Raw genomic sequence first — 243793 nt, 5'->3', positions numbered from 1 at the left:
AAAAAAATTCCAAGATTCAGGTCTATCCAGCATAGGACTGATTCCACCAGCCTATAAGGGAGAATTGACCCTGAACAGGTCAACATGCATGCACACGCACAAGCACAGATGCAAGGGGAGGATGGAGCCTGAGCTGAACCTGGGGACCTACTGCTGTGAGTTTAAAATCTACTCTCTAAATGAGTAACAAATAAATAAATAAATAAATAAATAAAGGGTTGAAAAGGGTCTTGGCCTCTGTTGATATTTCACCATAATAAAGAACATTTTTGTTCTGTCTGTTGGTTGACTAGTGTGGGTTTAAAGGTTTAGTTTTCCTACTTCAGCTTTATCAAACCATAAAATTCAATAGAAGACTTACCGATAATCAAGTTACTGCTTTGACTGAAGTAAATAAAATCACCAATTCGGAATGCATTAGCTGATAAAAGCAGAGCACTCACCGCCAGGCAGGAGAAGCCAACACTCACTGGAGGGAAAACATGCAAATTCCACTCAGCAGTTCTCCCATGACCAGGCTGAAATTTCACCAAAGGCATCGATTATTTCCTAAATCTGAGCAACTCTTGTGAAAAACTGAGCCCCGCAGAAGGCCTCGCTGCCTTGAGCAGACACGTGCTGCCATCTGGTGTCTGCAAACACACCAAGCAGGGTCAAACCGAGCCCTGCCAGCAGGGGGCAGCACGCAGGCTTTCGGGATGAGTTCAAGGTATGTGTGAGGTTAAAAAAAAAAAAAAAAACAGCAGATCCAGAACATTCCTCACATTACTACCAGTGATAAACTGCTCGTGCTGAATCATTCTACATAATCAGATATATTCCCTGAACCGAAATGCAGGCGGTGGGTTGAGACCAGAGTGAAACAAGGGTGTTTTTGTTTATTTTCCTTGTTGACCTGACCTGACCTGAAGCGAGGAGGGGGGGGAGCGTGCAGTAAATCTCTGAAAACACCCTCCCGGGTTTCTCTCCGTCTGCCTGCTGTTTATCACCTGTGGTTATCCCTTAACTACAGGTGTGTCGGTGTGAACTGTGACACACTCAACCTCCGCCGTGACACAGTTACTGTGTCACTGCGCACAGCGCTGCTGGGTAATCCGCTCGGTTAATGAATACTCTGAGTTTAGAACTGTTCAGAAACACTTCACTCAAAACGAAGACTCAAAGTTGTAGAAAAACGGACCAAATTTTCTTTTTTTTTTTTCAATCGACTTTTGTTACTGATGATGACCGACCTGTTAATGAAAATCCATTTGCTCCTTCCAGAGAAAACAAGCGGACAAAGAAAGGCTTAAAGCAATATCAAAGTTTTATTCTTAAAATGTAGTATAGAGAGGAACAGTAGTACAATTCAGACAGAAAAAAGGAGAATGTAGTTCCATCTTTGAAAACCTTTGATAAAAACGTAAAAAGAGTAACCTGAATTTGCTCTGTGTTCGGTGGGCACTGAGGCGCGGCCCGAGTTTTGCATCACTGTTAAAGTTTGAGAGAAATTGAAAAATACAACCTTTTTGCAACAGCGTAAAAAAATACAGCTGGGGAAAAAAAACCTCTGCTTTACATCTGTAGTGTTTTTGCTTTGTTATTTTTTTTTTGTGTGGTTTTTTTTTTTTCTTTCTTCTTGTCCATATAACAAATACAGCATAAAATCTAAAATGATACATCATAGTTTTTGAGTTTCATTCATTACAGTAAAATCAGTAGGATGGTAAATAGTATCAAAAGAACAAACGAGACAACAGGATGGTGTGATGGACAAGCACACAGCGTGAACAGAGAGCGAGAGAGAGAGAAAGTGGAAAGGTTAGGTTCACGGAAACAAACCCTCATCTCCAGAGGTTTGTAGCTGACTGTCGATGTGTTTCATGAAGTAAATCCACTACTTAAATAATATATTCTTCATATATATATATATTTATCTCATATATTCTCAACTTATATATATATATATCCGCACTATAACCCCGCCCACAGTGATCTGAAGGTAAAAGTGACACGAAGAGGATGAATATCTCTATGATTTAAAATATATCTTCTTCCACTGAGCGTAAAGGGGAAATCACACGTCTTCCGTCTCCTCAGAGCTTCAGCACGTTAAACTGTATAATCCACTGCATACGAACAGATATACTGCTGTTCCCAAGGTTTTAACCCGCAAACAATCCCGTGTTTCTTTTAGGAAATATGTGCTTAATGAAAGAACAAAGGAGCAAAAGGTAACATCTGTGGAAAGGACAAAAAAAAAAAAATTAAACCGAACATGTCTCGAGGGTAAAGTGAATGATTCTGGAGCATAAAAACACGTAAAAATCGCAACAATTACAGACACGAGCAAGGATCTTCTACACTAAGCAAGTATTCACCTGGCTTCTTCTCATACATTATATTTCAACAATAATTAAAAACAACAATTTTGGTTGGACAAATAGAAATTAACAGTCTTGATTGCATTTTGGAGTCAATATAATAATATTAAATAACAAAAAAAAAGAGAAACAAAAAGAACGTCTAGTAATAATAATAAAAAAAAAAAGTTGCGCATTGGAAGAAAGACAACAGTTTTCATATAGTTCCATTCAGACCCGCTTTTGGGGAAACACAGAAACATAAAAAGAAATTTCTTTTCATGAACGCAAAAAGTTAAGTGCATGTCTATGAGGTGCCATAGAGCTTCACTTTTTGTGGAACAAAGTGTTTTCTACCTGGCAGACCTAACAAAAAAAAAAAAGTCAAAACAAAACAAACTCGTATCAAATTAAAACCGATGACGTTTTGCCTTTTCAACAAATGAAAAATGGAGTTCTCTTAGACTTTTTTTTAAAACATCACACACATCATGATTTCTGCACTCCTCCTCCTCCCTCGCAGCCTACGTTCAAGTGATTCAAAATATATATATTTATACTGTATTTACTTTAAAACCTCAGTACCAAATATAAACAAACGCATACATGTAATGATGTCCGCTTAGGTCCTCAAAATGTCAATTACAAGTACTGCCGGTAGTTCTACAAAATGGTATGTTCATGTGTGTGTCTGTGTGTGTGTGCATTAAATAAAATAAAAAGCTTAAAAATAATGGCAAAGCATACCTGATAGTCGCCGTAGCATAACAGTGTTCTATAGTTTAAGCTGATTACATATGCATAACTGAGTCAGTTTAAGCTTTATGATTATAAACATCATATATAGCCTGTAGGTCCAGTATTCTGCAACAAGCATTACAGCACCAAACGTTTCATCATTTGGCAAAATTCAAGCTTTAAGTGAAAGTCAAATGCTTCTGTTTTAATAATAATAAAGTGTTACTGTGACGCTGTGATTTGTATAAAGCTAGCAATAACATTTCCCCTTGTACTTTCTCTCTTTTTTTATTCATATCTCCCCCCCAACACTCAACAACAAACCCAACGTGTTATTTTTATTTTTTTTTTCTCTTAAGCGTATTCAGTAGTTCTTGTTTCCTGCTCAATCTTGGTGTGCGGTCTGTTTGGCACAATATCACAGCGCTCTTAAATTAATCATAAATATGGCTGCGATACATCAGAGTCACAAAACAGATTTTTTGGTTCCAAGATTTGTGCAGGGAAAGAAAAAAAAAAAAAAAAGAAAAAGAAAAAGAAAATATATTTAGCGCATCTAAAGAAGATCTACAGAGCAAAATAAAATCTTCCTGTGGACAATAATGCTCTTCTTCTGTGTACTTCTACAAGCACCAAGCAGTATACTTTCAGAGTGAAGCGTGAGCCGAGGGCAGCTGCGACAGTCACTGCAGCTCCGCTCACACACAAAATAATAAAAATTAGACCATTTGATAAGACCATAATAACCTCTTTTCATAAATTAAATAATTAACATTTCTTTGTTTAGATGATTGGCCTATCTCAACACAGAAACTAAAAACACCCTGCCCAACTTTGCCCGAAAAAAAGAAAAAAAAAAAAACCAGGAAATAAAAATAAAAATACATCACCAAAAAACCTGATTCATCATATTATTCGTCGTTAGAATCGTCTCTTGTGGGCGCAGGACCCAGAGTTGGACACATAATAAAATCTGTACATCTTGGAGTTTGCACTCTAACAAAGCTCTTTTTAAAAATCCATCTTTGTCATATACTTGCACAATTAAGTAACCTCAAGGTTTGATAGCACTTTGGAGTTGATTGTTTACCAGCTAGTTTTTGTATACATAATATATTAAACATCAACCTTTGTTTTTTTTTTTTTCTCTCTCTGTTTAATTGTTGTTTCTCAAGCTTGTTAAATTTCTCAGTCCTCCTCCGGGGCAGCACCAGCGTTGCCCTCGCCCCAATTTGATTGGTCGTTGTCGTTGGGTTCCTCCCCCTCCGCCTCCTCCCCTTCTTCCCCGTCAAAGTCTTCGTCCCGGGGAAACTCCATGCCCTCCAGGCCCTCCTGGGTGGCCTGGTGCGAGTCGGCGCAGTCCGCGCACACGCCGTAGCGCCGCGAGCCGTGGCGGATGCCCACGCTGGCCGCCAGCATGAAGATCTTCTTGCACACCATGCACTTGTATTTCTTGTCCTTCTTGTGCACCTGCGGAGGAAAGAGAGCGTTGAGGAGACGGCGAGGCGCAGGTTGAGCGACTTGGATTTACCGAAACCTCGGAACTGAATGTGCGGCGAGCCTTCTGCCTCTCGCTGCGTTACAGTCGTGTTCCTGGTGCGTTTGGTTCAGCCTTGCGTCAGAAGTGTGGGAAAGCCGGGTTCAAACTCCAGTTGCGGCAGTGAGGGCGTTTGAGGTAAAAAATTAGCCAACGCTATGGTCAAAGTGTCAATAACTCAGGGAATATGGTGGCTAAGCGTACTGCGATCTTACAGCTATGGTGACTGAATAATCCTTCCGTTTTCTACCCTGCTTTATCCAGTTCAGGGTCACGGGGGCCGGCAGTCGATACCAGCAGGACACACGCTCAACAGTTCAGCACGGGGTTAAGTAATTATAAAGAAAACCATGTGAAATATAGATGGCATCCAATTATCTGAGCGCTGCTCACTGCAGGTGACTAACGTCTGGGATCTGACTCCATCGCTTGTTACGCTTCCGCCTGGGAGGAGGAGGAGTTTCCCTCAATGTGGTTTGATTTCAGTGTCAGTGGTGGAGGTTTTACTGCTTAAAAAAAAATCTGTTAGCACTAATTTGTCGCTATGAAAGAGTTCAAACAGCTGATAATGGCAATAAAATTTCACCAGTTCGTCACGCTCACTAAAGCAAGAATGTTCCCAAATACCAAAGTCGAACACAACCGTTATAAGCTCTTTTATCTTCATTTTGAAGGGAAACATGTTTATTTGCTGAATACTAGACTAAAAAAGGGATTTTTGGGAAGTGAAGGTTGCAGACCTCAGGGTTAGGTAAATACATGTTGGACTGAGAGCCAACAGAGGGGAACAGGAGGCTGGTTTTTAGTATATTTTTGATTTGTTTTTATTACAATAAAGGTTTTTGATGGCTTAACTTGTTGACTAATCTGTAAAGAGCATTTCTAAGTGTTTGTGGTCAATTGAGAGCATCTCATACATCTTGTAGCCCCGACTTCTGCAGGAGTTACTCTCTGGCATTTTTAATGAATTAAAAAAAAACATGACTGAAGGTTTTGTGAGCTTTTATGAAAATTTGGATTGCTTCAGGCTCGTACGGCGGCGTAGCGGTTAGCACAGCTGAATCACAGCTCAAGAACACGTTTGAAGCTAACTGGTTAATAATCCATCAGAGTGATCATGATTGTTATTGGCCTGTGATCATCTTCATTAGCATTTTTGTTGAGCATCGAGAAAAAAAAAGCCTGCTTATTCTTTCAATATGTGCTTAAGTATATACGTTTTGTCACCTCAGTCACCTCAAAGCAGTTAATTTCCTATGAAATAAAGCTCTGCTCTTATCTGATCTTCCTCTATTCTGTGGCATTTTGTACCAGGGAAACACTCCCTCGATTAGAAAATAGATATTGTAGCCAAATATTTCTCCTGCAGTCTTGGAGCCAGAGCTGGTCAACAGGCGGAGGGATGTGAGGGTGTAGTCATGTTTGGCAAGAGCTGGAGGAGTTGCATCACGCGGCGGCGGCGGTGGCGGCGGCGGTAGTGGTGATAGTGGTGCTGGTGAGGGAGAAGCAGATCCGGGGCATATGTGAACTCACCAGGGAATGTCTCTTTACGTGCTCACGGCGGGTGAACAGCTTGCCGCAGATGTCACAGCTGAAGGAGCGCACACCCGAGTGGATGATCAGGTGCCTCTTGAGCGTGCGCCGGTGCTTGGCGATGTAGTTACAGTGCGGGCACTTAAGCTTATTGAGGGCTAGGTGTGCGGACTCGCCTGGGAGGAGAAAAACAAACATGGAGACACGGAGGACGGTCAGCGAGGAGCGGCTCAGTCCCTGAACAAACTGGGAGGGAAGTTTTCATCAGGCAGGAAGTTATTTCAAAGCAATAACGCCGAGATGGAAGAAGATAATTATCATAAAAGCTACATTTCCGTCTATAGATCCTCTAATGAGAGAGCAGTGTGTCGATATCCTGTTTATAAAATCAGAGTTTAGGATGCGGTCGCCATTACTGAGAACCACAAATTTAGATGTAACAAATATTATTCGAGTCAGTGCTGTGCAACTTTGTTAACCTACGCAAACGACTTCACAGCAGCCATGTTTTACACAATTAGGAGTGTGGTGACTGTTGCTGAGTGACCGGCTAATAAAGCTGGAGGGCTCACCATGGACATATTGCAAAGGATAAGCAAAAAGGAAAAAACACACACATACAGCCAGTTTCAAAACCATATTAAAGGCTTTGGGATCTGCAGAAACAGATGCAGGAAACCGAAAGCGGCATTCAGCTCTAAAAGGCAGAAACACACAAACGTAATGGAGAGAGATGCGCCGTTGGCCTCAGGCGATTAGTTTCACACTGAGGATCAAATGAGACACAGTAACAAACGGTATGGATTAAAAAAGGGATAAATTTAACTATACACTGAGAATCCTCATAGTAGACGTGGAATACAATACACGTGGATTTCGAGAGCAACTAAAACGTTTGTCTAATAAAGACACTACCTGAACCATAAACCCTGCCGGTGTGTGTGTACATTGCTAAATCCAGGCCTTTGTTGTGCACGTCTGAAAATGTCTGCGTGAAAACGACTCAGCAAACACATCAACGTCTCTAGTGACAAACATCCACGTGCTAATTATTAAACACTGCAAGCTTTTCAAAAGAAACTATGAATGTCCAGAAATAATCCGAGTTTCTTTAAATATGTGAATTATTGAGCAATTTCCACTGAGATTAGCTTTAAAAAGCATGTCTCATTTCTATTACTGTACACAAACACACAAAAAGAAGAACCCGAAATCCCCTCGTCCTTGCATGCCTGCTCTCCTCATTATCGCTCCCGTACTGCTGTCACACAGAGGCCAGAGCGAACGGGCGGCTTTACTAACAGATAAGCAATTTATGGATTTTAATAAAGCTTCTGAACGGCCGGCCGGCCGGCCTGTGCGACTGAGTGGGGTAACAGGGTCGTTCCTTTTGTTTGAGCCAGGGAGCAACACAACACAGGCGTCGTCAAGGCAGGTTGCTAGGGGGAGAGCGAAGAGGGGGGGAGGGCTGATGAGAAGCAGGTCACCTGAGTGTTTACTCGCTGTGTACGTTGAAAACGGCAGAGTAGCACCTTATGGAAGAGGGCGTTGCGTTGCCTATAAAATTACCTCTTAGTGAGAGTCCACCACTTTTATACTCGTTCATACTGCATACATTCACTCACCCATTCATTCTCTTCTTCCCTACTCGACATGCGCTTTACTTACTGCTGGGGTTTTTAGGAAGCTATTTAATTTTAGGTAAAACATTGACTCCCAAAGTTACTGTGCGATCAGCCTCAGTTACTTTCCTGTCTTTAGGCAAAAGAAATCCATACCATTGACTAGAGTTGCTCACATTCTAGACTTGGTTGGAAATCTGTGGTCTCGCATTGTAAAGTGAAACAGACTTTCAGACGGCGGCTGTCGTGCGACCCCAGACAGCCTGAAATAATCTCCTGACAGTGTGAGAAATTTCAACAACACCATCTCACTACGCTGCACAGCTACGAGCTACAGCTGAAAACCAAGAGAAACGCTGCAGAAAGTCATGATCAAAAAGACGCCGTCAAAAATAATAAATAGATTCCCAAATGGGTAAAATGATGCATAATGTCCTTGGCAGTAAAATGCTACTTGAACAATTGCTCCATTTGTGGTTTGCGTCACGTATTTCCAGAAGCTGCTGGCATGACGTACAAGATAAAACTGCCACTTTTTGTATATAGCATTCTGTAGCATCTGTCAAACTTCCTGTCACTCTGAGGTTTATAAAATCCACACTGCAGAGTGTAGCCTGATAATAACACTGATGAAACTGATAAATTTGCATCTGCGGGAGCCTGAATTCACTGGGTTTGTTTTTTTAAGCTATAGAATGGAAGACATTTTAGCTTTCAGCATCACACCTAATGCAAGTTGTTCTTACAGCTTTTGTTACGAGGACATGTTGTCTGTTACATTAACCTGAACTGCAGAAGGAGGACCACTGAAGATTAGATCAGGGGACCTACTGGTCCTGCAGGGCCACATTCCTCCACAGGTTCAACGTTTCCTCACTTCAACACCCCAGAGAGTAATGACTGGTTCATGATCAGGCTTTCTGCAGAGTTCTGTACTGATCCATTAAATTCAGGTGTGCTGGAGCAGGGGGGAGATTGAAAATATGGAGGACTGCAGCTCCTCCAGGATCAGGAACACCCACCCTTGTGCTAGATGGCTTCTTATTTAACCAAATGTTCTCCTTTGTCAGTGACATTAACAAAACAAAGATTACACGTTTTCTGGGTGCAAAATTTCAGATGAATAAATATTTGTTCCCTGATGCCAAAGGGAGATTTTAGCATTAGGTATGTGCTCATCGTAATGCTTTTCCAGAGCTACAATCTTACTACTATTCCTTGAATCGTTCAAAGGGAATGGGGTGTTTATCTGATCTTACTAAGATGATGCACAATAAACAGACCACCCACAATCATTGCAACAATATAATGAAAAATAACAGGATTTCCTAGATTGGTCTTAGCTGGTCGCTAAGCTGTAGTCTTGCGTGCGGCGTCTTACCATTCTCCCAGGACTCCCCTTGCTGTAAGTCTTGGATGATGCTATACTGGATCTGATTGGCCAGTTCTGGGAAAGGGGGGAGGGGACAAGAGGAGCAAGAGGGAGAGAGAGAGAGATGAGAGGTGGTTGAGTGCCTGTGGGGGAGGGAGGGGGTGAGGAGGTGCACACCTCGTAATGTTTTCTGAACACAGCTACCCCCCCCCCCCACCCCTCCCCTCCCCTCTATGTGAACAATGGAAGTTTCAGTGAACAGCACAGGTAAACACACACACAGGCACTGTATGCAAAGCAGTGTGTTACCCTCCCCATCCTCCAACCCCCCCTCCCCCAAAAAAGCTAATATAGTCCTACAGTGAGGAGGGGGTTAATTACTAAATCCCTCACACCAGCTCATGTTACACCCTGCTTTTGTAAGTGGTTGCATGAGCACCTGTGTGTGTGTGTGTGTGTGTGTGTGTGTGTGTGTCCGGTTCCTGAAGTATCAACGTTGAAAGTCCATTAAAGACACGCCCCTGTGTGAGTGAGTGTGTCTCTGCTCCCTGGGTCAATATTTGGAATAGTGAGGACAGCCCCGGTGCATTAGCGAGGATTAGGGAGGGAAGGGTCTGCCCCTAGTGGCTTTGCACCTCTCAGAGAGGGTGGGGTTGGGGGTTGGGGGGGTTGGGGTGGGTTTGAGGGGGAGCTGGAGGGGTTACTTTGCGCGGGTGTGTTCGCGTGTGCTTCGGCAGAGACGAGCGAACATGCAAATTCATTTTCACCTGTTTTGTGAGTGTGTGTGTGTGTGTGTGTGCAGCACCCACCCTTTAAACAATCCAACAGTCCTGTTTGGAGAAGACCCAAGAATTTATTGGCCACATGTTGGCTTCGAGTTCAGACAGCAGCAGGAAAGCACCCGCATCCTCACAACCAGGCTCCACTTTCAAAAGTCGTCATCTGCTCCGACTTTCCACAACAACTCCACCTCCAACATCAGCTGCCTTCACAACTTCTGAGAGCGTTTGCTTGATTTTTTTTTTTTTTTAATCTTTTACCATTTAAAATCAGACAGAAAAGCAAGTGTATTTCACTCGCTAGGTGATTGGAAATAATAATTTAAAAAATGGTTTGAGTGCCTGAACATTTTATCTGAATCTGCAATGACAAAAGAAAGAAAACCTTGCCAGGGTGGTGAACCATGCAATAGAAAAAAAAAAAGAGGGCCACCACTTGGGCTGCAGTGTTTTCATCCTTGAACCATGACTGCAGAAATCAAACTGAAGCGAAGTAGAAAGCCGACAGCGTGACGGCACTACTGGAAACTGGGACAACTCATATTCAAGGATGGCAAAACACGGGCGCTGAAAAAAAAATATGCCAATCGACAAGTCAGGCAAGAAGCCGGAGCGGCTTCATAAACCATTTAATAACTCAAAATGAAGTTTTGGTGAGAAGTTTTGCAGATGAGCAAATAAACCTTCTCATGTGCAGATTGAATAATCACTGCATCTAATCTTTACTTTGCCATGAAGCATTTTAGTAAAGCATAGCAAACATTTTTGTGATCATGTGACAGACACATCAAGAGAGAGACAAAATAAAAGAAGACTGAATGCAAAGCTTGGATAAATCAAGCATGGCCAGAAAAGAGACTGTGGGAAAGACTGTTGTAAAGAGTAGTGACAAACAGGTTTCTGTCTATAAAAGGTTCAGGACTGCTGGGGTGAAAATGGCAATAATATGATTTTGACTGTTTTCTGTGTAGATGATCACAATCTAAAATCCAAAATAAGTCTTCAGTCAAAAGAAAAGCTGGATTTCCAATGCCAAAAATTAAATTCTAAGCACCTCAGGCCTACATGAAGTAAAGATGTCTTGGGTGGATAATTTCTGTCAGTTACACAAAAATTTTGATCAAGACCAATAGATAAGCTTTTTTTTTTTTTTGACAAATAGCAGATTATAAAAATACTGCTGAAATATGAATTTTGCTTCCAAACACCATCTATTCCGGCTCAAAGTGTTACGTCAGCAAAGCCGTGTGGAAACATCTTCTCAGAAGGGGCCAGGTTAAAATTTCTCAGGGTAAACTATGGCCTGAGGGTGGATATGGTGCACTGCTAGATAATTAGTGAACATGATGAACATAAGGAAAACCAGCAATCATCTACAGAGTTAGGCTATAACATTTGTAAAAGTGATCATTAAAACCGATATGATTTCATAGCATAGATTCCATTGCATTAATCCAAAGAGATTAAGATGTTTGCATTTTATTTGCAGGTTTTCAGGGACAAACTTTGCAGTTGTCTGTTATGTAAATGCTAAAAACTGGGAAATGTGACTTTCCTTGACAGGGAATTTTCCTCGTTCCCACCATCAAGCAAATGTCTGCTGGGACAGGTACCCCCTTCCTAAAGCCGTAAACTAAAAAAAGTTGGAATAGAGGATAAATCGATGTATGATTCAACATGTAACTGGCTTGACTTGTTCATTTTGTTCTCTTGGCGTAGTCATGATACTGGCGAGAGGCCGCCCTCTGGAACCAACATCTAACAGCACTGCGATAATCTGGGGCTCATTTCAGCTCTGAATCGTCTGGACACCAACACCCTCATATGTTTGGCTTAAAGTTGGTCCAAACACTTCCAGAGATTCCTTGTTCTTTACTATTCCAGTGAAGGGACTCGACTGAAAAGATGTAATTTTTAAACATTCCCTTCAGACAAATGTTCATAATATTCATGCTTTACAGAAATGGAAATTGAACCATATGTTCAAATATTTATATTTCAGGCATGGGGGGGGGTGGAGAGGTGGCGGCTTTCACACCTGCCCAAACGAACCAGACTATCCCCGAAACAAACTCTGGTACGGACCAAACAGTGTTGGAGTGAACGTGTCCTAAATCGGCCTGAGGACGGGCTGCAGGCACTAAGAGCATTCGAGAACATTTAGGGAGGCCTGGGGGAAGAACCGCTTCCTCGATACTTCCTACATTATCCTCCATCACCAAGAGTTTCTCTCTCACACTCGCACACGAAATGTAGCTCTCCATTTCTACACACACTGTGCGCCTCACACACTTCCCCCTCCCCCTCTCCATAACACTCCACTTAATATGCGATATCATTATGGTTACATGGAGTGCAGCCCTAATGGGACTAACAGAACACCGAGGAGACTGCAGCTAAAAGGAGAGATTACCAGGAGAACTGCACTATGGGACGGGATGGGATGGATGGATGGAGCAGGAGATAGATTAAGAGATAGAGAGGGGAAGGTATCAAAGGGTGAACAGAGACAGGAAATATGCAGAGGATGGGGCGATTTCATCAAGCAAGAAAAAGAGGATTGAAAAATTGATTATGTGGAACCTCTTCAAAGGTCAAACGGATCCGACGCTGGTGCCAACCACAGAATTAAGTATTGCCTTCAAAAATTAATGCCTGGCATAAATCATTTTTATCTGTCTTGGACATCTATATATTTAATATCAGCCGTTAAAATGAGACGAAGAAATAAAGTCACGATTTGCCCAGCAACCCACTGATCTTTGCCATCTGGCCGACAAATGTTCTCGATTTTAGCTGCGATAGCTTGGCGTTGTTAGAAATCTTGAATGTTTTTTGCTTATAATCCTTATCTGGTATTGAATACTAGTGGCCATGCCAGTGTTCTGCTCTGTGGGCATCGATCAGCTGTGAGGAGATTACATGTTGGGCATGATTAGATAGGTCAAAAGAGCTGAAAGATCATTCATATGAATCTGGGATTGCTGCTGCCGGCAGCTGATCAGATGCTGAAACCAGATGACCCGATGTGGCTGTCCTCTCCAAACCCACTGACCCACCCGGTGGAGCGATCAATACCAATAGTACATCTGGGGTCAACAGTCTACATGTACAGGATTTTAGTACAGATATCGCTTAAATTAAATTTGATCACACACATGTGTAAAGCTAAACTTTCTCCTGAAAACTGGAATCTTCAAAATGCATAAATTTAAACAAACTCAGCAATATCTGCAGGGGCTACAACATTCCCACCATTCCTCTGCCTTAAAAACACGGTTCTCACAATTAAGTGAGTGTCGCGTCTTGTGAGCTGGTTTTAGAGGATGAGGTAATGCCTTCAACGGTCGGCAAAAATAACCACTTAAGGCTGCTCAAAATAATTACCTAATGTTATGACTAAAGCAAGAGATTACATGAGTGATTATTAGGCAAAAAAAAAAAGTATTACATGGCACTCTTTCCAGGAAACCAGTTAAAATGTTATAGTTGGTATAAACGTAATTATCACACTTGAATTCTTCCACATCTTGGAGGTACTAGTTATTTACTAGATCTAAATTTGTAAAGCTGCAGCTGGTTAAAAATTGTGTGTAAATTAAGACAACATTTTGTAAAAAACAATTCAGATAATTGGATAACTGTACCTTGATAGCATTAGCTGTAGGGGCAGGCAAAAATGCATGTATTGCTTTAACTCATTTGGGAAATATCCTGGAAGCATCCACATGATCTCAGAGCAGCATATTTCTAGTTTCAACCTATGAATCAGCGATGGAACAGTCAGGATCTGTGAACACTGTACTTACTGGATGTAGCTAATGTCTATGTAACCGATTCCCTCAAAAAAGCATCATATACACACAAACTGAAGACCGACTGAACCACTTATAAGTTACCAACGTAAACAGATATGCTATATGGAACATGGCTAGTTAGAGGAACTATATTATTCTGTCCAATTTTGTTTCAGGTATTGGAAAAGATCATGATGTGGAGATGTATTAGAGGCAGAAAAGCAGCTTGCTCGATGATAAAATTATTTGGCATACATGTTTTTAACGAGAAGCAGCTTTTGACCCAGTTTGCACACTTGAGGCCATAGTATTGTAAAGGTAGCACCAGAATGTGTCCGTGTTAATATTCTTCTTCTTTGATGTGCTGGGGTCTATATTAGCATGCAGTGTGTAAAATTGCATTCAAATTATGCATGGACCATGAGTCACAGAGATCTTTCAAACACACTGCTCTACGTTAAAACACACCTCTGTTTCACCCATTTACTGATGTGTTAAGTGTATGAACCATTATCTGAGAAATGACTGAGTGCAGACTGTATGAGGTGTTTCAAAAGCATAATTGTGTGCTTTACCGGCATTTTCGGAGAGGGAGGAGAAGTCTTCTCTGGGGTAGGAGGCAGAGGGCTGAATAAACATGCCCTCGTCAAATCCTTCTTCTGGCTCTGGTGGGAAGTTGTAGACAAATCGTCGCGTGGTGGTCTGCTTTTTCCTCCTCCCACTTCCAGCCGCGGCGTCCGGTGCCTCTCGTTTTATCGCTGCGGGTGCCACGGCGGTGCCACCTGTGGCCGGCTCGTTCCAGACGAAGACCTGCGTCTGGCCACTCGCTGTTCGCGTTTCATTGGTCTCTGCTGAATCGGATGAGTTGTCATTGTGGGTCCAACTACCAGAGGTTCCGGGGGTCACCAGGGCACAGCCCTCACCCCCCGCCACTGTCACTTCTATATCACTGGTCTCCTCCTTCACCCTGCCAGTTTCGTCATCTTCCTCCATGGCCTCCTTTCCTTGGTTGGTGCTGGCCTTGATGGACAGCTTCGACAGGATGCTCGTGGCCCAGAAGTTGCTTGGTTTGCGGTCCAGCCCCCGCTGTCCCTCTTTGGCCACCATCTGCCTTTTGTTATAGTCCACCACGACAGAATCAGGAGCCTCCTGTTTGATGCTGATATTCAGAGCATCTTTTATAAAAGCCCTACACGACTGTACAACCTCTGTCATTTGGAGGTAACTAGCAACGGACATCACTTCAATGGCATTTTGGCTTGTGAGCAGCAGATTCCCGGAGTAGAGAAAGTCGAGGATTACCGAGAAGCCCTGCACAGCAGCGACATCCAGGTGTGTGACCGTGGCTTGGTCCTGGGCCTCACTCTTGGTCAGACAGTAGAGGGTTTTAAAGTAGCGGCTGCCCGCAACCAGGATGTTCTTGTGTGCACGAAACACCTGGCCTGAGACGACTATGTTGACGTCACAGAGGATTCCACTTTTGCGTTGCTTGTCCAACTCCTGGAGGAGCTGGTAACAGTAGGAGTTCTCATTGGGTTTGTTGCGGTAGTCTTCCTCTGAGCAGTTAGTGGAGGGGCTGGCACTGTCCGAGGGCCTCACCGTCTCCTTTAAAGTAAAAGAAAGAGAGACAAAATTATTGTCTGGGTGCAGACAGAAATAACTTCAAAGAAAAGGACAAACGTAATTACACACAAATGTGTTTTGCATGTCAGTCGTCCTGGCTTTGTGAAAACACACATACATACACCCTCTGGGTTCTTCGTGTGAGAGCACTGCACCTGCCTTGGAGGTAAAACAGGTTTGACAGGCTTCTGTCGAGGGGGAGGTGGGAATGAGGTAATGCAAGGCGTACCACTTTAAGCCTGAGTGGCATTATATTGTCTTACAGTCAGTTTGATTCGGCTATGAAAACTACTGTATGGCTCTAGTGACAAAAAGTAAGCTTAAAAAAACAACAACGGAACATTCAATGATCGAGTGACTCTTCATACTGACAGCATTTTGTGTAGGAAATAGCCACAGCATTCAAAAAGTTAAACTCAGGCCATGGTACCAAGGAGAGGATATGCAACTTTTTTGATCAAATGTAACAAAACAAAAGTTTATGTGGTGGCTCCTTTCTAACACAGTCATCATAGCAAGCCAATGCAACCAGGATTCAAACACCCAGACCCCGAGTAAAAGCTTATCCTAATGGCTTTTTAGAAACTAACACTGCGACAACCTCAGCAGGAGGCTTCTTTGCACAAGCTGTGACTCTATTACTGAAAAAAATGAAAAGCGCTTACAACACAAGAATCAAAAGTTACTACTAGTAAGATAATGACTTTTAAGGTTATTTGTGTCCCTTTAGACAGTGGCATGGGGAACAAATTGCAGCAGATCTCTGTGGAAAGAAAGCTCATTGATTCAGTTCCTTTCAAGATTTTGGTAGCATACTAGGGTAAAAATAAATTAAAACCACTACATCAAAAAGGTCTAGGGACTTCAGATTGGACGATAGAGATTCCTTAAAAAAACCGAGGACACTTCTTAAGCACTATTTTTACGCTCTGAAAAAGCTCTTCTTCACTGTGAAGCAACAGCAAAGTTTTATAATTTCATCACAAAACAGAAGAGAACTGAGAGCGAGCACAAATAATTCACATTGACTGACAAATATTCTAATGTTCACATATTTAGACCGTAAAGAACATTAGCAACACATTCCTGAACAGTGAAGTGATGCCATTCTAATTTCTCAATATAAAGCAGGCTATAAATGCATGAAGAGTTTGATAAGCGTCTAAAGCAGGACACAACTTGGTGTTGAACGCGGGAGGAACTGGCAAAGGAACAGAACTACCCTGTAACAGACCCCACTCCCTCATAACAGGAGGATCAGGGGAGGAGAGGGGGGGGTGGGAGGGCAATGGGCCAACCTGGTACTGAGCAGAAGCAGGGCGAAATACACACATGCCAGCATATGCTTACAAAATATGTGGCACCCATAAGGTGTGGGCTGAGGTAAAAGCACACAAGCTCACCAAATACACCAGTAAATACAATTCAAAGATGCACCAACACCTAGAATATGTAGAAGGCGGTATAGCTTTTCCACACAATACACACAAGCGGGGCATACATCTCTGGGTCATTTTAGAATTGCAGAGCAGATGTCCTAATCCAGAATAATTCACATTGCTCCAGCCCTGCATTTTTGCCCCCGCCCACTGCACACACATGCATGTACACGCACACAAAAACACACAGGAACCAGGCTGCCTCCACATACACACAGCTGGGGTTTCAGCCCGAGTAATTCAGATTAAATCCATTTCTCTGAGGTCCCCACCCAGCCCCCACCCACCCACCACCACCACCCCTTCTCCCCCCACACTGCAGCTCTTGTCCAGGCAGCCTGGGCACACAGGACAGTATAGGGGGGCTTATCATCCTCTGCCACAGCTGGAGGGAGAGAGATGGAGGCAGAGAGAGATGGGAGAGAATAAAACGCAAGGCAGAATGAGACAGTTGAAAGGATTGACATGCTTTAAAGACTACTCAAAATGAATAGAGGATGCAAAGATGGAAAATATGAAGACATGTGAAACCTATAGAAACAGAACTGACAGCATGGTATTTGAAAAGACCATGAAAAGTGGTTTGTGAGCACCCTGATAACACACACACAGACACACAAAAGCCAAGACTTATGAGGAGATAGAGAGAGCAAAACCTTGAGCGCTGAGGAAAAAGGGCAGGAGAGGAAATGTGGAGCAGAGGGGGACAGAAAGCGAGCGTGATAGAGAAGGAGTTGGGTCACCCCATTTTAGCCTGCACAATAGCCCATGTTCTCCCCGAGGCTTATTGTCCACTCACTGTGGGCCTTTGTGAAAAGGCTCAGCACTCACTCTCTTATTACACAGCAGCTCCCACTCGCAAGCATAGAAAGGAGCCATCGTGCATGTGGGTGAGGCTAAGAGGATGAGGAGCGAAGGGAGAAAAATTATTCCATGATATACACATCAAAGCCTCTGGAGGGACATGGTCATCATGTTGAGTACTGTGGTGAAATATATTGGAGTGGTGAAAGGCAGGAGAGCTACTGCTGCAAGAGGCACCGAATATGCTTTCAACTTTGATTGTCAGCGCCTGCAGTTTACACATTTTTTTGACTACGGCCCTTTATTTAATTGAAAATCTACAGTAAACCTAAAACACACAAATAGGGACGAGTGTGAAAATATAATAAAAGAGATGCAATAACTTCATCTCAAATTTCAAATAATCACTCATCAATATCCAAACACCAGACTACCATGTCTGTGTTAACAATCAACGGCTATTACAAGTTATGAGTGAGTACCTACAGCAGTCAGGTTCGGACAGCCTGGTACTGGGCATGGCTCTCCACACTCTCCTCATCAGCAGCATCATCCTTTCTCCAGATGTGCCACGTGTGAGCGGGGAGCTTAGAGAACCAGCAGATCAACCCTGCACAGCAGATGCTGGAGGCAAAAACCTGCCTGAGCTCAGCCAAGAGAGAATGTGGGGACAATATCGGCCTATCCTACCCCCAGTGATGACGTGGCTGGGTTTTTATTCAAGCCAGAGATGGCAGGGATGGAAGTATGAAAGGCAGAAAGGGAGCACAAAACCCAAAAGACCGCTATGGAAAAGGAATTCTTTGATCTAGGTCAAACAAAAAGGCTTCAAAATCTGCAGTGAACGGCCAACAACGCAAGATTTACAGGTGGAGTGGATGAAACAAACCAAGATGGCCATAAATTCAAGTTTTTGGATGCAGCGCTTATACAGTGAAGATATGCCACAACTTGGTTCCAAAAGAGTGTTTCAACAAAATAAACCACAAACCCAAACAAACCGCGAAGCCCCAAGGCCATCACATCCACGACAAGCACTGAGACACACCTCGAAGAGATCATGTGATACGACACAGTCCCCATGAAACATAATGACCCACTGGGGCCACATTTTGTTTACCTTCCATGCGCATGTTTTTCTCCTCCTCATTTACTAAATCAGCCCCCTACCCAGTATCAATCCAGTCCCATGACCAGCCCAGCCTTGAGGCCATCCTCAACCAGTCTCTCTTTAACTCCCCACATCAAATGTATCCTTCACTCAGCCCCCCCCCCCCACCACTCCTCTTCTCCCACCCAACCCGTCTGTCCCCAGATACTGAAACAATACCGCAGTGTGCGTTTGGCCCAAGGTGTGGGAGGGCTGCACTGAGTGTCTCCCTGCCTCGTAACAATGCTAAACAGTTGGGGGGGTTGTCGCTGGCAGAATCAACGAGAAGAATTCTCCCTCAGGCTCCACCCCACCCGTTTCCCTGACCTGTGGCCCCCAATAAACATCCCATCTATTTGCCAGGCACCAAGCCTCAATGCGTGGGTCCGCTTCCCCATTGGGGGAGACTCCCTTACGATGAAAGTGGTGTTAGGAAAAAAGTGAAACAACTTAACATATTGGTGTTTCTTTTTCTAAAACTAAAGTGCCATTTGTTTACTTTAAATTTAATGTAAGCTGACAGTAATATAGGCTGAGCATTTGCTTATCCACCAAATAAACAAGTCAACAAACATCATCTGACCTGACTTTACTATCCTGACTTGTATGTTGCGGTGTGGTAATTAAGTGCTTATAAAAGAAGGAATTCACATTTGTTACTGATGATCGTGGAATAACCATGATTGACAAATACTGAAAAAGATTTGTAAATGAGAAGTAGAGCTTACAGTGGGATATTCACCGTAGAGAACTGAAACCAAGAGCAGTTTCATGTGGTAATCATACTATGTAGCACTGTGTGTGATAATATAAATGGGCCGACTATTACAGAAGTACGTTCCTATAAATGACCACGACAAGGAGCTGACCAAAGACGCGTTTCAACACACATCAACTTTACATATCAAAAGAATAAAACACTTAAAAAAAAAAGATGCAAGGTTTGATTTACTGATCCTACACTATTTAAATGATTCTATGTCAGAGGCTTTTGCTGTACTGTGACCTTTAACCAGCAAGCATAGGGAACAATCTAAGCACAAGACTACGTCTAGTGAATTAAGGACAACAGCCCCCTTCTCCAAGGATACCCACATTTACCACAGCTGCCCTGGTGTGCAAGGGGTAATTGAGTTAGCTTCAACAAATGCAGCAGAGGCCTGACTAACATCAGGAATGGGTGAACAGAACAAGACGTTGCCTCATAACACCATAATTCCTCTTTAATGTACTGCCTCACAATGCAGACTTCCTTACAGTGCTGCCCTTTATTTCAACAGCACTGTACGTATGAAGATTACAAATGTATTTTACAGAAGCTGTCTTTAAAGATAAACACTGAATTCAGTTACATGAAAAAAAGGAAAATTGAAACACTAAAAAATGACAAAACAAATCAGAATGAAATCCTTTCCAACAGTGCTGCAATGGGACTCTCTTTCCGCACTACTCTCCTTTGAGCGAATGGCCTGGTTAACCTCTCGATACAGTGTCTGGGGTCCTTGTTGCTAGGGAAAAGCCACACCAAGCCCCTAATCCACTCCTGCTCCTCTCCTTACCAATTAGAGATGTGTACAAGTTAGTGGATCACTTTAAGTCATTCTGATTAGTGATGGCGTGTACAAAAGGAAGGAACTAAATGTAGTGGTGAAATCCTCTTCGCGCACAAATTAGAGTCAAATAGCATCTCGCTCTTAATTCTCATGACAGCTCAGACTATTGCCAGGATATGAGGAAGGATATGACAGCGCATAGGGAACTGTAAGTGACAGTGTAGGGTTTTTTTTTTTTTTTAATATGGCACTGACGGGAGGATTGCCCTTTGACACCATATTGTATGGGTAAATCTGCCCTCCCTGTTTTTATGAGGTCACTGAAAGATTAGAAGTGTTGCTTACATGGCAATAAATATAATGAACCAATAAAACATCCCATCCATATCAAAAAAGGCTGAATTCACTTTTACAAATGAGGTGGATGTGTATCTGCTTTCAATATTCAAATACTATAAAACAAATGTCTACCAAAACTTTCTGTAAAACACTAAGTCAATATATCGTAGCACGGGTGATTATTCTAATTCTTTCAGTCTTTCAGATGGAAGATGAAGTTCTAATCCTATGATAAGCAATAAACTTAATCAGCCACTTACAACTGATGCAAAAATGCAGATGGAGACCCAGGTGAGTCTGTGTGTCATTTTATTACCCAAGTCTGTTTCACTCATTCAAGCCTATTCAAAGGCTGCCTCTGGGCAAGCAAGCTGTCAGGCTCTGGGCAACATGCCGGGCAGCATGATTTACTCTCCTGCTCTTGTCTAGCATTGCAAATGACACCAGCTATGGATTTTGGGGGGTCATTCTCGCACAATGCCTCTAATTTAGCTCCCTAAAGGGAGGAGGTGGTGGTGGAGGAGGAGGAAGAAATGCGCCAGAGGTCACCCGGGACTGCGAGGCAGCAGAACTGCTTGAGAGGCGGGGGGTTGGGAAGGGGTGCGGTTCCCCAAAGGCTGCCAGGGTCGAGCTCTTGCCATTGTGTGACCTCTAGCAAGCTAGCAATCAAGACAACTGCTGACCCAACAAAACATGGGTTATTGTACAGCGTGCATACAATAAAACATTTCATAAAAGTCCAATTGACTATTATCTCACAGGCAATCAAGAATGGATGATAAGCGGTTTAGCTGCTGTAAGAAAGCCATCGGTGCAGAGAAACAGCCTCTGGGGGATAGTAGCTGGCAGGTGTCAAACAGGAGAACATGTCTGTACGTGTTGGCCACAGAGTGGACACACATTGACATTATACACAGATCTAAAGGGTCCGTCGCATCCACACTCATATGTGGCTCATCGTATTCGCCTATCAGTACCCCCGGAGCCTCGCTAGGGGCTTTCCACTGCCGCCTCTGGGCCACCTACAGCCGGCGAGACAGCCCCACTCCGAGCGGCTGTTGGAAGCTAAGCTAGCCGTTAGCGCAGGTTAGCAGCCCGATGCTATCTAATTAGCCCGGAGAAGGGATTGTGGAGCTTAAGTAACACCCTCATTCCCACATTCACCGTTGGCAGAAGTTATGAAAAACAGTTTAAGGCCAACACACATCACGAAGCAGCCGCGCGGCGGGTGTTGGGTGTCACGTCGCGGAGCTAACGTTACCTGTTTGGTGGGGTCATTTCTCCCGTGCTCAGAAGACAGGTGATGTCTCAGCAGCAAGGCCCGCTTGTAGTTGCGACTCCCTTTCACCAGCTCGTCGCTGTTTTTAGTGGCAATGTTGTGACACCAGGAGCAAGACATGAGTCCCGTCTCCTGGCAAAATTTCAGCCATGGAAATTCTTGCAACCACGAAGCGTGAAAAAGTGAGTGTTTCTGAAGCAGCGTCTGCGGTCTCATCTCTACCCCAGATTTCCTGGATCCCGGCTCGGCGCCCCCCCTCGCCCCGCTTCCACTATCCGGGCCGTCGGCGCTGCTGGGACCGTTCCCCTCCGTCCAACTGCTCCCCTCCCGGGACCCGTTCGCCGCTTCCACCACCGAGCCGACGCGATCGTCGCCGTCCCCGGCTGCCCAGCTGCCCCCTTCCGGGTCCTCTTCTTCCTCCGCCTCGGGTTCCGTGCTGTCGCTGACAGACCCAGCGCCCTCCACTCCTCGCTTCTGCGACGGTCCTCTCGCCCCCAGATCCCTGTCCTCCTCCTGATCCGGCCTGTTCCCGTTAAAATGTCGGTCTTGACAGGCCGGGGCCTCCCAGCTGTTACAGTTCCCCCCACCGATGCCGCTGGAGCCCGTTAACCCAGCCAATCCACCTCCTCGGAAAGCCAGCGACCTGCGGTTTCTCTCACCGGACATTTTTCTCAATATATATCTGAATCTTCACTTTCTCAACTGTATCCTCCTCCGACACGAGAATTATGTACTTGTGAGCGCCGTATCTTCCCGAAAGAGATGGACCGTCGTCGCTTCTTTTCTCCGCCTGGCCCTCCCGGTGAGAGTATGTAGGTTATGCGGAAATAAATAAAGGTTTTAAAGGCATAATGAATTTGAGGGTTCTCGCTGCGTCCGCGCAGGCCCCGCAGAGGTCGAATGGCAACGACTTTCCTCCCCACAATGCACCTCGAGCAGGGAAAGGGGGGGCGCGGAGGGAGGGGGCGGCTTTTAAAGGAAGATGGGGGTGCTGCTGGATCAGCGAGGGGGCTTTGTGTGAGAGAGCTGCACCCTTTTTCCGCATGCTTTTCATCTTTTCACTCGGCTTGTTCTCTCAGTCTATTAATGTCGACTTTTGTGCCACCTCCTGCTGAGCGGGGTAACCAGAATAATACTAACATTATGTCTGCAAGACAACCGTGAAGTGGAACTGAACATTGAAACTTTACGAGCCATTATCGCATTTTAATTACAGGGTGCGCAAAAAATAAAATTATATATATATATATATATATATATATGCATTTCATATTTTCATAAAATTAAACAATGTAATTTATTATCGTCATATTTCATACGATTATCACATAATTTCCCGTTTATTATTCATATCATTTCAATGTAACTTATGTCATGATATAAAATGCTATTTCATTTGAAGCACCTGAAAATATGTCATGCCATTTGAATTGTCATACCAAGATCAATTACAAATCAATCACATGATGCATGTTAAGAACTCGACATGATAACTTGGTAATTTCTGTGACTGACTTGTATGTGAGTCCCTTCATTTTTCTGCTTCAATTAATGAGGTGTTTAAAGACTTTTAAGATTTTTTTTCAGGCAAATCGAAGTTTGAAATTTAGTCTTCCAGATCATCTATTTGAACAAATCACAAACTGCGTGTGCTTTACCACAAACTGTAATTTTTCAGGGACAAATGAGTTGTTAAAGCTTACAGTGAGATTTTTCTCACTTATACCATCTGCCAAGTCTTTTTTTTTCTGTTTCCTGTGGTTAGAATTAAAACCAGCAGGTGGCACTCTATCCTGTGAGCGTCTTACTTGTGTGTTTTGAGTGTGATGCTTGACATAGTTGGGTGTATAGTTTCAGAGCTCTCCAATTAAGGGCTTTGCACACAGCGTGTGAACAAGAAGAGGATTTAACCCAGGTTTTGATTACAATATGGGGGAGGATTGTGTATCCAGCTGTAATGGGTAAATTCCCAAAGGGGTGTTAAAACAAGCTGTGTACAATTAGTGTGTCTATTTATTCTATCTGTCTCTCATGAGTACTCACAATTAACTTGATTTTACTAATGGCCTAAAACAGGAATTTCCTATAAGAAACAACACAATTACATGCAAATCTATATAGAAGAAAATATCTTGGATATGTGTATAAATGTGATTGAGTTTTTTTTCTTTGAGCTATTTTCAGTGTATCTTCTAAGTTCCAGACTCTCATTTTAAAGGTTCCTCACAAGGATTAATTTGCTAAATCATTCCATGTGTGTGAAATATGAATATACTATAGATTTTATAGTTCACACGGAAAACTCTCACTTGAACTCTACAAAACCAGACTTGCCCGTGCCAATACATCAGCACAAAATAAATGTACACACCCATTGAAGACATGATGTTGTTTGACATTTCAACCTGCAGGGTAAATCAAATTTATTTGAGGCAGTCGTCTAAACATTAATACTAAATACAGCCATAGGCAAGTTCTTGTGTTTTCAGAACTCTTTCAACACCAAATAAACATATCTTTGTGCAGTCTATCACTAGTTCATTTGAAAATCAGTTTGCACTTGCATTACTGATTGAAAGTGCTCACATGATATTACTATTGCATGTCTTCAACATCACAACATTTGGCATGTCCAACCTCAGTTAAAATCACACTTACATCAAGGAAACAGCACAATGTGTGAAAACCTGAAATAGGGAAAGAAAGAAAAAAAAACATTTAAAAATGCTCAATTTAAAAAAAAAATCTACATATAAAGATATTGCAGAGACAGTATTTCAAGATGACTTTTAAGAAGTGGCATTTTCAAGTTCACTGGCTCTCCCCACATAAAGGACACCAAACCGATGTATGAATTGAACCTTTGAACAGATCACATACTTTGCAATTATTATATCTGAATTCCATAAGGAAATAATGGGTAAGTGGGCTTTTGGTATTATTGATCTCAGGAGCAACATGCAACTGGCAGTGCGCAATGACCATAAAATGGAAATATAATAAAATATGTTGCACAAAACAAGTAGGGTGAAATTCACAAAATGAGAGAAAGAGGGTTGTTAGAGTCCCAGTCTTCTGTGATGGAAGTCAGGTGAGGTTGGCTGTTTGGAGGATAGAAGCTGTTTTCACTTTAGTGAGATCTTAACTGTTCTAAACACCAGCAAGAAGAACAGGTGAGGTCAAAAGTGGGTAAACAGAGCTGTCCCGCTTTTGAAATAAACCACAGTCTTTTGGAAGAAATTTGTACATTCAAATGCAATGTAAATATTTGTTGTATGAACGTCATTTGAAAGTCTTGGATTCCTCCTTGATTAAACACCACATAGTTTTCAAATCTCAGTTACAGTGCAAAATAAATGACAGTGAAAGTAAACGCTAAACACATAGTTTTTTCAATCGTATTACTATAAATAGTAAAACGTGTTAAATGATGATCAAATAATGACGTGTCTTTTTAGCGGAGTGCCGTTGACGCCTTAAAACTCGATCCACGTGCTTGCCTGTGTTTACACTGGTGCGTGCTGACGTCACGCGGAGCCCCACCCCGCACGGCGCGCTGCCTGGCAACCGCACTGGAGAGAGAACAGGAAGATCAGAGAAAAGTGAACAACCTGCAAACTCTGGACTTTAAGGCTCTACAAACAACCGTCTGCCCTACAATGGAGGATGCACAGAAAGGTAAACAACTTCCTCGAGTGTGTCATTGCTCCATTGTTGTTCTTTCAACTGCTTTTCCTCTCAATGGAGTTAGCAAAGTTGCTAACTTTGCGTGGCTCTGAAACATATGCTACTTTTTAAGTTTGAAAGAAGTCAGTTGTGCACATCTTTAGACAGCGGCAATAACACAGGGACTTTAGGAAGAGGATGAATCTATGTGAGATATTAATGTAACTCGTTGTCATCGTTTAATTAAAAAAAAAATACACGGAAGCATAATTCAGTAAGATTACAGCATTGGGCTGACTATCGAATTGCTTGAGTTACAACACAACAAGCAAGTTTTTTCTGTTGGTGTTTAAGTAGGAAAACAAGAAGTTTGTCTCGTTGTCAGTAGTTCTCGGGGGAAAACGTGTTGTACCTGCACACGGAGGCTACACCCGTCTGACAACTAATTCCAAGTCCCGCAAAGTACCATAAAATGTGCTTCAGTGAGTTGATAATGTCTTCTCTCAGTTTAACAATTTCTCTCAAAATTAAGTGTTATCCGACAATTTCACACTTCCGTCCTTCACCAAAGCAGCTGCATCAATGATTTCAAACTGCCAAATCACGCACAGTCGTGTGCAATAACCCAAGGAATGCTGTGAATGCATCCTGCCTTACCTGTCACTCCTGCTTCCTCTCTTCCCTGAGGTCATCCTGTACTGTCTTTTCTTCCTAGGTACTCATCTGCTGTCTCACTCCTCTTTATGATTGTACTTCACTACTGTGACAGAGGCTTCACATACAAATGCAAATATTCATCCTCTAAGTGTGCAACAATCAGGCTTGTATTTAGAACTCAGGTTTATTAAACACACCTCACAGCTTTCTTTGCACATGCACACATACACACACACCCCATTTGGACTGAGTAAAGTGGTTGGTTTATTTGTTTTTCTCAAGGGTGTGTTCGGTAAAGACGTTCTGACCTCATTTCTGTTCTACAAATAACAATTTTCATCCCCCAGGTTTCACAGGAGTAATATCCTGTTGTCTGAAACAACTGTTTTTCAGCAGACATAACCCAATACTGGACAATAATTAGCATTTAATTCATATCAGAGTGGCATCTGTAATAACCAGATGATCTGGCTCCACTCCCTTTTATCTATTCACTGAGATTTTCCTTTTCTGCATTGCATTTTGTAACGTGTGCGCAGGTGGTCGACAATCTGCAACCGCACATGACTTTTCTTTTTGTGACTGTATTTAAGTAGCTTTAAAGCCAGTTTAAAAACAAAGAGCTTGTTTGAAAGCAATATTTCCTCTCATAATATGAGTTAGTTGCACACAGCTGTGTGCCCCTTTGTGGCATCAATGTGCAGAAATAACCTGCTGTTTGGAATACAAATACAATGATCATATGATAAGGAAAGCCTCCGGAATTATTCATACTCTTTACTGCAGTATTGCGGAGGTTTTTGTGTGGATTGTAGTTGACAGAAGTCACATTTTTACCTTCAGATGCTTTATTGTGTTACATTCAACCATAGGAACTATAGACTCTTTTTTATAGTTACACTGCCATGGCAACAGACTGCAGAGTTCATTTCAGTGTCTCATTTGCATGCTGGTATCCATGGCAGCTGCATCCTGCCACCATATGTACCAGCATCCTTCCCAATTGCTCACCTTGCCAGTGGTACCTGTTGCATTCCAGCCCATTCACTCATCAGTATTTCAGATCAAAAAAATCTATTAAATTGGTCTTCTTACACATTTTAGTTTTTCATTGTTATATTTCAGTGAAATTGTAAGTCTACATCTGCATCCTATTGTCAGTTTCTCATTTTGGGAATTGCACAAAGAAGAGAAGGAGAGAGCTAGTCTATTAGGTTGAAGCAGATATCGGTTCATATCGAAGGCACTAAAAGGGCTGTGTTTTGTCTCCTCTGATTGTGCGTCTGTATGTCGATGACCTTCTTGATAACAAGTTCCTCTCCAGTTGCATCAAGTTTCCCATTAGTGAGTTCAGATCATATGAGTGTTGTTTTTGCTTGTAGTTATTATTTTTGGTTTTGTGGCCGATGGGAGAAGCAGCCTGTGGGTATTAGCGCACAGTATTGGCTCTGTAATTTGTTTGTGGGTAACTTGATGAATTTGTTAGCATTTGTGTTAATTGTACACAGTGGAAAGAGGATGTTTGATTTCTACATACTGTGGAAATTGCAGTACTTTTATAGTACAGTACTTGGAGACCTCGGGGTGAAAAGCTTTTTCACACATTACTGTTGTTCCAGGTTATAGACATAAGTGTTGAAAAAGAAATTTGTTGTTTGTTCTCACATCCTTCCTGTCTTTATCCAGCACCTTTGGCTATAGAGTTGGATGGTGTCTGTTTTTACTGTTTCGCTTCTTGGACAGGAACTTTTGGCTGTGCTTCAAATCAGTTAAAAAATGGCAACGTCCGTCTTGTTTTTCAATTTGCTTCTCTAATGAGATTGATCATGAGCAGTGGCCAATGTTTCTGCTTTATTAGATTTCTATGAGGCACAACTGAGCGCTTTTAGTTATTTGAGGAAGTCTCTCACAGACAACATCCCCTCCAGTGATGTACAGATGATTTGTTCAAGCCAGAAATTCATTTAGCAGAACAAAATCCTATTTTCTCAAAAATTGCTCTCATATGTTTTTATACATCAACATTGTCATGGAAAATTCCTAAAATCTCTGTCTCTCAACATGAGGGATTTGTCACATGCTATGGAAAATAAAAGATGGATTAAAAAAAAAAAAAAAAAGGTGAACCTCCTGTCCTGCTTTAAGGTATGATTTCATTCTTATCAGACATCAGCATGATTAAATAACTGATTGTCTGGATACCGCCCTAGGTTAGAGATTTGCTGCCCATAGTACCATCGTTTGGAAAATAGCATGCACTTTGCAATATTGCTCAGTCCAGGATGAAAGATGAGACGGAATTTGTTTTTAATATATGTTTCAAAGGCTCGTCAAATTGCACAACGTTGCTAAATTGTTCGCCTGTTTACAGCTACTCACAAGCAACACAACAAAAAAGAAAACATTGACACAACACTAGAATTATAATTTTCTGTTTGTCATGGAGGTAAAATTGTAGATCTCATCCACATTCTGTCTACTTCTATACTCAACCTTTTGGTTCTCTCTAATAGAACTTCTAGTTTCTCTTTTAGTTTTACTTTTCACATATATTTTTCTCCTGAAGGCACTCATGGTGTGTGTTGAGTACAGAGGATGTTATTATTTTTGAAGATGGATGTCTTTATCGTTTTATCAAAGTTATTTTGAAAAATATTTTTGCATTTTTATACATTTCATCCCAAAGATTAAAGAGAAGTATCAAAGGATTCAAAGATCTTTATTGTCAGTGCATTTCTGCAATGAAACTTTGTTGGCACTCCAACATCAGAACTTTCTTTGTGCTTATAGCTATCTGAGCAAAAGCAGAATAAAATATGATGTGTCATAACTGATGTTTGGTATTTCAGCTTTAGAGCTGCTGCATTTTGCTTGATTGCTCCCCCAAATATTTTGTCCGTCCCACTACTGCAGATTCAGCGATCCAACCCTAGTTGATGATCATAACATGAGAATAATTATTATATCAAAGCAAAATTAAGGTATCCAATTTTTTTTATTACAGACTTGGGAGCTCATTTTTCCTCTGCTTTCAGTGCAGCTTTATGGAGAATGTTTCATCAACCTGTGAGATTTGGCTGGGCTGTGCTCTCACCTGTCTAGCAGCTTTGCCATCTTCCTATATGACACTGCAGGGAGAAACTTCAGGCATCTCTGTCAAATGGAGCACAGTGCATATGTGAACTGCATGTTTATCTCAAATATAGTGAAGTATTTTTTTCCCCTGATTGGATAAAGAGGTGTTCTTGTCCTCATCTCTGTAGATTTTATATGTGTACTCACTAATAATAATTTGCTTTAAAATATATTTTTATGTCTTATAGTTTTTCAACTTAGTGGTTTTTGCCACTAAGTAATCACTGATCTTATGAAATTTTGGGTCTTTTTTTTATAATATCAGCCTGAATAACACATAACCAAAACAAATCTCATTGGAATGTAACAATATAGAATGACATGTTTTTATGTAATAATCACAGTCTCTGATATGCTATACTTCTAAACTGCTATATTTTGTAGATTAACTGTGACTGTATTTTTTGAATTATCCTGTGGAATTGCTGCTTTGAGACAGTTGAAAAATGAAACAAGGAACCTTTCAAGCGATGATTATCATTACAGAGGAAGATGAAGACTGGAGTCAGAAACATTATGATTGAAAAAAGGCCATAACTCATCATGGCAACTGTAAACAGTAGTTTAGTTCTCTGAGAAATATGCTCTTTCCTTTCTTGGCAAGAGGAGCGATGCCACTCTCCAGAGAGGTGGGGGCGTACATTCCCAAAATGTCAGACTTTGTCTCCAGAAGGCCTGTTTGCGCAGTTTGATAGATTAGATAGACATGTACACTATCGATTCCCTCTCTGAGGGCTGCTCCCTCCACGCCTTTCTTACTGTTTTCCCATGATGCACATCTCATGAGAACCTGGTGGGCCAAGTCACTGCTTTCACAATCATCCCCGTCCCATGATTCTTGTTTTACACCGATCATGTGACGGCGTATGCCTTGAATAGGAAGGTAATTGATCTCACGCTGTGCTTCATTAACCAGTTTAGAATGGCTGTTTGTTCCTGCTTACAGTGTTAACAGGCAGCTCGGGTTGTTTTTGGTGTTCTCATCTGTTTTGGTTAATATTTCAAATGCCAAGCATCAAACTGTCACTGGAGTGGGCTGACCAGTTTGTGACTGTGACGCTCTATGATTTATCCAGTTCAAGCTTGGCTGTCATTTTCTGATAAATAAGTGTCACATGAATCCAGCTTCCCATGCAGGAGGGGATCCACTGGTCAGAAGAGGTGAGGGTTTGGAGTACTAATTCCATCCTGTAGGAAATAGTTTTAGCTACAGCACGGGTTCTCATGTGGAGATGAGCCTCCCGCTCACAGGGTTCGTGTCTTACAGTTGGACGACGCACGATGGGGGATCGAAATGGAAATTCACTTTGGGAGTCAAGCCCCTGATCAGCAGGATGTGTTTGTGTGCTGATGTGATGAGGGACTGTGGGCGGGACTTTTTTGAACTGACCTTGTTGAATGGAAGTTTACGTTGGAGCCTGACCTGAAATTAGTAGGACGAAATCTCCTTGTGTAGGATCTCTCTTATTTTAAACAGGCCTGCCATTTGGAACAGGGGGCTTTCTTGTCACTATTGTTAGAGTGCTACTTATTTTGATTATCAGTCACTGGCTGCTCCCTCAAATATGTAACGGTATGTTTCAGTCCAGATTCAATGCTTGATTCTAGTTTGGTTATTTAATGGTATTTCTAGTAGTCTTTTAGAGACTTGATGTTTTGTTGAAGAATGAGTTGTTTTCAAGTGTAAAACCTGGAGAGTAGAAGTTGCTTTCTATGTTTTATGCCTGTTGAACAGGAGTATTAATCAGTTATTTTCACTCAAAGGTTTTATTATACTTACAGATAGTCTTCAACTTTTCTTCTCTTCACTCTTTTGCAGTCTCCACGAGGCCTTTTCTGTTCTCCAGTGCACTGACCTTGCTTCCCTGCCAGTATCGGTGTGTTTCGAGGAGCCGAGGCCCAAAATCAAAAACATAAACCACTTGAGAATAGATTACACTATAAATCCAACTTCTATGCCACTTTACCAAGTTCAAGATCATGTTCAGGGTCTCGCAGACACACACGAACCATACACCGCTGTAAACACAGAAGCACCGGAACGATTAAATACTGTAGTTTTACAGCTCGTGCCACCAGTGGGTGCAGTGTTTTTTGCAATACGACCACCCATGCATGTACAGTCTTTCTTTAGTGCTTTTACCCCTCAGTATCTGGTGTATGTAAAAATATAAATGTGTTTCTGCATATTATCCAGATGATGGCGTAGCACATTTGATGAACAGTTTATTGGAGAAGAATCTAAATGAGTGAGCAGCACAGGCGTGGTCAATTTATTTGAAAGTGAACTTTGTTCCCCATTGCTTCAGTTCTTTTTGAACGGTGCTTGTTTCATAATGTGCAGTATTTCCTGGAGAGGGTGACACAGACATGCTGGTCTGGTTCCCTACAACCTGAAAGTGGAAGTTGTAATCTAGAAAGACGGGGTACGATGAACAGGTTACAAGTCTTTCACAGAGCGACCACAACTAGGGGCCATTGAGTGCCATCAATTAGCCTCAAATACAGGTTTTAGGACTAAGGAAAGTTCAGTGTTCTGAGACAAGCCACACATGCACAAGGAAAACTGTCCTCCTGTCCACCACGCCACCTTCTATTGCAGCAGGTGTTTTGATATGTGCAAATTGTGTTTGAAGAAATAGCACATTGAATTTCTTCCATTTATTTTTTCCATGTAGAGTTCACTAACCTGGTTCCATTTTCGGGGCGCACAGTTTATTATGAAACCCTGACTACTTAAAAAATTGGGGTAAAGTTTTCGATTGAAGCATTGTTTTTGTGCCTTGTGGAAGCTTCTGGTTCAGTAGCTGTTCTGTCTTGTGACCTTACAGTGATGAATATTACAGCGTAAACACTCACAGTGTCTTCTCTTTTTCACGCAGCGCTTTCCCTCAAATGCATACATGATGCACAGTGTAGCCTCTGGCACATCTCTCCCCTCCATTCTATCTGACTAGCATTACTGCTGCTTCAAGCTGGACCGTCCACCCTGGATTACCGCTCAGCTGTAATCTGGGACACTGCAGATTATGCTTTTCATCTAATGCGCCCCCAACACACACACACACATGCACACACCACATGACCTGCCCTCACAAATGGGACCTCTCTTATTTCTTCCTTGGATGGCAGGCGAGATGGTGGAAAGCGAATGAGGATGGGAATTGGCAGGCGGACCCGAAACGACCATAACTAGAGCGGGAGCACAGGTTCTGCTAGCAGCTGCTAGCTCCTGATAATGCCACTGATTGCACAAGCGGCTGCTTGGAGGATGGACTGGGAGTTGACCTTTGGGATTACAGTGGAGAGGAGGCAGGAGTGAGTGTGTCTGCTTCAACAGCTGCTTGAGGGAACAGGTAACTCATTAACGGCCAGTAAAGGTTTCTGATAGTGTTCAGCATGTCGTCTCAGACACAGAGACACAACATAATAAACTCTAATCTCAGCCCGACAAGGTAACTTTCGACAAGCTTTTGCAAAACTTCTCCCCTCGTGCCCACGCTCACTTTCGGACAGCGTATATCTCTACCGCATCCAATACCAGGGACTAGGAGAACACAGGGACGACCAGCACATGCCTGGATCACATGCAGACAATCAGCACTTTGCTTGGGTAGCGGCGGCAGCGGCGGCGGCAGAGGGGGAAGGAGTCGCTCTGAGCTGCAGCACTGACTATGGAGCCGCTGGAGGAATACCACTCTCCGTTTGACTTTGAACAAGGAGTCAATGCCAGCTACCTCTACCTCTCCCCAGCCTACAGCGACACGCCACCCAGCTCGCCCGCCGGCAGAGCCAGAGGTAATCACAAGGAGGAAAGGGAGAGGCCAAGTGGAGGACGTGTGCATGTGCGTGTGTGTGTGTGTGTGTGTAGGAAACGAGACAAAACACCGGTTTGGTTCATTGACCGGGAAGAATTTGGGGGAGTTTGAACTACAAGGGGGGAGGAGGGCAGGGGGGGCGGGGTGCAAATGGTAATCGTCAGTGTTGTGTAGAATGGCAACCGGCAGCCTGTGTTCATTGTTGTTTAATCATGAATTTCCTTAATTTCTCATGTTTAAGTTCCCATCGCTCTGATTATTTAATTTCTGGCCTTTATTGAGGTGGTTCTCACTGTTTATTTCCTTTTTTATTTAAAGCTCATTGTATATCTCATGGAGTTTTAGATCTTGTCTTTGTGTTATAGATTGTGGGGATACATCAGCAGGTTTGTTCTCAGTATTAGTTCCTCGACACTGTTGTGTCGTGGTGAGCACTCTCACCTCCAGCGTATGCCCTGTGATGGGCTGGTGACCTGTCCATGGCGTGCTCTATTATTCGCTCTGGCACTGAGTGACCCAGAGGTGGATGAAACTATAAAAGATTGATGGGGGAGGGATGGAAATGGATCATATTCAGTTTGGCTGTTTTCTCTTGGCTCAGACAGTGTCATCCAAGACTCAAAGGTAAGATGGTTTTTACAGTGTTGTGCCAGGGAATTGAATATGGGGCATTGACACAGAACATATATTTAAGTATACAAGTATTGTATAATTGTATTTCCTGTTTATGTGTGCCAGTGGGCATGCTGAAAGTAGGCAGGTACAGTGGAGACTTAACTTTCTCTGTGATTGGGCCTTAAATTGGCTTGAGGAGATGCCAAACTTTTAATGGGCAATCTCCAATTATGTTTTTATTGATTTCTCACTGTCTTGGTTTCTATTAAAAAAAAAAAAAAATGCAATGTGCATTGTGAGTTTGCCCAGAGTGATCCATAGTTTCCTTATTTTTCTGGGTGATTAATCCTGTTCAAAATAGTGACAGCACTGCAGTAGCATCATGAAGTAGAAATGAGTTTAATCACAACCTTCCTTCAGCAGAAAGTTTAAGTTATCTTTTCTTCCATTTGTTGATGTTTTTTCCTGTAGATTTTACAGCCACACTTAGCAGTGAGGCCACAGGGCAGAGGTTGGTTACAGGAAATGAGCTCAACCAGAGGGACTGGGTAGTGATGTGGGTGGGTATGGAGTTTGGCGCTGTGAGCCAAACTTCTACCCACACTCACATGTACACTTCTGTTCTCTAAGCACTTAGTGGTGCTGCAAGCCTTAAGTTTACTCAGACAGAGCCGCTTGCATTGCTTCCTGCATGAATACATTTAGTTAGTTTTTTTTTTGTTTTGTTTTACATAGCAGATAATTCTGACAAGGTGCTTAAAGAAAAAGCAGATCACAATCTTATGCCTGGAGCAACATACCAACGGTTATGAGAATAAAACACTGAGGACTTAGAAAATAGTGACTCAAGGACAGCCGATGTAAGAGGAAGTGTCTGTTACACAATACTGTCTTTGTAAGCAGGTGTGTATGTGTGTCTTGTGTGTGTTGTAGTGCTGAACACCACTAATAGGAAAGTGAGGGCAAATGTGAGACAAGCAAGAGATAAGAGAGAGAGCTCTGGCGCAAATGAAGCAAAAGGCTTCAGAGAAACAGCGGGGGTGGTTACTGATATGTAGACTGAAGCAGCATTTCCTCTATTACTCTTCTTCCTTTGTGTCTACTCACTTCATTAGCGTTCCTTTCGTCGCTAGTTTCCGTTGCTATCAGTTGAGCATGTTTGATCATGAACAGGTCCAGTGAGCTCGTCTTATTCTCATGATAATAATTAGAATGAGGGGAAAGTCCAGCATTCAGTGTTTGACATGGATCGGTGTTTGTGATTGGCACTCTCCTATCGCAGTGACTTCAGGCTTGTGTGCCTTTTAAATGTTTGCAGTTTAAATGATCTACCTGTGTGTGATGCCAATTTTCCCTCGCGTCAGCCCGTCAATCCAAAAAGAGAGTGTGTGTGACTCTGAGATGGTGTGTCTGGGACTGTGTGTCTCTCTGATGGACTGGGGATCTGTCCTGTGGTAATCTGCCTCACACACAGTCAGCTGCCTTCGTCTCCAGCATCCCACCAGTTGGTTAAAGATGGATGGATGCTTGATTGAAAGGATGTGGAGCTTTTTTTTTTTTTTTTTCTGGGCTTTCCAGACAGTTTGGAGGAAATTCCACAGCCTGTATGGGAGTAGAGCAGCGGATTGTTGTGATGTTTGTGTCTATGTCCTCACCTCACTCAAGCCTCCGTCATGTTGTTTTGTAAAGCGTCTGTCTGTAGCTCAGAACAATGAACGGGAGCCAAGCGTTTGGAATGAGCTGGGAGGAAGAGGAGAGGAAAATTGATTCCAAGTGGCATTTTTTTTTTTCAGGCAACAGTTGGCCCTCCATGTGGTTGTGAAATTACTCTGTAAGGAAGATGAAACTTAGATGTTGACTGCAGGGTTTATCTGTACATCAGGCCATGTGAAGAAAGGTGCACTTGCTTACATTGATGTGCAATAAATTGTCTTCCAGTTCACTTGTGGAGATCACACCTCTGGGGACAGAAATGGACTCTGTCCTCCTTAGTAGTTTGCAGATGAAGCTGTAGATGCCGGGTGGTTAGCTTAGCATAACATGAATATTCAGAAACAGCTGCCTCAGTTCTCTTGGAAAATAAGAATGTTTATATTCACCCTAAAAGCGAGTCCTAATTTATGATAATCTGTTATATTTTGACGAGGGTATTGTTTGGTGTGAAGCCAGAATTCTCCCGCTGCTGTCATGCTGGTGGTGATGCTGACTGTTCGGTTGTATTTTGATCTCTTCTCAGTTTATATTATACTTCTGCCCACTGTCCTGCTGGGGGAAACGACAAAGAACATCAATGAACTTAGTTCCTTTTTTCCAACTTCTACCCATACCACTGCTTTATTATTCATTCTGAAGGCTTCCCCCTTTTCTTATTTTTAATACTGTGCTTTTTTAGTCTTTGTCTCTGTGTTTTCACTTCCTCCAAACGATCGGACAGACTGGATAGAAAGAGAAGTGACCTCTGAGACGGATTTGTGTGTTCCAGCTCGCTCCGGGCCCAGAACATCCCCATCATCAGCTCCTGTTCATTCACAGATCCTCAACATCCACCCTCAGGCCCCCCCCCCCCCCCCCCCCCCCCCCCCCACACACACACACACACACACACACACACACACACACACACACTGTCTGAACTCAGGAAGTATCCTTCTCAAAAGTTTCCTGTATTATTGATGCTCTGCTCGGCTCAGCTCAGTCAAAGACAGCAGCATCAAAGACAAGTGTGTACATATGTGTGAAGCTGTGTATTTGTGGTGCACAGGTGCAGTGAATGCTCATAAACATGAAAAGTTTCTCTCTTTTCAATTACACCTGCACTGTTTGGGTTCAGTTTTTGTGTGTGTGTGTGTGTGTGTGTGTGTGTGTGTGTGTGTTTTTCGTTCAAGATTTTTTTTTTTTTTTGGTTTTGGTTTGTATCTTTGTTTTTAACCGATAGCCCACATCAGCCCGTCCTCTCATGCCAACCTGTCCGCTGTCACTCAGCTCGCATGAGCACTCTTACACGTCACTAAAAATAGATGATTAAAACAAAAAACAACAACCACCTCTACAGCCTCAACGGGTCCGAGGTGCTGATGGTTTGTTTTCTCTGTCTCTCCCAGGCACTCAGGAGCATTCGGACTCAGTCCCAGAGGTGGGAGAAGATGCGATGGCGTCCGTCGGTCCCCCGCCGTCTGCCCCCGCCATGACGGAGGAGGAGCGTCAGGAGCTGCAGCAGGAGCTGGCCAAGGTCGGCCCGGGTTTTTCACACCACTGGCAGACGCTCCCGACGAAGGGCGAGCAGCCACGTAGTCATGAATGAGTGAATATGAGTAACTGAGGAAGTGAATGGTGAACGTACTTCACGTACAAGGCAGTGTCGAAGTGCTTCACACTCTGAGTCACATTCAACAACTGCAACTGAAACACGAGGTGCAGTGTCTTGTCCAAATAGACACAGAGTAAAGATGGGGGCTTGAAGTTTAAAGGTTAGCCAAGTTTCAGTCATGTTTGCCAGAGCGGATCCCAGCTGATGAGTCAGCGTCACACTTTTGGTGGCGGGCTACTCCATCACGGGGCGAGCACAGAGTCAGACACTCACACACACTCACATTTACACCGATGGACAATTTTAAAACCTCAATTGCATGATTTTAGACTGCGAGTGGAGTGAGTGGGGGACAGCCAGCTCAGGAAGCAGTTATTGGTATGATAATGTACGACAAGATGAAGGTTATTCTTAGATGATGTAGCAGCTTCACATATTAAAGTTGCATTAACTGATGAAAGCTCTGTTGACTCTACAGATAGATACAACTTCTGGCGCTTTCTGCTGGTTTCTACTGTTCTCTGTTCTTTCAAGAACTATAAATGATCCAGTCTTAAGACTGAATCGATTTCATTGATGTGCGATCTAATAGGAGTGTGTATGTTTGCGTGTATGTGTGTGTGTCCAGGTTGAAGATGAGATCCAGACTCTGTCCCAGGTGCTGGCAGCCAAGGAGAAGCAGTTGGCGGAGATCAAGAGGAAGCTGGGCATCACTCCTCTCAATGAGCTGAAGCAGAACATCACCAAGACCTGGCAGGAGGTCACCACCTCCACTGCGTAAGTTCTCCCAGCGTTTCAGTGTGGCTGGACGCACATTTTCCTGAACGCCTATGTAGCATTTTGTCCTTTGGCTGACAAAAATAAATAAATAAATAAAGCCAGAAACTTTTCGACCAGCTTTTTCCTATAATTTCCTCAACTTACCCACAACTGTCAGCAGAGTTGAAACGAGGGCTTCCTCGCTGCTTTATAAGGAATAAGCTGTCAGCTCTCTTGACAGGCTGCCTGTAGCCCGTGTGAGACTTTGATGGGTTTTATGTTCCAGGAAATGAGCAGCATTCTGATGTTCTCGGGCTCTCTACAGTGGAAAAATAAAAAGTTTCGCTCTGACCTCAGTGCCTCTTTGCAGCCTTTGATCCTCCAGTCTCAATCTGATCACTCTCATATCCTCCCTCTGGCTGCCAGTCTCCAGCACATCCCCCTCTGACTGCCTCTGTCTGTTTCAGCTACAGGAGGACTTCTGAAACTCTGTCTCAGGCGGGTCTAAAGGCCACGGCAGCCTTCACCAATATGGGCTCAGCCATCAGCCGAAAATTCGAAGATGTCAGGTGAGTTGGAGAGAGACGCAGCTTTAAAAACCTGAGTTTGCCTCGTTACAGTTTGATTTAAGCAATCAGCCGAATGCTGTCAGGCCTTGTTCGAGTCAATCTCAGATAACTATGGGTAAAGTAGGTCTCCTGTCCGTCACGGGACAAAAAACTGAAGCGCACACAGTGAACATGCAGAGTCCTCAGTGAAAAGCCCCAAAGCCCAACCTGGACTTGAATCTGGGCATATTGTTGTAATGATCTGAACCCCGAGACCGGCTTACAGGCCGTCCCACACACCTGTATATCAGAACATGAACAGTGGTTTTTATGCACTGACTGCTCAGAAACAGCTACTGTGTTGGGGTGATCTCAGGAAGTATTCCTCTGACAGGACCAAAATCAAACTGTTTACTTCCTAATTTATTTTTGACATGATCCAAAAGTCTCTCCAAAGGTTGCTGTTGAACTGGTTAAACGGGTTAAACCATTTCATCGTGCCAGCCTCAAGCTGGAAGGAAACAACTAGTTTCCCTCTGTTCAGAATACACACAATAGAAACATGAGGAATGTGTGTTTTGCCTTGTTCGCACTTGTTTTTCAACATGCACATGACAGTAATACAGAGATAATGTTTGTTAAAGCTGCAACATCTTCTTTGTATTTAAAACTTCTCTAACCATTGGTAATAAACAGAATGATAGAAAACAACAGTCCTGCTGTCACACAGTGAGCCTACCGTTTACAAAGGAGTCATGTTTTTCATGAAGGAAAGATAATACTCATTTTATAGGACTTTCATGTCTTAAATATCTCTATTTGAAGCTCTGTTTTGATCATATTAGATCATGTTGAAAGGGACTTTCCCCAACTTTCCACCGGTGGAATGTTGATCACAGTTTCAGACTGAGTGGTGGACATGATGAGCAGCTGTTCGCCATTTACCCACTGGATTTAATCTGAACCACTGCAATAAAAGAAGCACAAGATCAGCAACAGACTGACTCAACACTGCCACCTAGGCATAAATTGAATTTTAATGTTTACATTCAGTGCAACTCATCTATTTTTCTATTCCATTCTCTTCTAACCTACTGTTTAGCTTTTTTACATCTGTTCTGTACTGTTAAAATTAATCTTGTTTATTGTGACAAAGACCATTCAGTAAATTCTATATGAAACTGCAGATGACCTTTATTCTTATCACATGACTGTAATTACAGCGCCCTGTGACAAGAGGTCCTCCAGTTCTGCTTTCAAACTGCCAAAGTCTTCCACTGCCGTATCTGACTGCACTTCATTTAATATTTCCTGATTACACGCGGCTTTTAGAAACCAACAGCAGATTGTAACATGAGACGTGTCACTCGCTGATCCTCCCAGTTCCTAATCTGTCTTCTCCCTTGTCATCCTCTTTCTCTCTGGATTACTGAGCTGCAAACAAGATTATTAGCCCCCTCAGAAGCCGCAATATGCTGAGAAGTGCAGCCTCTCGGTCCGGCCAAAGCCGGTTCAAAGTGGGGGCGGGGTTCAAAGGGTGACCCGACAGGGGTCAGGAGGCGCTGCGTGTCGGCGCACGTTCGTGCTTTGCGGTGGTTTTCTGCGCGTCCGCTTGATGACATTATATTCACCCATAATACGCAGGATTAGCAAGATGCACACTGTGTTAATACACAATCGATCTTAATTGGATAAAGTGGGATTTGTAGGATTTGTTCACTTGGTACAATAAATGAGGGGTTGTACAATACGGGAGCATGTTTTTCTATTGTTTTTTTTTGTGTGTATCAAACTTTACACTATGCTGCTACGCTGAAGGGACCGCTAACCTCCCCTTTGTTTCCCACAATGCTGCCGGACAGCATGCATTCATTACAACACTCTGCTAGCATGCCGGCCATGAGGTAAGGGGCCTCCACGCGTCTGTCCACGCAGGTCTTGTGCAAATGTTGATTTTAAGTGAAATAAAGTCTGGTCAGTATTTGCGTGTGCAGGAGAAGACAGGAGAACTTGATGTTTTCTTTTTCACGCTAATCACGTGAAGATGCAGCCGCTCCTCCTCCAAGCCTCACTATCAGTGACGCTTCACGCTCGGCAATCTCACTCAGCCAGGCTGCTGTTTGGTCGAGCAGAAATTTGGAGATAAAAGTCAAGGCAGCATTTATGAACTGTGTGCCGAGAAACTCCCACTTCACAAATGACCAAACAAGCTGTGTTCTGCACACAAAAATAAATCATTTCCAGAGTGATGGATCCAACTCTGCCTGAATTATTTGTTCTTTGTGGAACGTATGTGCTGACTACTTATTAATAACCTTCTGATTGTTTAGGTAAGGAGTTACTGTCAGAAAATCTTAAATCAACGGATCACTATCACTAACAGAGAGTTGTAAGAGAAGTTAAATGTTTGACCTGTTTAAACAGGGGATCTACTTTCCACTCTCACCTTCTTCAGTTTGCACCTTTTCAGTGTAACTGAACCCAATGAGGTCCCTTTAGAAAGTTCTTCCATTGTGTGTCTGGAGGATCAGATAGCAGGACCTGTTCAAGCTTACACAGGATGTCCAGCGCCTTTTCCCCCCTCTTTAAAAACACATAAAGTTTGTCTGTATGTCTGTTTTCCCCAAACCTCTGATGAAATCAGGCTGATTGAATCGGTACAGGTCCGATCGGGAGGCGGTCACTCACTGTTTCTCGCTCTGTCCTTTCACAGGAACGCACCAACTTTCAAGTCCTTTGAGGAGAGAGTCGAGACGCTGAAGGTAAGGGACGACAAAAGCACTGGAGCAGGCCGACAACGGGATCGTTTAGAGACGTGGCTCCGACCTGAAACATGACAAGACCGACTCTGACGCCCAGGAGACATTTCACAATTCTTTACACCCAGATTAGAGTATTAATCTTTCAGTAACTGTGCTAATCTTCCAGGGGCCTCTCTCCGCTTGTCCCTCAGTGGGATTTAAACCCCATGAATATTTACAAAGGTTGCAGCCAGTTCACACTTCATCTGTAAATCTGAATCAATGTTTTGAGTGGGATTATGTCGTGTTGTGGAGTGGAGACGGCTGCAGAGCCACACTGAATCACTCCTTGGTGTTTTCCTCAAGTTTTATCTGATGGTTCTTTAAAAATAAACTGCAGAAAAAGCCACACAGCTCAGCAACTGGATGTAGGCCCAATAAATCAACCACAATCATTTTTCTATTGAACAAATGTGGCAGAAATGCAAGTTTAATTCAGAGACGACAGCGAACCACGAGGAGGCCGGTGAACGATATGAGAAAGTAGGAACGACAGAGACGTCACATTACACAGAAATACACTCACCTGCCACTGCAGGTAGATTATCAGCCAGTGACAGAAACTCGATGCCAGACAGGATGAGTGTTTCACAAACCGCTGATCCACCGGGATTTTCATCGACAGCCATCTCCAGGGTTTAGATATAATGTCCAGTAAAAGAGAAAATATACAGCGAGCGACCGTTCACTGGGTATAAATATCTGGATGGGAGCAGATGTTTTTGTGTTTCTGAGGTTTTTAAGAGGAAGAAGAGATGCCACTGAGTCAGTTTACACGATGATCATCAGATCAGATCATTATGGCAATAATTAGGTCTGTGTGTTTTCATGCACTTCAGAAATGTTTCAGCTTGTTACTGGATTTCTTTGGAGTCCATGCAGGCCTGATCATCTTTTTTCATACGCTGCAGATCATTTTTGTTGTATTCTGTACTCCAATAACATCCCGGCTTCGTCACTGCAGTTTTGTACAATTTGTTTTTCACCCAACCACAGATATAAAAGAGCGGACCGAGTCAGATTACCAAACACAAAGAGGATTGACGAGAATTCTCGGTGCATTAATGCAATTTTCCATAACTGCCATTATCTGATGAAGCATTCCACAAACAAATTGTTTACATGATCACTTCAATGTTCTGATGACTCCAGAAATGGTGCCATGATCTGGCTTTTAATGTTCAGGCTCGCTGCATGAATTATGAATGTGATTGTTTGCATTTAGGATGAATAATCAGTTACTTTTTCCTCTTCCAATCAGTTTCTTGTCAAAGTGATTGAATTGTATTTTAATATTTTAGGTTCTTTATCTGATGGATCTGAGTTTGTTTTTTTTTTTTCCTCTAGATGTGTATAAATAACATGGTGAGTAAGTAATGTGACTTCTTCTCGCTGTTCCAGACCAAGATGTCTCCCTCAGCATCCAGCTCTGACCCTGCCGACCAGGACGACGGCCCCCCTCCCACCAGCGACCCCCTGCTCCCTGAGCCACAGGACTCGCCCACCAAGGACTCGCCAATGCACTGAGGGCGGCCTGACCCCCCCCCAACCTCCCTCCGACCCCTTCGTCCCTCCTCACTTGACCCTCTAACCCCTCCCGGGCCCTCGCCGCTCACCTCCTTAACTCCCGTGTGCCAGTCGCTCTTTATTGCAAACAAATGACTCACCATCGGCCTCCCTGTGATCTAATTGTCTGCTCCGGTCTCCTGACGCGCTCTCACTCCCTAACCAGTGTGGAAACTCGACGCATGCAGACAGGAGGGCCTTCTGAGCCCTTCGTGGATGGTTTTTTTTTTTTGTTTTTTTTTGAGCGTGTTTGGGCTCCGGATGGGAGAAATGCTTTCCTCTCCTCCCTCTCTTCTCCCTCTCTGCCTTTATTAAACCAGCACAAGCCCAGATGCCAAAACACGCTCCAATTAATTGTTTATGGAATTCATGCTTCAATGTTTATCTGAGTGGAGAAAAGAAAGAAAAAAAAAAAAAAAAGAATTTACACTTTCTGTGTGAGCCAGACGGATGTTGTCTTGCATGAAACTTGTATCATATGTTGTTATAATAAGCACTTGCTTGGTGTGCCTCCTTTTTTGCCCTACTCTTGGTTAACTGTTGGCTTCCTCCTTCTTGTTTTCCTCACTGTTTCCAGTAATTTCAGTCCATAACACTGTTCGGAGTTTGAATGTACGCCTTTTTGTGCCATGAAGGTACGCCACGTGGTATCGGTAGAACAATGAACTCACAATCTTGAATTTCATAATAGAGTGTGCCCTCTCAGAAAGTGATCTCAGCGCTCAGCTAGCTGCAGGAAAACAGCCAAGACCAGCAGAACGGAGGCAGGGCCAACATGGCGTCGGGGCTCGGCCTTGACCCGGGCCCAGAGTGAAATACATGTGTCTCTTCCAGAGCCAGAGTCAATATTTAAACACTCGGCCATTGTTTCTGCGAGGGAGGCAACGCCGTGCCTGCCCACCCCGTGAGGAACACGGGGGGGAAGAAAGAGGAGAAAAGAGGCGTAGCGGGGTCGTTCTTCACCGGGTGTCGCTTTAGTCAACTGATACGGGATGACAGTGGAATCGAGGAGGTTCACACACAACTTTATTTACAGCATGAAGGCGTTTATTTCTGTCTTCTTCAAGCTGTGAAAGTTTCGTTGAACCGTTAAATTGTGAGATGCACAGTAGTGTAACTTCAGAAGCGGAGTGTTGACGTCACCTATCAAACATTCACAGCTGAACCTTCCTTTCTCCCCGTTTCTCTCTGAACCTGTTCTTCATCAGGTCCAGATGGAAATCCAACCCAAAAGCTGGATTTTCTTTCTGTTTCAAAGACATTCGAGAGCAGATTTATTTCCATGCTGAGGGTCAAATCCTCGGTGTCTCATCAAACTCGTCCTGTTTGTAAAACACGTTAGGGCCGAGTTGGATCAAGCGGAGGTTAAATGGTTCTGATGGAGGTTAGATTTACCTCCGAGTGCAAACGGAGGCAGTCTGAACACACAGTCAAGGTTTCCTCTGGCACAAACTCACACAGTGAGCTATGTGAAGGACACATGGGGGTAACGCAGATTTGGCTGCAGAGTCCTGGTACTGCTTCTTCCCTGCTGCTAGACGAGCACAGACACGCGCACACACACACACACACACACACACCCGGGTGAATCATCTCAGCCGCCACACAGACGGCGGATCAGCAGCACTCCTGAATGTTGTCTTGTTTTGCATGTTTTTGTCTGTTTTTCAACATGAATAAAGTCTCATCTCCTCATGTAACGTTGCTCCCCTGGAGTTTGGACTCTTTTACTGCTGGACTAATTGAAGGTTTTCACCTGAAAATTGCTCAAGTGCATAAATAAGAATAAATGTTTCAACTTCATTGATAAATGATTCCTTTTTTAAAGCATCTTGAACCTTATTGGCGGTGAGACACGAGATGTAATGTGCACATCTACACAAGCACTACTTTGAATCAAAAAATGAACGATTGAAAGAAAAAGTATTGTCTTCATTTTAAAACTCCAGTTAGTTTTTTTCAAAGAAATAGGAAGTTTTGACATTTTGTTATTAGCAGCTGATATTTTCACTTCACTGAATCTTGAGACGTTTCTCAAACGCGTCAGTTTGAAGAATGAAATTTGCAAAAAGTAGATAGTTACTTTTGAATATGGACAGACACCTAAAAAAGAAAAGTTACCAAAAAAGTTATTGTTTTATTTTCTATTTGGAATCATAGAAAATAAATTATAATTTCTAATTAAATCTTAACAGTGGGTTTTCTACAGTGTTATTTGTAAGATAACAGCTATAGAATTTTTTTTTGTCGGTGTAGGGTATAGAAGAGGCTGAAAATACACCACATAAAAAGTAAAACAAAAAGTACAGTGATGAGACGTCTGTGGTTGAAAGTGAGCTCCTCTGGGTGCAGTACCGCATCTGACCACAGGAGGGCGCTGAGAGGAGACTCCACTGCTGATGTCTGTATTTGTCTGCAGAGCTGAATGCTGTGGAGGAGGATCCTTTCCCTACAACGAGCTGTTTAATCCATAAATAAAACATATACAAATACTCCTCAGCTCATGCTCGAGAAATTCATAATATTATTACACATCATTCTTTAATCCAAGGTCTAATGCATCCTATATATGCTAATTTTAGACCTGTTTTGCATAATTTAGGGGTGTCCTTGCTGCAACTCACCTGATTGTCAGTGGTGGTGGCTTCACATGCGGGCTTGTTGAAGACGAAAGACTTAAATAAACATGCAAGGCAGCGCTGTTGTCCTGTAAGAAGCGAACAATAAAGTGGTTTCTTTTAGACAAAGACAGGCTCAATTTTCACTGCAAAACAAAATATTAAACATTAACCAGCTGATAAAAAATTAACTATGATATGTATTTGATCAAATATGGAGCTGGATCTCATCCCAGGTGACCACGTGGACAAGGGAGAATACACCCTCGTGCTTTTGGTCAATTTAAAGACACTAATTAACCTCAGCTGTAAGTCTGTGGACGGCGGGAGGAGGAGCTGCAGCGCCCCCTGTCGGTGGAAGACCTGCATATCTACAACTACAACCCCTAAACAATAATAATAATTAGAAGAATGCATAAAAATATTTGAATTTAGAGAGGAAACCATCCATTTCAGTGAACAATCATAAACACACACACTTTCACACTCTGCTGAGTCAATCTGGGTTTGTGTATGTTTCAAACCTGATTATTATGGCAAATATTATCAGACTAATTACAAATTAATTGGGTTTTACACAGAGCATACTCTGGAAAAACAGAATTAATTACAATTTTATATGAGTGAAACCAGCAGCAAACGCCTCAACTAAAGTATGATCTCATGGAAACCCGGCTTTATCTGTAGGGTTTTTTTTTTTCTTTTTAATTTCTACAATACTCGGTGTAGTAAACAGTTCAATAATCCAATAAAGACACCATGACAGCAGTTAACAAACAGCTGCCAAAAAATCTTTATTCAGTTGGAACCGGACGTCTGCAGAATGTTCTAGTCACACAGATCACTCTGGAGAAGGTCGAAACTGTACATCGAGTCAAACAACAACAGCACCAGAACGCAATAGTTTCTTCATTTGTCAGTAAACACCATTTACAACAAGAACGATGGCAGTTTTTTTTTTACCTTTTTTCTTTTTCTTACACACAGAGATCAGATAAGGAAAGAATAGGAGTTAACAGTCAGTGTGCATCGATTCTCCTCGTGAGAGAGGAACCGTCTCATATTGATAGAATTCATCTGATAAGATTGAGGAAAAGAAGTTAAGAAACATCATTGGTGCACTAGGTAAAATATACGAGGAGTGTAGAAACACAGGACATATTGCAGGTGCTGTGTGTGTGTGTGTGTGTGTGTGGTAATAAAGATCAAACAGGGTGTCTGACACTGTGAATGTGAACTTTGTTTCAAATGTGCAGAAAGAGAGAACATTCAGTTCAAAACATGGCTTGGGGTGTGTGTGTGTGTGTGTGTGTGTGTGTGTCTCTGTGTTTGTGTAAGGTCCAGTATCCAAAAAAAACAAACAAACACACGCTCACGATCACATTTTGGAATAAACTCTTGGTTATATTGTGAACGAGAGGATGGATTGTGATCGATCTTCAACGAGACCAAAGCTGCACCCTGTAAAAACACAGAAACCTCTGAGTGCACCTGGCTTCCTGTCAAAACGAGTCTGAATTTGTTCTTATGAAGCAGCAGAGAGACTCTGAGAGTAAAGTTACAGTTACTTGGGGTGGGAATGATCCTGGTAGCGTCAGTCACACACACAGATGAGGAGCATTAGCATTAGCATTAGCATTAGCATTAGCACTGAAAGCTGTTTCCTGCCTGTTCTGGAGGCAAAGCCCCTCAGTACTCTGCTGCTGTCTGCACGTCTGTGGGTTTTTTTGTTTGTTTTTTGTTTTGTCTTCCTAAGTTTAGAAGCACCAGCATCCGCCTCGTAGAGCATATTCCTCCCACGAGGAGCTGATCGCTGAAGTCAGTCACAACAATGGAGCTTTGAGCTCAGCATAGGGACGTCCACAGCTGAAGGACACGGACTTAAGGGAGTCAAGAACACGTATTCAGAGACGTTCTAACAGGACGATAGACGTAGTCAGGGTTTGAGTTTTAACAGAGGTGCATTATGGGTCAACCTGTTGCTGCTCTCTCTCTCCAGCGTTCGCTCCATCATCTGCACAGACCTGATTTCTTTGTTCCTCTCCTCCTCCTCCCTCACAGCGAAGCAAGGCTTCGCCGTCTCATCGGTGGAGGTCACACAATGCGCCTGCCCGCTTGTTTCTCATTGTCCTCATCAATTATTGAAGGAGCGGCTCCGCCGCCACGCCGAGCGGCCTCCGTCTGCAGCGCAGCCCGCGAGCTGGAGAAACATCAGCGCCGGAGGCTCGGAGCAGACGCGCTCGGCGTCACCACGGCGGAATCCCTTCAGCTGCACATGCAGGCGTTTACGATGATGAATCAGGCCGGCGCCTGGCAGCAGGGGGGAGCTTTACGATGTTATGTCAATGTACTAGTTGATAATGCATGAGGTACGACAGCCTGCACGGGGAAATGTGCAGTTATGGCTGCAGGAATGGCCTGATCAGGCTTTATAGGGACGAGAAGGTGTGTGTGTCACACACTAATGAAGCTTTGTGTGCTCACTTTCCCGACGCAAACACACAGACTAACAGGAGGAGGCGTAAACGCTACATGGAGCAGATGGGCCGTACCTCAGGCGGTCATTGGAAACTCACACACACACACTCATCTAACGCTAACAACTCCTTAACAGAGCCGAGCCTTCGGATCGGCGTCCCGCTGCGACGGGAACATCTCCCATCAGCCAGCTCTGCGCAGCGCCCCAGGACGAGACCCGCAGCCACGGGGACATATGTGGAGCAGCGCATCGCCCCGACGACAGGATCCAGCCCAGCGTGCCTTCACACCTCTTTCACTCATCAAGCGTCTACGTGTGTGTGCGTGTGTGTGTGTGTGTGTGTGTGTGTGTGTGTGTGTGTGTGTGTGTGTGTTGAGTAATATGGGCTCGAGTCCTCCATGCTCAGGTTGCATATTGATGCCAGAGCTGCAGACACTGGAGAAAAGATGGAGCGGGCCCCGCAGACCCGGAAACACCGTCTGACCTCATTTCCAAAATCAGTTTCAGCCTTTTGCAGTGCATCATGGTAAACACGGCCTCCTCCCTCCTGCCTCCCCACACACACACACACACACACACACACACACACACACACACACACACACACACACACCGCCACACTGCTACTGCCGATGACCCCGGGGAGAGCCGGCCTTTTAATAGCTGCTCACTCTCATCCGCGGCTCACAGATGATATGAGGTGAGTGGAGGAGAGGCGGTGGACGGAGGCCGCCGTGTCTCTGCATGTGGCGTAAACGACGCTGACTGGACGCTTCAGGATGCTCAGAACAGGGTCGCGTTCGGCCTCAAGTCTGCCTGCTTTATTTTGCTCTGAAAAAAATGATACAATTCTCCAATTTACACTAAAATCAGGGCCTGAAAAAAGAGTTTTGGGGAAAAACGTCACTGGGCTTCTTGATGCCAGGTAGCTGAGCATCACCTAGTTCTCTGTTTAATATTTTCACTCCTATTTCATTCTTTACTATTGATGTTTTTGGTTTTAAATAAAGATAATTTAATAAAATCTTAACTATATTTAAAAAAATCTTTTTTATTTTTTACTTTGATGAATATTTTCTGAACATTTCCACAGTGACCTCGTCACTGGCATTATCGCCAACTTTTCAACTTTTCTTCTACTAAACACAACTTTTAAAATGGAATTTTTTACTCTTCCTTTAGAATATTTGCCATTCTCAAAACAGTTTTTTAACCTTATTCCAGATTTTCAAGTGTTTATTTTTTTTAAGAACCAATTAAAACATTTTTTTCTCCTATGACTCTCAGCAAAGAGAGCAGAGGAACTGAACTGAAGGCCGAACAGATCCGTTCGTTCAGACATCCTGAGCCGCTCGGCAGCAGCTGGACACATCTGGAGAGGTGAACATGTGTTGCATCTAGCGTTTAAGTTTACAGTCTGGAAACACAGATCAAAACATTTACATTTAGAGGCTTCAAAAAGGATATAAAACACCAACAGACTGCGGCGGCCGGGTCGGGGTGGGGAGAGCAGCCGCGGAACGGATGGATTGAGATGCGTCCGTGAAATGTTTAATTGGAGTGTTATTGGCGATTTGAAAGGTGAAATCCTGTCCCGTCCTCCTGGCTGCCCTCCGGGCCCCGTCATGGCCGCCGCAGCACAGATAGAGCACATTTACATAAAGTCATGTATCCCATATTTTTTTTTTCCTTATAATTGCATGCACATGCAGCTTTTTAAAAAATACAGTTAAACCAGAGCAGTGTGTACATAAATGTTTGAAAAAAGTGTAAAAATCCAGTGCGACAGTCGTTGAGTTCTTGAGGTCTACATGATTGTGATCAGGAGGAAACGGCGGGCGAGATGATCCGGATCGGGAAGCAGAGCGAGTCTCTGCGTTGCATATTTAGGCTCCAGCTGACGGAGCGGAGGCACAAACACCCTCAGACAATGAACTCAGCTCTGCTCGGAATCTTTAGCCAATTAATTCTCCATATTGATTAAATCCAATAATCGAGCATTTTTTTAAATTTTTTTTTAAATTGTAATTTAGGAGATAAATACTGCACCCCTCCTGGCAGGGTGTCGGCGGCCACTGAGCGGCTCCACGCTAGAAATGGATAATCTCGCCGTCTGCTTCCTCTCGCTGCTTGCTTGAACGAGGCTTCCTTGAGTTCCCAAACATTTCTAAAGTTTGCACCACAACAGTGATTCAGCACAGAGACGGACGGTTATCTACAAGCCCTTGTAAAGAAAGGGATGGGAAAAGGGAGAGGGAAGGGGGGGTGGGGGGGTCATGTTTGGGAAAACAAAGAAAATGAAAAAGCTCAGACAGAAAACACATTGAAACACAGCATCGTCAGGAGCTTGGATCAAATTAAAAAAACAGTTTGCAAGTTATCACAGCAAAGCGTAAAAAAAGTCGCTATCGATCTCGAAACGTCTTTTCGGGAACCAGGGAAAAAACTGGGGGCCAAAAAGGGCCTCTGAGCGCAGCTCACGGGACTCGTCTGCATCAGAAAACTCTGATTTCTAACACACAGAAAGCAGAACTCGGACTAGCCAGCACCAGAGACATTCCTCCAGGTCACAGCGACACACCGCCGGAGCTCCTGCAGCCAGAAGCTCCACTCATCAAGGCACATTCAGATAATCCTCCTGCAGAAAACCGCAAGGAGAGCGGAGCGGGTCCTGGAAACACCGAAGGGTTTCTCCCTCTTTTAATCATTAATCGTGAGGAGAGACGCGCCCCAGAGTGTTTGCAGAAGCTTCCCCACCCTCCTCCTCCTCCTCATTCACATTCCTGAATGAATGAAGGCCCGGTGGAGGGGCCTCCTCCTCCTCCTCCTCCTCCTCCTCCTGTCGCACACGACAACGCCGGCCGACAGGCGACGGGATGCATAAAACTTGCCGGTCAAAACAAGCTTTGCTAAAAAAAAAAACAAAAAAAAACACGCTGCTACTCCGTCTCTGCCCGGCGAGGCCGTCGACCTCTTTGACCTGTGACCCTGAACAGGTTCGCAGGACAGAAAACAGGGGTGGAGAGAAAGCCTCCTGACTAAAGGCACAACCCGTCACTTCTCTTTAAAAACCCGCTGACAGTGTGGATGAAAACCAAAGAAAAAAAAAACAGGCAGGAGGTTCATCAACGTCGTGGAAAACACACCGATATACTGACGAACGGCGTAACCGTAGCTTAGATATACTGTACTGCAGCTTATTCCGTATATACTGTAGCATATATTGACCTGTACATGGACCATAGAAGGGATATTAAGTATCAGCATCTTGCCACAAACAAGCGTCGTCATGTATGAAATATTGACCCCACTGAGGATCAGGTACATAAACCAGCCGTTTCTTATAAAACTGTTCACACGTGAACTGCTGTTAAAGCCTTCGCTGCTCGGTAACCACACCGGACTGCACACGCGCACACACACACATATATCGGGAGGGCCCCTTGTAACTCACAAGAGTTGATTTTATTATCATCCATAAGCAGAATAATGCTATCTTGTTTTATTCAGCGTATAAATCACGGCTGGAAGCTCAGCCCTTTAATAGGCGGCGGCGGAGTAAACACGCCAGAGAACAAAAGCCGGACCAGCCGCCGCCGCTCAGTTTGAATAACAGAAGAAGAAGGAAGGAAAAAAACCCAAGTCCTCATAAGTATTCATATCACTCTCTCTACAGCAGCAAGACCGCCTATTGTGGGCCTTTGATGCCGCGGTTTTAATTCCGCTGTGCGAACACATGTTTATAATAACAGTGCATTTCTGGGCCCATTGTTCCGCCGCCTCCAGGAGCCAGAGATCACTTTAATATGGAGAAGTTAGGCCACCAGATCAGGAGGATGGGGCCATATGGCGCGCTTGGCAGCGTTTAGCTGTCAATTTGGGAGTCAAGTGATGAGCGCGGCTTTTGTCTGCCGGGATCGGCCCGAAAGGAAGTGAATTAACCGACACGCCGAACACGCGAGCGGCCACGTTCGCCTGATCGTTAACTGATGCTTCACAGCTTCAGAACATGGAAGTAGTGCTTAAAATTAAAGTAATTAAAAATAATAAAACAAAATCTGTTCCTCGTTGTGACTATAAAAGGCCAAAAGTCAAACATTTGGATTGGATATGTTGGCAATTTTGTCTAAAACTTGGGTTTTTTTTGCACCGTCTCTGGAGAATTTGGTCCCCATCAGCAGTGGAAGAAAATAATGTGGTGTAGAACTTAAATACTTCCACTCCAAAGTAAAACTCTAATGAAACGAGAGTAAAACTTTAAACGCACTCCGTGTTTCTACTTCACAGATGACACTGGAAAAGGTTTAGAACGACAAGGACGAGTAAATAAATTCTCATATCTTAGTGTGGATCAAGTCTTAAAGTCAATACTGCTCACCTGGTCGTGCAGATCGTTTTAAAACTCTCTGCAGTGAGTTCATGACCTCCTCTTACCAGGCGACAGTGGCTCTCTTAATTGGGATGTTGCAGGTTAAATCCCCTGCCTGTCGAAGTGTCCTTGAGCAAGACACTGAACCACAACTAAACTATCTCATGTGCCCAAGGATAAGGTATTCTGCAGGTGTGGAGTGTTGATGTGTGTTTTCAGCTGGAGTTACCAAAATAAAAGCTCTGAAACTGAGTGAAGAAACATTAGAAAGAGAGAAGAAGAAGGAAGGAAGGAAGGAAGAAGAAGAAGAAGAGGAGGAAGAAGAAGAAGAGGAAGAAGAACAAGAAGAACAAGAACAAGAAAAAGAAGAGGGTCTCAGGATGATCTGCTCACTAACTGGTGTCCGGACACTTGGTAGACTTGAGGCAGGGTGTTTTTATTTTCATGTTCTACAGCAATAACATGGTGTACAAAATGGAGTTAATATGATGAGAGGACAGACTGCAGGGGTACATAGCACCACTACCCCCCCTCCCCGTCCCCCGTCCCAGGACCCCGGCAAGGCCACAGCGCCGGAATGGAACGGGAAGCGGACACAGACCTGGGCCGAGCGTCTCTGAAAGCACCTTCCCGCTAAGGCCGCGTCTGAGCCGCGGGCGGCGAACGGGACAGAGACGGCGTTGGGCCACGGTCCAGGAACAAACCCCGCCCAGTCCTCGCTGGTCCACCAGGAGAAGCTGGAGGAACCATGGCAGCGGATACTTGTCGGAGTTCTGTTCAGCTCTTAAAGGACGGCGTGACATTAGCTTATCATGACCCCAATCGTGAACAACACCTTGATGAGAACGCCGCCGACCGGAGAACCTCCAGGAGGTTTAGCTGCCTGTAAATGTCGCCACTTCAGAGACGCGGACTTAAAGCACCTGCGAACGATGCGGGGTTTGTTCCTGGACCGTGACGCAGCCTCCGAGGAGGAGGACGGTCCAAACACGACATGGAGCACCACAGTGATGGAGGGAGGACAGTGTGGTGGGGGGAGTGCGTGGAGACAGAACCAACAACCGGAACCCGGTCTGAATCCCGGCTAGACTTGACCGGCACGGAGGAAACGCCACGGGCCGTGTGAGGAAGCGTCGGGAGGAGCCCCGGCGGCGCTCCAGGGCACCTCGCTTCAGCAGCTTCCCGCACACACTCCGCCGCGGGGCCCCTTCACGTTGGCGAGCGCGCCGCCTCACAGAGATGTCAATCAAACTAATTGCAGGCGGCCTCTCCGTTAACCACGAGGGAGAGGAGAATTGGAAATAAGATAAAGGTTTTAATCAGCGCTGGCTTTTTTTCCGACCCCGCAGCGGCGCCGGCAGCGAGGGGCGTGACGTGAAGAAGCCGGAGGCGGGAGCATGCGGGTCACACTCAATTAAACACAGCATAACCAGCTCAGGGTGTGATGAAAGTTATGCCGGGGTTTCCCTCCTGCCAGGAACCACAACCGTCTCCTTTAGCAGAACATGAAAACAAAATCCATGGAAAGTATATAGATTCATATATTTATATGTGGAAAAATAAAAACAAGCCAAATCGGTGTCTTCTTGTTTTTTTTTTTTTGTTTTTTTTTGCTTTGAATTTAAATGGTTTTCTTTTTCTTTACTTATATAGGTTTGTCTTTTCTTAAACAATAATTTGTTCACATAATACAATGGCAAATCAGCTCTGAGACTAGCTAGACATCGATGCAATGACACAGAAGAAGCACAAAGATCTTTTTAGAGAGTGACTTTAAGGCTAGCCCTACACTCGGAAACAACAGGAGCCCCACAGGCCGAGCAGTACATTATTTTCTCGCGTAACACCGCAACTCCAACCTGTCGGGCTCGTAAGGTGGCAGATGTCATGACCCCTGACCCCGGGATCGGTCATCAATCAAAAAAAAAAAAAAAAAAGAAGCTTTGAGCGAGTACATGGACTACATATATACATGGACAAAAAAAAAAAAGACAAAATAAAAAGAGCTTAAGAGAGCTACGACTTTCATGTGCAGGTGTGTGTTGAAACGGGTGAGTGTGTGAGTTTATTAGCTGGTGTTGGTTTTGGATCTCTGTGTAATAATAAGCTGCTGTGTGTGTGTGTGTGTGTGTGGGAGTGTGTTTTCTGAGTGTGTTTGAACAAAGGTCACAGAGAGCAGAGAAACACAAAGCAGGAACAAACGGAGCGCGTTGGGTCGACACATCCTGTCCCGAACACTTTCTTCCACAACATCGTAACAAAAGAAGGTAACAAGAAGAGTTGGTCCACACTTTGTAAACAATTCATGATCCCGTTTCCCACGTCTGAGCCAACCGAGAGGCTGAAATTCAAAATGAAAAAAACACATAAATAAATCTCTTTTTAAACCAATTTTCTCTCTTTTATCAGTAACAAAGTTAAGTGCTCATGAGGCCCGGGTCCACGTGGCGTTTTCTCCTGTCAGATATTAAATGAACTGGTTGCTTTATAAACAAATCTCCAGTGAAGCGAGCCTCAAAACGCTCCTCCTCTCTCTGATCGACAGTCTACAGATGACTGGGTGAAAAGGCCGACTCGGGAGGAATCGCCACATGGACCGTCGTGAAAAGTGGACTCAGGAAGGTTTGCTGGCGTGTCGCCGAGCGCCTGGAGTGTGTGGTGAACTCCGATGAAACGGAGCGGACGCAGTAACTTTCTAAAGCAAACCCAACAGTACCAAGTACTCTGTTACACACATACAGTGAAAGTGCCTCACTTTTGGTTTTCTTTTCTTTTCCTTTTTTTATAGCCCTCCCCCTTTGGTTAATAGATTATTAAGATGCGCCTCTATGGCGCGAATGTAAACACAAAGTCGCTTTTTTTTTGTTTTTTCCTTCCTTCTCTTCCCTTTGGGAAAGTGTAGAAGTTGTTGGAGGAGGAGGGCGATTTGTCTCTCTGTATGTGGCGAGAGATGTTGATCTTTTAATGGCGTCACATGCGGGTTGACTTCCAGTGCTGTCAGGAACACACACTGTTTAGCAGGAGGGGGGGTAAACAGTCAAACAAAAAAAAAAAAAGAGAAAGAAACAGAGGGAATAACTCCATCAGCAACATTAAACATGGCACCGTAACAAAAACCCAGAAGATGAAAGAACAAGATGAAGGAGTTTTTGGTTGGAAAGTTGTCATGTGTGATAAAAGAGAGAAGCTGTTGAGATCGTGCTGCATACAGTTTAACCCCAAGTTGAAGCTGCTGGTTTTTTTTCTTCTTTTTTTTTGCTTTCTTAAGAATCGCATCCCTGATAAAACAAAGAAAAAGACTCTGATTGTGTGGGAAACACCTGTGGTTTTGTGGATGCTTCATGTGGTAAACACGGTCCACCTGCTTTCCCTGACTGTAAATAGCATCTTGTTTTGTTTTTCTTTTTGCATTGATCACTCCCCCCCGTGTGTCTCTCCTCCGTATTTCTTCCTGCCCCTCCGTCGTACATTCCCCGGGGGTACGTCGGGAGGAGAGGCGAGGGTCCGGGAGACGCTGCGACGAGACGAGAAGATTGCCCTCCAGAGAAGTCCGGAGGCTGAACGAAACGGATGAACACACTGAAGGAAGAACCAAAACTGAGAGCGTTACCTCATTCTTCCAATAGTTCAGCCAAGAGGTCTGTTCTTCTTTTGGATAAAAAAAGTGAAGTTTTTGTTTAAATTTGTTGACAAAACACACAAAAAAAAAGCTTTTTGGCCCTTTTTTTTTTTTTTTCGGAACCCCCCCTCTTTGACTAGACTTTCGTTTTAAAAACCAGAGCTGTACAAAACATAGAAAGATGCAACACTGAACTCAACATAAAAAAACAAAAAACAAAAAACAAACAAATAAAAACTGCAGAAATCTTCAGATCAAATTTTTTTACACTGTTTAGCTGCACTGGGGTTTCCCCAAAACTGGGAATGAGGGGGGATGGCGAGGCAATACTGGGAATCCTGGACGGCAACATGAACGGCGACTCTGCTGTCCTTCAGCTTCTTCCGCATGTGGAAAGGTTTCATGGAGGCTGGCTGGATGGACGGGGGAGGGGGGGGGTAGCAGCGGGCAGGGTCAGGAACAGAGACAGAGCTGGACAGTTGTGATTTTGAGCTGGGGGAAAAAAAAAAGAAGAGCATGCAAAACTATGCCCCTTCCCGCTTCCTCTGGTGGAAAAAAAAAATAAAACAAACAATAGGGAAACTTGAGTGCCTCCTGAAGTGGCGACCATCACAGGGGCGCAATGCGTTCAGTCAGTGAACCTCTGGCAGGCCTTTTTCCAGCGGCAGGCGGTGCACCACATGTCGCGGTTCTCCATCCCGTACACTTTGCGGCACTTCTTCCCCTCGCCGCGCACCTTCCGACTGCAGAGACGGGGGAACAGGAACCATCATTAAGAAGATCCTGGAGACGTCTGATCTCTGCCTTCTTTTAACGAACCACTGCAGCTGGAATACAACAGCTCTAATTCACCGGCGCTATAGAAAAACAGTGTGGCTCCTTAATCGGCTGTATCAAGCAAATTAAAGCCTTATTCGGGCGGAATAATCATGGCTCGTGTCTAATTAAAAGGCTAATTCCAGAAAGTCGATATTCCATCTTTAATGTTTCACCATAGGAGGTAATGTTGACTCAGCAAGGTCTGATTCAAGTGGAAAATTATATTAGACGCAGTGGTTTAAATGCATGTTGTAGTTTGGTGAGAGAAAAAAAAAAAAGCTAAGTGCATTTTAGTATGGGGGGGGGTTGGTACCTGAGGGCAGTGGTGGCTCTGGGAGGGGACGAGAGCACGGCGATGGTCTGAGAACGTTGTTCACCGAATCCCTGGCTCTTACTGGGAGATACCTGGACAGGAGGAGGAGGGACACACCTGTGTGAGCCGGAACGTGAATATCATATCTATATATTTATACGGGCGCTCCTGTATTTACTGTGTTTCCGGTGAAAGTGACGGGCGGCGACTGCCAGGAGATGCTGAAACTGGAGCTGTTGGTGGGAGTGAAGCTGGTGCAGGCGGAGCCGGCCAAGTTACTGCCGCTGGACGGGATCGACACCGGAGCCGTGGCCTGGAGGAGGAGGAGGAGGAGGAGGAAGGGGGGGGGGGGGGCATTACTTTCTGCTTCCATCAAAATGGACGACGGTGGAAAGGAGGCATGTAACTGAAGACAGTTAATCTCTAATCCTGTTAAATCAAACTCCCACAGGACGGCACGACTCATTCAAAATAAAAAACCTCATACAGGAAAACATCAAGGTCAGAATTACCTACAAATTAAAAAGAGAAGAGTTCAAAGTTCACCTGGTAGGCGTGGTCCGTGTGGATGAGGTAGAGGGCGCTGGGCGCCGAGCGGCTGAGCGGGGTGGTGCCGCCAGCGTGAGGCTCCTTGGTGTCCGGGGGCTGCTGGGGTCTGTGGGAGTCCGGCAGCTGGCCGAGGGGCGGCAGAGGGGAGGGGGGCGGGGGCGGGGGGGAGAGGACGGAGGGCGACACGGGGGACAGGCTGCTCAGCCCCTCGGCCACAGAGTCCGTGTTGAGCTTGATCTCGGTGTAGTAGAAGTCCTCCTCGCCGTCGCTGCAGTCCGAGTCGCAGTTCCGCCTGGGACAGAAGACAGTGAGGCGTGACGGCCCGAGCGGAAAAAAAATCGCACGCAGGTACAACCTTTCTGGAAACTGATAAATAAATAAACGAGGCGATGTTTGCCTGCGACTGCAGATTGTGATGCAAAGCGTGCCAATGCAATCACCCCCGGCCCCTCCATATCATGGTCAATATCCACTTAAATGTCAGAATAAATGTGCAATTCATTGGGCGTTATTGTTCGCCGCCTCGCTCATTTTCCCATCACCTGTCACCTCCTCCCCCTCCCTCCACCCGAGCGGGACGTGTCGGTGTGCTGATAATCCATAAGCCATTAATCTCCTGCTCCGACAACAGAGCAGGCTGAAGGGAGTCGTGGAGGAAGTGCCGGACGTGTTTACGAGGCGGCGGGGGCGGCCGGAGCCGGCCTCCGGGCGCACCGGGGCGTCTGGCTCACCCCAGGTGGATGGTGCGGATGTGTCTCTGGATGCCGGCCGCCGTGCTCAGCACCTTGCCGCAGTTCTTCCACAGGCACTTGAACATCACCTTCATGGAGTTCTGCAGACCAACGCCAAACAAAACAAGACATCAGCGCTTCACTCATCGCCCCGATGCAGACCTCAAAGCAGACATCCGTCCTTTGAACCCGCAGAGTAAACAACAAGAAATCCTCACAAAGCAAGATTCTCACTTCTCTGGATGTGACCTTTCCTTATCTGGCGCCATCATCGCCGACGCCACGAAAAGAGTGTTGATAAGACTCCACAAGCTGCTCGTTCAACTCCTCATTGCAAGAGAGAAGAATATGGCTAATGTTTCCCCTCAACTTGCTGGGATGTCATTATATTACTGTATCAAATCTTCAGTTAATGGCACAGCAGGGGGAAAAGATCAATAATCACACATCCAAGAGTTGATATGTTCATTATGTGTGTTTCCTCTGATGCATGCCATACATAATGATGAAGCTCACATCCAGGGATAAACTGAGGTTATTTTATATATTTATCATGTGGAAAGCATTTTGCACTGACAATATTTCTTATAATGAATAAATATCAAAGTGTGCATGTGAGCTACAGCCAAAGGCGAGGGTGAGTAGTTCACATCGTCCTGAGGAGCTGCAATAAAACCGACAACCATTGTGGAGGATTGACCTTTAAATAAAAGACAATGCTGCTCAATATAAACGCGTGTCTTATTGGAAAGCTGCTGGTCTCACCTTATCCTGTCAACGTACAGTTCGTTATGTTTGAAGGCTTTTCTGCACACAGTTTGCACATTCTCCCTGTGCGTGTGTGGGTTTTCTAAAATTGTCCCCGGGTGTTTCATAAGATGAAGCTCCAAACACCGACTTCAGGTAGAAAACCAGTTTATGCTGACGATACAATTACAGGACGTTGTAATCTTTCTTCACACAATGTGCCCACAAGACTTTTTTCTTGTTTTGTTACCACATGCTTACTTAAAGCAGTAAAACTGAGGAAACACTCAACCCGTAAAGTAACAGGTTTTGTTCTTTCTCTTCTGAGGGTCTTCATCAAAAGGCTGTATTTTTATCTCCGTCTTTCACCATCATGATAACTAGCCTCTGTGAAGGCCGGCCGGCAGGAGCAAGGTGAAACGTTTGCATGATGAAGGCTAATGTCTCTCAGGCAGTCTTTTGTCTCAGCCCCCGCTAATGAATTATAAAACTTCCGGTCTTTATGCTGAACCATTAAAATTCTGCTTTTTAAGTGGTTATTCATTCATGTAACTGTAGCGTATGTGTGCCAGAGCCTCTCATCCTGAAATACACCAGTAAAAATAACAACCCGGCTTTACCTGCCTCTTTATGTTTCCCACAGTTTGAATGTATAAAACAGACCTGCTGCTTTCGCAGCATGTTTTTGTAGCGTCTCCGTGTTTTCTCAGTTTACTGTAATTACACCTCGGGGTTCCTATAGAGACTCTATATTGTTTTCAAGGTGTAAAAAAAAAAAAAAAAAGCCCTAAGCTTCCTCTGTGCCCTCTCGTCCTCCTTCCCCTCCCAGTCTGAGCCATTATAAATACGCTTATAGGCCCGTCTATCAAACTATTGTTGAGCAGCGCTGATTTAATTTTGACACGATGTTTTGTTTTTTTCCCCTCCTCCTTTCAGGAGAGGCGAGCAGCACACACAACAATCATCTGTCCCCTGTGCATTGTTTTGTCTTTGAGTAACAAAAGCCCATTTTGTGTATAGCAACTGTATGAGTGTGTGTGTGTGTGTGTGTGTGTGTGTGTGGGGGGGGGGGGGGGGGGGGGGGGGGTATTCCCTTTAAAGAAACATTTCACAGTTAATTAAATGGGGAGCTTCAAACGGTATTGTGTTGCCAAGAGAAAAATGAGAGCACAAGAGGAGCAACCGAGATAATTTCGTATGAAACCCTGGTATTGTGCGTACGATTTGTGAGTGTGTGTTTATTTATTTACGATTCAAAAAAAACAGTTTTTCCATCTCTATCCCAGCTCTGTTCTCTTGTCCTTTTCCCTCTAATTCCTGTTAGTTTTCCGTTCATTTCTTATTCATAACCATCATCTCTCTTTCTAATCCGCACTGCTAAATGTCTCTTTCCCTGAGCGCCGCTCTTTTTGATAAGTCCCCCAATTAAGACAGCGCCGTGTGCCGATGTGGAGCTCACCCAAGGAGCCTTTATCGATCGGCTGTGGAGACGTGAGGCCGGCGGGATCTTTATGTTTGCTGTGGCAGGTATTAAAATCATTAATGCTGTTGCGGAGCGTCTGAATGTGAAGGCTGAGAAGTAATTATGAAGGGCAAATGTCTGGGGAGGACACAGGCACGGAGAGGGGAGAGACAACAACAGGCGGGTGGTGGTGGGGGGGGAAGGGATGGAGAATGAAAGGAGGAGGGATAGATGGATGATACCATCAGCAAACTCGCTCCCACTGTAGAGGCACAAATGAGGAGAGTGAGTGAAATAAAGCAAAACAGGAAGAGAGAGAGAGAGAGAGGGGTGCAATATACATTTGAAAAAATAATGAGTGACAGTGAAGCTGTGGATGTGATGAGCTGTCGAAATGAGATGAGGAGAAATGATGAGTGAGGAAGAAGGAAACAATGCGGAGTGTTTGCCTTTGTCTGCTGAGGTCACAACATCTGGACAGGGAAGACAAATCCAGCCGTGGAATAAATGGCTTTCTGTCCTTTCCTGTCCCACAGTCTCCTCCACCTATCAGTCACTCGGAGTCATTTACATCCAGAACCTTAATGGTCAAAACGGCGGCGCGCTGAGAGGTGAAATTAAGCGGGTGGCATGCATGTGACGTTTTCCTGACCTTTTTTTCTTACGGTGAGAGCTGTCTCTGAGCAGAAGAAGTGCAAATACAACGAAAGAATTTCATCAAGTGTTGTGTACCCTAACGAGTTGGATTGGATCGTTTTCTGTGGCTGTAAACTTCCGCAAAACCTGGCTTTGAGACTAACTGGTGATTGTAAATGTCTGACCTGTCCACAACTCGTCTGCTTGATCCAACCCCGAGTTAAACACAACAGCACAGAAAACAGACGGCGTCGCTCGGCCAGTTTGTTGCAAAAAGCTTCTCAAACCTTGTTGAGTCTGAAGTTGTTTAGTCTGAAAATGTTTATTTGTCCTGGGATTTTAACCCGAAAAAAGAAACAAGGAGCTTTTGGAAAACAATTCTGACACAGTGATGGAGTGATTTAACTTTCTGTTGTCCAAAACTTTCTCAAATTTCACCCAAGTGTTAAGAGTACTTCTGCTTTTATGGACGCTATCCATGTGATACAGTGTCGTTCCACAAGTATTGCTGGATTTGGGCATGTACGCTGGCAAATGATGGGTTTTTATCAGTCTTTCTAACTGAGCTGGCTGATCCGACTTGAGAAGGACTCAGACGTCACATCAGAACCGGCCCTGCATTCCATCTCTTCACCTGGTCAGAAGTATTTACCTTGCGCTTGCGAGGGATGGGCTCGTCGAAGAGCAGACTGCTGCCGTCCTGCTCATCCAGACTGGGGTCCTCGGGCCCCGCGGGGCCGGGCCCCACGCCGCCCAGGCTGGGCACGCGGAAGGGCTTGAAGCTGTCGGCGGAGAGGGGAGGGGACGGCGTGGAGGGGTTGGACTGGTCGCTGGGTGCGGACCAGCTCCAGTAGCCCCCGGAGGAACTGTTGCTGGACGGGGTGAAGGGTCCCGCCGAGCCGTTGTCCTTCCACGAGCCGCTCAGAGCCTCTGGAAAGACGGAGGGGACGGCAGAAGCAGAGCGTTGGAGAACATCTGACAATACGTCCAACATCTTTAGCTATATGAGTCGATACCACAAAAGAAGAGGATCAAGACATTCTATTAGATTCAGACAGATTTATTTGTACTTCAGATAAAAGAGTCTCCCAGAACTGCTGCTGAGCCGCCTGTGACAGAAAATAAAGGTTACCGTGCCTTCCTGTTGTGTGATTCCATTGAGAGAGTTTCAAGGTCTTGTTTTTTTTTTTTTTAGAGAAAAAAAAACATCAAAGAAACATTTCTTTTGAATATCAGCAACAGAAAGTATTTCACTTTGTGCAGACACAAGCTGGGGGAAACTTTATAAAGTCTGTTCTTTTAAGAGACACTGTTGAGTTTAACGAAGCCGCTTGATGGCTGTCAGTCTCGCTTTTCACATTTTTCTTTCATCTTCAAAACAGTGTTTTACATTAAAAAGGAAAAGGTTCATCAACAAAGACAAGAGTGGAGTCTATCTGTGGTTTTGCGGTAGAGGAAGACAAAGCCATATGAATGAAACTCTAAAGGATTTACAATAAGCATTCTTCAAATAATCCAGCTCCATCATTTGAACAATAAACTGTCAGATCATCAAGGAAAATCGAACCGTGGCCCGATGTGTGCAACATGCTTCACAATCTACCGAGCGCACTGATGTAAAATCTTCCTTTGCGATCGCAGCCATACGTACATGAAGTGAAACACATGTACGACGACACCGTGAAAACAACACCACTGCTGGTATTTAAAATCCAATTTGTGCACGGGTGCATGATGTATGTGATGTACATTTAACATCTGACTGCACGGGGATGTGCGACCGTGGTGGGAGGGCTGGCTGAATGGACAGTTGCATGGCTGCACAGACTATCTGAGCGGTTGCAAGTGATTACAGGTACGGGGGGGGGGGGCTTTGGATTGCCGCCATCAGATGGGTGGCACGGGTCCAGGCCCACAACACAACTCATCGATGAGACGATACAAACACAGCAGGTGGCTGCAATTTATCAGTGTAAACTCCCGCATTATAAAAGCTGTTAGAGGGTGAAAAATGTGTATAGCAGAGTACACAAATTATTGTTTGAGGCTTAGTAAGTACTGTGTGCTCACTTAGTAGAGTATAACTGCTTTTGTTGGAGTTTGGAGTGAACATTTAAAAAAGGATTGTGCTTTTTCTTCCACTAAAAGTCAAGATTTAGACCTAACTCTGAGGATCGACCGATATGGCTTTTTTAGGGCCGATGCCGATGCCAATTATTGGTACTTATGGAAACCGATAACCGATATGTTGAACCGATATTCATTTGCAGCAAAAATGAACATTTTGGCATCAAAATGTAGCTGTGGGTGGGACATTGTTCCACAGCCCAGAGTAGTGACTTAGTAGTGAAGTGACTAGTGAAGAGAGATGTGATGTGCTCAGTGGAAAACACTTCTACATTCATTATACTCAGGCCTTTTGTTTTCGTTCAGTTTATAATTGTGTGATTACTTTATTATTATTGTTATTATTATTATTACTGATACATGTAATTATATTTATCACACACACACACACACACACACAATAATGCAGTCATCTCATCCATAACTTCCCCAAAACTCCAATATTCAACCATCTGCCGCTGCTGATAACACAACTCTTTCCTTCATTTTCTTGTATTTTGTCCCCTGTATGTCCTGTACTGTAGGAATAAAAAATAATAATAGATTAAACAATGGAGAATCCTGGTTGAACTAAAGTTGTAGCTACTGTAACGATAAAAAATATGTTAAAATCAATGTTATCACTAATCGATGCGCGCCCCCGTGGGGGGAGTCATTTTTCGGCAGGCAGTCTGTTCTCGGCACGGTAACCAGTCAACCCCCGGTCGCCCCGACCGACTCGGCCCCACGCGTCTTCTGTCACGCACTCACGCCACACATTGAAAACTGGAAAAAAAAAAAAATCAGCGGTCGGTCTGTGACAGGCTTGTGTTTGATTCCTCCCGGTTCCACAGCAGCGCACCAGACACATTTACCGGTCATTTTTTTTTTCAGTTTTCAATGTGTGGCGTGAGTGCGTGACGGAAGATGCGTGGGGCCGACTTGACTGTAATCCACTGCCGGTTGACCGCTGCCGGCCGACCGCTCCCGGCGTCCCAGCGAGCGGGCTGTCCGCCGGCGTCGGGCCGCTCCTCGCGGCTGTGCAGCCGCGCGCCGTGCTCTCCGGTTGGGAGACTTGAGGACAAACTGTGTGGTTCTGGTGACTGACGGGTCAGAGGCGGAGAATCTGCCTCAAGCTTCATATCTGCCGTTCTTTGGAACTGGCTAGCTTAGCTACAAGCAAGCAGAAGTTGTTTGCTCATGTGATCACATCACAATGCATTATGGGAGCCGTAGTCAAGACAACTGACTGACAACCGGGTGGTCTTTATTACCGTATTTTCTGAAAAAAAAGGCGCACCGAAATATAAGGCAGACAGTTGGGCTTTGAGACAATTAGGTGCGCCTCATAGTGCGGGAAATACGGTAAAAAAATTTTTTTATCGGATATTGGTGGAAAAAAAGGCCGATGCTGATTATTAGAAAAATGCCCAATATCGGCCGATATTATCGGCCAGGCCAATAATTGGTCGATCCTTACCTAACTCTGTTTTGAGCTGAAGGTTTTCTGGCCGTCAGTGGAGATACAGCCAAACAAAGGTGAAATATCTTTCAAATTCTGAACTGATTTGACTGTCAGTGGCTATGGAGACTTGTTGGTAATAACTAATAAGATTTAACTGCAAACGCACAGTATCTCCGTCACACAAGTACTGGATAATGGTGTTTTTAACCACATTAAACCTGAAACATGACAGTCACAAAATGAAAGCCATCAAACAGATTAACCTTCCTGCTAATGTCTGACTGAAGACGTATGTATCCCTTTTAAACGGTGTATTGAACATGTTTTTTTTCAACATTTCTTATACTGCTGGCAGCTCTTTACCTCTGTTATGTCTAAGTTATGTTACTAAGCTGGTGTTTCGATAACGGGGCTTCTAACTTGTTTCTTTTTAAATTGTTGTTTTTCAAGTTCGTTGGACACTCTCTCATGTCGCCATTGTTTGACATTTCTTTGCACTCTCAAAAAAAAATTGAAATATAATAGATCATGATATGTAACATTTGCTCCTTTCACACATTTTCCTAACCATAGAAACTGCCTGTTTAAAAATGCATTTGATGTGGTCTCCAGGACATCTTGACCTGTTGTGTCTCTTCAGGATACCCACCGCTCACTTTGACAGGCGGACTCCTCACCAGCGGGCTGGTGGACAGACTCGTCAGCACCATGGCGGCCGTCACCTTGTCCATATCCACCTCCTCCTCCGACCGTCTGTCAAAACACAGCAGAAGAACACAAAGAACTTTATTGAACACCTTCTACTGAGGAAGTAGGATCAAGGTTTTGGAGGACAAAGGGAAAAAAAAAACAAAACAAAAAAAAAACAGTACACTCTGTTAGTCAAAGAAAAATTCAGCTAGTTTGAGATGAAAAAAAAAAAACCTCCATGCTTTCTTTGACAGGGTTCAATCAGAATACACTGCAGAGTTAGACAGAAAACTCTCGACTCAAGAACACTTGACTTCCTTAACTGTCCTCAGGCTGATTTTTTTCATCCAGTATACAGATGCTCAGTTTTGTCTGCCGCTGTAATGACTGCAGCATAAGCTTCTTTTCTGACTGATACAATTCTGACCAAACAACCACAAGAAAGAAAAGAAAAAAAACTAAAGCGGACTGATGTTGGTCTTGTACTGAAGCCCTAAAGCTGATATAATAAACACCAACGCTGTGGAGTACATGCTCCAACTAATCCACGTGACAGACTGTAGTCGCACCCAACACACACACACACACAGTCGTCTCTTCTAATTGGGAAGCGGAGCGTGCGGACCAGAAGACAGCCGTCTTAATCCTCTCGTGTGTTTTCCACCGAGAGAGACAATCTCTGTGATCAAAGACGTGTCAATAGCTGTACTGTTGACAATATACCTGCGATACACGCTCACTATTAAAGTGACAAACTGTGTGTATATGTGTGAGTGTCTGTGTGGTCTCTAAGCAAGCAAGGCTTTGACTTTGCAAAGAACCCAAATGATCAAAGTCAATTCAATAAAGATGATGAAATCTTCTGGTGCCATAAAAGAACATGGCATCAACAATTGCCTACTTATCACAGCAGCGGAGATCAAACGGCAGGTCGCGCTGCATCTTAATTGGTGTGGAGATACCGAGCAGGCAGCGAGCTGCTGAAATAAACAAGTCCCTCTCTTACGTTCCAGATTACTGTCAGAAAACAAACACATGCCCACTTTGTTCTGAAAAGAGAAGTGAGCGGACAGACATGCAAAATGTGCCGGGACAGCTCGTATTTCCACCAATATTTAATGCGATGTGGAAAAGGCTATTTATGGATTTTACTCTTTCAAAACCAAAAGCATTAAACTGTAAACAACAATGGCTGTCAGGATGAAACGGGAGGCCAGAGGGGGGGAAAAAAAATGCAGTTGTGAAAAGAGACAAACAGATGGTGATTTATTTAGTTTGTAAGCGATGGAGTTGTGCATTTGAGCCAAAGATGTTTCATAAATTCACATCTTCAGTTGTAGGACTTCACGAGAGGATCAATGCACTCTGGAATCTATTGATGCAGAAAGTTTCAGATGACAACCGATGTGTAAAATTTTTTTTTTTAAAAATCAATAAAATATGATAGGGAAAAAAATCTACAAGGAGGTCTGTCGCACTTGATGACTACATTGTGAAGGGAAAAAAAGACACTGCAGAAATCTGTGGTTGCAAAAAGGTTGGGATCAAAGATAGAGAGGTAAATAATTAAATTACTCCGAGCTCCTTGGGAAACACTGCAGTTTATTGTCTGCTGCATGACTGCAATAAAACAAGTGAATCTGGGAGGCTGCTGGAGATCAGGGGGGACACATGTGATAACTTTCAACAGGACAACAGAACATAATCTGCAACACAAACATTTACCAAACGCACAAACAGAAAAACTTGTAGAGTGAAGGACCAGATCTGACTTGAACTGTTTTCAACAGTCTTCTCTCATTTATAAAAAGCACATTTGAGACGATGGCAAAACACCTGAATTAGTCACCACATTAAGTACCCTTCCTATTTCATCCCAGCTGAGAACAGTAATGTAAATGGATCCAGGAGCACAATGAGTTCATTAAACCACATTAACTGTGCAACAATTTCAAGCCATAGTTAATAAAAAAAAAAAAGTAAGATTTTGTGATTTGATTATCCAAACACATAGAATTTAAAAGCACTGAGCTGTTGACCATTTAACACAATCTGCCGACGGAATGAAACTGTTGATAAAAATACCTATCTGCCCATGTGCCTCAGCAGCTGCTGTGCAGCTGTTCATTGTCTGAACTGATGAGCAGCTGACAGCTTCATGTCTGTTCAGACGTGGAAACACTGAGACGTCTAGCTGCCAGTCAGAAAATAAACCGGGGAGGCACCGATATGCTGTTTGCCTTCAAAATGCTCATTATTACATCTCTGGTCTCAGATACAACAATCAGTTAAATGTGGTAAACAATGGTCGTTACCATGTTACGGTGAAAACCACCCAGGTGTCGTTCCAAACAGAGACTCTGACTCTCCACAGGCAGTATGTGGGGTTTTATTTTTTGTTTCCAGGCCTCACTAACTTTAAGTTATAAAAAGCTGAGGACAGCTAAAGGGAATTTCCAGAACACTCCTCTAAATGGAAACAGACCCAGGAAGGAATGAAGGATTGTTGTGTTTCAATAGAAGAAAGAAAGAAAGAAAGAAAGAAGGAAGAAATCATTATTCATATGAATAAAACTCTTCTGAAATGCAAATTTTCATATGTTGTTGTTAAAAGTTAATTTACAAGGAAAAACCTTTTCAGATGTACCATCTCATTTTTTTCCAACATATTAAAGTATGTTTTCAGGGTTTCGGAGGAACTTTGACTGCGGTCCATTTATTCGTCTCTCCCGGAGTGCCGAAACCCACCGCCCTGTAGAGGAAAGGTCACGACCCCAAGTTCAAGAGCATCAGCCAGGCTGGGGATGTGGACCAAACCGTGAACAAAGAGCTTCGTCCTGGAGCTCAGAGCCCTCTCCATCGCATCGGGCCAGTACAGCGTTACGACAGACGCACGTCCGAAAAGGGGATGTTTACACTTTCAAAACAGAAAAAACAGGAACATGAAAAAACATAAGCAATGAATCCAGATTAATAGAGCCTGACTGAAATGTAAAAAAACGTAAACAGAAACGTTTTAAGAGTGAAGACTGAGAGCAGAGAAGAGAAGAGTTTGCTAACAAAGAGAAAGCCTCGGCCTCCATTAGCTGATGTCTAATTTATGGCGCCCTCTCTGTTGTTGAATATGATGTCATTACAGGCCTCACATAAATCAGGGAAAGAGGCCACGCACACAACTGCCACATTTACCCATAACCACCCCCCCCAATCCTGCGCCGCCGTAAAAACCACTTCCTGGTCACCTTGGGAGGCTATCATGTGACTATAGATATCGTCTCCGTGGCAACAGTGACAGATAATAATTACCGTAAGATTTGTCCGTGGTGAAATATGAAAGAGTAAATCTCAGAAAAGCACATTAGGAAGAGTAATAATGAAGACATGATGCATGAGACGGAGGGAAGAGAGAGCCGGGAAAAAAAAAAAAAAAAAAGGGGGGGGGGGAATTTCCCAGACTGCATTCGTCATTAGTGGCCTTATCAAACTTAGTTTCCGTCCAAGTGCTTATTATGGCTATAATTAACACACAGTGGGAGCATATGTGTGGGTGTGTGTGTGTTGGAGGGGGACGCGTTAAAACACATGATACATGTGACACCGGAGACGTGGTGGGATGTTTAATGGATCGGTAAGTGAATTCTGAGGAACGAGCTTCGGTTGTTGGCATGTTGTGTGTGGAGTGTGTGTGAGCGAGACGGCGCGTCTTCTCTGCCATTTAAAATTCTTACTTCACTTATCTGCAATAAAACATCTTCCCATATCTGATCCCCGAGGCTCCCTAAGAGGAACATTATTGTGGGCATATAGCTGCATCACCACAAAAGTAGCCGGGAAAGTCAAGAGCGTGTTTACTAATGCAGATTACATGAAATAGATACACGTAATTTCATCTTGCTGCTGGCTATTCATAAACGGAAAATGAGTCTCCACTGTAGAAGCCGTTAATGATGTTAGGACACTGCCAAGGTTTCTCCTAATCGACCTGAAAAGGGGCCACAAACACCTTAATTGATACATATTCTGTTGGTACAGCAGCACAGCACAGCATTTGATTTACAGCTGCCCTCAAGCCTTTCCATTCAAATGAGGCAAACAGTAATCCACTAAACAACTCTGATTACGAGCTAATTTCACAGTTACATACTGTAATAATAATAATGGTTACTCCACTTATAAAGAATCTTTAGAAACAAAGACTATGGCACTTTAACAGACAGGAATGAACATTAAAAAGCAAAGTAATAAACAGATATAGACCAGCCAAACAACGAGAAAATACAAGCCAAGTGGAATTAAAAAGATGCAAATAAATGACTTTTGAGAAAAAAAAGCAGGATTATCAGAAAACAGTAGAGGAGATTTTTGGACCAATTTTTAGGGAGAAAAATGTGACATTAAAAATGAATTACAATAAAATAAAAACATGAAAATAATAAATCAACCAACTGCTAGTGAATAAACAACACTTTATTTGAAATTAGGGTAATGGAGCAATTAAATTGTTGTTATCTTCCAGCCTGCTCCCAGCTCCATATTTAAGCACTTTTATTGGCATACAGGTTTTAATTACAAATGGAAAAAAAAAACGGGGCTGGTACATAATGGGTTTTTTCCAACATCAACATCAAAACAGCCTATTCGTTTTGTAACAGTAAAATTTTAGATAAGACCGCAGCAGAACAAAACATTTTAGTTGTTTTGTCCTGCTGAAAATCAACGCTTGAAATCGGATTTTGCACAATCGCTCAAAACGAAGAGAAAAGTAGCAAATGCTCATGTGTTTGAAAGGCTGGCATTGAAAATTGGGCTGCAGTGTGGTTTAATTTCAGAATCAATGTAGAGATGCTACAAAAATTAGTTGATTTTCTGACTGATCATTCTGTTGCCTCTTTAAATCCACACAGGTAGAAGATCGCATAAGTTCAGAGCAGTAGAGCGTGACTTCTCCCCTCTCATCGGAGGAGAGCCTACACACTCCCACGCAGGCTTCAGGCACCGAGGTCTGGAATGGAAACACCTGTGTGCTAAACTTTACCAACAAATTAAACAAACTACAAGCTTCAGGTCAGCTGACATTCCTCTTTCACCCTTGATTTTCTATGAATAGACTAAATAAAGGGGAAAGTGCAGGCTTAGGCTGGTCGACGTGGCCCTCAAGAAGCAAAAACAAGAGCAGGTATCAGAAGAACTGAGAGGGGGGGGGGGGGGGGGGGGGGGGGGGGGGGGACCGAGTTGATTCAGGGCCTTGTGTTACCAAGCCATTCAAAAGCTACTGAACATCTCAAAGATAAAAGAGACCAGCGGATCACTCACTGGCTGCTGAGAAAATCATGAACACATGTTGAAAACCCCTGAAATGAGAAACTGGAGGAGTTAAAATTAGAAACAGCAACGAGATGGCATTAACTCTCTCTCTCTCTCTGGGTACACAGACAAGTAAAACAACAGCTCCCTCTTCAGGGGTTTCGGTGGGTTGGGTGGGAGGAATGGCTGTTTGCCAAAATGGGAGTAAACGGTGCGCCTGCAGTGGGTGATGAAAGTTGTTGCACTTTTCTTTTTTTTCTTTTTTTTTTGCCAGATGTGCTGTAGCTGGAGCCACATGAGGACGAGCGAGTGGGGTGGCAGGGTCAAGCAGCCACCGTTGTGGGGGACGGGCCGTGTTCAGTTTCAAGCAAAAGAGAGGGCAGGGCGAGCGAGAGAGAGACAGACAGAGAGAGAGCGAGAAAATGAGGGTTCGTGTTACTCTGGACCTCTTGGTTTGACAGCTCTGTGGGAGCCAATGAAACATAGGACTGCTTTTCTTTTTCCCCCGTTCATTTCTAAGTTTTGTTTGTGGAATCAAAAAAAGATGTTATTTGTTAAGATGGAAAAACAAGAAGTGACTGAAGGTTTGCCGTTTGATCTGGATGCAGCCATTTGAATACGCCTGAGCCAACCACTCCCAGTAAACGCTAAAAGTGTTTGCATAATTTCCCTGTGCGGGCCTGTGATGAACTGCAGTGTCCCACCATCCTCAGCTGGATAGAGAGGTAGAAAAGATGGGTTAAAATATGAATGGACAGGATCTGACAATGTGGAAAGTTCCAGTGTCTGCTGGCTCAGATGTTGCTCTTTAAAGTCACATCAGCATCGTCAACAAGAGATAAGACAGGAGTTGACTTTAAAACACTGAATTCTCATCTTGTTCAGTAATTATTGCTGTAAAATGTAATATATAAGCAAACACATGTATGGAGTATTAACAAACACAGGAATCTGGATAAAATCTTAATGATTAGAATGATTTTATTTAGCTGCAGACAGATTTTTTTTAATGAGAGAAAACATCTGGTGAGAGAAAACAGAACTATCAGCTCGCATTCTTGACCAGCACAGAGTTCATAACACAGTTGATGTTTCACTGAAGACAACACTGGCCCTATTCTGTTTAAATTTTGTTATCTTTGGTTAACAAGCTCTCTCTCCAAACTAATTTGGCCGAGGTCATTGTTCAAACACACACACACAAACATGTACGAAGCCCCGGTAGTTTAAGTTTCCATGTCACCCAAAAACACGATCAGTCATTCCTAATGAGGGCTGCTGGAAGGTGTGGTGGGTTGGTGGAATTCCCCTGAAACACGGGCCAGCGCTGCCAAGCACACCCGACTCCTACGCTCCCTGCGCTCGTCTTCCCTCCACCCCTGCTGCACCGCCCAACATTTCTGTTCCTCTCTCTGTCAACATCGCTGCTTCTCTTACTAGTTTCCAGCTCTTCTGACTTCTGTTGCCACTGATCACAGCACAACAAAGACGAGTAAACAACAACAACAACAACAACAACAGCAATAAATTATGTGTGAGTGTGTGTGTGCGTGCGCACGTGTGTGTTTGGTTTGGCTTGTTTCTTTGATGCTATGCCATGCGTGGAGGTTTACTCGTTTATAACAGTCACTGGACTATGAAGCCCATTTCCTCCTCTATAAGCTCCTATAAATCAGAAAGCTCCTCCACTACAATGTGCTTATCTGATTTCTTCCACTCTCCTCCACACACACACACACACACGTGCGCATGCACATGCACATGCACGCAAACACACACGCGCGGTATCAAAATAACAAAGGGAATCTGCATATGACATGGAGCTAACATGCATGAAGGGCACAGCCTTTGATTGGCAGATATGTATGAGGGGCAGCACTGAGGCGCTTTTCTTTGATATGCAGAGGTGTAAACAAAAGTCATTTTCTGTTGGAAAACACTTCTGGTGTTTCCAAACCTGAGACGCACAAAGACTCACACCACGGCAGAGAGTCACTCATTAAATTTTGCAGAGTGTATTATGACTATTGTTCTGTGAAAGGTGCGTCGGTCTGGGTCTTCACCTCTGACACAGAAGTCAAGACACTCAGACTTGAGCTGCAAAATGACATTTAGCTCATAAATTTGAATCCTGAGGCTTATGAGAAGGGCCCATTTATATGAACGCAACACAGAGGGAGCTTCCAAATATCTTTAAATATTCAAATGATTGATTAAACTCTCAAAGTCTAAACACAAAGTGCCATTGCTCAACAGTTAAGATGGAAATGGAGGCTAATAGATAGTTCTTCAGGTGTAGGTGCTTTCCAAAATATTACTTTTGTATTGATCTCATAGGCTCCTGTCTCCTTTGTTGTCAGAGGTCAAGATTATATGGGCTTTTATGCATCCATCCATCCATCTTCTATACAGCGTAATTCAACTAAGAGTGGCAGAGCAGTGGAACTAATCCCAGATGACTGTGGAAGAATATAAAGTACACACACGAGACCTCACCAGTGCACCACAGGGCACAAACACACACACGTTCACAAATATGGAGCAATTTAGAGTATGAAGTCACCCATCTTTAACAAGAGTACCAAGAAACTCCTGTACACACAGGGAGAACATGCAAACCACTACATCACTGTGTGCCCTGTTCTGATATGATTACAAATTAAAAGCACGTCTCTTTCAGTTCTGTTGGTCAGACTAAAGCTCTTGGACATCATCACCATTGGATCTTCTATTTCTTCTTTCAAAAAGCTAAAAGAACTCTTGAGGACTGTGTGTGAGCATTTTTAATATCTGCTCCACTTTACAATTTGGATTTCTTGAAATTAGGTTTGACTGCTCGATGCAGCCAGAGTTCTCCTGCAAGGAAAAAGTTCAGTGTCACAATAAACACCGATGTCAATGTGGTTCAGCTTTTGTCTTAATTCCTTTCACACATTTCAAACATGGTTGAATCAGATAATTGCAGAAGTTCGCAATTTTTCTTTTCTTTATTTTAATTTTGGTTGGCTCGTCATCACAATCTAAATAATTTAAAAAGTTGGAGTGAAGCTAAACATCTGGATCTAATCTATAAAGAACATTTTGAGCAAAATGTAACCTTGACTTACCTTCACTCACACGTGTTTCAATAAACAAAAAATTTAATCGATTGTCTGTCTTTCAATGGCGCTGAAGACTCACTTGGCTGTACAGGGAGAAGTACCAAAACTTTGATTGATGCCATAAAAACACAGTATCAGTTACACTGTAAACCTCCACATGGCATCACATACATGCGCGTGTCGGCTTTTCAGTGTTTGTGAGCCGAACATCTGTTCTGGAAGCTCCACATACAGACACACAAACTCCCACACAGACATATAACCAAAAGACCAAGTCGTCCTGCTAGCCATAACAACATATGCACTGGCCTGGCAGCCAGTGTCTTGAAATAGGAGCCATGGGCATCTTTCCCGTCACACAGACTCTGCTTAAGCTCTTTAGAGCTGCGGTGCCAAACCTCCATCTGACTCACTGTAACTCGAGCTTTAACTTCAGGCTCTCCCATGCTGAAAAATGGGCAAAAAAAAAAAGAAAAGTTCTCAATCTGCATTAATACATCTCAGTGGAAACATTTGGAAAAACATTATGTTGAAAAGATCAGTCTCTCTGTCAGGGAGAAATCCATCCTTTACTTTTTAATGAAGACCTCACACTGGGATTTGAACTTGCAGTAGCAGCAATTACTACAAACTGATATTTATACCATGCATTTGTGCATCTAAAACAGTCAGATGGTAACAGAGACAAGCAACACTAATCATGTTTATGATCTTATGTCTGTTTAAAAAAAAGAAAGTCAAACAACAATCATCCATTGAGAATTTACAGATCCCATTGTTTTCCTGTAAATTGCTGTAATTGCCTGTTGACTCTTCTGCGTTGACTGATTTTTCGCACGATCCAATGTTTTCTTGGCTCTTCACGTCCCTCCTGTACGAGAGTTAATCCATCTGCATGTTCGCAGTGATGCACCTGTGTCTGCAGCTGTGTCCTGCAGCAGGAGCTCCACACATGAGCTTTTACTGACAGGAGTATGTAGTAAATTACAAGGTAGAAAACCCCACAAACTATTTTATTTTTAATACATCGACTTCAAGATCCTTGTGTGACGATTCCTTCACACACATTCCCTGGTTACAGGCTAGAAACACGCCGTCACATCACATGTACGATGTGCTTTCTGCTCCTTCTGTGTGTTGCATAATGTAGGCATGGAATATACTGAAATAACTTTCACGCTGATATTTGTTCAATTTGAAGGAAGCTCAAAACTCACTCCTGCTCTGACAGGCTGGAGTCCATTTCCTGAAATACAAACTACACACAGTGTGCGAGGCCATACCGTCATCTTATATTTCAATAGACCAACAACCACAGTAACAACGCTGTACCATTGATTTTCACTGTGTAAACAAAGTCATAGTTCCCCTTTCACACATCTATAGCAGAACTCATGTCTTGAATCACTTCATTTTTATTTTCACAGTGAGAGTTTGAGCCGAGTTTCAGTCAACCGCCGACGAGCGCTAAGAAAGGCTGAACCGAGCTAAAGATACAGAACCTCAAAGATGGTGTGAGGCAACTTCATGGTGACTTCTTTGCTTCAGGGTTAAAAAAAAAAAAAAAGGTTGGTGGATTCACAAAAGATGTCTGTGCTGTGAAGTTTCAAGAACTCACTTTCATTAGTGAAGTGAGACATCATTATGAGTGACTGTCGACTCTCAAAGCTTTCAACATGAAAGACGGGAACAGAAGCATGTTCAAGAAACGGCTTTGTACGATTAATATCACACAAAGGAAAAGAACGCAGGCTCTTCTGCAGTCATGATGAAGAACACGGCATCGGTATGATTTTTTTTTTTTTTTTTTTTTTTTAAGTATTCCATTTTCAAGAGGCAAAGTCTCCTCTCATCATATTCCTAAAACAATGCAACGGCACACACCTCGCCACGCCTGCAATAAGCCTTGAAAATCCTGCATGCAGCGGGCCGTTCGCTGCAGAGGATGTCTTATTGAATCTATAGAGCCGCTCGCGTATAGATTAGAGTGGATGATGAAGTCATTAAGAATCAACAGGATTATTGCTGAAAGCCACACTGCGTCCCGTCCCTGGCATCCGTGACTGACTAATTAGCTGATTGTCTATTAGCATGTTTTAGCGATTCGCCTCTCTGTCTGCGTGCTCTTTAAACAAACACCGACACACAACACGGTAAACACTCACAACGCTACAAGCACATGGCAGTATATGAAGATGGAAAAAAGGCGCGCAGTGTTTGCTAATTCTCCTTTTCCAAACAACAAACACACTCCGGATTTTTTTTTTTTTTTTTTTTTTAGGCCCCTTGGCAGGAGAAAAACAGGGTGCGGCGTACATTAGCTGGGCATGGAGCCAAAGACCCTGACTGTGTGTCTGTGTGTGTTACTTCCTCGTGTGTCTGTGTACAGACAGTCGCAGCTGTACAGCAGAAGTATTTGCAGATCAACAGAGGAACTTTGTATCCGCACATCCAACGCATGTTTTGATCAGCGTTTGTCCCCCCGCCTGACACTAATGCACCAGGCGCGGAGGAGACATGCTCCGTGCAGTAAATAGATAAATAAGTTAACACAGACCTACTGACACACACGGCCGCTCACATCCACTTTTCTCTGTGTACGGCTCAACAGATAAGAGTGTGTGTGTGTGTGTGTGTGTGTGTGTGTGTGTGTGTGTGTGTGTGTGTGTGTGTGTGTGTGTGTTTCTGTCTCTCCCGCTCGATCTACTTTGGAACACCACAGAAAACAGCCTCCCTCCTCTGTGCTGCTCTTTAGCCTACTTTACTTTAATCAAATAAGCGTTTAAACGCCACACCGCTGGGAGACTGAAAGTGCATGCGCGCACACACGCAGGAAAAAAAACTCACACCCCTGCACACACCACGCCAGAAATTAGATCATACATGTAAACAGAGACACATACACAGGGGAAAGGCAATTACTTCCACTTAGATATAACAGTCAGCTTGATGAATGTATAGATAAATATAGTTAAAAGGCGATTAGGCTTTTATTTTGATAGCTTGTCTGCATTTTTACATAATTTGAAACTATCCATCTTAAAGCAGTAATGACACCCTCACGGGTTCTCAATAAGTCAGTAGAGCGTCAAAATTACTGATTAAAAAATTAGAAAGCACCTCCATGTGCCACTCACTGCTGATTTATAGTCTGAACATGAATCGTCATCTACAAACATCAACCAGCAGAAAAGCAGAAGTTTGTGTCTTTAGTGTGATTCTCACAACAGAGAATTGCTATCACTAAAAAACACAAACGATTCAATATTATATACAGTACTTACCCATCAGGCAGCCGCGTTCTTACTTTTATGGACTCAATAAGTAGCTAGATACCTACACAACATCAAGTCTCATATCAATAAGATACATTCCTCTTACAAGCATCAGAAAAAGAAACCTGAGCAAAAATATTCATCTGAACCATAAATCTGACATAGTCACACATTCTAATAGATTACAGCCAACCATCAGCAGTCTCTGTTGAATATATTGACTCCATACTTGAAAAATTAACTAAACTTCATAAAATTCGTCAATATTCTTTATTAGGTGAGATGTTTCTGATAAAATGGGCAGCATAAAAAGAGACCAGCAGAGCTGTTGTATTCATGACCCCGTGTCAAACGATTTTGCGTGAAAGCATTACCTTTGAACTGTAACGTAAACATTCACATTGACAAAGGCACAGTGACACATTAATGGCTCAGACGCAGACGTGCTTAAGTATGGGAAAGGATAATGCTTCCTCCAGGTAGTGAGCGCATGTGTTTATAGAGAGAAAGTGCTGCGGGGAAGAGAACTAGGCCGTCGGTGAGTGGATGTGTGCATGTCAGGTTGATGTATATAAGTCCTGATTTCTTCTCATTTCACCACCATAAAGACAGTTAACCCCTTGAGCAACAGAGATGAGGGGAAATGATCATCTGTGCTTTCTGCTGCACTTTACCTTTTAATGTGCTTTTTGATTGACACACTCGTGCACGCATTAGGAGTTTGGCCTAGATTTGCACTATAGGTTGCGCTCCCGAGTCTCGAGCCTCGTCTTTAGGAGGAGTGTGAACACACATACACACACACACACACGCACACTTGGGGTGGTGATGCCCTAGATCGGTGCTTTAAGGTTAGAGGTCTAATATACATTGAAGCCTCTGGGGCAGGCATGCACACTCGCACACGCGCACACACACATGCAGCACTTACCCCACTAGCAGAGGTCTCCTTTAATATTAGAGTAGCATTTGAGGGCGAACAGCAGGTAAATAAGACACTTGTAAACAATAGATGTTTTCTCCCAGTGGAGGCAAACTGTTTTGTACTGAATCCCATTTCTATCATTTATTCAACATTCAGCCTGATCCTAATATGTATAATGCTGATTTATATTAATAAATCTACATATTCGCTTTGATAGGATAGGGGCTCCATTGTTTGTGGACCGTTTGGTTTTATACATACGCAGTGAACTCGTCCCTGCTGACAACGCTCTCGTCGCATCTCAGCGAGCTTTCCCGCAGAATCGGAAAAAAAGCACCTTGACAAAAGGGTTGCTGTGAGACACCAACATCAGATGCAGCTGAGTCTCTGCACAACACAAATACACATGAGTAACTTCCATAAGCTGTGATTTGGATCCGTTTTCTTCTTGAACCTGTGCACTCAGAAGCCCTTGGAAACAAAGCAAACACAACACTGGATTACCAACGACTCGGAATGCAAAAATCCCAAAATAGTTACTGTTGTGTGAAATGTTAATAGCATCTCTTGTCGGGTAGCATTAAGCACAAGAAAAATAACTCCATCAGGTGGCCTAACAGGGGAGGGTTTAAATCTTTGATCAGGTTGCAAGCAATGTCTGTACGAGTGATGGAGCGGTACAGTGTTGGGCTTCACTGTAAGAGAACACTCACTCTGATGAAGACACAAGGAAGACATCTTTTGTATTTTTAGATTCACGGCAAACTACTAATGCCAATTCAAGGTAATCAAGTCAAAACTAGAACTGTAGCACGACAGTTTCAGACATCTGCTGATGATTTACTGGACTGAGAACCACAACCGTCTTTTCCTTAATCTGTAAAATATGAATGAAAAACACAATAATCATTAAAAGGAAAAGTCTTGACTCAATGGGAACAAGTCAACATTAACCTTTAGAAAAATTTGTCATTAAAAAATAAATTATGCAGAAAACCCTTGAGCCAATATTCTAAAATTAGGCTCTCATATTTCTAATGATAGCAGGATAACAATGGGCGTAATAGGTGATGGACACACATTTAAAATGCAAAGAGTGAAGACAAGGGAGATGGAGGAAGAAAGAGGGGTAGAGGGGTGGGAGCAAGGATAAGTCATCTCGATGCACGAGGAGCACGCACACACACACACACACACGCACACAATACATAACACACACACCACAAGTGATGGGCTTCCCCTGAATTGATGTTGCTATATGCCCTAATGAGCGGAGGGAATACACATGATCTCACAGCTTCAAGCTACTCATTTGGCCTCATGTGTGCACGTGCCAGAGTGTGTGTGTGTGTGTGTGTGAGAGAGAGTCACTCTCTGTGAGACGTGTACCTTCCTGAACACACTCTGGCAATGTGAATGTATATGAACATGGGAGAGTCAGCGAGAGAGTCGGCTGATGTGAACAAAGGGAGCAGCTACGAGTCAGGTCAACCTTTAGAGCAGCCGGCTAGTAAATATCTCACTCCTCCGTTCATTCGCTCTGTTAAGGAAGCCCCACCTCTCTCTCTTTCATATATGTATATATATATATATATATATATATATATATATATATATATATATATATATATATATATATATATATATATATATATATATATATATACATATACATATACATATATACATATATACATATATATATATATATATATATCTCATCCATATAGCATTGGAGTAAACAAAGGGCTAGAACAAAGCGAATGGAGCATCTGATCCCTGTGTCAGAAATGGAGCAAATGAAGAGTGGAGCGGTGGCAGGAAAAACAAACATCAGAGGAGGTCTTTTTATGTGATTCTGTTATGTCTTTTATTCCCCGCCTGTGGTATACCATGATTTATTTTACCTGGGTTCTGACTCTGGTAACTTAATAAATCCAATCGCTGAAACATTTGACAGGCAGTGATCAAAAAGGAGCCTGAGAATAAAATCTACTGTATCTACAGTAGCTATTTGTCATGAAACAAAAGGAGTGTGAATACAGAACAGACATAGCATTCTGTCAAAGCTGTTAACTGAGACATTAAACTGTGATCCTTGTACATTTCAAGCTACAAACAATCGAAAAGGCAGTCAAGACAACTGCTGGCTTTAACACATCAGCACACAACTGATTTCTTAAGGTAGTAACACTGTTCTTGAAATGACTTCATAATGGAAAAAAAAAAAACAGGGCTCCATGAATCGTTTCAAGTTCATCACCCACTATATTTTATTTGTTAAGGTCTGTTTTTTAGTATTTTAGCACATTCTGTCATCAGAAGGAATGTATAATGAAAAAAATCATTTAAGTAATAAGAAAATAATTAAAAATGTATGAGCATCAATGAAAAACTTATAGAACGGGTTTCCTCCTGAGTCATAATAATAATTTATGGGCATCCTTCTGATTTACATTGAAGCTGCTGACAGTCACGTTTTTCCAACTAAACTTCAACTTCAATATCTTTTTTTATTAAGTCTCCTTTGTCCTTTTCTCCACCTCTGTCTTTCTTCTCCTATTTCTCCTTCAAGGACCGAGGACTCAGGGAATCCACGCCATCAGCTCCATTCCGACTTTTGTGTGTGTGTGTGTGTGTGTATATACGCACTTATTATGGTATTTAGTGATGAGAGAAGCAGTGATAGCAGGGGGTCTCAGAGCAGCACGATTTAGCCCCTGAGTGCTCCTTTCTTTCCACCTGCCCTCCGGACACACACAAACACACACACACATACACACACACACACACACAACCTGCCAATAAGTGCCATAAACCACAGACATAAAGACACCCAAGCACCCTTTTATCACTGCTGGGCTTGATTATAAACACCTTGGCTGTAACCACAGCAGGCACCGGCGGACACACGCCCACGCTCCCGTGCACACCTCCGTCCCCTCTGCTCCCAGGAGAGCGATATGCACACACACCGGCGTAAGGGGCCCTCTTTTTCCCCCAATTACACTTTGAAAGGGGGGGGGGTTAGCAGAAGCTGTGTGTATGTCAGTGTGCACGTGAGTGTGTGTGTGTGTGTGTGTGTGTGTGTTTGCTGAAGGTGCTCATAAAACCTCTGGAGATTGAGCTGATGGAGAGCATTATAAAAGACCTATCAGCTGGTCCAATCGCTTCACACAGCCTCCAGGCAGGACAAAGGATCCACTCGCCAACATTCACCTAAAGGCCTTTTACTTACAGCCCTCCCCCTTCACTCTCACCCCCTCACCGTCAGCCCTCTTCATTCCTCATTTCTTTGCTCTTTGTGTAATGTTTAACTTTTTTTTTTTTACCATGAAATGAGCAACTGAGATGTGCTTTTTTTTTGTGTCGACCATGACAGAACATTCCTTCAGGGTAAGTGCATTGTGTATCTGCAGTCTTTATTGTTTGTGTCCACTACACTTAAGAAGCAGCAAACGGGTGCCTTTCCCTTTGTCCTCATAGCAGCTGTGGGTAAAGTATAAATAAAGTCAACATAAATCAAGAGCTGGTCAACATTTTTTGGTCTTGTGGAAGGAAAACAATCAGAGGTGAAGAAAGGTGGGGGGGAAGCAGGAAGAAGACTGCGCTTTGGGGGAAGGTCTCCATCAGGCGAGCATCATCTCTGATTAATTTACTGCTATGTGGTACGAGGATGTGACACCAACCGTGAAGAGACAGCCGTGACCGAGGGAAAGGGGAAAAAAAAAAGAAAACACCAAGAGAAAGGCGAGAGGGAGCTAGAGAGACAGGGAGAGGGAGAGGGAGAGGGAGAGACCACCCCTCCCTTTTTCTTCTCAACCATGTCAACAAGTCCACACAAAGACCGCTCTGCTCCAGTATCCCATGTCGGCTTGTGTGAATACACCAATATATTCATGCTCATTTGCTTCATTATGATTACTTTTTAAACTTTTTAGTATGTATTTTTGTGTTTCTGCAGTCACCTCTGTGTCAATTTATTTGAATTCTCTTTGATTGAGGGACCACGTATGACCCTGCTTACATGAACGTATTATTTGTGGATCAGTCCCTTGATGCCTTGCACTGTGACTGGCAGGCTGTCACATGTATACAAGAACCCACATCCAGCGTAACCAGAAAACCAGTGGCGGGTGAAAATGAATTTGTGAGGTTGATCAATTAAGTTTCTTGTCTTCCTTTGAGTGTTTTTTAAAGTGCATTAATCCCCCTCCAAAAAAAAACCCAAACATGCAACATACAGGCCTGCACTGTATCGGAGTTGGATGACAGAAAACAGCGATTACTGAAAGTGGTTGTAGTGAAAATGACCCTTTTGTCTGAGAGAAAAACTTTTTCAGACCCAAATCTATAGAAGAGAAACGGTCCTATTTTCAAGCAGGAACAACAAAACAAACACAAAGTATTGATTTCATTTATGTTTACCGCACTTTGTATGTTGTGACTACTTGGAGTATCAATTTAAGAAAGAATCACTTCTCGTGCCAAATATAATTCTCAGTGTGGCATTGAGTCAAAAAGAATAGGCAGCGGTATAGTGATGCTGAAATGGAAACAGCTGCGACAAAAGAATCAATGAGTCCTGCAAACACAAGTGCTTCACACTGTACTTATTTCATTGATCATTTGTAATTATCCAGGAGATCAGCATTCTGCGAAACAAAGCATGCATGGAGCCATTTCAAAATACGCAAAGGTTTGCAAAACGTGCCTCTAAATTCCAGCGCTGGGAAGCCCTTAAGCTACACAAAAGTGCACGGACTTCTGAATTACGCTCCCACCACCTGTGTCTATGCATCATTATGCCGCTCACATCTCGAGTACCGACGCTCCGAGCCGCTGCGAGCGAGGCAACCGATTGATGGACAGTTTCAGCCGGCGAACGTGCCAATTGTCACTTAGCATTTGGGTCAGCGCCGCACGCCTTCGCCTTACAACGCTCTGCAATCAAAAGGTAAACAAAAACAAAGTGAACTGAGCGTATAAGCATGAGAATGAGTGGAGGATGCCTCTCTGCTGTATGTTTGTGATATAATAATCAGTTTTTAGATGGGCGATTGCGCTCAAATCATAAATCATTAACTCTTCCTGTGGGGGTTAACTGCAAATGACGGATATATTTGCATACTTAATTGTAAATGCACGTGCGCATTTCTGCGTGCGTTTGTGTGGATACGATCTGCATACATGTTCAGTATTCTGCATGCTTATCCCTATAATGAACGTTTCCCCAACTGGACAGAAGGGAAAAGTAAAAATCTGGGCTCAAGAGGCTTTCTTCTGTTGCACAACAGGTCTTTGTCAGAAAAAGGCTCAGATAAATCATCTTGTACGTGTCTCACAGTGTTTGTCATTACTGATTTTATATGCTGGTTTAACTTCGCCATACTGCCTACTCCACATCAGCGGCACACGGCTCAGCAGTGGGCTAACATCTCTCTCTGTCAGTCAGAGGAAAACGCGCGCGCACTCAAACACACACAGACGCACACACACTCTCACAAAGCAGGCAGTGGAAAGAGGAGACAAAGGAAGGGAGGGAGGGCTCGAGTGTGGGAGGGTGGGAGACACAGATCATGAGGGGGACGAAGGGGGAAATGAGCGGGAAAACAGAGATGGAGAAAGCAAGAAGGATACAGTGAGTTAGGAGAGGTGGAGGCAGCAGAGGGAAAAAAGAATGTGAGACAAAGCAACACTGGCCAGGAGGAACAATAAAAGAGTGATAGAGGGAATAAAAGGGAGAGGGGAGAGGACTGGACAGTAAGGGGGAAAAGTGCACTGTGTAAATAGACAAAAGGGAGCATGGAGCGATCGAGTGAGGTAGTGGAGGAGGAGGTTTGCTCTTTGTTTTAGAAGAACATCAGTGATACATGATCTCCCACACGGGAAAACGTTTACCGCTGATCCAATACAATATATAACAGCAGCCATCAAAGCTGACCAGTTCAAAGAGCAACTGCACGATGAGAAGACTGGACTGAAATGCATCATGCGATAAGTCTGCAAAGGATTTAAAAACAATAACCTCTATCAAATTAGTTGTGTTGAATGAAACTGTGTGGCTGAAGTTGAGTAATTTTAAAGTATTTTATTCAATTCAAAGACCCTTTCTTCAAAGACCTTCTATAGGGAAGCTGGAGGAAGCACCCATGTTTACATAGATGTCAATGGGAGGTCATGAATTATGCATGCCATATGGAAGTGTAGCTGTGCAACATGGTCTGTGTCTCATGTGCACGTTTGCAGACCTAACTCAAGATGATTTTGTGTGTGTGTGTGTGCGTGTGTGTGTCTGATGGGGGTGTTACATTTCCCTTCAAGCTTCAAATGGTTGCAAAAGAGAAAAAAAACGAGAGAGATATGAAGAAAGCGGGAGGAAAGAAGAGCGAGCAGAAGGGCGAAAGAGAAAAGTCCCCGGTAAACACATCCACTTTCAGCTTACAGTGAGGTAATGCAGTCAAAGCTACCATGGTGTACACACAAAAACACACGCAGGCAACCATGCAAAACCATGCACAAAGTTCATCAGCTTCACAGTACTTTAGTTTGGCACAACACTGGAGTCCCAAACCTTAAAAAGTCAAGTTCAGCCTTTGGAACCCAAACCAAAAGGATAACAAGCTCGCCTGCAGATGCTGCCGGCTCACGTGACAGAAGCCACTGGTTCCCATTGTTTACAGGGAAGGGCGAGGGAGAGGGGGGAGCGAGGGAGGGAGGGAGGGAGGTAATGAATCTATAGTTTGGCCAAACTGCAGCGTTGTTGATATTAAGAGCTCCGCAGCAGTGGGGGTGGTGTGTGTGTGTGTGTGTGTTTGTGTGGCTTGAGGAAAACAGGAGATGGTCTCAACAACCTCTCCAAATGGGGGTTGGCTCGGGGGGCAAATGTACCAGCTGTCTTCGGAATTCCACCACCACCACCACCACCTCCAGTGTGCCCACCCACACCACCCCAACCAAACATGGGCCGACACACACAAAGACCCCTCATAATCTACCTCAAAGCTGATGGTGCCACCGCTGGCTGTTTATCCACCTACAAGCTGTTCTGAACAGCGACAAGGGACAACCTGAAGCGAAGCACAACTGTGAAAAACTAACCTTTGCCTTCAGGGCTTGTGTGCATGCGCATGTGTGTGTGTGTGTATGTGTGTGTGTGTTGAGTAACCAGCTTGCAGGTGAAGCGAGTGAAGCTAATGACAAATGTCTTTGAAGAACAAAGGACGGCGAAGAGAAAGCGGGAGAGAGACAAAGAAAAGTGAGTTATAAGAGAGAGAGAGAGAGAGAGAGAATATTACAGGGAATACAGACAGTTGATGCAACAATCTTAGCTTTATCTCATTTGAAGAGTGGGCTGCGTGCGACAAGGGGCAATTATGTTTGGGTACGTTTACGGTGCAGCTGGGTTCCACCATTAAAACCTTTACCGCCACAGAGGGAGCTTCATGCATCTCAAGGCTTTGAAATATCAGATCGAAGTCACACAGACCTCCAAACACAAATAACAGGAGCGCATACATCAAAGACGAATGGATGCGTCAAACTTTCTAAATGCTATTTGCTAGCATACAGCAAACGTCTCAAGCTGCCACAAACTTTTCTCCTCAAAAAAATATTTGCTGTTCTTGTTGGGCTCAAGTCTGCAGCACGAAGCAGTGGAGTCGGCCAGCAGATGATGCATCACGTCTAACATTTCCTCTGGAAGAGCCTGGCCTCCTATTTACAGTTCTGGTCTGGTGCCTGCTCGCGGCTTTAGATCTTACTGGAGACACCGAAGACCACAGAGGCCCCTTATTGGATTATGAAGTAAAAGGATATTTCGCTGTTGTCTTGTTCGACATCGGTTTATGCAGATCAGCCGCACCAGATGGTTCTTAGATGTCAGACTAGCAAATGGCTAACTTTCAATTAAACTTTATCACTCCCTCTTCACAACATACGGTCTTTTTGTTGAGAAAGGCATCTGTGGTGGAGTTTTGACTGAATGTCTGGCTTATATGAGTGAACAGACGATTCCAAAAGCAATGAAAAAAACAAAAGCAAAACTTAAAAGATGCCCACAGTTGAGATATTGTGTTTATGAAAATGGCTCTCTCGTTTCCCCGTAGCCTAAATGTTGTTTCCAGTTTTAAACATTGCTACAGAAAAAGACTAAATGATAAATCAAGCTAATCTGTGTGGAAAGGTCTTCTAACACACAAAGCTGCAGCGCGTTTTTCTCCTCTCTCGCTGAGGTGAAATTACACGCAGCCGCGCTAAACGCATTACAGCCTCTCCCACGGTGTGAGTATCTTTTATACATCTGTTAGTCCAGAAGGTGTGTTCACAGCACATCTGGAAATTAACCATGCGTAGATATCATGGTTTTGATTTGTTACATGTTAGGCTCACATGAAGGCAAAGTTTAATCCCAAATAAATGTGCTCCACTGCTCTAATTATCTTTACTTCCTGGCTGTGTAAACGTGCAGGAACGCACTTTGATCCGCTACCTTAAATCATTTTAGACACACTTTGATCCCGGAGAAAACTCATTTGCTTGTTTGCTTCAACATATGTTTTTTTTTTGGGGGGGGGAAATTGAACAGCACTTTGGGAATTCAAGGTCAGTTTTCTGAGAAGCAAGATGGTGCATCCCGTTATTTCAAACGGCTAATGAGAAGGTAATTTGTGTCCTATTGTGGTCAATAACTCGCCCGTCATTAGGACCAGGACAAAAGCTATTAACTACATCAGAGGATGGCGGCGATCAATCAAAGCTCTGCTCGGGCGACTGAGGACACATGAGAGAAATGTATGATTGCTCTCAGCGGCTGCGCGTTCCAACACTTTTTTTCTGGAAGACACTTGTGTGCTGACCTGATATGACTGAGAGGAGCACATGAGAGGCAGACAGAGGGAGAGAGGACGCCGATGAGTAACGCGGCGTAGCCGATATATTATTCCTGTGAAATTACGACAGCCACAACACATGGGCGCCTGATAATGTCCCTGAACACGCATACAAGTTACGGAGGATTCTGATGAACAGATGGACTGAAAGTATACCCAACAAGCACCGTTTGGACACTGCAGCTCTACACTGCATTTTTCCGTTTTTAATTCCAAAACAGGGAGACCAATGGAAAGAACTAAGAAATAAACTAAGAAATAACTCAGGGGAGGAGTTTCTGTATTCCAATGTTGGATGGGTCCATTGTTATAACAATAATAATTTACTCTCGTCTCCCAAGATTATGACAAAAACAATAACAAAGGTTCTTAAGCAAACGGTCATGAACAAAGAAGAAAACCATTATAATATCTGGTCGGTGAAGAAGGCGGTGCTGGTAATCTTCAGAGTGCCAAGGAGAAGCGCTATCAAATGATGGACGTTAGCGTGAGACGGGGCTAAACGCGCGCTCAAACACAGGAGTCAAACCAGGGCACCTCCACCCCACCTTCATCGCCGCTCCGGCACACTGCGCCCACTCTGCTAAACTGCGATAAAACTGATGTGTGACACTCAAATTAAAAAGGGGCTACAATTATGACACCCTCATGCCGTGCTCTTAATTAGTACATCTCCATTTTAATTAATAAAGCCTGTCAGTCTGACAGATATCAATAATTTAAAGCAGACAGGTCAATGGAGCTTCAAAATTGATGGCCATAATTAGAAATAGTGTGGGGAGGGGGGGGGCACTTCTGCAGGGCTGGGGTTGTTTTTTAATAGATTTGACTGGAGAAGCTCGTCGGCTCCCCGATGTGTCATGATGTCTTTGCCCCAAACCAAAACTTCGCCTCGGTCAAAGCGGTAATATTAATTCCAAAACCATCGGACAGGAGGTGGCAAATGATCGAATTTGCAAACCTCAGGTACTTTATTTTTGACCTCAAGATTTGTAGCTTTACTCTTTGCTGCTGGAGTCTTTGTTCTGCTGCACAAAAGAAAAAAAAAAAACGGTTTCATGTTAACAGAAAGCAACAAGTAAAAAAATAACTTCTTGGCCAAAAAGTAAAAACAATACAAATAGGGTAAGCAGATATGAGTCCAAACCAATAAGACAAGCCTAGTTTGCCGATTTTATATGTTTGTGATTTTTTCAAGAGATGATATGTACAAGTTAACAAATCCTTCGTGGATGAGGCAGCGCAGCAACAACCTGTCATTAGTGCTGCTGTTTGGGTACAATCTGTGACACTTGACACTTGCGGTAATTAGTGCCACCTTGTATACACTCCAGATGACCATAATGCACATCCATCAATAGAATCAATTAGAGCTCTTCTTTCCTCCAGCTTTCAGTGCCATCAGTCCATTAAAGCCGGGACTATAGATTAGTCCGGAGCAGCGGAGAACCGACAGAGCCAACTGTCACATAAACATGGGCTTTAGGGCCCTGGACTATGCATTATAGATAACTGACAAGGAAGTACTGAGCTCAAAACTCCCTCATAGATATAACAGCCAAATTAGCATCTCGGTGGCACTCTCGATGAGGCTTTACATTGATTCATCTGTTGATTCACGACATCACTGCTGTCACATCGACACATTTAGTCACGCTCCCCCAACAGTCGTAAGAATGTTCAAACTCCCGAGGAGGAGCGTTGCGCTTATTTACGACATCCATAACTGGAAATAGATTTGTGCTGATGGCTTGGAAATTATTGTTGAACATGATGGCTTGCTTGCACTCCCAGTCATCAGCGGCGGACATTTTGAGATTAAATACATTATTTAGACAAACAGCACACACTGAGGACGTTCTTTAAACTGCAAGCGATGAGTTTTCTCTGCAGCTGGTGTTGCGAGATCGCTTCTATTGTCAATTACTGTTGTCATACTGAGAACGCCAGACATACACCAGTCAACTTCAAGGCAGATTAGAAGCCTTTTCTTTAAATTTAATCTCAGTTATTGTGGAGCTGAATCACAATAACACAGTGCCGGTGCACACAATCCAGGGTCCGGAGCTTTGGCGAAAGATCACGGTCGATTCAGGCCAACCGCCTACTAATCCGTGGTTAATGGTCCCACTCACACTAACGGGTATTCCACGCACTTAATTAAAGAGGCAATTTGCATATAAATTTAAACTCACAATTCCTGTCCTGCGGCATCACAGGTGGCTGTTTTCCTGGGAGCCCGACCCCGTCGAACGAGCCGGGAGATCAGCGCGATGCGGCTCTCGCTCATGTACCTCAGATATTGACAAAGAGCAAGGGCTCTGCCTTTGTGCAGTGGAGGTGTAATAAATCTAAAGCAGAGTTACTCAACACGCCGGGGCGGATTCATGAATGCTCTGCTGTATCGGAGATTAGACTTTCACAGTCAATTTAGGTGGTTTTCATGCTCTGAACAGAACAGACATGACAAACGGCACACGGAAATTCAAACTCCTTTCTTGAAGGCCTTTGTCAACAGAGCTTTTAGCTACGCGTTGACACCAGGTTTTTGCCACAGAACGACCCGGGAAAATATTGCTAGAGCAAAACTATCCTCGTAGATCGCTGTTTAATAACATATGCTCTGACGAGAAAAAAAAAAAAAAAAATCCTTCACGCTTGAAAATCACAATGACAGCCTATGGCACAGAAGGAGCTTTTGTCTCTGCTCTCCTGCACATTTGTTCTTTTTTCCCAGCACGGAGAAGATCTCATTTTGTCTCATTATACTGAGTTATATCACACTGAGAAACCAAAGATGAAAAGTGGGAGGTTAGAGAACCAGTTTGATATTACAGCGATGCTCATGATAGTTACTGCGCAACGCTGACACAAATTAGATCATATCACTCTAATTCAAGCGTGTTTACACTGGTTAGCTGATGCGCATAGAATTGATGGGAAGACTTTGCTGATCCCTTTTAGAACATGAATGCACCTGGTACCCAAGATATAATCAGAGACCTTTTAACCCTCCATAAGCCAGTGTAAGAACCTTAGGCTCGTCCCCACTGGCTGCTATAAAGCTGGGGCTTTTCTTGCCCAGGCTTCTAGATAATGAAGCAGCCTGTTGTGATGAACAAACCTGTAGAATATCCTAAATCCCATCCTAAAGCCTTCCCCAAAGGCCGTCGTGCCCTGGAGGCAGGGCCAAATGATATGAATACACTCAACGGCAAACATTTTGTGTGATGACTAATCGTAGTGATGGCGAGGTGAATTTGATCCAACATTGATCTCCGATGATGTTCTGGTTACTCTTCCTCCTCCTCATGGGGGAAATACGAAAAGAAGGGCAGGCCGTCTGAATCATACGATCACAGATTGAGACACTTTCGGGGATGCTAAATTTGATGAACAACAGGTTCTCTATTTCCTCTTAAACATATTTGACTTGCTCCAATAGTTTCGACTCAGGTCAAACAGCATGTCCTGTTGAAAACAGCCTCTTAAAACTGTCATAATGATCGATCATAGAAATTATTATAATGGCTCAAAGTCAAAGCACTCAGTTACAGGTGTAGACTGATTTAAAAAAAAAAAAAAAAAACATATTTGTACTTGTAGAGTTCAACTATTTTCAGCTATGTTTCATCAGGCCAATCAGTTAGTTGGAATATTTGAAAAAACTACATGCAATCACATAATAGCATGCAGATATTATTAGAGGAAGATTGTGTGTGTGTGTGTGTGTGTGTGTGTGTGTGTGTGTGTGTGTGTGTGTGTGTGTGTGTGTGTGTGTGTGAGAGAGAGAGAGAGAAAGAAAGAAAGAGGCAGAAAGAGGGAGATTGTTGTTGCTCTCTTTTCAGATGGTAATCTCATGGTTTCTGGTCATTTCTGGCATCCAGACCAGAAAAACTGTTTTATTTGGCAAACGCTGGGCATTACTCTCACTCTCTCTCGTCCCTTCCTTTCCCTCTCTCTCTCTCTGTCATTCTAAACTGTTGGAATATGCGGCCCATTCTCCTCCTCCTCCTTATTTCAAAACTCAAAACACCCTCCTTCACCGCAAACACAAACACATTGTGCGAAACCACCACGAGCTGTGGCTGTGCTCTAAAAAAGGTAGGAAAACAAAATCCCTGACAGAAGGTAAACAAGGAGATTACGAGCCACGCCACTTTATCAAGCGGCAAACGATAATTTGAAGGTCCCTCCGGTCCTCTTTCTGTCTTTTGGCCGTGTTCCACGCCCGAGCTGGCTGATGGACGGGGCTACGCGGGTGCAGCACATGGCTGGCTCAGTACACCGAACAGGGCTGATCCGCAAACACACTGATCAACAATAACAAATTGTTTTCCTCTGGCAGTGAACTCGTTTTGCCCAGCCCCTCCAGATTCCTTGTATTGATTTATGGTTAGCTGGTTTATAAAAGCAAATCACATGTGGTCACTTTCTTATGTGAAGGGGAAAAAAAAACAAACAAACAAAACTAATGCAGGAGTCCAGTCGTTCACACAAAAGCGAGCAACTTTAGTGCACTACAGAAACAGTGGATCTACTCAAGCAATACAAATACCGCAGCATTTGAACCCTCGGATCTGTTGTTTTGAGGTTTTGCAACAATAACCAAAGCACTCTCTTGATTTCCCTTTCAACTAAGATTATACTTCACTTCCCATGCTAGCAATTAGTCTCCAAAATACTATTTGTCAAAACCCGAGCCATTCATTTCCAGTGGTCTGCCCCCGCCAGCTCTTGTTACAATTGACTGTTTCCTGCGTGGAGGAAAACATAAGCACTGGGAGGAAGGAGCAGAGCCAGCAGCTGCCTCAGACCACAGCCCGACAGTGTGTAGGGAGAGCTCTGATAATACAGTGGAGACAGAATCGGACCGTAAACAAATCGGAAACTGCTACAGTGAGCAATTTCAGCCCCTGTATCCCAAGACACAGCAAATTGAACAAAAATATTTCATAAAAGACACCATTTCTTTGGGCATTTGGGAGTTGAAGTAATGCAGAAACAGGTCAATCACCGAAAGACACCTATTGATTTTTGGCGCAAGATCTGACAAAAAGCGGGGTAAGTAAACGTGCTGTAAACAAATGCGATGAAGGAAGCTACTCGATAAAGTAATGAGCAGTGGACCCGCTGGCAGAGCCGTGAAATGTAGCTACACAGAGTCCCTGAGGGCCAACATCTTATACGGCACGCTGTCACTCTCCCTCTATTTTCCCAGTGATTGCAGACGTGGCATACTGGTGCTTCAGTGACTCCCAGCGAGGTGGGAAACCCATTGTACGCTGGGCTGCGAGGGGGTCTGGAGAGCCTTCAGACAGCCAGACGTTTTCCTGGTAAATCACCAGCAGAAGGGGAACTTTTCAGAGTGCAATTAACAACCTCAAGGTCAAACTTCCCCCGAGACTTTGCTCTGGAAAAAAAAAAAATCCTCCGGCGTTCTCTCCCCTCACTCTTTGGCTGTTATCTTCACAGCTACATACTTGTACACATGCTCTCTCCATCTCTTTTACCTTCTTTTCTTCTCCTCTACACACACACACACACTAACACAGATTTACCCCATTTTTCAGAGTGCTCCCTTGTCTCCTTTCCACCACCGCTTCAAGCAGCACCCCCCCTACCCTTCCAGCGTTTCTTCCCCCTTGTCTCTGTGAGAGATAAAGCCTTACTCCCTGGTCAGCGGCGACACCATTTCTTCCCCAGAGCCAGCGAGAGGGGCTGGAAATCGGTTGCAGGTGTGCAAAAGGATGGGAGTCATGGATCTTAATCCTGAGCCAATAATGGCGGTGTTCACTGAAGAGGTCACAGGAGCGATATCCAAGAAAAGAGCTCAGACTCATGGCTTCTCCAGAGATGCGGCAACGCACAGCTTTTCATCTTCCTGTTGTGCAAGTCCAGTTCATAAAACTGAGATGAAAATATATCAACTTTTTTTGTGCGTTAACAGTGCAACGGATTTGATTTAGTACTTGTCAAGAACAACAGATGACTGAAATCATGGATACGAGTGATTGGTTGAGCAAATGATTACATGTCTGCTGTCTTATGAGTTAGCAACAGAAAGTATTTTAGCATGTTGACCAAAAAAAAAAAACCTAAGAAAACTTCCATTTAATCACTCACAACTCACATTAACTACAGCTGATACAGTTTATCAGGAGATGATCCTGGTCTGAGAAGATCTCTGCAGGACATGCTTCCACTGAGCGTTTTGAATTGCCTCAGAGTCAACTCGTATTAATTAAGATGTTTCTTTGGTTGACTGACAAATTAGTCATCAGGACTATCCATACTGTAAATGCATTTTATTAAATAGCTGAGTGAATAGTGGGCTTTTCCAGAATAGAATAATTTGTTTGTAAAATAATGTGAGTTAAATTTCAGTAAAGTACAGACATGAAGCCACTTTGTTACTTTATGTTGACATTAGAATATTCATTGATCATGATTATCACAAGATCCTGAAGGCATAAACCCTCGTATATCTTCACTGCAACACTTGTTGAAGTGAAAAAGTCTTTTGGTCTTAACAGTCTTTTCACATCCCAAACTTATTGACATATTGGGATTCTCAAGTAAAGCAAAAAAAAAAAAAGAAGAAGAAGGTAGGATTTTTATCATTCCACTGTAACATATGGAGCAACAACCAAAACACACATAACACAGACAACAATCAGGATGTGGTTGGCTGTACATCTGTTGTTTTCCCTACAGGTGGCCTTCATTTACCTCCACTCGCTTTCCGAGCAGACAGACGGAGATAGGCAGGAGGCGCAGAGGAAGGGAGATAAAGCTTCACTTGTGAGAGCAGAGCACACATTGGAAACAAGTAATAAAGGATCTCAGCAGGTATGTCTCTGCTCTCAAAGGATAAAGTCCTGTCACAACTCCTGAAAGTATCTGATACCAAATGATACGAAAGCAAAAATACTGGAGAAAAGCAGCGTTACACTTGCCTCTGGTCGTCTTCATCGTACATGTGAGGACTACTGCAAACAATTGTCACCTTTAGGATGTGTGAAAGATCTTAATTTGCCCATCAGGACTAAATCCTGGGTTACATTTTGATTTATGCAACATCCCCCGTGGCGGCTACTGTTGTTTGATAGCCTAATTAGAAGTAAAAACAGCAAGTTTTCTTGTCCCTAAGCTGAGGCTACACGCCTCTACAGGAGCAGTAAGAAAATCGATACGGCTTTCCACCATCACCATATAAATATCAATATTACTGCTATTCCTATGCAAGAAGGTAATTATAGTGTGACAGGTGTAAAACGTCCGTCCTATCTATATGATGGATTAAATATAAAACAAAACCTTCTACTTAATGGGCAACAAGAGAAACCCCAATCAATGATTCATCAACAAATAACTATTACTTTTAAAGCAGTGGCTCAGGATGCAGTGATGAAGCTGCTCGAATAGGAGACTTTACTGTACGTTTCAGCAAGTTGCAATCGATTCTACTCCTCCGCCCGGCACGGAGACGAGTAATGGGGAGTGATGCTCAATAAGAGTGTGCTCCTTTACAGTGTATTAGTGTTTCACATTTAGTAGTGAAAGTGTGTTGTTTCTTTATTACATGGCACTTCAATGCTGTACACTGCTGCCCATTAATGTTTAATTGCCCCACTGTGAACCCGCTTCGGTGGCTGGATTATGCTGACCTTCTAAAAATAATATTCCTGTCCCTCTGTGTGTGTGTGTGTGTGTGTGTGTGTGTGTGTGTGTGTGTGTGTGTGTGTGTGTGTGCGTGTGTGTGTACATTGGAAAGAAAACCACGGGAGGAGTAGAGGAACAACTGATGCATCATTACATAATAATTGTTTCCAGTTGTGGAGGGCTGTGTGTTTGCGAAGTGAAGGATCAGATGGATTATGTACCCCACTTTCAATAAAACATGAAAGCAATAGCTTGCTCTCTCGCACAGATTTCAAGCATATTTGTTCCGATTAGTTCGTGCTGGCTCCAGAGCTACAGGATCCAGTCAATCGGTGGTGCCTTTGTTAGCGAGAGCAGGAAAGACATTGAAGAGGGGAACTGATGAGATTTACCATGAATGTCATGGCACCGTGTCTGTGCTGCTCCACAGAAATGTGAGAAACCAATGAGGGCCGTGTTGTTCAAATGCCAAAGCCATAATTGTCTCAGTGAGTTATGTCAGCGGCAGTGAGTTCTGAAAAACATATAATCAAAGCAGCTACTTTTCAGAGTGAGATTCAGATCAGTTCTTCAACACCAGCAAGGCTGAAGTGCAGCTCTATACTGTATGATTAAATATAGATGTGATGGAGTACAAGTGGACTCCTGTCAAATTACATTGTAATCAATTCTCTGTCAAAATGGCTTCAAGGTTGATATTAAAAAAAAAAAAAAAAGGATGTCAGCCCATATAAACTCTGACCTATTTGTGGGATGACATATCTATGTCATAAACTTTGAATGAACTTTGCATAAATGAACTCAAGCCAAAATCTCTTCAGGGAGATCATCAGATGCTGGCATGCCCACAGTCACTCACACACACACACATGGTCCTACCTGGCATGGGGGACATCGATGCTGGAAGACACGACTTTGCGTTTCTGCTCCAGCAGGGACACTGATCGGGTGTCTGGGTCCCGGCTGAGGCGCTTGCCGTCAGCCAGCCGCTGCTCCTCCACCGCCTCTGGGCTCAGGCAGCCGCCCTCCATCTTCTGACCTTCTGGAGCGCCGTTACTCGAGCTGTGCTGTAGAGGAGTGCAAAGACAGTCTTCAGCGTTATGAAACTTAAGGCAGAGTCGATGTAGAAACGTCACAAAACAGACAATGAGGGAAAGTTGTAGAGAGTATTAACAGTGGCACAAAGTTATCAAAAATTCACAATATTGCAGGGAGATTATTGCAAAATGAAGATAGCTTATCGTTGCAGTGTAAAATTAACATGCATGATCTGGGTTCAGAATGTTAGCAGCAAGTGAACAAAGTTTCCAATTTGTTGATGTTCACGTTTCAATTACTTACTTTAATATGGATAAAGAAAAAAAAATAAGTGTCAACAATATTGTAAGTATCTCTTGAAAATTGCCAATTATACCATCTATATGTTCTTGTTTTGAATTTATTTCCAAATTATACATGCGCCACAAACCAAAAAAATTATGATTTGTGTGTGACTGATTTATACATTACCTACCAGGTTCAGAGAAAATGAGAACAGTCTCTGCAAAACATATTTACGTCTTTTCACTGTAAGTGCACAAAATACATTTGTAGAAAAGCGTACGGCTGTCAGTGAGTAAATGCTGACAGTTTATTTGCATTTAAACATCCAGCTTGTAGAAACGAGGCCCAATTAAAATTCCACTCACTGTACAAAAACACTATGGCAACACACATTTTTCTCAATAAAATTACCACTTTAGTGTTTTCTGTATCAAAACAAGAGAAAAACTGGGTAAATAAAGCTGAAAAAAACAGCAATCTTCAGTTTTGTCATAAGTAACACTGGTTTAAACAATATATGTGTGGATAGAAGCCTGCCAAGGCTTGTTTCATACTAAATAACTATTAAATTTAGCGAAAAATATAATAATGAAATTACAGAGACTTTTTATGTGCTGAAAATAAATGAAAAACAGTATGAAAGAAATGCCACTACTTTTCATATTTACCTAAAACCATTCACAGAACTGCATTTATATCATAAACAGACATTATTTTGTGATTTTACTCCAAATATGCAGCCTCCGAATCCAGTAAATTAAGTTTAATGCCAGACATTGCTTGTAAAAGTCATCCATACCTTGAATTAATAAAATGGCAATCAAAACAATTAAAAAAAATTGACATGAGGTGCAACTCTTGCACCAGCATGGAAACAGACACAACATGCACACGCTCACACAACAGCAAAACTGCAATGGATGCACATTTTCACATTACAGTAACACACAATCACAAAGGAACAGCATCGGTGCAATCACAACACTCTGAAACGCCTACCTGTACAAAAAAAAAACCAACTGTTCCACATGATCTATTCTCTTACACAACAGGGATATATAGCATATTCTTGCACATGAATACCTGCTTGCACCTATGCGCACACACACGTGCACTACTGGGGGTTAACCAAAGCCATCAGGCTCTTTGAAACAAAGTGAAAGCCAAAACACAAACAGAGTGACACACACTGCTGCCCACTCCGCTGGAGCGTTGTGGAGGATAACATTCAGGCATGCCTGTGCGTCCATGTGTACATGTGGTAATCTAGACCATCAACTGAGAGTCTGGAACACTGCTAGTCTTGACGGTGGAAAAGGCAACGACGCCCAAGTCAATCACACTCTCTCAAAAAACACACGCAAACATTTAATTGATTAATGAGAACAAAAAAACATGAGAGATAAGTATCCAGCATCACTCATGAAGGAGACCGGCCGCATAAACGGCGCGCAAAACGCACCGAGGAAACACAGACTTGAGTAAAAACAACAAGATGGATTACACCGGCTCGGGAAAGATTAGGTGTTGTGTGCACGATGAGTGTGCTCCTCGGATAAAAACTAACAGCCATTCTTTCTTTCAACAGGCTTATGAATGATGGCATTTCGCAGAGCCAGGAAATTGAGAATCACGCCAAATCGGTGGTGAAATGTGAGTTGCATATGTCAAAGCTGGTGTTCATGTGACTGTTCCTTCTGCACAAAGAAGAGTCTTCCCGCCCCCCACCTCCTTGCTGTCTTCATCTCTTGTTCTTTCACCAGCTCACATACTCATAACCCGCTTGCTTTGGGCTGCGATTCGCCAAGCGTGAAGCTTCTTGTACCTTTACAGGTCAAAGGTCATGATAAAGAATGTCATAATATCCCAACTGTGTCAGATGGCTCATGTGGCTCCTCACTGTTAGGAAGCACTTGTATGACAGCTTCCACCAAAAAGTTGATCATTCATTGATGATTCTATTATTTAACTTAACAACTCAGTCTTGGGCTTCATAAGTTCTTCGGTAACTTATTATTTCAATGTAGCGAAGAGTTCAAAGTAAAATTAGATTTCAGCACGATACATAGAAAAATCTAACTGTAATTGCAAGAATCATGCTGCAATAAGGTCAGATTTTCCTTCAGTATTCAAGTCCAGATTTCTGTTTTGCTTTCATGAAATGCAGGATGTCATTTCACATGTAGCACAACATTTAAAAAACTGTGTGTTCAGCTTGTCTTGGTGTGTAAATGGCACACATACACCTCACCCACTCTTAAAGATTGCAAATGCATTTCCACGAGGGCGCCAGCATACAGACTTGATGATCACCGCGCTTCGTGCTGATGCCGATCGGCCGACCAATGAGGGCGGCCAGCGGCCCGCCTGGGATCAGCGCTTCAGAACAAAGAGTCACTCTGCGTCTGTCAACAAGCCTGCTTCATTCACTCCCATGCTGGCGTTCGATCAACACCAACAGCAGCGAGGACAGCGCAACAAAAACAGGGACCGCCTCTTTGTCAGCATTGAGGAACCGGTGTGGTTTCGCTCAAATACGGCACACACTTGCACCGACGAACAAGTCAACAAGTGGCATCCAGCAGCCCCCCTCCTGCAGAACAGGGGGGGCATTCGTTTGCCATACCGGGAACAGCGCCAGGCATCCAGATTCTTTGGAGCATGCCACCCGTTGCCAACCTGGAGCTGCCCACTTTGTTGGCTGTACAGCTGCTGCTGCTCAATTGGGGCATCAAGGCCCTCACAAACAACCCCCCACTCCAAAATTTAAAGTAGTCAGATCTCACTCATTAAACGTGCAAACACACAATCGGAAGGAAAATCACAAGCCGAGCTTGACTACACACTCGTGCACACACACAAAGCAACACACAGATGCACATGTGAATCCACCACAGAGAGGCACACAGAGAGCAGAGACCCCTCCTCCTCATTTTATGGCTTGTTTTCGACCTCACTGGGAATTGAGTCGTGCTGAAAGAGACTTGACCATTGTGCTGACAGAACGACTCTCTCGGCCTCAGCTGCACTCCTCCAGCCTGTACCGGTGACTGTAACGGTCTTGTGCAACAGCTTTTGTGGAGTGCTGCACGGCACACACAAACGTGCACCGTGCAAACCAAAGTTTATATAGCATTTCCTCAAACCTCAAAAGACCTCAAGAGATCAGCAGTTTCTCCACACAACCAGAGCATCTGTCTTTGTTTAGATTAGATGCGTGTGTGGGGTTTCAGATTTAAACATTTCACATCTTCACTTTGGGTTTGCATGCATTTTAGCCGATGGGGCGAAATTTTACTGTTGTTGATGTAGGAAATGTGTGGAATTGAGCCGTGGCTCGAAATTTCTGTGTGGGAAATGACACTTCTTATATCTGGCATCAAAACACCGGCATTATGCAAGGACACCAATAAATCAAAATCTGAGCATAAAAGGCTGTTCTTTAGTCACAAGCATTCCACAGTCACTCCCTCTCTATAAAAAGGACAGCACACACACACACACGCACACACGCACACACACACACACACTTCCCCACGCCAGAAACAGTATTTTCATCCAAGGGCTGGATTGCTTTCTCAATCTGAGCCCATGTGACAGGAAAACATTCAAGTTGGACTTGAAAACAATTAGGTCATTGCTTATTAAGTCTACATCACGACATCAGCCAAACTTACTATTTTCACTGAAATGCCACGAGACATTCATATAATCTATATTTAAACGACCACATATGAAATGGCACAAGGAGTCATTCAAAAACCCTACTGTTTGAGAAGCTGCAGCATGCATGGATGTAAAATCCCAAAACATAGCACATGCATGATGTGCAAATGTGCAACCGGGGACTGGATGCACGAGATCGTGTGTTAAATAAAAATAACGGTGGTTCAAATAAAGAGGAGCTCTTTACATCAGCCCAAAACGCTGCAGTCGGAGCGTGTTTGTTTGCCTCATCTCACCCACCCACTAGCCCACATAAACATTGCGCAGGCTCTCGCGAGCCCTTTGTCCCATATATATGTATACATGAATGTCGCCAAATGTCATGACAGTCCTTAATTCCCCGCTACACGGAGTCGGACGGAGGCGGCGGGCGCCGTGCGCGGAGCGTGTTTTGTCTCCGGCGCTCGGAGGAGCCATCAGGAGCAGCTGCAGCTGCGGCGGTGTCACCGCTCACTCCGCTCCGTGCAGGAAGCGGTTAAACGCTGCAAAACACCGCACAACAAAAACAGTGGAGCGCTGCCCGCCCGCCCGCCTGCCGGCCGGGGCCCTCCGCTGCGCGCGCACACACACACACACACACACACACACACACACACACACACACACACACACACACACACACACACACACACACACACACACACACACACACACACACACACACACACACACACACACACACACACACACACACACACACACACACACACACACACACACACCTTGAGGCTGGACTTGAGCGGTGCTTTGGCTGCGGTGTGGTTGAAGCCCGCGGCTATCTCCTCCTCGGAGAACTCCTTGAGGCTGCCGTCCTGCATGAGCACCGTGTAGACGCTGCGCCGGGTCCCCGCGGCCGACACGTCCCTGTTCTCCTGCTTGACAGCCTGGACCACTCCTGTCACCGGGGCTCCGTCCCCCGTCGGGCTCGGCGCATAAACGCGGCTGCCGAGGATCGACCGCTTCACCAGGCGCCTCGTATGCATGTCGGGGAGAAAATAAAAAGTGTCTCGCGGTGTGCGGAGCCGATTTAGATCATTAAGCGTCGAATTCTAACCGGCAAACGACGTCGAGAAAAACACGAAACCGCAGCGGGTAGACGAGGCGCTCCTCCAACAGCCCTGGCAAAATGTTAGAAAGCGGCAACATACTCGGGAAAACTCCGCGCGGCCTCCCGGACGAACAGCAGCGAGACCCGGGGAGCAACTTTGGAAGAGCGCCCGGCGGCTGCCTCCGACACGGAACACAGTCATCCGCCGCTAAACAGCCTCCACATCCAACCGGCTACCGATCTTCCTCCGTTCGACCTGTTTGTTTTCCCCACTGCTCCCTGAGAGCGGAGCGGCCGGACGGAAAACGCGGCAGAATCCGGACGTCCCTGAGCCGATTGGACCGCCGCACACGATTTACCGAAATAACGTTTTTTTCGCCGAAATGACGCCCCGCACGCGGACTGGCCGTCACGTTTCAGTTCCACAACAGCGGCCCGCTCAGCCGCTCGCTCCGCCGCCGATAGGTTCGCGCGGGGGAGCCGCAAAAACACGCCCGCCGAGTGAGTCCGGCTCCGGCTGCCTCCGCATCCACTCCGGCGTCTGCTCCGACCGAGCGGAGCCTCCACCGGCGGAATGCTGCCTGTAAACATGTGCGGTCCGGCGGCCGCGGAGCGCCGTGATTGGCCCGCGCAGCACACGCCTCCACAAGCCCCCGCCGCTCCCTCCTTCCCCTCCGACAGAAGGAGCGCAGCTCGGAGGATGCTCCATTCAAAACAATAACGCAAGGATGGAGAGAAACCGGGAGGGAGGAGGGCGGATAGGGAGGTGAGAAGACAGAGGAAAGTGGGAATTTAGGCTAGGGAAAGAAGAAAAAAAAAACTTCAACCAGACAGTGAGCTTTCTGCTATAACCTAGTTGTGCAGGCATGTAGCCTACTTTTCAGGTGCCCTGGGACTTCTAAATTACTATGGTCTGGGTTTCCAAAAAAAAAATCTGTGGAATCCTCTGGCCAACTTTTGTGAATGTGTAAAGAACAGGTTCCTAATTTTCTCACGAAACAGGAAAATCTGTGTCCTGGGAGGGAAAATCCCTTTACTCTCCTGGTTGCATATATTAATTTTTAAAACTATAAAAAATTATCATGATGAAGCTGCACGTGAATCTTACTTGTTATCTTTTAAAGTCTGAATGGTCTCGGGCCTAAATACATCTCTGGTTTATTAGTAGATAATGAAAGAGTTCCCTGAGTCAGAAGAAACAAGACGAAGCAGCTTTTAGTTCCTACACACCTGTGGAAAACACTTCCTGCACCTGAGATGACAAAATTCTTTCAAATCAAGACTTTAAAAATTACTCTATCCTCAGGTTTTCTAATAAACAATAGTTCTCTCACCTGAAAACATAATTGGATTGTTCCCAAGTTTGGGAAAACAAAAATGTAGTGGTTAGCAGTAGCACTCTACCCTTAAGATGACCTCTGGTTTGAATCTGAGCTGTCTCTCTGTGCAGAATGAGCTTGTTCTCTTTGTGTTCATGGTTTAGTCACTCAAGTTTCCAGTTGCTGTCCAGAAAGTAGTGGCAGCTCGTCAGACTGTAAAGCGTTTTCAGATGTGATACTATGACACGATGCACAGGGAGAGGCCGGTCTGCCAGTGCTACAAGTTCAGCAGTTTCAGCTTCCACTTCAGATTATCACTTTGAAACTTCTGACAGTTTTCACACTTGTGCTGCGTAAGTTGCCATCTATGCAGTTGCCGTCCAATGCACTTTCCGAACATTGTTGTTTCCATGACGACCTTTCCATAACTTATTTCCTCCTCTACCGAGAGAGTTTCAAAATAGCAGCCGAGCTGACAGCGTCTGAAATTATCGGTTATGCAGCTGAATTTATTGGGAGCGTGCCATTTTTTCAGAGCTGCACTGACTGTGATGAGCATTGATAGAAACTGTTTATCGCCCACAATCATCGATCTAACAATGCAGCACTGAGCAGAGGGTCCGGCTGATGACCACAAACACAAACACCATCATGAACCAAATGTTCACATGACAGCTGTGACTGAAGTAGTAGCAGTTGCACTAAACACACACAGATTAGTGTCATATCTTTGTCAGAATTTATTTTGGATGAACATTCCTCGGTGCTGAGCAGGCGGATCATTAATATGTTCCGAATGAGCGTCTGCAGTTATATTACTGAGCAAATTCATGACTTCCAAAGTGCAAATATAAAAAAATGAAAATATTTGCGAACTTCACTCTTGTGGGGCTTTATTAATGTAATGAGAATAATTCAGTCTGCAGAATTCTACATGTTAACATATAGAAACTACTTCAAAACAGGTGGATTTTGTTTTGTTTCATTCACCTCTAATTTTATGGTTTTCCAAAGGAAACCTTGAAAACAGTGTTTTGCATTGCACTGAAAAAAAGTAGGATCTCTTTTGTTCCCCAGACAAACACGTCAAGATGCATATACCGTATATATGAATAAAGGAGTATCTTCTTTACTTGTTTATCTAACTTAGGATTGCAGGGCGCTGGAGGCAATCAGAGGGGGAGGCAGTGTACATCCTGACACACACACACACAGATTCATACCTATGGGCAATTTAAAGTCACCAATTAATCTGAAATGCATGTTTCTGTAGGAGGAAACTGGAGTAATTGGAGTGAACCCCTGCACAGGAAGAACATGCAAAATCCACAAATAACGGCCCCCAAGGCTGGACTTGAACTAGTGCAAGCCTCATCTTCCTCACTCCAACTCAAAATATGTCATTTTTTTTCTCTTCAGTTGTGTTTTTTTTTCAAGACTTGACAGCAGTTTGCAGCTATTTTAACCTCAAGCTGAATTTACTACAGCTGCAACTAAACATATAAACGGACAGGCAAAGAATCATGTAAATGACGTTTATCTCATCGCGTCTGAAGTTGTTGCTCTCTAACGTATACACAGACATGACGAACGAGTCTCCTCTGATTGGAAAGTTCACCGCTCTCTGATAAAAGCAGATTTACCAGGCCGGCTGGTTCATTTGTCGTAATTATCACCCTGAGTGGCAGAGAAAATATACCAAAAGATGTTATCGCAGTAACAAATGACCTAATTAATGTCAGACGTAATGTTTTGGAGAAAATCACACGGGGCGTACGACCCCTCCGCACGACAGGCCCCGGCGGACACACACACACAAAACGACACGATTTATTACATATATATATTTTAATAGAACAATTCATGTCATCAAATATTTACATGCAGAGAATGGGGAGCCGGAGCGGGAGTGACAGATGTAGACATAACTGCCAAAACCGGCTTTGCCCTTTGATCAAAGGCGGGTGTCACCACAGAGTTGTCTGCTGGTCGCAGGGGGGGAACAAATGGTCTCATTAGGGGAGGAGTGGAGCCCGGGGAGCGTCTCCGCATCGCAAACACACACACACCCCCCCACTCCCTGAAGGGGAATATCTGTGTGTGTGTGTTTATGTGATCGACATAGGCAGCCTGAGAGGATAAGTAATTTTAGGGAAGTATCTATTAACTGTGTCTGTGTATGTTGTCCTGATTAGATTTGGCACTAAAACATCCCCCCCCCTTTGGCAGATCATTTCCTTGGAGGTCATTCATCGTTTCCCTGCGAACGCCAAATGTGTGTGTGACGGCACCAGGCTGATGTGCATTCACGTCACTTGCTGAGGACAAAGCGCTGCCATGCTCATGGTTTTAAATAACGCTGATAATGACCTCTTTGCTGAAATTAACACTATTTTTCTCAAAACGGCTTCTCATTTTAAAATACTGAGGGGGGGGGGGGGGTTGGATTCCATTAAAAATCCTTTTTTCACTGTGGCAACACTTTCAGATACTTTGAATGTCTATCATTTATGACTCCAATAGATGTCAGCGCAGGCTGGCTGCGTCTGTCTGATCCCACAAACAAGCTCCGGCACGTCGGATGAAACACGAACCGAAGCCGGAGATGCTGTAATATTTCTGCTGTGGGTGGAAACAGATGATGAACACAATCTCTGCTGTAAACTGGGGTGCAGAATGCAGCAATGAAAACGATATTTACAGCAAAACGCCGTGGTGCTATTCATTTGAAGGCGATCGTAAAACAACATTTGTTTGAGCTTTTTTTTCCCCCCTCTTAAATAAAAGTACCGCAATTCTCTTTTAATGCATGTTCCAAAGGAAATGTACCATATGTCTGTCTCCTGTTTTACTACCTGTTATAGATTAAATGCTTTGAGCAACAATAAGATATAAAAAGCTTATCGACAACGAGGTTTCAGCTTCCCGTAGCACATCAGTGGCTCTAACACACTTGTTTGTTTTTAATTATACCACTCTGGACATTGTACAAATAAGTAAAAGCTTACAGAAAATTTCCAGCAAGTAACAGTTGGTTAAAATAGTGCTCTAACTATATACAGGCCTCGGTCGGCATGTCGTCAGTACAGGCTACAAACGTATAAGTACGGTTTTCTCTGCTTAAAAGCTTCAGGTGCTGAAATTGTGCAGACATTTAGCTAGATTGTGACGATGCTCTGTGTTTAAATGCAGTACCGTAATATCAAACACTGTGCTTCAATGCCAACTGACGATCTTTGTACCAAAAGTAGACTTAACAGAAACATAAAAAATACAACCAAACACAAAACAAATGCAGGTTTGTTGTCACATTAAAGGTGTTCTGAATTGGCTTCTACCTGTATGCATACGTTTTTTTTTTTTTTTAAACAATGAGAAAAGCGTACCAAACTGTCCTCACAACTCACTTCCATTTAGTATCTCAATAAAAATGCTAGAAACGTTTATAAAATCCTATTTACTCTTCTCTAACAGACACGTCCTGAAACATTTCACAATTACACAACGATATGCGTCTTCAAATAAATATGAATTCCACGAAAAAGGAAAAAAAGAAATATTGACATGGATGGTAAAAACTTCTTAGAGATCCTTTCATAGACTGTGATAACTCTTCCCTCACACCCTGTGTTCTCCATTTTGGTTGTGAAGACGGCTGCGCGCCTCCTGCGGCGCGTTTCAGCTCATCCGCGTGCCGAGCATCGCCGTAGCCAAAGGACGCGCAGCCACGGAGCCATCAGCTCCGTCTGACAGCATCTATCAAACGCTATCTTTGTTTCTGCTAACCATTTGGCCGCAGATCAGGTTGAGTTTTTTTTTTTTTTTTTTTCCTTCTCTCCTTCTTTTTTTCACACCCACACAGGGATTTCAAAGGGAAGAATGCACAGTGGAGGAGCTGCCAACCTGACAAGGAACAGCCTGGAAATACATCATCTGACACCTCAATAAAACATGACACTGAGTCACCTGGAGGAAGCTGAGAGGACGAGCAGCTGCAGAGGGAGAAAGAGGGGATAAGAAAGATGTTACCTTCACATGTGGAGCAAGAGCGAGTGACGTTTTCACGAGCATATGGCACTGACTGAATTCCCCGTATCTTCTTTTTGTTAACCGATACTGATAATGTCTCCAGCTTACTCTTGAAACGCTGCGTGTCTGTTGGGATTTAGTTCTTTATTCCTGTTTTAATTATTTGATGTTCGTCCACAATCAAGAGTTTTTAAGGCCTACCAGTACCAAAGACATTCACCCTGGTTGATAAATTAGAAACAGTCAAGTTCAGATATGATAAACCGTACCCAGGCTGTAATGAGGACGCTCATGCGTGGATGATGGATGCTGTGGCGTTGTCTGTCCCCCTAAGCCATGTGCTCAAAGTACACTTGATAGCGAGTTTAAAGCTGCAGCGGTGTCTGTACGGAAAAGCGTTGGCGCTGGAGCATGATGGGGGAGCGACAGGGACTCAGAGTCGCGAGGTCTCCCGGCTCAGGCCCAGCTCCCCCACGCTCTCGTAGTCCGGCTCCGTCTTGGCCGAGTCCGCGCCCTCGGCTCCGGGCGCCGCCCTGCGCACGTCGTCCAGGCTGCCAGTCTTTGGGATGCGGATGGTTTCGTAGCCGGGGTCCGTGCCGTCGGGCGGGGGGTCGTCTCCCGCCCGGGGGTCGTCGGGCTGGGCGTAGATGTCCCGGACGGTGGCGTAGAGGTCGCTGGAGGAGGAGGCCGGGACCAGGCCCTTGATCTCGGCGATGCTGCTGTAGTCGTGCTCTTTGTCCTCCTCGCTGGCGCCGTCGTCACAGTTTGTTTTGTTTACGGTGGAGTACACCTCCGACTGCAAGAAAGAAAAGACGTGAAATGATTCAAACCTGTTTTATTGAACTGTCTGTTTCCAGTGACTTCAACTTAATGCCCACCTCATTTACAGATCAAGCAGCTTCAGATGCATGGATTGCCATAAAACTAATTTCTTTTTTCGAATGAACACACTTCTTTAACACTGTGAACATATTCATAAAAGACGTGCGGCAGTCACTGCACTTACTCTCACACCCATGGTGATAACAAGCTTCTGCTTTGCACCATTTAGTCACAATGATGAATATAAACCTTGTAATGCTCGGAAAAGCTCTAACATGGGACAAAAAAGGGAATTGGACCTACCTTCCTCTACTCTACTATTCTTCTACATTTCTACACTGTTGGACTTATTCATGCACCTTTAAAATAAAATCAAGGGACAGCATTCCTGCATATGCTAAAAATCAAAGCACAGTTAAAACCCACCAGACGCCCTTTTTTGCTGCAACCAGGACTCGAATCAAGGTCCTCTACACTCAAGGTCAAACACTGAACCCACTGCACTCTGGTTGCTCAGGAGAAAATCATAACAAATAAAACATAAAAAGTTAAAAATATTCTTGAACACTTTGGATCTGGTAAATAATGAGATGATTAACATTAATGTAAATTACCTGCTGACATGTTCTTTTTGAGCTAATAACAGGAAAATTACATAATTTATTAAAAAAAAATACTGGGCTTATATTTGGCATTTTATATGTAATTCTTAAAGTGATTTGATCCTTTTGAATTGTTATGGGAACATTTATTGCTGCAAGTACCGTACATTTACAGGAAAGCAGTTTCCTACCCTAGTAACCATACATTTTCCCACAATCCTTTGCCTTTCACAGTAATGACTGTGTGTCATCAGGCGCATTACTGTAAAATACCGTTGAAATTACAGAAATGCGTCCCTGTGCAGTCGGCTGCTACGTGGCTTATTATTGTCATTTACTTCATGTCTCAGACAAAAAGCTGCTCCTCAAAGCAGCAGTGATAATAAAAACACGAAGGGTCAAGACACTGATGTATTCATAACCGAATATTCCTGCATGGATTTTCCATGTGAGCACTTTGCCTGATATCGTATGACTGTTTCACCATTTTCCACTGCCTCCGCCAACCCCCCCCCATTGTTCCGTCTTTCATTTTATTTATTTATTTTTTTTTATCTTCTCTGTGTTTGGAGCATTGGCATTCACACGGTAAAGTGCTGCTGTCTCGGGACTGGAAACTGCAGTTTGGGGAATAAGGGAGATTAACACACACACACACACTTACCTCACTGTTTGACAGAACCTGGTTGTTGAAGCCCGGTGGAGAAGCCAGGGGGGAGTGCAACTAGAGGAGAAAAGAAGAAGAAAAAACACAATAGATTGAGGTATGAGTGCAGAATCACAGGGTTTCTGTACCAAGAATGCAACAAGTTAACCAGTTCGAGCCAAACGTTCACTGGATCAGGTTCTAGACCATCTTTACTGTGTAGAGTTTGCATGTTCTCCCTTAGCTTGCGGGACACTAGATTCCTCGTGCGTCTGCGGTCGGCTCTCCCCGTTTATGCAGCAACGCAGCTTTTTTCAAAAGACTTTGAGGGCATGCTATTAAACTCTGGTTGTATTCCTCATCGAGCTGTATTAATAAAACATGCGGGAGAGATTATCGACAAGTTCTCAAAAAAACATACACACCAGCGGAAAGGCTCCCTGAATGTGAGTGAACACTTGGCGGCTGATCGATGGTGAAATTCTGAACTACTCCCAAGCAGTGGGAGAGGCTCACGCCCTGCATCTGCAGTTTCTGCCGTGATACATGTGGGACTAATGTTCTATATAATAACCCATTCATTAAAAAAAATTGTTGAGCGGACGTCGATGGGAAGTGACAGAGAGCGGGACGCTTTTGAGCGCCGCCTCTGTCCACCTTGCCTCGTGATCGATGAGGGGAGTCATTAATCAACAAAGCACATCTGACAGCAGCACAAAACACCTCAGGAGTCTAACAAGAATCTCAATATTCCTGCAAACACTCGCTAAATAGTTTATGTGAGGAGGGGGGAAAAAAAAAAAGAAAAAGAAAGGAGAACACAGCTTTTCGTGTTTTGGTGTTTTTGTGTCTGTTTTCGGCGAAGTACAAGGCCAGAATTTGAGATTTAAACCTTGGCCGGAGGTGCGGAGGGTAATGCTGATGTTTCAAAACGGAGGGGCACGGCGCTCGGTGTCACTTAAGGACACATCTCCATGCAAGAGTCGGTGCGCACGGATCATCCATCAATCTGTCCGGCTGCAGCTGAACGCAGTGCCATCCCCATGTTACTCTGGCGTTTTCTGAAAGCATGTAAATCAATCGGATTACTTTATGGATATGGCTTGTTTGGAGACATGATTACTTTTATAGATCCGGCATACACTCTGCGAGCAGATGCCTTTTTCATTTCGCTTTAATTAGCCAGCCAATTAGGCGGAATGCCCCCGGAGGAGCGTTTGTATGAAACAAGGACGTAGGTGACTTGGCTCAGCCGCTGCATTCTCAGCGTGCTTCGCCATGTTTGCGCATCTAATATGAAGCCCCCTTTACCGATGGCTCAAGTGTTATTGCAGATGAAAGCAGAATTCGAAGTTAGCCAGTCACCCAATCAGAGGTAATCACATTATATAGATACACTGCTTCTGATGCATGCACTCCTCCGGGGTTGACTGGTCAGGGCATCAGACTGTGAAGGAGAGCAGCTTGGAGCCCTGCAGGAATGTTCTCGGTGGCGTTATGATCCCGACACTTAATCACTTAGGACCAGGGATACGCACAGCTAGTGGGTTAAGCGCCGTCTCTCTCCAGTCGGCACCTGAAATATCAGTCGGCTCAACAAAAGCTCTTTCATTCATGCACAAACTGGACTGCCAAACTGTCACGGAGGCACCCGCTGCTAACGGGGAGTACAGCGATAGCGTGTTTTTAAAGCAGTTTTAAAACGACATTGCAGAAAGTTGAAGCCGGCTTCTTGCAAATCCAACATGGCTTGGCAGTACCTTCATCTAGAATATGAAAACAAGGTCGCATGTTGCTAATTCATGTTTTACCTATACCTGTACCACAGAGTCAGTTTATGGAGCGGGATACAGAGATATCAAGGTTCATTTTGGGAGGCAAGCAGTGCAGGATCACACCTGTGACACTACAACTTCCCAGGGAGAAAGGAGGAACGGCGGTCCCAAGTCTCAAAGAATATTCCTCTACAGCTCAGATCAGGTCTGCAGGAGAACTAAGCAGCCAAATGGAAAGATATCAAACGAGCAGATCCAAAAAATATTAGGAGACAGACATGTAAGACAGAGGAAAACCCAGTTAGACCCAATCGCTAAATTTACACTAAATATTTGGAATACAATAACAAAGACACAGAAACTAGAAAAAGAGACAAAGACAGAAGACACTGGTTTAAAGGGATGGGCCAGAGAAGGCATTGCAGCAACAAGTAAAATGATAGAAAAAGAGGAAATACTGAGCTTTCAATATTTGAAAGACAAGTTTGGATGGAAAAAAAAAATGATTTCAGCCAAGGGATTATTATATAAGGGTAATAAAAACAGATATGGCCACAGAGCAGAATGGAGCAATTAAGGTAGTAATGGATGCATATAAAGGGAAGACGGGCAGAGTGATTTCAGCACCGCATCAAGCTCTGGTGAAGAGTAGGAGGGATGAGAACTTGAAATTGAGATGACAGAGGAAGAATGGGTCAGGAATATGGCGGTTCAACATCATCAGATTCTTCATAACCCCAAAGATAAAAGGGAGGCATGTTCCAGAACAGAAGAGGTGTTGGAGGTTCTGCAGACAGGAGGAGGCGGACCACACACACATATTCTGGGAGTGTCTAACGCTGGAGGGATTATGGGAAGGAGTATGGGGAGTATTACAGGAAGTTTTAGGCGATGAAGTACCTAGGATTGGCTCAGCATTAAACCCGGGGAATCTGACAGAAGATAGATATATTGTAAAGGCGCTGCCACAAGGAAAATTGCGAAACTGACCCACCTACAAACATCTGAAATGGATAGATTTACTAGATGTTGCTTAACAAAAAGCAGTAACCTACTCCTCGATTGCTCGCTGCTTACTTTCTCTGGATCTGAGGAAAAATATGTCTAAAAGTACGGATGGATGTTTGTTTTCGCATCAATATGCTACATCTGACAGATCAGCATTATGACAGGTGTATGCAAAAGAGGATTATGGGTATGTGTTTGCATGCATGTGGGAGATACGGTGACCTACAACGCAGTTATTATGACTATAAGCCGATTACAGCTGCCGCAGAAGACGGATGGCACAGGTGTCAGTGTGTCAGTCACGGCGACGCCTGCATTTCATCTCAGGTCGCCGCCGCAGTTCCAAACGGCGACGGCACGTGCAGCGTGCAACTCAGAACACAAACAGATGTTACTATCTGGCCATACTGGCTCCTTTCAAGCCGCGGGCAGCTCGGCAGTGCTGACGCGCCGAATATCGCGGTTTCCCTGGACCGTGTCCCCGGCGTGCGTCCCGGCAGCCCAGCGGCCGGGTCAGATTCATTTCCTGCTCCTCATAAGAAGCCCGCAGGCGACAGGCAAGCAAATAACTGCAAACAAGTGTTACTGCTGTTTATGACAGTTCAATAACTGTTCAGCTGCACGGGATCAGAGGGGCTGGCAATAAAAGGTCACAAAGAGGCTGTAGGAGTGTGTGTGTGTGTGTGTGTGTGTGTGTGTGTGTGTGTGTGTGTGTGTGTGTGTGTGGAGCTGCAGCACTGAGCGAGAAGCCAGGTGGATGAATATGTAAATATGCTAGCATATAGGAAAGCCTGCCTGCGTATAGGAGAACAGCATTTACCAAGACGCTACCTGAGGGGATTCCTCTCAGACATTTACATACAAGCACAATGTGTGAGTGTCTGTGTGTGTGTGTGTGTGTGTGTGTGTGTGTGTGTGTGTGTGTGTGTGTGTGCACAGATGTGAGGGATGGATGCAGAGAGGGAGAGTTTCTATAGCCCGTATCATCCATCATGAAGCCAAACTAACTGTCAGAGTGACGGTGGCCAGCTGGTGCACACTACACTCACACACACACTCACACACACACGTGCACAGGCGGTCTCGGCCAGACAAGACAAATCACAGACGACTCCCGGTCATACATGGGCGCAAACCACAGGGAGCCGGGAACATCCACGGTTAACCTTAAATCAGCCCCAGGGTGTCCAGGTAGCAGAGTGTATGTAAACACAGCCATGTCAGAGGGCGGTTCTGAGAGTGTGTGTGTGTGTGTGTGTGTGTGTGTGTGTGTGTGTGTGTGTGTGTGTGTGTGTGTGTGTGTGTGTGTGTGTGTGTGTGTAATGTGTGTAATATGGAGGGTGGCTGGGGAAAAATGAGAGGCATGGGGTTGCATACATTTGCGGGTGGTGGTATAGATGAGTACATTTTCGAGTGTGTGTGTGTGTGTGTGTGTGTGTGTGTGTGTGTGTGTGGCAGAGTGTGGAGATACACTGGAGCTCACTCGATCAAGATTTGATCACGGATATGGGGGTCAGCTGAGGCTACGCTCGCCTGCTGTCCAAATGAGAAGCAGTGATTAACTAATTGGCTACAACACCACAGACAAAGAGACGGAGAGGAATGAGTGAGGAGAAGGAAGAAGAAAAGACAAGAGGAGGCAGGAGGGAAGAGGTAGACAGAGGCTAAGAGAGGCCAGAGAGACAGAGGATATTAAAGAATATTTATGCTTTGTTACAGCATGGGTCATATTTCCGTTGCTCAGGCTGCTGATTTTAGCTGTTTTTGAAGCCGCTGTTCACAATCATGTAATTATGAGAACAATAACAATGGGATTGCTATGTTTGGCAATAACACTGCTATAGCTAACGCATGAATGTTTCGCAGGTATACTTGTTTACATTTGTCACTGTCTAGAGTGCTAATTAGCTGCGCTGAAGCATCCTGGAAGCAAACATGTAATAATTTCCCACAATTCTATAGACTAATAAACAGCCATTGAGCTTTTCGATATGGAAAATATCAAAATAAATAGAAAATTGGAGTGGATTATTATTTTAGTCTGGATCAAAGTCAGGAAAAAAAATTTAACAAAAAGCAAGAATCTTCAGTTCATAAAAACTGTGGAAACTAAAAGTAAACAAGCTGAAAGACTTGGGAGGGGAGCGTGCAGAGGACCGGTTGCCGCTTCGTGCTGTTTCGTCTGATGCAATTCTCTCTCAGCTCGGAGCGGCTTGTTGTGATGCTCTGAAGGATTTCCACATGTGGAGGGGCGGCGTGCTGCTGAGAGCCGTCGCTCCACTCAGCCTCTGACACACAACTGCTTTTTCTTTCTTTCCACCTTCTTCTCTTCTACTCTTGTTTTTTTCCATCCTGTCCTCTATACATCTTTATGTGTCACCTCTTTCCCCCTCTCTAATGTCGCTGCTCCTTTGTCACCCGCCTCTCGTCGCCGGCTTCCTTTTCTGTAACAGATGACTTCATTTGTATGCTGCCGGGCCTCTCGTCCCCCCCCCCCCCCCCCCCGCCTCCATTTCTTTCGCTCTATCTTGCCGCCTCTCACTCTTGACTTTCCTTCTACCCCAGCCTTTTCAGCATTTTCTTTTTCTTTTTTTTGAGTCAATCTCCCATCATCTCTCGTTCACTTATCTCTGTTTCATCTATTACTCTCTCCTGCTCTTCTCACTCTGCTTCCCATTTTCATTCTCGTCTCCTCCCCTTCACTCCCACACCGTCTCTCTGTCACCCTCAAATTTCTTCCTCCGGTCTGCCACTCTCTCGCTGAAGCAGCGCCGAGATGGCAGCTTAGCAGATGATAATTGTGGTGGAGAGACACATCTCCCTTTTTCTTTGTCCCCCTCGGTATTTTTCTCAAGCCACTACACCGTTAAGGAGGACTCTTTTACACCGCGGTGCCGAATTAGATGACCGGCGTCGGCTGTATTGGAGGGATAGATGGCTTTTATCAGGATGTGGATAACAGGGAACGAGAGAGACGGGGATCATGACCTTAAGGATGGAAAGTTTCTGTGAAAAAGATTTAAAAACTGAAAAGCTCTGTTCAATTTCAAAAGAGCAGTCACAATAAACTTTTTACTTTTCTTTGTAGCTTCCCTGGACCAAAGATTTTCAAAGTTTGGGAAGTTTGAAGAAAGCCTGAGCCTCATTGCTTCCTCCAATAACTCATCTTTTGTTGGTTAAGTAATTTTAATAAGGCGGCCACTAGATGGCACTGTATGGCAATGGGACGCTGATATAGTCAACATCTAAAAACCTCCATCACTACTGGAATTCACCGACAGCTAAAACAGAATGCCGCCAAATAGAAAAAGCTAACAGCTACGCAACATATCGCAAATAATATATCATCATCCTCTATATACATATTGTGAAAAACTGACTGGACCTTCATAAATTGTGTTACCAAATTTAGGAAGAGTTACTAAAAACAATTAAGTGAAGAACAGATGCTAAGCAATTGATCTGAAAATGGACGAACGAGCCTCACCTCTCCGTTGTGCAGCCCGGCCTCCACCAGCCCATTCATCGCCACCGGCTGGTTGTCGTTCTCGTCCAGAACCTTCTCCGGCACCGGCGGAGGCAGATCCTCCTCGGCTTCTTCCGCCGGCTTGTTCGGAAGGAGGGCGGCGTTGTCGGAGCGCCGCTTGGCCTCCATGTTGACGCTGTGGCGGCTCTTCTTCTTCAGGTCCACGGAGGCGTACTCCACGCCGGCGCACAGCGGCCCCCGCTCGGGCGTGCCGGGGCTGAGGTGGCCGTTGAGGAGCGCGGCGGCGGGGTGGCGAGGGGGCTCGTCGTCGGGGCCGGGCTGGGCGGTACCGTTGGGGAGGCCAAGGTGTGCCGGGGGGTCTTTCAGCTCCTTGACCGTCTCGTACAGAGAGTCCTCGACGCTGACGTCGCGCGACGCCGCCGCCATCTCCTTCACCACCTGGACGCCAGACACAGCTTTCTTTCAAAACGCTTCCAAATGGGAGAAATACGTTTTTAACGCTACTTGTGAAAAACAGTAGGATTTCTGATCTAATCCCCTTCTCTATATTTTGACCCTGAGCTCAATCAATCCCACAATCAATCACTCAGTCAACCAGACCGGCGATTTTTGAAGCGGTCAGAGCTTTAATCTCCTCTAATGGGCACATCCAAGCGACAGTCTGCGGAAAAAATATGATTCTGCTGCCGAAAGGTGACTTTAAACACTGACCTCATAAGTGCTGTCCCCCGAGGCCGGGGGTCCGTCCCCCATGAGCGCGTTGTTGGGAGGGATACTGGGAAGCTCGCGGTCCTGAGGACACTTGGAGGACCTGAGCTCTGATTGGCTGGAGAGCATCTCCTCCGACAGCTGGGGACTGGTGTCCTGGGTGTCTGAGAGGACTGGTGCAGCGGAGGGAGAAACGATGGAGTCGGGGGTGAATTAACTGCTTGTTGTTGTGCTTTTTATTAGGTCGCGCTGCAGTTTTATCGTCGACTTCATGTCTCACAGTTTCCTTTTGCATCGACAGAAACAGGGTTTAGCATTTACAGCTCTCTGGAACTGGTGTTTAATATTCACAGAAGTAGAAATGACTAATAACGTCACACGGATACTCGTCACGAAAACAACAGCTGAGGATTCAAAGGCGTCGGCCAGATCGCAAACGAGCTGCGTAACAACAGACGAGGAGCAAATGTCAATGACATGTGGCTTCATACTGTAAATGAATGCAAAGGACAGTAAAGCCATTGACTTTTAGGTTAATGTGTTATATCTAAGCCAGTTGACTGCACAGACGTGTGAGGCTTCTCTTACTTGTACCACTGGTGAGGGGACCGTTGTGCGAGCTGCTGACGGCCAAGTCAGTCACCGGACTGTCTGCCGATTGGCTGATCGTCTCCTTCTCTGACACCTGCACACAACAAAGGATAAGCTGTTCGTCACGGCTTCAGCTCGCAGCTCAGGTCCCGAGGAGCTCACCTCAGAGCTGAGGTGTTTAATGCACATAAAAAAAAAACAGCACGAGCTTATTTGGATTACCTAATGCACACACACACACACACACACACATATATAGAAAAGTACAAAGGGAGCGAAATCAATCTGCACTTCTCTTGCACAGGATAGACCATTTTCACACATCTGTGCAACACAAAAGCCACAAACAGCAGAAGGTAATGTGTTTTGAACTCCATTTCCAGGATCTTCAGTTTTTTTGGGGGGAAATCTTTTATATTTTCGTTTCTGATCACAGCCGTCAATTTTCACACTTCCCTGGCTCTTCATCACGACTCCAGTCACAGTCTAGATTATTTTAAGCTCATTTCCAGCATGTTATGCTCCCTTGATTATATGTAGTGTCAGTTTATGCTAAATGTCTACGTTAAAAAATAAATTGCAGGTATTAAAAAAAACAAACCGTTAAATTACTAAACAAAATATGTTGGTGGTAATTCCTAAAGACTGAAGCTAATCTAAAAACCCCTCATGGACAGATGTCATTAAGTGTCTCTAATGTCTGATTCATTAACTGGAGACACTAAAATCAAGTCAAGCTTAATGGCACAATTCAGCTGAGGAGGGCAAAACGATGGTATTGGTACTGTCACATGAATAATAATGAAAACCATAGGGGTATGAGACTCTGAGGATACCCACAGGGAAATTGGCTTCCATTTTTTTCCCTCCTGCTTCCCTCTACAGGAAGCGCAGTGCTATAGATCGAGTGCTCCGGCGCTGGCGGGGATTCAGCCGCGTGCAAGGACACTTCAGTCGAGCACGCCGAGGCTTTGAACGGCGTCCTCCCTTTGAAGACGGTTCCTATAGTTGCAGCATCATGAAAACGTTGTCGGCTAATTAAAATATCAGAATAACCCCCCTCCAAAATATCCACGTTTGATCAGCCTCCGCGGAGCGCAGTCAGGCCTGTGAGTGAGCAAACACTCGAATCAACACTCTTCTCAACTCCAAATAACAGTCTGGGAGAAGAAACAGCACTAATTAACACAGGATGAGGCGAGTGCTTCGCGCACGGAGGCTGATTTATGCCGAGTGCACGAGCCGTCTGCTTCTATAGGGGGGGGATATCACTGAGTCACGCACACCTGAAACATAAGAACAGTCAGAGATGCTCTTTAGCAGTGCAAACCAAAGCTGCTCTTTGTTTAGTTTGGTTGTTTCCCCTCTTGAGGCTGAGCAGAAGGGGATGAATTTGAAGCTCCACAGCCCCACCTAGTGGCCGTACACCAGCATGGCTGCAGGTGTCAATGATGTAATCTTTAACTATTTTATGACCCCAAAATTGATTACGTTATCCCTTCATTCGCTGTGCTTTCTTTGGAAACCAGCACTGTGCTGTCACAAATAAGGGAAGATTACTTTCATTAACTGGTTTTCATGGACGCGTCATTCTGGTTGTGTTTAAAAATACAAAACAAAGATGAGTGTGGATGTTTTTGTACTATTTGCAGAATGTTGAACCATCTCAGAGCGTGCCTTTTAAAGCGACCGTCACCTTCCGAGGATGTAAATTAGGTCACCTTGTCCATTTTCTGGCCGGACCTCCCGACACCTGAGCTCTGCTGTTAAATGATTCTGGATTGAACCCGACTTTTGGTCATCCGGAGGCTTGAAAAATAGAATTTAGTCTTGTAATTTTCTAAATCTAGAAACAAAATCTATTTTGATTTGTATGAAAGATGTAAAAATGAATTCAAATTAAAGTCCACGTGCCTGTACTGATGATATACATGAAACACCTGATGTAGTAAATCACGATGAGGCAGCGGAAGCGAGGGAGAGGAGAGGAGAGGAGGAGGGGGGGCTACGAGACAAACAGCCAGACGGATGTCGGGTGAGCGAAGAAGGTCTAATCCACTCATCGGCAAAGACAAAGACCCCCATTTAACCTGTCAGCCTGTGACATGGTCCGTCATCCAAATGGGCCCCTCCTGAAACAATTTGGTCACCCGGCAATTGCGCCGCTGCTTAAAGGTTGCAGGGAAGATATCAATCAAATGCAAAAAGCCCTGCAAGGAGAGTGCATGTCAGCCTACGCGCCTCCACGTGCGTGCACACACACACACACACACACACACACACACACACACACACTCACGAGGGAGTCAGGGCATCAGGGAGTGAGTGGATGTCACTTAGCTGGTGAAAGCCGGGTATTTGTCACTGCTAAATGTTGCTTGGTTACTGAGGCATCAATATTATGGTAGTTGGTAATTACAATCTTTGCCTATGACACGATGTTCAAGAGGACAAAAAGTACATTAAGAGTATGTTATTATCAGCCGTGCATTGCAGGAAAGGGCAAGGTCGGCTGTATAAGTACTTAACATTCTCTCCTTCAGACTCATCTGTCCACCTGTGACTGAAGTGGAGTGTACTTGTCCCTTTGAATGACTCAAGAAATGGCCCACGTGACAATAAAGGAACCGCAGACGTGAACCTGGCAGGGAGAGGAATTTCCCACGTGTGTGCTGCGCTTTCCCGTCAGCAGCTGCCAACAACCTTGCCAACAACTGGAGACTGTCAATCATCCACATGCAGGCTGAGTTTTTTTTTTCTTTGTGTGTTTCTGTGAAAGACTGGGTTGTGAGACAAATGCTTAAAGTGCATGTTTATTATCCCCAATGGGAGCAAGATATGTTAACACGCTGACACTATGGGGAAAATGAAATGGTTCCAAGGTCAGATTATGTTCATACTCAGGTTAAGTTTAGTGTTAGGTCAACAGACGTGACAACTGACTTCAAAATAAGTCTGCATAAAAACACATCTATGCATCTTTACTTGTTTTTCTTGACCGTTGAGTCCCATCAGCCAACCCCACCATAACCTAAGGATTATGGTTCAAGGTTTGAATTCAGTGAATTTTGTCTCTAAATGAATGTAAGCCAACGCAATGCAGAAGAAAAGCATTGAATCCTAAGTACTGAGTGTGTGTGTAAACATGTCATGGAGGTGATGTGACTGTTTGATACTGATAGGAGTTCAATCGACGGCCTTATTAATGGGTATTTACCTCAGCTGATTACAGACCCGCCGCTCCCACAGCTCACTGGGATTGATGTATTTTAACTGTACGCTTTTGTTCAAGAAAGAGAAAAGGTCTCAATAAATCCTTTTTTTCCAGAATTTTCTCTCATTGATAGGACAAAAAAAAAAAAGAACAATTGTGGCAAAATGTGTGTGTGTGTGCCCGAGAAAATGAATGTTCAGCCACGCATGTAATTGCTAATCAGGCTGACGCATTGTGGCAAAACTGAAAACACACGACTGTGAATCTGCACATCTCATCTCGTGTGACAAAGAAAACACACACACGAACGCAAATCAGACAGAAAATCATTTCTTCAGCTTTTTTCATTATCTACCCTTCTGCGAGGTGGTGCTGTGTGACTGCTGTGCTATTAGATATGTTTATTTCGGGTGGTTTCTTATTCCTAATCACCCCTTCTGCAGGTGCTGCTTTAAATAAAGGAGGGGAAGAAAGGCTCGTGGCCACTTACTCCATTCATGAGGTTCTCATGGTCTCCTGCCGGATGTCCATTTGCTGCTTTCTTCTGCCTGAGTGGGAGAAATACAGAACAGTCCAAATTAAGTGAGACAATAGAGGTGCATGAAGCACAAACCCAGCAACCTTTGCACTGTTTTATCTGCATCACAACTTTAAAAAGTTGCTGGATAAATACAAATATAAAGCCGGGATTCTGTTTTCATGAAGCGTGTCGGTCTCCTTCATAATACGGGAGTCTACTGAACTAAACAGCAGCTGCGTCGGAGGACAGCGTCGGCGTTGCTCACCCCTGGCAGCTGGCGCACAGCAGCAGCAGCACCGAGACCAGCAGCAAAGTGGTGAGGACGCCGAGGGTGACGACCAGGACCAGCTGCCCGCTCCCCAGCCAGGACGCCGCGCCGTCGGCAGCTGCCTTCCCCGACCCGACGACCCCCGCCTCCGGCCCCCACCACACTCCACTCACCACCGGAGCCATGGCGCATCACACTGAGGGCGGAGAGGACATCGGACAGGTACCAGCTGGGGAAAAACACGAGAAACACAGACAGGCAAGGATTAGAAGGTGTGATTTAATTTGCATCCACATTGCAGAAAACGTTTCCTCTCTCATCGTCCCTGTAGTGACTCTGCCTCAAGGACAGGATTTCAAAACAATCCTCAGTGCTGGTTGAGGATGAACACAGTGTACTTAAGGACAGGACTGGCCAAACTCCAAAAACTGAGTTTGAATCACAAGCTGTCAATACTGTTATGTTAAACCTCTAATTAAGCGAGAGTTTAGTGCAAACACTTTAAAGTCTTTTCATCACTGGATTCTCTTATCGGTTGAAAAACTAATATTTTGTTATATCTTTGTCACTTTGTTGTGATTTCTTCAGCCTCTTATCAAGGTGAGTGCATGTCCTGTCTCAGACTGAGATTTTTTTTTTTCACAGTGTAGAGAGATGGAATGCGACTGTGTGTGTGACTGTGTGTCTGGATTGTTCAGGGTGAAACCTGTGATCTGATCCAACCGCAAGTAACCCTGAATTAGACAGATAGATGTAAATAAATTGAATTAATGAACTTCATTGAACTAGAAGAAAAATAATTGGTAAGCATTTTAAGCCAAGTTAAACATTTATGACAGCAGGGCAGAGTTTCATTGGAATTTATTGTTCAGATGTAATTTTTTTTAAAGCTGTAAATTGTGCATGCTTCACCTGCAGACTTCCAGCAGGTGGCAGAAGAGAGCGGCGTGGGACTGCAGTGCAGGCTGTGCTCTGCCTCAGTCTGCTGCAGTGGCCCTCACACCATAGAGAGCCTCCACAACTGGTGCCTGAGCTCTGCGCACAGCATCAGAACCCCCGTCACGTCCCCGTCTCACGGCTAAACTTTGGTTTCTCGGAGCCGACGGGGCCCCTGATTTTATCACGGCTGATTTATGGGGCCGCGCGGAGTTGAGGGTGAGTCACAACTGGGAGGAAGGCGGTGGCAGGGACGAGATTGTACTCTACTCAGGCTGTCAGAAATGGCAAAACAAATAAACGTGCAGAGGTTGGTGTGTATCCTGGTGTGTGTGTGTGGGGAACGTTTGGCCCTGCTGTGACTCAGACAGAGATGTGGGGACGGAGAAGTGAACAGATGATGAAAAGAGGTGAAAGAAAAGATGACTGGCAGTGAGCAAGAAAATAATCACGGCCAGTCAGAGGTGTCGTCTCTCCAGACGATCCGTCTGTCGGCTTTCCCCTGCAAGCCTCCGTCTTTTCAATCAGCCGACGCGACGGCAGGAGCAGACCTGGCGGGGATGGAAGACGGCGTCAGAAATGTGACAATCCATCTCCCCCCCCTTCGCCTTGTCTCGTCTCTCCTGGCACGTGCACGAGCCGAAGCCCCTGTCAGCAGCGGCGTGCACGCCTGTATACAGAATGTGTGTGTTCTGAGGCAAGTGGTGAAGAACTCCATTGTGCGTCTCTTGCTCGGCTATGCTAATTTGACCGGGGAGTGTGGGAGCTCAGCTTCCAGCCGCCAGGAAGTTTTCTGGTGAATCCAAAAGACTTTTTTTTTTTTTTTTTTACTTTTTCTTCAAAGGACACAGAAGTAGTCCTGAGTTGTTGTTGTTATTTCCAGTCGTTCATTGTGTTTTCCCAGATGAAAAACACACCTGGGCTCGTACTGCTGTCGGCGAGAGGCGAACGCTGCCTTACCTTGACACCTCGGATGATTAGTCAGGTCGGCCTCGCCTGCAAGAGAGGAGATAAAAATGAGAACGGTGGGCGGAAAGGGGGGGGGGGGGGGGGGGGGGGGGATTACTGCTTGGTGCGAGTAAGGCGCTGAGCTGAATATCATCCTTGGAGGGTGGTGTTGTTCAATGAGTGTGTGTGGATCACAAATGTGTGTGTGTGGGGCAAGGCATGTGAGTGGGAGAGCCGTAAGGGAATTGAGAGAGTGTTTGTGTGTTTTAATATCCATATCAAACACATACTGGACAACAGGCTGGCTTCATGTCTCGCAGACGCGCGCACACACACACACACACACACACACACACACACACACACACACACACACACACCACACACACACACACACACACACACACACACACACACACACACACACACACACAGACACAGACACAGACACAGACACACAGACACACAGACACACACACACACACACACACACACACACACGGTCCACTTTATTGATCGGTCAGTCCATGTAACTGAGAGGATAATAACCAGGTGACATCATTGTCCGACTGTATCATGTAGCACATCATATCTGCTGCACTGCAATATTTTACATTATGAAAACACACACACACACACACACGCACACGCACACGCACACGCACACATGCACACAACTCCCAAGGTGCAGCGTTTCAGCCATAAAGTACACACCTCTGCCTCAGACCGAACACACCCGTTGAGGTTTTGACCTTCTCATTCTGCTTGGTATTACTGAACACGAGTCCGCATGCGGTGGAAATATGTCCGATTTCTCTGTGACAAATGTCTGAAAAATTGCCTCCCCGACCCCGTCTGGCAGGCCGGCGTCCAGGTGTCACTCTCCGCCGCTGTGCGCCAGCTCGTGTGTGTCTCCGCTGGCACTTATACCAGAATAATTACCGGCTGCCACAGCGCTGTGTCACCATGGCAACATTTCCTTCTACCCATCAGCGCTATTTCTGGTTGTTGGGAGGAAAAAAAAAAAAAAAATACCCGCAGAAATGTTTTGAAAGCAACACATGGAGGACTAGTCCCTTTCGAGTGTGTGTGTGTTTTGCTGATACAGGTGTGTGTGGGTTTGCAGGGTATGACCACTAGTTTATTAACGTCTGCCAGTGACCGAGAGTTTGATGAGAAAAGAACAACTCCCCTCCTGGAGATCAGAAGATCCAAAACTGTGATGAGATTACACTGAAGATGAGCTATTAGACTTAGTTTGAAAGTTTAACAGTAATATTCAACCTTGACCTCTTCGAGATTTTATTAGAGAAAACAAAAAAAAAAAAAAAACGAAAGGGATCAATGTTTTTCAATCAAGATTATGAATAACTTCATTTAACAGCAAATCAGCTGGCTGCATTAATAGAGTACATATGTGAAAAATGGTTGACGACAGCGAGAGCAAAGTGCAATTTATGAGCAACAACACAGTGACTGAAAAATGTGTGCAACGAGTCAAATCATCTATTTCGGAGAAAAAAGGTTTATTTTGAAATGCAGAGCCTCAAATCAAATCAATTCTCAATGAAATCTCACTTTTTAGGTGGCTGTGTCCCACATGCAGAGTGGGCAGACCAGTGGTTTTCAGTGAGATTTGCATGTTCTCCCTGAGCATGTGCGGGTTTTGACGGATGCACGGTAGCCTTCAAGGTGAGGTGTGGGTCTGCATTGGAGGGCGCTCAAGAGCTTCAGAGGGGGGTAATAACAGGAAAATTTGAGATTTTTTTTCCTTCATTTGACTTGAGATTAATCAATATTTCAAATTGAACGTGTCTAACTAGCATGACAAACAATAATCTCTATTTGTGGCATTAGAGCTGGGGGTTGGTGGAGTGGTTCCAGCTCTGTAAACCACAGCTTGAAAAATCTTTCCTGATTATTTTTAATGCACATGGTCTTCTTTAAATGTGCTTTTAAATAGTTTCCAAATATCTCCAGAGTGGAGAAGAAGGAGCTGATGCAGCAAACATGCTCTAATTCAACCATTTTGGAAATTTGCGTCATTAAAAGTTCATGATTTAAAAAGTTGAAAGTGATATTTTGACCCAGTTTTGAAAAGCATGACATGTTCTCCTGCTTTTCAAAATAGCTAACGTCACACAATCAGCCCCTTGTCTGTCGGAAGCCTCTCTGCTTGTTTTCCAGTGTGCTGCTGACACACTGTTGTTGGAGCGAGATCTTTGCACCCCGGCGCTGCTCTGCCCTTCAGAGTAACGATCACATCCTTTCTCTTTTAATGGCACGAGGAACCTGTAAAGAAGGAAAACAGATCCACCTACGGACCACACTGTTAACATATTTCCCTGCTGAGTGTAAATATGTTGGATAAACTCTCCTCGCTTTTATCCGATGACTCACTTCGTGCCTTAATACCTGGTCAAAACCATACATAAAAACTCTGGGGCTTTTTTTTTTTTGAAAGCTCCTCGCAGGGCACCACGATGTGATACAGGAGAGCAAGCCAAGGACTACAACTGCACTTTCCTGTGCTGTCATTCTCCTTCTCCCAGCGCCTTCAGGCTCCGGTGAAAGAAAACAGAGGCCTTGGACACCAGACAATCACAGTGTGGCTGTCTTCTGTTTCATGCCATAGAAAATAACCGAGTGGAAAAGCCATTTAAAAAGGAATGTGTTTTGGGAATTAACGGCAAAAATCCAACATCTACCCTCACCCAGCTGTACACACACAAGAACACACACACACACACACACACACACACACACACACAGGGAGGATGGAGAATAACCACAAGCTCCACCATGCAAGAAACTGGAGCCAAAAGGCCAAGGCGTCCAATCGGAGCCCTGCTGCTTCAACAGGCGCACACTCCACCTGACCCTGCCTGCAGCAGTGTGTGTGTGTGTGTGTGTTTCATCTGTCGGACAAGCTGTTAAAAAGCAAGGAAGGACTGAGACAGGAAGCAGAGGAAAAAGAACGAACTTGGGCGAGCTCAGCGCCGCTTCAGTTTGCGAGGATGCTTCGGCGGCAGCGCGACGCGACGCCTCCCGCCGCACGGTCCTCAGGGCGCAGCGCAGACGGGGGAAGGTTTACAGCTGGATGGCTGCGGAGAAACGAGCCTCGGGAAGCCTCTCAAAGGAGAGCCAGAGGCATTTCCACAATAATAAATAATCCAGCTTTTAGTAGAAAAAAGAAACCTCAACTTTTCTGTGAGAAGTCTCGCCGGTGTGGAGCTCTGCGGGAAGCCCAACGCACCAGTTCTGGGGAATTAATGAAGAAAAAGTTGAAAAAAATAAAACAAAGAATTTGCAAAAATGCAACTACAATATGGTATTTATTCTAAATTTGGATGAAAGCTTTCTTATACAAGCTGAATCCATAAAAGCCTCTTAGAACTGGGTGTATGGCCGTTCTGGCTCGAATGATGGCCAGCCAGTTACTTCAAACACTGAGCATTATACACATGCATAAGCGCAGGCATACTGTTATTATGCCCTGGAGCACATTTTGATGCACAAGAGGCCCCTTTTTCTTCCCCCCCCCCCCCCCCCCCCCCCCCCCCCCCCCCCCCCAGAAACTCTGGTCGGCGTTCAGAATCTTGTGAGAACAGTCGGTCGCTGTAAAAACAGAAAAACAGCGAGCGTGGCTTCACCGTGAAACAAACCCAAGAGTGACCATCTTGTGTCCTGACCGGAGGGCCATTTGGATGATGGGGGTGAGAGAGGGACGGGGGAGGGGTTGGGGTTGGAAGATGGATAGGGGACTGCAGCCAAGAGAGGAGAGAACGGAAGATAAGGGGGAAACAAAGAGGGAGGAGGGAGCGATCGAGATGCGCAGAAGCCAGAATGAGAGGAGAAGAAACTGAAATTGATAAATAAAAGAGAGGAAAACAATCTAGAAGGTACAAGGAAGGAAGCGCTGATGATATACAGCTCCCCACAGGCTGCAGTGCAGAGGGACCCGGCCCCGGCTCTCACAATAATGCAGTTAAGCAGATGCATTCGCAGACAAATCAGTTCAACTGGAAACATCGCTGCAAATGGGGGGAAAAAAAAACCCTGCACGAGTCGGTTCATGATTGGTGTGTGTGCGTGTGTAAAACAAGTGGAATTCAATAAATCCCCACCCAGTCCAACTCACTGATCACTATATGCCTCGACGCATGTTTCTGTGGATGCGTGCATCTTCCAACGGCCTAAAAATTAAAGGAAAGGAGAAGCTAAACAGGTGCTCCTGATCAAGGGACAAATCGGTGTTGCCATGGTAACACTGGCCATCGCAAGGGTGAATGGTTTTTAGCAGGAGAAATTGATCTATCCTCCCTAAATGGGGAAATTGGAACTGCATAATTTAGCAGGGCTCTGTGTTTCCGTCCTCTCTCATGCTGCAGATATCTATATTTCATCTTCAGAAACGAACGCTCCCTGGTGAGGCGTACGGTAACCGTACCTGCGAGCAGTAACATCGATAACCACCTCCCACTGGGGAAATACAGGCTAAATATGAAGCAGTTTCCACAAACAGATAACAGTTAGTATAATTCCAAGACCTGAAAACATACAGCAGCCAAACTAACCGTTTTCTTTTTAGTGCTGATATAGAAAACATCCTGAAAGAGGAGAGAACTGTATATCCTCCAGTTGTTGTATCACGACTCTTTCATAAGTCCTTCACAGCAGTCTTTCACTTTTTTTTTTAACCACATCCTCCAGTTCCGATAACTCGATGCCGTCTTTACAAGGTCGTGAATCCCGACCAGCTGCAAAGCCACAGAAACCGCAACATGTGTCTTATGTCTTCACCGTAAATGACAGAGCTAAAGCCCCTGCTCCCCCCCGCATCCCAGTCTTTCTTGACCTGTCCTGACCCCACCGAGCTTTTACAGTCCACTGGGGCTCTGCTACATGTGTGCAGGGATTGTGTAGACACATGTGTGTGTCTGTAAAATCTGCCTGTAGTTAATGTCACACCAGAGCCCTGCTTCCTGTCCTCCTATGCCAATGTTTGAGCGCACTGGTGACCTGGGAGGCTCGCGAGGCCTGCAGATGTTTCTCTCCAGCAGACTTAGAGACACAAGTGAACCAGAAACTTTTCTTCAGTTTGGATGAACATTAACTTAATTGGCTCGATCACCTCTGGTATTTTACAGTATTTGGCTGGGAGTGCGGCCTGATAAAAACATGTTTTTGAAGAGAGGATATTCATCACACTGCTACAAAACGCTTTTATTAAACACAGAGATCGACTAATTCAGATTTTATTTTCTCAGGTCGGAGTTCTCCTTTCCATCTCTATCTGCTCTCGTCTTTTTCTCTCTCCTGAAGCCCGAGGCGGCTGCTCTGCATTCCCAACATTAGGGTTTCATTCTGCGAGCGGGCGTTCAATTAAGCTCGGCAAATATGTGTCTGCGTGAGCCGTTAACACAATCCCTCACTCTCAAACACTTACAATTTCACTTCTTCTTTCCTCTTCCTGTACTGCATGAGAAACAGCTCTCTCAGACCTAAAAAGTTATTTCTCACCGACACACCATGAACATCTCTATTGCTTCTTTTTTTGTCCGCACACTCCGTCATCCCCTTGAAAAGCAGAAGTGTGCGACTGTGTTAAGAGCTTCACCCGCCTGAGTCTGACTGAACCGGCTCCTGCAACAGGTGTCGAACTGCTACCAATATGAATAAGCTACCGCACGCACCGTTGTGTTCTGCTACTCTGCTGAGCGTGCAAACACAGCCGAAATTCAAATTTAATGAAGTGAGCGACGCGGCGTGCAATGTGCCATGCCTCCACGTCCCCAGTAGAGCGCGTTTATTCTCCACACTCCAGCGGACGGAAAAGCCTTCTGTCTCTGTCTGAAATTGATTAGCTGTGTTGGCTGTAGTGCCACTCAACTAATAATAACACGCTAAAACAAAAGCGACTTCAGTAATTGTGCAGCGGAGCAGCTCAAGGTGATTAAACAAAGCGACCGGGCGTGTCATCCAAATATGTAAATGTCAGTACGGAGCACGAAATGAAAACAACAAACCCATGAATTCAAGGTTGTGTTGTAAGAGATTTTCTCAGAAAGCGCCAATGTATGAACAGAAGGGGTTTGACGGTTGACCTCTCTGGGTTGAGGATGAGAATCCATAGAGACGGGTACAGTCGACGGGCCAACCAGTCCGTCAAAGGCCAAACAGTCACACACTTTCACATTCACACCTACAGGTAATGTCGAGTCAACAAGCGGCAGGGCAACCACACTTCCTCCTGCTACCATGCAGACAAAGACAGACAACTCTAATTACAAAATGTAATTCGGCACTGAATGAAACCTCCCCATCACTGTCACCTTGAGATGAAGATTAGCATGAGAGCGAGTGAGCAGTGGATACGACCACATCATTATTCAGTGCCACTGGCCTTCATGTGCCGAATAGCTGCCAAGATAAAGGGATTATCGGGGTGGATGGAATAGGATGAGGGATGTTGTCTGTGCGAGCGTGGTTGTGGGTGAGAAATCCATTGTGGTAATTTAAATGCTAAGAGCTGCTAATGAGATGCAACAGATGCCTGCACGACGGACGGCGAAGGCGCCGTGGCGAGATGACACCCGGACAAATATGCATTAATAACCACCGCCAAAAGAACCCCTCCTTCAAAGGCGTGCTCGTGCCACACCCCCGAGCCGCACCAAGCAGGAGAGAGGAACTAATGGAGGCGCGACTTCAATGGGAATGGGATCCATCTTTCCAGGGCACCGACCGCAGCAGGGGTGGGTTTATTAGATGACCCAGACGGTGGGCTCGGCGGGGGGTCTGACCCTCCGCACACCCTCAGTCACATTACGATGTGACACGGCGCAGCTGAGCTGAAGAAGAAGAAGAAGAAGAAAAAGAAAGCCCGCTCTGCTAATGAGAGCATGTGAGCATTTCCGAGCGAGCCGAGGCGTCGCCTGACCTTTCAGTGTGAATCACTTTTCAGATGAACTTATACTCGCCGGGAATTTTTAATATTACACACACACACACACACACACACACACACACACACACACACACACACACACACACACCCCCGGGGAACTTTTCTTTCATCCTTCATCACATATGAACTATTTTTTACTGCAATACTCGACTGATGCTGATTGAATCACTGTTCATTCAGACATTTCGTTGACCTGTTTCAAATGTTAAGCATCACTAAACTGCGTTTGTGTTGCGAGTTTTACTTGCATAAAACGCTGTCCAGCATCGACGGGCTCCACACATGCAGCGGTGCAGGCTGGCTGGTTTGTTTCAGATGAAAATTGAGTGTGAATGTGAAAAAGTGGTAAAGAAAATGAAGGAACACAGCTGAAGGACCAACACTGCTGCTATTACAAGATTTATCATCAGTTGCAATACATTAAAATGCAAAGATCATATATCTTTTTTGACTGTTCTAGTGGTGAAATGATTGAAGTGTCTATGCGTCAGTACACTTTAAATATTTCCAGCATGTTTTACATTCATGAAATCACATCTATACAGCGATTCTCCGTCTTCCTTTTGTCTAATCCGTTCCTGTTCTCTATCTCTGAATCTGCTCCATCCCTCCGCCTCCGACCTCTTCCCTCACCTCTCTCTACACCTCCAGACCAGACCCTCACATATTCAACACGTCTGTGAGCCCATAAAGAGATGGTAAAATATGGAAGCCGGCAGGAACTCAAAGGCCACATCTCCAATCAGGAGGCGCGGCTGGGGGTGGGGTGGACAGCTGGGGGTGGATGGGCGAGCGGGCGGTGCGATTTTGAAGCTAAACATACATGGCAACCTCCACCAGATTCTATAGGAGGGGGGTTAGAGAGGAAGCTGCGAGGCATGGCGACGTTCAGTCACCAAATCTTCAGATTTCTGGTTAAATCCAAACGCAGCACGCCTGAGCGGCTCTGGAAGATTGCCCAGGACAGACACAGATCTGCCGCCGCCTTTAGACAATTCCATTTCTCATTTCACGTGCCGAGGATTACGCCACATTTCGTGGCAGTAAGCAAAGAGGGCATTCTTTTGTTTAGGGCGTGCTCATCGTCAATGGCAGATTGTGAAAATACATGCACCTAATTATTGTTTTTGTTGCTTTTTTTTAAAAAATTTTGTGTTTTGGTTTGGAAATATGCTCACTCAGTGTTTATGCTAAGAAATCGAAGAGAAGATTTAATGTTCCTAACAAGCCAGTTACATTACCACTGCCAGTCAGTAGGCCGCTTGACCCACGACTGACTCCAGAAATTGGCAGAGGAACAGCGGAGACATAATTATGTGTGGCGGATGTCTCTTTACAGGCACAACTGAAGTCAAAAAAGTGCATAATCACACAGCCCGAGCGTCTCCGGCGACACACTGGATTCAACAGATCCTCAGACTGGAAGGCCAAACCATGTATAATAAATATATAACACGGTGGAATATTTATTTACAAAGCGGCAGCGCCTGCCGCAGCCCTTCTCAAATCAGCTAATGGGGGCGGCTCGGCGTGTCCCGGGAGAGAGCTACCAACCAAATGAAGCGGCTGAATGTGCATCGGAGCAGGAAACGGAATGCCTGCCGGTGGCGGAGAATCTGCTGTCACTCACATACACAGGAGGATGATTATTCAGGCACACACACATTCAGGAATTTAAACAGAACACACACAGAGGGAGGGAAAAAAAAAATGGATCTGCACACATGGAGCCATCTGAATAGAGATGAACCAATTAGCAAGTGACAGACATCAGCGTGGAGGGAGAGCGAGCCATGTGAACGAATACATTAGAGCTGTGAGCGTCGGACGGGAAAACGCCACCGAGGCACCTTCACACTCTGACACTTCTTTCATGGGAGCCAAAGGTGGCCGGTGGCAAATCCATCCCGGCACAGTGGGCGGATAATGCGGCGGGATGTGTGCAGAGAGCGGGACGCCGAGAGGTGACATTCACCGATATCATCCAGAGGCTCGAGGGCGAGAGGAAGTGGGACACACGCTGACTTTTAGAAAGTGAATAACGTCTTTAAAGTGTGCAGAGGGGAAGACTTATTTCAAGGGAAAAACCTGTCGGAAGCGGTTCTGCTCCTGAGCGTGCTGCGACACTGGTTGTGACTGCACTTTTTTCACGGCTGAAGTTTGGGAACATTTCAGAGCTTGTTTATGCGATGCACACAAATGATTACTGTAAATACCAAACAAACCAAATCAACATTTGGGTCGTCCATCATTTTAACTGACAGGGCTGGAACAATTTTCCCAGAATACTCAGTTCCATCCGTCTTCCACACTTCCTGGTGGTCAGTGTGTTACAGGCTAACAGGGTGAGACAACCACTCTCATACAGGCAAATTAGAGACGCCACTTAAGGGTTAAGCCCTGACCTTGAGGGTGAGTGACCCCGGTTCAGAATGAAGGGATTATCGAGGCATGTCCATGTGCTGCTACTCTGAAAAGATCTGATCCCAGCAATCACATTTTCTCCATCAATGGTTCGTTTTTTCTTTTTCTTTTTTTTTTTTTTTTTAAATCAACATGTGCTCCAATACAAGGATACAAATAATCAGGTTTTTCATAATCTATATAAACACCGTATCCTGGATATGATCTAAACCGGGATAAGCCTTGGATCCAGGTCACACAAATCCATGTAAATAAAGTCGGCGTCTTAATAAGATGTTGGGGAAATACTCGAGTATATTTTGACGGATCTACTTATCTCAGGGGGAGATCATTTATGGAACCACATCGCGTAACTGGATGAAAACCGTCAAAGAAATTCATGAGATGGAAAGACGAACCTTCCCCTTGAGACTATGGAAGGATGTTTACTTTGAAAGACGGATAAAATGGACAAAATATTCATCAGAATAAGGAAGTGTTTGGTGGTCTTATTCCTCATTCTCATCTTCCACAATTTCAACCACTTTTCGAACTTGTTGTACCGCCTTGCTGGATTGAACGTGGCTTTTTAGTGTATTCATGTCGACAAACGTTTCTGCTTTTATGGTCATGTGCTGTAACTTCTATGTATTGCTTTGGGAAAGAAATACTTCAAGAAAAACTAAATATCAACCCCCAGTAACCCCCACATCCTGTGGCCTTCTGGTGTCGGGGTTATTTCCTGTTTTTGTTTATAAATGTGATCAGATTACATTTTCCACTGGCTTCTCGTTATTTTATAATGCTTAGGTGACTCGAAGTCAGTTCAGAAAACAGGCGTTTCCTTTGGGGAAAAAGGACATTAATTGATGAATTAGTTGGATAATCTACTCATTGACTCTCGTTTTCCTCGACTGTATCATCAGCATGCAGCCTCCTACAATAAAGAGTCATTCCATTATAACATTTCTTAATTACCTCTCGTTGTTCCTGAACGCCAACTCATATCAGGCCATTAGCGGAGCCCTGGAAACTTAACACAACAGATCCACCCGACACGTCTCTGACCCCACCGCTGATGGACGTTTATTTTTACCTTTGCTTCACCCCAGTTGAAATACAGACGGTAATATATGACATTTTATGAGCTTCAATAACTTCCTCAGTGTCTCTCAGTGACTGAATGAATTACTGTGAGTCAACAGTGTAAATCTCTCTGTGTAGGTTGCAAATATTCCTCATCCGAACGCAGTAAAAAGCTTTTATAACATGCTGTTGGAGGCATTTTGTGTGGTTTGTTTTGTTCAGTCGTCTCACCACACGCTGTCTTCCGTGTCAGGTTTTCACTTTTTCTAATTCTAATAAAAGAGCATGCGATTACGACTTCAGAAGATCAAGAAGTAGAGAGAAAAGGCAAACCGTCAGCTGACACAGCAAGGAGCACACAATCATCTCTTGAGGAGGAATTACCAGCGGGAGCAGGGCCAGAGAGGAGATTGCAGATTTTGCTCTAAGCTGCTTGAGTACAAAAAAAAAAAAAAAAACCCCGACATTTGAAATCCCCTCACTTCCATCAACAAATTTGTTGTGTAAGACTTCCTCGAAATCTCACAGTTAAATTCGGACGGGGGACAGCTAGACTTTTAATTTGAAAACGCACGCAAAGGGGGGGGGAAAAAAAAGGTACGCCACTGTTATGAATGAGTTCGTGCAGCGCAGAGGTTTCATTATGTGGTTTGAGGATAGTTGTCACTTGTAATCATGGGAGACGTTCAAAAACAAATACACCTTCAAAGGCGGGTAAAGAGGACGGAGAGAGGGATTCCCACGAGGAATCAGTGGAATGTAAACAGGCCACACACACACACACACACACACACACACACACACACACACACACACACACACACACACACACACACACACACACACACACACACACACACACACACACACACACAGAGACACACACACACACACACACACACACTTTCAAAGTATCTCGTCAGAGGCCATGAGACAAGGGCCTCATTTGGAAAAAGACGCCCTGGAGAACGGCTCAGTTTGTGGGATCGTCCTCTCCGTTTACCCGCTCTGTCCGCGGGCTGTCCTCCCAAAAAGCCCCACGAGACGCTGCAGGAATGCAGCTGCATGCTGGGAAATCTGTCCACCTCCAACCTTCTTCTTCTCTGGCTGTAAACATCCTGTGTACAAAATCTAGCGGAATTATGGGTAAAAACCACACGGCTGTATTTAGTCATAATGAAATCTGCGTGAAACGATTGAAATCCAGTTTCCTCCTTTAATTGCCATAAAGCATTGATGATTACTTCATTCAAACAGCAGCTGTAAGGCCACTGGTAACAAACTGGTATTTTTAACAATGCACGCCACGCTTCCAGACCCCCTGCTGTTGTTTTAACACTTTCGCCGCCATACGACGCCATTGTTGTGTTATTAGGCTTACGGCCCACATAACCACCTGCTCTAGAAATGACTTTCTGGGTCGCGGCGGGATTATAGTAGGGCTAACACCGCGGCACACGAGTCCTGGGGGGCCACAAATGGGTCAAACACGGCCTCACTTCAAAAGCGGCGCCAACAACAACAAAACGTGCAACAGTGACAGTGAGGAGGAGCGCGCTCCTCCGAGACCGGGCATCCACAAGGGGGCTCTTTGAAATTAATTAGTAGGAACAAGTCTAGACAGGCGAAAGCAAGCAGCGGCTAATTTCCTGTGTTTTGACTTCCTCCTGGCTGGCTCTGCAGTTCCCCTTTTTCATTGAGCTTGGTAAGGTTTGCCCCCCCCCCCCCCACCCCCCACCAGTTATTGTCCTGCTGACAGGCCACTCATAAACAGCTGGCTGCACGCTCGTGTTCAGCCACGACGGCTTCAAAAACAGGCCTGAAGACATCGTAAGATGTTTGCCGCTGTAAGGGTGGACGCCCATTGTTTGAAGTCTTTCTTTAGCAGACTTTCCTTTAGCGCACGTTTTAATAATATGTTTTGTCTGCACAACTGGCCATGAAGACGCCGACACATCTAGTCAGAAAAGCCTCAAGGATCGGGAAAACCAGACATATATTGACACAAAAAAAAAGGGGAGGGCCATAGAAGGTAGCATCATTTTTGTGACAGAAAGCAGAAAATATTAAATATATTTTCAACTTGTAACAGTTTTAACAATCAGACAATCCACGCGGTCGTTACTTTAAAAAAAGGCACTGTGTGGTAATGAAGACGTTCACTCGGTAATGGCACATTAAATGAGCCAGACTGCATCAGTAAAAAGGAGGCGTCACGCTGAGAGTCCTTTTATGTGAAGTTCAGTAACGGTAAGAGAGATTGGAGCAGATGTTTGGAGTTATTCTAAAGAGCTGCCGCCTCATCTTCAAACATTTCTGCAAGAAATAAAAGAGACAGAGAGGAGCGGAAGCAGAGGAGAACATGCATCAGCTACTGAAGTACAACAAGTCGCCAGTGGACTCGACAGAGACCCGTGAAAAGGAGACTTAAAGCTTTTATATGACTGTCGAAACTCTCATCATTCAAAGCGATCGTCACATTTTTAAAGTGACGGGGTGGAGAAGTTCAGATTCCTGGGAACGGACAGATCACCGGGACCACACACATCTCACAGCAGGTGGAGAATAGCCCAACGCTGACTGTAAATCCATGTGAAGTTAAAATGGGAGCAGCTCTCTCTCCACCTGCTCAGCGACTTTTACCAGTCAAGTTATTGAGAGCGTTCTGAAAAAAAAAACGACTTCTGAAGAAGCCACGGCAAAAGAAAACTCAACGAAAATGAACTCGGCCGTCATTTTAAGAAGGTATCAGTGGGTTTCTGCTCAACTTACTGAACCCAGACTTGTGATTCATCTCACAGTCTATCCCATGAATAATTGATCAAGCCGTGGAGGAGCTGGTCCATATGATGATTCAGTAATGAGCTCCGTCGTCCTGAGATCCATACAGCCGACGATCGCACTGCCGCAGCCGCAACACAGATTTTTTATTGATTACAAAATGTAAGAGTGACAGCAAAGGAAAACTGTCGCTGGACCAAAAAGCGTCAGGTGTGACATATGTCATAGCCTGGATTCAAACCTGCAACATATGGGATTCACTCGACCTTTGACCCTTGAAGGCAAGCCGCTGGCAGCCAGGCAGGCTCCTCATATTGTCCCACAACTTGAAAGCAGCTTTTTAGCCACATATTGACAAGAGGGTCTTTTGGGACATCAGTCACTTTCACCCCCAATCAATAATTCAAGTTGTTTTTTCAACTCACTATAGCTCGTCATGAGTACATATATTTCTGTTTTTACTGCCTTTCAGAATTAGACCCTTCTTAAAATCACCAGAAAGACATTTTACAACCCAAAGACTTTTCTTTTCTGCACAATTTGTCTTTGAGCTACATATCGCAGGTGATATATTGAAACAAGATGCTGCTCTGACTTTGAGAACACATGATGAACATCTGTTACTGTGTCTGACTAAATTATTAATCCACGTTAACTGAAAAAATAACATTAATAATTGATAGAAATAAGTGTGTTAGTTACGGGATTTCCGCTTAAGAAAACAGAGTCGTCTCTGGCAGAAAGCTGTGGATCTAAAAAGCTGTAACTCCACATAGTTGAACTCCTTCAAGATGTCAAGAAAGATTTACAGTCCGAGGCAGAGGCAGCGAGGAAGTGGGTGTTAATATCTATAACAAACGTCAGGCCTGGTCTTACAAATTTCAGAGTGAGCGGAAGCAGCAAGTGACTTGTTGAGCAACTTTTAGTTTAATGTCAGTCGATACCAACCCAGAGTAAACAAACTCATTTATATCGTCTTCAGGTTTAACTTGGGGAAGTTTCTGCCTGTAATCTGTCACAGGAAATCATCAAGCCCAGCTGCATACTGGTGACACGGTGGTGTAGTGGTTGGTATTCTTGTTTCACAGACAGTGTGTCTCCGGACCTTTGCGAGAATTGCTAACCACAAATAAAACAAAAAAAAACTGTTTGAGGTGAAGTGTCTCTAAAATGAGCATAAAAGCGTGTTAACACCCCCCGTGATGCTGAGAGGCCAGACACCTTCCCCGGGTCTTGTTATCTCCCGGCACGCTGTCTTGCACTGAGACGGCGCGCCGCAATAATGAGCTATGAAAACGACGGTGCGTATCGACGGACTCCAGAGACGCTGCAGGAAGCCCCCGGCACAGTTGAAGTGTGGCGTAAAGAACTGACACATCCACACATCAGGAAACGCAAGTGCAAACACGTTTTCTCAGACGCGTTGCGTTCGCCCCAGACTCTGTGCGTCACCGGAGCGTGTCGGCAGTGTGTGTGAGTCTGCATGCATCACAGCCACTATTGATCTCTGCTTCATTATTAAAACAATCATTTAATAAGCCGAGCAATTATTGAATTATTACAGGCATTAAAGCTGTGCGCCGTGATAAGCATCCCCTCATTCACTTCCCATTCACACACACAGCAAGTCAAAGGCAGCATTACTCAATAGGCTTATGGAGGGTAAATAATTGATTAGCCTTCTTGTCACAGGGTTTGATTCTTTTTTTTTTTTTTTTTTTTTTTTTTTTTTTTTTTAAACAGAGGAACGGCTCTATAACATGAATAATTACTGAGGTGGATTATTTGGAAGTGACAAATTAAAAAAATATCTTTTTCATCTGCTGCGCTTCAGTTGTGTCAGTTTTCCAGGTGGTTAACGTGACGCACTGGCAGGAATACAAATACAGTCCAGGGACAAAGTTGTGCATGAGTGTGTGTGAGTGTGTGTGTGTGTGTGTGTGTGGGGGGGGGGGGGGGGGGGGGGGGGGGGTGGGGGGGGGGTCCTGTTGCTCATTCGTTGTAATTCTCCCATAATCCTTTACTCTGCAAAATGACACAGCTGCCAGACATATCCTCTGTGCTGGCGCCTCAAACCTCCACTCCTTTCCTCTCCCTCACACACACACACACACACACACACACACACACACACACACACACACACACACACACACACGTCCACTCTAAAACCACAACATATCTTCGAAGGTCCATCCCATTGTCCTGGTAGAGCGTCACAACTACTTAAGCACCTCGCGGCATTAATAAACTGCAGCTGCAGTGAATAACTGCCTTCATTCATCACTGTGACCACTTCATATGTCGACACAAACAGGAACGCCATCTTGCAATTATGAAGGAACAGACATCACTTTAATGTTTTGGGATGGAAGAGCACGATGAAACGGCAGGATGAAATGGCTTCGTGTTTGTGTGGACCGAGAACAGCGAGGACCAGCATCGAAACTTTGCTTCCCAATTTTCAACCTGTTCGTTGTAGCGATTCATCACCGCGGCTGGAAAACAGGAAAGTCACCATCTGAGTGAAGAATGAACTAATTAGAGGTGAGAATCAGGTGCATAGATAATTAATTCAATCTTTGCAGCATGTACACAGCACTGACTCCTGTTTGTGAGTGTTCCAATCACCATAAAATCAGGTGACACGTGAGGTCAAAGAAAGTTTGCAGACAAATGACACAAAACATGATCATCATGTACGCATGATAAGAAAAAAAAAAACAAGGGTTTGCATATGTGTGTCTATTTCAAAAGTACTGCAAACTTTGGAATATTTTCAAAAGACACATACAGGGGAATATCAAGACAACTCAAGTCATTTTCACTTAAACTGTGAACTGCTTTGTTAATCTCAAAGAAATTCTATTTCTCATGTAAAAGCAGCAATGTCTTGAGTTTCGCGACACCCCGTTATCTGTAGAACTCTCAGAAAGTTTTACAAATGTTCCCCACTGAGAATTCTGACCTCTCTCATTTCCCAGTTCCATGTGAGTCAGCTGGGTGGAGTTGCCTTTTTTCCCGGTAACACATACAACACAGCAGCCTGGCAGCATCATCAAGTCAGTTCTGGGAAAACCAATCTACATAAATTCAATTCAGAAGCATTCCTGCCGCTCTGCGTGAACCTCGTGTGATTCCCAGGAGAGCGGTTGGTCTCGTCAAAGGAAAATCTGCAAGGGTTAAAAACCGACTTACAGGTGTCTCCAGATAAAGCGCTAAGCTGTCGGCCAATATGTGAAGCGTTCGCGTGCTTAGCCGGCGTTTGCCTGATGCCCGCCGGTCCATCCATCCCTTAGCAACCCCGTAACCCCGGGCAACAGGGCCTCGGCGACGAACAGACAGAGCACGAGTCTGTGATTCTCTGCTTGTTTGTTCCCCAGAGGCGCATCATGCAAACCTCTCACATCTGGCACGCACGTGCAACACATTTCACAGACACGAGCACAAACACTACATGAAAGTCCAACGCAAATACATAAATCTCTGCAAACCACTGGCGCCAGCTCCAGGTCACCATTAGGGGGGTTCCACACATAATGAGGGTGGGGTTGGAGGGGCCTGTGTTTGCTCATGCGTGCCTGTGTGTACATAAGCGGACATGATTACTTTTCCATTTGCAGGGAAATCATATTAGAAAAAGAGTACCAGCAATGTATGAAGTTTCTATTTATCCAAAAAGTAATTGGCATTATTTGTTTTGAAGTATATGACAGCTGCGAGAGACAAAGACATACCAGAGGCCGGCGGTAATCTCATCACCGTATTTGTCTGTCCAGTCTGTACTCATGTTTTAATGACACTGTCCACATTCGATGTTTCACTAACTATATCTCTGGTAGCATGCTGCACCTGACTGAATCATCAGAAGAAAAATGAAAACACACAAACACCAGAGAAATTGAATTGCTCTTATTTATTTCATTTTTTTTCCAGAGTTCTATATAAAAATAGGAAGCAGATTGTGCATTTCTGGCCGCGCCGACTGAATACAGCTCTAATTTGTATTCAGCGCCGCTGTGATTTGCCTCGTTGCAAATCGGTGCTGATTGAATGCGTGCACGCTCGGCCGACAATGTCGGGTTAGCGAAGCACGAGCGGGGTAACTGTGCTGTACAAGACGAGCGCGCTGTGCGCGCTCCCGCCAGTGGATGCACAGAAACAAGAGGTAGGAAAGCCGAGAGAGACAAGCGGCGGCGCAAACATCAGAACAAATGAGATGTGAAGTTTCTAGAACAGTGTCTGCGTCGTCGGGAAAGCACACGCAGCTTGTGTCTATTGGCAAAACACAGAGCGCCTCCATCATCCGCGATCACAAAAATCACATTACTGTTGATTATCGGAGCAGTACGACTGATTACCGAGAAACACCGGAACAGGAATGTCTGTCGTGTGTGTGATAGTGCAGCTATTACGGCAATAGGAGTGCGTGTGTGTGTGAAACAGCCAATGCTGAGTCATTAGCGGTGTTGCTTTCAATGTAAGGCATGCTTAATGAGAGGGCACGGCCACGCTGTCTGAGTGATTAGTTACCATGAAGGCTGAGGGCCAGCGCTAATGTCTGTGTACATGTGCAGAAGGCCGGCGGGTTCCAGGTTGGTGCGTTTTTATGTTCGGAGAGGAAAGAAGGGGCGGGGTTAATTGAACAGCACCGACGCTGAACCACACATTCTTCATAATGTCAAATATATACAACGCTGATAACAAGAACCTCCCGCTTCTTTTCTGTTGGACAAAACAGCTTCATTTGCTCGGATGAAGCATCGGCTACCAAAGAAAAAAGCAACCATACGAGTTTTGTTATCTTATGAAATGCTGGGCGGCTGGGTTGGACCTAAAAATAACTTTTACGACATAGTTGAAAAAGAAACTAATCCTCCCGCTTCATTTGTTAGAGCCTGACTTTTTAATTTGTCGGTTAATGACCAGTTCATTGCCACCAGCCGCTCCTGCTTTCCTTCAAAGCTGCTGCATTTTATCGAGGAATTCCCCTCATCCCGCGTCTCTCCTGCTTCGGCGCTGCGGCCCACGCTTGATCAAAACCAACACAGGACGCTGAATAGCTATTTACTGTCAGAAATGACACAGGATTTCATATTTCCGCTGACAGCACAAACAATCTCCTCGGCGTTTGTTCAAATCAGAGCGGCAGAGCTGAAGCAGAAGACAATGGCGTCCAATTTATGCAGAAATGCCCACAAACAGCAACACAGTCACAGCAAGCGCCGATTAACAATCACTCTGATCAAACAGATCCCCGACGCTCCTCTAACCTTGTATAGTGCAGACGATCCGAAGAAATCATGAAACATGTCAATTCAAAGTCAAATTCAACTGGTCGCATTTTTTTCTCTCTCCACAAAATGACAAGTTACTCCCTCCTTGATTTGGAAATTCGGCCAGCAAGGACAGGCTTCGATTGGAAATTATGACAACAGAGTTCTGGGATTTTCTACGGTCTGTTATGTCTAGCAAATCGGCATGGAGTAGGTCTGATTACAACTTGGATTTCCTGCAGTCCGTCTGAGAGCTGCCACTGGCTCACGTCCGCGGCTTCATCCTCCACTTTCTCAAAGCCTGCGGATCCACAAACACATTTCTGAATGAGTCACACTCAAAATAAAGAATAAAGCACAGGCTTTTCTATGTCTCAGCTCTTGTGTTCGCTTGGGGATCCTTTGTGTTTGAAATCCGGCGCTTTCCGTGTCTGCAAGTTCACTGTGAAGAAAGTGCAGCATCTCCCAAAGAGAGAATTTCAGAAATGATCAGTCGACCCGTCGCTTCATCTCAAACGCTGTCAGGTTGAAGGAAAACCATGGAAAAGCACTTTTATTGTCAGGATTCACCTTTTTTTTTTTTTCCTCATCTCCCCTCCTATTTCCTTTCTTTTTCCTCTTGGCGGCTCTTTCATCTTCACTCCTTCCTTTAAATGCCCGGTTTTCTTTAACTTTCCTGCTCTCCTCACTGCTTTGGTGTCGGAGGAGTGCTGAGGGGCGACTGGCTTCGGTCTGAAAGCCTCCTTCATGTGGCTGTTCGGCGCGGCTCAGCGGAGCACCCCGCTGCGGCGGGTCTCTTCATTTTTCAAGCCTACGTCTCTCTGTCTTTCACGTCAGTCCAGTCCTCCATCTCCATCAGCGGCTCACAGAACGCTTCCGCTACCGAAAGCTGAAAGGTAAACCGCTTTCATCTGACCCCCCCCCCCCCCCCCCCCCCCACCCCACCCCGTGTTTCTTTCTCTCATCAACCCCCCCTCCACACACACACACACTCCCAGCTTCAGTTTCTTCAAAGCAACCTGGGCATTTAAGCTTTGCAGGCGTTTCTCAAACGCAGCATTCCCCGAGCAAAGCAGGTACGTTTCACAAAGAGATTATGTAAGTACAAGATAAGCATTTTCACAAAGTTGAGAGACGATGTAGAAGGATCACTGGCGGCGGACAGTAAGCCCTCTCATTTCTTCTAAAATTTGAACAGGGGCCGATTCAACCAGCTGATTAAAGCCATCAGAAAACGATCGGTAAATGGCCAAAAATTCCATCCAGCACAGTTTGAAAAAATGCACCGTGTGCTATTTATTTCAACTGTTTGTCGTATTTTCACAAGAAATAAATGTTTGAAGAGGCTGTGCTGTAGTTTGCTGTTGCAGTCCAGAAAAAGCTACTAAAGCATGAGCTTTTATTCTGCTGGGTGCACAAAGTGCAATTATTTTAATAATACAAATAATATGAACTTATTGGTGATCTGTATCAGCCATGAGAAGCAGTTAATCATTGTTTGTCACATTGGTTAAAATGTTCATTCATGCATTCATGAAGAAAATCATTTGTAATTTTCCACAAATCAGATAAAACCAATGTAGGAACACCCTAGATATGTGAATATCCACGTGACATTAAAAACATCTTAACAGTTGAATACAGGACTCCATATATCCATCTTTCTCATGATTTTTTTTAATGTGTTTTTACTTCATTTATCACTCATTTTGTTGTTCGAAGAGCCTTAAGATCACCATGTCTGGTAACAGGATAGGAGGCACACAGGCAGGTTATAGAATCTTTCAAGGCCCTATCATCATATCCTCCAACCACAGATACTTTCAATGTCCAAGCACTTCAGGGAGGATTAAAAACAAAATGTTTAACATGATCAGTCGCATACGCCCTCACACACGGACACACAGATGCTGACAGCTGGAATGCGAAGCGCTCAAAAACACTCCAGCACACACGCAGGGCGACATGCCGAACTGACTTCCCGTAGACTCCGAAGACGCTGTGATACAGTTTAATGAGTTTAGCTCCACGGAGCTGTTTCTCTCCCATGTGAAAATGTTGACGCGGCGAACGCGTCCAAACTTTTCATGAGGGAATCTAAGAACAACATCAGGGACCAACTGTCCAGGAACTGAGGGGCCCCTCAGTTCACTTCAACAATCGGCCCTTTGTTCCTCCACTTGGCTCAAACATCTTTTCTCCAATTCTATTTACTCATTCAGTCAAGGCTAATTCTCTGTCCGTGTCACCCTCGCACTCTCTGCATCTTTCACTTTTCTCTCTCGCTCTTCCTTCCTTGACGTTTTTTTTTTTTGTCGCCGCCATTGTTTCCTCCTGGAGAGCGGGAGCGTATTTACCAGCAGGCAGCGGAGGCAAACAAGCCTCCCATTCAAAGAGCTGAGCCCTGACGGAGAGCGGAGGAAGGACGAGGATGGAGTGGGGAGAAAACAGAGGAAGGCTGAGAGTAAATTCCCTGGATGACTTGCAGATATCAACGAGCAGAAAAACCTCTTCGCAGGAAAAAAAGGACTGAAAACAGCCTGAATTGTCTGTAATTCCAACTCGAGCTCTCCTAAAATTCTCATGCCGACAACTGATGCATTCAGACTGAAACACACAAACACCATTTGTCTGACTGATGTGTTTGTGTGTGTGTGTGTGCCCACACACAAACACACGCGCGCGCTCTCTGGCGACATAATGCCCTAAACTCCATTAACAATATCCCCGCTATAAACAGTCATTTGCAAACAGGCTGAAGCCTCTATCTGCTGAGTAAAATGGATCAAATCAGCAGGTCATTTCCTCGGAACCAGCCAGATAATAACATAAATCAATTAAACACTGCCGCGCCGAGACAGAAATCAGAAGCAATCGCTTCCTTCATTGCTAATATTAGAGCAAGGGCCATGTCACAAACACAGTAATCAGATGAAAGTTAATTTATCTGGCACTGGCTCGTCGGTTGTTGGCAAGACTCGCTGAGGGGAAAGTTCAATAAAACGACAAGATGTTCCCTGTGATCAATCTGTCATTTCAGTGTGGTCAGAAGAGCCGCGTGCGTTTCGTGCGGCGTGGATGGAAGCGACAGCCCCGCCAACAACCGGAGAGGACGAAACATTACACAAGAGTGACCTCAACAGCTGGATCTGCAGCGGCGTCTCTCTAACCTCTGGCTCAGCTACACAGAGGAAAAAAGGGAGGCCTCACGCTGTCACAATAAACTATGTTCCCAATCACGACTGCTGCACGCCGCAGCCCTCGAGTTTCTGGTCACGTAGTGAGATTTCAAAGTGCATGAACGTCAGAGCGGTTCAACGGCAGCAGCTGTACAAATCACACACAGTCCGCGCTTCTGATTTATGACCCCGAAACAGGCGTCTGAAACAGATTTCCAACTAAATCAAATCGCTCTCGTCACATCGGCGATGATGGCTACAGTTAAATCTCATCGTCTGACTCTGTGTTTTCACAGCGCTGACCCCAGAGGGAACAGAAAGTAGCTTATTAGCTGTTAGCTTCTATAAACAGCCCCACAGAAGAGCGATGGCTGGCAGACAGACGCCGGACATGACCGGACTGCGCAAGCAGGCTGCACCTGCTCAAGTTCTTTCTTTTTTTCTTTTCTAGTTCGTCTTTATTGAAACATTCGTCGCTGACGAGTCACATGGGGCTCTGAGCAGATATGTGATTTGTTTTCTTTGAGATTTCATAAGGAGTTGCTTACTACAACGGGACGTGTTAATATGAAACAACTTCATAACTTATCAGCAGTACAGGACAATAATATACAACTTTTATGCAGACGTGTGCATATAATGAAGGTAAAACTGCTAAAACTTGAATGGATTATCTATTTTCAGCTGACCGTTGCCTTCAAAATTGAAATATATGTTATAGAATCTGTGATTTTTTTTTTTTATTTTGAATCATTTGAATAAATAAGTTTCATCTTTTTTCAAGTTAGAGGATGAAAGAACTTCAGAAGATAGGATTATTCCTGCTTCCGACACACTTTACCTGAAAATAAATCGAGTGATTTGACTTTTAAGTCATTTTACTGAACAGACATTATTGTCTTCTGATATTTTAATGGCTGCAGTCTGATGGTGACTTGTTCATTTAAGATGGATAATGTTGACAATGCTTTGCACCTTTTAATATCCTCGTTCAATCATAAAAGCTTTAATTAGGTGCCAGTTGTATTACTTTGAGTTTTTTTTTTTTTGTTTTTTTTTGTCAAAGCACATTGCAAATTTTCTTGTAAAGAGAGAAAACACAGCATATCCCTACACTAATGAGTCCAAACATCTGGAACAAAACAGTCTGAAGGAGCTAACCATGAAACATCAGCCTGGTAAGTGTGCGTGTTTTCAGAGTCCAGGCGCAGCAGAGCACGTACCCACACCTTGTTTGTCCACGGCTTATATTAATATGCTGGTACCCGACGAGATAACAAGGGCATTTCCTATTATGAGCCTGCTTGGGAAAAGGGAAGAGGGAGGTACGCTTTAATTGTAACCGGGACAGATCTCCTTTGTGTGTGTGTGTGTGCGTCTGTCTGTTCCTGCTCAAGACTGATACCAGTGGTAAAAATGCAGGTTTTCAGGCAACGAAGGAAAACTGGCATGGGGGAGACTAATGGCATCTACGGAAAGAGGAATGGGGAGCAGCCATGACGAAAGAAAATGTGAAGTCACGGCGAGGAGGAGGACTGGAGTGCAAGAGAAGGTGAAGAGAGAGGAAAAGAAATAAGGCGGACTGTGGAATAAACTGCAACAGGGATAAATAAAGAGGAGGAGAGAAGGTGTAAAACGGAGCGAACTAGCCCGAGGTCCCTGGTGATGGATGAAAGCCAATCCACTGGGCCGGCCATTTGTCATCTCACTGCAAAAAAACAAAAATAACCCACATACTACCATCCTGTGGTGCGGAAAACCTCAAAACACTGTCACCTGAATGTGTGTGTGTTGCTGCTCTGTCAGTATTTGCATAAAATGGCATAATCTTATACACAAGGACACAATCACACACACAACCATTGAAGCTACATTTCCAAAAGATCGTTGCTCTGTCCCGTCCATCAAAGAGCAAACACACAGACAAACATATTCACACACGCATCAAATTTAGAATCACCAACTAAACTGGCCAACATCAGATGTTTTAAGGGTATTAAGCCAAGTTTGACTCAATATTTGTGATTATTTGTCCTGACTTGAGTTATTAATAGACAAAATAATCAATGATTGTTTTAAATGTGACATTACAAGCTACTTTAGTTAAATTTCTGACATTAATTATACCAGATCAGGTCCACACAGCTCAGCCAAGAACAAAAACGACATAAATAGCCATGTATCGTCAACATGGGTGTTTCACGTTGTGGACAAAGGGACAATCAAAGAGCAAGACCACACAGACGTAAGATATCTCATCTGTCCGGCTGCACACTCCCAAGATTTAACAGTCTGATGGCCGCAGGAACAAAGGACTTAACGAGACTGTTTATCTTCATTGGTGGTGCTGAAAAAAACCTGCCTGTCCCTCTGGGAACATAAGTCTCCTCGCTGGACTCCAATTATCTCGGGGCAGAGCTTCACAGCGGCTTGGAGGATGTGCATGCAAATGTACAATTTACGGCCTTCAGTTGTTCTACTTGCGGTAAAAGATAAGACCACCGACACAGGATGATATCAGGTTGTATTTCAGCACTTTTCACTTAAGAAGCCATTCATTATACGAGCGTTTCTCACACAAATTTTGACAGGTCAAGATTCAATTTTGTGCACTGGCCTTCAGATTTTACACTCCCTCTTCCAAAAACAAACCATCCTGCTGCCTACCGGCTACAGTTTTTGAGCACAGCGCCGAGAGAAACCTCACACCGCACACTGCACTCGTCTTTATAATGCAGCCTGTGGCGTAAACACAAGATAACCTTGCCAGCGATGGCAGAGCGCCGCTTTGTTGTATCGTGCTTTTTCCTCACACTTCTCAAACGATCGAATAAATTATCAGGTGGTCTCATTGTAGCCCGCCGGACAACAGAAACACCGTCCAGACAGAGACAAGGACAAAAACATGCTTCCACATGCAGAACAGCGCACAATTAGGTCCAACAGACACGAAGTAGCAAACCATTTCACAAAAACTGAGACTAAAAAAAAACAAAAAACGCCTGTACTGAATATAGATAAGATTGTGAGGCTGTGTGTAAAGTGTGTGTGTGCAGCTTACCTGCAGTGCTTTAGCAGGGAGAGTGTAAAATGAGGATCCTTTCCCCTGGGGCGAGATCATACTGTCCCAGTCCTGCAGTGTGTGTGTGTGTGTGTGTGTGTGTGTGTGTGTGTGTGTGTGTGTGTGTGTGTGTGTGTGTGTGTGTGTGTGTGTGCTGCATCAGCAGCACTTTACACCAAGTAGAACTTCCAGCCTGTACACACACTGTTCACCCATTCATGCCTCCACCATCTCACCTCAGCTCTCCACACATTCACAGCAACCTCGAAAATTTTGTAGGCGCCTACACACACACACACAGACACACACACAGACACACACACAGACACACACACACACACACACACACAGACACACACAGACACACACAGACACACACAGACACACACAGACACACACACACACACACACACACACACACACACACACACACACACACACACACACACACACACACACACACACACACACACACACACACACACACACACACACACGGCGTTTTCCAGCCTCAGAAAATGTGTTACAAGTGGCATTTGCGGTGTTAATCAAAAACAGAACCACACTTCCCACAAACCCTGCTGCGCCTGTGACTGAGAGACGTGACCCCTCCCAGGCCTTGGCAACGCTCCATCTGAGAAACAACAAAGACAGCAGGTAGCTGCCCTCCAAAGGAATGAATAAACGCGCCAACAATAGGAAGCAACAACAATCTGATTATCAGTTGTGCTGCATCATCAGCCCGGGCCTGGACGCCAATCGGTCCACAAAGCTGACTGCACAGAGCGTGAAATCAATGAGGACAGCAGGGTTACAACGTTTATTCAGCTTAACCAAATCACTGAGCTCACATTCACCACTGTCATTCTGTAATAGGTATTTCAAAGTAAAACACTTTCACTTAAGACATTAACTGGTCGTCAAGTGAGACCTGAGCTCTCTGTGGAAACGCAGATTTACAAATGTCCACAAAGTTTCCATTCACCCCTGCTGTGAATCACAGCTTGCAGAGATCCTCCACCTGGCATTAATATGGATTTTGGTTGATCAGATCACAAGCAGTGAGCCCTAAAGACACCAAAGCGCCTTCATTCAAACCATTTCTTGGAGTGGTCTGAGACACATCTGATCACGTAGGCTCTGAAGTGACTCATGCGTCGTGAATGCCTCCCGGGACGGTGGCGACGCAGGAAAATATGTCGTCTGTAAAACGTAAACACCTCCAGTGAGCGCCACTCTTCGGGATAAAGGAATGCACTTGTCTGAGTCATACGGTCTTTCCAAGTTCCCGAAGAAACTATGGAAAAGAACATGGACGTCCATGCCTGGAGGTCTGGAGAGCCGTCTGGGCAGATGAGTCTGTCTAAACACAAGCTGGACGGCTCATAACTGCACGTTTGGCCATTTTAGCAGAAGTGATCTAAAGGTAGCAATAATATCGATCCGTCTCTCCGCATTTCCTCACTGTCTTCTGTCTGATGTGAGGTGGATTTGACTCCACCTTCCTCCAACTTGAGTCTGGCTGAATCAGACTTTGTGGATGGATTCATGCAACTAAGGAAAAATTGGTAAAAAAAAAAAAAAAAAAAGCAGTCTGACAACTCAAAACTCTGATGGCTGCATTGATTTATCAAGACTGCCACAGAGCTAAGATTTATTAGGAAACCTGCTTCGTACCGATTACAGATCGGGGACGTCTCGTCTGTGCTGGCATTATGTTCGCATTTTGCTAAAGGCATACGCTGCACTTTCACAATAAACACAATCTGACCGAGTCACTGTGTTGAGAGCTCAGGATAAGGCTCAGCTTCTTCACCCTGCACAGGACTGTATTACAGTGTATCAGCCACAAAGTCGTTTCCCTCTCCCCAGCCTCCCCTCCGAGCGCGCTCCCACAACGGGCGGTGAATATATAACAACTTATGTTACAGGCAATTCTGGGGAAGAGGGGCTCTGATTTCCCTTCAGAGCTTTCTCTTAGGCAACCTCGATTAATTGCATCCACACTGTCTGCTGGCTCCCTCTCATCCAGCCCTCCGTCTCTGCAGCAGAGAGGTGGCTTTGCCGCGCTGCAGCAGAGACTCGCCGCACGACACGAACGCAGAGACACGCAGCGGCCGAACACAAGGTGAAGCGGCCCCTGTTATCCTGGAGAAAATTGCTCGGGGAGCTTCCGGCTGATAACATTGTGTTTTTCCATGTACTGTTTTCATAAAGGAGGTAAATATTGTGCGCCGGCAGAAACCGCTGCATATTCAAGGATATTTGAAGAGGAATATATTTAAATTCTGCGCGTGGAGATAAACTCTGAAAGGGTTTATATCTGTGTGTGTGTGTGAGTGCCGTCGGCTTCCGCGTGCGCGTTTCAATCACTGCACTGAAGGATGGAGAACTAAGTCTGTTTACACAGGCAGATTATGGGGACATGACTTTCTTATGAACACAGAAAATACGGAGCTGCATTGTAAATCATTACATGTGGAAGTGAAGTGGTTCTGAGGTCAGGGAAAGGTCAGGCTTCGGGCTAACGTTACAAACGTCGGGGTGAGGTCGGTGCATTACAGCCCTGTTCCTCGGGGACCCCTGCCCTGGATTGTGGCATTTGAAGTTTAATTAAACGAATCCCTTATGCGACCGTTCAGTCAGTGTCGTTTGATAAGGAGAAGAACTCGACTCCTTTATACAGGTCTTAATAAACTCAACTACTGTAAAACATCGTAGTTATGATGAGATTAGAACACATGACATCTAAAACAGTTTTATTATGTTTATGATCACCAAAGAGATTAAATTTCAGGAGTGAACACTTCATTTTTACAATTAAATGTTCACTTCACTTGCAGCTGTTGTCAGATGTGACAATATTTCCGATTTTTGACAAAAATCTGTGGCTGAAAAATAAGATTTTTGGAGAGCACCAATCAGAAAAGGCTTACATGCTTGCATTGGGGCGAGTGAAGCAATGTTCGGTTTTAACTCTAAAGCCTGAGATCAGTGAAGGATGTGATGTCTGATCAGGTTCAGTCCATCATTTCTAAACCCCCCCCCGACCCGCCGCACACCGCATGACAAACAAAAGCTTGGACGTATCCGAGTCCGAGATGAATTTCTGAGTGTGGCGGCGGAATCTGGACAAGTTACAGTTTGTCCCATAAAGCCATAGAAACACAACTCAGAGTGTTTGTGTGTGTTTGGCTGAGCGCAATCAGGGAGAATTCCAACATTGGTACGTCAAGACAAACAAGTCCGACAATCAACACACACATACACACACGAAGGCACACACCTGGGATATTACATTCCTTGGCTTGACATACTTTCATAATAGACTCAGTAGTTTGTTTTCTAAAAGGTGGTGTCACTTACGATCAGAAGTTAAGGACATTCACTTCAATACACACGTAATAAGCTCTACAGATTTCTGCTTGAAGTCATGTCAAATATTTGTTTTCCCAGGAACCAGGTGAGTTAGGTGAGAGAAGATCCGTACTCAATAACTTTCCAACGTCTCTCCCATATTCACGTCAGGGTAGAATTATTCACCCGGTCGTTGATTAACATAAGATCGGTGGTTTCCCCGCTTTGAATGAGCTGAGGCGAGAACTTCCTGATCCCAGGTGATAAAAGCAGGAGAAAAATGAACATCTGTCAGCTGGCCTTTTGTCGTCGCGCGGCAGGAATTTACATTTCTGAGCCGAACACAGCGGCGAACCTGTTGAAGATTGGTAAACTCTTTCAAGTGCGCCCTTTGAAGACTGTGTGCCGGGGTCGCTACTCGAGAAGAGGCACTTCGTGGCTGCTAATAACAACCGCAAATGGGATCTGAAGACGCACACAGTGCCATTTACGTTGTGAGGAACAAATGAAAAATCAATTCCGCAGGGGTCAATAGCGCTGCGGAGACGGGGAGGAGCGCCAGTGATAACCCCACCATGCTCTGGAGATCAATATCCTCTTTTTATTATTAGTCTCTCTCTCTCATCTTTTATCCTGCTCATTCGTCATGGCCGCCGTGTCACGGCTCTCTCTCTTGCTCGGCTCTTCCTGCCGTCACTGATCGAGTCTCGTTCTGTCTCGTCTCTCACACTGAAACTTCTCATCTTTACAAGCAGAGCAGCGCTGAACTTTTCCAGCAAACCTTCTCCGCTTCTCCGCCATCAGTCCTCTTCATTCCTGCCCACGGATATGGAAGATGAGGGTCGGCGTCACCATTTAAAGGCCATCCATCAATCTTTGATAGCACTGGATCAGAAGCCTCTCCCTGAAAGGCTTCTGATCCAGCTAACATTTTTTTTGACAAATGTGAATTTATTCACATAAGAGCCTGTAATGTTTTAGGAATAACACAAAGTTGTCTAATATGCAACGTGAAGACGTCCTCACATTACACCAGTACCGAGAAATGCGTTCATATCTCCAAAAAAAAAAAAAGACATAATTATGAAAGAAAAACCCGACATGCATCCGCTTCTCTGTTGAGTTCATTTCCTGAGGGCAACGGCGTAGATGACGCGCCGGATAACGTTGTTATTCTTCTGCATTGTGGCAGCTTTTAGTATCATCACCTCAGAGTCAGGAGAGATTAACGTCATGGAGTCAACCTGACAGACCCAAGTGTGAAAAAAATCCATGTCTCCAACTTGCTAAAATCTCTGCGAGGGTCTCCGCTCTCTCACTGCACCGCTGCTCGGAGGAATCTCGGGGATTAAACACTAAGTTTCCTGCAAAGGCAGTAATAAAAAAGAAACTGTCAGATCAGCCCACGGAGCTCTGCATGGGTGTGGACACAGCAGGGTGTTTTCTTTATGAAAAGCGCTTCTATAAGCTGAGACACATCCTTCGACCACAGCGAGTTGCTGAATGACTCTACAAGGTTATTTTATGTGTTTCCTCTTTCTTGAAGAAAACCCACAAAGGCGGTGAAAAAGCCATGTCTTCCTGGACTTCAAAAGACTCGCTGGAACGAACTCTGCCATGTTTTGCGGCTGCGTGACACCAAAAAAAAAAAAAAAAAGAAAGAAAGAAAGAAATTTGCATCCATCTGATATTTCTCCTCACTGAAATCCCCTCCTGACTGATATAACAGGAAGTACATTTTAAAGCAAACACAATCTCATTTAGCTTCAACATTTCGCTCTGTTCCAGATCAATGACAGAGCAAATGCTCCTCGCAGCCACATAATAGCGCTTTCCATTTTTATAACAGAAACCTCGTCAGTCTAGACCAAATGTGACATTTAACAAACACTCTCCAGCACTCAACGTTTCCTCCGGGCCCGGTCCTCGCTCTTTATCCCCTCAGGTGTGTGTGTGCGCGTGTGTGTGTTCCAGACAGACACGGGGATCAAACAGGGCATGCAGGGTAATTGTAAAATCTGGGGTGTGCAGCCAAAGACGCCGCTGTTTGCCTACCAATGACAGGAATGGCGCTCCCGCTTGTTAAAGCCTAAGTGACTGTGAAATGTGTGTGTTCAGTTAAACGACATCTTGACAGCCGGTGATGAAGCTGGAGCCGTGTAGCGGTCGTACACACACACACACATACACACACACCGCCTTCCATGATCCCTCCGGCTGCAGGACCTTCGGGCTCGGTGCAGGAACTTCTCCATCAGACCAGACACAATGAGAGCAGAGCAGCTGTTCGGCCGGGATACGCAAAGCTTTGGGTCACTTCTGCGAAGACGTTTTATCCACAAATCAAAAGAAAACTTTGCACATGTGGATTCCCGCAAATGTTTTAAGATATTTTAGAAACTTCGGGAATTTTGTTTCAACGGATGGGTGGTTGGATTTTTCCCAACATCTCCTGCAGTTTTCTAACACGGGGAATCAAACACTGAGGAGCGAGTAGCTCCATCTGTCCTGGTGCAGTTGGGTAAAATCTTTCGTGATCACTTCAGGCTCTTTCCGTCCTCACTCGTCTCCCGACAGCTGCATGCTCCCTGCCTCATCTCCTTCCAGATTCCAGCATTAGGAGCAAGCTATGAATACTCTGGAGTTAAAATTGTCACAAACCATTTGCCACGCTGTTGTTCTTTTACACTCAGTCACGAGCAGAGTGATGGAGGTTTGGTCTCACACATAGAATATCATAATGTGTTCAAACAGGAATTAAAAAAACCGCATCATTCAAATCTGTCTTATTCCCTGTCGGCTTATACACTGAAAGGCATTCATTGTCACTGTCAATATTCAAAAAAAAGAGTTAATTTTAGACGCGTTAACTGATCCGTGTGTCAAAAGCTCTTCTGTGAGCAGTTCAGTCACGTCCTTATCAGAAAGATGTGGTCAAGAAAAAAAAAAACAAACAATTCATTAATGTTTAGCGTGCAACACGAGGAAGTGCAGCGAATGCAAAAAAGGAAGCTTAAACAAAGAGTAAACTGTGTTTGCTGTCAACTTCTGTGAGAGCCAGACTGCTGCTGTGTGAATGGTCTGCCAACATATTCAACAACTGAACGCATCGACACAGTCTGAAGCAGAGGAGACGAGGGGGGGGGGGGGGGTCTGGTGGTGGCGTTTGGCTCTTATTTGTTGAATGCGTGTGTGTGTATATATGTGTGTGTGAGGAACGAGAGGGTAGAAAGAGAGCGCTCCGGGAGAGCTGACAGAGTGTGAAAAGCGAGTGTTTACTCATTTGGCAGGTGAGGAAAAGGGGGGGGGGGGAATTGTGATTCACTATCACAGAGAGGGAAGGCTGCAGAGTGCGAGCCTCTGCTTCATCTGCATGGTGCGCTGTGTGTTCCCCGTGCACGCATGCATGAAAGTGTGAAGCAATGAGGAGGAGGAGGAGGAGGAGGCAGAGGAGGAGGCGGAGGAGGAGGAGAGGGCATCCTGGTCTGGCAGCATCCACATGCATGAACATCCATTCAGGGTCATGGCTTTATGTGCACACTGCTTGCTGGGGGGTTGGGGGGTAAAGTGCACCGCAGGAACAAACACAGATATATCTACAACTTATTAGAATGAGATGCAAAACAGGGTGAGGCACTCTGCACAAAAATGTATGCATTAAATGAAGTTTACATGTACACCCTCTAAATATGATACCCTGTCAGCATGTAGAGCATGCATGAATCATGTTAGTGTTTCATTAAGACGTGTGCGATGGTGATGTGGATTTTTGCTGTACGTTGCGAGGAATGCACCATAGTGAGTTTTTTTTTCTTTGCTGCAACTGAACGCAGCTGCAGATTTTTTTCGATTGTGCAATCTTAAGCCAAATAAAACCAAATGGGGAAGAAGATCATCCTCATCAGCAGCAGTAGCAGCAGCGGCACAGCTTCACGTGAGCAGGAGGAGATGTGCAGTGGAGGGCAACAAGTCCCTGCCTCAGCTCGGCTGTCACCGCTGGTTTGGCTTCAGAGCGATCAGCGAGCCTGCCGCAGTCACAACTCCGGGACTCGCTGTCTTGCCTGCACGACAACTTTCCCCCAATTCCACCCGCTCTCTAGACACACACGCGCGCGCGCACACACACACACACTCTCGCGCCGCCGCTGCACTGACCGACAACAATAAACAACAACAACAACAAGGTAACTTCCACGGGGAGATGAGAAGCGGGGCACTTACCAGGAAAGAGCGCAGCGTTCACGGGGGGCTGGACTGGGGGGGAAAGTGCCGGGCTCTGCCGGCGGCTCACATGGGGGTAACGTGCGGCGGAGCGGCGGTGCTCGTGGAGGAGGGGGACACGCGGGGCGGAACGACGCGTTGTTCTCTCCGCGGAAGCCGCACGCATTTCAGGACACCCGCACGAGAGACCCGGAGCTCCTCTCACTTCAGCCCCGCTCCTCTCTGAGCCGAGCTCCACCGCCAGGACGCTGCCAGCAGGGGGAGGAGAGGGGGGAGGGCGGAGAGACAGCCAACAGCGGCACGGCCGCAAAGCTTTCTGGGAAATGTAGTGTTGATTAGAACAGCAGACCTGTGGCTCCCTAAAACTGTCAGGGATTGGAATGCGTTTAATATTTCACTTTTATATCACATTAAACCTGAGCTCGGATTCGATACGTCTCACATTTACTTGTACAAAATGAAACATCCTGATTCTTGAGGTCTTCAGCTGGCTCGGATGTCTAAAACATCCAAAAGGGCTTAAACAACTGGAAAAAGTAGCCTAAAATAGTTCAATTGCTACTATTAGCACTACTAAAACAACAACAACTACTTATATGACTACAACTAATAATAATTATAATAATGATAATAATGATGATAATCAACACAACAAAAATCAAGTCATTAAAAAAGATTAACAAGAAAAATCTAAGTATTGTACTGAAAACTGTGAAAACTCCACACTTGAAAAGTTCCCTTTTGAAAAGGTCACATTCGTTTTGTGGCTCCAGGCAAATATTATTTGGCTGAAAGTAGCTAAAGCAGCTCTTCTGGTCACAGAGTTAGCAAAACGCTGCTCTCTGCCATTTGTATCTTTGTTTTTTAACGGCTTGAATTAAAGTCACTTGCGTGTTGTATGATGTGCTGATAAGACATTTTTCTACTTCTAAATCCTTTAACAGAAGGAAGAAAATCACAGGTTTGGGTGAGGGAGTGCAGATTCTTCTTTTTTAAATGCTATTTTTCTTCCAAATGAATGTTGCTTCTCTAAATTGTTAGGGCACATTAAACATGAGAGTAATTTTTTAGACTTGAAGAAAAGTTTACACACACAGTATAAGTAGGGTGCAGGTGCATTACGTATACTTAGTGTCACATCTGTCTATGAGCTTTAATACTGATGATTTTTTTTCGGGAGGGAAAAATGTTGGCAGTTGGCAGAGACGCCTGTTTGCAGCTTTGAGCAGAACAGGCTGCTACAAGAATGTCAACGGAAAGTGTGTTCCTGATTTATGAGCTCCATGATTTATGAAACCCATGCTGATTTATTGATTGACAGATAAGGAAGAAACACACGAAGCACTGTTGTTTCAATTTGCAATAATGTGTTTTTGTGTCAAGAATACTTCTGGCAACACCATTATGACTCCTCTGACTTCCTGAGCCGCAGCTTTGAAAGTGAGTGCAGTGAATACCAGCGTGCCACATCCGTGCATATGCTGTGTGTGTAGTCTCCAGGGGAAACACCTTCTCTCCAGAAGTGAATTTACTGGTATCACCTTCTCTAAAACCCCCCCTTTTGGGCGTTCACTCACACATTGTTACAATCTTTCCCAATTCATTCTTTCAAGTGCAGCTGTTCCATATTTAACAGACTGATAGTATCACAGCTTCCACAATCTATGTTCATACCTAACATGGAGCTCGCTGAGGTGTAAAAAAACTGTGAATAACAATGCACAACACACCGAGTCATGTTATCACACAATGAAGCGGGAGCATAAGCAGCAGTAATACTGGTAGTGAGTGAAAACTCCCCGAAGTCCCACAGAGAGCAGAGAAAGAGCCCCTCTATAGTTTTAAATAGGACATGTGTCCTAAACACCGCTGTTTCCTCGTCGGACCATTTCATAACTTATTATTGTGCTCAGGCAGAGACCTTGATAGAGTAAATCCTGCACCAAGACAATGCCTTTCTTTTTTCTTTGAGGTCAACGGGCCCCTTGAGGATTTATTGTTTTTGAGTGCCGTCTCCCCCCCACTTTCTTATTGGTGTACTTACAGTACAGTTCCACATACTACTTATCAAATGTGTGTGTGTGCGCGCACACAGTGCATAAGGGGTGTGTAGAGGAAATGCTTCTGGCTCACAGTAGCCATGTGTCTAAATTTAGAGGCCCCGAGCCTCCCCACTGTCCAACTGTCACCGGCTGGGTTGGACTGTGAGACGTTCAGGAAAGAGACTTGAGGCGTGTTGAAGTTTGGATAAATTGCACGAGCTGGAGAGTCACTGATCTGAGAACTTGTTTTTCACACGACCTGAATAACAGCGCGCCTATAAATACCCTCGGCTATAGCGAACGCAGGGTCAAGGAAGTGCAAACGCCAGGGTTAATCTTGGTGCAGAGAGGGTAGATAAGGTGATTGGGAAGTGGTTTTTTTTTCTCTCTCTCTTGCTCTTCAGTCTCATTTTGAAACAAGAAAAATGTCTGATTAAATAAAGATGATGATCAAATTACTGAGAAGGGCTCACGTCAAAAAGTGTCAGACACACTCCCACATTGTTACATACGTGTTCACTCAAGTTCTCATTCAGGCAAAGATCTTAAACGTCTTCCCATCTCTTGTCTTCTCCGTCTATTTGATTATGAGACCTGTCTGTTTGATTGTCTATTTGCAGAGGAGCACCTACTTTATTGACTCAGTTCCTAACAGACCCACCAGCCGCATCGCTCGCCCTGTAACATACTTCTTCTCCGTGACACAGTGATGATTACAGGAAGGTGTCACTGCTGGTTTGCTTGAGTTTTTCTTTAAACATCTTTGTCATGTTTACCTTGCTTTAGCAGCAGTGTATTTGCTGATCATCTCATTTTTAGCAGCAGTTTTCATTGGATCATGAAGTGTTAATCTATATAAACCTCCTAAATTGATTGGCCTGCAGCTTTTTTGTTTGTTTCTTTCCACATCTAAATGAAAATGAACAATAGCTTCCTTATATCTGCAGTTATGAAATATATTGGAAATAAAAACAACAAATAGCCCATTAATTAATAATGCCGGACTTTTGCTCTTGTCTGAAATGCGATAATGTTTTTATTCAAGGAGCACTGCATGCAGTACTTTAGGTATCATCAGTTGATACAGTTTGCATTTCTTGTCAACGTCGTTCTATAATTCTTTACAGTAGACACTGGAATCACTAATGGTGGTTTTATTAACTGTATGTCTGTACTCTGTATTGATATAGAAAAAGCTACTTCTTCTTTTGTTTGTGGTAAATGCAAGATTGCTACAAGATGACAACGATCTACAAAAACATGAGAAATTTGTGTTGGGTCAGTTATTTCTGTGATAACCAGCATAAGAAGTAATCTAGCAAAACACCTAATACAACTGAATGGGATTAGTTAACGGTTGTCCTGAAATTCTACAAATGGACCTTTTAGAAACACTTAATACAGAGGTAGAGTAAAATAATGACATTGGAATTCATTCTATTTTAAATGTATTTATTTTTATTTCCCAGGTTTTTACATTAAATTAAACCCTTCATTTATTAAAACCCTCTTTAGTCTTTAGGAAACGTGAGTTGTTTATCCTCTGGCGCCCTCTAGTGGTCTCAGGAAGGGCTGTCACTCTCTGGAGGTCAGAGGTCACCGCGGCGGAGAAACATGGCGGCCTCCAGGAAAGCGTCCGTGGTGCTGAAGGCGGTGAAGAAAATCACGGTGCAGTTCTGTCCTTTCGAGTCCAATGTCCGCTCCACACGGTGAGAATTAAGGTTTTAATGTTGTTTTTATCTCCGGTCGCCGTTTGAACAGACTGCAGTAAGGCTAAACGCTACATTTTGGGCTTTATTGTATCTTCAATGACAGCTAGTGTTTACCTCACCCAATCGGTAGATCACCCACCACCCAAAAGAAAGTATGAACATTAAAGTGAACTAACTATGCCGACGTCTGTATTGTTTGGAAAGCGTCTATCAGAAGTGATATAAGGTGTAGTGTGGGGGATTTCGATTAATAGCGCAAACAGAATTTAACTGAAATGTGTCAAACGAATTTTAGCTCTTCGTTCAGGGGCCCTGTTTGATCTTCATGGCGTTATAACAGTATAAATAATAAAATCTGATTACATTCAGAAAAACTTCCCTCTAATGTAGTTTTTCAAAGCCTGTCATGATAAACCCGAATTCCTCACACTGAGTCTGCTCAGTGTCGTGTTTGTTGAAGTCTGCCTCTTTTCAGGCACAGTCATTTCTACAGCTTTCAGTGTGTTTTCACAGTGTGGAACACAGCTTATGTATTTTTTATAATTAAAATGATTCTGCAGGCTTGGTTCACTCCTAAAATTAGGATCTTTTTGTTGTAATATTCAACTTTTAAGTAGATTGTAAAACAAAAAGTCTTACTGACAGACTGACATCACAGGTATAAGTAAATGCTTTCATGTGTCATCATTAAGACAGGGATATCTTGTTCACATGTCAGTTTTTTGGTCATTTTTAGTGACGCAATAGCAAATAGTTTTTGAGATCAACTTTAAATGTTGCCTGCTGATTTGGTGTTGAATAAAATAACTCACTGATATATTAGTATTCAGTACTCAGATGATGTTTCTTAGACACACGCAGTATAGAAAACAAAAGTATAGAAAATAATGATGTAAGACTATTTATCACATAAAATACCCCTTCTTTGTGCAGTACTTCACATTTACACTGACACTGTATTTTAAAGATGTTCTCACCACTGCTGCGAAATATGTCTGAAATGTGTTTTGCTCCACAGAGAGTTTTTGTCCCTGGTGGGCTCGGAGAAGGCCCGAGCCACCAACATGAACTGCGAGGTGATACCCATGGTGAAACACGACAAGTCTGAGCCTGTAGTAGAAGTTAATTTCGGTAAGTTTGCTATCTCCATGAGTATGTGTTGTAAACCTACTCAGGCTCAGGAAAAACATGCAAACTCCACACAGGAAGCCCTGACCCGAAATTAAACCTTTGTGCTTTAACTATGAGGTGACATTGCAAAGCTCTACATTCATCCTGATGATATGATGCGAGGTGCAGATAAATAAAGATTACCCAGAGGAAAAAAAAAACTGCTTGCTAAGACTTCCTTTTTACAAAAAACTGTGAGTATACACAGTTCAACATGTGACTTGACCTTTTCCTTTCATTTTCTGCTGATGTTTTCATACAATAAGCATAATTCTCACTCAGTGAGTCAAGATTTACCACTAGCGGAGAAGTGGGCCAGATTTCAGCTCCGATGAACCCGATTGTGAACTACGTGACTCTTACTTACAGTTGACTCCTTGCACTCGTGAAACATTGCGTCCCGGTGAGTCACCACATTGTGTCTTTGTTCTTCTTTCCACAGTGGACGGAGACACGCTGCTGATGAAAGGGACACACCTGAGCAGCAAAGAGATGTTGAGTGTGTTTCAGTCCCGCTGCGCCGCTAAAGACCCTCAGGGAAAACCTGCTGCCAAAAAATGACCCTCCCTAACATTTCTGCATTGAATTCATTTGTATTTATTTGTGTATACTGTTAAACATTTGCAATAAAACCACTTAATTGAATATAAGTAGTAGTGGTTATTGACTTAAGTATTTTTGACTTAAACAGCTGTGAATGTTCAGATGTACATCTAGGTAAACAAGAAACAGCATTCATATTAAATCTGACATGACAACTGAAATCTTATACTGCTTTTGTTTGTGCTACCATGCAAAATTTTTCTTTCTGTATAGGTTAATATGCTTTAATTAGTACAACTTTGAAAATATAAAAATACAAAGCGAACTAAAATACATGCCCCCCCCCCCCACAGGGAGAACATGCAAAGGCTACACCAACCAGTGATAGTCTCATTTTTTATTGTTGAACATTCTTCTCAATAATTCCCCGTTTCAGCAAGATATTTAACTCCGTTTTATTTTTCTATTAATTACAGGCATTTTTTTTTAAATCTAATTACAATAATTCACTCATGGATTTGTGCTGGAAGAGTCAAATTCCATTATTACTGCTGAAATCAAGGTGCAGTGGTTCGAACAATTTCTTCAGATGTCTTTCATACATTTTGGTCTTGCCCAAATGTAAATAAACTCTGGAAGAAAGTAGCAAAACCAACATCAAAAATCTGGTGTATAGCTTTGGAGTGAATGAATTGTGGAAAACTTCCTGTAGGTCTTTGTGAAAGACCTGTGTTTTGAGAATGGTTATGGTTGCAAGAAAAAAAAAAACAAGCAATCAAATGCTGACTGCAGCAGCAGCCACCCACCCTAGAGCTGAATTTGATTCATAAGCTGGACATTTTGACTTTTACACTGCAACTTGAAAAAGAGAAAAGAGAGAAAGACTAAGAAAGGAAAAAAACAGATTTCTTCAAAAACTTTTGGTAATGAACTATAATCTTGTGTCAACCATTCTGCTTGACAACACCAGGACTATTTTACCCATTATGTATTTTTAAAATTTTCACCCATTACCATTAGCTGAATTTCATCATTTGGGATGCTGTCTTCTCATAGCTGCCCTTCACTGATCATGTCACATTCATCATTTTAATTGTTAACAATCTTCTTTTCATCTTTATCCTGATATAAAAACTTTATAGAGCAAAACAGTTTTTACAAGACTACTTTATATCTTGAATGTTCACAGTGGTACCCGATAAGTTGAGTTTAAAAGCTTCCCGGTGATCAGAAGTGATCCCGCTGATATGCGGAAGAGGGCGGGGCTTGTGCGGCTCCCTGTGACGTTGCGGTCGCTGATTGGCTGCTGCTGAACCGGAGCAGCCCTTTAAAAGCGCCGCGAGCGCGACTCCCTCCCTGGAGGAGAGTTCAGAGTCACCGCTGCGGTCTGTTTGGAGGATAACATTCACCGGAGTCTGCAAACATGGTCGAGCAATTTGTTGGGACATGGAAGATGATTTCCAGCGAGAATTTTGATGACTATATGAAAGCGATCGGTAAGAAAATAGTAGTTTAAAAAAGCACCACCAGCTGTTAACTTTTTTTTCTCTTCCACATAATATTATCTTTAATGCATCTCTGCCCTGCAGGTGTGGGATTTGCAGTCCGGCAGGTGGGAAACCGGACTAAGCCCAATTTAATAGTGTCCGTGGACGATCAGGGGACGATCTCCCTGAAGTCTCAGAGCACCTTCAAAACCACTGAAATCAAGTTCAAGCTCAACGAGCCGTTCGAGGAGACGACCGCAGATGACAGGAAAACCAGGGTTAGTGCCTCCATTTATTCAGGAAAAAAATGAAAATAAAAAGCGATCAAAGTCTGACTTCCTGTGGTTTGTGCCCTGCAGACTGTGGTGACTCTGGAGAATGGCAAGCTGGTGCAGAAACAGAGCTGGGATGGCAAAGAAACGAATATCGAGAGGGAGATCTCGGATGGAAAATTGATAGCGGTAAGAACGATGTCTTACTGACTTATTGTCCTTGGATAAAACGGCTTGATCTGTGGCTGTAAAACTCTGCACCTGTGTCTCTGCAGCATTCACAATATGAAATGTGTGTATATATATATATATATATATATATATATATATATATATATATATATATATATATATATATATTAATAATTTGCCTTATAAAGACACTGGATTTTTTACCTCTTCTAAGTTAAAAGTTGCTGGGGACGAGATGTTAAATTTAATTTAATGGAGACAAAAAGATTTGAGGACAGAGGGCACAGACCCCTGCTCTAAGTTTCCATTCAAACAGACCACATGTGCAAGTTTTCCCAAACGATTTCAAAACATTTGACCTCTTGACAAGTACTCTGTTCCCTTTATCAGTTTGACTAAAACTTATTGAAGCGAAGGACCCCCGTCTTATGTTTTCGCTGTTATGCAAGATTATTTTGCTTCCCTGCATTCAGAGACTGTGCAGTTTCTTGATCAGTCTTCCCACCTGCTCCTCTTCAGGTATGTGCACTGACCTGATCTCTGTATCTCTTCACAGAAATGCATTATGGGGGACGTGGTTGCAGTGAGGACATATGTCAAGGAGGCATGATGGAGCCATTTCCATTTTGCTTTTTTTTTTCTCCTCCCAACCCACTTGTTTGATGCGTTGCTGGATGACAGGCTCAGTTCAATGAGCTGAATACCAAACTGAAAGCAACGGTGTGTTCTGCTCTTTTTTTTTTTCTTTTATCCTCACTTTGTTGCCAAATGCCAATTCCTGTGCCTCCGTTCTCCATGACCCATCTGGTTTCATTTGGAATTGTTGTGGTGATCTGAATAAAAATGACTGAAAATTTGTCAAAATGGTGTGGTCTTCTGAGTTTATTGCATAAATCTGCAGTCTGTTAATTGTGTAACATCCATTTTCAATTACACCACAGTTGAAAGCATTCCAGTCATTTAGACACACAGAGGAATGCTTAACAAATATGTGCTCTAATCTGAACATAGTCGATCTTGGTAGCTGATCTCCTGACTTTAATGATATATTTTCCGAGAAGCTGTTATCACTCAATAAGGAATGGTCATTTCCAGCTGCACTGGGTTGTTGACTTATTTTGGGCAGGAAAGAGAATCTTAAAGATCCAAAGCGCCCATGTTTTAAGAAGACCAGAATCTGCCCTGATTATTAATGGTGTGTGTTAGCCAGGATTCTTTGAAGAATGCAAACTCTTCCCAGCATCTCGCAGAGAGGTCAGCAGGGAAATGTATCCCCTCTTCCCATCTTGGAGGTTGAACATTTCCCATCGCACATTGTGCTGGCAGCCATAGATGGAGGGAGAAACTCAAAGCACTTGGGGATATCCCCACCCTTTGGCCCGTGGTCAGGTTTTGTGTGTTTTTTTTTCTGTGTTGGAGAGATTGTTCGACTTGCGACGGCCACTTTTCCATGACAGGAAAGGGAGACGATAGCACTGATTGGACCTAATGGCCAAAACAGCTGAACCAGGTGGAACTGGGGACTCCCACACCCCTTGGCTAGGACAATGGGATTGGCAGCAGTCGAGGACGTACGATGTTTGAACTCCTGGAGGGATGCCAAGTGGATGATAGTATCACATCTGACGGCCAAAGAGGTCAATGTTAAGTTTTGTTTGTCCCACTGGTTTTGTTTGTAGATCTCATTTCACGTGTGTGCTCGGGGAAGCCAGTTGCTGCCTTGTCTTCTGTAATTATAAGACAACTGAGTTTGATTTACATGGGCTCAGTAACAGCATGTTCTGGTGGCGAGGATAGAAAGAGAGCAACAAATAATCCAAGACTTGATGGGTGCAGGGGGCTCAGATCACAAATTCCAGTTCTGTTAGAGATCCTGCAGGAGGGAAGAGAGAGGAGAGGAGAGAAACATGCAACATGCAATGGTGAAATAAAGGAGAGAAGCTCAGTGAAGGTCTTCCAGTAATCTAAACCAATAGCTGCTTTATTAGAAAGTGAAACTGGCAGCCGGTCTGATAGCAGAAACCATGTTAACTGAACTACCACAAATTAAAATACACAAAGCATTAAAAACATTTGTCCTGACACTGCGTATGCTCTGTTTCTTTAATGACATCTTACAAGCTTAAAGATATATTGACGTGAGTGATTGATCCAAACGGGTCAAAACTGGATGCCTGATTGCTTCTTGTTGGACTTTTGAGCATGTCATACCACAGTATTGTGAAAGCCTTTTCGCAGCTCAAGAGAACAGACCACATCTGCTTTGAATTGACTCACAGGTGCGTTGCTTTTGATCCGCAGGCTTCTGCGCCACTTTGCTTGGATAACTGTAGGGTGTTGGTCTGATCTTCGCCTCGCCTGTTTTACTCCAGGCATATCATGTTATACGTCTTTAGCTTAATTTGTTAAACAAACCTGACAATTTCAAAACACCTGAACAAGTCCAGATGATGATTTTGGATTTTCAGGATTCAAAAAGATGTACGTACTAAATAAGCAGTACAGTCTTTTCATTGAACTGTGTACATGAATACAAAAGAAGTCCCCCAGACCATCTGAAATAATAATGTTTCAGCCTGCAGCCAAACAGGATGAGGATATCTTCCACTGGAGGAAAGGTCCTGCTCTTGCTGCCGCTGCCCACAGCTTACAGAGATTAACCCCACATCAGCAGAGCGGTCTCGGTTTGCCATCAGGAAACTGTTCAGGAAGGAGAAAGACAGTGAGAGGCCAACCTAGAGCAAGCTGGCAGGGAAGGAAGGAGAAAAAATAAAATCAAAAACACAAAAGCACCACAGGGGGACGACCGGCGTGGTGACATTATAGCTTGAATCATGTTTGCACAAAGAAATGTGAACTAAACTCAAACGTGACTCTTACACTGTGTAAAATTACTTGTCTCCATGTATTTTAGTGAGCATGGACATGTCTGTGTTCTCAGGCCTGATAGGCAAATAAATCTAGTTGACTCTGCGGTTGTTTGGTGTTAAGAGAGATTGTCTCAGACTTTAAAGGAATGAAATCACATCCTTCACCAAACATCTGGAAAGCTCCACTTCAGCTACGGCGCTGACACCCTTCCTCTGCTTGTCCTCTGCATGTCCTCAGCTTAAACTCTGTCAAAGAACAACACTGTTTATGTGGAAGTGGATCAGCAGGGATACAAATTGCTTGATATACAACATTCAGTTCTCTATATAGAACAATGTTTATGTTGCATACGAAAGAAACGTTCTGTTATCAGCAAACCATTCATTTTTATAAAGTCAACACTGATTAGATTATGCCTGACTTAGGGTGGGCTTATTACATGATAAATTCTTCATTCTTCAGTCAAGGGCAGTATGAACAGTAAGACCTCGATTATTGTCTGGATCTCAGAAATTAAAGCCACAACTATTTAATCTGTACAGCAGAAAACACAAAGACAAAATAGTTTTCCTGTTCACATATTAATGATCCTGACGAGAGACAGAAGACAGCTGAAGGTTTCTACTAAATAAAGCGAGTTTAAACCTGAACCCTAAAATACATATGATCCATGAAGATGATTTCCAGCGAGAATTCATAATTTCTTCTTGAAATTTTTCATGTTTGTTTAAAAAAACAACAGGTAATACCAGTAAAAAGGTTTGAAACGCCTTCTCATTTAAAGACAGCCTAAGATCCATATAAGAAGCAGCTTCATCTTAGCGTTTAGTGATTTTCACGACTTTCACCTCAGGATACTTTTAGAAATCTTCTGAACTGATTGAATAATTGTGGCTCTACTGGATTTCTTCTCTGCGTTTCATACTGTCAGTCACAGCATCAGGATTAACAGGCTTAGAAATATGTTTTGATCACAAATGTTCTTCTAAAATGGCCATATCTAGTTTAGAGACGATTCAGTGTTTGTCAACATGTAGTAGTTTCTGATAGAGTAAACCTGCCCTTTGGGGTCCCTCAAGGCTCTGTTCTGGGCCTGGTACTCTTTACGCTCTGCAAGTCCTCTTTGTCAGAATATTTGATATCACAATTCTGTTTCTCAGCATCGCTATGCTTATGACATCCAGATATATTGTTCTTCTTTTAAAGCCTCTGAGTTAAAAAAAGAAAAGTTAGTTTTTAAAAGTTGTCGAACTTGCCTGACAGAAATTAAGTAAAGGCTAAACAATAATTTCCTTCAGCGAAATGAGAAAACCTGAAACTGTGATGATAACCCCAGACATTAGACAGCATATCAGCTTTAGAGGCGCTTCAGATGAAATGAGTCTCAGAAGTTTTGGTGTGCTTTTTCACAGTTGTGTGTTGCTTGAGATTACTCCAAACAGTCGGTTAAAAAAAAAACAACAAAAACTGTTTGAATCATTTTAGAACATGTCAAAAGTCAGACAGCTGCTGTCAAAAGCTGCACCACTGAGGTAATGAATCATTAACCATCAAAATACACATCAATACTTATATCTTCTCTTGTTTGGATTATAGAAATGGATTTTTTACTGGTTTAACCAAATCACCTTTGAACTGTCATATCTAATTCAGACCTTGCTAAATGTTGTAGTAACACTCTCAAATGATCCCAGTAGAAGGTCTTCGTTCATCTTCATCGATTGCCAATACATTTCAGAATTCCTATTAATTAAAGGTGCTGTAGGCAGGATTTTGCTAGTCAATGCTAATTTTTCTGTGTTTTCTTTGGATTAAATGTTAGAGTATCCACTGATAATCCTTTAGGAGTGTAGTATAATTGCACTGCCGCGAGGGCTCAGTGTTTCCATCTGTCTCTGTTCTGAGCTGAAAAGGAATCTCGACAGCTCCAGGTATCTTTGACCAATCAGAAGAGCCCCTGAGGCTCTAACCGTGCTTGGTCGAGGGGCATTCGTTGCACGTTCTTGTGGGAGGGGCTTAACTTGCATAAGGGCGTGATGTCAGAGAAAACAGGACAGGATTGACTGTGCTGGGTTTCAAATCGCCATCTTAGATGGGTCAAATCACGGAGATGCCGAATCCTGCCTACAGCACCTTACTTGACTTACTTACTAACTTACTTGACTGAACTTTCAGGGCCCTACATGGCCAGGCTCTGCTGAAAGCATATTCCTCTTCCTTTGCTCAGAGGTCAACAGGTCTGAAGTTGCTGTTAGCTCCGCGCTCTCCGTTCAAATCTCGTGGGGATGGAGCATTTTGGGCCGCGGCCTCAACACTGTGGAATTCTCTCCTGCTGTCTCCAGCAGCACAGACTGGAGCAACTCTTTCAAAGGGCAGCTGAAAGCCTTTCTATTGATAGAGCATTTTAATTAACTGAGTGTTGTACATCGTTTGGTGTTTTATCTTGTCTTATTGAGAAACGCTGTGAATTTTTACATGTGAAGCAAACTTTAGAGTAAAAAAGGAGGCAAAAAAGTTAAATAAAACAGCAGCCAAACATTTGACCTTCTTTTTTTCAGCTGAACTTGTTGAGTCTCAGTCTCTTTGGTTTCAGGGAAACTTTAAACATAAACAGTAAGGAGAGACTATCCTGCAACACCACTCCCGTTCTCCTTGAGGGTGGGGACGGCCTTGATGTTGACCTCCACTTGCTTTCCAAGGAGAGGTCCTGTGGCTCCACATTCACTAAAGGGCCTGGAATACACCTCGCAACTACCTTAACCCTCTCTGCTCGAGCCACGCCGACTGAAGCTCAGTCTCCAGAGCAACCGCAAATATGTCCGCTGCGGCCCCTCAGCTCTGTGCTGGTGGTGGTGGTGGTGGTGGGGGGGGGGGTGCAACACAATTTCTTTTCCCTGAACCTGGAGATCCAGTTATATGAAGAAGCAAAACTCTGATTTCATCAACAAGTGTCTGGGAGTTGTGCAAGCTGTGTGCTGTCTGGCCACACAGAGCAGGCCGAGGGCCAGAGGCACTCTGTCTGAGCACAGATTTCAGGGTAGACGTCTGGAAAAATCACATCTTTTGTTTTGGATTGAAATCTAATGCAGAGCAGGTTGCTATAATACCACTACTACTCGTTTTTGTAGTATTGGATAGTCATTAAAAGATTAGTGATACTGACGGTTACTTCTGTCATGCAGTTGTAGAGCTGCTGTCTCTCTCTGTTGCTCACTATAGATAGATAGATATGCTAAAGCTCTGAACAACCAGGCTCCATCATATCTTAAAGAGCTGTTTTGACCATATTACCCCAGCGGAAAACTTGCAGACCTCCCTCAGCTGTTTTCTAATGAAGCTGCCGTGGGTTAAGACTGCCGGAGGACCGACACTGAGCTTCTTTCCTTTCCCACTCACCATGTTTCATTATTAGTTCAGATTGCGTTTGAGCCTCCTGCCCCCATCCGTCTGCAACAAGTGGATCTCTGTCTAGTCCCTACCCCCTACTCGAACCACGGTTTGAATCCCACCCCACAATCTGTTTGTTCTATTCTTTTCTCTCCTTCTATCCCCTCACCCCAAACAAAACAGCAGAGTCTCCACCTCTGAGCCTGGTTCCGCAGGTTTCCTCCTGTTAAAGCGGAGCTTTTCCTTTCAACCTTTGATTATGCTTGCTTATGTGGAATTGTTTGGGGTTTTTTTTTCCCTGTAAAAGAAAATCAAATCAAATCAAATCTGAATTTTCAGTTACTGATTTGGGGTAACTTTCAAAACACAATGGAATAAACCAAGAATTTCAATCATTTTGTGGAGCATCTGTGAACTTCCTTTATACTTATAGTATAAATAGCTATCAGTTTATTTTCCTAACCCAATACCAGTTGACTTTCAGCTATGAGAAACTATGTTTTTAGTGCTTGAACTTTAGATAGAAATTTGCTTGAAGTTGTTATCATAGCACTCAGTTTAAAGGAAAGAGGCACCTGAAAACATAACTTTCAAAGGCCTTTGTGCTGTATATGAGGAAGTCTTTTATTGCCTTTGAGAGCACCACAAAGACCCACTGTTTTTCAAGTTGTCCCAGCAGGAGTTCCTGCCAGGGTTTGAGCTCAGGACGAGGCCCCCAGCCTGTGATTGTATAGCTAAGAGGAAGGATGGTGAAAATCTTTAAAGTGCGGCGATGTGGACTGGAGCCCACACAATAGTTTCTCCCCAGTGAACATATTGCAGCCCACTCCTACGGCCTTTAATGCATATATGCTGGTATGATTACTGCGAAGTGCACTTTCTGTTCAACAGCAGTTTGAGAAATGCTTGGCGAGGCAGAAAAGAAAAAAAAAAAGTGCTGGTATTTTCTGCTCTGGATCCGTCACAAGTGGTGGCAGTGCTCGGATTATCCGCTCCTCCCTCTATAGCCACTGTGTGACAGGACATGTGACCTGTAATCTTGAGGGGGTGGTGATGTTGAGGACAGAGGAGGATCTTTGAAATCATTGTGACCGCAAAATATATGTAGGCCTGCGTGGAGGCCGATGGGAAATAACACTGTAGACGGCCTCTGTTTGTTCACATCAAGCTTCCTTTGTGGTCTGTTCACACAGGGAACTTCAGTGACTCTGCAGCGCGAAGAGCATGAATGGAACTTCTGAAGGGGAGCGAACTTAAAAAACAAGATTAATAGCCAATGAAATCAGTATAACTGAATCGTGCATGCTCCTTACATGCTACACTGAAAGAATGTTAATTAAAGGAACAGATTGGCTGTATTTGTAAAGTTCACAAAATGAAAAGAACTGATTTGAAATTCCTTTTGCAAAACGTGTTGCTGAGTTCAGGGCCGGATCATGCATGCACTGACTGCACTCTTAAATATGCTTCTATTGTCAACTGAAAGAATAATTTGTGAAGTGTATTGTAGTGTAGACCTCTGACCTCTGAGAAGAGCAGAAGAAGGCCAGCGAGGCCCTCAAAACTCAAATGATCGGCAGCAATCCCAGAGCCCATCGTCAATATATTTGACACCTCTAATACAGTTGTAATCATAATGTTTTTTGCTACTTTTCAAGTGCATTTAGTACAGTGGGGACAGAGCGGTTGTACGAAACGCTGAGTTTGAGGAGATGGAGCTGAAGCTTGTTTCTTGGATCACAGACTACTTAATTCCCAGACCACAATATCTACATTTCAACGTCTCAGACATTGTTTTCAGGTTGGCTGCAGACATTACAGTCTCGAATTTGCTTGGGCTTTCTGCTAAAAAGTAGAATTTGACCTTTTGTGCCAGACAATACAGCCGACTGTATCATGCTGCTGCAGTGCTAAAGAGACAAATGAGAACGACTCCGTGAAATCTGGGAATATAGGAAAGCGAGCAGGAAACAATGTTTTGTTCTATTTTCGATGCCGTGCTAACACTTCCGTAGACATTCTGACCTTCTGCTGCAGGTGGCATGACTGAATGATGTAGATAACTCAAAGGTCAGACTGTCTGTCCGTGGTGATTTCAGTGGTTTTCAGATTCTTTCTCAATGAGAGACAGAAACTCAAAGCTGATGCTTTTGCATTTTCACATTTGTCAGTGGATGTTCAGCAGATGGAATAGGTGTTTATCACTGCTGAAAAAGAAAATAATAATAATACAGAAAAAAACAACTGTCATATTGCAGTGATTTAAGCATCTAACCAAAGCCATGAGGTGCTCTGTAATCCCACTTTGAATCACAAGGTGGTGTCTTACGTTGCACGGCTGCAGAATGTGTCCTCCTAGCAAAATAAACAGACATCAGACATCAGTCTATCCCCATTCGAAGGCCATACAAAGCCACTCTGCAGATCCCAGAGTGCGGACATCCATGTTCTGTTCAATAGTTTCTTTGAAAAGTTGGAAAGACTGAGAATCATGACCGTCATATTCTCTCAAACGAAAGCACGACGCACACCGATGACGTTTACGTATCAGATAGGCCTTATCTCCCTGTTACTGCACCATTCGCAGTGCATGACTGTGTACGTTACGAAGCCTCCGTGGTCGAATGTGTCATAGATCGCCTCGGGAAGTGCTTTTAGTGAAAGCGCTCTGGTGCCTGCTTACACTCGATGTGATGTGATCACCCTAAACACAACCATGACCCACTCTTTCACGAAACATCCAGACAGGATATTTTACAGTGACTCACCACTGCCACCTAGTGCATAAAGGTGACATTAGTGAAGTGTGACAGACTGCTCTTCCTAGTAGCTAGGTAATTCTAAATTACAGTAATAGTGCATATAATGGTATAAGTACTCAAGTGGCCTTCTTCCTTTAACATAAAGAAATATGTGTCGTGCTGAACTGTTTTACGTGTATCCATTAATTAATGTGTTCTGTACTCAACTTGATGTCCACAGATAGTGTGTGCATTTGAAAAAAATAAAATAAAAAAGAGGGAAAACAATGGGTCACATGAGCACTCTTGCTGTTGGGAACAGCCACTTGGCTACAATACACAGGCGAGATAACCACAACCTCTGATAGGGAGGAAAACGGAAACTATTAGTCACTGCTGAACTTTCTTCAAGTGCCTTGTGAATAGATCAAAATAAAAAAAAAAATAAAAAAATACAAATTGTTGCTGGTAAGACCTGTCAAACCACATGCTGATGAAGTTTTTTCATTCTAGTGCTCTACTGGATGCATTAATTGGCTCCTGTTGTTAAGTTTTAATGTAGTAAGACTGCATTAAACCTTCATCTGAAGAGGGCAAACTGTATTGAACCGCACACGGCAGTATTTTACATTTACAGGACAATTTATGCATAGAAAATGTTGTTGGTACGTAATTCTCAGAGTTGTGATTATTATTGTTTGACCTTTCATTGATAAATATTGTTATAGACAAAAAAATGTCAACTGATAACTTTAAATAAAATCAATCAAATATTAATGATATTTACTAAACAAAAATGTTCATGTTCTTGTAGATACGCAAAGTGTTACATATTTCATATGCTTATCTCAGATAGTGCGACTAAGTAGTGACTTTTGGGCAACAAAAGAAATATTTCGTCTACCTTCATGTTGACCGGATATTATTGAGCAAAGCTAAAAGTCAACCTTCATTTAAGCCTATAAAACAAAGTGCATGTCTACAGCAACCAATGTTGCTTATCAAAGTTTGCAGTTTGATAGTTCAGACATAAAAGGTTAATCTCTGAACCGCTCATTAAACCACATTAACTGTTGTCTCCATCCCTAGACTGTCCACAAGGTCAGAGTAGACGCTGGGTCAATTCAAACTAACTTTATTTATTTATTTATTTTTTAAAGGTGCAAATAAGTAACATTATGTCCCATGACGTACTCTCCCCTCCTGTTCAGTTTCAGGAGGTTCCGTCTCATCCAGCCTTGGATGTCTTGGTGGGAGGGACGGCAGTGGTGAGTTTGAAGGACACGTAGACCTGTGTGTCATCAGCATAGCGGTGAACCTGCACTCCATGTTGGGCCCCAGGGGGAGGAGGTAAATAATGAAATGGAGTGGACTCAATACTGACCCCTGGGGAACACCCAGTGAAACACACCAACTCCAAGCCTTGAAGTATGATGTGAACCAGGAGAGTGCAGAACCAGTGATCCAGAATCATGTTATTTGTCAATGTCAATGTCAGCTTTATTTCTATAGCACGTTTAAAAGGGCCTATGACCAGCCAAAGTGTTTCACAGTATAGAATAAAACAGTAAAAGAACAATAATGAGGTGGAGCATAAATACACACAGATAAAGAAAGACTGTAAGAGCATGAGGAGGCTCTGCTCAGCCGAAGGCCATGTTGAACAGGTGGGACTTAAGTCAGGATTTAAAAGTATAGAGGCTGTCCTCAGACCATACTGAGAGGAGAAAAACAGTTCCACAGTCTGGGAGTCACAACCGCAAAGGTCCTGGGTCAGCCGATCAGCTGACCTCAGGGCTCTGGAGGGCTGAAGGACTTCAACAAGGTCTGATGAATAATCTGGGGACTGTCCATTCAGCAACCTAAAAACAAATAAAAGAATCTTAAAATCAATCATGAGCCTAACCTAATGTTGGACAACAGGTCTCATAGCTGTAGCTAGGTGCTGTAATCCTCACATTTCATCAGTGTGCAATTAACTGGAATGAGTATGAGCTCAGGCTCATCACCTGGTTTCCAGGGGTCAGTTGTTCAAAACATTTAATCTGGATCAAAATGATCCGGATTGGGAAATCCCATTTTTTGCTATCCAGGATCAGGTCATCCGTCTTATTTTTAAGCCGGTTGTTCAAAACAATATTGGATTGGATCACCCTGATCCTGACAGTTTTCAAGATTACCAGATCCAGATTAGCAGTGCTCTAAATGGAAAATGTCACAATGTGGGCTAAAGAAGAACAGGTAGAAGAGCCAACATGGGCTCACTTTCAGAGGTTTTGATTTTGAGACAAACCCAAAAGTAACATAAACTTCACTTCTATTGATCATTTCTTTAACGATCACCAGCTGAACCTCAACAAGAAACTAATACAATGTGGATATTTTCAAGAAGTCTTGAATTGAAACAAAAAGAAGCCTGAAAGTCCAATAGTTAACACAGTGAAGAGTCTTCAGGGTTCTTCAGCATTTTCCAGGCCTGCTTTTAGGAGGCAGGTCCAGATGATCCAATCCGATAGCCAAAATCCACTCAGATTACCTTGAACAACTGGCCCCAGAAGATGGCGGAGCAGATCATAGCCTTGTCCAGACTCCTTGTGCTGTTTGGGTCTTTTATTTTATTTCACCCTAACTGAGCCAAAAAGCTCCCTGAAGAGTTTCCTATTGTTGATGCTGCCTTGAATGCGCCACCAAATGAGAGATTACTAAAGCAGTGAGACCTAATCAAGACTAAAGCAAGTTCCTTAAAGGGTCATCTGATTGGATTTCAGTTTCAGAGTTTACAGCTTTTTGTCTGTCTGGGTTATTCCAGCTGTGCAACATTGATCTGAGGTCTATGGGTTTACATCTGCTTGATCAGATGTGTGTGTGCGACTCACTGGGAAAGAGCCCGGCTGCTCTCCCTGCATTGCACAGCTGCACATTAAACAAACAAGCAGCCTGTGTGGGTCAACTCTTCTGTTCTCTCTTTGTCTTGTCAAGCACTTTTGATCAGGCGAAAAAGCAGAAGGGTCTTGAACAGAGCATGTGACTTTTGAGACGAGATCATGACAGCATACTGAGAAATGGTTTACGTCAGTCATGGTAAAAGGTCCATATCATAAACTCTCTCTGCACCTAAAGTGTCATTATTAAGAGAATAGTTGTGTATTAAGCCATTCAGGTCAATGTTCATGTTTGTGTCTGTGTTCATGTCTATATTTATATGTACTTTTCTCTCCTTTCACCTCAAGCATCTTGTTGCTTTACCTATGATTGTTTCCACCTGTGCCTGTCAGGGTGTCCTCAGTCCTGTCAATCACCATTTTGTGTATTTGCCTGCTGTGGATTCTCACTTGACTATGACCTTCTCCTCTGGATGTCCCTCCTCTGCTTTATTTGCCTTGCTGAGTGATTGCACATGTAGCCGCTCTGCCAGCATTAAACCATAAATAAGTCTCTTTTCGGCTGCTCCCTTTTCAGACGAATGGTCCGAGCAAGTGATTGCAAAATGTGCTGCAGACTTGGTTACTTATTACTGTTGATGCTCTTCTGTCTGCTGCTGGAAGTACAATATTCACACTCAAGATCAATACTTTATCACTGAATAAACTGTCCTGTCTGCACCTGCACACACCTACTGCATACACAATATACCTGGACATGCTCCTTCAGCCATTCATTTCAACATAATTATCCCTGCTCTGTCACAACAGTGCAAAATGACATGACCAAACTGAAATAAAGCGAAGGCTCAGGTAGAATGTAAAGAGAAGAAGGCTGACTTTGGAGTAAGAGGGGTGTTCACACTATGACATGTACCGACTTCCTCACTGCAGTGTGCGAACGACAGGGTGGAAGGTGAGTGTGTACGGTAACAGGAAATAAAAGAAAGTGGGTGAGGGATGAAGAGGAAGAGGGGGTTTTGCTTGACCGGTGGGAGAGCTGCTGTAATCTCTCAGCCTCCCCCTTGGGTGTTCCTGTCACGGCTGAGGAGAAGCAGACATAATTTACTTAATTGGTTCTCACAGTTACATACGAAACAAAGTTAGAACTTTTCCCTATTCTGTTGGTGAAAGTAGTATTTTCCCTTTGCTGCCTCCATACGTGAAGAAGCAATTCCTCTTCAGCATGTTCACGATGCACAAACTGCGTGAAGTGTTTGTTAATTCAGCATCGCTGACTTGATCTCTGCTGTGCAAGTAGAACAGTGAAGGGACAGCTCTTTGATCTCTGAGTGAAACATGAAACGTGGTGGCGTGGTCTCGCTGTCTGGTTTATGGATTTTGACAAGTCAACGTAATGTAACATAAATCACATGACGGCCTCCCTCCCCGTTTTCTAGTGGACACAAGGGACTCCTTTCCCCCTACATTCTTTCAGTCTCTGATGAATGCTTTGTTCCTTTCTCTAACTTGCTTGTGTGTTTGACCTCTGTGTGTTATAGGAACAGTAAAAATTTACATAGCTTACAAGACGCTAAGCTTCCCGCAGTAGTGGTGTTTTCTAATTGGGCTCCTTGACGTGGTTACCTGGATGATATGTTACAGTGCAAGATTTGTTGCCTTTTAATGTATGTATAATATTCCTCATCAGTGTTGATAAAAACCAGTGGCATGTGGTTATCTGTCAGCTTTCCTTAAGCAGGGATTAAATTCCATGTGGTTGTTTGAGTCCAGTTTAACTTCTGGGAAAAGTTGTCAGAATGCAGGTTTTCTTCTTTAACATTTAAAATGTGCTAATCGATTAAGTTTAATCAATAAAACTAACAGTAATAGCAAAAAGAAACATTTTTGAGACAACCTTTTTTCTATTTGACAAGACCAGCCCTTATTGTTAAGAGAACTACATTAAAAACAAAATTTTTGACAAACTGGATCATGCTGTAACTTTATGTGTCTTTCCCCTGTGAGCCACTGGATGAATGGAAGAATAGAATAGAACAGCTGCTGACAACATTTCCAGTATTTGTTTCCTCTTTTACTGGAAACTACTACTGCAAATGTTCGATAAAATAAGGCTGGGATGAAGCAGTAAAGAACAAGGAGAAAAACTGACAGAACAACCTCATCAGTTCCTTTTCGTCTCACTACTTCGCAATTTAGGCTACTTAGTGACCTTGTCCTCATAGTGTATGTCTGAGGCTATAATACACATCCTGTATAGACACAGCAACTGTTTTCACAGGAACTCTGTGTTTTCTTTCCTGTTTGTTATGAGAGGGAGGGCCTGTTTCAGTGTAACATGATGTACAGGATGGCGATGTGTTGCTCCTGTGAGATCTGAAGGTCAAAATGACACATTTTTCAGTGTGACTGTTGACAAAAAAGAAGGTATGTTACTGGTTTGTTGCTTCTTTAAACTCTTTAATTGTCATTCATTATCTAATGGACGGTAGTTCTTTGCTCCATTTACTTTAAACCCCCTCCCAGAGTATGAGGTGGATGGATGGATGCTACAGAGAAAATTAGCAGGCTGATATCTGATCTCAAAGTGGGAAAAGAAACAAGTTTTTTGTAATTAATGTGATCCTGCAGAAAATTTGACTAGAAAAGAATAGTTTAAAGCCAACCAGCAAAAGAAGCGAGTTAGAATTTACAGTTGCAAACTGAAATGTACATATTTTAATTACACACAGAGACATTTCCTGGTTACTATTCACTGAACTTTTGATGTGTAAAGAACGTAAGTCGGGGACAGCAGTGTAAGATGAGGTTGCTTCCAGTCATGGTGTTTTGAGTTTCATCCTCTGTCTTTCTGTGGTCCATATATTGGTGTGGCCTTGACCAAGACACTGAACTCCACATTACTACCAGTTTGTGAGCACCTTGCACGGCGACCGTCATCATTCGGAGTGTGTGATCAGGTAAAACGTATTGCCACTGCTCAATCTTTAAAATGCCCTACTGAAATCCATAAAAATAACAAACTGTTCATAATTTGGTTACAGTCAGGTTGCTGTGTTCATTTCAGAAGTACAGAATAACAACAAGAATTGTATTAATTACTTGAAGCAGTAAGATCACATCATAATTTATACAAATGAGTTGGTAGCAAAAGTACTGAGTGTCACAACCAAGTCATCTACACTGCCCTGTTCATTCATGTCTCTTCCAGTAGACACACACACACACACACCTCCACAGCAGTAATCCCACCAGGTTATTGGGTTTCTATGAAGGTCAGCGTTTGCCGGACGCAGCTTTTATTTGGACCCGATTACTTTTGGGCGCAGTCATCGCATGGCCTCTGTTGACTGGGATAACACTCATTGGGGTCGGATTGGTGTCCGCCTCACTGCCTCCATTCACTCTGCCAGGCACAATCATTTGAAACTGGCAGACCTAACACCTAACCCAAAGAGTCAAGCCAGCCCAGTCAGCAAATACAATGCCCCCCCGCCTCACCCCTTTAATCAGAGAGCGGGGCTTCACAATGAAGACAAAGAACTGGACGAAGACGAGGCGTAGTAAAGGTGGAAGAAAGGAATAACTTTTCTGTGCATGTGTGTGAGAGAATGAAGCTTAAATGATCAGAAGTTAATTTAAATGATGGTATTTATATAATGGAGGGGTTAACTGTGAAAAAAAGTCTCCATATGTTTGTTTTCTAAAGCATTTCACTCTTTGACCCGAGTGACCTCTGAGGCAGAGCACTGATTTGTCACTCAGCTCACATGTTTGGAATTCCTGAACGTTGCTGCAGGCCAGAGTTCACACACCTCCCACTTTTAGGAGAAAATGGACCCGGAAAAAAGATCCTTTTGAATTAAAATACGAACATAATTACCTTGACTTAAAACACAAAACAAGACATGTGAAATATGATTAACTGTATGACACAATTAATTTGATTAGCTTATACTTTATTAACAAGTTAAAGCGAAAACATTCAGTTGGTTGCATTCATGTGGTGAGTCTGAACTGCCAGACCTCTGCTGCTCTCTTGTGGTGCTGTTTGAGAGATATTAGGTATGGAGCCACAAGTTTGGACCAAGAGGAATGAAATTTAATCCATTTCATGCAGAGTATTTATGGCTCTTGTAATTTTCTTTTAATTAATTTTGTCAGCTCAAAAAGTTTGAAATAAAGACAGTACATACATGAAAAATAAAATACTTCCACTGTGAAGGATTTCATGAAAAGTCATGGTGCAAGCTGGTTTTTTTAATTTTTAAAGTATTACAACATATAACAATATCTGTTGATGGTTGTGTGTTATGAGCTTGCCATTAATCTGCCAAAATCTGATCTAACATGCAAATAAATTATATTTTAAAAGATGTTTAAACTGCATATTCAGAAAGGAGATGTTCTGGATATCAATGCCATCACAGTTTTAATTAACTGCAACATATTTCACAACACAATTGTTCATGGGGATGGATAAAAGTTAGATTTTAACTTAAATAAGATCTCTGAAGTTTGATATAATCTATGGGTCAAATTTTTCAATATATTCTCTATCTACATGGATATGACTACCTCTGTGGCATTATTTATGAACTACCAGAGATAAAAACGTATTAAGGTTGTACAGTATTCTATATATCCTTAGATCAAACATTGTGAGGCTTACAGTCTGCACTCTGGATGGATGTTCTATATCCAGCTTGTTTCATGCATATTAATTTATAGATTATGAAAGAAACATTCAAATGAATACGATTCATTTGCCACCATTATGTGAATGTGTGGGTATGTTTTCCCTTCAAACTGATTTCTCTCTCAGTGGTGACAGGAGTCTCTCTCACTGACTTCGAAACAGCCACTGCATCTCCACATAGTTATTTCTTTTTTTATTTTCAAATCATATAAATATTGTCTGAATTTGCATATAGTTATCAGACATGGTGTTTATGACAAAAAAAAAACTGGGGCATTTGCAGTGAGAAATACAAGAGCAAGCATGTGATTTTAAGTCTGATGTCAGTGACTGACTTCTGCTCTTTTGCTCTAAGAATTTTCAGATAATCAGATAAACCTTTAATTTGCCAGGAAATTCATGAAAATATGACATCCTCATTATCACTTAGACTTCATAGTTTTTGTGATGTGGAGTGATGATGTTACAGTTCGAGTGAGGTGTGGTATTATAAGGTCATAGTGTTATAATAATAATAATAATAATAATAATAATAATAATAATAATAATAATAATAATAATAATTTAATTGCACCTTAATTTACACTGTTTAAAGGAATATCGTGTATGACAGGTTATTCTGATAATTAAAAAGCTACAAACGCGCCTTTAAATGGGTCATACCATTAATGACAGATTACGGGGGTTGACCAAATACAGTTACAGCTCCTGCGTAGCTTATAGTTTTTTTTAATATGTAATTATTGATGAATGAATTAGAGAGTATATAGCAAAATCATATTTTTGTGTCTTTTCTATGGTGGGAGCTGACTACTTTACACTGAGCGTCGTCTGGGAGGTAATGTGTCGAGTTGAGCGGTCCCGGAAATCCCTGTCCAGTATTTACAAACACATGGCTAGCAAACAGACACACACACCGACGGGGAGTTGAGCTTCCTCTGACATGTCACAACCGGATTTCAGTCGTTTGTAACTGTCGTTTGAAGAAGAAGACTCTCATCTACAACTATGACCGCTGACACCAAACTCGAAGTGGACGCCAAGCCGCCTCAAGCCACCGCTACGACGGAGTACTGCGCCGAGCTGCAGCGGTGGATGTGGCGGAGCTACTGGTGCTCCGCTGGCTGTCAGAGCTGGGCGCCGCCGCCGGGGACACACAACGCCCCGGCCGGCGACTACCAGCTACTTTATGACACTCGACACTGGCACAGCTACCCGTATCTTCTCACCCCGGGCGCCCTCTCTCCTCCTCCGCCGGGAGGGGCCCAGACGGAGCGGGGCTCAGCGGGCACCGACGCCCCGCCGCGGGCAGGTAGGCATTTCAGCAGGCACCGCTGCTTCTACTTCTTAAATGTCTAAGCTGGGTCATGAGTTTTATGGCAAACAGGCTTAGTAGTAAATATCCTTTAGGAAACAAGCTTATATGATTAGAGTCCTTCGGGGTCGCTCTGAGTTCTTTGCTGACTTTTAGTATACGTATGTACACAGTGAAACCATTGCTTCAGGAAAACCACTGTTTGCAGTCTCTTGTGCATTTTTTTAAATTTTGAATAGATGGAATTTAAGTCACTAAAGTAGGGTTGCAGCAAGCTGCAGCCTCAGCAGGCGACAGAGTTTCAGTCAACATCCTGGACAGGTTGCCCATTAATCACAGGGTTAACACAGAGAACAGGCAATAAAGTTTAACTTTGGTTTGTGGGCAGAAGCTGAACACTCATAAGGCCCTAATCGACACCACCACCTTGGACATTGGTACATCAAAGACAGTGGGAACTGTTTTTTCTAATGCCTCAAACTTGAATATAAAATTACAAAACATTAAATGTACTACACTGGAACAAGCCCTAGATTCCACATAAATATCAAGGGGACACAATCTACTGCTTTAATAGAAAATACCGACATGCATTAATGTACCAAGTTGTGTCTTTTGCTCCTCAGGACGTGAGTACACCATCCCCTCTCCCCTCCAGAGGTTCCTGGCAGAAACAGTGGACTTCTGCATTCTGTTTTGTGTGAAGGTCACCATTGTGCTGTGGATCATGCATCTGAGTGGGATGACGTGAGTAAAGTATCAAGCAGTAGCAGAAATCACGATCCGAGACTCCACAAACTGAGTCTGAAAGCAGAATATATAAGCATATTACATTACCTCCTATCTCACCTGACAGCGATGTGTATTTGAGTTCATTATGTAATTTGTGACATTAAAGATATTACATAATTGCTCTGATTCTGCCTTGTTTCGCCACATTCACACATACAGCTTTTCTCCTCTTTAAAGGGACATTGCCAAATTCATCACCCAGTTCATCGTGGTGGAGATAGACGAGAACACGTCCCTGGAGGATCTGGAGAAGATACTGGCTGTCGCTCTGGCCCACAGGGTGCTGGTGTGTGTCTATGAGGTGGGTCACTCCTCACACCAACTTGATAGAGGCCTTACTGTCTAGAATACTGTACATTCACAAAATAGAGAAAAAATCTTCACTTTTTCTACTTTCTTTCTTTCTTTTTTTTTTTTTTTTTGCTATGTTCACACTCAGAAAGACTTGGAGCAGTTGTTTCTGCTTTAGCAAAAAATATTGAGGAAAAGAAATATGAATCTGAAATATTTTAAATATTCAGGAATATTCAGACAGAAAGAATTTAAAACTTCTTCCAGCACTTGTTCATCACTTACTTTACCAGTTCTGACTGTTGCATGAGGCAATAGACAAATCCCACATTTACACGCAGTGGCTTTTTTTTCTTCTATAATGAAATAGAAGGTCTATTCCGTAGTAAAGAACCAAATATTTAATATCAGTCAAATGCAATTAACATACCCAATAAAGTAAATGAAGTAAACCCAATCTCTAAAGTTTAGAATATAATGGTGCCCGCCACTTTTATTCCACACGAACTGAAATATTCTTGATTTTATTCTTCCACTGTTGAAATCAGGAAAATAAAAAAATAGTGAATTTCAAAATCTAAAAGCATCCGTGTCCCCATAAGCATCTTAAAACTTTTCAGTTGAGGCAATTTGAGCTGGAAAATGACTACAGAAACAATCACTTTTCAATGAAAGTCATTTTTTTTCCATGGACTTGCATACTAAAGAAAAAAAATCAAACTCTTAGCTGCTCATATTGTAATGAATATCGTGTGCGAATAGATGTTGCGTAAAAGAGAGAAAGTAAAGGTGTTAAGGCGTCACTGTCTACATTGTGAACTTGTAAAAAAAAACCTTTATTTTGCGGTCATTCAGCGGTCTAGCACTTCCATGTATGTTTCACTTCACTTCACTCAAGCAGTGTTTACACTTTAGCATTCATGTCTGTGGGCGTGAAAACAAAAACAAACAGCAGTATTTTATGTTAATACAGTTTTTTTTTTTTTAACCAAACCCTTTCATTAAATACATATGGCGTTCCCTGGTGTGTAGACCCAGGATGATCGGGCGCCGCCTCGCCGCCACATGCTCCCCTTAATGAGAAGAGTCAGACGGAGCCGCAGCTCTTTACAACACAACAGCGTTTCCCACTGAGGCCAGTGATGCAACGCTGCCTTCACAGTTGCCTGAGATGAAGTCATGTATCACGTCTCTTGTTGAATTTGTGCGTCAGTGGCTTGTTCTCCCAGGTGGGACATTCAGGCACTTCAGACTTAACGCCATCTGGCATGTCGCGCCCCCCCCCGAGCCCATTCATATAAACAAAAATTCATTTCAGTGGGAATGTGGTGGCATCTGTGGCTTCTGCCTCGATTTCTTATGTTATTCACAAAAAATTAGGAGTTTTCTGCTCTGTTCAGTTTTCCCTGATTTCGTGTTTCTCTTGGTGAATCAGACCGTCTGTATTTGGGGCGCCGGCGGCGCCACGCCGGGAAAGTTTCTGCTGGGGCTGCAGGTGGTGACGTACGACACGTCCAGCGTGGTCCAGCACAACCGCGTTCTGGTGGTTCCGGCCACCGACGTCTCCCTGTCAGCGTGAGTCCACACCGGTATTCACCTGTTTGGCAATTCAAGTTCTTTTACTGTTCATGACAAAGCTCTCTCATGAACATTGTTTAGCTGTGCTTTAAATGTGTTAAGATCAACTTTTACAGGAGTCATATGTTCATTGATTCGGGTTATATTTCATTGGTTTCTCCACAGCTCAGCAATGCGGGCGTTGAAAAAGAACCTCTCCATCGCCTTCCTCATCCCGGTCTTCATCACGCTCTTCTTCTTCCGCCACAACCGGACCGCGTACGACGTCGTGGCGGGCACCATCGTGGTCCAGCGCCGGGGGGCCAGATAGCGCCCCCTCCAGGCAGAAGACTCTCATCCAGGACTTTACTGCTGATGCGGCGTTACAGGCCTGTGGGGTCTTTACTGACATTTAGAGCCGTGCCGCCGCCGTGCGGCTCCGGGGGGAGCAGGAACCTTTTTCCCGTGACACTGGAACCTTGTGACACCCTTTAACGTAATGTTTTTTTTGTTTTTTTTCTGAATATGTGAAGCTGGAGGTGTACTAAGACGTCTTCTGGTGCACTGTGGATTCCTGTGTGTGTGATGCCTCAGTGCACTCTTTATTTATTTTGTATGAAGTTGAACGTGCTTGTGTTTTTAGAATTTAATGAGTTGGTCTTTGGCGACCTCTTGTGGTTTTATTTAAAATGTTCAACCATTTTCCACAGTGGCTTTCTACGTTTTCATTTCTATCATTTAGTAAGAGAAAAATCTGACACGAAGGAGCCGAACATTCTGTCTGTACATGAGTCACCTCTGGGTTGTTTTTTTTTTTTAATTCCTTGATTTTATATTATCAAACCCACCTGCCCTCACTGCTGCCACACAAACCCAAAGTTAATACAGTACTTGAATTTCAGAGTCTTATCAGGGTCCAATATGGCGAATGTGAATTTCCTCCTAAAGGGGCTTCCTGTGTTTCCTCCTGGCTGCTCTAGAGTTTTGAGCAGTGATCCTGAAAGGTTTGTTTTAGGATCCGGTTGAAGGTTGAGCCAGGAATAGGTTGTAATGCTGTAAATTTAGTGTTGATTTTATTGTGACACATATTAATATTTACATACATTTTGCTACAGGAAGCGTTGACATGAGCGGGATGTGATCAGGTGTACAAAAAATAAAACGGGCACTTGAAAACTAAGATGATAGTAACCTAACTCGCCTGTTAATTTTGGGACTCCAGCCACATGATTTTTTTGTTTTCAACAGATTGTTCAGTGCTCCAGTAAGGCTGTCAGATCTCTACTTAAGAACAAAATGAAACTCCTGCTATTAAATATGATGGATTTAAGAATGCACTGCAGCGCTGGTTCAGTATCTCCAATTTGCCTAAATCCACTGCATGAACACAACCTAATGATGTGTGTGATTGGATGCTTTCCAAACCTATTAAAAAAGAAAAATAAGAAAACATTCTCTCATTGTGACGGCACACCGCGAGACGGGGGCAGAAAATACAGCATCCACCGAGAGTTCTTCAAAATAGGCCAAATATATCATTAAAATCATTTTTTTTAACTGAATTTTATTGATATGTGTTTTTTTTGGGTTTTTTTTTTTTAAATAAAATACTTGTAGTTGCAGTTGTGCACGGGTAAAACAAGGAAGATGTTGGAATGTAGCGCAGACTGAAGAGAAAACAGCAGGCAGCATCACAGTGAAGGTTTTTTTTCTTTCAGCTTTTAGGAGTAGCTACACAATAGTTTAAAATGGAAAAACTCCACGTGAGACAAAGTTGTCGGCAAATTAAAAAAAAGAAAAGGAATATAATTGACAGGGGATTTTCAGAATATGTTAAGGAATTAATTTCCTTGGACCCACGCCTGAGAAGGTGGGTGACCGAGCTACTGTATTGTAGAAATATGGGATTAAAGGGATTACGTTTCACTTAAAGACCTGCAAAGGACATTACACACCTGGCTTTTAACACAAAGGTCACCTTCAACTGAAGCACAGACCAACTTCAGGTCATTTCAGTTTGTGGCTCAAACTTCGTTTTCTCTTCTGTTTACCCTGCTGAAAAATGACGATTGCACAAATGTAGATGCTCTTTATTTGAAAAAAGTGGCACCCTTTTGACAAACATATCGGGACTGAGGTGGGTGACCACCGAATGACCTTGATCTTTCAGGGTGAATTTCTGAAAACGTGCACACTGAGGGCTGCGGAGGCCGAATCCTTCGAGAAACAGGCTTTTGTGCTTATGAAGCGCAATGTCAAGTCAGTGGTTGTAATTTTGAACTCAAGAATATTCAAACTGAAAATCCAAGCCTCATGGAAAAGAAAGAAAAGAAAGAAAAAATGTTGTTTAAATCACCTCATTTGTTTTGTGTGAAAAGAAGTGTATTTGAATTTAGGTTGCTTATATTAGTCACTTGTGCCTTTTTGCACTGAAACAAGAGCTAAGCAGTTGGAGTCATTCTCAGTTTTTACGTGCCCAAATTAATCTGGATTGGAATAACCTGTGTGTGAATGCATTGACCTCTCCTCCAAGCTATTCTCCATAGTTGTAACAACACTTGAGGCCGAGCCACAGGAGGGCAGCACAGCGCAACACAGTCACAGCACTAATAAACTCCTATTACAGCTCAGATATCCAGAATTTTACTCATTACTGTACACGAATATGTTGCTTTGTGCATTTATTCTCAGTTGCAGCTGGTCTTCAACTCTATGGTGACTGTCTTTTATTGCCACATCAGGCATTTGACAGCCATGAACTCTTCTTAACTCCTAGTTTGTTTGTTTTTTTGTCAGAAACATCTATATTATGACTCGTGCACTTACTATCTTTTAACTGTGCCTTGTTAGAGATAATATGCTTTATATAAATCCCCCCAACAAGACTCTTAGCTTCCTGATAAATAAAGAATGATGCGTATTTTTAACAGTTGGGTTAAATACAGTCTGCATTATTCACACAGAAGTTGTGATGGGACTTTTTTAGGAATGCCGTGTTTGTGGTTTAAAATGGGTAGAAAAACCACACAGTGACCGAGGGCGACCGTATCGCCTCCTCTTTGCATGGTTCAACCATGAAACCACTGAACCACTTGGTGATCGTCACTATAAAAGCATAATTTTCACACAGAATTTCCAGATTCCCATTGGAATTTCCCTCATACAGTAATATGTTGTTATTCATTTCACGTGCACCAGAGGGGAAAGAACAGCAGTGATGTTAGCGAGCAAAAGTTAAATATCAATGGTAATAACACCTGAGAAGTGGAGCCATGCGTAAAGTGTGTTCATGAGTAACTGGGAAGTGAGAGAGTTTCATTTTAAGATGTTCTGTTGGCTGAGCCACAAATTCTACTCAACTCAAACGTATCGGCACTCCTGAACTGTCTCCACTCTCAAAAATGTCCTGTTATTTTTATAAGAAGTCATAAATAACACGCAGAGTTACTCTAATTTTTTTTGATTCTCAGTGGCAAATTGCATTAGAGTTGAATTCTTGCGAGCAGGGTTCATGTAGGATGAGCCGGCGGCACATTTTGTCTCCTGGTCCCAGAAGGAAGACGCAGCGTTCGTCAGGACGGTAGTTTTAAATAGCAGCCATTAATCCTTATGAATTAGTAATCGTCGCCCGTCTCTTGCCAAGTTTTTCACTCCAACATACGACCGAATGAAACAAAAAGACAAATCATAGTTACAAATCAAGATGCTTTCAAGTGTGTGTAACGCCGTTCTCTGACAGCTGAGGCTCGGCTGTCTTATTTCTGTCTGCGCATTTCTCCAATCTGGGGATCATCAGTTCAACTTCTATCTTTTTTCTTGAACTCACACTTGTGGAGGGTAGACTATATGCAAATTTAGAATTTGAATTATAAATCTTCAGATTGTAAAACTGAGATAAGAATAATAAAAAAAAGAATGGCTTTGAGGCAGTGAGAAAATGAGCCTTCTGTTGAATAATCTCCACGCAGGGAAAGACTATCCAAACATTTTGTCAACCATTGTGCTCGATTCTAAAAGTTCATCACAGCATTTTGTCCTTCACTTGCAAGTTTTTGTGCTGAGAGTCATGAGTTGTTCTCCATGCCAGGGAACTGTGAGAGGCTTAGCAATAATTACGCCTCAAGTGGCTCTAATACAAATTTCACAGGGAGGCAGAGAGGAGAGAGAGAGAGAGAGAGAGAGAGAGAGAGAGAGAGAGAGAGAGAGAGAAAGCAACTGAAAGTGTGAGACACAGAGAGGGATTAAGAGAAAGACAAAAGCCCAGGAGGAAACGGGGGATCGGCAAAGGCAGCTGAAGAATGAGAAGAGAGAGAGAGAGAGAGAGAGAGAGAGAGAGATGGGAAGAGAAGTGCAGGAATGAGGGAGGAAGACGGAGAGGATGAGAAGGAGTGAGAGGCTGAGGGACACCATGCTTGAAAATTCTCTCTGATCTTTGAGCCGTGGGACCAGAGGCGATGGAATACCCCGCGGAAGTCTATTAAAATTCAACCAGCCTCACTTAAAGCTTTCAGTTATTATACAAGAGCTGCCCCCCCCCCAGCAGCTCGGCTCTCTCTGTTTACTCTCGGTCACACTCAACACGAGCACACATGCAATGAGAACCAAGCACACCCATTCACGCACACGTCCACGCTCTCTTCGCTGATAACACACGCGCAACAGAGCCTATGAACTCACAAAACACACAGGAACAAGTCAGTGTAGCAATGCAGCTGTTGCAAAGAGCTACTTGTTTTGTTTAGTTTAGTTTTGTTTTGAAGGAAAGTTGTACCCAGGAGTACTGAACTTTTCAGAGGGCCACACTGTTTTCCCCGGGTACTTTGTCTTTCTCACAAAGTCCAAAGTCTTTCAGGTTAATGGGTGACTCTGAACATCAACGCGATGTACTTGATGAACATTTTTAACCCAAGGCTTTAATCTCGCACGCTGTCAGTTTCATCAGAACAGCTCGGTGCTTTCATGTCACAAAGACTTTCTAACCTGATGTCAGGGCGGGATTAGACGGCGTGCCGTCAACTCGGGCCTGCTGGCTGTTTGCCCCCCGCCCCCCCCTTGCTCCCTCCAGCGGCGCTCTGAGATGGATAGCTGAGTGCGTTTTCAACCTGACAGAACATGCTCCTTCACCGCTGACCGCGGCTGAAAGGGCGGCCGGTCGGGGAGCGAGGGCGCTGAGGTGGTGCACACCTTTCAGGGAACATTTCACAGATACCATTTACGCTGCGACTTGAAGCAGCAGGATTGAGGCCGAGTGCATTTGGGTCAAGGGTTGAGTTATCAGAAGGGAAAAGCATACAAAATTCATGCCGTTTCAGTGCATAAAACTTTTAAAAGTACGCATTTAAGTGTACATTTTAAATGTTTTAGTGAAGAAATGTAGCTGAATGCAAACAAAATAAAAAACTTGTATAATTGTTATCTGTTTCCTGTGGGGATGGTTATATTTCCATATAAACTCGATGCACTTTATGCAGATGTACACACAAAGGTTTGTGACTCACCTCTTTCAGTAGTTGAACATTTCATGGGAATTTTTATAGCGAGTCTGCAGTCCGCCCTCAGATACCGCCAGATCTCCTTCCAGATGCTTGGACGCTCACCAACACCGAGGAGCTGTAAAGGTTTCTGCCTCAACAAGAAGTGGGAGTACATTATCTGTGTGATGCTAATGAAAAAAATAAATAAACATTCTTCTTGACAGCGTTGTTCCTATCAGTGCTGTGTTTTACCTCCCTCTGACTGACCGGTAAGTGAAGCTTCAGAGTCCTGGATGTTAATACAGTCAGAGTTTTTAGTTAAAAAGCATTAAATCTGTTGTTTCTCTGTAAAAGTGTATAAATACAATTACATTCAATTGACAGTGAAATGGAAATAAGAAATTAATTTTTTGTATCCATATATTTACATCTAAGGCATAATTTAAGAAACCCTATAACCATGTGAGATGTTTTTTTTTTTCTTCTTTCTTCACAGCTCTTGGACGTGTGGCCCAGCAGAGGGAGTCCCTTTAGAGAGGACTGTCTGTCTCCTGGCTCCTCAGAGCCGCTCCCTCATTGGCTCCCGGGAGCCTGGGTGTCAGAGGCCGCTCAGCCAATCGCTGCGCTTCTGGGCCACAAACATCTGAAGTAGTAATAATGTGGAATGTGCTGGCTCGGCATGAGCTGTCAACTGGAGCATGTAGTACTATACTATATACAGCTGGGGGGGAGGAGGAGGAGAGCGGGGAGGCGGAGGAAGTGGTAAACACTGGATGACAGAGTAGTAGTCTCATTGTGCACTCTGAGTGTGTGTGTGCGTGCGTGCGTGCGTGCGTGGGTCAGCTGCTCCTGATTGCCCCACCCTATGTGCCTCTCCCTGTTAAGAATTCACACACACACACACACACACACACACACATTTTACCCTCCTGCATGTACAATCTTGTACAGCTTGAAACAACTTGTTAAAAAAAAAAAAGAGAGAACATGAGACTGAAATAGATACAAAAGCATGTCCCAGTTTAAAAGTCTGCTGTCGGCGCAGATACACAGCGTGTTCAAACAAACGTAACAGGGCGTGCAGTGTGTGCTCGCATGTGTGTGTGATTATTGACATGGTACTGAATGTACAGTTCTGAGCGCTGACTTTAATCCCTGTGTTGACAGAATCTGCGGGGCATTTGTGTCCTTTGCTGAAGCTACAGTAATGCTTTGCAGCGGGTTACATGCAACATGACACACAAAGTATCAGCCAGCCCTGACCCAGGATCAGGGCCTCGACGCTGGGGTCCCAACACACCCAACACTGGGTTCCCTCTAGCGGAACTATGTGTAAAATGACACAGTCCCACAGCTTGAACAGATCTAAAATAAACCTCAAGTGGCTGCTGGTATGGTCATACGCAGTATCTCCATATGTGCTGATGCTGTAGTCTGCAGGGAGATAAGCATTTATGTGACTTAGAGCTCAAGAGACATAGAAAAGAGCCAAAGGAAGGGAAGGAATAAATGAAAAAAGAGTTTGAGCACATCTTTTTTTTTTTTCCAAACATTTGCAAGTATGCATATCAAAAATGGATTTAGCCCGTGTCTGTTTTGAAGTTCGATGGCCGGTATGCACAGAATCTGAAAAATTCCACTCGTCTCTCCCCCGGATAGCAGAGCAGCAGTCTGATGATAACGTGTGACTACATGGCTCAGCTGCTGGAGGTCTGGAGGTAAGCGAGCGAGGACACGAGCGACCACATGCAAACAAGCACCAAACAACACGGTACAGGCATCAAACAGTCGTCCTGTGTCACCCATTTGATTTGCACTCACGTAGTAGTATTGGTAGGTCGTCTGCCTGAGTAAGTTCAGCAGGTTCAGCTGGATGAATCAGCAAGAGAGAGAGAAACGCTCCGAAGCAGCTGAATGAGGCTGTGAAGGTTAAAGATGTTAAATGAAACGAAGGCAAGCACATTGCTGTTTTATCACATTTTCATAGAAATAAACTGAAATGTTTACATTTCCCTGCTTATTTCTCTGGCTTCTAGACTTTATGGCGATGCCGAGTTTAAAGGGGCAAATACTGTATGCCGGGAAATTCTGTCTTTGCCCCAGTGGTGAACATGTAATGATTCCATCATGCAGGTATTTGAACAACCTCGCCTTTTTCCACAGTAAATTCCTCCTGCAACAAGACGAGTCACACTCTGAAACACACACTTCTTTGGAAATGAGTGTGTCAGAGCTTGTGTTGACTTGCAAGATTACTGTAAAACAGTAATGCCTTGCAAGTTATTTTAGGTTTTATATCAAATACAGCTGGTTACATGAAGAATATGTGATGAGCTACACAATTAAAACCAAAGAAAAAACGAATAAGAAATGGACATATAGAGACGGTATTCGAACTTTTTGAAGAATATAAGCATGTACTATCATGAAAGAAAACTTAATCTAACTATATTGGGAGATGCATACTAATTACTTTAGTACTCTCAAGTGCATAATGTATTTTTTATTACATTAAATTCATTTATTCAAAGCTGTGATCTTCACAGAGATACACACTTTATGCTGCCGACACACATTTGACTCCGCGAGCTGATGTGAACAGAGGAAACTCAGAGAAAAGCCGCTTTGTGCTGACCGGAGACGTGATGCAGAGATAAAGCAAAGGCACAGGCTGAGGCAGCTCATAACGCATCGATGCCACAGTAGAAAAACAAGGTTTATGGCATTTCATGTAGGAAAGATGACATGGCTGACAAATATACTATAATGTCAAGCGTTAAGCACACCCGTCACTCAACCGGTCCTTATGTCAGCACCAAACCGTGTGCCTGCCAGAATCAACCCTTTGGCATGCTTCTTAACTCCATGCATAATTTTTTTTCATATTTTTATGCCATGATTTGTGACATAAAAATTGTTTTGGATGGTGCAGACTTTCTCAGTTTTAAACTTTAACACTCTTAAATCTTCACCATTTTCTCCGTGTGGAACAATTTTTTGAGTATTACCAGGTAATAAGTTATTCTTTGCTCTATGAATTATTTGAATAGTTTTAAACTCCACAAGATCCATGACTGTTAAAATGTTTGATTATGAGGAAAGTGGATATGTTCTCGAAAGCGACCTTGTCTGCCACAACTCTGTAAAGCAGAGCCTCTGCTGAGGAGACTCTATACTGCCACCTAAAGTACAACACAGGCATGACTAAAGTTTTACTTTATGCCCCTTTAAGGTATTTCTAACAACCCAAACAGAGAATATCAATGTTTTTATTTAAGCAGTTATTTTTTTGTGTTTACGCCTCTACCTGTTCAGCAGTTGTAATACAGAATCCTATTGTTTGTTGCTAAAGTACATGGTATTAAATTTAACATGTACTTTAGGCTTTCATTGTGTTGTTTCATGGTATAGCTACCATTTCTGTATCATTCATTGAATTTAATAAAACCCCCTCACTTACTGTATTTATGTTCAGCCCTCCTTCCCAGAGTTTGACCTCCTGAACTTTCAGGACAGAAGCTGAGGCCAGGGTCGGAGAACTTTGTCTCATAAGTACAATAACTGTTTTTGTGAGTCATGTCTCTCTGATAACTCTATCAGACACAAAGCATGTATGTTTATACAACTGTGGAAAAAAAATAATTGCCACACAGAAAGCGAAAAGCAACATTTTTCCCACATTCGCTGTAATACCTGAGTCAACAAAGAGACAAAGTGCTCAGACGAGCGCATGAGCGGGCATAATAACACCTAAACAAGAGGCTTCGCTGTTATCCAGCATAAATAAAGACTCAAAAGATAATCAGCAGCTGCGCACGGAGACTCTCCCTCGCCGAGAGAGACTTTTCGATCCGTTTATGACGAAGACGACACATGCAGAGACACACAGCAGTAAAGATGATTTGATGGCGTTTCAGAGTGTACGGGCGTAATGCTGCGAGGCCTCTTTGTGGTCAGACATAAAGGGAAACCCTGAGTTGATGAGACAGCAACAATATTGATTCGAGTTTTTAAAAGGGCTTTGAAATTGAGTGTCTAGACGACGTGTCCTGCTGAGTGTTTATGTTCGGTTGAACTGGAGGAGCTCAGAAGTCAGATAAAAGTGGAGGCTGCAGTGTTTTGTCTTTTTTTTTTTAAATGTAATCTTGCATCACAGTGAGACATTCACATCTCAATACAACATGAAACAGTGTTAAGTTTCATTCTTGAATCAGGCCACCACTCCAAGGTCTTTTAATATTTGAATGCTTTGAATCAAATGTACTCGAATGCCTGAAAATAAATGTCTTTGGCTTCATTCTTTGTTATTTCAAAGTTCTTCCACTGGAGTCATTGGTGGAAGCTTAACACTGATCCAGATGTTCCATATGTCGTGCGCAACATAGTTCAAGATGAATAGCAACATGTGGTACTGTAACATGCAGATATCAGATGTGTGGAGAAACAATCCAAACCTCAATATTCTGTTGCTAATTGTGGCGATCAGGTCCTGAAACCGCAGAAGCAGCATCGATTGATGCCCGCAGTGAGTCGGCCTGGCTGCTCTTGTCCCATAACAGTCCGGTAGCAATTACTGTGTTCATCATTTAATCTGTTATTTTTTTTCAGTTCACCATCAATGTTTTCAATCAAAAACTGCTGAATGATGATGCTGAAAAATATGGCAAAAACATCCAAGTCACACATGCTTATGCTCTTTTCTTTTCTTTTCTTTTTTTTTAACCTTCAATCCAAAATCGCTTTATTATTTGATGTTTTATACTCTCTGTTCTTTCTCTTTCTGTCTTTTCTTTCCATGAATCCCAAACGGTCACGGCTGCCTCCAGTCTGGAGGTTTCATCATGTTGAAAGAGAGTTCTTTTTCTCTCATCACTGTCACATTCTGTTTTATTGTTGACAAAGCGGTGTAGTGGTTAGTCCTCCTGTTTCACCACTGGAAAATCCCCGGTTTGAGTCCAGTCTCCCTGTGTGTGTGTGTGTGCATGAACACACTGCACACAGAAGAGCCCTGTCGGTGTATGAACCCATGACCTTCTTCACTATGAGATGAGAGCACAAACCATTACGACCTATAATATTATGATTTTGATTATTGTTTGTGATTATTTTTGTTGTGTTTCTTGTCACATGTTACTGCCAAAAGAAGTGTCATGACAGTAACATGTTATTCCCCAAAACTATAAACTAGTTAGCTGTTCCTCCTTTTTTTCAGTTTGGATGTCTGCGGCTTACGTGAATTACTGTCACAAAACTGACGTGCATGAGAGAAAGAGGAAGACGTTTTAACGTGGTAAAATAAGAGAAATCTCCACGAGGCATACTCATACCACCTTTACCACGGATCAAAGGCCCCTTCTGCTCCTCTTTGCTCCTTCACCTCGATCTGTCTTCATCCTGCTCTCTTGCGACTCGTCAGCCTGTCAACTTCCCTTTCTTTTCTTCTTCCAGTGTCATGCTATCAAACACAGAAAAAGAGAATCGGGCGCCCTGGCAGACGGGCAGAATGCGCTGCATGGTCTACAGATTTGTCGTCTGCCTCTTTCCAGCTCCTCTATTATCCCGCTGACTCCTCGGTGACCCCGGAGTCAGCGCTGCAGAGGCCTGTCCTGATATCGCGCGCTCTTGTTTTTGTGTATGCGTGTGCGAGTGTGTAACAGAGTGTTCGAGAGCCTCCCTGGCCTGGTCAATAATTAAAGTGACTGCTTAGTAGGAGGAGAGTGGCTCAGACATGAGAGAGACTTTTTCAACTCTTATTAAACTGGAGGAGATATCAGAGACGCTCTCTTCATTCATGATACATGAGGAGCTGGTGTTTGTATTTTTTGGGGACAGAAGGTTGAAACACAGACGAGACATTAAAGGAATAACCAACATCTCGTACGGGAAGAATAATGACGAGGGTGAAAGTGGATTCTAATATTTCCACCGCGGTGATTTGCAGTGAACCATGAAGGCAAAAGGCGAAGCAACAGTTTAACAGTGAGTGAAAAGCAGAAAAACATTTGGTGTCTGTCTAATATTACAGTTTTCATCTACAAAGGCAGAAAAGTCTAATAATAAGTTCTGGGTCCACAACTAAGAGCCAATTATTTTTTCCTACAGAGGGAGCATGACTGTTAGATGCACACACACACTCATCTTTGTTCTGTGCCTCTCTTTCGATGCTTATTTATGTTTTATCAAAAGCGAAGTGTGAAGTCATTTTTCATCCAATGCACTCATTCTAAGATGTCACTTTTGTTGTTGTTGTTGTTGTTGTTGTTGTGCTTGTGGCCCGTCTAAAGACTGTGAGAATAAAACACATTCAGACACACACACAATCAAAGTATGTTTCTTCTTTCCAATTAAGTCCAGAGTTTTTAAAGGGATCCCATTAAAAGCACTCCAGATTACTTCCCAAAATCTGCCGGCCCAGGAAAGCCTGATTCAATTGGCTGCCGTTAATACACAGATTAGGGAACTCTCTTTGCATCCTAATCCTCCCCGCTTTCCTTCTCCCTTGTCGCAGAATGGGGAAGGTGTGTGAGAACAGGTTAGCCGATAGCAGACATTCACTGCAGGATTACATTCGCAAGGGCGGCTCTAAGCCGGTGTAATTTGGTTGTTGGGAGAGGTGGTGTGAAAGTGATGGCGCGGTAGGACGACTGTAATGGTTACACACTGATTTAGATGCTCCTCAAGCTTGACTTCTGCATGCGGACTCCATAATACGGATATTTAACCAGGATAAGATGCATAAAGGTTACTGCTGCAGTTTTCAATAGGAAAAAGAAGGTAGGAAGAAAAAGAAATGTTTTACAGCTGAAGTGCAATTCATTTGCCAGTTTTGCATGAAGAAATAAAAAAGCAACAATGGAAACGATGGAAAAGAACAGTGTGTGAAGGGTTGTTGGTGGGCTGGAGCTGAGTCAGTGCACACTCAACGCACATCTGCATAACCTCATTGACCAGTTTAACCCTTATGAACCTGCAAACACTTTCAGTTTCAAACAACAGGGGGAGCAGTGAGCGTCTTCAATGAACTCCATCCACCGTGCACAGGCAGGACTGGAGGAGATGCTGCAGCCTTGAAATCAGAAGTGACAGCTGTTTTTAAAGCGTACAAGATGAGCTTTCCCCTTCCACCGAGACAGTCTTTATTGCTTTTTTTTTTTTTTTTTTTTTTTTTTTTTGTTTGTTTTTGCAGAGAATGTGTGGGGTTGACATTTCAAAGTACTGGCTTATTCTTCCTCCAGTGAATTGACCTGTGAATGGAGAGAATCAGAGACAGATTGAAAAAAGAAAAAGAAATCTGTTTAATGCCTGGAGTGCTCAGGTACTCAATGAATGATTATCCCATGATAAGCGAAGCACACTTCAGAGATCATATTACTATGTTACTCTGCCGTCAAATGATGAAAGAAGTGTCCGTGGCCAGAAGAATTCTTGAACTTCTTTCAAACACTGGCCGTGAGTTATTCCACATCTTTCTCTGTGCCTGCTGGATCTCCACTCTGTTATTTATTTATGTTCCAGGTAAAGTGTCAAATCCCTTATTTGTGTACACTTTGCCTGGATATCTCTCATTTAGTGAAATAAAGGCTCTTCTTGTTTAAACTGTCAACAGAGTAATTGCTGCATTGAAAAAAAAATGCATTGACCTTTGAATATGAGACTTTTACAAGCAAATATGCACATTGGACTTGAAGCAGGAAGTCTGTCTACTGTATGTTTCTCAGGGCTCGTCCCATACAGGCCACACCTAGAACACTTTATTGTCTCTGAATGTTTACCATTTACACCTCCACAAAGAACTCAGGTGCATCTCTGGGGAGTAACGCAACCCTCCAAGAATCTGCTCCTCCTCTGGGAGGAGTTTTTTATGTTTTTTTTATTCCTCGAGCATGCCATGGCCCCACACTGCGACGCATTCTCATTGTGCTCCGAACAGCGTGAGCCAACAGTTCAAATCAAAGCTCTGCAGACAGAAACACAGTGAAACTGTCCCTCAGAAAACCTAACCTTTTAGCTTTTCCATATGTGGAGCCTCTCAGCCGCCCACTGCCTGGGCGAGTTGGTGTAAAGCTGTAAGCGCACGCTGAGCGGAACAAGAACATAAAGACTGGTGCAAGTGCATGCTGGGTACATACAGAACATGCAGCTGCATCAGCTACCAAGGCACCAAGCAGATCTGTTGATTTAAAGGACCGACAGGGATCCATCCATCCATCCTTTAGACGGCTTTAATCAGCTCAGGGTCGCGAGGCGCTGGTACTGCAGTCCACCACTCCGTCACGTCGCAAACATACACACTCCGTTTAACACCCTGCAGGCACTTGGTTAATTGGTAGCTCTTATGAGCTACCAATTAACCCATACACACACAAGGAGGACATACAAGCTCTGTACCAATGTGCGGCCTTGACAAGGTTCATTTTGTGATTTATTCAGGAATGACTGGTCTTCATTTTCTCTATAAATCTACTATAACGAGAAATAAATCACCTACAGATTTATAAGCGAGATCCAAGTATGTCTTGGCCAAGACAGGCAGCAATTTATGAACAAATTTACAAGGCACATCACAATCAGAATTCACAGTAATTCCAACAAGTGCAACACAGTAGTAATTATAATGATTTCCAAAGACTTAAAGGTATTTAGGACACTTTGCACAATCTAAAGCCTGATCATGTTTGAACCAAAACAGGTGTGACATTGAGACATGACACATGTGCCCATATCAAGTTATTTATTCATCTAAAAGTCACATACTTTTTCAGCATAAGCACAAGGACATAAACATTGTCTGCATAATGAATTCATGTGAAACGAAACGCTCGCTTCATTCAGATATTAAAGTCCATTCATGGCCAGGCTGTGTCTCTTCATTTCTATGCATCCAGGCCACGGATGTAATGCTAGCCTTCCGGCGAACAGGGCAGCCTACCTCGCCGTCTCTTTGTTTGGCGTACATGTGACAAGGGCACAATGGAGAGCCGGACAATGGGCCACTTATTGAGTGACTGGCAGGGAGTGGGATACATCCCTGATCGTCTGTCACTCCGCGGCCTCGTGCGCCGACGGCTCATGGTCGGGGTCAGGTTGCGCTCTCCTCTAACGAAGAGGTGAAGGCACTTTCTCTCATGCTGGAAATCTGGGAGAGGTCACGGAGGTCGGGATGATACAAAACCTCTGAAAAGATGGACGGGGCTGAATTCCTGCATGTTGATTTTGACACGGTAGCTCAGGCGGGGTTTGCGGTTTTTCTGAACTTTGGTTGACTCTTAATTCTAAATCGGAATGAAAAGCAGGAGTTCAAAAAGTCATTTAGAGTTCAGTGCATGACTACATAAAGATCTTTCATCGACATGTTTCCTTGTATGGCTCCATGGTTGTGTTTATGTTTGTTATGTGTGTAAGAGAAAACAGTTGCTCGGAGCAACTGAGATTTTCCATGGTGTTGCTGTCAGCTGACTGTCAGTCACTGTTTTCAGCTGACTCCATTCTCTCAGAGGTCCTGACCCTCTCCAGAAAAAAAACCCCCGATAATTTAAAGCTTTAATATATAGTCAAATCCACAGCTTTACATATATTGAAACAATAACTAGCATCATCCTCTAAAGGTGCATTTGATGTCATTGTACAGATTTGTCAATGAAAATTAACCATAAATCAGGAACAAAATAAATTTGTATTATCTGTAATGCATTTCTGAAAGACATAGTATTTTGTTTAGAATATTTGTCTCCATAAATGTTCATTGCTGTCAATTTAATGGAAAGGATTGTATTTAAATAAGAACAATATTATATATATATATATATATATATATATATATATATATATATATATATATATATATATATATATATATATATATATATTTATTCTTGTTTACTGATTATGTATCTTTTTTAAATTAGTTTACTTTGACAATATCCCCTCATACTAGGACCATCAGATTTACTCAAAGTCTGAATGCTGCAAAACAGTAATATACCTCATTAGACAATATAGACAATTTACAATCACTGCATTTATTTTTTTTCTGTACTTTTATTACAATATATATTTTTTTTATGTTTTAAATTTGTAAAAGCAACACTAACCTTGCTGTATTGTGTTCAGCTGAAATGATGATAAAGGCATTTTGACTGAATAATTTTTTAACCAAAGTATTTTTTTCCCCTCTGGCAAGGTTTTGATGTTGCTGGTTGCCTTTGGTTAAAAAACTCCATTCTCAGTCGTGCATACAACTTTGTTTTATCCTCACTGTATAACGGCCAAACAAACTGAATTCAACTCAAATCGAAGGATTAACAGTTATGATATTCTTCATATAATGTATATCATATTGAAACATTTTTTTTGTTTCAATATGGCAATTTTTTGAAGATTGTGTATATTTCCCAGGTTGTGACTCTGTCAGTGAACTTTCTCTGTATTCGCGCTCGCTGCCCTCAGAACACTCATATTTTAGCAGGAGCAGCTTACAAACTGCAACATTTCTGAACCCTCTCTCTCTCTCTCTCTCTCTCTCTCTCTCTCCCTCTCTCTCTCTCTCTCTCTCTCGCGAGGTGGGGGCGGGCACAGCGCTATTAGCCGCGCGCTGCAGACATCATTAGGAGGGGAGCCGCTTTCCACCGTCAGCGCCGGAGCAGAGCAGGGGAGCCCTGGCAACAAGGAGAGACACAAACTCAGCAGCCCGCTACACCCCGCAGTAAGTAGCGCCAAACTATTCGCCCGGAGCCGGTTCCTCCGGCCCGGCGCTGCCTTCTCCGTGTCACTTCAGTCTTTTGGAGCCGGGCAGATAAAAATGGCTGGAAGAACTGGAAAGGGTGGCGCTGACGCTCTGGTTTACTTCAAAGCACTGGAAAAATGTTTACTTCGCTCCCTGACCTATTTTTAAGTGTGTGAACAGCGCGGGGGCTCCCGGGCTCCGGGTGGCCGCACTTGTCATTCCGGTACGCGAATGCAAAGTGTAGTTTAAGTGGGACGGAGCGCGGCGGAGCCTCGGCCGCCGCCTGACCGAGCGGCGGAGCGCGTCCGCCGGGCGAGTTGCCGTCGGGCAGCCGCTGCACTTCCAGTAAACTGCGCCACTCGACCTCGACTCCCGACGCTTTGCTCTCTTTGCACACTGTTTCCCAGCGTCGCTCTCAGCCGAGCCGCGTCCCTCCGAGCCGTGCGTGTCTTCTCCTCAACTCTTTCGCCGCTGACAAGGACTGTCAAAGGCAAACGTTACATTTTTATCTACGTTTCACCATCGCGGAAGTGTTTTCTCCTCTCGGAGTAGAACTCAGCTCAGTTGTCATCATTCCTCCCGTGTTTTCTCTCTTTGATTGAAACATAGTTGTGTGTGTCAGTGCAGTGGATTAGTGATCTGTGCCTGCGCCGCCCTGTATGTTACTCCACAGTGTTGTACACGGCCAGCTGGTTGTAAAGGACATACGGTTTGTGATTGCAGGACTACCCGTGTCGTCATTCATCCAGCTTGGACCATTATATAACGGGACTGTAGGGAAGCCTGTGATAGCAGCCTATTTTTACTCTGTTTACACCTCGCAGCAGGGCAGGCTATGCGTCCCGAGCGGTAGCCTATGCTTTTTACGCACATTATCAATTTAACGTGGAGTCCAAAAAAAAAAAAAAAAAAAAAAAAAGGAGAGCCGCACTTCTCCCCTCCAGCCGCATGTTTACAGTTTGAAGTGTTCCCCTTTTTCTGGTGCTCTATGTGCAATCAGACCCAAAAAAGAAACTACTACTTGTTGATCTCCTCTCATGTTTGAAGCATGTCCTGCACATAGTAAACATTGAATGAGTTGTTATTATGACTTGTGTTACATCACATTATTGACAGCATATGATAGTAACACGCCCCAAATGAGGAACACGGGAAATCTAAATTGTTATATTGTGCTTATAAAGATGCCTCCAGATAGTTGCTTAAAACAAACAGGGCAGGGATATTTTATTGAACAGATTATGTCACAGTTTACAGCTGTATTTCCCTGGACCGGGACTGGATTCCACTGCTTGGTGTGTTTCCGATGTCCACCGACTTTGTCACTTTCCACTCTTGTGAACTGCTTTTTACCAGAGATGTTCCCGGTGACTAATTCTTTCTATCTTCTAAATGAAAATATGAATCAAGGCTAGCCTGGAAAAGGACAATGCTCAACATATTCCAATAACTTTCTGGTGTATTTACCTTTAATAGAGTTTAAGTGGAAGCAGATCTGGTGTTGGTCATTATCATGATGAGTTATGTTATCTTTTCACAGTGGGTGGGATCACATCGTCTCTGGGTGAATTATGCCAAATCAGCAGGTTAATATCCAAACTCTTGAGTTGAATGTTGATCTTTTTTTGACACAGGCTCTATGCTGCCTTGTTTTCGATTTATAGGACATCTCTCTAACTTCCCACTGCACTGTTTTAAAGCTGAAATGTACTGGAGCGTTGTCGCTGGGAGGGGGATGCTGCCCTGACGGCTCTGCAGCCCCGGCAGGCGGGCAACTGCATGACAGTTAAGCGACCTTGTACATGAATAAAACATCAATTGGTTTAACCGACTAATATTTCTGGTGCGGGCTAGAGAGAGACGGGTGGACGTTTAATTGTTCAGCCGACTAATCGTGCACGCTCCCTGCTGTTACCAGACTTCTGGTGTCATTCATTTAAATGAGGCGTGCAGGAGCAGGGAGACACCTGCACACATGCAAGGCGGATGCTCCGGGGGCCAGAAAAGGAGAATATTCTGGAGATTTCTGAAATGGTTTTATGATCTCATGCTCATTTACATTTTTTTTTCTTTTTTTTTTGTTTTTTGCTCTAAAGCCTCATTCCAATTCTTTTAAGGGGAAAAAAAACATCTGCGAAGACACTGTTCATATTATCATATTATACATTTGTAATGATATGGCTGTTGTTTCGCAATTGCTGACAGAGGATGTCAGTTTAAGTTGTAAATTGCTGTTTTTGTGTTCCTACGAATTGCTGGGCTTTGTGATTCACTCAGAGATAAGCTCACGCCAATAGAGAATACCTGTTTTAGGGTGATTTAAGAAGACACCATCTTAGAGGATAATTTTAGACTGGGAGGAGTGGAGCAGAAGCGTGGGCCAAAGTCAGCAGCACTGCGATTTCAAATAAGGCAGTTTGGGCGCTATTATGGCTATTGCCATGCAGATGTGAGACAAACAGAGAGCAAACAGTACACTGTGGCATTTGAGGAAGGAATTTAAGAGTTGGGACGGAACAAAAGTTAACCTCAACACGAAATCCTTCAGGACGAAGTTTGACAACTTAAAGGGTGGCGAGTGCGTGGCCAGAGGACGGATTGCATTTCAGAGAGCGGAGAGAAAGGTTTACAAAATAGGTAAACACAATGTTACGCAGGAATTTAGGTAAGATTAAATAGCGGATGAGTGTAGGAGTACGTCTAAAATTTACAAGATAAACTCCAGATTTTTGGAATGGTTTGTTACTGGAGACTGAGAAGGAAATAAATTGTATATTTTTTGGGAACAGTAGAGGGAGTAGTTGTAGTTTTGAGGAGTTTCTGGTTGAAGCAGCAAAGGAATTGTGATAGATCCATGGGGTTTGCTATTTCAGATGTCTGCAAAGGAAGGGTTTGCCTTAGGTTTGATGGCGAGCAGGAAGGGGGAGACCGAACCGCAGTGCTCTATTGTGCGTTCGTGCCACTGTGAATCCAGCGTGCAGTTCCTCCTACCCACCCACCCACCCATCCACCCACCCACCACATGCGTGCACACGCTCTTTACTACTGCCACCATAGCCTTTGATTCCAGCCGCCACTCACTTTCAAATGGTAATGAGAGGCAATTAGAAGCCAATGTGTCCTAATCACAAGCCATTTAACTGAGCTCGGCTCATTTGTCAGAGCCATATGTGCGCACGGACCCACGCAGTCAAACCAAACACACATGAATACACACATCTGCCAGATCATGCTAGAGTGTCTTCTTCATCATTGGAATTTGCTGCCTATGTAAGGGTAAAGATCATGTCAATGTGTGTGTGTGTGTGTGTGTGTGTGTGTGTGTGTGATGGAGACACGCACACACTCACACAGACGGTAATGATTGGGTGGAGATTTCACGGCTGCATGAGTAAAAGTGACAGAAATGGCTCTACACACTGCAAATACAGGCAGAGTGAATGATGGGTGGGCGGGTCAATGGGATTGGCCAGTGTGTGTAACAGGTGTTTGTGTGTGTCTGTGTAAATTTGTATAGAATTTAGCTAAGGCAACACAACCTGCTGTCTACATTTGCTCACTCTGAAACAAGTTGTGGTGCACTGTTCAGGCACATAACATATAACATCACATAACATTTACACAGATATGACAACATGTTCTCTATATGTTTGTCAGTAAAGCTCACTGCCTGTTTCATGTTGGTTTTTGAATGCCGGATCATGGTGTTTTCATGTTGGCACATTGCACCGAACAAACATCCAAAGGATTTCTATCACGCTGCATCAACTAACTGATATTTTGGCGATAACAAATTGATATCAGCGCTTATGTGCAGCGTGAACCTTTGTGCGTGTTTCATCTGAGACTACTATTTGAGGACCAACTGTTAACTCTCATACCATCCAAATATGTCACAAACAAAGCGCAGACGCTCATTACAATATCAAAAACGGAGCTGCTGCTCTCACTGTGCCTCTAGAGATGACAACAGTTACATGTCACATACCGTAAAAAAATAAAAAACAGACATTGAAAATACACACAAATTTCACACTGATTATAGGATTTGTGTTTCAGAAAGCTGCAGTGTTGTGCACACTGATTAGACATTGTTCTTCCGCTGCTTCACCGTCAGCCTTTCTGTCTGATCTCGTGCGACTTTTACACACACAAATTTTTGTGTTTGATGTAGGATCATGAAAACGATGTCAGCCCCTCTTTGCAGCTTTCACACTACACCGCGTGTCACGCGTTAATCCCCCCGTTGTTTCCGTTTTACACTAGGAGCTATCCATGAACCGCGGAGAGAATAGGCGGCCTTGCTGTTTGAAAGTGAACCGACGAAACGACTGTGTAAGAAGCGCGGCATCGAAGGATGCAAGATGACCAAAAACACAGAACAGCCAGTGAAGAGAGCCATGACTGGGGCAAAAAAGTGTGTGTGTGTGTTTGTGTCTGTGTGTGTGTGTGTGCGAGAAAGGATTTAAAAAAAGTAAAGAGCAGTGGGTGGGGATGGGGGCAGATCAAGAGATTGAGCTGTCTCGTTGAACCATGCAGTGTGCTCAGACCTTTTCAGCTTTTCCTTTCATCCTCTTCTATTCATGAGTGCACTGAGTACACATGCATGCACACAAGAGAAAGGACACACTCACACACTGTATACTGCCTTTAAAGGGGATCAATGAGCGGGTTTTGCATTTTATGTGAAAGAACATTCCAGCTTGTGTTCGCATGTGTTTTCATTGCTTAGTGCACAGTCTTGCGCCTCTTAGTCTGTTGTCTGTGTGGAGTGAATTGAGAGACACTTGAATCTGCTTTTCAGGAGCAAACAAGTGATTTTGGAAATTGAAAGGCTGAGGAGACCACATTTTCACGATCTCAGCTGTTGATTTTTTTTTTTTTTTTTTAAGAACATAATTCGATGAGGGCATCCAATATGTCACATTCACTCTTACAACTTATCACTGAAGCTATATAAGGCTCAAGGATGTGCTGTGTTTGCATTTCTGAAGGTCAGAGCAACTGTCTCAACTTATATTTTTCACAAAGTGAGTTAGTCTTTGAAAAAAATCACTTTGCATGAAAGGGTTTTTTTTGTGTATATTTTTGTTTATTTTATGAATTTATGAGGATGCACCTTTAATATTCCTGAATAATATCTTTGTGTAATCTATGGTTGCAAGAAAATAAACGGCAATAAAAAAACGTGAATGTGGTGTACACCAGTGCTGAGTCATTAGCTATAAAGTTTGAGACTTTTTAGGACTTAGAAACACTTACATAGATTATGAAAACATGAAAGATTAACGTATAGATTTTAAATAAATAAACCGAAATGCTTTAACTGTTAGAGTTGTAGTACTTGCTGATCAGTGTTGACTGGAGTGGACACAGCTGAGTGAAAGCATTAATCTGCAGTCTTTCTGACCTTGTTTCTGTGTGGACTGTCCTTATTTTGAAGTGGCAATCTAATCAATACCAATCTTCTGAATGACAACACGAGTCCCGGCGTCTGAATGAGCGATAGAGAGAGGAAGAGGAATCAGGGTGAGTGAAGACTAAAGCCATCCTACAAAGTTGTGTTACGCTGTCGGGTCGATAAGCCGCTGCATGGCTCGATAACCATGTGAAAAAGGGAAGCTGGCTTTGGAACTTAGTTCAGCCGTGTGTTAACTTGGCCCCCGTAATGGCTGCCAGCGTAGATGACATGATATACAGTTGTCTATATGCCAAGCGAGTTGGTGTAAAAGCCCGCGGCCTGAGCTGCAGGGCGTTCAGCGTGTCGGCGGCGAGGGAGTGCTGTTGTGGGCAAACATCAGGCGTTCAGGCTGCAAATTTGAATCCCTTCTTCAATTTGAATCTCAGCAGCTCCTCAGATCGGTAAAATCCTCTGAGCTGTTTCATAAACTCTCTCTAGAAAGATCATTACTCCGCCTGGCCTGGACGTCAAATGAGATACCTCGTGTAAGTCATCATGCAATAGTGAATTCAGCATGCTGCTCCTGTGATCTCTCTCGCCTTGATTTATATTTGATCGCAGTCCAAGGAAAGCCCAGCTTAGAGTGGACAGTTTTCGGCTTTGGTCTTTTGAGGCTCAGATAAATGTGGGGAAACCTAATTGATAACAGTCAAGTCTTTGTAGTAAATCCAGTGTGGTTTGAGTTATTTTGTCTATATTTAATGGTATTATATAGTGCATAACAACACAGGGTCTCTAAGGGCTTTCAACTGTGACTCGCTCTCTGACAAATCCATATCACTGCTGGGGAGGACTGGAGTCTGGTTTTGTTGATTAAATTGTTGGTGTTCCCTTCTATAGCTAATGTTTCCACTCATCTCCCTACTTCAGAAATATACTCTCATGCACATTCACTCTCCTGCTCCCCTGCTCTGTCTTCCATGTGTCTTCTCTTCTCTTCTCCTCTCTCCTCTCCTCTCCTCCTCCTCTTTTCTTCCTCATCCTTATCTGAGGCAGTGGAGGATTACAGAGGGGAGCTGACACTGAATGGCAGGCAGACAGCTCCTGCAGACTCCTCTCTTCCCCATAGAGCTCCGGGCTTGGGACAGGGATAAGCTGACAACCTGGGACACAGCCAGATAGATAGTGATAAGGAGGAGGGATGAAAGAAGAACGCTAGGAATTGGGGTCATGTACATACCGCATCTTGTGGTAGAACTGTCATAATTTTTATTATCTAACATCACAAGCGTTGTCTGTTTGAAGATTATGATACGGTTTGAACCACCATTGATAACGTTTGATGCTTCGTACTACATGTAAGAATCAACACATTTGTTGTCTTAACATATGTCTGTGAGTTAAATAAACAAAATCATTAATACTCTATTTTCCTCTGTGGAAAGAAAACGGTGAGAATTTCCTTCTTTCTTACTTTCTCCTCTCTGTATATACACCAGGAGAAGTGTTTCAAGCTGGTATTTGGCTTTCTTTCGTGGAGGAAGCTCAGCTTTAGATCACATCAGTTGAGTTCAGAGACCACATGCAGTCCAATTTATCCTTGAGTGGGCAGTAAAATTATTGCATAATATACTTCAAATCCAAATTTTAGGTCAGGTACCATTTTTTTTTCCCTTTATTTCAGTGCCAATGGGTCAGAGAACATTTTGAAATCTTGAGCAAGTCGACAGTTTCAAGTACAATAAAGGCAGTCTTAATTCATGGATATTTTTTGGCCAAGCTTCATGGTGCAAAATATATTGAAATGTCCGAAAGCCTTGTCCTCCAGCTGCTGGATTTTACAACCTTCAGCTTGCATATTTTCACATATTCACGCTCATAGTTGGATCACTCTGATGCTTATTTTAACTGTCCTGTTGCCTGTGACAGGGCTTTTGGTGTTTACTTGAAATCATCAATAACTCCCAATGGAAACAGAAAAATAGAGTGTTCCACCCAAATCTTAGTCAGTCTCCAGTCGAATCCCTGGTTGGTGGCAAAATTTTAACAAAATATGCATTTTGGTTTCAACTAAATATAAATCCTGTTTTTTTTGCCAAGGCCTGTACATCAGTTGTAGGGAGAAAAGCCCCCGATCCCCCAGCTGCAAGGTGGGTGTGTGGGTATCAACAATGACTTAAGTCTGAGCCAGGAGGATATGCACTGAGCGAGAGGAATTCAATAACAGGAAAATGGCCAGTGATAGAAACAATCAGTGAAATACCAAAACCCACCCTCCACCACTGTTGTTCTTGGCAATACCTTGCTTTCCATTACTACTGTTTACACGTCGGCATGCTGATGTCGAGATACAACACATGGCACTGCGGGCACGGCCAGTACAATACAGCCCAAAATATCTTGTTCATTGATGCTTTGTGTTGTGGCATGTGCAGGGAGGGTCCGAGTCCCTGTCCGTCTGGAGCTAATTGCCGTCCCCCAGACTCTGTGAAAACAAGAGACCCGGTTCTCCATATGGTCCAAGACGTACATGGGCGAGCACCGGACGGCGGGTCAAGACAACCCTGTGCAACTTAACCACACGCAATGTTTAAAACAGTGTATGTAAGGCTGAAGCTATTTCCTCTCTGACACAACTGTGGTGTGGTTTCAAAAGAGCCAAGTTTCTGAATGTCTGGATATCAGTCTGTCTCGCTATTTCGACAACCGTCCAGCTGGATTGCTGGCCGGCTGGTGGTTAGTGGCTTGGCCGTGTCACCCTCTATACTGGATGAGCAGCAGGCCAGTGGACCGGTGGATTAGCCCGATCTGGCTGGACGTTCAGCTGGATGCTTGGCTGCAGGGTGGCGAGCCGACAGGCGTTGTGGATGCACGTCTGTCTGGCTGCCCGACCGGCTATTATTTCTGGCCTTGACTTTTTCATAAACTCATCATCACACAGGAACAGGGACACTTGGCTCGGACGGTCATGGAGGTGTGTTAAAACACAACTCCAGAGAGCCGAGATGTTGTTTCCTCAGATGAATTCGTCACCAATTACAGAACCAAAAGCTCCTTTATGAGACTTTTTTGCGTACTCTGAGACTTCGACTCTGAGTCTTCATCTAACCAAAATCTTCAACGGCCTATTTTTACAAAATTCTTCTTGTGGCCTGCTGCTACTGCTTGATGGGCACTACAGCCTTTCTCAGAAGTAACTGGATTGTCTACATTATTGGCTGAGGTGAGGTGATTTAATTGGACCTATAAATTGCACTGCCATGTTTTAAGATGGTGGCATCACTCGTGCTTCGAGTCGAGTGGAAAAAACATTGCGTGGCACAGTTACAGCAAACACATGGCTATAGAATTCAATCCTGCAAAGTGCCGTGGCTGCCCGTGTGCTGCACACATGCTGTGAAGAGGGTTTTATCTACGCATTTCTGCTTTTCTATTCCATGTTTTGTATTACGGCTAAATAGTCAGTCTCTTGCTTTTGTTCATGGAGCCATTATGTTATTGATCAGATGTGATGGATTTGCAGATTAATCTGCTCCTAGTACAGCGTCTGTCATGTAAGAAAAATGAAAGGGCAGACATATTTTCTATTCTGGATCAATGCAAATGTGCATCATATGTTTGTGTCTGCACATAAAGCAGACTTTTCGTGCATGTGTGCAGTGACGCGCCGTCGGAGGGGACGCTGTTTGTGTTTTTGGCAGCGTGCTCGTCAGCGAGTGACTGTCGCACGGGGTCAGGTGATGAGCTGTGGCTCACATAAATGAGGTTAATGTGAGGTTTCACTGTGGCCAGGCCGGGTCCACTCCTCTGACATTGTCATCTACTATCAGCTGCCGCAGCGGACACACCTGGCTGCAAACTGGCCCCGGGTCACAGCAGCCCTGGATGTGAACGTCGTTTAGGCGAATCTTCAAACGAGCCACAGTTTTACATGCTAGGCTGTGAAAGTCATTGCACAAAAGAAGCTTGTTACATCTCATCTTACTGCTGCATGTAGCAAACAGGTTCACATGTAACTCACGTATACACACATAGTTGTACGAGCAAAACAAAACATACAGTCACACTTGGTGCAGCTGTTCTTTAACAAGCGTGCACGCCCGTCTGCAGGGGCTTACCCAGTGGAAATATCTGTGGTTGGAGAAGAATGCTGACCTAATGGGAAATTTCCAGGTATCCTCCTCCTTAAAAGTAACACTGTTTCTATTTGTGTATTTCATACTATCAAGTATTCTTACAGGAACTTATCTGAATTCAGGCCAGGTCTTAGTAAGCCTTAGTTACATTATAACATGGTTTTGGAATCATCATTATTATAGAATAAGTAAGTACCTGATGATGAATACTTGAAGAACTCGGGCTCTAATTTGCCCTTCTATAAAGAGAAGAAAAAGCGTGACAGTGAAATGTTAATGTTGAAATATTTTCTCAGATGTGTAATGGCCTGTTTGACAGTCTACTCGTGCAGTGAAACCTCGTTAAGTGGATCTGAAAGCTTCACCCTGCTCTCGTATCTACACTTTTTCATTATAATGCAAACGTTAACTCGTTCTTTCTTTATCAAAGGTCTGATCTTCAGAGTTGTTTTGATGCAAATATGTAGGCGCAAGTTTATAGTTTAATGCCCTTGAAAATAAATGGAGTCAGTTCAACTCTTATAGACAGTTGCTAGCGTTTCCCCCTCACTTCTGTTTATGCGCTGCACTCACTATAATGTGTAATTACTAATGTCTTCTTAAGAAGTCTTTCCCTCCTTACCCACTTGAAGACGAGCTCCGCCATGACAGACTCTCAATGGGCTCCTACTACAAACGCCCATCAGATGAGTAGCATAAACCGCTAACCCTGAAAAGATCTGTTTATTCCCGGCCTAATATCAAACCTCTCACCTTCCATAAGCGTCAAAATCGAGCAACAGACAGTCTTTTTGAGTACAAAGATGCCCCCCCCCCCCCCCCAACACCACTCTCTCTCTTTAAGCGAAGTGCTTTGGTTTTGAAGGCGAGTGCCCAGTCAGCCTGGTTAATGCTACATGACGTGCCATTAGGTCTGCTAGCTATTTGCCCCCCCACCACCTCCAGCAGGGCTGCCTGAGATGGATAGCTGAGTGCATTTGCAACCTGACAGGACACGCTACCTAACTGTTGACTGCCGCTGAAAGGGTGGGTTCGGGAGGGGTTTGGAGCGAGGGCACTGAGGTAGCGTACACCTTTTAGGAGGCCTTTCATGGATACCATTTACACTCTTACTTAGAGCGAGCGGAGCCGTGTGTGGGAACGAAAAAGAGCGTGCGCATTTGGGTCAGGGGTGGGGGTCATTAGGAGGCAACGCATGCAGAATTTATGTTGTTTCAGGATGTTGAACTTGAACAAAATATACTTGTCATAACAGCTGTAACTTAAGTGTGTGTGTGTGTTTTAGATGTTCTGCTGTGTTGGGATGTTAAGCAGAGCAAATCATTACAATCACACATGCAGAATCTCGACAGTTTTCATGATAACTCGTAAACCAGCTGATTCATGTTTAGCACACTTGCACAACGGATATTGTCATAATTGAAGGTGCTTCGATTTTTCTCAAAATAGTCCCCTTCACTTGTCCACACACTGGACTGCCACTCAACCCAGTTCAGTCATAGACACTTGAATATATGGGATTGAACCTCCAACCTGAAAGATGATCCACTTCACCAACCGGGCCGCTGCTTTCCCATGGATTGAATTCACGTTCTTGCAGACAGACCTACAAGGGGCCACCTTAATGTAGTGCTGAAATATTTTTGCTGTGGTAGATGGTCTCAGAGTTGTGGCTGTGAGCAGGATTCATGTCGCTTCCTGTCAGCTGGATAGAAGTCAGTTACTCGGATAGTTCAACATGTTACTTTCATACCTTGGTGTGCATCACACTGGCACTCGCCACAACAGTGTCTGTTGTGACGACCTCTTTAGGCCGGTCTGGGCGTGGCTGCTGTCGCACTCTGATGTGGTGCATCGACATATTTTTCTTAAACCACACACATGCTTCATTGTCAGACTTCACCTTCTGCAGAGAGTAAAACACCCAAACAACACAGTAAACTGACCAAAACCAACTAAACACTCATGTGCTCATTTGCTAATTTTGCACAGTTGTTATTCAAAGTGTAATTTTCCATGTTGGGAGCTACATCGAGCTGCTCATCGTCTGTCTTCCCAAGTTTGGTGGTTTGTCATGTATATATTGAAGGTTTCACATTTCAATGTGATTCTGATATGTGTTTTTTGTTTTTGTTTAGCTCCTGCATGCTTGAGTAATTTCTAACTTCTTTACTTTCATTTTTCTAACATTGAAACTGAAAAGAAGTGATTGACAGGCCTCTGTTTTTTCTGTCATTGGTCTGTGGAGATAAAGGTCAATGCCTCCGCTCTTTCACCATGAGAGAGTAAATTTCCTAATGTGGATGTAAAGGGTGTCATTTCTTGAGAAATAGTGACACAGCTGTTTCTGAGGCAGTTGAAAGAAGCTGGCGAACTACATTTCTGCAGCTTTTAAAGGAAACCAGCTGAGTTCGTGCACGCTCTGCTGACTCTGAGGTGGACCTGAGCTCGTCTTTACTCACACAGACCTGAACTCTGTGACGTCTGCACTCGAAGGACCCTGCACCATGTGAGCGCCACAATGATCCACTGTGATACCCAACACCAGCTTGGGGATTAACGGCAGCATAAATTAGATCCACCATGGACTGGTTTGAACTTTTTATTTGTGATCACCTTTTCTGTTTTGCTTCAGGTTTGCAGGCAGATTATAAGTAGACTCTGTATTGTAGTACAATTGTTGCTATTTAATAAACGTCTGTTTGATATTCATTGCTATCACCTTTGATAGCCAGACACAGGAAAATTGTTGACAAGCTCGTAAATGCAAGAGGACGGCATGTCGTTGTGCCTGAACCCATGTAACCCTAACCCTAGGTTCTAATGTGCCAATGAGCACTATGGGCACACAAGATGAGTCAGCCATCACTGTGTTATAAGTGCTGACTGCTGGGGTTTATATTTAGTCGTTTTGGTAATGTCAATATATTGATAGCAGGAAAAACACGTCAGGGATACCTCAGAAAAAGGCTTACGTGATTGAGAAATACTGCTTAGTGTGGGTTTTTGTGTCCAGATAAGCCGCTGCGTGACTTCTAATTGGAGCCACATGGATCTAAAACATGTTAAAAGTCCAAAAGGGAAGTCAGAGTTCTCTATGTATGCTTGTTTATGGAAAATATGCTTTAAAACACACATTTTCATGAGTGAGTGTTATGTTGCGTGCGTTTCATGTGTGCCACGATGTTTAACTTCCTATCTATCTGCTGACCCGCAACAAGTCTTGTCTTTATCAACACGACCCGCAGGCCTTTTGCATCCCATGAAAGGCTCCCTTGGAAGCGATCGGTCGTGGTCCTTTACGCACCTTTTATGTGCATCTGGTGATGGCGTTGAAACAGAAGCACTCCTTTTCAGCGGCCTAATCAACCAAAAGCTGGGAACATCCACAAGTTCAGGGATTCATGTTGCAAAATGGCTCTTTTAGTCATCAGATCGCAGCAAACTCAAGTTCCCTCTCCCAGTCGATGATCTAATTCTCAGAAAACTTGCACAAGGCCGCTAAGAAGCTGCTGGATTTGCAGGTTTCTATTTGAACTTTTTGCAACGTTTTTTTTTTTTTTTTTTTCCCCTCTCTGTCCTTAGTGTGTTTGCCAAGTGCAACACATGATTAGAGTCCACCAATAGTAATTCTACTCAGTCCCCTCTGCTCCAGCTTTGGAGGAGAGATTTGTAGGGTTTATATTGTTGTTGTTTACTTATAATCTTTTAAAACTGAGGCACAGTTTCATAATACCTCGTAAAAGTAGTAAGCTTGTGTCCTGTACTCGTTTATGTGGTCTTGGGTTTGTAAATCACACTGCATGGGGGGGGAAAAAAAAGGAAAAGGTTTTTATGAGATATGGCTCAGATCAGGCTGTCGAGCTTTCTCAACAATTGACTGTAGGGCTGTGCACACAGTCAGGGATTTGTAACTTGCACTATTATCCCCTTTCTAGCTCCTCCACCAAACACAACTCAGACTGCGTTCGACTGGAGAGCTCCTTATAAATAAAGCTCCTCGGAAATTAACGCTTTCCATCATTTCTATGTGTGGTCGCATTTAGATTTTTATTGAAGGTTACAATTGCTTCAGTGTAGATGAATAAATACAGCTGAATCCGACGAAGTTAAAATCAATTGAAAAGTTTATTTTCCTCATGGTTTTATCTACATTATCTTTAACATATTTAAAAAGTCTTTCTGGATTATAAAACATCAAAAACTGATCTACATTAGCAGAACTATATTTGAATGTTTCATAATATCGTATCTTTTGCCTACTTTTTTTTTAAACTGACATTGATATTTGTCGCAAAAATAAAAGTCTGAAAATTTGCATCAAACTTTTCAGTGTAAATGTTCTGAGTTTAGAGATAACTAATAATCTAAGTTTTCATTATTGAGTCTGCCTGTTCCAGATTCATTCACATCTCTTTTAAAATTACTTTTAAAGAGTAAATTGTTAACAAGCAAACATCCTCTAATTACACTGTTAAGATTGTAACTTAATTTTCCATGCAATTTTTCAATTCCTTGTCTTTTGACTGGTTTGAATAATTTTCATGTTTTATTCCTATTTTTGCTCTACAGCATTGTGTGCCTAATTTTGATGACTGAATGCTGTTATTCTTATTCTATCTAATGCTACGTTTGCCATTCAGATTTTGGCAGTCATATATTGTGATTTTGTGGTGAGCACACACTTCATTGCAAGAATAACCCTGGATTGACTCCAGGTTGGGAGCTTTGCCTTTGCGTTTAGAATTTGCATGTTCTTCCGCTGCACGCATGTCTTTTCATGTCTTGTCGGAGCATGCCGTTTTCATTTAATATCCTGGTAAACAGCAAAGCAAGTATTATGACTACTGATCTGAGTCTAATGATATTTTTTAAATTCCCCTGGATCTTTTCTTAATCCTTTCAATTGATTCTTTAATTTGCACTCTGCTTTATGTTATCTACTTTCCAAATGTGCAATGCTATGCAAAGCAGAAAAAAAAGAAAAGGAAAAAAAAAAACAGGCTTAATTCAAGGATAACTGTTTCTCATTAAATGCTGACATAACACATAAAATCCACTTGGACGAGCCATGCGGGTGTGTTTGAGCAGGCTGCAGATGCCCAACTGCGCCCACAGTAGGGTGTTCAGGATGGTGTTATAAAATAATTATGTCCACCATCTCTTTTAATGCAAAGCACTTGGAAACCGGCTTTTCAGGAGGGAGAAGAGAAGAGAACAGAGGTTTATATTTTTGTAAAAAAAAAAAAAAAAAAAAAAAAAAAAAAAAGAATTAAAGAAAGAATGTCTTGTTTTGCCAGCACCAATAAGTGGTTGGCTCTTGTACTTTTCCCCTCTGCTGTCGCTGCATCTGGGGAATCACTCAATTATTGAACCACTACTGTGGATGTGTGATTGTGTGCATGTGTATTGCACGCTTACAGGACATGGAACAGGTTGGACGTGTGTGTGTGTGTGTGTGTGTGTGTGTGTGTGTGTGTGTGTGTGTGTGTGTGTGTGTGTGTGTGTGTGTGTGTGTGTGTGTGTGTGTGTGTGTGTGTGTGTGGGTGCATTTATGCGCGTGTGCATTGAGGTGGGCTGAAAGGAGCTGCAGTAATTTCGCAGAGCAAGAACTGTGCGCCTGCCCCACTTTCAGGCTTTTAATCATGTATAGACACTTGGGGCACTCCTCCTGCGTGTGTGTCTCTGTGGTGTATGTTCTCTACTCGCTGTGTGTGTGTGTGTGTGTGCGTGTGTGTGTGTGTGTGTGTGTACAGTACCCACGTTAAGCAGAGTGCGAGAGAGGGTTTTTTGGTACAGTATGTGTCAGAAGAGAATGCACTTAAGAACTCCCTGACCTGAGACTACCCTGTGTGTGTGTGTGTGTGTATGTGTGCTTGCGTGGGTGTGTATTTGTGTGTGTGAGTTCTCATGCGTGCATCTGTTTACTTTCATCACAGAAAGATAAAATCTGTTGGCGATTACTCCACTCATGCAAACCTTTGAGCTGCAGCGGGTTCAATGACAGTGATTTAGAAGAATTTACTTTGTCTCGATGTCATTTTAACTTTTGAAATTTTGATATAATTACTTAAAAAAAGAAAAAGCTGGAAGTGAAGCAAAATGCTGCACAAATAATTTAAAAACCTTTGAAAACATCCATGCTTACAAAAAGTGGCGTTTAAGTCTCGATGGAGAGATTGAAACTTTTTTGTTAAAGTGTTAGTTTGGTATGTGGAGTTTCAGCAAATTGCAATCTCCTCCTGACAAGAGCTGTTTGTGTGTGTGTGTGTGTGTATGTGTGTGTGTGTGTGTGTGTGAGTGAGTGCACATTCAGTCCATTGGCCCTTACAACAATGTAATCTCAGTATGACCTTCCTGTAGTTTGCAGCCCCACGGTACCATCCCTGTGACTAACGCCCAGCCTAACAAGCTGCCACAAGCAAATGCGCCATTGTGCTTGACGAGAACACAATATAACACTGTATGCAGCCGAGGAGCGAGCTTCCACACGCCTCCTCGCCGTGTGTGACACACACTACGCAGCGTTTTGTAATATAAGAATGAGTTAGGGAAAAAAAAAAAGTATTAATCATGTTATGTAGGTGTGTTTGTTTAGTGATTGGCTGGACTTTAAAAATAGATCAATCTTAAGCAATAATCCTTCACATATAAATTAAGTGCAATTAGTCAGCAGGTTACAAAATGCTGGTTTTTTTATTATCTGCACATGCTGCACTTTAAACCAGATATCAGTGTGAATTAACTGATTATTTGCTTCTTATCGTTTGCCGTGGCGATGATTATTATGACGATGGGATGATTTTGGAAGCGTGGCGTCTGCGCAGGTCGCAGTCGACGTGTCCGAACGGCAGGACGGCGCCTCTCCCACCCGTCCAGCATTGACAGCAGAGCTCACTATGGAATGCTCACTGGCATGAGGGGCGTGGCCTGGCCGTGTGAGCCACCCCTGACCCTCTGACCTTGGTTATGCAACCGATCGTCAGGCCTTTGTGGGAACGAGAGGGAACAGCTTTTTATGATGTGTCATGCTGCTGACATGACTGAACAATGACATAACCTAAAGTCAGGAGGAACTGCAGCGCTGCGCCGCACATTTTTACTCTGCATCCTGCACATGAGTGCACATACTCGTACGTGTACAGAGCATTAGCAGTCAAGGTTAAACAAAGCGAGCTGGACCTTATTTGGGTTAAGGGCGGCGTAGCGCGTTGGACCTGAGCCACAAACTCATGCACACACCCATGCACACACACACGCACGCACGCACAAAAACACAGATTGTGCTCACACCTGTCAGTGCTGCCGTCTGCTTCGTCCTCTTTCTTGTTGTCTCTGTGTTCCTTTGTCCCCTCTGTCTTGGGCATCTCCAGGGACAGCTGGCGGGGCAGTGTGAGCACCTGTACTTCGCCTGTGCGCATCTTCTGTGCGTGTCAGGAGGTGTTGTGAGGGTGGGTCTGCAGTAACTCGGCCAAATATATGCGTGTGTGTGTGTTTATTGTGTCCTGTGTGTGCATGTGAGCACCTGTGCTGCCAGCAGGGAGCTGCCATGGCCGTGGTGCCTCCTGACGTACGCTGGTGACTTCCTAAGGTCGTGCTGGGAAACCCATAATAACGATTCTCTTCTTAAACTTGGCTTGCCTTACAGTCCGGCAGAGGATGTGGAGGAATTTGCTGCGTGACTGTGAAATACAAACATGTGCACAAGAGCGCAATTATGCTTCAATTGGCATGTTTTCTTTCTTTGCACTCTGTGTCAAACCAGTTTTCTCGTAAAAAAGATGTTTATCTTGTCACGAAGCTTTTCCAACCAGCCCCGGGGTTCTGTGTGCAAGTGTCAGCGCAATGTCAGCGTAGCCCGAGGGGATGGACATGAACACTGTGCGTATTTCAGGTCCTCACTGTAGTCAAAGCACAATTGTTGCACAATTCAGGGTTTTTTTTGTTCATTTGTAGAGAATTGCTTCTTTTTTTTTCCACACTATTTATTAAATACAGTTTAAAGTCATTTAGCGTGCATATTAATTACAAATTAGAGCGCAGCAGTTGTGAAGCCTCAAAATTAAGGAAAGAGTATTTACCTTTAAGAAGAATCTTTCATTCAGTCGCTGTTTCGGTCTGCACCTGCTTGACCCAGTTTATTTTAGTTACCTTTCAAAGAAGAAACAGGCAACGTTGGAGTACTGCTGCTTTGCATGAGTGTCCTGATTGGTGTGTGTATGGTTACACTTAACTTTCTCCGTCCTTTCCAGCTCTGTGTTGCTCAATAAATTAGATATGTTCTTGATTTAAAAAAGATATTGCTATGGTCGAGTTCTGTGGTTAATCTGAGCATTAGGTGGCGAGCATGTCGCCGAGCCGCGTCTCTCCTCTTTCTTCTCCTAAAATGTGTGGGATTCATTTTCACGTTGCCTTTACTTCTCCCGAAGATGCAGCGTCAACATTTGCTCTGATTGCAGACTATTTTGTGTCCCCGGTGAACTTTAACTTTGGCTTATACAAGCAATTAAACCATCAGAAGGAAATGGCTCTCTTGCCACAGTTAAAAGCACGGCCGACAAGAAAAAGAGCAGAGGTTGAGTCGTCGTTCGACAAAACTCTGACAGGAATAAAAGTGTGGGGGCGAATGGGACTAAAAGTTTGTGTCAAGCAGTTGAAAGAGATCTCATGAAGCCTGCTCTTACAGCAACAGCTTGTATCCCCTTCGCTTTAATACCGCACTAGTCCGTAATCCGGCCATTATACCTGCTGCCTGCCTCGCTGTGAGATTACTGTCTCTACGCTCTCGCTGTACTCTTGGTGGATTTTAATTGGTGAGTTAGTCGATTATGATATTCACTTTAATCTGGTCTTGGTAGCTTGATGCCCGTGAAGTTTACGTTATGGTAAACAATGTGTCAAGATCACAGTGAACTCTTTATAGTTTTCAAGATCCCGTCTGTACGCGTGCATATATTGTATGTACGTGCAGTCTTTGAAATGAGGAAAGAAAGACTTGGGAAAGGATCAAAGGCGGTAGATTATTACTATGCATGCGTGGGAAGCATATTCTGTATGTCTTTTGAATGTTTGCTGAAGTGGGAGAATGCGGTGCGTGCACGCGCGCGTGCGCGCCCACACTTTTTGAAGCTGCGTCTGTGTGCGTGTTCCCTGCAGGCCCCCCTCCCAGCGTATTCTCCTTATCCCGGCGCAGGGATCCTGGGGAGGCGATCAAAGCCGGGCTCCCTGCGACTCCCGTGTCTCGGGGCCCTGCGCGCTAGCGTGGCTCGACTGAGGAATGCTGAGTAATTCCCTGAGGTGGGAGCCCGCGCTCTGATGTTCAACACGAGCGAACTCCGTCTGCTTCGCTCGCACACGTTAGCTCCCCGCACACTCGTATGTTCACAGGTCAAAACAGCACCCAAAGGTTCAAAGTAAGAAGGAGCAAATTTCCACTTTCCACTCGGTTGTTTCCTGCGTCTTTACAGGGGCGTGGATGCCTGTGTGTGCGAGCACGCACGTTCTCTTCTCGGTGTTTTTTTCCCTTCTTGCGTCTGTTTCTGTCACGTGTTGTTGAGATGTTTTATTGTGATGTGTTGCCTGGGACAATGCGAGTATCAGAGGGAAGAGAAGAGTGCATGTCAGAGAAGGAAATGTGATTAAAGAAAGAGCTGAGGGGAAGAGGTGAAAAATGGGAATGTTGGATTTGATTAAACCTTGGTTGGTCTACATTTATGCTCTTTGATTCAAAGGAAATAGTGCATGAAAATACTCTTTCCTGAGGATTTACATCACCAGCACTCCTCTGCACTACTTTCTTTTGGCTTTTTTCCCTCCGTTTCTTCTCTGAAAACTTGCAGAACTCTTTTGTAAAGTGGTTGATGTAACCTTGATGGTTGACTTTCACGTAACTTTCTCTGCACTTAATAACTCCCTTTTGTTAAAATTGTCATCTCAGGGATTAAATAGCTCTTATTCAGACCTAAACGGTGTAACAGAACATCAGGAGATGCTCAATTAATGTCCCAGCCTGTAGAAAGGGTTTTCAATCCAAACCTCTGCAGGATTTTCCATCCATCCGTCCTGAAACTCAATAATCTATAATTAGTGTTAGTAATATAACTTTTGAGTTGTCAGCTCAGAGCACGTTCCAGAAACCTCAAAGGTTTGTTTTTGGATTGTGGGAGAAAACCAGAATACTCAAAATGAGAAAATCTCTACATGCACATGAAGAACATGCATTCGTGAAACAGAACGACCCACAAACCCAGGCTGGAACAGATAAATCAAAAAGCAGGTACATTTTCATCCTCATGTGTCTTTTCACATCAGGCTGCATTATCTCGGCAGGGAACAGCGTGTCAGGGCATCGTCGACTATTTCGAACCACACCACTATCTGTGCTATCTGGGTTGCCAGGCGTGCTATTGCGTATGTACACACACTGTGTGAATGGTAGTGGAGATTTGTCTGTGTTTATCAGCAGAAAAAGCGTGATCATCAGGTACACACGGGAACATTTGGGCAGCTTTTAAGGAGAGCTGAACTTTGGCCCGCATTGATAGCGCTGAGGGTTAGCGAGTGAGTTGCATAACTGAGATAATTTATGTTTCTTTCAGCGTCTCATTGTAAATGCGGGGCTCTATTTTTCGCTTGTGTTTCACCTGCTTCTCTCAGTTTTCAGTTTATTGAGCTGTACTCGCGTAGTAATAGCTCACAAACTGTATTGCCAAAGCAAATATGTTATCCTTTCAGCTTGTAAGGGCACTCTGCAAGCTGTGTTTCTAGAACACCCTGCATGAATATGGGGTTTTCACTCATATGTGGGTCATGTGTGTTTGTAAAACTTTTATGAGTACTTTTCAGCATTTCTATCTTGCTAACCCGATGCGACACAGACACGCATATCGAATGTGTCTAATTTGCAGGTCCACGTTCCTTTAGGTCGTAATTACACCTCTCAGATGCATGCAGACAGATTCAGACTGGATTATGTTCAGCTAACCAGCCTATCATGGCTGGCCAGTTAGTTGCTTGTCCTATTATGTGCAGCCAATGAACCCAGGACCTGCAGTGCAATCCAAGAACTTTGCAACGCTGCACTTTCCCCTGTCCTGGGAAGCTGGTGCTTATGACGCATTTTAAACCAGAAAAACAGCTTGTTTATTGCAGTGTGTCTTTTGTTGGGGAGCCAAGTAATAGTCAGTTTCAGGAGAATTCCCTTCTCAGGCCAGTTGCTTGCTGGTACTTTCTGCCCGTTCCTTTTATTGCAAGATTTAATAACTTTTTTTTTTTTTTGGTAATCTGCAAAAGTACAAATGAAGTACAAAGGCATCACAAAGGGAGACATGCTTACTTTGCCAAACATGTCAAAAGGGAGTGTGGTGTGCCTCGTCTCCTGAGAAAATGGCTTAATAAATATAATAACATACAAAGAGGGAATAAGTCAATAATGTGTGAGAACACTATTCAAATGGGAATGAAATGTGACAGACTATTAGTTCGAAACAACTTTGGTAAAACAGACCCTATGAAACATGATAAGAATATTCCATAAATACCCTGAGAGTTGAATGTCTGTTTCTTTGTTCGCTGTCTGCTGGTGGCGTCTCTGTGAGTGACGGAAAACATTAGCCAGACAAGCCAGGTCCCTTTTGTAACACTTGCGAGAAATACAACTCCCGATAGAATTTGCCATTATCTCTTGGAAGTTGTATCTTCTCAAGGACACTCGAAAATTGAGTTTATTCTGACATTAACCATCACAATGAAATGACTGCGTGACCTCTTTTATTCTATCGGAAACCATGACAAGTTAAAATGTGCCTAAGAATAACTTCATCTGAAGATCCCAGTGTGTGTGTGTGTGTGTGTGTGTGTGTGTGTGTGTGTGTGTGTGTGTGTGTGTGTGTGTGTGTGTGTGTGTGTGTGTGTGTGTGTGTGTGTGTGTGTGTGTGTGTGTGTGTGTGTGTGTGTGTGTGTGTGTGTGAGCAAGTGTTTCCCTACCTGCATGCAAGGACAGCAGACAGGAGACTATTAGAAACTTTGTGTTTTCATTATATTCTAGGAACATTGCACCGACTCAAAAACTCAAAACACTGCTACTTGAGGAATGCTGACCCTAACCTTAAATTGACCTCAGTCTAAAACCTAAAAATGGTCTTTTCTTCCTGTGCGATGACTGCAGTGACAGATTTACATCCCCTCAACAGTAATAAATGTCAGTGTGTGTGTCGGCACGCCTGCGCACCGAGGGCCTGCCGGGATTATTGAGTGCCTTTTGCAACAGACAGAGGAGTGAATGCGAGGCTGCTGAGTAGGTGGAAAAAAGTAACTGTGTGTGTTTATTTACAAGCCTGAAATGAAAAAGAACATGATAAAGACACAGACCAGGTGAACCCAGGTGAAAGCTCCGTCTGGTATCGATTTGACCCCTTCAGCTGACCAGAGACACGTATTGATCTATGCGAGGCATAGGTTAAAAGATGGCCAAACAGGAAAGGATACAACCACAGAGAACGAGATGATAAAAGAAAGCCATTACCTGATATTGCTATCAGATAATCGGTTTTATTGATTAATATTTTGATATTCAGGTAATTTAAATGAGACAACCCTGGATTTGCTGTAATGATTTATTCCATGCTTTTGGCAGTAAAAGTTTAAAGTGTGTCAGTACATGTTTGCTGCTGGTTGAAGATATCTGTCTCTGTATACTGCAGTGAGCGTCAAAAATGACAGGCAGTGTCTGAACACATTAGCTTTTTATATCCTGATCATAAGAGGCATGACTTGTTCAGCTGATATTTTAACTCTAAAAGAAAAAAGACACTGCACTCTCTGCTTGTTGCACAAGTTTAAAGCTGCATTTAAGTTAAAATGTTGGATTTAGACATGATTAAAAGGTTTCATGGATGTAAATTAAAATGTAGTATTTAGCATATCTCCTAATCTTTGCTTGAACTTTGACTGTTTTCATTCACTGTTTGTGAGAAAGTTTCCTTCTTTTTCCACATTTTTTTTTTTTTTTTTTGTTTGCGTGCGTTTTTGTTTGTTGTTCAGATTTTCCGAGTGTTTTTGTAACTCTTACACAAACCAGGTCATTTTTGGGTTTCGTGTGTGTGTGTTTTTGTTGAAGTGTGTCAGCGTAGTATAAACAACCCCCCCCCCCCCCAAAAAAAAAAGAAGTGTACTATCACCTGACGTCTGCAAGGCCCACTTTGTCACATGATGAACTGACCTGATTTCAGGTTGCCGGGGCGATGCCCTTTCTCGGGGTTCGATCCGATGCTCGCCTCTGGCGTGTGTGACCCCGGGACATGTTTCCACCACCGAGGCAACAGCCTCCAGGTTCACCGTGTAAATGAGAAGGATGCATCGAATGTAGATTTTCTCTCCGCGCTTGAAATAAAAACACCGCAGCACGTTTTATTAACCTAAAGAAGATCAACTCGTTTGTTTTCACGAACGTCTCGCTACGCAGCCGTTGAAGTTAGGCTCTCACCGCGGCGATACATGACACGATAATGCTTCGCTCCAGGTTATGGTGGAGTGCCACTTGAGTAGTCGGGGGATTAAGTGCTCTGCACAGTAGATGTAAACAGACGTTTTCTGGTTCTTTAAGCATTTGATGCACGGTGCTTGAAAATAGCCTTTTTGTTTCCTTGAATGGCGCACTCACCGAGCAGAAAAGGAGAAGCGAGGCACTCTCAGTACTGGTTCTGGCTTTAGACAGAAATGGCTTCTACTCTATAGTGGTAATTAGGCAGCTGAACTGTCAGTTTCCATGACAGAGCCCATCGAAGCTCTGTAAAACAGGAATGAGCTATTCTGTACATGTGGGATATATTTTATTCAATCCGACTGGTCAAAGTCTTGTACATCTAAAAAATGCTCATATCAATTAGAGGTTAACTGATTTTAATTTAGAAAAAAATTCTAAGTAGAATTTTTGGTGCAGCAGGTTCAGTCTGGAGGTTTGTTGAGTTCATATCTGTGATTCTAAATACAATTAAAAAAAAACACAAATAAAACAACTATTTGTGATCTGAACCACACAACACGCAAAGAACCAATCAATCTAAATATTTCCTCCAGAGAAACACTTTTTTCTTTTCATTTCATCGTAACAGCCTCGACTTTACTGCAGGCTGTGGGTCAAAGTGAAACACCGTCCTCACGGACAGAAAGTGGGTCAAGTTCATGAAAGAAACCTAAATGACTACAAACAGGAATATTTTCTGTTAAAAAAAAAAAAGAAAGAAAAGAGAGAGAAGGACACAGACCTCAAACCACTGTCTCATGTGGGTAAACAACGCGTGGTTGCCATGCCGATGGAGTGTCAGTGTATAAATAGCATGGGTGTTTGTTCTGAATGCTCTTAGGAGAGGGATGCTGTGCAACAGCGAATGGGAATTAGCAGAGAGACAGTGTGTGATGGTGTGCAAAATCACAAGCGCACACACACACACATTCACGACAGCAGATGCTTGAGAGAAATTAGAACGTGCATTTGCTTTGTCATTTATTTTATTGGTGTAATTCATCCTGCTTACATTTATCACATCCAGCTGTATTATTGTGTTTAAATAAGATAAATATGAGCCGGAAGCTGCAGCTATTCCCTTTTTTAATGATCACGATCTCTTCCTAATATGAACCAAAGAACAAGGTATGCTGGGAAAAGAGGATTCCCTTTATGTAATGATGTGTATCCTTTAATATGTTTTATGCATCTACATCCAATTTGCCTAGTTTCTGCTACACCATTAAGAAAAGAATCCTCCGTAAGTAGTTATATTTTTTTTAAAGCATATTAGTGAACTTTAAACACTTTATGGAGATTAATTTAACTGCTCTTTATTTAATTTATTTGAGGTCAGGGATGAAAGGTTGGTTTTGCTCTTTTGCTTTAATTCAAGAAACAACCTTGTGGATTGATGATATTATTTGATAAAAAAAAAAAAATCATACCGTTGTTTTTTTTTTTTTTTTTTTTTTTTGGTCACATTTTAGTTCCAAACTGAAAAAAGTAATTCAGTAGGAAATATCACTTGGCAGAAGGTAAAGAGGTTCTTTGAATGAATTTGTTATTAACTGTGTGTGTATGTGCGTGTGCGTGTGTGTGTGTATATGTGTGTTCCCCCTGCAGGGAATGGTGACTGCACCTGCAGACAGACAGATGTGAACGGACACAGAGACATCTGGGACGCTTCCCTCCCCAGACTCCACATCAGGAACCTCAGCTCCACTCAGTTGTCAGCTCTTCACCGAGCAGCAGGCTCCGCCTACTCCACCCGTCTAGCTCCGCCTCCTCCGCTCAGGTAGGACTCGGAGTCGGACGACATTTTTTCATCAAGTCTGGTTTCTTCCATACGAGCGGATGTGTCCGCTTGTCGTTCGTCTCTTTATGTGTTTGATTGTGGCACGAAAGCAAAGTCTATCATGGTGCTTTTTGATTAAAATGTAATTTTATGTTTAATTCAAACATTGTGAAGTTTCTGTCATCATGCTTTGGTGATAGAATGGCTTGTTGTTCAATCTATTTTGATCCTTGGGCAAGTCACTAAATGCCAATTTTTCCCAATAGTCCTATGAACAGCATGCATGGCTGCTGTTGAAAGATCATGCGAAGTGGGAAAAAAAAGACTTTTGTGTCTTTAAACCTTTTACTAGGGATGGATAGTTGGATAAGTGTTCTGCAGCTAGCAGTTTGTTTTTGGGTTTATTGAACTCGCCTTCCCAGTGTTACAGTCTCATTTCTGCTGCTCCTCATGAACCGGATGTCATAACTGTGTTTGTGGCTGATCGTAAAACCCTCCTCAGGATGGACTGTACTCACATTATCCCTGCTTCTTTTTCTGTATGTGGGCTGACCTTTGATTCTTCTCGTTTCCTTTCCTCTCATTCACCTTGGCCCTCCCACTGTAACGACTCTCTACCCAGCATGCCCTTCTCTCTTCACCCAACTTCGCTCTCTCTCTCTGTCTCTCTCTCTCTCACGTCGCTCTCTTTCTATCCATTTTTTAACCCGACCAGCTCTCTCCAAATTTCTTTCTTTTCGTGTCCTTGCCCTCCAACTGTATCTATTGAAGCTCTTCCATCAGCGCTTTATCTCCGTCTCACCAGCTGTGTGTCGGAGCTCCTCACTCCCTCCGACGAGAGACAGAAAAGACGAGCTTACCGAGAGAGAAAGTGATACAGCCCGCCTTTCGTCTCAATGAACATTTCTTACTCCCGTCTCCTCCTCAGATGTATATAAAGACAGAGTAGTACAGATAAGACTTCCATATACTCTGAAGTTCAATTAATTTGGGGGGGGGGGGGGGGGGGGAAGCCCACAAACCCAGATAGAAGTGCCTTTTGAGCCCCGTCCTTTTAGCAGCACGCCGCCTTTTGACTAAATAGCTTTTTTGTTTATAACCCCTCGGCAATCTACAGCTATACTTGACTCACCGGCAGCATCGTTAGATTTCACTGCGAGGTACTTCACTGTGCTCAGGGACTCGCTTCATAACTCTACAAACATGTTTTGAAGTACAGACTAATTAGTTTATTAAATTAACGTTGTACCAATTCAGAGAGGAGCAGTGAAGAGGAGGGTGAAATCAGGAGAGCTGCGAAGAGAGAGCACAAAAGAAAGGTAATCTGCAGATGGAACAAAGTAGATAATTAAGTGAAAAGGCCTGAATTTAAAGTATCGTTATTGGATTTTTATTTTCCTGAGATTCAGCCTCTCTCTCTCTCTCTCTCTCTCTTTCCTCCTTTCTGCTCTCGCTCGATCTTTATTCAGCCATCAGTCTCGCTGAATTAAAAATTCCACATTTCGCCCTCCCCGCCGTCTTTTCCGCTTTTGTAAATTCACTGTTGACAGTTGTCTTTCTCTGAACTGAAAACCCTCAGAAATGAGCAGATGGACGGGTGACAGTCTGAAAGCTCCAACAATTACACTGGGCGGCGCGTCGCGATCATCAACATATGGCTGGCGGTGCGCCACATATAGACCAAGCCGTGTATTTATATATACATGGAAGTCGGAGCTGTGAAGCCTCAATCGGTATGTGGCATAAATCACGCGGGATTCACGTTTAAATGTTTGACGCGCGCCTTATGTTAGATCCTGCAGCACCGAGTTCAACAGTAGAATGAGCTTATGTTACTTGACAGCACGATGCGATCGCCTTCCTGTAGGATATTTAGCTTCATCTTATTCCTGATCGTTGTATTTCAGTCTGTTTCACCTTCAGTGTTTGAATGTGTCTTTACTTTCCATTTGTGTTATTTTAGTAAGAGATGAGTGTGACCTTGTGAATGTAACTGATATTGTATTAGCTTCTAAAAGCACTGAAGCCACGAGCGACTGGCACTCTCTAAATGCACTTCAAGAAGAAAAGTTCAACCCCAGGGATGCTTTAAAAGGTATTTTCAGGCTGTGTTTCTCCCTGATCATTTTTAAAGATGCAAAAATTAAAAGTAACAAATTATTTTGCCATTTATTTATAATGGAGTTAATGAGAAAACTTCTTACAAATCACTCCTATTTAAAGATTTGAATCAAAATAAATAATAATAATACCTCCATATATATAAGCTCATATTTCTGACAAGAATTTTAAAAGAAGTTATTAGATAATGTGAACACATCTCAATGGGTGCTAACTCTTCTGTGTCCATTTCACTTTTTAATGGATACTATGATCAAATATGGTCTCAAATGGTCACATTTAACTAATCAGATTTAAGTTCTGTGGTCTTATGCACCACCCGGGGGTATAATAATGACAAAACACATCTGTATTTGTCTGTATATGTTTATATTGCATAGGCTTTATGGTTTGTCATTGTTGCCAGTCCTCAAAAATCCAACACAAACAAGTTTGTTTCTGAGTTCAAGGTCTTTCCATGTCGTCACATTTTTGACCCAGTAAATAGTCAAAATAGACAAAAGGGCTTTTGACACAATTCCCCCAAATTACTATCAGTTGTTTGCAGTTGAAATCCAATGTATGCTATGAGTTACTATGAAATATATCTGACAATTTTGTATTTAATCTGTAGTTAACCCTCTTGTGACCTGTTATTATTTTCCCGCTGACCGAATTGATTTTTTTATGTGTTTCTGACCCACCAAACATTATGTCATTCACCAGTTCTCTGTATTTTTGAACATGATCAATTTTCATGTTTTTTTTACTATTTTCCTTGATTGAATTGAGTAAACAAAACCGAGAGAAGCAGAGAAAAATAATTTCGAGAAAACCAGAAAATTAATTGTTTGAATGAACAGTGAAATAAATTGCGCCTAATTTCAGAGTTTTATGTTCGCTGTTTTCTAGGAAACCTTCTTTACAAATCAGGAACATGATCAGCCATCTGTCAACCGGTCTTAAGGCATCAATTGATGCACCCTTCAGATTTTCCCATTACTCGTCGCTTGTAACTTCAAATTCGCATCATCCTCGGGGCTTGTTTGCAAAATATGCTCAGCTTTGATTTTAATATTGCAGAACCGGGCCGTGAAGATATTTTCCGTGCCAAGAGAAAGAAAACTTATTTATGTCTTGCAGGGGAAATCTGACAGCTTTATATGGATTCAATCAATTTTCAGAGATTGATTTTTTTCTTTTTTTTTTTTTTTTTTCATTTGAAACTGAAATTACTCCCACCCACTCTCTCATGGTTCGACTCGGTGCCGCCCGCAGCGGCGGCTCGCAGTAATCTCAAAGATGTCAAATTCCTAATTAACCCAAAATGCTTTTTATGATAAAGCTTCGCATGAGGCTTTCGATATCCAGCGCTGCCAGAGGGGGAGAAATGCTCCATGTAAAGAAAGCTCAATCCGTCCCTGTTGTCTTCCATCTTTAGTATCTCGAAGTACAAAACACACATTAAAAGGTGTTTCCGCATATATTATATATTGTTTATTTTAAGCCTCGTGTGCTTGATGTTTGGATAAATATTGACATCAAAAGATGGATAATTAGAAGAAGTGAATTTACCACATGTTCTGTACCAGGCGATTTGTTTTATCTGGGGCTTTAGAGGGTTAAGTAACCTGAGAGAACAGAGCCTCGCTCCTGCTCCTCTGTGTGAGCATGGATTTCCCCTTCTCTATTTTCTTGTAATAGCTGCGCTCTGCTTTATTTGATCTGGGCCCCCAGCCTCCAACCTCTTGTAGTGGGATTGAATTGGGTTTGGAGAGCAAGGCACGCTTGCATGCATGCATGCATGCATGCATGCATGCAGGTGCATGCACACACACACACACACACACACATGCACGGCCATTTCTGACACCAGTAGTGGGAATGAAGGGATGACCTCTGTCAGGTAAAATATATGCAATGAATCAGTGAAATATCTACATGAATGAAAGCCTGGAACTTGCACCCATCCTATGTGCAGATTGGAGTTTCCTTTTCCTCTTCTGCTTTCTGTCTTTTCTTGCTCGCCACCATCCGTCTTGCGAGTCTCTTTTTCAATCTCTCGCGATACCTCATTGCCTTCACTCTTCATGTCAAACTCTCTCCACACACATACATCCGTCTCTCCCCTGCACACTAAACAATTAGTCAATCAGCTTGTGTGGTGTTTCTGATTGATTTCATCCAGACTGATTATTGTGCCTGAGCTGCAAAGAGGCGAAGAGGGAGAGGAAAGAGACGCATTCTCAATTAGAGGAGCAAAACTGAGACTCCCCGCTGCGGATTTATTACTTCCTCTTAACGAGCGTGAAAAAATGATGCAGTGAAGATCTTTGGGAGACGATTACACAAATGCATGTGAAAATTCCAAAACAGACACTTCTTTTTCCTGTGGTCATATTTCCACACAACTCTATTAAAACCTTTGAAAGAGAATTTAAAGGAAAAAATTAGAGCTGTCTGTTCAGGAATGAAACTCTTTCACAGTAAACTCCAGCAGCGGCTGGTCCTGCTTCACACTTTGACTCTCGGTTTATAAAGGAAAGATGTTGAAGTCAGATTTAATACTGGTACAGGAGGTCCAATGGCTTCCCCCACAGGAGCTAATCAGTGTGCATGTCTGCTCAGCGTAACCACTGTGCTCCACTACTTTGTCCTGTGTGTCTTTCTAAAAGCCTTACAGTTTATGTTTGCTTGTCAGCACGCCTTTTATGTTAATACAGCAATATACTTTCATCTTCACACGTCTGCATCTCTGCGAGCCCGCGCTGCACGTTGTGTGGGCGTGTTTGACGGAGAGACACAACACGAGGCGGTGTGTATGTGCGCCATAGCACACTGGCTGTATATGTAAGGGAAATGTCATCTGCAGCTGTGGGATATTGACTGAAATTCGCCCATCAGCATGGAAAAACATGTTGCTGTAGGTCGTCACTAATGAACCGTACAAGCGCTGGAACATTCTGCGTGTCAGTGTGCGCTACTGCGTGGATGTGAGGGGAGCGGGCCCGCACACCTGGATAAAAGTTGTGACTGTGGCATGTTGCATCTCGGCACTGAACGTTTTTCATAGCCACACAACATAACAATGTGCATTTATGGAGTTGTCAGGAAGTTAAATAGCGTTTTGGGCTATAACTTGTGAATATGTGGGCTGACTGGGGCTCAGTTGATCCTCCATCTTGCATAATGCCCATATGCACCTTACATGGTAGCTGTTGCCATTAATTTGTGTCTGAACGTGACTGACGGTGCAAAGTGCCTTGAGACGATAACTTCCCATTTCTATAAAGCAGCTTGTCTTTTATTATTTTAGTCTCCAGCTGTTTTAGTCTCCGCAGCGCTGCGGACATTGTGTTCATACTGAACCTGTTTTATCGCTCTCGATAACGAAACTTAATTGGACCTGAATCACTCTGAATTCAGTTCAGTCTCTTTTAGGAGAGTAAAGAGAGCATGTGGGTGCCTGCCTGTGGAATTCTATTTTGTGCGGGTGCTGTTATTCACACCGGCGTGCTCGTCTGCCGTTCGGTGTGATCAGTCCGCCTTCCTTCCGAACTCACACCCAGTTTTGTTGCTCTTTTCTTTGTTTCCTGCGTATTCCCTCCTGCTTTATAGCATTAAGCGGTGAGTAATGACGGCTGACATCATCTCTGGCTGGGCGAGTGCTGACTAATTGGCCAGAGCGATCTGATTGCATTAGATGTTATTCCTTCAGGGTATTCCCTGTCCTCCGCCCCCGCTTTTGAAAGATACCCCTCATTGTTTGCATAGAGCAACATATTGCTTTTGTGAAGCATTGTTCTCAGCTTCATTGTAATCATAACGGGATCAAGGAAACTGCATCAGTTGTAAGCGGGTAGTGAAATTAGCATCTTTGATTTATGGCCGGCGTGCTTTAACCTGAAAGGCGACTGATGTTAAAAGCCGCGATTGCCGCCGATCCTCGACGGCTCTTGTTAATTGCCGTCATCTTAAAATGCATTTCTTGGGATACCTCGAAGAATATTGCAGATGTGCTAAGGGGACGCTAATATCCCGCCGAAATGTCCTTTGTTATTGTGAGGGTGCGATGCCTCCTCGTGCGAGAAAGCAATAACGGTTGAAAAATGAAGTTCCACTTTAGATTTACTAACAGTCACAAGAGGCTTCCCTCCCCACTCATGTCTCCTCCCCTCACTCCCACTATTCCTCAGTCTTCTCCGTTTCATGAGCCTCCTCTCGGAGCCACCTTTTCAAGTAAGGTAAAGTGATTATAGTAATGGATGCCCCCCTACTCCAGCCTCTCTCCTGCTCTCCTTCACGTCGGCCGCTCTGTACATTCTGTTCTGTACATTAGCGCGGCTCCAGGGATGCCCTCGCCCTCTGCGGCTTAATGCAATCACACCTCCGGCGTAAGTGCACCGTGAGTGGCGGGGAAAATTGAGAAGTGCGCCGAGAAAAAGACGGAGTGATACAGGTGGGTGGCGTGCTAGCCGGAGTGATCACATCGCAGGATGATAATTACCTGCAGACAGGATTGAGAAGTCATGCAAATTGGATAATTTACAGGTTTCTTCCTGGGAGTCCTGGTAGGTGGGTAGATTCTTGGTGCAAATGCCATCAACACGTACCTCCTCAAAACTGCTTCATCCAACTTCTGTGCGCTCCCTAGTTACGGAACCAGATCCGTCACTGACTGACTTTTTACTTCTGAGCATTTTCCAATGGATGGATGAAATAAGTATGGACAAAATCTATGTGCATAGCACATGCACGTCAACTACAACAAGGATGCAAACAAACACTCTCAATTTGAGGACACCACCATGATAAGTTACTCAACCTAAATAGGATATTCATCTGCAAAGTCACATTACAGCAATAAAAAGCGATAAGATGCAATAAAATAGTCCTCCCCGAGATAAAGAAGAGTTCAGTTCAGCTCCGTATCAAGCTTTGACATACTTTACAATTTTAAAGGGATGAAACAACAACAACAGAGAAAATGGTCCCTCGGCTCTTGAGAAACAAAGGAAAGCGATTCTCAGCTATTTTTGTGGCTGGTATGCTTGGATGTTCTGAAATAGTCAGGAGTTCACGGTGACAAACACTTTTCCCCAGGAGGAGTTGAGCTCCGTTCAGCAACTTCAGCTCTTAGTGAGATGAATGGGGATGGCCTTTTGTGGTGCCTGGGAAGTCCTTATGCTGAGACCTATGGAGAGTTTATTGCTTTTACAACTAGGCTGTATGATAAAGTGCCATCTTTCTCACCGCCCACTCTCTACCCACCTACTGTTTTTTTCTCCATATCTCACTGTCTGTCTCCATGTGTTACTCCGGCTCCGAGCCTTGTTGCCTTTTGTTATCTCGTTCTTTTTCCACCTCTTTGTCAACTCTCCCTTCATTTTTCTCCCTTTCATCTCGCCATGTCCTTATTCCTCTGTCAGTTCCCGTCTGCGTTTCGCTGCGTGACTTTGTCTCACTCCTTGTCGTTGACTTTGCCGCTCTCTCCCCTTGACTCCCCGTGTCTCCCCCTCTCTTTTATCCTTACCCACAGCGCTGTTAACATCAAGCTGCCGCTGTACTTTTCTGCGTTCGAGGCAGAGTTTCCTCTCGCTTTAGCATGACAGTCGTTTGTCAGCGCGGCTGAGCAGACACAGAGTGGCGTTTCCAATGGTAAATGGGTTGGTAAGTTTATACAGGGCTATTGATCGGACGCTGATATGATGCCTGAGCTGCCTCCCACCATGCCTGATAATTGCCTGCAGAAAAAAAAACAATCAATCCTGTGGTTCTCAGAGTTGTGTTTTGCATTTTTGATGCGTATGTGTATTTTTGTTTGCCGACAGCAGCAGGATTACCTCAGTTCTTTGCAGAGCTGAGTTATCCTTTGCACACATCTCTCGTAAGGAACACACGGGGAAAACAACATATTTCCTGTGGGATTCCCGCCGGCCCTCGTTACAGAACAAAAAAGCCAGTTATTTGTGTTTTGCACACTGTTTTTTCCAAGCCAAAATGCTCAGTCTGAATGAAAGCCTTTTACCAGTATCTCGAAACACTTGACTTTAATGCTCTTCTTGTGAGTCCTTTCATCTGAGGAGAGGTGGATTTTTGGATTGTGTAACAATAGCCAATAGGCTTTTGGTGGAAGAACTTTGGGCCTGACTTATAAGGACCCTGCATAAACTGTGCTACTTTGCAAACTCATGCTTTCACTTTGCGCAAATTTTGCAGCTGGTTTATTAAAAATAACTCAATGATTGATATCACGCTCACACTGGTGAGCTCCAGACTGGGATTCACGCTCTTTAGGTCCTGTTTACACAAGAGCGCTCTGCTGGAAATTGCACTATAAGTCCTTGCAATGTAACTGTAATGTATATTTCAGAAATCCAGCATGTTTATTATATTGTAAGCATGTCAATAAAAGTCCCCTGTAGCGACTTGAATATAAAATGAAAGATATTATTGGCAATGACTTTCTCTAAATACTTGTTTTAACAATAATGCATCTGAAATGAAAATACAGATTAAAAAAAGCACCAAATCTTCCCTGAAGCTTTTAGATAAGAAATTTAGCTCCATGTGATTAATCAATTACCATTTTCCAGTTATTTTTGAAGCAATTGACTTATTTCCTACTACACTAATTATTGTGCCTGCAAATTAAATAATTAATAAATACCGCGGCTATTTGATGTGCACATATTGCACATCCCACCGTCACATTCAATAATTCCTAGAGAGAAATTCTGTTCAGGCAGCAGCAGATGATGTACAATCCTTTACATACTTTCATAACTCCTCATCATAATGAGCTGTGCATGTTGGAGTGAAGCCCTCAGACCCCTTCATAAATGTGTTTGCACAGCGCAGCCCCCTCTCAGCGGTGCCGCCGCCGCCACCGCCGCTCTGATGGGACCTCATTCAGTGTTGTGATGGCCTCAGACAGGGAACGTGCTGTACACATCAGACTGTGGCACAATGCTGCAAGTACCGCCAATGTACAACACTGTACATTGGGCTGACTGATGTGTGGGAGGTTACATGAACACAAACAGTGGGGGAGGAAAGAGCTGCCATCATGTCACATTCAGAAATGTTCAGAAAAGATTTTTCCATCAGGGAAGGAAAAAAAAAAAAGCTTTTTAATTGTTATTGTATTCGCCTGTCATAAATATAAAGCCCAGCTTTGTTAATATTTCTAAAAATACTGTGATAATAAGCCACTGTCTGGACTGTGAAGTCCTTTGAGAAGAGTTTATTGCCATAGGTTGTCTTCCTGAAAAATAATTTAACTATTAGTATAAATGATGATGAGTGCACAGCACACCTCACTCACACACACACACACACACACACACACACACACACACACACACACACACACACCAACCGTTTATCACACTAGTCAGTTATTTACCTGCTAAGAAGAAACGGGGCTGTCTTGATTATGCTGAGATACCATGCAGAGTTTTCTCACCATGATTGGAGGATAACCTCTATGCCTTCTGAAAGAAAAAAAAAAAAAGTTTGTGCGAGTGTGTATACAGTACGTGTGTGTGTATGCGTGAGCAGAGGTGTGTGTGGATGTGTTTGACAGCAAGGATTACATAACGGCGATGCCTGCTGCTGCAGGTCACCAGGAACGACAGGAGGAGCCACACACACACCCTGATATACACACAATACACACACATAAATCATTGCAAATACCAGCATAGGCTGCAGCTGCACGCATACACACTCGCACGGTTACTCATCCTTCTGTCTTGCATTTAGTTATCTTCCACTTTCTTACATCTTTTCAGCATTAAAGCTTAAAGTTTAGACATTAAGACATGCGGCAGTATTTGGTCATGAAAAAGTATAATTTCTATTTGCTTCAGAGCCTCAGTGAGTTCAGTTGCAGCTAGTAGGAGACAGCAGCTTCTTTTGTTTTTGTCTTTGTTCTTCTGAAATATTATTAATAAGGGTATCCAACAGCACAGTTGGGCCTGCCAGTTTCTTTCTTTCTTTTTTTTTTTTTTTTTGCTTTCGAGAAAATGTCAAAATGTAAACCGACAATAAAATCCTAAATCAAATCAATATGTGACATGACCTCCCTGTGCTTTTTACACCAGCACCAGTTCTCCTGGGGAAACCTGCGCATAGTTTTTCGAGGCAGTGGAAACTGTACCGAGCGGCTCGCACAACATCCCACAGTTTGGTTTTGTTTTGTTTGTGCTCCTCTCCTTTCTCTGCAGCAGCTCTAATGAATCCACGCTACTCCTTTAATAGAAATCCGCGTCTGGTAGTCGGTAGACTCGCACCCACACACGCACATACACACTGTATCCAGAAGCCAAGGCTGCTGTGGATGATGTGTCATGTGTAAAGGACACTCGGGTCCAGTTTGGGCACCGATTCTATTCTAAATGAAGCAGGAGTTTGTGAATTATTGAAGCGCCTGTCCTCTTTTCTCTGCTCTGTCTCCATCACTCTCTTCTTGTTCCCTCTTTAGACCTCTCTTTTTCTCTCTCTGCATTCCTCTTTCTCACACACACTTGTCATCTTTGCTTGCCCTTCCCTCCATTTTTTCTTCTTTATACTCTATTATTAAATAAGTGGGAAGGAGGGTCAAATTGATTTCTGAACCAGTAGCTGTGTGTGTGTCTGTCTGTCTGTGTGTGTGTGTGTGTGTGTGTGTGTGTTTTCAGTGATTTGAGTGATGTTGGTTAATCCAGTGTTGTCCTTGGGGACAGGTTTGCCCCATATTACAGCCTGCTATTACTGCGTCTAAAATCTCTTGTGCATTGAGACAGTCATTATTTACTGCCGCTCTTCGTCCCAACTCCCTCTCTAGTAATTTTTTCATGCAGCTCCACCCTGCTCTGGGAGAGCGTGGACCGAGAGATTGGAGCCGGAGTTTTAAATATATACAGTATATATACATACGCAGAGTGTATTTGCATTAAATTACATTATGTTTGCGATACATCATTCCACAATAATGACAAAACAAGGCAGAAGCAATAGAAAAGAACATCTTGTATCATTACATAAGACAAAAGTCACCCTACCTTATTAAAAGTGACAGCAAAACACGCACACACACACACGCACACACGCACACATACCTTCTCCTATCATCCCAAACAGATAAAGCAGAGGTCAGGTTTACAGTTTCTACACCCTATACCTCCCACAGCTGATGGCCGATCAGCAGGGAGCCGAGCAACCTGTGGGAGAAACGTTTTTATCGTTTGTTCTTCCTTGACTCCTGTTATCTATCACCTACGGTTTGTTTGTGAAGTAATCCCTGGTTGCCCCCCCTGCTTTCTCTGCACACCCATCACAACACATTTCTGGATGGCTGGTCCAGACTCAGTGTAGCTGTGGGATGATTTGGTGAACCTCAGATGTGACTCTAATTCTATAGATTCTTTTTTAGCTTTATCTTCTGTTCTTAATTTCTTTATTTTCTTAATTCTTTTTCTTAAACAAACAAAAAAAATACTCATATATTTTTGTTGTTGAGCGGTTTCACAACAAAGTCACTGATTTAAAGTCATCATCACTGGTCCCCAAACATATTTGCAGTTTCATACACTTGACAGAGACGTATTGCCAGACCAATTAATCATAAAATAGTCAGTGATAATTAAAATTAGCAGCTTTGTTGTCACTGTTTATACAAAACAAAATAACAAAAGTAACACCCCTCACAGCTTTCCAGAAGTCTCTTTCTCTTTATATTTTAATTGTCAGAGGAATTCACTTTTCTTTTCTAACTCCGTCTCGTCTCCTTTGCATCTTTAGTCCAGTTTCTTTTCTTCCTTCTGCCCTTCAGTATTGATACGTATCCTGTCATTTGGTCTGGTTATTCATGAATCTCCTCACTGGTGTTTTTCCATTGGCTCGGAAACTACAGTAAAATTCCCCTCTGGTCAAATCTAACCCGGAGCAGGCAGGATTTTAGTAGTACCACGTCCCGGCAGTCCAAAATAGCTTTTCATCTGATACGAAAAAACAACAGCCCAAAAATGAATGGCATGTTCGGTTTAAATGTGTGCATTGGTGTATTACAGGCGGTTTCCTCTCTACTTTTTGCCTCCTCTGGTTTCCTCTCCCCTGCTTTTCAATCCCTCCTCACTCGAGCTGCAGCCAGAGGCTCTTTCCCATAACCTTTTCAGACCTGTGTGTATGTGTGTGTGATTCCTCGCAGAAATCCTAAATAAGAGAAGGATCGAACAGGCATGCAGCGTGCGCTCTCTCTCTCCCTCACACACACACACACACACACACACACACACACACACACACACACACACACACACACACTTGTGCCCTACAGGCCTCATTACACAGGCCTCTGGGATTCATGTAGGAGCTATTTCCTGTTTAGGGTTAGACAGCGAAGGGAAGTAGTAGGATGAAATATGACGCAACAGTAGCGGTGGTCTTCCTGTGTGCTCCTTCAGAACCTGGGTGTCACCCAGACTTAATTTTTTTTCGTGGTCGTTAATGGACTGTGTGTGTGTGTACCAAAGCCATTAGCCTGGCGAGTTAGGTAATCCTGTAGTAAACAAACAGGAAGTGATTAAGGTACACATGTTCCTCTTTCTCATGAATTACAGCTAAATGTGTCAGACTTGGCATGCATTCATATTTTGTGATTAACCTGTTCGTATGCCTCAAACTGAAAGAATAGCCTCCAATTTAAATTACTTTTCAAGGTGGGGATTTAAGCACGAGTCACAATATTGCACCATAAGATTATTAACTGATTATTTTGCTAAAAGCCATTGCTTTGTGTAATCATAATTCATGAACTGCCTTTTTGTCCCATTGCCCAAGCCTCTTGTCCTTGTTTTAGAATTGATGCCTGTGCAACTACAAGTGTGTAACCTGCGTATGTTTTAGCAGGTGAGCATCATGAGAGGGGCGGCAAAGTGTTTCTTTTTTATACCAGGTAAATTCACACCATAGGTAGTAAAAAAAAAAAAAAAAAGTAAAATTAAATATTTGTTGAATAACTGATTTTCTTTGCATAGCGGGAACTATCAACCACACAGGCACCTCAGTTGTAGTGTCAGATTTTGTGCTGAGAAAATAATTAGGGAACTCGGTGATGCCTGCTAAAGTGGAGTATGGATTCCCTGTTGCCATAAGCAGGATGTGAGCGCCGCTGATTTCCTCCAGAGGTGTGAAGTCGTGTGCTAAAAACAGGGGCAATGTAACAACTCTCTCACGGGTTGGATCTCACACCTCACCTCTCTGACAAAAGTACAGGTACTCATGTGCAGACTTCCCACTTTCCACGTGCACAACGCTTCATGTCTACGTATTTACCTTATGTACACAACATAGACCAAAACTTTGGCTGAAAGCTGTGTTCACGAATGCTTGTACCATGCTCGTTGTGGTTGTCACTGTATGGCGATTGTTCAGTTATTATTTAGACATCTGTGGCTTTGATTTGTAATCAGATATTCTCACTTAATTCAGGTTGGATAGAGATCAAGAAAGAGGGGGGGGAAAAAAAGAATAATCTCAGAAATTTTACAGTTGTCAGACCCTGTTGTGGCAATGCTCGCTCTCACAGTTTGTTTGACTCTGATATATGCAGTGAAAAAAATAAGTAACACCCGTTACCTTAAAATAGACTAGAAAGCCGTGCTTTTCCTCTCCATAGCAACAGTTGAGCGCAGACTTAGAGGTGATGGAGTGGATTCTCTCAGCACCTTATTTGCTCTGTCTGCATTACTCTGTGTGTGTGTGTGCGCACGTCCTGGTTTTTGCTAAGCTTGTGGGGACCCACATCTGTTAATACTCTCACACTGGTTGAATTCAAGCAGACAGTCATAGTTCAAGTCTTCATTAAGGAAATAAATGTAGGTCAATCTAATGTCACTACTATTACAGAGAAAAACGTGTCGATGCGCGCTCGCAGCTCGCCTGCACTGTCTGCCGTCCTCAGAGTGTGTCGGTGTTTATTTGCGGATGAAGATTTCCAAGACCTTGTTTGTTTGGTTTGAGTCGATCTCTGTGGAAACCCAGAACCAGGAGAGGAACAGTGCAACTCTGTAAGCCACATAATGAAGCCCTCACTGTCTGCTGCCGGCTGTTCAGCCTCCGGAGGACGCGGCCTTGTAGCTATAATGTACAAGGTGCGTGCTTCTACATTTATTTATGCATGCATTTTTCCGCCACACATTTGTGGCATTAATGAAAATAGATGAAAGTGTCTGAATTGTAATCGCTCTTACTCAGCGAAACATGCAGTGTATGCAGAGCGTAGAGGACTGCACTCAATTACCTCCCATTAGTTCGTCATGCACATGAACCCAGGAACCCAGCTACTGTAGATGGTGCCGTATCTATTTGTAGCGGCAGTGTGGACACACACACACACACACACACACACACACACACACACACACACACACACACACACACACACACACACACACACTGTAGCATCAGGCACAGTATGGGGTTGCATCTCTCCAGATGGCGGGAGCCGCCCACACACTGCCAATTGTTATACAATATGTATTGTATAACAGCAGAGAGCAACAGGCCCCCTCCCCGAAACAATACACACAAACACACGTTCACACACTGCCATCACACACACCGGCGCCGGCGCACGCTGAAGATGCACACATGCAGCCGTCCACATGTTGGAACAGAAACAGGTGGAGGATGTTGCTGTTGTTGTTGTTGTTGTTGTTTTTTTTGTTTTTTTTTTTCTATTCATTGTGTTGAGACACAATCGTAGTGCGTGCTATGTTTGGTCCTTCAGTGGGTCATTTCCCCCGTTGTTCAGTCAACAAATTTCCAGTGAGACGGCTAATAAATGTGTCTGTCAGCCCGTCATACAGCTGTGCGCTGAGCCACACAGCTGTGCAGTTAACCAGCCTTTCAGCTGCGTAGTTAGTCAGCCAGTCAGACACACTCCAGTTATTAGCCCGCTAGTCTGCAGTGAAATTCCAAAATGTGTGTGTAGAAATGTCTGCTCGATTTAAAGGAGCAAAACTTGTTTTTTTTTTTTTTTTTTTAATTTAATTGGGCTTTTTATTTTGCACATCAACACAGCACAGTAGTCTGAATAATCAGTCACTCAGCTGGTTCGAGCTCTGATGGGATCACAGATACAGCACAGCGAGCACGTCAACGAACGAACTGCACTCTTGGTTTTATCAGCTCTTCCTGCAAAAGCAGACAACTGTACAGATAATATCGAGTGAGCTGTTTCTCCAGCTCACTTGCTTTTGTGTTTTTTCCTGTCTTCTCTGTTTTATCTCAGCATCGCTTTGTTTACTTTCTGTGTCTGCGTGTCTTTGAGCCACTCTCCATTCTGTTCCTTCTTTCTTTCCCCACTTTTGTATGAAGTATTTTTTCCTCCATAACCATGATCTCATTGTAGCATTGAGCCCTGACCTTCCCGACCTTTATTTCTACATGTGTACAAAATTAATTCTGCTTTCAATATTTGGCCAGTCATAGTTAATTAAGCGTCTATACATTTCAACCAACGCCCTTGGCATAATACCAAGAGCTGAAATTATACACCAAATATAAAACATCTCCCTTTTTTTAAAGACTGACTGATATTTAAAAAAGCTTCTTGTACATTTGGACCAATATGCTATTTCCTGCAGTAGCAATTTCACAGCCTTGATGCTGGTTGTTATTCTATTGATTGAAGGCTAGATCAGATTGTTATTTCCACTCCAGATATTTTTGGAAAACATTATCTTAACATAAGAATCATCCAGACAATGTTGCCATATATGGTTTGGTTGCAGTCACCAGTTGTAATTGTTGCAAGTGTTGTTCTGCAGGATTGAGGCTTGGGAGGAAGAGTTGCCAGTCAGAGGTGAGTCATAGCAGCAGGAATTTAACAGTGTTTTAGTCTCGCAATTGTTAACAAAATGTGTTTTTTTTTTTTTCCAAAGTGATTTTTATCAAAGCCGAAAGTTACTCAGTTATTACAGTATTATGATGATTCAGACCATTAGTAGCTTTACAGACAGCTAAGTCCTAATCCTTCTCCTTCATTAGATTTCAGATCCATAGTCTGTGTAAGAACGTATTCCCAATATGAAAACTTCAGTTTTTTCAATATTCATTCCTCTTGAACAATAATTATTTTATACAAACTCTTTTATTTTTGTTACTTTCCCTGTTGCTGCTCACCTTCTTGGTTTCCCTTTGTTCCTCCTGCTCTCTCTTTCTCTCCCTTTCTAAGCATCGAGTGTGTCACATAAAGAATGTTCTATAAAAGCCTTTGAAAGTCAACCAGTGTGGCCCTGCAATCCTGCCACTTCATTACAGTATATCTTCGCTGAGACATACACAACTACAGTTAGCAATCATTTTCCTCTGAATTTATGTACAGGCCTGTGTTTGAAATAAGTGTGTGTTTTGTCTTGTTTTGTGTGACGAAGCCCGCAGCACTTGGTGCTGTAAGGAGACACTGTGCAGAACGAAGCAAATCTAACTCCAACCCCGCTGTAATGCTAAACCTGAAATCATGTTCTATCCTTGAAGAAATATGAGAAATATGCTTTTTGGATGCAGGTTTTTGATCACACGCTATATGACAAGAGTCCACAAATGGAATGTGCTTCCAAGTTTTAGACATCTCGCGAACGCGCGCACACACACACACACACACACACACACACACACACATAAATGGAGCAAATAAAACTCCCCCCAGTCACATCCTTGAGTTTTCCCCTCATTTGATTTTCTGCAATAAATTGCTGTAGTGGCTGCCCTTTGTGTGCTATCTCCCAGCCCACACACACACACACACACACACACATTGCACATTGGCAACTCTCCCACATTTACTTCTTTGCTCTATCTCTGGGTGTTTTTCTGCCCAGAACTATAAGTCTGAATGACAGCAATGTCAGCTTTATGATCGCACTGTTTATGCTCAAAGAGCGCCTGTATATGTGTGCGGGGAGACTTTATGGCTGTAACCGAGATTACCTCACCTAACTACCGAACGACAGACGGCGAAGAGAGTCGGGCCAGATGGAAGATGTGCCGTGCAGATGCAGGGAGGCTGAGGACAGCGAGAGTGAGGAGCAGATAAACAAATGAAGGAAGGAGGTGTGTGAGGAATGAGAGAAGGAATGGGGACAATGCACGGCATGGAAAAAGCAGTGAATGAAGGAGTGATTGGAAAGGAGATATTTATTCTGTGAGGGAGACAGGAAAGGAAACATTTAGTCTAGAAGTCAGCAGAGGGCCATAAAAAGAGAGAGTAAAAAAGAGGAAGCCGTCGGGAGAGGGCTGTGTTCTCTTTCAGCCTGACATTTAGAATATTTGATCATTAATTATGAGCATTGCAAGTGTAAGTGAGATTGTCACTTTTAGGAGGCAGTGTAAAAGTAAGCGTAGACGGAGTGAAGGGCGGGGTTGTGAGGAAGGTCGTGGTCGGAGGAAAACGGGGACAGTCAGAGAATGTGTGAATGGAAGGAGGGGCGATAATGTCGTGTTGACTTTCATGTTGAGAAGAAAAAAAAAAAACAGCTGTGTTGGTGTGCATTATGGTTATGAGCTTGAAAAGTACCTCCTCGCTGCCATTGAGGAAGACACACACACACACACACACACACACACGAGTGGGCACAGTGGCGTTCACACTCTCACAGACCCATAAACTAAGAGCTGATGGCAGCGAGCCATGATGACCTTCTATCAGCCAGCGCCCAGTCATAGTAATGATGTCATCCCACACTCTCACACACACACACACACACACACACACACACACACACAGGCACGCACACACACCGTCCATTACACATATTAATACCGTAGACTCCTCAGATCTTTAAACCTTGAAAAACAGGAGCGCCTCACATTGTTGCTGCTCTGATTGAATCACGGTGATGTATCGATGCCCTCGCCTTAAACTGTTGAACACGGGTTCCACCTACTTTATCTCGTACTGTCAGCCACCCCAGCTGTCACGAGGTGAGGGACAGACGACAACCCGGAGAAGTCGCAGATCAATTGCAGGGCTAATATAAAAAAAACAAATCATTATTTGGGTCTGCATTCAGGAGAAAAGCCTTTTTGGTTTCGTCAATATACCCTACTTTTGGACAGTTGACCAAAGCCAGACTTCAGTGAATAATTCACACACTCACAGAGGCTTTACCAGCGCACATAAAAAAGAAAAATGTTGAGCATGCACTGCCATGTGCCTCTTTGAAACAGACTATTTTGTCAGGTGACAATCGAAGAGAAGCACTTTTATAAATAGAAACGTGAGCGATGACAATTCAATTAAAAGTGCTTCACTTCCAGGATTCTGCTCGAGTGTGTTACTGACTCACAGTCCCACGAGGGCCTCTTGAATAGACCGAAACTGCTGTTAATGTTATTAGTAACACTTGTGCTTTTCCTGTAATGACATGTCAAAATGTCTGTTATGAAAAAGGAACAATTATGCATGCATGAAACTAAAAAAAGTGGAGCTTAAAATGATGTAAGGGCTGGAACGCCTGCTTAACTTTGAGTGAAAAGTGCTGCTGCAGAAGTCTTAACATGCAAACAAAGGTATTTCTTCAGCTCTCTTGAGGAGTGGCGTGCTATTACACTCAGCGCTGCACACCAGAACACCTCTCAACAATATGCAGACACCTTTGAACTTGTGCTGTGTAACTGAACTGTGCCGTAACGCCGAGCAGCACCGTTATACATTTACTGTCAGAGCGCTGTCAGATCACACTCCCACAACCCCCTCACAGCAGGAGAGGTACCATCAGCCAGTGCGGCTGCCTGTATGCAAATGTGTCTGTGAGAATGCATTTGTGTGGACATCAGTGTCGTGGTGTGTGTGTGAGTTTGTGACTGTGCACGCGTACAGTTTCAGTGTGAGTGTAGCAGAGTACTCAAACACAGCAGAGTTATTAATAGATGTGGCTCAGTGTGTGACTGCCCAAAAGAACACACTCTCTTAAAGGAATATGACACCCGTTCCCGTTGGCGTGCCTGACTTCAAATGCGTTCGGCTACATCTGGAACTTCTAGCTCGAGAGTAAGTGGTACTCTTTTTTGTTGATTTATCAAAATAATAAATATGTGGTTTATGTAGACTTCCTATTTGTTTATTTTTTTTAATGGATGGACAGCATGAACTTGTGCATATCCATGCCTTGTGGAGCTTTAGAACTAGTCCACTCTCATAACCTGCACCATTAACTGTTGGAATGTATTTGCTCTCTATTCTCTGTAAATAAATAATTTTATTTTTTTAATAAAATGAACAACGCGTTTAAATTCATCTCTGAAACTCGCCCTTTGTGTTGATTCATAGTCAGTTCAATTATAACATTCTTATATCTGTTTTAAAAGCTTAGAAATATTTCAGGTTTTATTTATTTTCAGACGAGTGCTGACCTTGTAACGCCTGAAGCCAGAACCCTGGCTCATTAAAACAACCCCCCCTAAATACCCCAGTTTAAGATTCATCCATTCCTTTTTCTATGTATTTACGTTTGCACAGTCTCATTTCTCGTTCCTTTTTCCCTTCCGTTTTCTTTTGTGCGTGTGTGTGTTTCTTTCAAAACGCTGCTGCACAAGTTGGTAGATTCATTCTTCAGCTTGCTAACTGACTCTGAGTGTGTCGGGGCAGAGAATAATATAGAAATATGTCTCTGAAGGTCAGTTTCATTCACCACTGTATGGTCCTAAATATAACATTTGAGCGATGAGTCAAGTGAGTTTTGTTAATTAAAGTGAAACTCTTCCGAGAGGAATGCTCTGTTTAATAAAATCATTGCCACAATCATGATTACAACCCGTCCTTTTCTGTCCCTTTCCCTGCTATAATCTACAATATGGACGTCTTTGTACTGTGGGAGGTAAACGCTGAACAGAAAAGCCCCAAACCCCAGACTGAACGGGGGGATGTTCTCGCTGTGAGGCGACCCCACCGTGTGGCAAAATCTAATGGAAGCATTTGTGAAGAGAAGAACTGAGACCAAGTGAAAACACAGATGGCTGAAAGAACTAAATAGAACATGAAATAATAATTCCCCAGAACAGACCAATAATGAGTCCAGCTCTGTAAACCTTGTTTATAAGTGATCAAGCTGCTTTACAGCTCTCATTTCCATGCTGCTGGTGGCATTGGTCGGATTTCATTTGGCAGGTTTGGTAGATTTGGAGCTCAGTCGATCGGGTGAGTCATCTTTCAAACCAACAAAGCCGAAAGTTTTGGTTTTCAACTTGAAAACAAAACTCAAAAACTCTCTGACTTAGGCATTATGCAGCAATCCCTACGTCAACCTGTCCTTGGAAAGTGCTTCAGTGATGTGAACGTGTGAATTTCACGACTGATAAGTCGGTTCAAAAGTCTCCATTTGGTGTGATCCTTTTTCCCCGAAGATGAACTGTTTGTATCTCAGTTTGAATCATTTTTATTGTATTGTCTGCGTTTCTGTTGTGATTTTAGTGTGATTTTATTGATTGTAAATGTCATAATATCAGTGAAGATACCATGTGACGCTAGCAGAGTACATCAGCAGGAGCAACACCTTCCCAAACAGCTTTAATCGTCGTCGAGTGTGATATTACACAGTGCGACGTGTGAATCTCTCGCAGCGTGAGGCTCCCACCAGACTTCACCTGTAGCAACATTTACATGTGACAATGCTGCACATTGATTGTTCGTTCACATCCAACGGGCGCGAGAGTTTCTCTCAGCACGTTCTGAATACAGTTTTATTTATCTCCTTCTCTTTTCGACTTTGTTCTTTCGGTTCTTCCGTCTGACTCAGCCACTTTCTCTCCCTTCATCTGACTGTGTGAGCTTCCAGTGTATCATTACTCTGGTTCAGAGGAGGGTAGTG

At 43.6% G+C, this 243793-nt stretch overlaps 8 protein-coding genes across 12 annotated transcripts in view; 5 read left to right on the top strand and 3 right to left on the bottom strand.

Annotated features, from left to right (window-relative positions):
• Positions 1-1671: 1671 nt before the first annotated feature.
• Positions 1672-22850, bottom strand: zbtb10 (zinc finger and BTB domain containing 10). The gene is made up of 5 exons (XM_030120550.1): positions 21890-22850; positions 14296-15325; positions 9154-9219; positions 6151-6326; positions 1672-4550 (listed from the first exon to the last, which is right to left on the bottom strand). Exons 1-5 carry the CDS (start codon positions 22571-22573, stop codon positions 4269-4271), a joined length of 2238 nt encoding a protein of 745 aa, XP_029976410.1. The 5' UTR covers positions 22574-22850; the 3' UTR covers positions 1672-4268.
• A 2587-nt stretch (positions 22851-25437) lies between these two features.
• On the top strand, positions 25438-43254 carry LOC115409166 (tumor protein D52-like). 3 transcript variants are annotated; one of them, XM_030120182.1, is made up of 6 exons: positions 25438-25585; positions 36900-37027; positions 37734-37882; positions 38332-38433; positions 41126-41174; positions 42615-43254. In XM_030120182.1, exons 1-6 carry the CDS (start codon positions 25567-25569, stop codon positions 42738-42740), a joined length of 573 nt encoding a protein of 190 aa, XP_029976042.1. In that variant the 5' UTR covers positions 25438-25566; the 3' UTR covers positions 42741-43254. The 3 variants fall into 3 exon arrangements, with proteins under 3 accessions (XP_029976042.1, XP_029976041.1, XP_029976043.1); XM_030120181.1 differs by lacking the exon at positions 25438-25585 and adding an exon at positions 32434-33163; XM_030120183.1 differs by lacking the exons at positions 25438-25585; positions 41126-41174; positions 42615-43254 and adding an exon at positions 32434-33163 and having other exon boundaries at positions 38332-38437.
• Positions 43255-55127: 11873 nt separating this feature from the next.
• znf704 (zinc finger protein 704) lies at positions 55128-100953 on the bottom strand. The gene is made up of 9 exons (XM_030120180.1): positions 100315-100953; positions 95423-95610; positions 65342-65445; positions 61774-62051; positions 58277-58377; positions 57543-57837; positions 57175-57309; positions 56997-57088; positions 55128-56607 (listed from the first exon to the last, which is right to left on the bottom strand). The coding sequence occupies exons 1-9, from the start codon at positions 100573-100575 to the stop codon at positions 56493-56495; spliced, it is 1569 nt and encodes a 522-aa protein (XP_029976040.1). The 5' UTR covers positions 100576-100953; the 3' UTR covers positions 55128-56492.
• Positions 100954-104805: 3852 nt separating this feature from the next.
• On the bottom strand, positions 104806-154091 carry pag1 (phosphoprotein membrane anchor with glycosphingolipid microdomains 1). The gene is made up of 9 exons (XM_030120114.1): positions 153848-154091; positions 121526-121561; positions 119627-119858; positions 119332-119389; positions 115625-115721; positions 115040-115209; positions 114329-114766; positions 108077-108136; positions 104806-106784 (listed from the first exon to the last, which is right to left on the bottom strand). The coding sequence occupies exons 3-9, from the start codon at positions 119812-119814 to the stop codon at positions 106422-106424; spliced, it is 1374 nt and encodes a 457-aa protein (XP_029975974.1). The 5' UTR covers positions 119815-119858; positions 121526-121561; positions 153848-154091; the 3' UTR covers positions 104806-106421.
• Positions 154092-157469: 3378 nt separating this feature from the next.
• Positions 157470-159471, top strand: mrpl53 (mitochondrial ribosomal protein L53). Its single transcript, XM_030120116.1, has 3 exons — positions 157470-157598; positions 158620-158732; positions 159214-159471. Exons 1-3 carry the CDS (start codon positions 157504-157506, stop codon positions 159330-159332), a joined length of 327 nt encoding a protein of 108 aa, XP_029975976.1. The 5' UTR covers positions 157470-157503; the 3' UTR covers positions 159333-159471.
• A 1198-nt stretch (positions 159472-160669) lies between these two features.
• fabp4a (fatty acid binding protein 4a) lies at positions 160670-161974 on the top strand. The gene is made up of 4 exons (XM_030120115.1): positions 160670-160810; positions 160904-161079; positions 161161-161262; positions 161822-161974. Exons 1-4 carry the CDS (start codon positions 160738-160740, stop codon positions 161873-161875), a joined length of 405 nt encoding a protein of 134 aa, XP_029975975.1. The 5' UTR covers positions 160670-160737; the 3' UTR covers positions 161876-161974.
• A 16775-nt stretch (positions 161975-178749) lies between these two features.
• On the top strand, positions 178750-183356 carry fam8a1a (family with sequence similarity 8 member A1a). Of its 2 annotated transcripts, none has more exons than XM_030120805.1 (5): positions 178750-179157; positions 179787-179907; positions 180130-180253; positions 181679-181818; positions 181987-183356. In XM_030120805.1, exons 1-5 carry the CDS (start codon positions 178854-178856, stop codon positions 182129-182131), a joined length of 834 nt encoding a protein of 277 aa, XP_029976665.1. In that variant the 5' UTR covers positions 178750-178853; the 3' UTR covers positions 182132-183356. The 2 variants fall into 2 exon arrangements, with proteins under 2 accessions (XP_029976665.1, XP_029976666.1); XM_030120806.1 differs by having other exon boundaries at positions 181679-181832; positions 181987-182108.
• A 14506-nt stretch (positions 183357-197862) lies between these two features.
• atxn1a (ataxin 1a) overlaps positions 197863-243793 on the top strand; it is an 83470-nt gene continuing 37539 nt past the window's right edge. The window contains exons 1-2 of one of the 2 annotated variants that reach the window (XM_030121153.1): positions 197863-197976; positions 222665-222836. The gene's annotated coding sequence lies outside the window, so the exon portion shown is untranslated. Of the gene's footprint in view, positions 197977-222664; positions 222837-238767; positions 238789-243793 lie in introns of those variants that run through there. The other variant, XM_030121154.1, reaches the window with a different exon arrangement.

Source organism: Salarias fasciatus, chromosome 22, assembly GCF_902148845.1.
Source record: "Salarias fasciatus chromosome 22, fSalaFa1.1, whole genome shotgun sequence".
Taxonomy (NCBI): Eukaryota; Metazoa; Chordata; class Actinopteri; order Blenniiformes; family Blenniidae; genus Salarias; species Salarias fasciatus.
This window is presented reverse-complemented; position numbering and strand designations above follow the sequence as displayed.

Bases quoted from the DNA above. Each gene is read 5' to 3' on its own strand.
- LOC115409166 (XM_030120181.1), top strand. From the start codon at position 33,040: ATGGAGCCGCTGGAGGAATACCACTCTCCGTTTGACTTTGAACAAGGA. The intron at 37,028-37,733 runs GTCGGCCCGGGT...GTGTGTGTCCAG, and splicing joins TGCAGCAGGAGCTGGCCAAG to GTTGAAGATGAGATCCAGAC. The intron at 41,175-42,614 runs GTAAGGGACGAC...TCGCTGTTCCAG, and splicing joins AGAGAGTCGAGACGCTGAAG to ACCAAGATGTCTCCCTCAGC.
- zbtb10 (XM_030120550.1), bottom strand. From the start codon at position 22,573: ATGTCCGGTGAGAGAAACCGCAGGTCGCTGGCTTTCCGAGGAGGTGGA. The intron at 15,326-21,889 runs GTAACGTTAGCT...TTTACTTTAAAG, and splicing joins GAAATGACCCCACCAAACAG to GAGACGGTGAGGCCCTCGGA. The intron at 6,327-9,153 runs GTAAGACGCCGC...TTCTCCTCCCAG, and splicing joins AGGGGAGTCCTGGGAGAATG to GCGAGTCCGCACACCTAGCC.
- znf704 (XM_030120180.1), bottom strand. From the start codon at position 100,575: ATGCATACGAGGCGCCTGGTGAAGCGGTCGATCCTCGGCAGCCGCGTT. The intron at 95,611-100,314 runs GTGTGTGTGTGT...ACTCCTCTACAG, and splicing joins CGCTCAAGTCCAGCCTCAAG to CACAGCTCGAGTAACGGCGC. The intron at 57,838-58,276 runs GTGAGCCAGACG...CTTCTGTCCCAG, and splicing joins ATCCGCACCATCCACCTGGG to GCGGAACTGCGACTCGGACT.
- pag1 (XM_030120114.1), bottom strand. From the start codon at position 119,814: ATGGCTCCGGTGGTGAGTGGAGTGTGGTGGGGGCCGGAGGCGGGGGTC. The intron at 115,722-119,331 runs GTAAGTGGCCAC...TGTTGTGTGCAG, and splicing joins ATGAGAACCTCATGAATGGA to GTGTCAGAGAAGGAGACGAT. The intron at 108,137-114,328 runs GTGAGGCTCGTT...TTTCTCCTCTAG, and splicing joins CCGGGCTGCACAACGGAGAG to TTGCACTCCCCCCTGGCTTC.
- mrpl53 (XM_030120116.1), top strand. From the start codon at position 157,504: ATGGCGGCCTCCAGGAAAGCGTCCGTGGTGCTGAAGGCGGTGAAGAAA. The intron at 157,599-158,619 runs GTGAGAATTAAG...TTTGCTCCACAG, and splicing joins TCCAATGTCCGCTCCACACG to AGAGTTTTTGTCCCTGGTGG. The intron at 158,733-159,213 runs GTAAGTTTGCTA...TTCTTTCCACAG, and splicing joins TGTAGTAGAAGTTAATTTCG to TGGACGGAGACACGCTGCTG.
- fam8a1a (XM_030120805.1), top strand. From the start codon at position 178,854: ATGACCGCTGACACCAAACTCGAAGTGGACGCCAAGCCGCCTCAAGCC. The intron at 179,908-180,129 runs GTGAGTAAAGTA...TCCTCTTTAAAG, and splicing joins ATGCATCTGAGTGGGATGAC to GGACATTGCCAAATTCATCA. The intron at 180,254-181,678 runs GTGGGTCACTCC...TTGGTGAATCAG, and splicing joins TGCTGGTGTGTGTCTATGAG to ACCGTCTGTATTTGGGGCGC.
- fabp4a (XM_030120115.1), top strand. From the start codon at position 160,738: ATGGTCGAGCAATTTGTTGGGACATGGAAGATGATTTCCAGCGAGAAT. The intron at 161,080-161,160 runs GTTAGTGCCTCC...TGTGCCCTGCAG, and splicing joins CAGATGACAGGAAAACCAGG to ACTGTGGTGACTCTGGAGAA. The intron at 161,263-161,821 runs GTAAGAACGATG...ATCTCTTCACAG, and splicing joins CGGATGGAAAATTGATAGCG to AAATGCATTATGGGGGACGT.